Source organism: Melopsittacus undulatus, chromosome 12, assembly GCF_012275295.1.
Source record: "Melopsittacus undulatus isolate bMelUnd1 chromosome 12, bMelUnd1.mat.Z, whole genome shotgun sequence".
Classification (NCBI taxonomy): Eukaryota; Metazoa; Chordata; class Aves; order Psittaciformes; family Psittaculidae; genus Melopsittacus; species Melopsittacus undulatus.
Genome location: NC_047538.1, coordinates 21,342,898 through 21,625,070, shown reverse-complemented (window position 1 = coordinate 21,625,070; position 282,173 = coordinate 21,342,898). Strand labels below are relative to the sequence as shown.

The 282,173-nt window shown below is 52.5% G+C and overlaps 2 protein-coding genes across 13 annotated transcripts in view; one reads left to right on the top strand and one right to left on the bottom strand.

Annotated features, from left to right (window-relative positions):
* Positions 1-45,001: 45,001 nt before the first annotated feature.
* On the top strand, positions 45,002-263,772 carry NCOR2 (nuclear receptor corepressor 2). 12 transcript variants are annotated; one of them, XM_034068507.1, is made up of 47 exons: positions 45,002-45,260; positions 107,345-107,540; positions 119,066-119,193; positions 127,983-128,163; positions 148,872-149,051; positions 155,226-155,339; positions 165,158-165,214; positions 170,364-170,416; positions 180,104-180,170; positions 184,549-184,721; positions 186,016-186,109; positions 188,361-188,539; positions 191,618-191,672; positions 193,203-193,301; positions 205,916-206,043; positions 206,920-207,092; positions 209,826-209,888; positions 218,036-218,178; positions 223,387-223,534; positions 225,874-226,429; positions 230,758-230,878; positions 231,728-231,959; positions 236,288-236,443; positions 236,981-237,120; positions 237,198-237,303; positions 238,003-238,107; positions 238,985-239,088; positions 241,285-241,435; positions 244,886-245,038; positions 245,425-245,511; positions 245,908-246,185; positions 246,992-247,355; positions 248,762-248,989; positions 249,102-249,347; positions 249,922-250,071; positions 250,435-250,575; positions 250,673-250,835; positions 251,299-251,723; positions 253,462-253,605; positions 253,768-253,907; positions 254,239-254,432; positions 255,814-255,963; positions 256,174-256,319; positions 257,442-257,495; positions 259,908-259,994; positions 261,616-261,795; positions 261,871-263,772. In XM_034068507.1, exons 2-47 carry the CDS (start codon positions 107,436-107,438, stop codon positions 262,044-262,046), a joined length of 7,317 nt encoding a protein of 2,438 aa, XP_033924398.1. In that variant the 5' UTR covers positions 45,002-45,260; positions 107,345-107,435; the 3' UTR covers positions 262,047-263,772. The 12 variants fall into 12 exon arrangements, with proteins under 12 accessions (XP_033924398.1, XP_033924397.1, XP_033924392.1 ...); XM_034068506.1 differs by having other exon boundaries at positions 186,013-186,109; XM_034068501.1 differs by having other exon boundaries at positions 184,549-184,736; positions 186,013-186,109.
* A 10,363-nt stretch (positions 263,773-274,135) lies between these two features.
* The window catches only part of RFLNA (refilin A), an 18,762-nt gene continuing 10,724 nt past the window's right edge, over positions 274,136-282,173 (bottom strand). Inside the window, exons 2-3 of the mRNA XM_005145119.4 lie at positions 281,532-281,641; positions 274,136-279,480 (exon numbers count right to left, since the gene is read on the bottom strand). Coding sequence (XP_005145176.2) covers positions 279,147-279,480; positions 281,532-281,641 — 444 coding nt within the window. The 3' untranslated portion in view covers positions 274,136-279,146. The remainder of the gene's footprint in view (positions 279,481-281,531; positions 281,642-282,173) is intronic.

Sequence of the window (282,173 nt, the reverse complement as noted above, 5' to 3'; positions counted from 1 at the left end):
AAATCCAGCATGCTGGCTCTTCTTACTGCCTTTTTCCCACCATTTGGAGCATGCAGAAGAGAAGGCTGGAGTGCTCATGCTTCAGTTTGCATCTTACTGTGCCTTTGCTTTGCCTAAAACCCACAAGTTCTTATCCCCATCCTCAGTTTTTCCCTTATTCAGAGCACATTTTTCATCCTGGAGGCTGTACTTGGTGGTCCATGGATGCTCCAATCTCAGTTCAGGGCTATTTACACCCCTGGGACATGCTAAGGCAGTTGTTTTTCTTAGGCATTCAGAGCAAAAACTCCCCCCAGGAGCTGATTACCCCCTATTTAAACCACAGTGCTACAAGCCAGGCTGGGACCACTTAAACTAGCTCCAATAACTTTAGCATCCTCCATGGGCTCTGCTTTGGCATTGCCTCAGGCTGCATCCTGGAGCAGCACTGAGGGATGTGCAGAGCTGATGCACTTTGTCTCCACCACATTGTCCCTGCCATCCTCTGTGGTTCCAGCATGGAATTCCTGGCACTTGCTACAGTGCCATGGTTCCAGCTCTTGGCCAGGGTACCAAGGGCTTGGAGCTTTCCTGAGCAAGAGCTCTGCTCCCTGTCCCTCTGCTGCTCCACCTCACTCAGCCCCATGTTTGCAGTTTAAATAGGTTTGGGTTTAGCACTGACGGATTCACTTTTCTGTTGCTCTCAGGGATCCATGGGATTTGGTGATGGCAGCAGCTGAGCGAGGAGCAGGGAGAAGTGAGAGTTAAAGATGATTAAACGGTGGCGGTGGGAGCAGCTCCAGGGCTGATGTGTGGATGAGGCAAAGCCCCTGAGAGAGGGGCAGGAATTTCCTCTGTGCAGCCGGAGCAGGAGCTTCCCCCTCTGCTCTTTAGATCACTAGTGTGGAAATGACCTAAAACCTCAGTCCCACAAGGTGCAGCGTGGGGAGAGGAAGGGAGGGAGGATGCTCATGCCAAGAGGCCACGGTGAGGGGCAGCCCTCCCTTGGGAGGACACGAGCCAGGATGGAGAGGGGTGAGGAGAAGCACAGGCTCACAGCTGGGGTGACCCCACATGGGGCAGGATCTGACCCTGTGCTACTCTGCACAATGAGCATCTCCCATTTCCAGGCATTCCCAGGTTGCTTTCTTCCCTTTCCCTAGATCCTGTGCTTTCCCTTGCCACCATCAGTCATTCTGGCTGGGGATGGGAACTTCATCTTCACTCTTGTCCTTGAAGAAGATGTCATTGCTCCGGCTTTAATGCAGGAACATTGCCTTCTGCTTGCCAGCACTTGCTGTTCCCGCAGAGCCTCCTCTGTGACAGTCACTGCTGCAAGAGGCTTTTTTCTCTTCTTAATTCCCTGAGCCTCAGCTAGGAACACAGGAGCTGCTCTGGAGCATGGGCAATCTCATCACCACACAAAGCCTGTGCTTGGGGCGGCTCATTTGGCAGCTTTGAGGTCTGATCATCTCCACTGCCAATGAGACCCAAAACCTTATGTAAGTGTGTGGCTGAGGGTGTTGAATGGTGGTGACTTTCATGCCCCAGGTTACTGCTTAACCTTCATCTAAGGGAAATAACCTGCTTCTTCCCAAAATGATGCTTTATCTCCCATCCACACGTTCTGGAGGCACTGTGGGACTTACTGCCTGGGCTCGGGGCTGGATGAACCCATAGGCAGCTGCTGAACCTATCCACAAGCCATTTCACCACCCTGGTGTCTCCTCTGGTTTTCAATCACTGTAATTCTTAAGCGATGGCATTCCCTTGTATTAGCTTAACACATCACTAGTGTAATATCCATGTTGCTGATTGAATTAAAGAAGGGTTTCTACTAAAACTGGGATTTGATTATGTGTGCTAATCCCCTTTTCCTCCCCAGGGAGGTGTTACAGAGAGCACAGTAGGTGCTCTCCTGCTGCACGAGGCTTTACTCAATGCGTGGAGTGAGCGACTGGAGAGCTAAGGTGATGAGAGAAGATGCTGCACAGTTTGCTTAGTCAAGAAAAAGGAACGTTCCTTCCCAGACAGGAAAATCCTACTTTATATTTGTCTCTAGTCCTCAAGTGCACAAGATTTTGCTCATTTATCTCTTTAAAAGCAATGATCCTGTTGGAAATATTTGTTGTCTCCCCTGCGGTACTGAGAGCACAGATGGAGTAAAATGGCAGTAGGGTCTGCCTCTATCTATCTATCTATCTGTCTGTCTATCTACCGAATCCCAGGAAAGCTGGTGGATGTCTTAATCCATACCCAGGGAATACTAATCCAGAATGCTGATTTTAGGGCATGGTGTGAGCTCCTGTCCTGCACCGATGATGCTTCCATGGCACAAACCTGGGATTGGGCTGGACTGAGAGGGGCAGAACCAGAACCAGACCTCTTGCCTTGGCCCTGTCCCTGGAGGGGAATTCCCTGCCTGCCCTTGGGAAGCAGCACTGGAGGCTTCTCAAGCACTTGGAGAGCTCCTGTTAAAAGGTGCTATCAGAATGAGAAATGTGATTTTCTGTGAGTGGCCCCACCTGTGACTCATCCATCTCCATTAGGGCAGAGTCAGGCTGAGTTATGGCGAGGCCTTGCTAACCTCAGGAGGATCCTTTTCCCTAACTTTGGGGGCGGTTTTGCTCGCTGGGGAGCTCTGGCTGAGGATTCTCATGGAAAAGATGAGTTTAGCACTGATATAGCACAGGAAATACCCTGCACTGCAAAGGATCTAACAAAGCATGCCCTTAGAAACTAAACTGGCTGTATCTGACCATGAAATCATGTCAGTGCGTTATCTGTTTGTGGTGGGCAGCCAAAACTGAAGCTGGGTTCGCACCAGGGTGGTTGTTTCCATCCCCAAACATGGAATGGGATAACCACTTTACAGAAACAACCCCAGACTAACAAAAAGTCAACGTTTACTTTGGCTTAAAAATGGAAACCCGTCTCTTGTGCTGCTCCCAGGATGCTGCTGACCTCAGGGAGATGGTTTTGAGACAACCTCATCTTCAGGCTTCTTCCTATGAGGTTGGGATGAGGCCACAAAGCAGGATCTGTCCCCAGAGCAGTGCCAGGCTCCTTGAGGAGCTTGTTGGTGGTGCTCTAACCCATCCTGACCCATCTGGAGCAGATGCTGTGATGCTCCCATTGGTGAATCCAGAGGCTTCCAGATATGGTTTAGTGTGAGGTGTCCCTGCCCATGGCAGGGGGGTTGGAACTGGATGATCTTAAGGTCCTTTCCAACCCTGACTATTCTATGAGTCTATGGTGCATGGGGCAGCATCTCTTTGGAGCTTGCTGCTCTGGCCTTTAAGTTATTTAGTTGATGGTTTGGGAGTGTTTTTCTTTGATTGATGAAGTTTGGGTGAAAGAGTGTTGAATTAAAGCAGGGTTTTGCTAAATCAGAGCTGAAAGCTCAAAATGAGTTCCTACTTTTTTCCTGCCTATTGGGAAGAAATATTAGTTTATTTGGAGGAGGGGAAAAAAAAGACATAAATTTCTGGTTATTATTATCTGAAACCAGAAAACAGAATGTATCTCCTTGCTGCTGGTTGTTGTGAAGCCTCATTTGGGGATGGGGCAGCATCACTGCCCTGTGCTGCTGGCATGGGTTACCCTGGGGCAAAGCTCATGCCATTTTCCACATCAAGACAATGGAAATCCTGGCTGAGAAACTCTCCCTGTGTGCCCCTGAGACCCTGGCATGCTGTAATACCCTGTATTTAACTTCAGCGCCCACTTAGGCTAAATAAGTGCCCCTTTATAGGGAATGGGAAAAGTTAAACATATTGCTTGGGTTTACAAGCAGTCATTAAGTATTTGTTGCTGGGCTGTGATGGTTCCTGTTCTGTCTGTAGCTCGCTGTCAGGTCTGTTTAAAGGGATATAAATAAGCCTTGGAGGGGCTTTGAGGCTGCAATGGCCCAGCCTTGCTGGGGACAAACCCCAGCTTTAGGACGCATTTTGTCTCCCCTGTTTTTTGCTTCCCTTCCTGCTGTACAGAACCACCTGATAAAGCAATAACTCAGCTTTATTGATTATGTCAAAGGCAGTAATTCAAGAAAGCTATTTAAATTCACAGAGGAAGCTATCGCAATTAGAAGTGTCTGCAGCAGATTATTAATCATTTTTGTTATGGCTATCAAGCCACGAGACAGACATTCTCTGCAAGGCTTATGTGTGCGCCTGCTTTTCAGTAATGACTTGGGTTTCGCTCGCTTATTGGTTCATAATGCAGAATGGAAAATAAGCAAACTGTTCTTTATCTAAATCAATATGCATAAAGCTTTACAGCAGATTGCTATAGGAGCGTATAGACTGCCAGTTGTTTAAATTCATACTCCGTTTAATCCAGCCAAATCCCAGCACCAGCTCCGTGCTTCCCTTCCCTTTATTCCTCCAGTGTTTTCCCTGCAATAACACTGTGATCTGGGGCAAAGCAGGTGGATCTCTTGCAGTATTTGCCTGGGTGTAAGTGTTAGTGAAAGGCTGAATCCTGACCCCTTGCAGCAGACAGTGCTATAGGAGGAGGCTTGCTGGGCTGCAGAGCTGGGTGAGCTCCTCATGGTGCCACCGTGTGACTGTGGTCATCTCATGCACCTTAGTGGGGTGTTGGGTCTGAGCCTGCTTCTGGCACTTCACATCACCCGCTGCCACCCAAATCCCTTGCCATCATCTTCCCCATCTGCTTCACTGATGCCTCACACCCTGCCAAGGCTCCCACAGAGAGCCACAGCTCACGATGCTGGGGAACTACCTGTGAGGTATCCTTCAAACAAGGAATATCCAACAGATCTGAGGGAACTGAGGCCAGGGGGAATAAAACACAGTGAAGTGACCGATGGGAGTGATTAATAAGTGACCAAGGATCCGTGTGGGAAGGGGGATGTTGTGTCCCTGGAGAACTGTGGTGGTTTGCTGGATGGGGCTGGGGCAGCAGGGAAAGGAAAGGGCAGAGCTGGGCCTTGTGTCTTCATGGTGCATTGGGTGTGGAGGATCCCAGTCCAGGTGATGCCCTGCTCCCCTCAGCTGGACCTGGCCTGGGTCCTTCCCCATCTCCTAGCTCAGGGTCTGCTGCAGCTGGATGTTTTGGGGCTGGTTGTTGCCATTCAGCAGTATCTGTGAATACCTGGCTCTTCCAGCCAGGGAAAATGGGCTTTTACACCACTGCTTTAAACTACTGCTCACCTTTGGTTAGCAGTGAGACCCCAGTGCTGGTAACACTGGCAGGTTAAGGCCTTGGCTGATGGCCAGTCCCCATTTATACCATGGACAGGCTTGGTTTGTTTCAGAAAGGCAGTTAAGCAGAACATTTCTCTATAAAAAGCTGCAAAAGAGATCAGAGCAGCTCTCCCTCTCCTCTTCCATCTCCTCTGCTCACTGACCTAGAACTAAATGTTTTATTATTAGAAGGGGAAAAAAAGGAAATGTCTTATAGATGTATTCAAGGCAGGTCTTTGGTACAGGGCTTTGAGAGGGCTGTTCTCTGCAGCAAGGTGAGGCGATGCTTGCATGAAGAGGATAAGAGGCCTGAAGTGTCCTCTCCAGTGGACAAGGAGGTGTGAGGTCCCTGTAAGCACAGTCAGGTCCCCACTTCCCTCTGCTGAATGGGGGTTTGCAGCAGCAGCTGTGGCTTGGGAAGACAAGAGGCTGGCTGGGGCTCAACTCTGAGGGACCAGCACAGGTCCCTTGTGGGCTTCTGAGGAGAGCTCAGGATTGGATCACTTCTCTCTTTTAGGGTCAGGACCATGGGGTGTGAGGTGCAGGGCAGATGCTGTCCTGATGGACAAGAGAGCCGTGTCCTGGTTGGGCTGAGCTGGGAGTCTGAATGTCCTCTTAGCACACACCATCTTAGCACAGTCCCTTTGCTCCCAGTCAAAGTCAGGCTGGGTTTGATTAAATTCCTCATCACATGTTTATTTTGCCTGAAATGAAGCTTTTGTTATGGGGCCTTTCGGTTAGAAAAACTTCAACTAAAGCCACTTAACTACAAATGTGTTTTCCTGCTCTGTCCATCAGGAGGTTACCTGAAGGTGCATCAGTACCATGGTATGTAACAGTGTCTGTGGGAGGAGTAAATCCTGGATGCACAGCCTGGGAGGGAGATGGCTTTGGGCAGCAATGGCTCCTCTGGATCCCCAGAATAGCTCCAGCAGCATCAGCTCTCATAGAAACATAGAACATCTTCATTTGGAAGGGATATAAGGATCATTGAGTCCATCTCAGTGGCAAGTGAGAACGGGATAGGTGACAGCAGCCTTCCAGGGAGGAATGGCACTATTCTCCTTCTGGGTCTAATTTACACTCAGAGGAAAGAAGTGATTCATCAAGTGGTCATGTCTGCTCAGGTTGATAATAGATGCGTGACCATGAGCAAGCAGAAAACAGGGTTTAATGTAAGTGAAAGGTGTCTTCCTAGAAGATGCGGTCTGCTGTTAATCACAGCCTGGGCACAGCTCCCCCACAGCCAGGTATGGCTCTGGCTTTGTCTCCTCCATCAGTATCAGTCACTCTGTGGCTGACAGTGAGTCCTTCCCTGGGCTCTGCCTCTGCAAACTCGTGTACGTTCCGATGGCTAAAAACAGCAACGTAGAGGCGAGGTGTTCCTCGCCTTGCTGAGCGCCGGTTCTCGTTGTCACTCACACCAGCTATAAATGGTGATCAGAGATTCTCCTGCAAGAGGCAATGTACAAAACGCTTTGGTTTCTGCTCTGGTCCTAGAGCAGCAGAACTGATGGAATTAACGCTGCTGTAGCAAAGGTCAGACAAAGATGGTTTTCTAAAGGGATTGCCCTGAAAATACATTTGATGGTTGCCTTGTATTTCTGAGCACAGAGCCCGCAGCCTCTGATGGTTTTCCTGTTAAAGACACCTATGTCTGTGCCACATGATGTGCAGTTGTGATTGTAGCGCTGGGTTGTCTCTCAGCTGGGCATTGTGGCTTTTAATTGAAGCACAATAAGCAACACCTTGTCTCTCCAGGCTGAATACAGCCCTGGCCAAGGGCAAATGCATCCAGGATGGTCATTAGTGAGGTGTCCTCAGTCCAGGGCACAGCGAGAGGTGTCCAAGGGCTATGCTTTGGCCACCCTCCCTTAACTTCCCAGTATGATGCCCTCTTAATACAGCATCTCCATGGGGGAGCTGGCACTGGCTCATCCCTGCAGGTTGTGCCATGGTGAATGGGAGCTGTGCTCCCCAACACCACCGCTCCTGCGTGGGTAAGGGTGTGAGACGCTGCCTTGTGGCTTATTCCATCTTTTCTAGGTTAGTTTTCCAAGAAAACCTATTTTTATGGCAAGCACTGTGCCATGGAGCAGCATAGCTTAGTTGGAGGTTTCCAAGAGGCTCTATCTAACTTACATTCAGGTTTCCTAATAGATGAAAAAGGGGTTATTTACTGAGCTGTTGGTGCTGGGCTGCAACAGGGATGGAGAGAAGAGAAACTGCAGTTCATTTGGGATGGATTCTGTTTTCTTTCCTAATGTCTCTTAAATAAATAGATTTTCTTTATTGTGGCCTATGCCTTAGTTCATCTTTCTGTGTCCTTTTACACCTTTTAGCACAGGGAGGGATGGTTGCACAGCACAAACAGGAGGAAAGCCGGGCTGAAAAAGTGCTGTGATTTCCCCTTTGCTTTTTGTAATGGTGGTAAAGCTAATAGGCAGAGCCTGCACTCTGCAAACAAACATCTCTGGGCTGATGGATGCTGCCTTTTTACTGTGCATCACTTAGACTGTGTTTTCATTTGTGCTATACAACCTCTCCCTCCCATTAGCACCAATGTTTTTAGGTCTTGTGTTCACATAAATTGTGCTGTGCTGGCTCCTGAAGGCAGTGATGCTTCAGCTTCTCATTGCAGCTGCTGTCAGCATGTCTCGGAGAAGCAGTTATCCTGCTGGGATGTGCAGACGGATGGATGGCACTGCCAGCCCTGGCACCGAGGGTGGGATGGGAAGATCCAAGGTGGGAGCCTGCAGTGGGTAGGAGGATCTGGAAGTCAGGCAGGAGGTGCTCTGAGTGGACTGGGCACTAACTTTGTTTGTCTCTCATGGCCATGAGGACTGAGCATCGTGTTCAGTCTCTGCTGCACCAGTCCTCGAGATGTGAAAAGTCACAGAAATCCCTGCAGACAACCCCCAAGCAGTCTGTTGGAGCTGGGAATCTCACTGCTCTCTTGCTGTGACCTTTCTGGCTGCGGGGAAGGGAAAGAGGGTTTTGTGCTCCTCATAAATAGCACTCCCATAGACAGCAGGAGGTGCAGAGGGAAGGCAGCTCTAGAGCAGCCCGAGGGTAACCCCGTTTCACAGTGACCCTGACGCTGATTCCTGGGGGTGATGCTCCAGCCTGGTGATGCTGGCACATAACTGCAGCACCTTGGCTTCTTAGTGTGACATGCAACAAGTGATGGCTGCTCGTGGGGCTGACGTGACCCTGGAGGGGTGTCTGCTGCAGAGAGCTTCAGCCAACAGGGCTAAGGGGGAAAAGACGTGTTTGTGGTGACACCATACAGGACTGTCTGGTGGATGTGTGATGGGCAAACTGGAGCAACAAACCCAACACACCCAAAGCTATCAGCTTGCTCTCTAAGTCTGCCTTCTCTGTAAGCTCAGGGGGCTTATTCTGCAGCCTGTCTTCAACCTTATGGAAAGCAGGTTTCTCTGGTCTATGGACGAGATAATGGCATCACCACAGGGACCAAACCCACAGGGATTTACCCTAAGATGAATGACTGAGCTCCATGGCCCAACTTGGTAGTTTTATTGCCCTGCTGGAGCTCCAGCAGCATTCTGGGGATGTGGAGAGAGCAGAGCATGGCCACAGAGGTTTAGGAGATGTGTGTCCAAAAAACCATGGGCTTGCAGTGAGGGTTTGCACCTTTGGTGGCCCTGGGTACCCCATGGCACATCCTGGGGCTGCCCTGCAGGTCTGTGTGCCTATCAGTGTGTGCATCCACAGCAGCACAAGGCTCTTTCTCTTTGCCAAAGCGATGGGGTAATTAATTTCAGGGCCATTGTGCTGCGGTGGCAGGCTCTGATTTATAGCCCAGGGAACAGCTTCTGGTTCAAAGTGCACATCCGTTGTGTTAATGCTCCATGATCTTTACCCCCTTGAGGAAATGGCAGAGAATGAGGAGATTATTGCCACCAGACTGAGCTCCTGGTATTACCATGATAAAGCCGGTCCAGAGGAGGGGTGGGCTGTGCATGCAGAGCAGCTTCCCCTCCCGCAGTAAAGAGCCAAGTGTTCCCCACGGACAGGGCTGGTGACAGAGTGTCGGTCACACAGTTCCTGTACCAGCTGCTGCTTGAGGCCCTTTTTCTGCTCCTGTTTTATTCCCCCCATCTCTTTTTGTCTATTAATTGTGCTGCTAAAAAGCACTTTAGGAAAGGAGGGTGATGGAACAGGCCGGGGAGGGGAAGCTTGGTGGCTGTCTGGCTCCTCTGTGGCTGGTGGGTGCCAAATTCCTGCTTATCCCAAAGGAAAAGGCTCAGAGGGAGGTGGATGGTGAGCTGGTATTGCCCATCCTCCAGTGTTTTGTGTTGGAAGGGACCTTAAAGCTCATCCAGTTCCAATCCCTGCCACAGGCAGGGACACCTTCCACTGGAGCAGGTTGGTCCAAGCCCCTGTGTCCAACCTGGCCTTGAGCACTGCCAGGGATGGGGCATTTTGGAAGCTGCTTTTGAATGCGCAGAGCATGAGAGCCTGTGCGAGTCATCCTCCTGGCACCAAAACCAGCGCTTTTACTGCCTCTTTTTGCTGGATTAGTTTTCTGCTGGTTTCTGTGAGTACTTCCAGCCCTGATGTCCCGAGAGCCGATGAGGCAGGTACTGCAATGAGTCTGTCTCCTTTCCTGACACCAAGAGCTGACTGATTTCAGGCCCACCAGAGATTTTGAGGGTTTGGCTTTTCATCCCTGCTGAGGATGCCTTTGCTCTGTGAGAAGGAAGGGCTGCATTCCTGCTCTGCATCCCGCTCAAAGGAAGCGTGGCTGTGACCAAGGCTTGCCAAAAGGACTGGGGGAAGGTCATGGGATTGCTGCAAGGAGCCAAGTGTTGCCTTTTTGGCTGAGCTGGGTACCTGAGATAGAGCAAACCCTGTGTGGGATACATGCCCTGGGCACCCCAACCTGCCTGGGCTCAGCACTGCTCCCCATGGTCACAAGGGGCCCTTGCAAAACGGTACCTTGGTGGGGGGAAATGCTGCACCTTGGGGATGAGGACACGGATGTTGTGCAGGGATGTGTGTTGGGCAAAGGGTGATGCTGGGTTTGTCGCTTGCAGGGTAAATGCCAAGAGGCAAGGTTGTTTTTGGGAACACTGATCAATCCCTGTCTGAGGTTTCATTTGGGAAGGATTTGTGGCAATGATTTGGGGTAATTTAATCATTATCTGACCGTTCCTCTGAGAGCAGCTTCTTATTGTGCCTGGTTTGGGGTCACCCTGATCTGAAGCAGCAGCAGCAAGAGATCTCTGGGAAGCTCCTGAACACTTTTACCAGGTCCAGGCATCCCTTCCAGGGGCCTTATCCAGACCCCAGGATGATCAGTGGGCTCAGACCCTGGGTGGCTTCAGCAGGGTTTGGATCAAACCCAAACTATTCAGTGCCTTGAACAGGAGGGCTCTGCACACTGCTGGAGTTATTCTAAGGCTAATAATTAATAGTGATGTGTATAATCCTGTGCACAGAGACTTGAAGCGTTCCCCAAAGCTTCTTTGCATCATAAAACTCCTGATCAAACACAGAATAGATCCCTGCCCTCTCCATAGCTTTAATCCTGCTTCTCTTCCTGAACTAACCAGCTTTAAACTCCTCAGCCCCTGGTGTATTCAGCTGCAGAGGCCAAAACTTTGCCATTTTAAAATCCTCCCTTAGTGCCAGACCAAACCCTCTGCAAACACAGGCTCCATAATCCTCACTAATGTATCCAAGGTGCTCCTGAATGCTAATGCTCCTGCGCTGCGCTCCCGGATCCCAGCTACGACTGATTGACTATCAAATGATAATTATACACTGGAGCCTGCATTGTGTAAACACCTGACATTGATTCTCCTGCCCTGCCAATTGTGGGATTCCTTCCATCACGTGCTGGCTCTATCTGAGATCGAAACCATTGTGCCTTGTGAGCTTCCCTACCATGTATGGGTTTCCTTGTTGGGAGCAGGCAGTGACTGTGCCTCCTGCTCTGCTGGGGCTGCTGCTGGAGCTGCAGAGACTCACCCTGAAACAGGGAAACGGGAGCTTCCCAAGGCTGCTGGGTGCAAAATAAGGTCCCTGTGAGGGGACCATACCCCTGTGAAATGGGGCTTGGTGCGAGCTGCTGGAGATGTTGTGGCTGCAGTGAGCTCAGGCATCTGGAGATGCTCGTGCTACTTAAGCGATGGTCACCAGCACAGGCAGGATAGGATAGTTCTGTATGAAGGGACATGTAGTCCATCTGTATAATGCACATCCCTTTGGAAATGGGACGGGATGCCCTTCCCAGGAATCCCCTGATTTTCCCCCAGCCTCCTGTTTCCCACGCACACGGGTCCATCCCACATTGACATAACCATTTCCTCTGCAGAAACATTAGGCATTTTAGGAAAGGCTCATTTTACATCAGTATCCTGGCTATAAAAAGCGTCCCACAGCCATAGCAGTGAAGGGGGAAGCTGCCCTTCGATTCCTTGACACATCTGTATTTTTAGTCTCCTGAATAGAAGAAAATATTCCTGCAATCTGCCTTTGGGCTTCCATGTGAGTTCCCATTTCCCGTATTCCAGGGAGGGCTTGTTCTGTGAAAGGCATCAGGAGACATCCCCAGACGGCCAAAACATCTGGAAAACCCAGAAACCTGGACTGGGCTGCCTTGAAACCAAACTTCCCTTTCAATTCTACTGAGTGCTGTCATTCACCCTGCAAAGGGAGCAGCCACGACGGCTGCTGGGCTGTGTCCGGGGGGGGAAGGAGGAGGTGTCCTAATAGACACTAATGTAGCATTCAGGAAACGTGCAGCTGAGCCTGAGAAACACAGAATGATTTGGATTGAAGGGACCTTAAAGCTCCTCCAGCTCCAACCCCTGCCCCGGGCAGGGACCCCTTCCACTGGAGCAGCTGCTCCAAGCCCCTGTGTCCAACCTGGCCTTGAGCACTGCCAGGGATGGGGCAGCCACAGCTTCTCTGGGCACCCTGTGCCAGCGCCTCAGCACCCTCACAGGGAACAGCTTTCTTCTCTAATATCTGATCTAAATCAATCTTGCAACAGCATCATTTATTTAAATGCATGTGAGCAATGGTCTTTAATGTCCATTTGGCAGGTGCATGTGTGGCAGGAGGATGCTGCGGCACAGCAGCACTGGGTTATGGCACCGGGGCAGCGGAGCTGGGACGATGCAAAGTGAATGCACCAAGTCCCTGATGTGACCCTGCTGCTGGGTGAATAAAAGCAAGGGCAGGCTCCCTTCTCCTCACCCCTCTTGTGTTTGCTCAGACCCGATGGACATCCATCTCTGTCAGCCGGTGGGGAGCGGGGAGGATGCAGGATGAGCCCTGGGGACTGGTGCTGATGTCTCGGAGCCTCCCCACCGTGTGCTCAATGGGCCGCAGGGGAGGGCACTGCAGTGCCTGTGGTCTAGGAACAGAGGAGCAGAGGGAGAGCAGATGGAAGAAGGAAGATAGGTGGGTAATTAAGTCTGCCTTATCCACAGTCCCCAGGAGCCCACACTCGCTGGGAGGCTGTGCTGTGCTCTCCATGCAGAGAGCATCCAGAGTGGTTTGCTTGGCCTGGAGCGCCTGGAGGACCTCGGGCTTTCACTCAGATGCAGAGTGCAAGAACTGTATTTACTACGTCCATTTGTTTTATAGGTGCTGTGTATGCCCTGAGGCTGATCCTGTTGGGGGTAACCATTGGGCATACTCAGAAATACAACCAAGCTTATCAGGCATTGGAGGCTGTTGGGGCAGGCAGGGGTATCCCAGGGAGGGCTGCACCACCGGCTCCTGGGAACCCTCAGACTGGTTTTCCCCTAAGAGCAACCCCTCATGCTTCGGGATTTCTGGAAACCTTCAGTTGTTCCCTTCAGTATTTGTTGGATGTCTTCCTTTTATTTTTAAGCTTCTTTATCCAAATTCTTTGCTCTGTTATTCCCCTAAGGATCATGTTAGCATTTGGCAGGCAGGGAGCTGGCTGGGTAAACACAGACCTTAGTGAAGTGAAGCCAGAGGGATTGCAGGGAGCGCTCTGTACCTCTGCCTGCAGCTCGGAATCATCTTCCTTTGCAAGAGACTGCTATGCACAAACCCTGCATCCCGCTGGCTGGTGATGCTCTGCTCCCTGCTTGCAGGAGGGGGTGAGGGCTGGAGACCAGGCTGTGTTATTTACTGTGTGCACACCCATAGCCGCTGCCTGGGTGATGTGCTGAGGAGAGGCTGCTCTGATTTAGCAGTTCTGTTAGCTGGAGCTGGTGTCGGTTCTGAGCCAGGGTGTGTTTGTCCCTCAGTTTGGGCTCCATCCCATCCCATGCTTTCTTTGGGACTGCTGCACAAGCTGTTTCAGCAGTGCTGGGGAGAACCCGGCCCCTGGTTCCTCTGAGGGGGCTAACCTGGAGCTTAGGGGAGGAATGTGAGCAATCTGGGATGAGCAGGCAGTGCATGGTGCTGGCTGGCACAGGGGGGGCTCCCTCCCCAGCTGTGATCCCCATGGCCCTGCACTGAGCAGGGTGCACCGAGGGCCTCATCCGCTCTCCCCTTCTCTCCCTGCCTGAGGACGTGTGCGGTGTTCCAAAGCATCCCAAAAACCCCCTTGGCTCTCTCACGGAGCCATGGTCTTGTTCCCAGTTAAATGCATGGCCAGGCTCTTTAGCAGCATCTTCCATCCTTTCCCCTCCCTCCCTCCCCTCCGGGGTGATGCTGAGCTCATCTAATCACGCACAACTTGGCGCTAATCTAAATCCATGTCACCAAGTAAATTGACTTTAATCCCACAATTGCAGCTCCCTCCTTCCCTTTGGAGCACAGATTGGCTTGAGCAGCAGCTGCCTGTGGGGCTGAAGGCCTGGTTCTTTTTGGCTGGGTTTTCAGGGGTGTCCCAGAGGCCAGGGACCTGGTTCTGCAGACCCATCTCCTATGCACTGTGTGGGTGAGACCTGGGCACCCCAGTGCTGCACTGAGGGACCTGTTCCATCCCTAGGCAACGTTTAGATTCAACTTCATTAAGGCAAAGGCATTGCCTGAGTGTCTGGGTTACATTAACATGTGCATCAGGCACACGGAGCCGCTCTGTATCCATACTAAACCAGCAGAGCCCGAGCTGGCAGCACCGCAGTGTGCCAGGGTGCCCGCTCTGAGGCCGTGTGGGGTCCATGTCTCCCAGCATCCCATATCAGCAGAGCCACTGGGATTGGTGGCCTTTGGCTGAGGAGCAGGATCGTGTCTGGGCCTGGGATTTTCTCCACAAGTCAGCGTGTTCTCGGCAAAGCGTTATCATCGTGATCACAATAAACTGATTTATGTACACGGCCCTTTTATTGTTACAGGCAGTTTTAATATGTGGCTGGTCTGGTTTTCCTTTCACCTCCTTCAAATGACTCATCCTTGCATGCATCTGGTGTCCTTATTCAGACTAATGATTCATAATGATGGTAACGCACAGTGAGAGAAGGGAGAGGTGCAGGATTGGTGCCTCCACGGGGAGAATCAATGGGTGAATCATGGCAAACGCTGGGCAGGACGTGGCATGTCTGATGCTCTGGCTTCCCAGGGAAAAACCAGTGACTCCAACATGGGAGGTGTTGGCATCACCCAGGGCTGGGGAGCTCCAGCCTTTGATGGAGCCAGTTACATGAGGGTGCTGAGGCGCTGGCACAGGGTGCCCAGAGAAGCTGTGGCTGCCCCATCCCTGGCAGTGCTCAAGGCCAGGTTGGTCACAGGGGCTTGGAGCAGCTGCTCCAGTGGAAGGGGTCCCTGCCCATGGCAGGGGCTGGAACCGGATGAGCTTTAAGGTATCCTCCAACTTAAACCAGTCTGGGGTTCTGTGATTCACCAGTGCAGCAGCTGAAAGCAAATCTCATTTGTGATCATTGTACTCACCTTTTGTGAAATATCCTTGATTTCAACCTCTCCTGCAGTTGGTTGCTCAATCCCACTGCAGGTGCTGTCAGCAGGAGATGCCCATTACCCCTGGAGCTGTGGAGGCCCCTCTGCCCCTTGTGATTTAGGGCAACCCCAGGACAGTTGGGGCAGCAGTTTTGGTGACCTGATCCTGCCAGTGCTGCCTGGGTCCCATCACAGCCCAGTGCCACCAGTGGGCAGGAGCTGGCTGGGTCTGCTGTTGGCATTGATAGGGTTTACAGGGGCTGCACGGGGATTATTCCCTGCCTGAGCTATGCAGCAAATTGAGCACAAAAATAGATTTTTCTGTTAATTTATTCTGCCCAAAACTTTGAATTAAAAACAGAAGCTGCAGGTGGGGATGTCCAGTGGCACAGGGCTGGGGGGGCATGGATATGGTCAGCTCCAAACCAAGGGCAACCAATACCTTTAGAAGGATGGAAAGCCTATAGTGCTGGTACAAAACGCTTCGGTTCAATAAGGTGTTTCTGAACCCACTGTCACTTTTCCCCCACACTGCCCCATTCCCAGCCCAGTGAGAGAACCAGGGAGGCTCCATCTGCTCCTACCCTGCAGGGAGCAAGGACAGACCCACACAAGTGTGGGAGGAACAACTGCAGAAACAAGATCCCAGCTCCTCAGTCGTAAACCCACTTCCCCGAGCCCATAACTCAGATTGCAGGAGTCAAATGCGAGGGGAGCTGAGTGCAACCCTGGTGTAAGCCTCTCGGTGTGGCTGTGCTGGGGATGGATTTGGCCGGGAGAGCTCTGCTCAGCTGCATTGAGTTACCGGCCATCTGGCTCCGCAATCCACAGCTTCGCCAAGCCCATATGGGGAAGCAATATTTTCTTCGCTGTGTATGTTCTGTTTCTCAGAACGTATGGCCCATACATTTAGCATGGTTGAGAGCTGCCTCCTGTAGGAGCAGATAATGTGGAGCTGTAGCACCAGAGAGCTCCCGGGAGGAGAATTCATTTCCTTGTGTTTTTGAAGTGGATTTAAGATGTGATCCTGGGAAATGTGGAGCTGGGAAAGGGACCTGCTGGCTTCATCCCTGTGCCCGAGCTGGTTTGGAGGCACAGGGCAGCAGAGGGGCTGGCACTGCCTACACCCGCTGCCTAATGCCAGTGCTTTAATAATAACATGGGGGTATTTTACCCTTTTCTCTCTGTTTGTAAGCCTGGAGAAGGGGCTGGGGGGACCCTGGGTAAAGGGGGTTCCTTCTCCATCCATCAGATAAGCCCTGAATCCAAACTGGCCCCTGCCACACAGAGGCTCTGCTGGGAGGGTCAGGGTGTTTGAGGTGCCTGTTTTGCACTGGATGTGGCAGAGCATTGTGAGTGTCATTCTCTGGAAGGCAACAGCTCCAGACAGGGCTCTGATAAAGACCTTGCATTAAAAAACATGTTCATGGCGTAATTTTATACCCAAAATACACAGCAGTGCACTATAAGCTTAAGTGTAGGTGAATGATTTCATATCACTTTGAATATACAGACAGCTTAGCTCATGAAATGTATAACTCATCCGGTGTATGGAAAACCAATACATCTTCCATATGGGCAACAAATCAGGGATGACTGTCCTCAGGGGATAAAAAATGGCCATGTTGTATTGAGTATTTTGTCTTGGAGCAGATGCAAGTTTTCATTCCTGCTTCATGACTAAATTTCCTAAGCTGAACAGTCAAATAAAATGACCTCACTCCCTCCTTGTGCCATGGCACAGGTTTGCTGAGAGCTTCTTGCTCCATGCGAAGGTTGGAGCAGGCTGGTTTCCAGCTGGGGAGGGCAGCAGGAGCATTGCCACCAGCCCTTGGGCTGGGTTTGCTCACAGGGCTGTTGGTGACTCAGAGCTGGGTTTGTGGCTCCAGCAGGATGGACCTTGCTGGTGCCTCTCAGGCTGAGCCGGCTCCGAGAGCCCCAGTTTGGTGCTGGTGATGGGGAGAGGGTGAGAGCTGAACTCCCACATAAGAGCTGAGGATGCCCATCCCCAGACAGTGGGAAGTGTGGCAGGGAGCAGGCAGCAGCCACTCACTGCCTTTGGTTGCAGCATCCAAGGGCCGTGGCCGCTCGGACATGGTTCCTCCTCCTCCTGGTACCGGCTTGTAAATATGTCAAGCTCCGATGATGATCTTGTTATGGGAAGATTATGCTAATGAAATGTTTCCTGAGATCAAACTCATTTTGTGTTCAAAAGCATTAAAATAAATGGCTTCTAATTGAATCTTATAAACGGTCCCCTCCTGATAATGAGCTGCTATTAATTATAATTGAAGGAAGGCAGAACGTAAACACTGCGGCAGTGTGGGGGGAGGCAATGGCAGCAGCTCCACACTGCCTGTCTGTGAGGGGTCCTGACCTTCCTGCCCCTGTCCCTTCCACTCCAGCCCATCCCAGGGGCTTTGCCTGGGGTGTTCCCAGCTGCCTGGAACATCCCAGGGTCCCTCTTTGGGTCTTTGGAGACGAGGGGAAGCAAAGGTGTGTGCTGAGCTCCTGTGTGTGCTCTCCTGCAGCCTTTAAAACCTCAGTCCTTTATTACTACTGCTGTTGTTACAGTCCTTTTCTGCCTTTCCAAAGGCCCACATCCCTGCCAGGCACAGCGTGTGCTGTCCAGCCAGGGTGACCTCATCTGCTTCAAAGCAGAAAATGGGCATCTGAGCTCAACCAAAGAAAATTTACAGGAATCCATCTGTCAACAGGGACGTTTCCATTTAATAAGTGCTCAGTTTGAGACCACATCAGCCCTTCAATTATTTATAAGCTGAAAGTGTACAACTTCTCTGTTCTGGTCTAAAAAAGGAAGCAAATATCTTTTGCTTTTCCTCCACCTGAGCCCATCATCCGAAACTCAGTGGCAGGCATCCCAGGCGGTGATGGGGTACCAGCCTTTTGGGTCTGTGGGACTGGAGGGGTTTGGGTGCTGTGAACATGGGCTCAGCATTAAAATGCACACAGGATGCTCAGCCTTTAGCTGCTTTATGCAATGGGTGCCTGCGGTCATTGGCCAGGGGTCCCCCAGTGTATGGAAAGAGGTGCTGGGGCACCTTCCTCCTTGTTTTTCCTCCTCTATTTTAAGCGCTGCTCCCTCCGGCATGCCTCTTCCCGCATGGTTGTCCAACATGGAGATGGTAGTGGGAGGCACAATCCAGGCTGGGATTTGCTTTGCCTGCCAGGCTAATGCCCCAGCCCATTGCTCTGGAGTCACTAATGGCCTTGGCTTTTATGTCTCATCTGCTTGAAGGGATTAAAAGGGAATAATTAAATAGCCAGCAATACAGCCATCGATAAAATTGCCCTGGTAATGATGGAATAAAAGGACCAGCAGAAGAACATAAAGCTCCCCTGACTTGTGCACAGAGAGGGAGTGCTCCAGGGCTGTGGTGTGTTGGCAGCAGTCATTAAGCTGGGGCAGGCTGTGCCCGAGGAGCTGCGTGTCCTCTGGGCACGCTGGTATCTGTGCATTTAGCTGCTGTGAAAGCAATGAGAGCCACTCAGGTTTCCAGGCTGGAGCGAGCTGGCTATCAGACAGCACTAATGCTGTATATGAGAATGTGCTCATCTTGGGCAGTCAAGGGGAGGGAGAGAAAAACTCCCTGGGAAGAGGGATCAGTGCTTTCCCTGCCTTGGTGTGCCTGTTGCCAGCAACATCGTGTCCCTGGGTCCTGCACCTTGGATGAGGGGGGAGAAGGGGTCCTGAGGCCCATGCACAGCCCAAACTCCTTGATTTCAGCAGCAAGGGCTGCAGAGAGTAAACCTGCTGGTGCTGCAGAGGGGACGGTGCTCATCCTGCACAGGGATGCTCACCTGGGGAAGGTGGAGGTCGTAGGGGAGCATGGACTGGTGGATGTGATTTTAGAGATGGACTGGATGTTGCTGTGGGTGTTTGCAGCACACAGAGGAGCCCCTTGGGCTGCTTGGTGTTTTCATGGCTTTTTATGGGTATTAGGGAATGAGAGGGCCTGCAGTAGCTATGCAGGAGCATGCACTGCTCCTCCATTGGGATGCTCAAAAGCCTCTTTGCACATATATCCTTGTGATTAGAAGTAAAAAGTTTGCCATCCTCTTGGGTTGAATTCTGCTCTGGTTCAAACCCACTGTAGCTTCTGCACAAGGTGGGTGCACAAAGCAGAAGGAGCTCTGCTTACCCCATGGTGCTCTCTGGGTACTTTCCCATCCAACACAACAGCCCGTGTTTGTTTTCCTGGCTGCAGGAGCTCAAGGAAGCAGCACTTTGGTCAGTCTGGGGTGGAACCTGGCTCTCCAGGCACTGGGATGGGGGCAGCAGCCTGTCTCTGGTGGTTCAGAGGGATTCCCCTGCTGGTTTATGGCTGGGAAATCCAGCACTAAGGTGCTAACTCAATTTAACACCCAAGCTAGGAACGTGGCAGATTAGCCACTGTTAACCTCACTGAGCTGGGTTTCTGCATTGTGACCAAGGAGGCAGGAGCAGAGCATGGATCACTGGCATGGCAGCCGTTGGGAAAATCCCAAGGCATTGTGGTGTGTGTTAAGCCCGTTGCTCCACTTTTGATGCCTCCTAATGTAAATGCATCTGTTGGGAAGAAACATCCCTTTCCATCCCTCTTATTCAATGAATGCAGGTGGGTAGCCAGGTGGTGAGACGGGGGGTGACCTAGTGCTGCTCACATGGATCCCTATCACAGATACCCCATGGGGGATATCAAGGGCTGAGATTCCTACCCATCTCTGGGGTGGAAAGCCCATAGAACCCCCCCTCCAGCAGACCCCCCCCCCGGCAGCGCAAACAAGAGACATGGGGATCTTTTTAAGCAGCACATAAAATCCTGTCGTGCACTGAATCAGCTGCTTGTTTCAACAAGATGTGGCAGGGATGGTAATTGTATGTTGAGTGCTCTCCGGTTGATTAAGAACATATTTATTGAAGTTTATCTACTGTAATATGTATAAGTCTCTTATTAGATAATTGCTAAACCTCAAACACCTGTTTAACAGATCATATATATAACCCATTACATAGTTGTTAAACCACACTGGTTTTAATTCATCAAACACGAATGTGAAATCCATTCTAAATTACATTCATTTTGAGGCACTTTAGAGGAGGAATTCCTTCCCCTTCCCCTGCGCAAAGGGGATACGAGCACTGTATTTCCTGATGCTGAACATATCTCAGGGCAGCTTTACCCTCCAAGTGCAAATATTGTCCCATTTGTTGGGCAAGCAGCGGTGTGGATGGGGTAAGTGCTGCTCCCTGCGGTGCCGCATGCGATGAGAGCCCTTTGCTCATGCGGAGCTGATCCTTTGTTTTCTCATCTCTTTATTTAATTGTCCCATGGGGGGATCGCTGAGTGCCCTTCATTTTGCGATGCAGAACTGGTGTTGACGTGCTGCTTTATTAAGTGAGTAAGGGTAAGGCCCTTGGAGACGCTCTTTAAATAAGGGAGAACTCTTGTGCTGGGAGAGCAGTGGATAAATGCACATCAGGCTCTGGTAACCCCTTGATTTCCATCCTGGTCCTGTGAACACTTTCACCAACACCATTATCTGTGCAGCTCTGCAGGAAACTGGGCTGGGAGGTTACAAACATCCATCCTGCCAAAGACGGATCCCTGCAGAGACACATCCCTCTATGCTGCTGTAGACACGTGGTCTCCATCCCCATCTTGGAGGGGTTTAGAGCAAGATGTTGAGCAGCCAAGTGGTGTTTATTGCCAACATCAGTCCCAGCTGTGTGGTGTTTTATCTGCTTTTCCTGGTTCTGGAGCAGTCGTTTTGCTGTGTCCTTCCCAAGGGATGGGTGGGTTGGATCAGGGGCTCAAGCAGACAGGGGTGTAGGGACAAGAAGGGACCCTGAGGTTAGGAGACCCCAACCCAGTGTCACATTGCTATGTTTCTGGCCAGTGTCTGCACAAAACCAGGGTGTTTGTGCCTTCATTCCTTCCCTCCCCTACCAGAGGGCAGATTGGTACCCGGCTTTGCTGCAATCCCTGCTTGTAGTCATCCAAGGCTTTGGATGCTTTATCAAGGCTTTCAGCTCCAAAGTCAACATAAATCACACAGTTGGCAGGCTCTCCCTTTCTGTCTCCTGTTATTTTCTGTTCATGATAAAACAATGTGGAAAGGAAGCATGCAAGCCAAGGGGAGGGTGAGAAGAAACAAGATCCCTTATCTAATGCGTGCCTGAGCTGCTCAAATGTTTCTGTATCAGCAGTTATTTTGCCTGGCTTTGGGGTTGTGCAAAGCCCTTGAGCCTTGCAAGCGCGGTCTGAGATCACACTGGCAAAGCACAGACCCAAATTCTTCCCTTCTCTCTGAATCTCTTCAGTAGCTTTAGATGCGACCCGTGGAGCACCTCACGTGCACACCAACAGCAGGGAAACCAGCTGGGAGAAGGAGTTTGAAGGCTCTGGGATGATGCTGAGCATCCCCAGCACTGCCCTGCCTGCCCCCAGCCTTCCCTTGCTAGATGCATTGAAAACTGGGCAGGATGAGACAGGCTCTGACTGCTGTGGGTGAAGATGCACATATTCCATGTAAATGACTGCAAAGGTGCTCTGTGTCAGGGCATTGCACTCTGTGCAGGCTTGCATGGTTAATATGCATTATGGGGATGATTTCTGTACATGTATCCATGGCTGATGGCCCAGTCGGTTAGAGCATGAGCTGATAAAGTTGGTAAGTAGAAAGAGAGAGTAAATGTGTTACTATTAATAGGAAAGGAATAATAACTTCATCTATGTCTGAAACCACCCTTAAGGTTGTATATATACACTTCAACTGAAGCAACATGCAGTGCTCAGAAAAGCAATATCCCCAGCTCTGCCCTAGCTCTCGTGTTGGTTCTGGTATTTTTAATACCACATCGAGACAAGGGAGCCTGTCAAGCACCATGTGAGGTGTTCATTTAACTAAGCCAATTTAAAATGTGTAACAATTATAAAGAGATGGGCTCAGATGAGTCAATTTGTCTTGAGTGTTTTCCAGCTGAACTTAACAATATTGGGGATGTGAGAGAAATTGGAAAGAGATTCACCCTCTGTGTAGAGAAGTCGAAATACCTAATTCACCCTGGCAAATGATGGATGTTCCTCCCCCCTTCTAATTACATCTTGCCTTAGTCACAGCGGTGTCTGATAAATCTGCTTTTGAGACTACACACAACAAAACCGTCCTCGGTTAAAAACATAAGGCAGAAGAAAGGAAAAGTTCTTGGATTGATTGTTTTGCTTTTTAAAGAGCAATTCATTGTGCTCACACGGGATCTGGAACTGCCTTCTCACACTGCGCACCCCTCCATTGCCACTGCTCTGTGATGTGGCACATCCTTAAACCTCTGAGGTTCTACTGGAAGCCAAGAGAAGTGATGGCCTATGGAAGTCGTTGGGGGGTGTCCCTATGGGAGCTTTATAAGCATGGACAGGAGGGAGTGTACATGTGCCCCCATTGGTTTTAGTGTCGATGGTGACTTAACTGCTGGGACAAATGTGGGGTTTGCTTTTGCACACCTGTACGATGTGGAAATGGCTGTAATTCAGTGTAGGTTCAGTACTTCCCCTTCTTGGGAATCGTTGTTTAAAGATATGCTGGAATTTAACACAATTTTCCCAACTAACAGGAAATTCAGATTATTCAACAAATAGGGATTCCAGGGATTTTTGGGTCCCTGGGCTGTGGGGATGGAGACTGTTCAAACCTCTCCAGCATCCCAAGAGCAATGGCCAGTTTCCCCCATGAAACCCCAGTGGCCAAGCCCCATCCATGGACAGCCCCATCACCCACAGATCTGACACCCCACCAGACCCACATCTCCCTTTTGCATTTATTTAAAGTGGCTTTAGGCTAAAATGTCCTTTATAGATGTCATTTATCTTCCTAATATCTCACCTGCTGGGAGACAGTCTCCATTACCCTGTGATTACAGAATTACCAGCTAAGGTCCTGCTTTTAAAGCCTTTGAGTGGTTTCATTGCCCAGAGTAGGTGGAAGGTGGATTTATCACAGGGGCTTCCCCAGCCCCACGTGGACACAAGCACAGCACTCCCATCCCTGTGCACTGCAGCCCAGGTGAGCCATAGAAAGGGGCTCTGTACCCTGTAAACCTGCTCCAATGCAGCAACCTCTGCTCTGCAGCCAGAGACAGAAAAGAGGTTCAGAGATGTGCTTGGGAGCCTGGCTCATTAATACCCTGCCCAAAGCTTTTATCAAATAATTAGCTTGTGTGTTGCACTTCCCAGTCAGCAATAAATAAATCAAGAGGCAGATAAAGTGAGCATTGCACTTCAGCCCTGCTATTGGGAATGGCTCTTCTGACTGTGCCTGAGGCCACTTCCCTGGGCATCATCAGCCGCTGGCCCCTTGGCATGGGGCTGGTAAGAGGCACTGGGATGTGAGTGGCTCTTCCTGAATCCCTCAGCCCTGTCTGCCCTGATGTGATGGGAGCTGTGGTCCGGGTTTGCACGCTGTGGTGTGCTGTCCCTGTGGACATGCGGCAGGATGCAGATGCAGGATGGTGCTGGCAGTGCATCCTCCCTGCATCCCCACTGGTGGCTTGGATTTGGTCCCCACAGTGGCTGAGGAAATGCCAGAACATGGGATAGCTCTGCTTGATGTGAGAGATAGGAACATGCCTGCTGCCATGTGATACCCCCATGCCAGGCTCAGTGTGAGCTCAAATGGGTGCTGTGGGTTGCTTGGTGATGCTCCACATCCCCTGCCCTCAGGTTGCCCCTTCTCCCACTGCTCTGTACCACCATCCTGCAGCCATGCTGTGGTTTGAGCTGGGACTATAAATGTACCAAAGCTGCAGTTGCTATTTGGACTGTTTATCTTGTTTGGTCTAATTATGCCAGGAAAGTCATTATCATTTTATGCTCTTTGGATCAACGTTCTTGTCCAGGGCACCATCATTATTGTATGGTTTGTAGCTTAACGATTCTGAGCACAGTTAATGCAAACTTTCTAACTGTAAATCAGGGGCTCAGGACGTGGGGACTGACACAAGAGTGGATCTTCTCAAGGAATAAACATTTATCTCTGTGTTCACAAGCTGGGCATTCAGCTTCACAGCATCCCTGAGCTCTAGCTCCATCCTAATTGCAATCAAGATGCTGCTGAGGAATTGCAATGAGCTGCAACTCTCTTATGAGTACAGAAAGACTCCCCCAGGGTGTCCCTTGCTTTGCAGGGATCCCATGGAGTGCTATTCTATGGTGTCTTCAGCCCTTCCCCACTCATCCTGGTGCTGCCACGGAGCCATCCTGCACGGCTCATCCCTGGAGTCAGCAATCATCCTCCTGGTCCTTTATTTACTGCTCTTTAGGCTGGGATGAGCTCAGAGCGAGACGCCGAGCGGGCAGGCTGCAGTCGGCCTGGCTTGACAGATTGTGAGGGGCAAATCAGAAGCTCCCAGGAGAGTTTCACAGCTTCTTTTCCACTGATAAACGTTGTTCATTCATTGCCAAACTGCTGCAGAACCAGGGACTGGTTTAACCAAAGGATATTCTTGTGATAGATGTCACTGCTTTCCTTGAGCACAGCCCTGGGGAGGTTTGACATCACCTGCAGCACTGGGCATCCCATCATGCAGGCTTGTGTTCCATGGAGCAGCAATGCAAGGAAATGCCACCACCCTGGGGTGGTCCAGGCCCATAAGGGTGCTATGCACTCTCCCAGTCACCCACTGTGCTCACAGAGGTGTAAAAAGCTCTTCACACCTAAAGCCCATCCACCCCACACAGCACTGGAGCTGCTCAATCTGCAGCGCAGAGCCCAGTGCATCCCAGTGCCGCAGCCCCTGGAACGGCTGTGGAACGGCTGGGGCGGTGCAGGTGCTGTTTCCCCTGGGGTAGCTGAGCTGCTGTAGGCGGGGGTGAGCTCGGAGCCTTTAGCAGAGGATAAATCGTGAAGAGCAGGATCAGATTTGTGCCTTGGTGATTAAATTTTCATGCTGTTTTCGCAAGGCTGTCTTAAAAACAAAGCATTCCCCTAACCCAGGGAAGGGATGCGAAGGGAGAGGCACCTCACTGTGCTGCCAGGTCTTAACCTCAGGGGTTTCCCTTCTATCTGCCACCGATGCCCAGAGCTGGGCACTGGGCTGGGGTTAACTTGTGCTGGTGGCACCGTGGCTCTGTGGACCACGGCAAAGCGTTTGGAAGTGAGATGGAGAATGAGCTCACCCGATGGAAAGGAGCCAGCCTGTACAAGTGGTGGGAAGCACTTTACACAGCTAAACAAGCCTTTTTGTATTTGCAAATACAGCCTGGAACACTGTGGCCAGCAGGCAGAGGAGTCCTGGCTTCTGACACTTGCACTTGCATGGTACAGCATCATGATTTCCATCTATAGTCCCCAGTGGATGGAGCATTTTCCCCCTCCACACTTAGCTGAGGGTTAGCACTGTGCTGCTCTGTGGTGGCTGCATTTCAGGGAGCTAATGAAGTGCTGATTTGCCTTAATTGGCCTCTCAGGTTTGCTGATCACTCTTAAGGACCTCAGGTTAAAAAGCAAGCCGGTGCCTGGTGGGGTTTGGTGCTGTGCTTCACGGCCACTGCAGGCACAGAGGAAGGTTTCGGTGCATGGGCTGCGTGTTCTGAGCTTGCTGTGATTGATTGTCACCGGATGGTGTGGAGTCCTTCAGCCGGTGAGACAGACACAGGGGTCACAGTGGTTGTTGGAGGTGCTTGGGTTGTTAAGCGGGTATCGCGTCCGTCATGAGCCGCCTCCCGATGTCCTGATGCACAGCCCCGGGGCAGGACGGTGCTTGGGCTTTAAGGATGACATTGGGTGCACGGACCTGGAGAGCTGCATGAACGTTAATGGGAGGTGACGGGGACAGGGCGCTCAGCACGCTCCCTGCCATGCGCTGATGCGGGACGTGCTCGGCTGTGGCACCGGGTGCTGTGTGCTGCCACCAGCCTGCACAGCAGAGCATCATAACCGTCCCCAGCTGTGGCAGGGCTGCAGCCCTTCAGCACCCGGCCCAGTAATGCGATGGGAAGGGCAGTTAGCACTTCAGGGACAGCAGGGACACTGCCGAGCTCCCAGCTGCACTGCAGCATCACACGGGGAAGGGCTTGTGCTGGGGGGTGGCCCTACCCTGCACCCCCAAAGTGCTGTCCCTTGCCTGTCAGTGCCTCGGGCTGTGTCAGTACAGCTCCCACTCATCTCCAGGGCACAGGGAGCCTTGCAAGGGGTGTGTGTGCTGATGTTGGGATGGGGCATCGTTGTGTTATTGCAATAGGAACAGTTATTTCACAGGGAGGTGAGGTTGGATCCGTAGCCAACATCTTGGTGCAGGCTTTGCAAAGTGTCTGTGCCTGGTGGTGCAGGGCTGGGTGGGGAAAACACGCTCAGCCAGCACAGAGGGGAAATCTGTTCCTCTGCAGTTTGCATCTGATTTGCCTCATTAGGGTAACAGCATCGCTGGGGAGGAGCAGGGGCCAGGACCGTTGCTTCCAGTTGTGAGCTCAATAACAAACCATGTTCATGCCACCGCCACGGGGCAGCCGAGAAAAGGAATCCGGTTCCCAGATTTCATTCACAGTAAGTGCCCATCCTGGGAAGTGGGTCTGGGGAGGAATCCGGTGCTTGTGTGAGCATGGGGAAGGTGGCCGAGCAGCTGGAACACAGCCCAAGGCACAGCTGTGGGGAGTTAAGTTACTCTGCTTCCAAAATCACATTCTTCTGTGGTTTCCTCACATTCCCTGAATGTGGAATAATGCAGATACTGTGAGCAGAGCCTGCCCAGGAGGTGCTGGTAGAACCAAACCTATGGTGGGTGCACTGGTGCAGCTGGTGGTGGTGGTATGGTGGGGACAGCAGGCAGGAGGAGGCAGGAATTCAGCTTTGCAGAGGATGGAGTCTGGGATCAGAAAGCTGGGTGACAGTTTTACATGAGGACCAAGCTGCAGCAATCCCCACAATGTCCCCTGTGGGTGTATGAGTTGGTTTGGGAAGATGAGGAGCATGGGAATAGGCATTGCCAGGGATGGTGCATCTGCAGAGATGCCCCAAGAAAGCAGCCCATGCACAGCAAAGGGAGGCAAGCCATGATATGATGTCCTTTGCCCCCCGTAGGCAGAACATGGGCAATAACATCCCCTGCAGCCTCCTGCTTGCTCTGCTCACTGGATGAAGGCCCTCACCCACTGCAGTGGTCACTGTCTCAGCAGGTGACACCAAAGGGTGAAAACCAAGTTCCTTGTGTGTGTGTTTCATAGAACAGTTTGGGTTGGAAGGGACCCTTAAAGCTCATCTAGTCCAACCCCTGCAGTGAGCAGGGACATCCTCCACTACATCAGGCTGCCCAGAGCCCTCTCAACCTGACCTTGAATGCTTCCAGGAATGGGGCATCTCTCTGGGTGACCTGTGCCAGTGTTTCAGCACCCTCCTGTAAGAAAACTGCTTCCTTATATCTAGTCTGAATCTATCCTCATTTAGTCTGAGCTCATGCACCAGCAGAGATGTGCACTTGCTGTATGTGCTCTTGCTGTCCTCACGTCTCAGTGCACCCCTCTGGCTGTCCCACCTAAGACCTTTTGCAGAGGAGCAGCTCAGTGACAAAGAGGCCTCTGTACACGTACCATCCTCATGTGTGAAGAGCAGATGCTGTCACCGTGCCCAGGAGGGAGCTGGTGATGGCAGGGGTGTTGGCTCAGAACAAAATGGTTTGGAAGGTGGATTTATACAGCTTAATCTCTGAACTCTTGTGTTATCCACGCAATAGCCCAGCTCTACATCTGTCAGGCTGCCAGCCCCCGGGGCCAGATCCTGGGCAGGTTCCTCTGCACAAACAAGCGGGGCTGTGCTGACGGATGCAGAACCCTGTTAACAGGACGTTCAGCATTTCTGTCATTCCAGGGATGCCTGCAAGGCTTCAGCACAGACCAAAGGCAGCCATGTCAGGGAAACCGGCACGCACAAATGCTTCTCATTCCAGGCCATAACCCAGGCTTATTTTAACCACTCAGCACCCATTTTTATTCTCCTGCCAGCACAGAGCCCATAGGAGGGTCCTGGGGTGCACTTAGTGGTGTCGAGCTGGGGGATGTCCCTATCGCACTGCTGCTGGTCCATGCTGAAGCATGGATTGCTTCTGCCTTTTGAAGGGGGAGACCCACACAGGGAGATGTGTGGGTGCATTCCCCACTGCTCTGGGGAGTGCTGGTGGCCGTGTGAGCCAGGAAGCTGTCTGAACCCCATCACACTGGGTTCACCGCTCAGGGTGTCAGGGCAAAGCTGTACACCCACCAGCAGTCATCATCCAGAGCTGGACACGGGGCAAGGCTTGTTTCCAACTACAGCAGTTCCTTCTGCTACCTCCTGCTTTCCCAATGGGAATACCATGTGTATTATGGTCCAACATCTTGATGCTGCTAAGCTCATTTCCCAAATACTTGTGCTTTGCCCTGTGCTGTAGCCGGTGCACATCCTTCATGTTAAGACGACGGATGCTCTTGAGCTCAGTTTTGCCTGGACCAACCTGCTGCCTGTGCCCAGGACAAAGCAGGGGCATCAAGGCTGTGCAAGGGGGTGAAGCTGCTCCAGAGGACCATGGCTTTTGGAAACGAACACATCAGCATAAATGTCCACCACGGGCACAGCACTGTGAGGTGGGGAGGGAGCTCCGGTCCCCATGCTGAGAGATGCTACCACTTCAGAATTAAATGCAGTTGCCATAGAAATATTAATTGGGAACAAAATCTGAAGATGACACTTAAGATGGAGCATTACAGGGAGATGAGGACAGCGATGAAAATAGAACAGCTAAAAGGAAAATTCTTCAAAGGAAGTATCATGTAGGTGAATACTTAATGCACAATCAGCAGGTGACTACGTCAGCGGTGCTTTTAATACCGTAGGGTAAAGGATGGGATGTACTTGCTGAGGACAGAACACCCACCTCCCCAGCCAAGGTCACTAGGCACCGAGTATGAGGATGGATCAGCAGGTTCCTGCCCTTGCTTGCAGTGGGGTGCAGCTCTGCTAATGGGCACCGTCCCCTGAGCTGCACGTTGTACTTGCTGGTTCACAATCAACCACAACCCAGACAAGGCACATGATGGATGTCCTCCTCGCAGTCTGGGTTCTCTGCCTCCAGGCACAGACTGGCAGGAGGTTCCCAGCACATGGCTGGGTCTGGGCCTTCCTCCTCCAGGGAACATTTGCATGGAGGGGAGTGAAAAGCTCCCAGCCCTGCCTGGCAATGCAGGGCAACCGGCTCTTTCATTCAGGTCCCTGTTGCCCCAAACTGTTGCCTGGCCTGGGTTGTTTGGGAATGTGTCTAAAACACCCAGAAGCAGAGTGATTTTCCTAGGTGAAGCAGGGTGAGGCAAGGCAAAGTGGTGTCAAAGTGCCCTGATCCTGCTGTGATCCTGCTATAAGGGGTACCCAGAGCTCTCCAGGGAAGGATGTGTCTTCTCATGGTGGTACTGTTATTAATGGGGAAGAAAAGGACATTGCTACAGTGAAATCCTGATTTAGTTTTTTGCCAAGAGTTTTCCTACCAAAGCAGATGATATAAGAACCATCCCTCTTCCAGGCAGTGCTCAGCCAGTGAGATGAAAGACAGCTCCATCCTGTGCTCACTCTGCCAGCTCCAACCGGATGAGCACCAGCTCATTTTTCCCAGCGAAGGTGATTGCTCTTCCTGTTATATGCCTTTCATCCCGTTCCTCCCTCTGCTTTGGGAAGGTACCTCCCAGGGAACTGAGGTGTGGGGTCTGCATTCAGATGGGGATGAGGATGGAAATGGGGACAGGGATGGAGCATCTCACACAGGACCCCAATGGCAGTGACTGCAGGCAACCAGAGCCACTGTTCCAGCACCATTCAGGGTCACAGCAGCTCTCACTGCCCTCATCCCACTGCCCTCAGTTCTCCCCAGTCCAGGCAGCCTGGAGGGACTGTGGCTGTGACCCAGCAGGAGCAGCAGCTCCCTGGGTGCATCTATCTCCACTGCTCTTCCCACTTAAAAGGAGGGAGGGTTACAATGGAGTTGTACTTTTCCCATGAACCACCTCCCACTGTGCTCTGCTCTGAAGTTAATTGCAAATGAGGGGATGGAAATAGCTTATTTTGACTTTCCTTAAGCAGTTCTTCATTGATTTTTTTTTGCCTTATTTTTTTCCTGTCTCGAGAGGCAGGCCTGTATCTATTGGAAAATAGCAATTATTTCTGTAATGCCCTAGAATTAGTGGAATTAGTTGAATGGGTAAAGTTTCAAGCAAAACGCTGATTAGGAATATACTTAAGTGGGAAGCCCCATGCGTGTTGTGGTGCTCCATCCCAGGGCATGACATAGCTCAATGCAGCTTTCTTGGGTAATAGTCCAGGATGTCTTAGTTATGGCCACGTAAGTGATCAGAGGGATGGGACATCTGTCCTGTGGGAGAGTTGGGGGTGTTAGACTGGAGGGATCCATCCTGCATTGTGCATGATCCCATGATCCGAATTTGGGGATATTTGGTTGTGCCAAAGATCTGGAGCTTCATAAAAACCCCAATAAAACTGATCCTGTGGTATTGTTAATAAGCTGCTGGTTTAACTCAATTCCGAGAGCATAATTAACTCGCTGAGATGAAACAGGAGATAAACCTTTGATTTTGCTCCTTCTCTTAAAGCCTGCTGCAGATTGATTTTGAACTTTGTATTCAATTACTTAAAAGAGCACCAAAATTAACAGGTTTCTGATGAGGAAAGCATAGCACCTCCTTCATAACGAGAGATGTATTGAGGATAGCGAGCGCGTGTACCTCGGGGCTCAATCATCTACTGTTGGTTTTTCCAGGGGTGATTCAATTACTTTAAGATGTGTTGCCTAAAAGAACAAACCAGGCTCTGTTACTTGGCAGATTAATCAGGTTCCTTTGGTGGTTTCTCTGGGTTAATAATTCCATTTAGGCAGCCTTCTGTTCCTGGTTTCATCCCTACCAAGGAGCCTCTCAAACGGGAGGGAGGGCAGCGAAAGAAAGTGCTATTCATGCTCAGTGTGATGCAGCAACTGCTATGGAAGAAGGTTTTCTGCCGTCAGCTGGCTTGGAAGTGCCTGTGAAAGCAGCAACTGGTTGGAAAATATTGAAAGGGGCAAAAAAAAGGTGTTAAGGTTAATATTTTCACAGTGCAAAAAGGCCACTTGGATCTGTTGTCATCTGTGAAGGGCTGTGGGTTTGGTTCACACTTGCTGCGAATGACGTTCCCTGGCTGGAGAGAGCTCATCCTGAAAATATCACTGATTTCTAACACGTTTTCCTCTTGAATATTCATAGCTCTGCTGGTCCATACAGATGGAGGAAGTGTGACAAGAAAGGAGTTTGCAACGCTGGGCTGTCCGTGCCCCAGTGTGTTCCCAAAGGCTGCAGTGGGACAGATCCTGCCTCTGCCTGCAGGATAGGTGCTGTGTGGGCACAGCATCCTTGAACCAGCAACCTCCAAAGCCACCACGAGCTGGTGTGTTGGGAATTATCCCCCAACATCATTTCTTGGTAGCAGAGTTTTCTTGGGAAAGAGAAGAGCTCCCACTGGAAGGCAGCGGATGGGGATGCTCAGCAAATACAGGTCCTCAGCATACCCAGACAGTCCCTGGCTGGCTGTTCCTGAACTGCATCAAGGAGACTTGGGAACAGCTTTAGGGCTGTTTTCTTGCATTGTAAAACACCTCTGGAAAGGGTGTGCTCGGTCCAGTTTTATTGTCCCCCTTGTTGGTTATAACCACAACCCCCCTGCATGCTGCATGCATGCAATGTGTGTGTTCAAGTGCCAGATTCTGCAGCTGGCAACATGTGGGTTGAGGGGAGAGATGCTCAATGTGGCTTTTCTGCATCAAACCATGACTCCTACAGGCTGTGCTGAGGGCTTAAACATCAGCCTGTGCAGGCAGAGAACCCTGCAGAAGTCCCTGTGGATGCAGGTATCCCATTCCTTCTCACCCCCCCATGGCAGAGACATGGATGCTCGTCATGGCTTGTTGCTTTTCACTGGGGCAGGGCTGAGGCAGTGATCAAGTTAAAAGGAAGGGCTGTAGCTCTTCCCAGAACAAGAGGTCATCTGTTTTCTTTCAGGGGATTTGGCTCCGATTTCAGTGTTTTGAAGAACAGTGAGGCCCTTTTATCTGCTGGGGAGGGGGGGGCATGGCAGGCTTGGCTCTCCTTGTGTGATAACTCATTTTAGACCCTCATATAAACCCTGAGATCTGCTTTATGGCTTGGGAAAGTGCCCTGATGAGGCAGAGCAGAGGCTGGGGATGCCATGGACCCCAGTCCCCAGCACCAAGGGGTGTGCAAGCACCAGCCACGCTCCATGCCAAGCACCCCAGTGCTTCACAATGCCGTGGGGATGGCTAAATTGCCTTTTTCTCCCTTTACTTTCCCTGCAGCACCTGTAATGGCTCTTTCCAAGGCCACATCACCCAGTGTGAGCCTCAACCTCGGCCTCCCGAGCACAGTTTTGGATGAAAACAGGAATGCCGTCGTGCTGAGGTAGGGGGGGTATTTTTAAATCAGCTGGCAGCCTCCACAGAGCAATTCTGCTCCAGGTTCCCAAACAGGCCTGAGCTTGGGCACTGGCTGGAAACACTGCGTGGTCCATTTGTCCGGGGCTGGGAAGCTTCACAGGCAACCCCAAATGTTGCGATTAGGAGCCTGAGTGAGGCCAGGAGGGCCCACATGAAAGGGAATGGCTCCCAGATGTTGCACAAAGTTCACCTTTAGGGAGAAAAAGAAATCTCTGATCTTATCTTGGGAACTCCAGGAATAACATTCCCTTCCCATCCTCCATACTGACAGCAGGGTCCTGGTGCTGCTTGTGGAGCAGCTTTGGATGGGGAATGTTCATTGTGTGTCTTTGCTGGGGATGCTCCGAGGTACCTGAACACAGGCTTGCGGGTGCCTGGTTTTAGGGCAGTGATTCCTCCTCACTGTCCCTGGGATGGAGGTCCAGGAGAGCTGCCACACCAGGGGAGCAGGCTTTCCAAGGAGGTTTTGTCAGCCCTTTTCAGCAGGTCTCCAGAAGCATTGCTGCAAGCTGGGACCTGTGATGCCCAACTGACAGCCCGGATGCTGGCAGTGCTCAGGGCTGGTCTTCATCCTGCATGGGAGCATGTTTTAGGAACAAGGTTTTTGCCAGGGGCAAGCAGGGACATGGCAAATCCCACAGCATTCATCCTTGGGTCCCACTTTTCTCCCTGCAGTTTGCTACAAGAGTTGCTTGGGCAATGGTGATCTTGCTTTATTTATCTTTATGGTTTAGTGTGAGGTGTCCCTGCCCATGGCAGGGGGGTTGGAACTGGATGATCTTAAGGTCATTTCCAATCCTAAGTATTCTATGATTCTATGATCAGTGCCCTTATCCAAGCAGAGGATGATTGAATTAGAAGTGGCACCGCTCTGTGACTCAGCTCCATCTATCCCTCTCTTCAATCCCTTTCTGCAGCACTGCCTGCTCCTGGCCCCAGGTTTCTCCAGCTGCCCATCCTCACTCTCTTCCTGACCGGCTGTTGCAGGCAGCAACAAAACGTGGCACAGCTCTAAGAGCTCTCTGCACTAAGGCTGTTAAGCCATGCAGAAGGGCTGTGTGTCCCTGCTCGGCTCCGCTCTGCCTGCCAGCTCTGGCTCCTGCAGTCTGCAGGAGGATTTATGGCTGGGGAAATGCAGTGCTCCAACTTCTAGAAGTAGGGCATTCACTTGGCAGCTCCAGAAATAATGGGAGAGCCATTTAATTATTCCCCAGAAATGCTGGGATTGTGCAGATGCCTAACTTAGGTTCAATATAATTTAGATAACTCATGCCTATAAACACGTCTGCGGGTGAACGTGATGCTCGAGCTGTGCATCTAAGCCTGAGGTTTTCCTCCCTGATTTAAACTGGAGCTTTCAAGTGTCCAATAAGAGCAGGATGTGCCCAGGCTGAGGAAGACTTCTTGCCTGGTTCCCAGCTGATGATCTCTCCCACCCCACAGGCTGCTGGGGGCAATCAGGTCCCATACTGGGGTATGATGCCAGCCATCAGTTGTGCTTAATGGAACAGGATAGAAAAGATAACTCTCCTATTTCTGGCAATATCAGTGCTCTTGGGTTAAGCTGAGCCTCCTCCTCTCATGTACAAAACTGCCTTTTCCTCCCTGGTGTTTGGGACCAGGTTTTGCATCCCGGCTGAGCCCAGGTGTTTCTCCTTTGGCAGATGCTCAGGATCTGCTTTGCAAGGTGAGATCTCCTTGGCAGGGCAAGCTCAGGAACTTGTTAAGCACTAAATAGTTGAATAGTGCCTTGTTTTTCTCTATTTCCACCTCTCTCTGGGCTCTCTCCTTCCCCAGCCTGGCTTGTTCCTCCCTCCCCTTGTGTGTGCTGCTCTTCACACCTTGAAATGCCTCCTAACACTCCCATAATGGTTTATCAGCCTGAACTATCAAAGCTGGGATGTTACTTGCTGTCTGGACACTGAGAAACACCAGGCAAACCCCAGCCCCTCTGTTGCAGGAGTGCAGCATCCCTCCGGCCCCGGCTGATCCCAATCCCATTGACCCCGGCTGAGATTCATCTTTAACTTTGACTTCAAGATGCCATGGAGCACCGAGGTAAATGTGGGAATGACACACATCACTGCTGAGTAATTAGACCAAGGGCACGCACACACACACACACAGAGGAGCAGCAGTACTGATTTCTGCATTAGCATGATAATGAATGTTCTCACTAGAAGCTTGTAATTATGTTTCCTCTTCTTTTCCCCTCCCCCTGAAAGTATAATTAATTATGAATAGAGCCAGAGTTTGATGCTAAAGTGGGTTCTTTTCCTGTTTTTTAAATCCCTTTTGGTTCTATTTCTGCCCTATTAAAAATTGATGATGGAACCAGAGGTAAAGTCATTTTCCCAGACAGTTGCTCCTGTAAATTCAATGGGGATTATATTAAAAATAGTAACATCACAAGAAGGCAGGAGGGGACTTTGCAGAGGGGTTTCCTCCTCTCCTCTTCAGCCTGTTGCCCAAGTGAGATGCTGCACTTGCCATGGTCCATCCACACTTGCAGCTCGGGGGGAGCACTGCAGAGGATGTAGGTACCCATGCCTGTGGGTACCACGAGGTGACAAGCAGCATGAAAAGGTGCCACCACTGCAGGGCCCCTTCCCAGGGCTGCTCAGCCACACAAATCAGGGGTCAGAACACAGTGGTGATGCGCTATAGGAAGAAAACACTTTATTTGTTTAAAATAGAAAAAACCCACTCTCAGAAGCACTTTCAATGTCTTAGGACAGTTATGTATGCATATGAGATACAAAATCAGAAACTTCTAAGGAAATGCTTTTCTTTTTCAGACAGCCCACAGAGAAGGAGATAAAGGATGTGTTTCTTGTTGATAAAGTGCTGGTGTCTGTGCAGCTGCAGCATGTCAGGATGTTGCTGGGATGCCCATCCCCTTGTCCTGTACTGATGCAGGACAAACCTCAGTGTTTGGTCCTGATGGCTGTGATGGTGGGACTGCTCACAGTGGCAGAAGATGCTTCCTCCTTACCTCCCACGTGCTCCATCCTTTCCCTGTGTTTAATCTCACCATCCATTGGGAAAATAGTTGAAACAGGCTCAGCAGTTTGGTGTAAAGATGCAACACGTGGGGATGGGAACCGGGGTTGAACTGCTGATAGCATCACCATCCAGGAGAACCCCTTCCAGTGCCGCAGGCTTTGCCCCATGCTGACAGAGCCTGTTATGTTTCACCCTCCTCTGCTGGTTGCCATTCATACCGCCAGCCTTCCCCTGCCGTAGGTGTGAACTGTTTTTCTTCTTAAATTGCATTTATTCTAACAAATGTCTCATGCAAACACAATTGCAGGTTTGCTAGAGGGAGATGCTATTTGAAGGCAGCCTTGCACAAAGGCAGATTTATTCTCCCTCCATTCATTTGAAGCTAAAGTAATAGCTCTGACTACATCTGACTTATAATAAGCGCGTTACTGGGAACAAACCTGTATTCTGCATGTATTCCCCTCTCTGTCAGCTCCACCTAGGCACTTTTTCTCCCTCTCTTCTATTTTTTTTACAATAACAAAATCAGAGCCTTGTCAGTTGGAAGTTTATATGCCCTATTTATAGTGCTCTGCTGTCTCCTGGCTTTTATGTTCCAGCATAAGTAGCTCTTTACCCTCTGTTCACAAGGAGCCTAGCGTGAGCCTGAGCAGAGCCTGCATCTCCGTAATAGCTCTTTTATCCTTCCCTGTGGAGGGAATCATGCCCTGCTTTCCATGGACTCACTGCTTTAGAAGTGAGCACCCATCCCTGTGGGCCAGAGGACTCTGCCTTGGGTGTTTTAGTATCTCTTTTGGTCAGCACATCCTCGAATTTGGGGTGTCGCTTTAGGGAATGGGGTGTTTTGCTGGCCACCAGCATGGTTTGTTGCTTGCAGCTATTGAGTATCTTGCTGGGGATCACTGGTTCATCTTCTGGAGTGTGATGGCTGGGAAAGCATCACCACAGTTTGATGCACAGATCTGCTATCCACTTGGTGACTTTCATTAGTAAGAATATGAGTTTTCCTCCAGGGAGCTTCAGTGGTTACTTCAGTGATTTCTGCAGTTAAGCTGCTACTTCAATGCAGTTTGTGAATTTAGGAGGTTTTTGTAGTCAGACAAACCTGGGTTCAGCATTGCCTCCTCTATGGGCTGTGGCTGGTTCCTGGACTTCTCTGTTCCTTGTCTCCAGATGTTATTTGGGACGAGCACTCAGGACAGGCTTTGGCAGTGATACTGCAGAGCTCCCAGCACAGCGGTGGCTGAGACAGAAAACAGAGACTGGTTTGAGGACAAGCCAGAGTCACCATGACCCACAGCAGCCTCGCAGCACTCCAGAGCATGCCAGCTCTCCTGGTGCTTCTCCAGGCCCCTCGTGTGGATGCCGGCTGGTGGGCTGATGGAGCTGGATGCTGATGGAGCTGGATGCTGATGGAGCTGGATGCTGATGCTCCCATCCCACTCGGTGCTCCCATGCCGGCACACACATACGCTCTTTTCCCCTCTCTCAGCAGAAGGCACAGTGTCTCCTCTGTTACTGTGTCCTTCGTGGCACGTCATCAGGGCTCGGGCAGGACTCTCCCATCTGTTCCGGGTGGAAAGATTAGGATAAAAGGGGCTATTGTGCTCTTTTCCTTCCAACTAACTTCAATCCACTGAAGGGAAAACTACATGCTAAAAACCCCTGGATCCTGCTCGGATGAGATGTTTACAGGATAAACAACCATCACAGACAAAAGTGCAACATAGGAAATACAGTGACACAACCGGCTTCTGCCCATTCCGGTGCTGGAACACTGGGGTTGGGGAGCCTGGCCCCTCCACAGCGTTTGCTTGCTGAGGAATGGGCCATTTGTTAAATATAGCTGATGAGCTGTGCTTGAATTGCACCTAATTACATCTCCTCTCCAGCGCTGGCGCTTCCCGGATCTTTGGAGCTACAAGGAGCTGGATGATTGCAGCTTGAGCTCCTCAGGTGAGCGAGATGCTCATTTGTTATCCCCCCGTTTGGCTGTCTCCAATGGGGGAGGAGGGAGAGGAGCAGTTGAATTCTCTGCAAAGGGAGGAGAAAAAGAAGAAAAGTCCTGGTGAGACTGAGTTTGAACTCTGCTCATTCAGATGTCAAAGGGTTGGTGCCCTGGCAACTGCTGCTCCTCTCTAAGCAGGCCTTGGAATTGCTGCAGTCATCATGCAGGGGTTTATTTGCAGGCACTTGCCCAGCTCCGTGTCTGTGGGAAGGTGCCCATGGCCAGTGCCTGACAGTGACAGGATCCTTCCTGTTTAAGCAAGTTCAGCTCTCCCACCCAGGATCAGCCACCCCTTGGGGACATGGGTACCAGGTCCTGTCCTGTGTCACCTCATCCACAACCCCGTCTGCTTCTTCTGTGCCTTTCCATCCACAGCAGAAACACCAGTTTGGGGCCCTGTAGGTTATTCCCATGGACTTCACCAAGAAAGAGTCATTGCCTGAAAGGTAACTGGAGTGTTTTAGGGACTGACTCCCAAGCATCAGTTTGGTTTTGCCGTGTTTTGGTTTTTATCCCCCCAGATTTTGCCAGATCCCGTCTGGTTTTGCTGCTTCCCATCTCCACCATCCCTCTCCAGCCTGCAGGGCTTGCAAAACCTCTGCCCCTTTTTCTGGTTCCCTCTTGAAGCCTGCTGTCTGCTGTTAAAGGATGCTTTTCCCCCTCAAAGCAGGGCTCTCACTGGAGTTTAAGTGGATACAGAAGAGGGAAATGAGTTTTTCCCAGTCTCAAAAAAGTACCAAATGTCTTCAAATGAAATATTTCCACAAACAGAATTTCCCAGCTCATGCAGAGAGCTGCACATCCAGAGTGGGGAAGCCTTTGCTTTGCAAGGACAGCACTGGAGGGGCCAGAGGGGGCTCCAGATCTACTCTGACTTCAGCTCAGATTTTGGGGATGAAACCCAAACCCTGATATCCCCACGGGACCTGAGGCTGGAAGAGCATCCTTCAGCACCAGCAGGTTATCCCATCCCATTGGAGTTACTGCTCAAGGGCCATGTCAGGTCCCCGAAGGCCACAGTGGGAAAAGAGGCACAGAGTGATGCTGTGGGCTGATGCAGTGCTGTTGGTGAAGGGGTCCCTGAGACCCCACCAGGGAAGGGGCCAACCCACACTGATGTGTGCCATGGGATCACCACCAAACCATGGCAGGCTGGATGAGGATGGGTTCCCTTCCCGCTGTTGTTTGGGAAGGCTCCCATGTCGCTGCCTGAGCTCAGCAAAGAGACAGAGCTGTCATTACAAATACACTGCAGATCTCTTCCATGGAGGAGGAGCGGTGCCAACAAGACCAAAAATATGCAGAAGATCAACTCTCTGGTTAGAAGTGGCCTGGCTACCAGTTTCAGTCTCAGGCATTTGGCTTTGCTGTGGGAAGCCCTCATCATTTTCTGCTGTTTTACTCATAGCCAAAAATATGATGAAACCAGAACTGAATGTGGTTATTTTTTTCTGTCTTATTACAGTAAGCAGCATAAATTATTCACCCATGAGACTCAACTGTATTTCTTACTCAAAAGGAGCTTCCTTTTGTCTTCAGAGGATCAGACCTCAGACCTCAGGGCTTTCCTGTCCACCACAGCCCAAACACATGGGGGTATCAGTGCTGGGTTTTACCCTACATCCCCACAGCCTCCTGGACCCCATGTTAGGAGCAAACCCCATTAGGTGGTGTGGATGGTGGGGCAGACACAGGGCAGAGGCAGGTTTTGGGGCAGTTCCTGGTAGGCAGTGGGACTCCCATCACAACATCCATGCTGAGCCCTAGCACTGGATCCTTCTAGAAGTGGATGTCCTAGGACAATGTCAGTCTAATCAGCACCCTCTTCGTTAGCAGGGACCTATAATTAGAAGCAGCAGCCAGCCATCTGCTTTTATCTGGTCACATCACAGGGTGCCTCTCCACTGCCCTTTACTACCGGCCATCCTTTCAGATCAATGTTTCCTTCCACCCCCAAACGCGTCTTATCTCACTTTCATTATTGCTAATGACCAGCACTGGCAATGCTCCATGGCACAGAGTGAGAGCAGCAATGCTGGCAGTGCAGCAGAAAGCGAGCCCATGTTTGCTGCCTGCCTGCCTTTTATTCCCTCCCATGGATACTTTTGGGGTTCACAGCCTTGCCAGTGGACCTCCCCAAAACACCCTCTGCCTCACACCGGGCATGGGGCTGGCAATATGAAAACACAGCAATTGGCTGGGAGTTGGGTAGTGAGACCTTGGAGGAAAGGAAGGAAAAAACCTCCTTTAATGCATCTTTACATTGGTGCCTAGACAAAAGCATAAGAAGTATAAATGGATTAACAGCCATGGTTTATTAGTGCTCCTTAATTCACTTCACAGGGCTGGGGGAAAAGTTATTAGCAGATGTATGGGCAGTAATAAGCTAATTATAACCCTGTCAGATCAGAGATTTGAAGAGGTGGGTAGTTTTGTGTGTGAGATAACTCTAATTGTCTGTTAAACATTATAAATTAATATTGATTTAATAAAGCTGTGGCCATTAATCTCTGCGGCAAAGACTAGTTAGCTATTCTGTGAGCTGCCCCAGCACCATGGGCTGTCTGCTGGTGATGTGTATCCAGGAGGCCAAAATGCACATGGGACCATTGCTGAGCCCGTGTCATGCCTATCAGCATCCCCATCACTGGCTTTGCTGGGGATGTCTTCAGCCCCTTGCTCCAGATGCATGCCCCGTGCCCTGCTGCACCATGATGGCTTAGCCATACGGTCACAATGCACCTTACCTGTGGAGAGCATCCTGCTGCACGGCCTGTCCCTGGGACAGCACTGGAGGGGGCTGGGGTGACTGCCGTGCGAAGGCACAGTGAGCTGGGATGTGTGAGCAGCCGTGGGGCCACAGTGCTTTTGTTGTGGGTAGGAAGCAGAGAGCAGCCAGCTTCTACTGAAGAGCATTAGTCACTGCTCTGCTCTTCCACTCGTTTTAACCATTTCTGTGTCTGCTGCCTATAAAAAGGCATCTTTATTTGGCACCAGAGGAAAACACAGAGCTGCCTGGTGAGGGGCAGTTGCCTTTTCTGTCTCAGGGAGAAACTCTGCCACCACCACACACTGTTACATGTGTTACGGTGCTGGATGGAGGGTACCTGACTGCAGCCTGCTGTCCTCCATGCACTGCAGGATGTGCTCCCATGCCCAGTGCCCTCATTGCCAGGGTGCTGGCAGGGGACAGGGTGTAAGTGCTTCTTCTTCAAGGCTCTTCCCCAGTGAGACCCATTGGGTGGCTTTGAGTATTTTTAAGTGATTTACTTCTCCAAACAGATCTGGATGGAATGCATCCATTATTACTTTGTGCCATCTATTGAAATAACGTGGTAGCCATCCAGTACCACTGGCATTACTGTTAGTTGGCAGTGCCAAGGAGCCACAGATCCTTCGGGAAGAGGCACCAATGCCAGGAGCAGCGTGCCATGGACAGGAGGTGGCTGCTTGCCCCTGCCTGTTCTCCCTGCCAGGACAGCATGAGGGGAGGCAGCATGTTTGTCCATTCAGCCCCATCAGTTTGCAAACCACCCCTCTGCCCATCCCCATCACAGGGCAGAAAATAACATTTGCACTCACACCATGAATGTATTTGCTGCTTCCAGCTCAATTTAAAATCACTCTATTTACCTGCATTTAAAAGCTGATCCCTTAGGGAAAGATGTGACCCTTTTGGGGTCCCATCTGCTCCCCAACATGTTAAAACCTGCAGGCAGCCCCAGCACAACTTGTAAGGAGCTGATGCAAGTGCAGGTCTGCTGGTGATGGGTGGTTTGGGGTGGCCAGATGGAACATTACCCACTGCTGGGCCCTGGCATGGGGCTTCCAAACCCAACCCAAACCCACTGCGGAGCAGAGGGAACAGGCAGATGCTCAGGACCACTTGGAGCAGCTATCTGGGAGAGGGAGCCAAGGAAAAGGAGAGGCCAAACACTGTGGCCACAGTCAGGTCCAGCTGGGAAAGCACAACCCCTCTGCATGCTGGGATGCTGAGGGGGGTCCCTTCCTCACAGAGGGGTGCACAGTGTGGAATCACCCTCAGCCTCAGGGATGAAGGCAGCCCTGATGCTGCTTACATCATTTCCCAGTTTACAGTCACCATCCAGGATCACTTCAGTTTTTCCCCTCTCAGCACCTATCTGAGTGCCACTTACTTTGGGATATTCACATTGCATCCTTTGTTTCCATAACTGTTGCCAGTTTGAAGCAAGCATGGAAAACAGGAGCAGCCATCTCCTGCAGTGTGGCTGCCTGTGCAAGCCACCAGGCAGCTCCCCTGGCTCTTCCTTTCCTCCTCCTCTTTAGCTTGGTTTGGTTTTACCCTCTGGGACAGATCTGCTTCCCCTAGGTGAACTCCAGCCCTTCAACCACCCGAGTCCCATCAAATTCCTCACATGCCTGGATCAGGTAAAGGCAGGTCACTGGGGTGGTGCTTTGAGGGGAGCCACATTGCATCATGCAGGGCAGGGATGCAAACCCCCTCCCCTCTCTGTACATCCCTCCATGGTGCTAGGGGTCTTAGCACCCCTTGTCCCCGTTCTAGTAAGCATGGGTCACACAAGGTTGTGGAGGTCACCATGGTTTTCACGTCCACTGGTCCTAGTGGGCTGATGCTCGATAAAGTCAATTACAGGATGACTTAGTTTAAAGGCTGCTTGATTTAAGTGTAATTACTTTCCCCTGAAGCTTTCCATGGGAGGGTAGTTTCCAAGTGAGCTCCTGTTTTGCATCTCGCTTCTTTTCCTGGAGGAGTTTAGGTGAACCCAAGTGAGCAAACACCCCCATTTCCTGCATGTGTGCTGGGCATGGGGCAAGTTTAACATGAAACATCTCCAGAATGTGGGGCAGGACTCCAGTGTTCCACTTAGATAAATCCCTGTCTTTGCTGCTGGATGCTTCGGAGGCGCGCCGCATTACCATGTTATCTGATGGAATAGCTATCAACGGCAGCTTGCAGGGAAATGCTGTGGAAAATCTGTGTAAGCTATCTGCAGGCTCGCAGCACAGATAGACTGTGATTACAGACAGCCCGGCTCTGTCTCCTGTGGTTAATGTGTGTGTACGTGTCCAGCTGCGGCACAGTGACCTGCGCCAGCTCTTCCTCTGCTCCGTGCTGCTCACTGGAGCCTTTGCTTTCATGAAGCTGCAGCTCCCAGAGCCTGGAGATGCTGCCATGGCCTCATCTGTGATTTAACCAGAACAAGAAGCTTCCAGCTTCCACAATCACTTGAAAACACGGAGCCTCAAGGGTCCAAAAGCCAGAACCCCTTTGCAAAGGGTGCACTGCTGCTGTCTGGTGTTTGCAAGGCCATAATTGTAAAGCCAAACTCATTGTTTTTACTTTGAGACGGAGATTTCCCTTTTGCAATGCCATACAAATGTGTCCTATTGCATTAAGGAGAGTCACATGCTCCTCATTAGGATATTGTGAAGATGAGGATGATGAAGACAGACAGGATCTTGGCCAGAGGGGTTCACTGCTTGGTCTTGACCACCTCTTTAAGTCACTTAGCCCTACAACGTTGGGACAACTGTTATTTTGGGGTGTTATTTGGTAATCTGGGCATTATTTGGGGCATTTTGAGTGCAGTGGCTGTGGATAATGGCTTTATAAACACCAGTGGGATCTGTAGCTGCTAGTTAGAGACAGCCAGGCATGGAAAGGAAATCCTCCCCACTGTTATAAGAGCAGTGCCACTGTGAAAAGCCCATATTCATGCTGTGATACCAGCCCAGCAATTCCCTTTGGGACCATGGCCTTCTGGACCGTAGGAACAAGGGCAAACAATCCATCTGTGCACTGGCAGGATATGCAGCATTGCTGGAAAGTGTGTTCAACCCTGAGGGGTTTTTAAATACATTGGGTTATAATGTTGTGCTGAGGTCATTGGAATCCAAAAGCCTGACTCCTGGCTCCTGTAAGATTAATGTCTGAGCCTTTTTGCTGTGGTAAAGGACTCGCCTTCCATTCACTAAGTGAAACGTCACAGGTAGGAAAGAAGCTCAAGAAATGCTAAATGTCTGGAGCAGAGCAACAGGGATAAATCCAGTCCTTTATCATCCATGATAAATGCAGCTTCAAGAGACAGATTTAATCTGCTGCTTTGATTCGGAGGATGCTCAGCTTGTGAGGTGCACTGGAACCTCATGGGAAGCACTGCTGGATGCTGCTGACACCCTGTGGGTGCTGCTGTGGGCATGGGAGGGCAACTCTTCCTGCTTTTCCCAGCACGTCAGGGCTCCTTCAAGACAATTTGACTCCTGCTCCTGATGTTTACACTCACACTGAACCAAGATGTGTGCCTGTGCATACATATCCAATCTGGTGCCTTGAGGAGTGTGAGGCCGGAGAGTCCCTTTGCCCACTGCAGTGCATTGGGGCAGGGAATGAGCTGCCCACCCCATCATTCCAGGGAGAATGCCACTCATGGAGATGCACAAGAAATAAACTGCATGGAGGTAGAGTTGAAGGGGACCCCTCTGCCCACATTGCCTGCTGCAGGGGGAGGGAGAAGCGGGGTTTGCAAGAGCTTTCCCAGCTTTTGGGGTTGTGCATCACCCATGGCAGGGGGCCTGGAATGGTGGAGCAGGAATGGTGGTGGCTGATGGGGATGACCGTCCTCAACCACACTGGGAGCATAGAGGGGAGGGAAAAGTAGGAAAAAGCAGGATATTAGTAAAAATCAGACTCTGTGGGTGTGACTGTAAGACGGGAATGGTGCAGGAACCTCAGTGCCCGGCTCCTGTGGGCACCTGCTTTTTGACAGTGTTCAGCTTTCCTTGCCACAGTCACTGCCCAGGGAAGGCTTTCATGCAGTGCAGAGCTGGTCCGGGCTGGGGATCACACAGTCAGCTAGGTTGGGAATGACCTTTAGGATGATCAAGTCCAACTTTTACCGCAGCACTGCCAAGGCCACCACTAAACCATGTCAGTAAAGGCCTCATTTACACAGGTTTTGAACGCTCCCAGGGACGGTGACTCCAGCAATGTCCTGGGAAGTCTGTTCCAATATCTAACCACCCTTTCAGTGAGGAGATTGCTCCTAATGTCCAATTCAAACCTCCCCTGGTCCAGCTTGAGGCCGTTACCTCTGTCCCTATCACCCAACACTTGGTGAACAGTCCAACCGGTGCTTAAGGGGGGTGATCACTTCCCAGCCCCACTATTGCTCATACAACCCAGCACTCTTTGCCTCCTGCGCACCCTTCTTGGCTGGGAGGGCACCACGGCCTTGTCCTGGGGGGGCACCGAGGCCTCCTCACTGCGGCACCGAGGCCTCAGGCCCCGGCACGGCCGTACCCGGTGCCCCCGCTGCGGAGCGCGGCCCCTTTAAGGCGCGCGGGCGGCGCGGCCCCGCCTGGCCCCGCCTCGCCGGGCGCTGTGGGGCGGCCTGAGGGACGCGGCCGCCTCCCGGCGCGCTCCGCTCCGCTCCGCTCCGCTCCGCAGGGCAGGGCCGGCGGAGGGGCTGGCTCGGGCCGGCCCCGCGGGCGGACCCAACGGCAGACGGACCGACCGACGGACACACAGACACAGACAGACGGACGGACACAGACACAGCCTGGCGGAGGGCAGCCCCATGGCTCTGGATTTATAAACACGGCGCAGATGGCGGGGCCGGGTCCCCCCGCCGGCCGCTGAGGAGAGGAGGAGAGGAGGGAGCGGCGGCAGCGGCCATGGGGCCGGCGGGGTCAGGTAAGGAGGGGCAGCGGAGCGGTGGGGAGCGGAGCGGTGGGGAGCGGAGCGGGGCCCCCATCCGGCCCCCGCCGGTGCGGGGCTGGGGCTCGGGGCCGGGCCGGGCCGTGAGGGGCCGCAGGCGGCAGGTGGGGAGCGGCGGCCGCCGTTATGTAAACCCGGAACGTGCGGCGGCGGCGGGGCGCTGACGGGAAACTTTGGTTCTGTCGCGTTCTGTGTGTTTGAGCCTCGGAAAGCGGTGCCGGGGGCTCGGGGGGAGCCCCGCACTGCGGGAGCCCGAGGGGACACCGGTTGGGGGGTGCGCCCCAAGGGTCGGGTGTTGCCTCGTTCCCCCTTTCAGTTTTGATGTGTTTTGATGTGTTTTCCGTGTCCGCCCCACATTCCCGTCGGAGCCGGTGGGCTCCCGCTGGCACACGAGTCCCGGGCGCCGTTGGGCCGGGTGGGGTAATGCGGGCCCGGCCCCTGAACCGAGCCGGGGGGAGCGTGGGCCCGGCAGCGGTGGAAGGACGGAGCTGGCTGAGCTGGCGCTGTGTGTGCAGCGGTGCTGTGTTCATGCTCACGGTGGGCAGCAGGGCCGGTGGCTGCAGGCAACAAGTGTATGTGTCCCTGAAGGCCGCTGCAGCGTCGGCACTGACTGCCGGTCCGTGTGATTTCCTGTTCCCTCTGCTCCCTCGGCCCTCCCCCGGCTCCCGTGCCCTGACAATGCACAAAGAGCAGGCTGCAGTGGGTGCAGGCAGCTGCCTGCCATGTGGGCTGCTGCCAAAGCCACTGAAGCAGCAAAACCTGCAGGACTCTGGGGCTGCCTGCGGCCAGGGGCTGTGCTGACCCCATCCCTCCTTCCACCGCTTTGAACCCTGTGGATGTCCCTGCTTGTGCAGCCTGCGGGAGCTTCTGCCTGCGCTGGAGGCTGGGGCTGCTCCCTGAACTTTGTGTTTTGGGTCAGCTCAAGAATCCGCCCGAGAGGACAGCGCTGATCTGTGCGATGGGGAGTTCCGAACGCCTCCCTTTCTGCTCACAGGCATTTATGGCTTGAACTCTGTCTGCGACCTCTCCCTCGGTATTTGCACGAAGCAAAGGTTGGTGTTCTGAACGCCTGAAAACATCGGGGTTTTGCTGAATACGGTCTTTCTAATCTGGCTGTGGTGGATGTGGTGTTCTGCTGGTATTCTTTGGCTGCGTGGGGTGAGAGTTTTTCCGTTTAGTGTAGGGGTTTTATCAGCAAGGTTAAGTTTTAGTTTGCATGTGCTTTACAGATAAAGGTTTGGTAACAGTACTGATTCATAAAGGAATGTGAGTTGGGACAACTGGGTGAGTGTTTCCATCGCCTCTGAAAGTGGTGGCAGAACTCGTGGAGGGCTCCAGTGAAAGCTGTTTTTTCTTGGATGGCTTTAGTGAAGTTGTACTTAATTCCCTGAATTTCACTGCTGACTCGTTGGGTAACTCTGGGATACAGCTCATCTGCCTGGGTCTGCCAGCTCTGCACAGAGGCCATGCCTTGGGTGGGGAATACAGCAAGCAAGGCTCACACAGTGTTTGGAGGCTCAGTCCCAAGATGCCATGGGAGGGAAGTTCTGCGTGTGACGGTGTTTTATAACTTCAGTTGGGCAAGTTTCAGTATGAGAGAAACTCTTGCAAAATGTGTTTAGTTTATTGAAAGCAAATGCACTCAAACCTCGGTTTGTTGTTGCCAAGAGGGAAAAAGTAGAAGCTATTTTTGGTGCGAGAGAGGAGATGGGGCACGCACGAGTCTGGGGCAGGAAAACACTGGTACTTTGTTCTTCTGGCTTCATGTGGGTGGTGGTTTCTGTTATTTAGCTGCGTGTTTCTGCCAAGTTGCAAAACATACCTGGTTCTGAAAACCCTGCGGAGGTCAGGGCTGGCTCCGAGGAGCTGGTGCTGGGCCCGAATGGGAGCACCTCCCAGCCTGGTGTCTCCAGCGCTGGAGAAGTGGGTGGATGCTTCTGGCTTCACAGCTCTGAGCACCACGGAGGGGACTGGGGTGAGTTTTGGTGACAGGCTCTGGACTGAAACCATAAACTTGCTTCACGCAAGCCACCGAGCAGCTGCTGCTTGGCAATACCTTTCACTTGCTAATGGCTGTGGTTGGATTGGAACCAAGTCGCCTGGAGTGCAGGTTGTACCAGTCCCTGGAGCCATCCTGCGCTAAATCCAAAGAGGGTTTGGTTCAGGCTGGTGTTCATGTCTTGTAATTAGGAGCTGCAGTCTGGTAAAGGCAGTTTTGTTATGATTGGTGGTGAAGGCGTGCATGCAGCTGTGCTGATAGCTGCTACCAGTCTCATCTCCATGGCAGCTCTGGACTGCGCTAGCTGCAATTGGGTCATAGCAGACGTCTTCATCTTCCATGGCATGGCTGTAAATTACTTGTCCCCTTGATGGCTCCTTCTTGGTGGTTCTTCCTGCTGCTGGTTCTGCTTGGCAGTGGCCTCTGCTGAAATGCAGTTCTGTTTGCTTTCAGGTCATCCTGAGAGAAACCTGTGTGAAGCCAACCATGATTTACATGTTTGAGATACTGTCATCTTCTCAGCTCTTTGGGGATGATGATCTCCCCAGTTTCTAGATGAGGAGGTAGGAAAGGAGGATTCAACTGGTACATTTTCAGAAGTGGGTTTTGGGCAGCTAATTTGAGCAATTGCAAAGGGACATGGGCTTGAGAGGCCTGTGTTTGGGGTGCAGTGCTGCCCATCCCTAACCCAGTGTCTCATCCTGACCAGATCACTAGGCAGGTCTGAAAACTGGGGCAAGGGAGGTTACATGAGGTTCAGTGTGTCAGAGCAAGTCTGCTGGAGAGCTGCTGAAGAGGAGTCTCTTTCTCTGGGAGTGCTTTACCTGTTCACTGTGAGGGCTTGTTACTCCCGATGGCAGAGCACTGGTTCCCTCCAGGGTTTTGTGCCTGCAAGCAGTGATCCCCCAAATGCAGACCATGGGCTAGATGCAGGGGTGCTTGGGGATGGAAATTTAGGGCAATGTGTTCTTAAAAGGACTGTTATCTTTGTGCAGCTGCATTGATGAGAGCTGTGGCTTCACTGAGAGATGTCAGTGGAGAGCAGGGTCACCTCTAATGGAGCTAGAAATGAGGTACAGCAGCACCCAGTCGCCTCTGTGATTAGTGACTGAGGCTCTTGCAGCTGCTTAAGGATTTGGCCATCATGAGGTCATGGATTTTCATCTAGGATGCTGTGGCACAGGCTCTTGCAGGGCTTTGAAGGGCCTTTGCTGAGTATTGACATAGGAAAGTGGTAGAGGATTGCTATTTGTGGCTGGACTTGTGCTGGCACACAGGTGTCAGAGTCTCCAGTTTGCCCTGTAACGTCGAAGGGATAGATCTTTGTATCACAGTAGAAAATGGAAATGCATTTCACTTAATGAGCCTGTCTGGAGCAGAGATGCTTCCTAAAAAAGGACTGAAGAGGGGAGCTGGAGCTCCAAAACAAAGAGCATAAATATGCCCACAAAAGCCTGGTCAGAGGGAGGGAGGAATTGGGTAGGAAGGGGAGGATGACGGAGGAGCAGAAGGAACTGAGTGATTTGGCAGTTTTGGGAAGTGATCCCTGACCTGTGCACGAGGCAGCAATGGGACTCTTGTGGGAGTTGAGAAATCTGGGTTTCTCCCCCAGTCCTGCTCCCTACCCCACTCGTCACTTCCCTTCTAGAGGCCACCACTTCTCCCTTCTTGCCAACCTGCCTCTGGCAACTGGAGCCTTTCTGGGCTGTTCCTTGTTAAAGGCAAGGAGGGGATGTTTTTGGTGAGTGGGCAGTGCTCACATGGTGCTGCCCCTGCCAGCATCATGGTGGGAAGCTCAGAGAGATGGGACGTGGTTGTGGTTGGCCAGGCAGGAAGAGGCACTGATTGCTGCGGACGCTGCTGCTGACAGTGCGTGCCTGGCTGCTGGTCTGGATTAGGCTTGGAGAGGTCTGGAAAGGAGTTCTGCCTGCAGGGGAGAGGTGCTGGCATTGGAGGAAAAGCAGTAAAGATGGAGCTAGATGGCTGGGATTGCTATTACAGTGGCTGGAGAAGAGCTGGGGCACAGGGGCAGACGGCAGGGTTATGTGCCTGCTGGGTGGCATGGAGGATGTTGATAATGGTTAGTGCTCTCAAGCGCTTTATAGCTGCGGAGCACTGAATAAACATTAACGAATGTGTAGGATAGCAGCTTTGTCTACTTACAGAGAAGGGAAGTTAACTCCAAATTAACTTTATGATCCGTGAAACTGAAGGTTATTTAAAAAAATAGTAACATAAATGGAAATGCTGAAGTTTTCCAGACTCGCTGCTTGTTGTTTAATGCCTTCCATTTTTTCACTCCCAGTCTATGTTTTTGGCTCAGGAACAAATTACAGGCAATAGCAGCTTACGCTTGGATTTGAACCCACATTGCTCTTAGTCAGCTGAAATATTTCCCCTTATCGCCGCTCCCATAATGTTTGTTTTAGACTGGATAGCATCATGGCTTTTCTGCTCACAGTGGGAAGAAGGCGCTGTCTGAGACAGCCCAGCACCTTGGAAAGAACTGATTTCAAAGCTGGTTTGGTTCCTGGACAAGGTACCCCTTCGTTTTCCACCGAGAGCTTTGTAGCAAGGCTGTATCCCAGAAAGGTTTGTGGCATCAAAAACCCAGGAGGCAGCAGATGGATGAATTGTTGACAGATTTAAAATCATATGACAAACATAAAGCATTCAGATGTGAGGCCAAGGCAGGAGGAAGGTTGCAGGGGCACGTGGAGGCAGAAGGGTCGAGTAAGTTGTTCTGGCTGGGAGGAGATGTGCATGCGAGGGCAGACTCCAGTGGGTTCAGCCTGCCAAGGGGAAGGGAAGGCTTTCCAGAAGAGGGATGTGGCAAGGAGAGAGCTCCTATCAAAGGGCAGGGAGCCCTCCTTGTCCTGGTGGGAAGAGGAGCAGGAAGAGGGCCAAGCCCAGCCTCAACAGCGGTGGTGAGGCCAAGAGGAGTGGGGCTGCCCTGGGAGGAGGCAACGTCATGGGGCCCGAATGGTTTCCTCCTGTGGGAAGCGGTCAGAGGAGAGTGCCGGGGCCGCAGGGACTGCTCGGGTATTGTCTGTGGGAGCTGCGGCTCTCCCGGTGGGTGGTGCGTGTGTCAGGGAGGCAGAGCCGGCAGGATTTCCTCTCTGCGGCGCTGGCTCCCGGGTTAATAACTAACCAAGCAGTCTGGGTTTATCCTTTCATTGTGGAAGAGAATTATTTACATAATACCACTCAGCGTAATCTTTATTTAGCATTGTTTCCCTGGTGTAACTGGACACAGTGGCAGTGCTCAGAAAGGCAGTTTCTGCTCAAATATGTGGGGAGTTAACCCTTAACCATCCGAGCGAGCTGCTCCCTGCCTGTGCAGGGAACTGACTGTAAACTGATGGAACACTCCAGTGCTGTGGCTATCTTTCACCCAAGTTTGAATCCTCTTCAGGCTGGTGCTTTGTGCTGGTACCTGAATGCTTCTCACCAGCTTCCTCAACAACACAGTTAAGGTTTGTCTTGTGCATGTTGGGGCAAGACAGTGGTTTGTATTGTGCTCTCCTGCGTCTCTATGTTGGAGAAGGCAGAATGAAAGAAGTGTGTCAGGCCGTGGGTGGAGGATGACAGGATTTGGGAAGGTTCCTGGTGCGAATCATCCCATTGTCTGCGATGGGTCCTGGAGGACTCGCTGTCTCCCAGGAGGGCAGGTTTCATCCTCAGGGAGTGTGTAGTTGTAAGGTCTGGAGGCTTAGGTGGTTGTGTAAAGAGCTGGGACCCGATTCCTGTGGCACACTGTGGTGGAGGACTGAGCCCTGGGCTTGGGTTCCAGTGGGATGTGGTGGGAGAGTTGAATCAGTGAGCAGGATGGCAAGGCAGAGCCAAGCTTCCTGAAAGTCTGCCTGTACCTCCAGCTGTGCAGTGCTGGCTGCAGAGGGTGGAGGGTGTCTTTGTGCTGTGGGATGTGTGGGCCTTTAACAAGCTGTGGCAAACAATGGAAAGTTGGCTTTCTTCTGAAAATAGTTTAAAACCTTGTAAAATCACTCCCAGCAGCTCCATTTTTATAGGACCAGGTCTCAGCTGCACGGTACTTGAGTGCATTGTAAATAGCTCCGTCTTTTGCCTCTGCAAACCTGATGAACACGCAGCGCTGCAGGAGGACGGGTTCACACATGGTTTATCGGTGGCAGCACCTGGCTCATAGAGCAGAAGCACTCTGCAGCTCTGCAGAAGTGTTTACTGCTGAGGCCTTGTGATCTCTTTGGCTGATGTTGCAAGGAGCTGGTTGAGCCAAGTCCCCAATGATGTATGCTGAGCCCTGGTGGTGCACACACAGTCCAGGCTGGACGTTGGCATAGGATGACCTCTCCTGTCAGCCTCACCTACAGGCAGTGCAGGGCCTGGGTCAGTTTTATGTTGGTGATGTGGAGGTTACCCCATCGAGCCTGAGACGTGCTGGGACAAAGGTAACTTGTTAACACACTCCTTGAACCAATTACACCTGGCAGGGTGAGTTTGCATTGGATCAGTGTTGAGACGTGTGACTGCAGCATTCCTGATCCCACTGCTTGGAGCCCTAAAGGTTTGTCTACTGACTAGTCAAGCCCTTGCTGTGAGTGTCATGCGATTCACGATATGTGCTATGTAAATCCTGGGTGTGTAATAGTGGTGGTGGTTGCTATCAGAGCTGTGAACTCCAGGAAGTTCCTCCAGTCGTTAGCCTGGGGCTGTTTTTCCTGCATCAGAACCTTAAATAACTGTGTCCCCTCTTTGGCACTAGAGTTCTGCTTGGTAAACTCCTTCCTGTTGGAAAGGTTCCCTTGATCAAGCCTTTGTTTTTCTGTAGGGACCATGTCATATAATTCCATTAATAAACCTTTAAAGTCCCATCTTGCAAGCAGTTACAGCTTTCTTTTCCCCCTGCCTTTGCTGCAGGGTTTCAAGCTCATGCCAAAGCCTTGGCTTCGTTTCTAGGTCACCGGCCTGCCCTTTCATTTCCCCCTCACGCTGAAGCTGGACGGCTTGTTTTGATTTGGTAATATGTGAGGTGGTGTCCCCAGACAAAACCAGGCAGGCTGGTGAAATTCATGGTTCCTGCAGCCTTGTTCCTGGGCTGTGTGTGAATAATAATTTCCAAATGCTAGACCAGAGGTGATTAAAAACTGTCAAAGAAATAAAACGCAGCTAAGTCTGCGTTACAGGGATCTGTGTCCAGGGTTTTGGGAGACTTCTCTGACCTGGGAATGGAAAAAGCCTTCAATATCCTTACCAAAGGCTTTCTAGTCTTAAATAAATGTCACTTGGGAGGTGCTGATGAGGCAGCCTGAGATTACCCAGGCTGTGCAGGACATTGTGTGCCTGGGGTTGGTAGCTCTGCCTCTCTGTGCTCTGCAGAGGGGTTTGGGATCCTGAGCTGCTGTCGTGATGTGTTTGCACAATGTGCCCCAGGTACCCAAGCAGCTCGGCTGTGGGCTTGTGGCTGAAGCCACTGAGCGTGACTGGCGAAGGGTGGAAGGCTGAAAGGGTTCTCTGCAGCCTGAGTGGATGTGAGGAGCTGAAAATCCTACCGGGGAGCAGCACACGGTGTCTGTTGCTTGCTCTGAGAGAGTACAAGTGCTTGGTTTGTGCTGAGCTGCAAGGTAATTGGATGTTCAGAGGTTTTTATGCAGCCCCGGTGTTGGGGCCGTGAAGCAGTTGTCATGTCATCAGTTAGATGCATCGAGCATCTTTATTTTTGGAGCAAATGATCCTGCTGACAGCGTGTACAGGAGGTGTCAGCCAGCCCTTTTCTTCTTCCTCTCTATTTTTAATTCTTCGCTTGTAGGTTTTAGTCTTGGCTTTGCTTCACTCTCTTGACAGGGTAGCTGCTAAACAATCTTTGGGTTTTGATTTTTGATGCCTCTGTCTGTCTGAAGATGCCACGATTAGAGATGCGTGTAAAGAGTTGCTGCGGTTTTGGTCCAGAACCAGCCAGCTGCCAGCAGTGTTCCTGAGGGCTGTGTGGTGATGGACTGAGCAGCACTGCGGGATCTTGGGTTTTCTCCAGCATTATGAAACCAAAGCAAAGAGAGAAGTCAGCATGTACCTGAAGGGTTGTGTTTTTGTCCTGGCTCTCTCGCTGTGGAATGCTAAGGTTTGCATCTTCTCTGCTGAGATTGATGCTCTTGAAATCTAGAGCACTTCTGTGAATGTCCTACCCTGCCAAGAGCCGGTGAAAGCTGAGAGCCAGGGAGTTTGGTTTGCCCAGAGGTTTGCTGCAGAGGCAGACACAAGCATGCAGGCACCCCGGTTGCTCCTGCTTCCCCTGCCAGAGACGGTGTGAGTTCTGCTATCTGTTTCAGTAAGACAAGAACTTCAAGCTCCATCTGTGGCTTATGTTTTTTTGCACTTTGTTCAGTTGTGCTTTTTAAATGTCTGTGGATTTCTTCTCGGCAGGAGGTTTTCTTCCCCACACAATGTATTATTGTGTTTGTCTTGCTCTAGTTCCTCCTTTTATGCGGAAACACCTTGAACCTTTGGCTGAGTTGGAAGATGGGTGCCGAGTCAGGCAGCAGGCGTGGGGCTGTTCCAGGAAGGACATGTCTGTGCACGACTTCAGGCTTGAGTTACCCGCTGGCTGCTTGAGGCATTAGCTGTGTTTGGCTAACGCAGGCACTCCCCTGTGTTTTGATCAGGCAGTCTACACCTACTTATTTTTGTTTCATGCAGGCTGATCCCTAGGGTAAAGGAGCCAGAAATAAGTGAGTGTTCACACTTGCCTTTATGAACTTCGTGAGTATTTTGCCAATTAATTCTTAGGTAACTGAAGCTAAAATACTTACCGTAAGTACACTGCCAGGAACGCTGCTAACCTGGGGCCTCATCCTTTCTTTTTCCCCTACTTACTCCGGTTTTGCATAAACTTGATGAAGTTGCCTCTGCTGTCTTGGCCATTGCAGTCTGCTTTGTGAAGCTGCTCAACCAGCAGAAGAGTCTGAATAAACAGAGCAGCTTTGCCTTGCAGTCTTGCCAAGTCAATTTGGTGGGTATGTCGAGGAGGCAGAACAATTAGTTACAGAGACAAATGGCTCTTCTCTGTGTTGTGCTCTCCCGTCACACAGCCAGCTCCCAGCGCTGTGATAAGCATAACAGTGAAATCTGTATTAAGCAACCAATTAAGGCATCTGCAGAAGAAGGGGGGGGGGGGGAAGTAGCAGCTCAACATTAACCTGCTAAGAAAGGTGAGGCTGAATTATATCCCTTAATAGGTTTGGGGCTGTCAAACAAGGGTGATTCCTCCTGCCTTGTTCATAGCATCTAGCTGACTTCTTTCAGGCTGTATTTCTGAGATACAGGGGCTTTGGCTGTAGCACAGCCTGAAAGTTTGCCACCTCACCATGCTTTTATCACAGTGCTTCTGCTTTCTATTATTGCTGACCCCCAGTAGCTGAATGAATGTCTTCAGCAAAGAGTCGTGCTTTTGGTTGAGTTGGCACCGCTTTGGGGGATAGTGTGTATGCTGAAGGGAGGGATGGGGAGCCAAGGGACGGACAGCCTGAAATCAGGGGATAGTGGCTGTAATGTCCAGTTTGATTACATTTCAAACCTCTCTTTTGTGTGAACTTCACAGTCCTGAAGTGCTCCAGCTGGGAGGTTTTCCTCTCAAACCTCATGCATGCAGACATTCCTCCTGTGTCTCCCTTTAGCAGGGGATAAACCAATTCTGCAACAGGTAACATAGGGTTCTTGTTGCATTCCTGCAGCAGCAGTGATTGCAGTCAGGCACTATTGGTAGCAGTTGTGTTGTTTTCTGGGCAGCTGGGAAGGTCTCGTTTTCCATGGGCTGGAAATCTGCTCCTTGGTTCACAACCATGGCTGGGAGTGCTCCTCGGTGCAGAGTGTGGGTTTTCCCATCACCCTCCCTGTGCCCGTTGTGTTATTTATGGCTGTGTTACCTTTGTTCCTTGAGTCCTGTTTGTGCTCCCAGCGAGCCTCGAGTGCTGTGTTTTTGTGCTGTTGGCTTTGCACGTCCAGGGCAGAGGAAAGTTGGTCGGATGCCATCCTCTGTGCTCTGTGGCTCAGTTAGGCACTCCATGAACAGTGAGAGGGGAGGGTCCTTTCCCAAGGCAGTTCCAAACCCCTCTGCTAGACCAGCTTTGCTGAATTGCAAATCGCTGTTTCTGTCCCACTTCTTTTCTAAGTCTGCTGTTCTGGAAGTGGCAGCAGTGCTGTGGTGCACGGGTGAATGTGTGCTGCAGCCTAGGGTTGTAACTGACTGACCATGATGTGGCTAATGACACTGAAAACACACTTGCTTGTTTGGGGAAGTGCTGTAGCACGGTGGTCTCTCCCCAGGCCCTGCAGTAGGTGTGTTTGGCATGGTGTTTGGAGAGAGGAACAGCTTTCTGTAACTGTGTGACAAATAGGGTTCAAATCTTAAGGGAAAACAGCATCTTTTTGTTTCTTCCCCCGCTCAAACCCAACCCACCCAAAGCCAGGTGAAGGTGGATTCCACATGTGTTCTGCTTACTTCTGCCTGCAAATGCATCTCTTGGTGTCATTAACCTGGTTGCTGTCTGGTGCTATTTTTAGCAGCCTTATGATCTATGGACAAGCTCTTCCAGTAAGTGGTTGTAAACAGCTCAGCCTGGAGTGGGAGGTGTTTGTGCACAACCCAGGGTGTCCCCTGGGCCGGGGGTCCTGCCTGAAGGAGCTGGATGTGGATTTCCCATCCGCACACAGGGAATTCTGTGTAAAGCATTACTTGTCAGTTCTGTGCCCATGGTAACCGACTTGGATACATCAAACTTGACTAATTAACCTAATAGAGAGTTGTTTCCAGGCTGTGGCTCTCCCTTTGGGTTTCAGAGCAGGACTTGTGTTGTCTGATCCACCAGCACTTTCTCAGGGTGGGTTTTCTGTCCTGTATCTGTATGAGTTCAGGACAATGGCTCTGAACCGGATGGATGTCTCAGGAGCATCTCTCGCTCTGCATTTCTCTCTTGTTTTTATAATCCTTCAGATTCCCATGGGAGGAAGGTCCCAAACTTGAATGTGAAATGCTTGCTCTGATTTAGTTCTCCTTGGACTAGGTGAGGTGGAACTGGATACTTTCCTGCACCTCTGTTTCTGTAGTGCCCTGACAGATCTCTGCCACCCTGACTTCTGCTGTTTAAAGTCTGGTCGAATCCTCAGGCTTGAAACGGAGCAGCACATCCTGAAGATGTCTTGTATGCATCTTTGGGTTTCCTCATCTGAATGTACCAGTCGAAGGCATCACTGCTTTGCACTGTTCCGCCTGGTTTAATTGTTATTGCAGTGATTGGAGCTGCAGACTGCAGCAGGGACTGAAGAGCTCAGCCTCAATTCAAACCCATCCTGTGCCAGGCAGATAGCAGCAGGCAGCGCTGCTGTTCTCAAGTGTCTCCAGCAGTCCACCTAAACACCATGTGATGCCTTCAGCTGAGAAATCGGAGGAGGCAGAAAGCAGTTTCTGGGATAAACCCTGGGAGTGCTTCCCAAAATAGCCTGACAGCGAGGTTTTGCCTTCCATAGCTGCCCTTGGTCCGTGAGGCTGGTCCCACTTTTAGGTGGATTACTCAATATTGCTAACTTCTGATCTTCAAAAATCACCAGATTCTGATTTTTAATTTTTACTTTTTGATGCTGCCTTTGGTGTGTTTGATCTTAAAGGATTTGCATTTATGTGGCTTTTTAGCCTTAATTGTAAGTACTGGGACCTTCCTTGTGCTTCCAGCTTGTTCTCAGTGAAGCTGAAATCACAGTGCGGTTGATGACCTCGTGTTTGACCCTTGCAAGCCTCTTGGGCAGCCCAGCAAACAAATGTGGTGTGAGAGGAGCACAGGAGAGCAGCCTGAGCCATTATGCTGGTCAGTCATTGACTAAGACTCTTGTTTTTCTTCCTTTGAAGATCTGCTTAATCATTGCCATTGCAGCCCCCACTGTGCTGGGTACCTGGAGGGGTTCACTGGCTGCTCCCTGGGATGGCCCGGGTGATGCTGGAGATGGCAGGGGGGCTTTAGAGAGTCCAGTGCTGTAATCAGCTTTTACTGGAGAAGAGATTGTCATTGATATCCCTGGGATTTGGCATCTATATAAATACACAAGCTGAGCTCTGTTTAAGTGTGTAGGTTCACGTTAGTTCATTTGCCTGGGAATAGGGTGGAGAGCATCTCAGGTCTGTGGTCCCTCTGTGTGATTTCTATTCCCAATATAAAACATAGATGCTGATGTGGTGGGGCTTGCTGAGGGTAAATCCCAGCCAGTGCAGCAGGATGGAAGTGACAGCCTCAGACATGGCTGATTTCAGGCCTAATTGAGAGATGGGGATAAAAATTGCGTGGCTAAAACTGGTACTGTCACCCTGATGGGGGACTTGTGCCCATGGGCCTGTGTGCTGCAGGGGTGACTGGAAGCTTGTGAGGCAGCTCCGGGATCTCAGGGTTGTGAGTTGATTTTCCACCCTTATTTACCATAATACATCTGGGTGACACTGAGCATTCAGGAGATGCTGCAGAACTGAGAAATGAGAATGGATTCTTTATGTTGGAAACAAACATAATCTGCTTGTGATCCTGCTTGTGGCTTGGGAAATGGAAGCAGATTGATAGTGCGGGGGTAAGGCCCTGGCTTTCTGTGCACCTTACTTCATGGACTTTCTTGTCCTTAGTGTGTTCGCTGATGTGTCAGTGGAACTGAATTTCATTGGCAGAAGTGTGGTTTGAACGGATATCTTGGATTCACCCTCCTTTGCTTGCAGAAGGGGTGGTTTTTAAGCTAGGTTTCCAGGAGTATCACTGCTCTTGCTGTGGCTTTGGCTGTGCTGCTCTCCTCTCCCAGGCTGGCTGGGAGCATCTCTGCAGAGAGCAGTGTGTGTTCCGTGCTCACCCTGCACCGAGCAGGAGCCATGACAAATGTCATTGGGATGACAGTGATTTGGAGTAGCTCTAGAAAATGATTTTCTGCTGGTGGATACTTCCAAAGTGTTTCCCTCCACCACCACCCCCTCCCCCCCAAAACAAAGGGAGAGATGAAAGGGTTCATTAGGAATTATTCACTGGGTCTGCCGCCTGTCTGAGGTCTGGCTGTCTGTGTTCATCCCCCGGCTCAGGGAGGGTCAGAGGCCATCTCCCTGCGGAGGATTTGCTGTTGACTGAATTGCACTCTGTCATTATCCCGCTGGATAACGAATGCAGTGGCCTCATTGGCACTGGCTTCAGAAGAAGCACGGTCATCTGCATGTCGCCTTGGGGCGAGAGAGGCGAAAACCGAAGGAGAGCAGTGGAAAACCTCATCGTGTGGGAAAGATACAGGAGGGACCCGGCAGTTAGGTTGGTGCGTGATGCTGAGCAGCTCTGTAGCTCCTCTGCACCTCTGAGTTTGTCTACAGGGAGGTGGGGGGACACAGCAAGAGGGTTTTAAGGTCAAAGCCCCTTCTGGTGGGGCAAAACCAGTTAGATTTGCTCCTGTTTTCCTCAGTGGAAAATGTGGCTTGATTGTGACACAGTCTGAGATCTCTTAATGAGATTTAAACCTTTGTTTTCCCCATTTGTTTTGTTTTCGGATAGATTTCCTGAAAGAAAAACATACAAATCCCCCTGAGCTAATTGGTGTGTGATTTGAATTCAGCTGCTGCCTTGAAGAGCTTTTCCAGCAGCTGATCTGAGAACCTTTCCCATGATATTGTGGGTCAGTGCTGAAAGATGTTGAAGTTGCTGGTGGAGAGGAGACGTGTGTTGTTTGATATGCAGCATCTTTTAGTTTGAGTGTCATAAAACACTCAGCTGTGTGAAGATGACCCTAATGGAGAGAGACTATCAGAGGGATGAAAGTCTTGGTAGCTGCAAGTGAGTAAGCAGCAGCTGTGGGTTGAGTAAGTAGATCAACCTGAAGGCAATTAACATTTTAAGCATCAGTTTCAGGTGATACCAATGGCCTTGTGCCTTGATCTGCTGGCAGCCTCAGGCTTAGAAAGGTTTGAGGCTCTGCCCTTCCAGCATGTGTCTGCACGTTGCTGAACTGCAGGGGGATGTCCACATGCAGCCCTGTGAAGTTGTGAGCTTCAGAGGTTGGTCTTCATTGCCTTTAGGCGAAGTTGGTTCCCTGAAGATGCTGTGATGGAATTGCTGTCCCAGGTAATCTGCACAGAGGAGGGCAAGAGTCTGTGTGTCTGTTTGTTGCTGTCATCTCTCTTGCAATCAGAAATGTATGAAATGGCCTTTTGTGTTACAGTGTAGTGTGTGTGGGTGCATATTTAAGTGGCTAGCAAGTATCTCCAGTCACTAGAATGGATTGCATCACCATCTTAAATAGAGATGTTTACATTGGTAAACAGGTTCACATGTGGACGTCCTGACAGCACAGTACAGGAGGAGGTGGTCTTAGTGAGTTCTAAATCCTACACCTGAAGCAGGGCAGTAATTCCTTGAAATCACAGTAATATTGCCATCAGCATTAAAGGTGTAAAATTATCCTGTCCTGTAATAAAGTAAGAAATACAGCAGCCTGGGAAATTGTTATTGTGGTAAACAGAGTGTGTGGGATTGGTTGGGAATCAGTTTCATTGCTTTTTAAGGGCCTGATTCTCCTTATCACTGCAAGAAATCCCCTTTGAAGGCTTTGGGCTGCTGTTCAGCTGTGTGGTGCATGACCAAGTAGTAGCTTGTAGCATTCATGAGCTAGGACAGAAGTAGATAGATCCCTTTATTAGGGCCAACCCATATAAGCCTTCAGTACTCTACACTAGGCCCCAAATTTGCCTGTGTTATAAATAAGTCTGTGGCTGTGTGCTTGTGTTTCTTTTTTTAAGCTGAAGGCAACCCCTTAAGCTCTTTTCTGCAGGTCTGTTCAAGCTGGGGCATGGGGAATTCCTAAGAGGATTATCATGGTTTACTTGATACAGAACTTGAACTTGAGCAATGGCTTATCTTATCAGTGATAAAAGGCATGGAAATGAAGTTTACGTAACCAAAGAGGCCTTGAACATGGCTTTTTTCTCCCCAGCTTCCCAGAATGACAGATCTCCTGAGTTCTTCCCTACACACAACTGCAGTGTTCATGTTATCTGCCCGGGTACTGCTGGCAATCATTTATTTCCAGTGCTGTTTGGAGTGGTTCTCTGAGTAAAGAAGAAGAAAGGGATGGAAGGAGAGGGCTGCAGAGGCTTAGCAAGGCAGCTTGTGCAGGAAAGCTTGCTGTCCTGGCTGAGACACTGGTGCTCATCATGGCTTGGCTGCAAGCTCCTCAGCTGTGCTCAGCAGGTCATCTGAAGAACCACAGAGCAGACCCACTTCACCAGTGGGCTGTAAGCATGGGGCTGGGGAGTCCCTAAAGGGATAAGTAAACTTGACTCTGAGAACCAGAAAAGGCCTGGGAATAGGTAAAGATGCTGGTCTGTTCCCAGTGTGTGGGGAATGAGTGGGGAGGGCTGGGATAATCAGTCTGGGGACAGGTAGTAGATGAATGCAGATGGATGTCTGGTGCTGTGCTCCAGTTCTGCTGACTGCTTGCTGTGATACCGGGTGGGACACAGTGTTTGTAGCTCTGCATGGAGGGAGGGGGTGAAGCAGCTTTTCTGCTGCCCGAGGACACTGAGCATCATGGCATAGAGTCGTGGTTGAACCCAGTGTGCCAGATCTGTGGCTCTCACCTTCCCATCTGTGCTTTAGAGGGGGGAGATACACGATGCTCAGCAAGCATTGGGAAAGAGAGAGGAGCCCTTCCACTGACCGATGTTAGTGGGTTTGCTCTCCCCGGTGTCCTGTAGCTGCCTTGTCTGTGCTGTGTGGGAGGAAAGTGGCTTTTTCAGCTGTGTCTGTGCCAGTGTGTGACAGTGCCACAGAGGTCCATGCAGCGCCGTGCTTCCTGCAGGACTGCAGGCAGTGGAAGGCTGGCACTGACAGCCCTTGTTGGAGGTACCCTTCAGGAGATGCCATGCAGCTCTCTGGCTCCGGGCACATACAGGGTTTACACCGGGCTTCTGGAGCTGCCCTGAAGGCTTTGAGCCTGCAGCTGCCTCCCTGTGCTCTGCTGCCTGCCCCATGTCCTCACGCTCCAGTGCCCAGGGTTGGTGCTGCCTGCTGGGCTCTTCTATGAGCAGCCCATCCTGCTGGGGACCGACACCAGCCCTCCCTGTGTGCATGGCACACAGATAACCTCCTTTTGGCCTTCTAAAAGTGGTTCTTTTGAAGCCTTGGGTGAACCAGCACCAAGATTTCACGCTTGGGTACGCAGGGAATGAGCCGTTAAGAAGCACAACACCTGCACAGCAGCTTCTTGAGATGCAAACGAATGACATGGGATGAGCTCTGCTGTGGAAGCAGGTGACCTGCTCGAGTGGCTCTGTGTGGAGTTAAAAGCCAAAACCAAAGCAGCGAGATGTGAACATTTTTCTTAGGTTGTCTTGATTGTGTTTTCTCATCCCACATGGGGTGGGAGGAAGGAAACATGATAATATCTGGTTCTAGTAAATGACAGTGCTGAACAGCAGCACCTGAAATACGTTGTGGTGATGGAGCCTGTGTAGGTGTGGGGAGGCAGTGCTGTGTGCCACCTCGGGATGTTTGCCCCAAAGGCAGGTCATGTATTTTCTCTGTTTCCTGGGAGAAAGGTTGGGAAATGTGTATCTGAAGGGTAGGATTATGGGATGGGTTCAGGTCTGCCTTTGCTCTGGTGCCCCCAGAGCTGTTGGATCTCATGTCTTCCACAGACCAAGGAGTGATGTTCCCAGTAGCAGCCGGCTGGAGGTTGAGCTTGGGTTTGGTTGCTGCAGTTGGTTCAGCTGCATGATCCACCCACTGCCATCCTGCTACTTGTGCAGAGCAGTTGTGTGTGCTTAATGCTGTGCTCCTGTGAGTGGAGGATCAGCTGTGATCCCTACTTAGTGGATATGAAGAGCAGAAAACTGTCCTCCTGGGTACATTGCTGCTTGGGGATGGTGGGAGCTGCTGGTGCTTGTCAGCACTTATCATCAGAGGGAAACCCACGGAGGGGCATTAAAATCCCACTTTATGATTGTTGGTTTCCAGTAACACTTACTCCATGAGAGGCTTGTGGGGAATCATTGCTGGGCCTTGCTTGGTGGGGCAGAGCAGGACAGACTGCTTCAAGCTGAGGTCCCTTGGCCATGTCAGCTCTGAATCCCTGCTCCTCTAGTGCGGATTTCATTTCCACGGTGCTGCAAATGCTTCCCCAGTGCCCAGCTATCAATTGAAAAGCAGTGGGGGGGGTCCATGGGGGGGTGGTGATGGTGGGGAATGACTTGTGGTCTCCATGGCAACCTCCAGACGATAAATGGATCAATGTGCTGTTCTGCACCATCTGAAGCTCAAGTGGCGCTGGCTAAATCTGGGGGCTGCCTTTGCCTGCCAGATCCTGCTGTGGGGCCATTAGTGTGAGACAGCTCAGCACAGAAACCTTCCCATCAGTGTGCCTCTCATAATGGGCACTTGCCATGTTTGCTGTGCAGGGTTTGTGCTGCAAACCCACACTGCTCTGCAGAGACCTGCCGGGTTTTGAGTGTCTTCAGCACTGGGGTTGGGTGCTGTTATGGGCAGCTGGCCAGGCATCCAAGTGCTTGGGGTTTGGGAGCAGTAAGGAGGAATGGCTCATTCCCCCTCCATGGCTTCTTAAAGCCTCCAGCTCTTTAGGTAGAGGGAAATTTATGCTTCCCTTTCTGCGAGTTAAGGGCTGGGGATCCTGGATGAGGTTTGTGTAGGGGTGGGGGGTGAGGGCAGCTGCCTATGTTCTTGCTTCTGGTGGTGTGTTTAAGCAGAGATTCTGTCTCCTGAGCTGCTGCTCCAGTGTTTTCACAGGGGCCAGATTTACTTAACACAAGAAAATATTGATTTTCCTTTGCTGGATTTCCTAAAAACTTGGTTTGAAGATTCCAATCCTCTGCTTTTTAAACAACAGTCCTCCCCATCCTGAGCTCTTGTGTGTGCTCTGCAGTCACTTGTGATCAGTCAGAGACTCCCCAGTTCTCAGCCAGGACCAGGGGCTGGTGTTACTGGAGCCTGTGGAGGGTTGTGTGCTGCTGGCTGGCTCAGCACAGCAACACTGCGTTGGTCCCTGCTTTCCTGGCTGTGTGATGGGATAATCCCTGGTGTCCCCAGTGCTGTGAGTGCTGCAGATCTCAGGGTCTGGTGTTGGAGGTTGGCTGCAGTGATGGGATCTGCTCAGATGAGCTCATGATCTGAGGTGCTGCCTGGCCCCTGCTGCTCTGTCTGGGAGCATCAGTGCATTTCCCTCACCATAGGAGGAAAACTGTTATGTTCTGTTTTACAAAGGGGCCTGGAGAGATGAGTTGCCAGAGGCAGCACCTGAGGCTTGTGATGATGCTGGGAATACCTTCCAGAGCGCTTGAGTTTTACTGCCCAGACTTACATCTGAGGTGAAAACTGGTGTCTGTAGGGCTCTTCTCATGATTCCTGCCTGTAAGCCCTGTGGGTAGTGCTCTTCTCGTCTTGATTTCCAAGTGCCTTTCAGGATGCTTGGAGGGGCTTTGATTCCTCAGCCAAGTCTGTTGGAGCAGGGGTTTCTAATTGGTGGTGCTATGTCTGTCATTTGGTTCATGCAGACAGGGAGACCTGTTGTCTGCAGTGGGGTGGAGAATCCCTGCAGTATGCTAGGAGACCATTTGTCTGTTGTGGGTCTGTCTGTCCGGCTCTGCCTGTAACCCCTGGCATCCCCTGCAAAGCTGTTAACAGCGTGGGGGCCTGTAACACATCCAGGCCCCTGTTCCAGATCACTGTTACTGTCCATAAAGGCTCGACTGTGGGACAGTCTAGCCAGATGATCCGAGCTCGTAATTCCATGTGGTGCAGTGCTGAAACATCCCAGAAATCTGCCATCTCTGTTGTCTTGTGAATAATTTATGGGTCTCTTGACTCCAGGCTCATAAAAATCGATAACTCCTCTTGGTCCTTTGTTTTTCCTTTGGAGCTGCAGCTTGGTTAAACTCTCCCATTCCTTTGAGCTGCTGATGGTGAAAGGCCATGGCTTGTTTGCTTACCTGAGCCGTGTTTTCGATCCAGCCTTTGCACAGAGCTGTCTGTTGCTGTTCTTCACCAGCATATTGACCTCTGGGTACTGGAGGAGGGAGCAGCCTCCCCTGTGCCTTTTCCATGGGGTTTTGTGAGTCTTTGGGCTGTTAAAACTTGCTCCAGGGTAAAGCTGGAGAGCTTGGGGAGGTCCAAGTGTTCTGCTTTCCGGCTCCAGCAGTGTGGTACCAGCTATCAGGAGCTGAAGGCAGCTGTTGGGAGCACTGTCAGCAGCAGGAGCCTGGTTCCTGGCAGCAGAACTGCAGCTTCCTTACCCTAATAATTTGGATATGGATATGTTAATTTATTCCTGCAATTCCTAGGCCTGTCTCGGCTCTGATCTTGCTCCCTGTCAGGCTTGGAAACGGAGGCTGAAGTGCACCAGTAACAGCTGTGCCCTCTGTGTTGGGTTATTATCCTTTCAGAATTCAATAACGTGACACTCCTTTTTACTGGATGGCTTGTCCTTCCCTCTAGGAACAGATCGATAACAGACCTTGTATCTGCTATTTGTATGTAATTGCTGGTGTCAGCTGATGTCTGCTGCTGTTTCCCCAAACAGCCCTGGGAAGTGCAATGGGCTCTGTGTGGGGACCAAGGATCTCTTTTCCAGGCTGGTGCTGTGCCACATCCAAAAGCCTGCAGTGAAGAGATGGTTTCACTGCTCCCTTCTCTTCCTGCTTGTGTTCTGTGTGATGTGGGCTGCATGTTGGGGATGGGGAGAGAAGAAATGAAGCCTCCAAAGACAAGGGGCAGATCAGTGCATATGGGCCACGATGCTGTGTTTGTAGGATTTCAAGGAAATGAAAGCTGACTGCTTAGTGATGGTGCTGGTCTGCAGAGCATGCAGTTTGGTAGGTGAGCTGTAGCTGCAGGAAGGGCTTGGTTTGCATGGGGAGAAGGCAAGAGGGCTCTCCACTGCAAACAATTTATTCTTCCTGAGTCTTTAAGGTAATTGAAGAGGGTAATTGCTCTACTTTCATGCATCTAATCCACGGGTTGCCTGGGGAGGAAGGAGGAAATGATTCAAGTGCAGTGCATGGGGTGTAGTGGAAAGGGGAGGTTTACTCCAGGCTCCTTATCCCCTGCCTCTTCCTTGCTCATGTGTCCTTCTGCCTGGCTGCAGGAGCCTTTGCTGGGTGACTGGTGAGATGGAAAGGAGAGAGGGTGAGTTCTGAGGACTAGTTGTCAAGGGAGCAGTACTTGTTGTAATGAGGCTTATGTGCATGGAAATAAAGTACTTGGAAAACCGGAATACAGGGACTGTAAAAAGAGGTATCCAGAACTGAAGAAAAAGCCCCCACTTTACAACTACTTCCTAGCAGTGGGGTTGGCTTGTGTAATCCTCAAGGAGAGAGCAGCAGTGATTGATGGCTGGCTCCATCCTGCTTTATCCCTAGACAGAGTGCCGTGTTAAATGTGGTTGCCTCTTGGTATTGCACCCTGAACACGAGGCAGAATATTAAGTTACAGTGTGTGTAGCTGGATGGGGGAGGTCCATGGGGTGGCATTCCTGCCTCCTCCCAGTCTGTGACAAAGCTGCTGCTCTGGCTGTTAATTGCCCTCTCTGGAGAGCACAGAACTGCTGGGAAATGCAAGCCCATGTCATCAGGAACACTGGCTGCCTGTTTTCTGGCTGAAAGCTGTGTGCCAGCATGGGCATAGCTCTGTTTATTTATAACACCTGCATTTGCAGCGCTCTGCAAATCATCTGGAGAATGGGATGAGCACCTCAAACCGGGAGGGGGGAAGTATTTGGGAACATAAAACCTGCCCTATATAGCTGCATGTGCTCCTACCTACCAGAGCCATGACCTGCCCTTGGCCTGTGCTATGTCCTGCACTCCCCCACTTTTATATTTCTTTAATTTTCACCATTATCTCTGTTTTTGTACCCAACTAAACCGGGAGGTGGAGGGGTGGGAGAGCAGAACAAGACAGATGGGTATAATGGGGCTAAATCCTGCCCAGCTGTTTGCTCAGCAGCCATCTCCCTTACAATCCCAAGGAAATAAATGCTCCTCTCGAGGGTCCTGATGGTTAATGATGATTTGAAGAGTGCACACAAACATCTCTGCAGATGCAGCCTGCCTGGGAGCCCTGGGAGCCTGCTCCTCTCGCATTCAGTGCCATGATAAATCATTCATAGCCTCAGCAAATGCAGTGCTGTGCCTTGCTCTGCACATCAACATTCCAGGACCCTGAAGAAAGCCGGTGTTTGTAGTCCTTGGAGGATGAGGCAAGTGCTGTGACAGCTGGGAGGATCTGGAGTGAGAGTTATGGGAGTGCATGGATATAACACAGTTGTGAATGGGTGGGTTTTGTTTTGTAGCTGTCCTAGGGTGATGAAGGGGGAAGAGGGATGTGCTCATCTCATGTCCTCACAGATCAACATCATTGCTGTGCTTATAGCTCTTGTTTGTAGGGATCCGGTTGCAAACCTTGTTTGTGATGCCTTGTGGCTGTTGTGTCCAGGTGATGAGGACAGGTAAAGTGCTGGGGTTGGGGGGGACCTGCAGTGCTGATGGTTGTGTGAGCACAGGTTCACAGAGGTTACCTGGGGTTGTTCCAGCCTGCAGTGTGCAGCAGGGTGGGGTGAGCCTGGAGGAGCAGCACTGCCTAGCATTCCTAAAGCAGCTGTGTCCACATGAGCTCCTTGTGCAGAAGCTGGTGTGGAAATGGAGTGTGTGAGGAGGAATAGACCCCGTATGCACACTGGAATCTTGCTGTGTGCTAGTTCAAACACCCTGGCGAGCTTAGCCTGGTGGTGGCCCTGTGAACACTCGTGCTTGCTTCCCTCATCAGGCAGTGTTGGTTGGTATTCTAGCCCTAATCCCATGGAAACCCCAGGCGGGAGGAATGCCCTTGGCCGTTAACAGCTCCTGTCGGTGCACTGGGAGTAGGGTCACTGGGCTGGAATAACTGTCTCTCACTGATCCAAGCAGCCATCCAGGTTTCAGTCTCTGTGAACTACTCTGGGGTTCTGGTTATGAGTGTTGCACCTGAGCTACTACAGGGGAAGGGAAGAACAGCCTCGCACCTACACACTCTAGAAATCTGTCAGTCGGAGGTGCTGAGAAACTCAAGGCCAAGCATGACCTACTTTGGGGCTGTTATAATGTACAGGGGATGCCCTCTGGATTAGATCAGCCTGATCCCATCAGTTTGTGCTTTGGGCTGGAGAAAGCCCTGACTGAGTTGCTTGTTTCCCCTCTCGTGCAGGGAGTGAGGGAAGCTGTTTGTTTTCCCCCAGTTCTTCCCCTTACATTCAGACCTGAGACCAGTGGAGGTGTCAGCCTGGGCTCTGCTCTCCCAGTACCAGTCTGTGCTGAGCACCTGTTTGCTGGGAGGCATCTGGATCATGGGTCAGTAGAGTCCACCCTGTTTGTGTGTGCTTGATGAAGCTGCTGCCAGCGGCACTGTGCCTGCCCATGGAGAGATGCCTCAGCCCATCTCCCCAGGACCCCTTTGATTCAGTCTGTTTGGGTTTGTTCTTGTTGCCTGATCGGCTGCACTGAGCCCTTGTCTTTCCCCTCTTGTCACCAGCCATTGTTTCTGTAGGAGTTAGAAGCCTCTCTTCTTCCCCAGCTACCAAACTGCTTCCAGAGCTCAGCAAGGATGCACATATCCCCAGCAAGAAGGAAACAAACAGGGAAGGCTGCATCCCATTTCAGTGTGCCAGGAAGGGGGAACCAAGGAAGGATTTTGGGGCCAGAGGTGCACCATGCTTAATGTTCCAGGATACTGAGAACACAGGAGCTGGAATGGAAATAAAGCTCACTGGGATGAAGGGGAATGGCTCCCCGTTGGCTGGGAGCTCAGCCTGTGACTGCAGGGGTAGCTTTGCCTTGGGTGACTCTTCGGGGGCCTTCAGAGAGGCTTTTCCCCCATCTGCAGTACCTGGCACAGCAGAGGGATGAGGAGCAAGGGGTGTTTGGTCCACTGGTGTGAATGGTTCCTCCGGACTTCAAAGCGCCATGGAAATACCTGATCTGTGCCTGTGAAAGGGGAAGGGGAAAGAAAATACTCTGATAGATTCTAATGGAATCACGTCAGCGGAGCCTCTTCCACTGCTGCCTTGGAGCTGCTCACTGATCTTTCTGATTGGGGTAATGCAGTGAGGAAGATCCAGTATTCCCTGGAGGGAGCAGCTTGTGAGCATTACTGTTCACTCAGCCTGAAAAGCTCTGTTACAGACAGACTTAGACCCGTCTTTGTGCGCTGAGAGGCACAGCCTGGCTTGGGAGCAGGCTTTGTCTGCAGGACAGGTGCTTGTGGGGCTCAATTGGATTGACCCTCTTTATCCCTGGTGTGCACTGTGTTCACCTGCCAGCTTGGGAGGGATGTGGGGCAGGCTGTGCTGGTGCTGGGGGTCTGTGTTGCAGGGAGACACAGCTCCAGGACTGCAGCATCGCTTGCTGAGGCCCCTGTTCTTGGCAGCTCTGTGGGTACCCAATGAGCAGGAAGGTGAGGGCAGAAACACCCAACCAGGACCCGATTGCTTTAATTCCTCCCATAACTCACCAGGTTTCTGTGCGCTGTGGGTCTCGCTCATCCCTAGCAGGAGCTCGGGGCTGCTGTGCTGTGGCAGGGGGGTATCCTCATGTAGGTGGTTGTCACTGCACAGTTCCTTCAGGTACAGTTGCTATGCACAGAAACAGGGAGTGTTGTGCCTGATGTTGGCTGCTGCTTTAGGTATGTGATGTACTTCCATGGCCTCGTACTGGAGCGTGAGTCCCGAGAGCCTGGGCTTGCAGGGAGAGCACTGGGTGCTGCATGCGGGAGGCAGTGCCAGGAATGTGCCTCCAGTAAAGAGGACATCCTTATGGAGAGGGTGCTGGATGTCCCTGGGCTGAGCAGTGTCTGCTGCTCCTGCTGGCATGGCACTGGATCACAGCACAGATCCAGTCCGGGTGACGGTGTCCATTGAAGCTGTTGCTGTTGTTGTGTCAAGGGAAGCCTCTGTTACTTATTCACGTGGTTTGCAGAAGGTGTCTCACAAGAATACGTTTGAGCATCACCTTGGTGTTGGTTTTCCTTCCCCGGATGCTTTCCACCCATTAGACATCCCCTTTCTTCAGAAGAGAACATCTCTGCCATTCTTGGTACTTTCATATTTAAAGGAAAAATAAAAGTGGAAACTCAACAAAGAGGCTTCTGTGGCGCACGCATTCAGTTCTTTGTGTGCAGGCTCTTTCAGTGCTCCGTTCTAAACACTTGAATTATTAAACTTGAAAAGCATCTGCTCTTTAGAGAGCATTCACATGTACCGTAAACATGATGGATAACAAGGTAGAGCCTGTTCTGATTGACACAGCTCTGCTGATGTTTGTAATGAGGGGCTGTGTGAACTGTTGTTTCTGAGTTGTGGGGTTGGTGCCTTGCTGCTGGGGTAGCTGGTGACCGGTCTGCTGAGCACACTGGGGCAGGAAGCACTGTGCTCACCGGTGTGCTTGGGGTGTTGCTGTGCGGCTGTAAGGTTTGGCTGTGTTAGGTTTCTGCAGATGGTCTTCATCTCTGCACCGACGTCTGGACCCGTTGCTGTGAGGGAGGCAGAGAGCAGCTGATTGATTTGCACCGCAGCATTCCTGCATCCAGGGCTGGCTTTGCTGTGTGCTTCCTCCTCAGTGCCTCTGAGCCTCATTCCTTAAGCTTATGGATGTGCAGGATAAGCAGCTCTGTCAGCAGCTGCCTGTGCAGAGCAGGAGCCCTGTGCAGTCCCACCTCCGGTACCTGAATCCCTGCTCCGAGCGGCTCCTTCCGCCCCACTGTGAATAACCAGTACAGACCCAGCGGTGGCTGGGAGGCCAAACTGGGGCTGAGAACTTTCCCACATGAAGCGTGCTGGCAGAGCCGGGCGAGAGGAGCCTGCTCTGCTGTGCCAAAGCACTCTTTCATCTCTTTCAGCTCTCCCCGTGAGGGGTCCTGGCTCACAGCACATAGATGCCTTGTGCAGATGTCTTGGCTGGGAAAGAAGTGGCCCCTTCTCCCTCCCAAGCAGAGCAGGGAGGTATAAGAAAGCTATTGATTTGTTTGTAGCCGGGGTGAGCTGAGCCAGGCTCTGCAGTGCTTTATTGAGCCTGGATTAAGGCTTTGTTACTCAGATACTAAAAACCACCAAAAAGTAAAGAAAAAAAGTAGAAAGTAGAGGGTTTTTGCCATATTGGTAAGCAGAATGCTGGCTGGGTGTTGTTTACCTGCTGGTTATTTGCCAAGCAGATGAGAGGCAGGGACAGGCACTGAATGAAGGCTGTGCCAGGCTCAAGCCCTGGGCAGGCTGGCATGGGGCAGCCGGAGCTGTCTCATTGCACAGTGTGGCCCATGTTCAGTGAGGCAGTGGCACGAGTCCAGTCCTTACTGGGAAGGTGCCTCTCCTGCTGGTGGGAATCTTAGTGGGCTCATTAGTGCTGGGGAGGAAGGTGCCAAGGAAAGACTAGGGTGGAAAGCTGGAAAGCAGCCCTTGGTGTTGCGTGCTTGCCCCTCAGTGGTGTGCAAGAGCTCTGCTCCACTGGTTTTCACTCTTGCTGGAGGAGAACCAGAGCAAGTAGCCTCCAGACCTCTTAATTTGGCCTTTCTGTTAAGCACTAAATTCACCCTCGAAGGTTTTCCCTCTGGCAGGTGGGTATTTTTGAGGAAAACCCACAGAGTTTTGGGAACAGTGTTATTTATTGGTGTTCTCCTGGAAAAGTCATCACTGTCAGCTCTGCATTCCCTCTGCTGCCATTGCAGAATGGTGCCTCGGTGCCACGCTGCTGGCTCTGCCTGACACACAGGGCAATGGCTGTGACTGGTGCCAGTGTGGGCTCTGAGATTGCATTCGGTGCAGGGAGCGTGGCCAGAGGATCGCAGCAGCCAGCTCTGCAAACAGAATGCATGGGCATCGAGATCCTCCTGTCTGAACATGTTAAGGTTTAACTTTAATTGTGTGGTGGGGTGTAAGCATCAGATCCTACCCAGTACTTCTGTTGGTCTTAAAGGTTGGAAGCTCTCTTTGGTGCGCACGGTGCAGCTGGTTTTGCTTTACTTGATGGGGCTGAGAGGTTGGCCACAGTTGGTGTCTGAGTTGCCCTGCTGAATTCATGTTGTCTTGTTTCATTCTGAGGAAATAGGGCTGCTTTGAGGTCATGTGTGAACTTCAGCCAGAACCTTCTTCACTTGGTGCCTGTGCAGTGGTCTGTGTCACCTTGCCCTCGCTCTGCTCATGTGGGATGGAAGAACTGCTCCTTGGACCTGGAGGGGAACAGAGTGTCTCTGCTTGTTTTCAGTTGCTAGAGAGCCATAGCAATCTTTTAATCTGAAGGTGCAAACAGTCACTGCAGCAGTGAGAGGAAATGGAGCTATAAACGAGCCTGGCTGGGCTCCTGGCTGGGTGTTTGAGCGGCTCTGTGCAAGGAGGCAGCTTGGCCGGGCTGTGCGTGGGTACCCAGCCCAGGCTCAGGGATGCGGTGATGGGTGATGCGCGCTCAGCCCTGCTCACGGGCCCTGTGCTGTTGTGATGTGTGTGTGTTGGCATTGCTTAGTTCACCCACAGGCTTCTGAGAATCTAACCATGTAATTTTAGCAGCTGGCTCCGGAGCAGACAGGCTGCTTAAAATAAATAAATAAAAGCAGAGGCCTGCTTCCTGTGCGTGTCAATATTGGATCATTTTAAATGGTGTGTTTTCCCCTGGTCACTGACCTATGGTTTATTCCATTATCGACTGCTGGGTTACTGGCTCTTTATATTCTGTGGTTAAGTGAACTGTAAGGCTGAAATCATCTGGCTGGGATGGTGTTGCCGGGCAGGAGCTCAGCTCTGGCTGACTCAGATTGGGGTGAAAGTGTACCCTCTGGCAACTCAAACACTCATTTATCTCCACCTCCCCCACCTAATAAATGGGTTGAACAACATAGTGGAGTATTGATCCTGCTTTCATCTGGCAGCCCCAGGCTGTAGCAGTTACCTTTGTGCCACATTCCTGCTGCTTTCCCAACAATGCTGTACATTCTCTCTGGAGCTCCCTCCCTCCCCTTGGTGACCTTCGCCTGCTGGACAACATCACCAGTGTGAGGTGCAAGCAGAGCCAGTGTGGGGCAGAGCTTGGCCGTGTCCGTGGGTATGGTATCAACCCAGTGCTGTGAACACCGCGAGGTTGAGTGTTGTGGCTTGGTAACATGCTTTTGTTCCTTAGGCTCTGTTCTAGGTCTTCTTTCAGGACCACTATAGTAGACTGAGGGTTGGTTGAAGACCATGCAAGCTGCTGTCTGTCTTTACTGGTGTTTGAATTAGTGCCATAGTTACAACACCATGTTCTCCCTGGTCTTGTGGCACTAGTGGAGCCCTGCGGATGCAGTGCCTTGTTTAAAACTGAGTAGGACTCAGTATTACTACTCTTAGCAAGGCACTGCTTTCTGGGAAGCTTCTAAAACCTGTGGCATCCAAGCTGCTGGTGGGTGATTTGAGTACAGGTGGATCCAGGACTGGAGACTGTCCTAGCTGTGTTGCCTGCATTGTGCAGAGGCTCTGCAGATGTGGGTGCAGAGGAACATACCCCTGGAAGCCTGTTAACCTCCGCTAACACCAAGTAAACCATCATCCCCTTTCATACCAACAGCCTGGGGCACATTAGGCAGTGCTGAGGGTCTCCAGCAGAGCCTCTGTGCTGAGTTGCGTGCCGAGAGACGTGTTTTATACAGAAGGGAGCAGGGTGGTTCACTGTTCCTTTAAGCATGAACAGTCTATTGAGCTTGCATGTCCTGCCTGGGACTGCCTTAGGCGAGTTGTTTGTTTGGGTTGTGTTGTTTCTTTCTTCTTCATTGCTGTAGAAAAGTAGCTTTAATGCACAAATACTCAGACCTGCTGTTCTCTATGATCCGTTCCTATCTCAGGTCTAATGAGCACTTGATCTTTGTTAGCGACTGATTTGCGTGTCTTGCTTGTGGGCTACGGGGGTGTTAGAGAAGCCTTTTTGAGTGCTGCTGCTCGGCTTCCCAACCAGATGCATCCATCATCTTCAAACGAAGCGGGGGAGAAGCATGGCTCATGCTTTCTGGTGAGTATTTGGCATCCAAATAAACAGGTGTTCTGGCATGGGAGCAGAGGAGAGCTTGTCTCTCAGAGCTCCTTATGTCATGTGAGGATCTTCAGGGAGCTCTGTCAAAGGCCTGGGTGTACTGATGGTGCAGATGATTGTGTTTCTGCTGGGGAATAACTGGGTTCCTTATGTCTGTGGCAGGGTAAAGAGGTAAATGTCTCTGGAACATGGCCCAAAAATCACCTTGGATAGAATCAAACTAAAAGCAAATAACAAAGCTGCTCTGCGAACCTCCGGCCTCACGAGGCAAGTATCTGGGACTGCTGCCAGTCCCAGTGTTATGTGCTGCATTCAAACAAGGTCATGTCTGCTGTTACTGGTGGACAGATGCTGGGAGTAACCCTTGATCCTCTGAGGAAAGCAGCTCTCTGAGGTCTGAGACTGGAAATGTGGGTGCTGTGGCACACGAGATAGAGTCACAATGCAGCTCAACACTTTGTATGCAGCTCTCCCCACAACTTGGTGCTTTTCCTCCAGGGTTTGACTTCTAAATCTGGCTGTGTTGGATGCTGGCTGTGGGGAAACATAGTATGGTTGGTATGGAAAAAGCCACCTGGTATCAGTCCCCTCTTGCCTGAGCCCTGCCCAGGGCTGTGTACAGGAGACAGGCTGGTTCTTGGGAACAGCAAGACAGTCAACCTCTTTGTTCCTTGACTTCCAGGTAGTGCTGGTTCCAAGAATAAGGCAAACACTGTGGTGGCCTTATCCAGGGAGCTCGCTGATGTCAACATGTGCCTGTCCATTAACCTCACTGGACTTTGGGTCAGGTTTCTTTGAAGGCTAGGCATTGAAAGCAAAGAGCTGAAAGGCTAGCTGGGGTCACTCCAGTCTGTGCTGGGGTAACTGGAGCAAGGACAAAGGGCAGGCTGTGTGAGATGAGCCTGTCTGAGGGTCAGCCCGGATGTGATTGAAGGCAGAGGCGTTTTCCATGGCCCTCTATATGCTTCTTATGCCAGACATCTCTCACAGAGCTGCTGATGGGCCTCTTGATGTGCATCTTCCTTTAATGTTTGTTTATCTGCGTGTCCTCAAGGGTGCTTTGACATCTCTGGGGATGCCTGAAAGGATTGAGGCACCCAAGTGTCTGCATAGGATCAGCACAGCACGCTTGGGTTTTATTCTGTCCTTAAATAAATGCAGCTTCTGAGCAGATGGAAACATTAGCATGAGAGCTGTGTGCCTTTGTGTTTTAATGCTGGCTCCCCGAGCAGCTAGAGACACACATGATGAAGTTCTTGCTTTAAAAGGACCTTGATCATCAGGCTGGCTGCGGGCAGCCCTGGAGAGTGCTCTGTGTCACTTGGTGCCTTGTGTTGTGGAGTGCTCCAGGGGCTGCCCATGAGATTCATTGCAACTCTTGTGCCATGGAACAATCCAGATGCAAGCTGAGATTTGTAAGTTGTGAGTGAATAGCATTAGCTGGCCAGGAAATGTTGTTGCCTGGCTTTAGAGCTCTCCATAGCAAACAAAGAAACAGGAACAACAAATGTGAGGTTTACTTGGGAGTGCTGTGAATGTGCTTTTTATTTGAAGCTGCAGGAGAACAGTAACTTTTGCCTACTGTGACCTTCCTTAAAATCCATGGCATCCCCCTCATTTGCTGCCTACAGTGCACACCAGTGGATGTCTGCTCCTCAAGCTGTCTGCTGCCTTCATCATGTTGATATCTGAAGTGTCTTGGTACATTACTGACTGTTCTGCTCCTTTCCTCCCCCATGCATGTGCTGCTTCCTTAAGGCGTTTTGGCACCAAGGAGAAGGCAGAAGTAGCATTTAAAACATAAAGGATTCCAGATGTGAGCATGCCTTGGATGTTGCTGGTGGAGGAGAAACACGTATTCCACCCAGGTGTTCACATTATGGTGTGGCCACATGGTATGTGTGGATAAATACATCCCAGATCAAGATGATTGCTTTTTGCAGGTTAGTTTCCTCTCTTCTTTTTAAACTGTAAATTGAAATGGTCTCTCTGGGGAGGATGCAACTGTGTACCTGTGAGCTGCATCCCCTGCTGCGCTGTCAGCTTGATGGCTGGAGCTTCACCTTCTCACATGTCAGTGATTAGGTGTTAGAAGCTCTCCTCTTCCTGCTGGGGGGGGTTGGAAGAGGCTGCTGAGAACTGTTTGCTGTAGGAAATGAGGATTGCCTCTATTTTGATGGAGTTAATGTGATCCGTTTGCTTTGCTAAGGGTAGAATAATTCCGGTGTTGCCACTTCAGCCCCATCCCTGCCCTCATAGCCAAGCCTGGTCCTTCGGATGCAGCTCTTGGCCTCTGCCACTGCTCTCTATGAAGACAGGCTGGCAGAGGTGGCTCTGCTGTGAGCCTGTCCTTTCCCTGTTGGGAGGATCAGCATTTACATGGCCCCTAATGCTGTGCAGATCATTTTGTGACTTTAATTTGTGAGGAACAGGCAAATGGTTCCTGTTGCTCCTGGGGAGGTTGTGTGCTTAATGAAAGCAAAAGTCAGCTCTGCTTCTCCTTGGCGTGAGGTTTCGTTTTGAGCATGTTGTGTTCGTGATCAGTGTGGGGTTGTGAGCGAGACAAAGGTTTGTTTTTATGAGATCGAGCTGGAAAACTCATCACTTCTGGTGCTGGCTCTCCTCAAAGGCTTTGTAGTGATTGTGGCTATTACAGCTTTGACTGTGTTGGCTTCGTGACAGAATTGTTCATCTTTATGGCAGTGATTCCTGTCCTCTTGTTTACCTGGTAACCTCAAAATAAAAGGTGCTACCAGTGCATCTGTATCTCTTTTCCTTTAATACAGCAGGTTTCAAAGTGCCAGTTGGAGATGGTCCATAAGGGTGCTCCCCTGAACTGATGCTTGGTTGGAGCAAATGATATTGAGCTCCTGAGGGCTGATTTTGGGGTCTGGAGTCAATCTGGAGCTTGAAAAGCGGCTGTCACAACACTGTCTCCAAGATACTGCACAAGGCAATGATGTGCATTCCGGGTGTGCAGGCAGCTCCATGATGGTGTGCAGCACCTCTGCACTAGCAGGGCTGTTGCACAAGGGATGGAAGGATGCCCCAGGCAGTTCCTGCTGGCCAGCTGCTCATCTCTTTGTATGGATGCTCAGAACACTCGGAGCAGTTTAAGGAAGAAATGTTGAGCTGAATGAATTAAAAACACACAAAACCCCCACAAACAAACAAAAGTCCCAGCAGAGAATTACCTCATTTCAGGCTACTGTCTGCAGCATTTCACACTCTCTTACTCCTGTCAGTCAGGGCTCTTTATATCTGAATTTTCTGGGGCAGACATTGCTAAGACTGAGGTACCTTCTTACCCACTGCAGGCTGTTGCAGGGATCTGCTTGAAGTGCTGTTTCCTCCTTCCCATTTCTCAGCCATGGAGCTGCATCTGTTCTGATCAACTGGGGCTTCTGACTCAGTCCTCTGGAGGCTCCTGGATGCTGCTGTGTCTGAGCAGCTAGGGCTGGCAGACTGGCAGAGATGTGTCTGTCTGCAGCGACAGGGAGGAGGATGTGCATGCTGGCCACGGAGGCTATGGGGAGATGGAACCTCTTTGATTTGGTGTGAAAGGTTCAGCTTCAGGCTCCTGACCTTCCTGGCCCCACAAGTGTTGCAAGAGCAGTTGCTTGCGTGAGACCTTTCTGATTTCTGTCCTGACCTTCTGTGTCCTGCGCTGGAGACGATGGGTTTTGTAAGGATGCTCTTGGGTGATGAGTGATATACCCCCAAACCCCACAGAGCAGTATCTTCTTAGGTGGAAAAAGAAGTATCTGGCAACTGTGTAGAGGCTGCTCCTTTGACTGGTGTGTACAGCCAGTAACAGTGATACATCTATTGGGTTTGGGGATTTTTTAGTCCTTTTTTCCTCCTTGAGGACAGAAAAATGGAGGCATAAAACCTCTGATCCAAGCTTTGATCAAATCCATGTGAGTGCCTTCATCCCAGGAGAGATGCTGAGTGTCAGGGGAGCGTGGGTTTGGGGCTACAGCATTCCCAAATGCATCCTCCGGTGCGTTTCCCACTGAGGTGGGGCCCAGAGCAGTTATCTGCAACAGCAGCAACATAAGCTGAATGAGCAGCCCGGTTAAATAAGTAATGAAGTTAGCAGGGGGCCTAATTAAATTAAATTAAATTAAAAATTATGTATGGATGATGCCTTCCTGATAATTGCTGTAGGTTTGTCACTGAGGTTCTCCCCATGCCCCTGTGGTGAAGCTCCCCCTTTCTCAGGGGTTGGTACCACCGAGGGATGTATTTCACACTTCAGTTTGCTTTGGCTCCTTCCTGATGCTCTTGAGACTATTGGGGTGTTCTGTGTTTTACTGAGATGTATGCAGGGGGTTTGGGTGATTTCAGTCTCTGCTGTTTATATGGTGGGTTCTCTCCCCTTCCCCACATAGGGCTTCTGCTTTGCTGCTGCCCTGCTAGACCAGCCCAGACACCACATTGATCTCATAGGGACTATCCCCTGTCCTTCCCATCCCCATGCGTGCCTGGGGAGACTCCTGCCTTTCCAAAGCATTGGGGCCTGATGGCACATCTGATAACTCTCACTACAATGACTTAACCCATTGCTTGATTTTAAATGAAGCTCTTAATTTCCATCCTTCTGGGCCTGTTTCAGGCAGGGATGCTTTGGAAACGTGTGTTGGGTTGGGGTAAGTGTTAAGCTGAGGTGGAAGAGTGATTTTGAAGCAAGGGAAAGCTGCTGAAATTAAAGACACTTGTGGAGACACAGCCATCACAGGAGGTGTGCTCTCTCCATCCAGCATGTTGAGGACAGTCTCTGGGGTGTCATGGGCACGGTCAGGCACTTAGTGCATTTGGAAGATGGGCTATCAAGGCAGAGCTGGCTCTGACTGGCAATTACTGACCTTTGAGGTAATGTGTCCTTAATAGAAGGATGTGAGTACATCAGAGGGGGAATTATTGTTGTCATAACCATCTTTTCACCTCCTTTTGAGGAGGACAGGTCTATTAAAGGACCAAACTAGTCCTGCTCCTCCAGCAGGTGAATGCTAGCTTTTCCTGAAGCAGTGTGGGGAGGAGAGGGACCCCAGATGATCAGAGTTGATGGTTTAATGCCTCATTGCCCTGGTTCATTTTGCACCAGGGCTTATGTGTTAAGTCCCAGACAGTGTCTTCAATGAGTAATCAAGCTTGTCCTACAGAGGGGCAAGGTCCTGGGGACTCACAGCTGGATCCCCAACATCTGTTCTGCATGAATCAACATGTGCATTGCAGAGGGATGCCTGGGACAGCAGCTCTGGTGATGAATTATGGAACATCTATGTTACATTTGGAGTCTGTTTCTTCGTTGTTGATGGGAAAACCTCCCAGTGGTTAACAAGAGGCTCTTGCACCCAGTTTGCTCTCTCCAGGAATAGCAAATGCTTTACAGTAAGTTTCTCTGTGCTTCCTTATCAGAGAATCTGAAGGTCCTTTGCAAGCCTTTCATTAGTTCTTGGTTGGCTTTGACATCTTCATGCCCAGTGCCCTTCTGAATGGCAAGATCAGTGAGCCTTGTCCCAGAGTGGGAATGTGGAAAGAGAAGGATCTTAGCCAGAGCCCTTAGGAAGCCAGAGGAGCTTAGAAAGCCACAGGGGCTTGGTGGCTGATACAACTAAGTGACTTGCATGGGTTCAGTGACCTGAGCAGGGCTCTGCACATTTCATGCACAGTTGCTTTAAAGGGATGCTGATCACTTTCAGCATGACCTGCTAATTATTGGAGCAGATGAAAGCCTTCTTTTTCTTTTTAAATCCTCCTCCCCCTGCATGTTCTCTTCTCCCTGCTCCTTCCCCACGTCCTTATCTAAGCTAATCAACATGACACAAACAGACAAAAAAGGCTATTCTTCCAGCAGCTATTAACTAGAAAGGAGCCAGCAGGCGTCTGGAGCCCCTCAGGAGGGACTTGCCTGCTCTAACCCATTGCTTTTAACAGCCAAAGTGAGAGCTGCAGAGTCAGAATAGAGGAGGTTTAAGCTGCTTTCTTTTGAGGTCCTAATACGCTGTGACCTCTATCCTGTCATGTAGATTTGGAGAAGGACCTTTGTGTGGAATTCCAGTAGGGGAAGTAGACGAGGGGTTTCCCAGATATCTGATGTATTCCTAAACTACTATGAACATACCTTTTGCTGGTAAGTTTCCTGAAGTTCAAGATGTATGGTTAGGTCCTTCCATGAGTTTTTCCATCCCAAATGGCCATTTACTGTTGATCCAGTGTCCCTGAGCAATAAACCCAGCAAGGGGAGGGTGGCGTTAACTTGCTGCAGAAGTAGTTCCTGTGATTGCATCAAGCTGGACACATGCTTTTGTTTTCTCCCATATTTCAAGATTGTCCTGATGGAGAGTTGTGGGAGGGATTTTCCAGTGTCCTCTGTTTCAGATGGATACCTTAAAGTTGTGTTTGTGGTGATAACGGAGGAGGCTGAGAGAGGACGAGCTGGCCTTAGGAATCTCACTGCGGTGGTATGTCGAAAGGGAGCCGAGCAAATGGACACGATGTTTAAATAGTGTGTCCTGAATTGCTTTCATTTGGTTCTTATTTGGTAAGCCATTGGCTGGGGTTTCTGTCCTTTCAGAAATCAGCAGCTTCTTATGAAATATGGAGCTGTTTAAAAACAGACAGCAGCTGCTCCATCCTTGCGTCAGCAAGGGCTCGGCAGAAGGAAGGGGAATGGTAGACGGTTGTTTAGCTGTGATATTCCTCCCTTCATTGCCGTTGTCATATTGTGTTAACAGAAGGGCTGATCAAATATACACCAGGAAAGTAAGACTTAATGTTTCTTTGTTCTCCTGGAATGGTGCTGGGAAGGGTGGGAGGGGGGAATGTTTGAATGAGACTTTTATTTATGTGGTTCAGATAGCTTGGCGTGCTGTGTCGGTGGATACGTTGTTCTGCTCTCCTTTCCTTGGCTGTTGCCTGTATTTTTAGCTGGGAAAAGTCTTGGTTGGTTGTACAAAACCTCTGCTATGTGATACGGAAACAACTTGGGGGGGTAAGTGTGTAACGGGGAGGGTATGCTCTGTCCACGCTGCCTTCCTAACTTGTTTTAAACTCTTTTCTGTTAAATCTCAGTGAGATTATTTAAGAAAATAGAATGCAGAATGAGGAACATCATTGCACAAGAGCTGGAAGGAACCCAAAGAGTTTGCTTACTGTTAAAATTGCGACATGACTGGAAACATTTGGTAAAGAAAAATTAATTGCCTGGTGTATTTGTGGTTTCCTGTTGAATCTCCATTTCTAGAGGAGGTTGACAATCCCATGGATGTTTCCTCAGATTACTAGATAGCATTGTACCTTGTGTGCATGATGAAAGACTTCCAGCAAAGTGGGCACATGGCTTCTTATAAAAAGTCCCTCCTATCTGGAACATGACTCTTTGCTCCTTTTTAATAGGATGGTTTGAGCAGAGGAAACATGCACTGAAATTTAGCCTGGTCCAATCTTTACTGAAAGAAGTCTTAGGTCTTGTCTAAAAGGACCTGACCTGTCCTCGAGTTAGGGATGGGGATGGGATTTCTGTGCCCTTCTTGTGCCTTTATGCTGTTGGTAATGGTCTGCCAGTATGGACTGCCTTCCAGTCTGAGGGTCACCTGAAGAAGGGTGTGCCTGTGGTCCTTAGCCTCCAAGACAGACCTTTTAATGAGCTTTGGTGCCATGGACAGGGATGGCTTGTATGGATGGAGGGGTTCAAGCAGTCATTCAGGAGAGGGAGGGCTTGAATGTGGTTAAACCTCTTCTTGCTGAGGAGGGTGATGGCATGGGCAGTGTCTGGGAGCTGCTGGGTGAAACCCTGGGCTGGAGACACCTGGTTGCAGGTCAGCGCAGAGGATGGAAGCTCTCCTTTGGCTCAGGGCCCCTGCGTCTGTCCTCATTTGATCACACAGGAGATGTTTGTATACACAGAAGTATAACTCATGGTGACGCAGGGTGTAAGGTTGTGAAATCTTGGAGGTATTCCTGTGGGAAGAGTTATCCCTCACATGATTTCCATGGGGAAACAGTTAATCTCGTTAAACACCAGAAGTTGTTCTATAAAGCAGAGGCAGGGGCTGTGGGGGGAGTGTGGTTAACCATGTAGAATGGAGGCAGGCTAGCGCTCAGCAAGGACAAATGTAAGTGGCATTTATAGCTGTGTATGAGTGTATTAAAGCTTTAATTTGCCACCACTGATGGGGATCAAAATGAATGCTGTTCAGGGAGCTGAAAGCAACTCCTTGGGATGGATATTGGTCCTGCAGCTGCAGGTACGTGGTGTCTGAGAACATGCACGGTTGCTTAAAACCTGCGTCTGGTTACCCTGGCAAAGAGTAAAGCATTGGGTTGTTTGCTGTAAGCTGAAACAATGTGGTGCTTGAGTAAGTAATGCTCCTCCTGCCCTTCAGCTTTCTGACATCCCCCATCCAGATCTGCTTGGTGTGTGCTCGCCCATGGGCTCTTGGGAGTTAAATCTTCCTCTTGCCTCAACAGTGGAAACCGTCTTCATTTATCATTTCCCAGTTTAGCTCCTGTATTAAAATTATAACAAGGCTGGGTTTATTTTTGTCTTGTGTACATTTATCTCGGTGTATCCTTGTGGTTATTATTAGTCCTGCTCCATTGCTAGATGGATTGGCCGAGCTCTTGGGGACAGAATACTGAAGCATCTGACTAGTCTGCAATACCCCTCAGTCACTCTCTGCTTGTGCAGTATTCAGTGGCTGGGTTTACCCAGCATTTGTCATGGTTTGCTATTTGAACTGCTGAGGATGCAGTGGGCAGAGCCAGCAGATAGGAGATCTTAAAAGGCGTTATCAGTTTGTGAGTGGAGGAGGGAGGAGGTGGATGTGGAGGGGAAGCTCCAGCTGAAAACACACAGCAAGCAGTGGTGTGTGTTTGGGCAGTGTCTGCATTGCATGGCCAGGGCACAGCCCTCCCCTTGGTTTGCTTTTCTGTCTGGGTTTGTTCTCGACAGGATATTTCTGTTTCAGGCTGCATATAAGGCAAGGTCGAATCCTGTGCAAGAGGGCTGGTGTGGAGCTGGCTGGCTGTGGATTTACCCCTTCCTGAGGGAGGAAAACATGGGAAACACGCTGAGTTTCAGCCTGGTTTTGGAATCACCGTGACTACCACTTCTGGTCAGTGGCTGGACACTGGTCCTCAGTCTGTACCTGGCTTTTTGCCTTGCACAAGTGTGGTTTGTACTTCTGCTGATGTTGCTCTCCTGTTTCCCCATCCAGCCTGAGCTAGCCGGGTGGTTTGTTGGGCTTTCTGGGATGTGCTCTGCTCTCTAAGTTCACTATTGAATACATTCCCTCGCTTTGCTTGCGGGCCCTGCTTGTCTATGTGGCCTCTTGTGTTCTCTGCAGTGGCCTCCCAAGGCTTAGGAAGGTTCATAGTATTCTGCACGCTATAGTGCTTTGCCTCCAAGGACTAGCTGTGGATGCTTTTTAACCAGCCCAGGCAGTGCCTTTGGCAAGGGCATGGTCCAGAACTCACTGAAACAATTAGAGAAGACTTACTGGCATAGCCCGGCTTGGGATCACATTCTTGATTTGGTTTTTATTTCCTTCTAATTTGTTTCTCTAGAAGATGTGATGAAATATTTCCCCCCACTCCCCTTTGTTGGGCTTTTTGTTTGGTTGGGTTTTTTCCCTTCTTTCCCCCCTCTAAGCTATCCTGTTACTAGCACAGATTCTTCTCCTTTCACAGCTATTACCATGTGCCAGTGCTGGGTGTGTGTAACCTCAGCTCTGCCCTGCTGCAGTGGGCTCCTTCAGCCCATGGGATATACTCTGCTGCTGGCCTCCTGTTGGAGGGGGCCCTGCCTGGCAGTGCACAGCTCCTGAATGAGCTGTCTCTTTCCACCTCCTCCCTGTGTGTTACTCACCCAGCATCTTCCAGTCCCTACGGACGTGCCACGTGCTGCCTTGTTTTGCCTGGGTTAGCAGCGTTTCTGATGCTGGAGCCTGTTCCTGGGCCCATGTGAAGCTTCTCTGCTGCAGGCTCCCATAGTAGAGACAGGTATGCCCTGTGTGTCAGTGTACCTGGGGCTGGGGGTGTGTGTGAGTTCAGCCTCTGGCTTGTAGAGCAAGAGAGTGGGTTAGCCCTGGCTCCGTAGCTGTCGGTGTAGGAGCAGGAGTGCCCATGGACACAGCCCACATAGATGTTATCACCTGAGCAGAGATGACAGCCCCGTGCAGTTGACTGGGGTGTAGCTGTCTGCTGAGGGAAACCAGTCCCTGGTCTGGTGCCTTCCCCGGGCAGGCTCCTCATGGGGACAGGGTGCACCTCAGGCAGAGCAGAACCCAGCCACACACTAGAGCTTGTGTTCATTGAGGATGTCCACATGGCTTCTGGACCTGCCTCTTATCCGGTCACCTTCTTGCATGCCTCTGTTATAGGGAATACCTTAAGCATGCATTGCTCCATGGACTGCACTGTAATTTGGTAATCTTTGGGTTTTCTCTTCCACCTGACACTCCAATAAATGTTTCTGTGGCTGTGAAACTGCTTACAGGAGGAGTACAAGCAGTACTGTTAAAGCTGTATGGGCTTTATGGAAGCATGGAGGCCTGTCATGGTCTGCCAGCATGGTAGAGGCTGCTAACTGGGTGATATTCCCAGAGACTGGGCTTGAAATCGTGCTCCCCATGCAGTGAATGTAGGTTCCCCTGACATTGCAGAGGCTGCTGCAAGTGCCTCTTTCTCCAGAGAGAGCAAAAGTGAAGTCACCTTGGAATAACAGAGGTTATAACAACAAGGTTCAGTCCTGTGGCCCCGGCTTTGTTAGCAATGACCACAGTTGTCTTTCTGTTGTGTGTTCCTGGTGCTCATGGTGATTTTCTGTGGTCAGATCTGCCTTCTTTCTTGTTTTGTCCCTGTGAATGAATGGATTGTATTTGGAGCTGGCTTCCATGCTGGAGTCTGCTTTGTCCTGACACCCAACACTGGATGCTGGTCTTGCAGTCTGTCCAGAGGCTGCACATGACCAAGTGTGCACTTAATTGCTTTGGAATTGGTCAAGGTCAAGGATATTGTTGCAGAAGGTCCATCTAAAAAAGGGAAGAAAGAGCATCCTATGCGAGGTGCTGTTGATTGTTCTCTTGGAATCCTTAGATTTGGAGTTTGAGAGGAAAACCCCATTGAATGATGTCTTGAAGCTGAATAAAGAAGTCAGTATTGAATGTTCTAATGTCTTGCAGATGCTGTGGGGTTGCAGGGTTTTATTTTAGGTTTAACAATGGGAGCTGGAGTGGCTCCAGCACTGTACAGAATAGTCCCTTTAATTAAGGGTTTAAGCTGGATGAGCATGGGTAGCGTGATGCCATTTCACAGTTTCAGCGGGGCTTTGTAGTTGGAAGTTGTTATTCACCACCTCGGATCACATGTGTACGTGGCTGGGGTGGTGGTGGGGCTGTTCCATGCCCGCAGAAGGAAGGTTGGTCTGTACAGGAGCATTAAGGTGACTCCAGATGGTCTAGCTCTGATTTTATGTCCTCTTTCCTGTGGCTCCCGATGCCCACTTTGGAGCTGCCGCATCTTTGCATGGTGTGTTACACTGCATGTGCGTGGTCCATGACACCACATCACACCTACCCATTGGTTTACACTAATAGTTCTTTTCAGGTTAGGGATAGGGTGCTCTGGAGCCATGTTCTTAGGTGTCATCATGGTAATAGGAAGTTGTGAAGCAGGTTTGTGGAGTCAGATGTGGTCTGCTTGGAAAGGTGTCCCCAAGACCCACTGAGGGTCACTGGAGCAGCAGAGGATGAACTGAGGCTGTGTGTCTGTGGGGTAGACCCCATCCCTCCACAAGTTGGAGGTTTCAGTTCTCTGTGGCTTGTTTGCCTGTTGTTTATGGGGTGGAACCCAGAAAAGTGGCCAGTAAATGTAAGAAATAGATTATTCTCCCCTAGAAAACGCAGATGTTCAGGCACGCATCCCTGCGTTCTCATCTGGAAAAACACCATTAAGAGGTTTTAAGTGATGTCTCTTACCTTCAGCCCATTCTCAGCTCATGGGACACAGGTGGGTGCTCTGTGCCAGTTCTGGTTCTCTACCCTGTGAGTGCCTCTGCGGTAGCACAATGTGCATTTAATAATCAGTGGCAACAACTGCTACTTTTGGCCATCCTGGACACTTTGCTATAAGAACCAGCATCTGCCAGGGTTGGTGCATCATTGTGCTGAGTGCTTGACTCTTGGATAGTTACTGTGAGAATAGGGCTCTTCTGTGGCATTAGGAAGTGCAGCCTCATAGCAAAGGCTGGGCAGCTGCGAGCCAGCGGGTACCAAGGACCCTTTATGGTTTGCACTTAGTGTCTCCTGTTATGTTTATCCCCATAAAGTAATGAATTGAACTGGAGCTCCAAGCAATGTTATCACCTTTGCACATTAAACAATCATAATCATGTGCTCTGACTTAATGAGATTTAGCAAGAAATGTTGGGGTTTTGTTTGCCTTCTGGTTTTCCAGTGTTAAAGGCTCCCTTGGGCCGTGCATTGAAGCCCTTTCCTGAGGTCTGGGGGCAGCCTGTGTGCTCCAGCCTGGCCCTGGAGATGCAGCATCCACCAGTGCAGAGCAGGAGCCTTCCCAGAGCCATTGCCAGACTTGGGAGCTGATCATGGACCCTGGCAGCACTATTGTGAGCGATGAGAAGGAAGCTGCCTGTGTGTTTGCGGTGGCCTTGGCTCTTTGTTCCTTAATTTTCTCTTTAATTTCTATTGTTTCCTTTGCTTATTCGCTAACTTGCAAAAATTCAGCACATGGCAGAGGATCTCCCAGCCCTTAGGGTGAGTTTTACTGAGAGCTGCAAGTGAGCCAGCCCATGGCAGCAGCACTCACTGCTTGGAGGTGTAAATGGGATGGGTGTGATGGACCTGCTGGCCTTCAGGTGATCGGGGTCTGCAGATAGCAGCGTCATCCTGGGCAGCTTTGTGTGTGTATTAAGGGTAATTATTAACCTTGCATGATCTTGGGAGCTGCTGTGTGTTTGTGTTAGCTGCTCGTTTTGGTAGGATTTGGTTAAAATGCAATCACGAGGCTCCTTCATCAGCCTTCACTACACCATGGACTTGAGTAATGTCTTCAGTGTTGTCTCCTCGTGAGTTCTGCTGCTGGTCCTCAGTCTTGCTGGGGTGTGTTAGTGCTTGTAACTCATTCAGCTGCAGAATAAGCCTAGACTGTAGGAGGTTGTCCCATACTGGCACAGGGTACAGGACATCTCGAGCTCAGCTCCTTCCCCAGGATACCCCTGCAGTGCATCCTGAAAGGACGGATGAGCTCTCCCAAGACTTGCTGAGAGAGGGTTTGTAAAGCATCTTGCTTCCCTGCAGCTCTGCAGCTCACACCCGCAGCCCCCAGGCCTCATCACTGCGGGGGCAATGGCAGAACTGCACACACAAGTGTTGTTCTGCTGTTTGTTTCCTCTTGAGCTAAGCTATTGGGAAGAGAGCCCTGTGTGCAGCAGAGTGAGTGTACCTGCTGAGCAGCACTGAAACAGAGCTGGGAGAGCCCGTCTGTGGCAGGTCCTGCTCCAGTGCAGTCAACAAACCCATTAAACAGGACCCTGTCCCCTTGTGCCATCCATGGGAAGAGCAGCATCTGTCCCTGCATCACCCCAGCGATCCCAGGCGCTGATGATGCCGCACGGGAAGGGAAGGGTTAAAGGAGGCGAGGTTGTCAAGTTGGGTTAGCCATCAGATAGCTAATATTTTAGAGGGTTTTCAGAGCTAAGCTATAAAAAGGCCGTAGCAGTATTTCAACTCGCCCATTGTCTGCTGGAAGCCAGCCAGCGTTGCCATGCCGACGAGGAATTATTACTTGCTGCCAGAGCTGGAGGAAAAGCTCATACTTTTGGCTTCAAAACAGGAGGGGTGGACTTATGTAATCCACTGTGTTTATAGGCTGAGACTGGCAGGAGCATTGAGAAATAATTACAGGCTTTCCATTTCATTTCCAGCTCGGTTTCTAAGGCTGTGTGGCCTCTCTTTATTTATTTATTTGAAGTTGGAGAGGGTGGCTCAGGAGGATGCAGGAGGAGGTGCGGGGATGCTGTGAAGGTGAGGACCCCTCTGCCTCCCTCCCTGCGCTGCTTTTGTTGTGGTGCCGTTTTTGTTTGGAGAGCTTAAACTAGGCCACAGCAGAAAGAAGTTGCTTTGGAAAACTGGGACTTGGCCGGGCAACACAGGAGCAGTGTTCAGTGCCGGAGGCTGGGAATCCACTTCTGCGGTGCCTGCAGACAGAGGTGAAGTGTGGGATTCTGTGAGCTCCGAGTGCTTTCCGAGGGGGTTTTATCCCTGTTGGAGTCTGTGGGTTTCTGGGGGGGAGGGCAGCAACGAGGGAAAAGGAGAAGAGAAAAGTTTAGGTGTTGTTTTCAGCCTGGAATGTCTTGGTCTCGCACATGGCTCCGTGGCTGGAGAGGGGTTTGTCAGTGCGATCAAGGCAGTTTTGCTGCTGTTTTTGTGCTCTTGAGAGGTGAATTCCGAAGTTCAGGCTGTGATTACTGTGGGTTTGTTCGTCCCGGGAGCAGTCGCAGAGGATGCTGTCATTGGGGTTTGCCTGGAAAGCAGTGCGTGGTGTGTTTTGACTTGGGGCAGGCTGGTGGGAGGTTGCAGCTGCTGTTTTCGTGCTGGCTGTCGCATCAAGGGAGCTGGTGCTGGTAAACTCTGCTCGCAGAGCTGGGGTTGGGTGGTTCTGCTGCTGGGAAGGGTCGTGCTCCTGTTAGGGGTGGGTGCTTCGGGTGTGCTGGGGATCCTTTGGCCAGGAGGGATCATGGCATTGTGGGCACAGCTGAGGAGGGGGATGCTGTGGGTGGGATTGCTCTGCCTTGCTTCTTGCTGCACTCCTTGAGGAGATGGGAGTGTTAGAACTGACTTTTAAACCTGTGACAAAGCTCCTAAGAGTGGACAAAGCCCTGTTTTGGAGGCAATACGAAGGAGAATGCTTTGAAATGCTGCAGACTTGCTGTGGAGGTTACAGAGGTGGACAGAAACTGCAGTGTGATGTGATTTATTTACTTTATCTAATGCTTTCTTCCATTGCACAGTGTCCTGCTAAGGAGTTAGTTTTCACTTTGTGCTAACCTGACTTTCTGCTGTTGTTGTGTGGTGTGTGCAGCTTCAATATCCCTCCTGCTGTGTCAGCATCCTCTGGAGAGCAGTGTGGTGTTAACCGGAATGCTTAACTTCTGAGATACTGCACTTCTTAGGGACACTTACAGTCCCACATGGACATATTTGGTCCCTAACTTGAAATATAGGGGTGCATGGGTGGAACTAATGCACATGAGGGGTTGTTAAGCTCATACTGCAGAATTAAGCTGCTTTTTCCATAGTTTCATAGGAAAAACTTGGGAGAGTGATGGCAAACTCGGAGTCAGGAGATGTCCCTTGGAACGCCAGTCAGTCCTGCTGTTATCAGAGGCACAGGGGTGTGCTACACAAAGTGAGTGAGCTGTTTGATGATCCATCATACAGCTCTACCTCCTACCACAGATGCTGTTGGACGCGGTGCGAGTTAGATTTGTTACTGCAGGGCTTTTTCTGTGTGTGTGTTTTTTCTCCCTTCCTCTGGGATTCCTGCCAAGATGAACTGTATGTTCTGTTCTTAAGAGCTATGAGTAATGTATGTGTGAATCTATAACATAAGTAATACGAGCATATAAAATGTGTGAGTACGCAGGATCCGTGTATCCTGCGTCTACGCAGCGCCGCACACATGCTGGATGTGCGCTCAGGATGAGGGTGTGATGCATGTCTGGGCAGCATTAATGACATGCTTGCAGTTCCTGCTTGCTGCAGAGCCCTGATGGCCTCATCCTGGCCAGCCCAAATCCCAGGCACCAGCCATGGTTTGCTGTTTAATTGCCCATTTGGAAGAGTTACAAATGAAGAGCTGGAATTGCATGTGCAGCGGAAGTCAGCCTTAATGAAGGCAAGGGGAGATGCTGGCACTGCTGCCTGACCTTCCCTGAGTACTGGGGTGTCTTGGGGCTGTGCCTTGGGAGCAGGAATACAGGGATGCTGGGGGGTCCTACACCAAGGAGATGCTGCTGCAGGGGCCACTGTACAAGTGATGCACTCCAAGGCAGGCCTGGTGCTTCTAATGGGATTTTTTCCCCCTCTTTTAGATGCATAAATGGGTTTTCTCTCATAAATTATGATTTTACTGTGAAAAATGAGAAGGTGGCAAGGAGCCAGCTCCTGCTCCAGTGAGGTCATCGCCTCGTAAAGCTTATAGCACGCACTGCAAGACGTGGCTGGAGGAGCAAGAAGGCAGCAAACATCTCTTGGGGTGGGTGGCAGTGATGGGCACCAGTCCCTGACACCTTAGTGAGCTGTGAGTGAGGGGAAACCTGGCAGGATGCAGATCCAGGTGGGGAGGGGAGTGCTCTGGTCCCTGTGCTGCAAGAGCTGGGATGCTGTGGATTCCGGTCCAGGGGGTGCTTGTGCTGCTCAATGGGGTGCGGGGTAGAAGGAGTTTGTGTGTGAAGGGCTGGGCATGTCCTTAGGTGAGATGGGATTGGCAGCAGTACTGGTGCTCCGTGAGTACTCCATGGGTACCAGTACCAGCTGAGTGCCAGATGCAGGTTTGCTCTTGAACCCATTTACTTTTCCTTGGGCATTTCCTCAGTGCTGTTTTTGCACCAGGGCTGTGAGTTTGACCCAATGAAGGTTATCTGCAGGACCTTCATGTCCAGTAGTGAGCAAGGGAGATAGAGAATCACTTTTATTTTAAATCAGTACATTTGAAAGCCCTGCACTGGGGAGAAGCATTGGTTTGCTTTTACAGCTTCATCCCCCAGTGTACTCATGCTGTAGGGTGCTAAACACGGCCACTGCTGTCAGCGGTGGGTTTATACCAAGTGAGCATAGGAGGAAGCTGTGGAAAGGTTAACAAGAGGGAAGAGGATGGAGGAGGCAGCTGAGATGTGGATGAGCCAGGATCTGCAGTGCTTTGCAAGGACAGTGAAGACCTGGGAGGTGCTTCCATTTGCTGGTGTGGGGAACTAATATCCTGTTTTAAAAGGACAGCTACCAGGTAGCTGCTCCATATATAAATGAGTACCTGAGGGCCCAGGGTGCACCAGTGTCAGCACATCTAAAGCTTCCTGGCGCTGGCTTTGGTCTTGTGTGAGTAGGTACAGCGCAGATCTTCCCTTGCACCAAGGGGGGAAATGAAGAAGTGCAGTTGGAAGTTAGTACCTGGGGAGGGGTCCAATGTGCTGCTGTGCTTTTAGGCATGAACTTCAAAAGAACCACCCCAGAAACCCACTTTAAAATCACTGTTCCACCAGTTAAGCATCCTCATACTTGCAGCTGCTCTTGTGCCGCTGCATCCCTATGATATCTTCTGTTCACTTCATCTTTGTCTTTCTGCTTCTCCTCAGCAGCCTTGTTGATGGTTTTTTTTGTTCCCTGTCGACATGATACAATCACTCCTTGTTAGCCTATCTTGATCTTTCCTCTTTCAAGGAAGGGAAGGAGCAGGAGAACCAGATCTGATAATTCCAGCGAGTAGAACTGTTCCCCTGAGCCCTTTATAAAGAAATAAAAAGGCTCTCCTTCTCTCTGCTTCTCTTTGAGTACAAGCACTTTACCCTCTTGGATTCCCTGCAGGCTCCTCACACTGCTAAAATTGAAACATCAAGATGTCTGAGGCAGCAGGAATTACCATCAGTGTTTTGACACCTGGAGGTACAATTTCTATTAGCTTTTATATAAAAACAACACCAGTTTTGCCAACAGAGTTCTTGTTAAATAATGCATGAAGACCCCGCTCCTGACAGTCGGTGTTTTTCCTTCACTTCCCTGGACTCTTGGGTAATGGCTTAATTTGTGTGACCATTGGGGAAGAGACACACACTCACAGACAGAAATAGGTATGGATGGACACACACGTGCTTAGCTCTGGGTAGTGAGTTGATCACCCTGTTTGCTAATTAACACAGATGGAGAAAGCAAAGGTTGGTAAGTCTTGGATCATTGTTTTACATTTTCGAAGCAGCAAAATGCTCTTCCTGAGACGTTTGCTGGTAAATAAGGCTGTTTCTATGGATATAAGAGACCCCGGAGTGTCTGCGTGCCCTCAAGCAGAGATGGGCACAGGGTCATCAGCAATAAGAAATGGGTAGCTTGAGTTTTAGCTTGGATGGTGCTTGGCATCAAGCATATGCTGTGTGCTTGCTTTTGGGGGAAATGAAGTGAAACAGAAGGGCACAGCATGTGGATGTGACTGCTAATAGTGAGAATCAAAGTACAGTTTTGACATCTCTAACCTAATAAGTGGTGCTGCGTGTGAGAGCCTGCTTATTTTCCTTTTTACCATGAGATGCTTTGACAGAGGAGTAAAGTCCCATTTTGACATTTCTGTCATTTTAACTAAAGAGAGAGATTACAGTAAATTGGATTAAGTGAAAATCTTCTTCAGATGTTTGTGGTTTGGGCTGATTTATGGATAGATGTCACTTGAACGTCATTCTGCTTTTTTTAAGCATCTGCTTGATGGTTGCTCTAATGCTGTTGCTGCAAATAGCCCATGCAGAGGAGGGAAGGCTGAGCAAGAGGCAGTTACCCGTGACAGATCCAGCGCTGGTGTGTGGCATGGGGACAGCAGAACGCTGTCCTTCTCACGTTCCCAGCTGCATAGTGCCAGATTCTGTAACGGGTGCTTGGTTCTCATGTCAGTTCCTGTGATTGAACTTCGATATCTTCCATTGAGAGCCATTTAAATGGGTGTTTCTAAGTTGTTTTCCCGTCCTGGAGAGAGATGCTTCAGCACACACATTCCTTATCGTGCTCTTGGCAAACCTCTTGTTGTTTGTTCCCCTGCGACCAGGGATGAAGATGTTCCTGGTTACACTCATGCAAAGTCTCAGTCTTGGAGGCCTTCACTTGCCATGAGTGTGTATGTGACTTCTCCAGGAGCCAGAATGTTCCCATGAGCATGTGCTGGCTCACTGACACTAGCAACAGCACGTGAAGATACTGTGTCCATGTACTTGGCATTTCCAAAAGAGAGTGTTGAAAGTTCTGCCATTAAATTAACAGTGTGAGACTTCTGAAGTACGTACGTCCTTCATAGCATCCTTTACCCAGGCTGCTGGTTCTGCTTGGGAAGCTGCATGATCTCTGGTGGATGATGATGTAATCAGCGCTGTGATCAGTGATGTCATTGATGGAGTAGTCCCCTGTTGCCTGGTTCAGTGATGAATGAGATGAGATTGAAGTCTTTGTGCAGACGGTGATGGGAAACTGGGAAGTCTGCATCCACATCCCTAAATGGTGTTATTTGCACATATAGCTTTGGATTTCTAGCATCATTTTGGAAGACACTTGTGATCCACACTCAAAATCACTAGATTTGCAGCTAGATGTAGAGGCTTATACATTGTAGTTGTGGTCTCGGAAAGCTTATTTTCAACTTGAGGCTGGTTTGAAGCTTGGCACCTGCACCAGGAGGTGTATATGGTAGTTGTCTGCCAGTGCTGCTCCTGGGGCTGCCTCTGCCCTGTGTCTAGTGGAGGCAGTGCTGGCCCATGGGAGCATGGATGGGATGCAAGTGAGAATACAGAAATTACCCTTAATCCCCTGATGGGTTGGGTGTCTTATCCTGTGTCTGTATTGATTTCTAGCGTCCTGGTGCAGGCATGTGCTGCCCAGATGTAAGCTGCAGCTATAGACAAGTACTATCAGAAGCAGAGCACATCAAATCCTGGCTCCTTGGCATGAATCAGCTGGTGATGCTTCACATCTGCCCTCCAAACCGAGCCCCATTGGTTTGATTGGCAGCCTCTCAGCACTGCCTGGGTTTTCCCATGCTGTTGTTGACACCAGGGCTGTGGTGTTTCATGCTCCCCCTCTGCGGTTTGTGTTGTCCTTGCAGTTAAGAGATTTGCCTTTTGCTGGGTGAGCATTTTGTGCCTTGCTGCTGACTCAAAGAGCAGCTCTGGAAATGTTTTCTGTGTTATTTTTCTGTGATATAAATATTAGTGGAAGATCACACCACTGAGGGAAGATAAAGCTGTAATCCCGCTTAGTGGCTGATCTTATCCGAGCTGAGTAGCTCTCGTTGTATAAGGGACAGTGACCTGAAATCATCTCTTTGAACCAGCAGACAGGATGGGGTGTGTTTCATCACTTCATCGCACACATGGGAGTGATACAGACCTAAACTGGTTTAGTTTGGTGGATACATCCTGACGACTGACTTTTAGGTTGGTGTGTCAAAGACAACAGCGGTGCATGGGAGGTGGGTTGTTTTAGTGCATCAGTCTGTATGAACCAGGATTCCTGCATCCCTTGCAGCCTGGCTGGCTTTTGAGGATTGCTGAGAAGTACTTACAAAGGTTACCTGGCATGGGTGATGAGGAGCAAGGAGAAGAGCTTGATCACAGCCCATCCCAGGATGCTGGGGTGGGAGTGCAGGGGCTTGCTTTGGCACTGAGGAAAGGCTCTGCTCCGTCCTTTGGCATCATGCTCCCATCGCTGGATGCCAGCAGAGGGGAGGTGGGTGAGCAGGAGGGGAAGAGCTGCTGCTTGTAAGGAGTGAGGAATTAAAACCATCTGCTCCAGCTGTGTGCCTCTGCTTATTGTTTTTAGCTTCTCAGTAAAGCAACTGAGGAACTGGAGGTGTGTTTCTTGGCAGGGACCTTGTCTTGCTGGAGTTGAAGAGGTATTTCCCTTTCTGCTCCGTTGGCTCTTTCCTCTCCCATCTCTCCCAGACACGTAGCAGCCCCAGGTTGAGCTCAGGTGAGACATCTGGTCTCTCCCTATGGGGGAGGATGAGAGTGGGATAGCTTTTCTTCTTTCCTCCCCATCCCCTGAGAAATGCACTAAATACCTCAGTGCTATGAGCTCCATCTGAAGATGTGAGGCTTGCTTGGTCACCTTGCCCATCTGCTCTCAGAACCCCCCCACTGGAGGCAAGAGCACAGGCTGCTTGTGTGGCTGGCAGTGGGGAAGGAAGAGGTGGTTTTCCCTCTGATGTGGGTGAATTGGTGCTGTCTGTGATGGATTCTTGCTGCGACAGGCTCTAAATGGGAGCTCCCAGGGGAAATTAGCCTGCAGCTTTTGACTTTATTAAATATTCTCCAGTGCCATCCCCAAGGACCACTTCTTAGTGCTCTGCAATGTTTCCTCTGTATTTTAAACATCGCCTACATGAAGTGTGACAACCTATGGACTGTATTTACATTCAAGTCTACGTACAAAGAGTTAAGAAACGGTAGATAATGTGTTCTGTTCTTCACGTCTAACATCATGATGTCTTATAGATAGATATGAGAACCACAGCTGGAGATATTGCAGATTATTATAAAGTCCAATAGCTTACTTTAATATTATGGCTTATAGTGATTGATTTAGCCATTTATTAAAACACCTATTTAATGATTGATTAAAGTCTTTTGGAACTATTTGTAAGTTCTAAAACGTGACCTGATGTATTGTACCACCATTAGCACCTAGCTAATAAAATACACCGCGGTGTTAAGTTGCAAAGTTCAGTTTTAGGCCCTAGATGTGTTGAAGTTTTAAGTACCTTGTTACAGATTATTCCTGGTGTGTTTTAAGGCCCAGGAGAACAATGTGTTCCTCACAGAGACCTGGCAGCGCTGGCTTCACCTTGTGGTCTCCTATCTGTTGGGATGGACTCTGTTTGCTTTGGCATTACTGGCCTGTGTAATGTCATCACCTGGTGTTGATGCCAAAGGTGAAGTCAGGTGAAGAGGCTGGGGTGGGTATGGGAGAGGGGAAGATTGCCCTGGTAAAGAAGAGGTGCAGGCTAAGCTCTGCATCCTGCTTTGTGTCTAGAGGTGTGTTGTCTTCATGGGTTCTCATAAATGGTTTGGGTTGGAAAGGACCTTAAAGATCACGTATTGCAACCCCTGTCCCCCATACCTTCCACTGGACCAGGATATTCAAAGCCTCAACCTGGATTTACCTTTCCTTAGGCAAGTACCAAAATCAAAAGGTGAATTGTGCATGCACGAGATGACAGGGGACGTGGTGGGTTTTGAGTCTGCCTCCTTTGTCTGTGTACAGAAGCATTTTCTCTCTGGACTGCCCAACTTTCCATTGACTGGAGCTGCGCAGGGCTGGCTGCTGGGCTGAGCTGTGTAATGGGAGATGTGAATTGCAGCAGGAAACCTGCTCCAGTTTAAGCAGCCCTGATTTAAAAGCGAATGCAGTCAAACCAGTACAGACTCCTGCATGGAGGAATTAAAACTGCTTTGTGTGCGATTGATGTCACTTCTGCTCAGGTCAGTAACTACTGCTGAGGGATGCTCAAGTGGACAATGACTAAAGCCTGATTTGTAGAGCACAGACGTGTCTGCTCTGCCCTTCTCATTGGAAGCAGGTAAAATTAGGGAAGGAAGGGCTGTTAATGTGCAGACTTCACCTATCCCCACTCCTGCCTGGCAGGTGGCTTTGTGCTGTGTATGGGGAAATGATTATAAAATCCCAGACTGATTTGGGTTGGAAGGGACCTTAAAGCTCCTCCAGCTCCAACCCCTGCCAGGGCAGGGACCCCTTCCACTGGAGCAGCTGCTCCAAGCCCCTGTGTCCAACCTGGCCTTGAGCACTGCCAGGGATGGGGCAGCCACAGCTGCTCTGGGCACCCTGTGCCAGCGTCTCAGCACCCTCACAGGGAACAGCTTCTGCCTCAGAGCTCAGCTCAGTCTGCTCTCTAGGACCTTGGTGAATGGTGTGTGTTTGAAGACTGATGCTGTGCTTTTCCTTGGGAGTCTGAGTGTATAAGAATGATGTTGTGGCAAGGCTGGGGATGTAAATGAGTGCATGGGGATTCACAGGATATGGGAATGGTCTTGCCCTGTTGGTGGCTGATGCAGAAACAAACCAGTGAACTCTTTGTTTTGGGCTTGGGCTGGGGTAGCAGGGAGGTGATTTTGGGGAAAGCTGTAATTTGTCTTTCTCCCTCCACATTGTCAAACAATTCCCTGTTCATTGGCTTACCTCTAGCATCTGTCTGCAGTATTTATGTGCCTGTACCTTTAGCATCTGCCTGCAATACTTGCTTCTTTCTGGAGATTCCCTACCAAGCAGCCCCGTCCTTTGGAGACGTGGGGACAACAGACTGGCTCCGGTAGCCTGTGCCCAGTTGTTCCGTTCCCAGCCAGCTGTTGTGCAGCTGTTTCCAGTCTCTGCAGTGATTTAAGCCGAGCGGGTTTCCCAGGGCTCACCCTTCTGTGTGGCAGGAGATGAAGGCACCCTGCCTGCAGCCCCTGCCAAGCGGATGTGTGTGGGTGCTGTGCCCAAGTGCTGGGTGCTCTCTGTGACACTGTGGTAGGTGAAGAAAGTGAAGGTTTGTTTGGTTTATTTACCCTTTCTGACTGCTTAAACAGTTCTTTTTCCTTGATTTCTCTTTATCTGGGGAGTTTTACCCAGGGCTCTAGAAATAAACCAGAGGTGATGCTGATGAATTGCTTGGTGGGGGGGGAAGCAGTGCATTTCCCTTTGGGTAAGAGTTTACCATTCAAGCCTTGACCTTGTTAAAACATGTTAACTCAATAAAAGTCTGAGTGTTTAAAGACAAGTGACTTCTTCCTGCCTTCAGGGGCATAATTAAGCCATTCCACACCCCTTAAACCAGAGCTGTGGGAGGAGGGCTGAGCTCCATAGCCAGCTTCAGTCAGTCAGCAACCTTCCTCTGGGGTCATCTCCATCCATTGAGCTGCATGGAGCTGCTGCTGGGAGGCTCTGGAAGCACTGGGAGAGTGTGGCAGTGATTGCCCAGCAAACCGGGGGGGTGACATTGTTCCTTCTGCAGGGCATGCAGTTCTTGCTCCTGTTGAAACAGTGGTGTTTTGTATTAAAGCAGAGGGAATTTCCTGGTTGGAGCATGCAACAGCTTCCCAGGGGGAAGAGGGGCAGTTCGGTTCATCCATAAGAATTCCCTTGCAACTTAAAAATGGGAGAGTTACCTCTTTTCTCAGGGTTTTCCTTGTTTAAACATTCCTCATAAGTTTGTAAAGTACATCGCACTTTGGTATTGATGTTACAGGGTGGGTATTAAGGCAGATGAGCACATCAATGTGTCCAAAAGCACCTTCCCCACTTAATCTACTCAAGGATTTTAAGGGAAATCCAGAAGCTTGCTGTGTTTGCAGGTTGGTGTGTTTGTGCCTACTGAGCTGTAATCAGTACCCACTGGTGTGCATCCTGCTCTTGTGGCTCAGAAGATGAGTAAATAAGGAATTCCCCCATCCCAACTAAACCCCAGGAACACTCACACCCTAACCAGCCATGCAGAGGAACAGTTCCTGTGGGACTGGTGTACCCTGGAGTGCCTCATTGCCTCTGGGCTCTTTAAAGAGCTTCATTTTCCAGGGGTTTCCTGTACACTTCTGTGCTGTCTTCTCCCTGGAATACGTGTGGGGTTTTTCCTAGTACTGTGGGTCTGTCTGTACCTCAGTACAGTCCTCACAGGCACTGGAGCTATTTGAAGTGAAATCCATCACTGGCTCTTCCCATTAAAATACAGGGCTGTTAATTGCAGTTGCTTCATGAGCAGCTCAGCTGCCCAAGCAGAGGTGATGGAGATTTGGGGACAGTAATCCTCTTCATTATCCCTGTGTAAGCTGTCTGGCATCAACCTGATACCCAGGGAAACTCATCCCCTTAGCAGAGATGATTTCAGATGCCGTCTTGCTGCGAGTAACCAGAGTGCATCTTCATTTAAATCTGAGGCCTTCATCAAGGTTATAAGCTCAGTGCATGAAGGTGCTGGGAAACATCCTTAAGTGCTCCCCAGATGGGCTCTGCAAAGATGATTATGCTGTAATTTGTTTCTATAGCTCCACAAAGGCAATAATTGACCTTGGGACGATGACTCTGCTATTCCCTCTGCTAGAATCCCTGGTGCTTTTGTCCAGGCCAGGTTTTGTCCGTATTAAATGACTGTATTAGAGCAGTTTGCCCAGGAGAGGTGCCTCCCACTGATGATGAGCATTGCTTCGCATCAGACCTTTCCCTCGTGGTTTGTGTTTGTTTCTGCTTCGTGGTTAAAGGGTTTGGAGGGTGAGGAACCTTCTGAAAGCTCAGCCCCAGGGCAGGTAGGTGCAGAGTGATGGGAGGTACCTGCTTGTGCCTGCACAGCAGCAGCAGCAGTGAACTGGGGCCTGTGAGTCATCTGAGGAATAGCCTGATGTGTGCAGCTGAGGGTTGTTCTTCAGTAGCAATAGTTATTATTATTAATAAACAGCTTTGACTTCACCAATTGCCAAACAGGGTGAACTGAGAGCCCAGGACTGAGAGCCCAGGGCTGAGAGCCCAGGACTGAGAGCCCAGGGCCTGGGCATTTTGCTGGGGAGCAAAGCAAAACTCTTCCCTCTATCTCATACAATGGGGCAGGAAGGTCAGAGGCTTCTGACCCCATCTTGCTGGTGCTGATGGACGAATGGACCCTTCTAGATGTCTCATCTCCATAGCATGAATTTCAGTTGCCCTCCAAGGACTCTTTCAAGCTTGCCCACAGGCTCCCAGAAAGCCTGTAAATAGCAGGCTGAAAACCACTGCTGCAAGCCCAGGAAAGTCAGATTCCACAGGATCTAACCCAGTTTCAGTTGGGTGATGTGCTGGAGACAGACTGGTGGCTTTGGGCAGCTCGTTGCCAGCAGGGCTGAGCTTGGCAGGGAAGTGCTGAAATCCCGTTTGCCCACTTGCAGGTTCAGTTATTAAACACATCAGGAATCCCCATCTGCTTCGTGAGCCTGTCTGTGGAAACATAACCCACAGCTTGGCTCCTGCAAAGTGCCGTTTGCCTCTGAATGCAGTTGGAGGGAGCTGGAGCTGTGCAAGCCTCTTTTTGGGGTGATACTCCCCTGTGAATGCCAAAGGGATGAAACCATTCCCATTGCACTTGCTGCTTGCCAGGCTGGAGGTGTGTGTAGAGGGGTGTTTGAGCCAGGGACGGAGGTGGAGGTGATGTTCTCCTGTCCCCTTTCCCTCTGCAGATTGCTCTGAGAGGTGTTACACGTCGCATGCAAATGGTGAAGGGTTTTTTGGTGCCTCTAGAGAGGCTTTGACTTTCTGTCTAGGAGCTATTAATTACCTAGACAAGGAAAGCAGAACATGGCCAATTAATGGCTCCTACCGCTTAGACCTGTCTCTCCGGCTGATCTGCTGTGAACTAATGAGCAGCTCCTCTCACCCGGCCACCGGCGAGCTTGAACTTCACATTGGTTTTCCTAGGGAGGAATGAAAGCAGCAGCAGCAACGTGCAGGAGCAAATGGCTGGAATTGGTTATTAACCTGGCTGAACATTGACTCTCTGCTTAGTGATTACCCAGGGGATGGGAGGAGAAAGGCCTGGTGGGGGGTTCAGAGCTGGTATTTGACAGCATCGAGGCAGCATTCCTTAAGTTGCCATCCTGCATCCGAGGGGCAGTGATGTGCTGGGTAAGTACAGCGGGTGCACTGCAAACCTGGGCTAGAATGGGTTAGTTTAAACCCGCTCCACTCCCAGGTGACTCCTTCTGTAGGGGTATTTTATGGCACAGCTGCATAGCATCTCATATATTTTTGAGTACCTTGGTTTACAGGTCATTTCATTTATTTGCAGGCTTTGTTTTGCTTCCCTAGGGTAATTCTTGTTCCTTTTGCACATGTCGTCCTATGGAAGGCATTAAACCCTGCAGTTTGTCACAATAGTTCTGCTTTTATGCTGGCAGTCGGTGCTCTTCAAAGACTCTCGTGTGAAGTTGAGACTCCTGAATCATTAGAGGATCATGAAAGCAAAGGAATCATTTAGGAGGCGAAGATGTTTTGTCGGCTTTGAAAGTGGGAACATGCGAGAGGAGAAGATGTTTAGCAGTGCTGATCCGCCTCAAAGAACCTCATCCCAGGAAATGAATTCCACTCCTTTATTCAGGATGTAAATACTGGAAAATGTCACTCCTGAGCTGAGTAATTTGTTCAACAAAAGGATCTCAAGGAGATGACTCCCTGAGCTTTCATGAACGTGCCCCAGACATCAGAGGACCTGTCTCTTTGGTAATAGGAACTGAAGGGCTTGCAAACCAAATGAGCAGTGTGTTCTGTGCAAAACACACACACACACACACACACACACAGACACAGGTGCTTTGTGAGCTCCCTTGCATTTTAAAAGCCTTGTTTATCTGGGGTTTAGGTTAGCTCCTGGGAGCTGCCAATGGGTGTAGTGATGATGTGTTGTTACAGCCGTAGTTGTTAATGTGCTGTTTAATGTACTTGGGAGCATGGCTGGAATAGTGCTAGGGTTACTCTATCATTATTGCACCTCGGCAAGGAATTGTAGGGTTTTTTTCCCTTGATTTAAACTTGCTTGTGTGTGCTTATTACTGAGATTAGTGCTGCGTAACAGTCACAGTGTTTAAGCCCATGTTTAATGTAAGGGGGAGGATGACTGAAGTGGGAGAGATGTTGTATAGTTCGTGCAGTGATGGAGATCTGGGAGCTTTGCCCTGGAACAGGCTGTCTGCAGTGCCCCATGGGTGGAATTGCCCTGGATCCCGGGTGGATGTGGCAGCACAGTGGGAAGTGTTGCAGCATTTCAGGCTGCCAGACAAGGGGTTGGATAGGACAGGAGGTTTGTGCCTTGCACAGTCTGTCGTGCCTCAGCAGTTGTGCTTTTAGTTTCAGCTCCTGCGTTTCTGTGTCTGGAGCTTTGGGCTGGGTTTCCATCTGAAAACGGGCCATTTTCCTCAGTGTTTTTTCCATCCCTGGGTTATTAGTACTCAGTTCTGCTGTTTGCTTCTGCTGCCCTGCACTGGTTTTCCTATCTGCCTCCTTTTTGGCTGCCTAATCTGTGCTCTGGACCTGGTGGTCACTCCTTTCCTTTCCTTCCCTCCTCAGGCCCTGCCCTGTTTCCCTTTGCAGTACCCAGGTGGTTTCATGTTTGGGTTTCTTCTCATTTCCTCTCCAGGCGTCTCCATTTGTCTTTGCACATCATCTTCAACAAAGGCCTCGCATGGTCTAATTTGTTTTCTATTTCCAGCCTAGACTTAAAATAACTCTTTTGTTCCATGAATGGCCTGTGCATGGATCCAAATCCCACCTCCCTTCTTCTGCAGTGTGGGTTTCTTTTCGCCTGTTTCTTGTCAGGATCTTTAATTATTGAAGTGTCCCTGTTGGGCACTGGGACTACAGTCAGTCGCTGTGGGTTGTGTGTGGCCGTGTGCATGCCGACTCCCTCCACTTCCCAATGGAGCAGCATGGAATGGGTTTGCAGGGCTGTGGGTGCCCTGGCACAGGAGCAGTGATGCTGTTGGGTAACGGGAGCAGCTCTGCCATCACATCCCTGCTGATGAGCTTGCCGTCCAGGTGATCCATGGGTTGTTTCAGCTACAAAAAGCAGGAGAACAGGAGATGCTTAAGTTTAATTTATTAGAAGGGGAAAATTCAATAATGGGAATAGGGAAACTGAAGGGAAAGGTTTGTTAGGGCCGGGTTTGAAAACCAGAGTCTCAGGCCAGCCATGCTGATGCTGACGTGTGGCTGGAGCTATGGCCAGGCTGGTGCTTGATGTGCGGCTCCTGTATGTTAACAAGAGGATGTCCCTGCAGCTGGGAGTGAACAGCCGGGTGCTCCTGCACACAAATGGGTCAGTCTTGTTCACTTAAGCACATGGACCCTCTGGGAGTTGTCTCAAGGTCACTTGCAGCTGCTTTGCTGGGCTGGGAGGCAGTTAAACTGTGTGAAACCCATTGCAAGTCCTCCTCTGAGCAGGGGTGTCCGTGCTGGGGCTGGTGGTGTGGATGTCTGCTCTGCTCCCAGGAACCAGGTTATGCCATGGAGAGTGGGGATCTGAATGCGGGAGCAGTTGAATGACACAGGTAACACTCACTTTTCCTATGCCAGAAGCATCAGTGCCGGGTCACTGCTGAGAGCAGCCTTTGGAAACGCAGCCAGCAGTGGGGCTGGCAGAGTCCAACCCTCTGACCCTGCTCCATGGTGCCAAACACTGTACACAAACGTTGGCAAAGGTTATCTCAGGGCAGAGCTAAACATGGGTCCTGTGCCCAGAATAGCTTGGAAAGACTGGAAAGGAGAAACACAAGTTGCAAATCCTGCTTTGCCGCTTTGGGCAGTGATAGGTGCAGGGCAGAGTCACCTTTCATCAGGAGTCAGAACTGGTTCTGCATGGAGCTGTGCTGTGGTGGGAGAGCTGATGCAGCCTGCAGGTTTCCAGCAAACCAGGACAAGAGGCTTCATCTCCTGAGCTTCTGCCATCCCTTCTGTGGCTTTAGGGACTGCTTGTGCCTTCTTACAAGGGTAACAGCCTGCCCTGGGCACCTCCTTCCTGCAGATCTGCTGCTGTAATGGCTTGTGCATCTGCCCTGCCAGGCAGGCGGGGGGATTAATCCAGAAGTCATCAGGATAAAGGAGAAGAGGGAAGAGAGCTGCTGCCAACGGGTGAGCTGGGGAGCAGGGCAAGAGCTGCGTTGGGTTCTGCTGTTGGAGGTGCACCTCATGGGTCTGACCATCGCATGCAGAGCGCTGCCATCCAGCTTTCCTTTCATACACTTCCGAAGCAAGAGCCATGCATTGAGATCACACACAGGTACCAGCCTTGACCCCTGGGGTTGAAGTAACCTCTCCTCCATGTCCCGGGGCTCAGGATGTGCCTGATCCTTCTTGCTGACCCTGTGCTGCTGTTTTAGTTTAAACCCTCTGTACCCCACTGTGATTGAACGCTACTGTGGGTTCCCAGGCTGCAGACACGGACATGGTCGTCTTTGTCATGCTGAATAGAGCCCTAAGTTTATGGCAGACAGCCTGCTTTCCTATTGAAAGGCCTTAATAGATACAGTACATACACATATTTGTGTGTAGTGTCAACTGCCTTGGAAGAAAATGTCATGCACATATTGATTAGACAGATCCATTACTGTTACATTGGGATGCCTTTCTTGGGAATGTCTCTACCCATTTTCATCGTATCTTAATTATTTTGGCTTCTCCTGGTCCTTTAAAGCAAGTGTGGGTAAATCTCATCAGTGCTGTTCAGGCCTGGGTTTGATCTAGGGCTGTTGGCAATGCCAGTGCCGTCAGTGGCCATGGGTTGGCTGCCGACAGGCAACACGCTCTGCTATGCTGCACACAGGTGTGACTGGAAGCATCATGGGGTGGTTGGTCCCTTGGAGGTTATAGTTTGGTATTAATTAAGCATTATAAATACAGGTCTCCTTCACTTTTATTTCAGTCTACACAAGGTGACTGGAGGATATGCACCTCTTTGAGGAGGAAAGTTGTGTATTAACAGTGAGGTAAAGATGACTTAGTGCCTCTTTCCCCTTGCATCATTTAAAGTAATTAAACGTTAGATTTATTGTCAATACTCTGCAATTAAATGTGCCTGGTGAGTGCTGGCAGCGTTTTGCTTATTTGCCTTAGTTGTGCTAGTTGTTGCCTTTTAACAGTGTCTTCTGCAGTCATTTTGTGGGCTACCTCCTGACGTCTTCCATGGTGTAGACCACAAGTTGAGTAGTGTTATTCTGGACCTAAACAAACTCTTCTGCTCATCTCAGTGTGTCTTTGCTTTCAAACCAGTTAATTTGGCACTGGTTTGTTCACTGGGATCTGTAAATCTCCTCTGAGGACGGATGAGCTGGTGTTATCCGTGAGCTGGGAGTGTCTTCTTCTTGTCACCTTTCAGACACATGAACTGAGCTGTGGGGTAATTATGGCAAATGACCTGTATTTATATCATGGATATAAACCCTCCCCTGGTAATCCTGCTCTCCCTGAGGAGCATGGCGCTGATGGGGAGGGTTGGCTCTAACTCTGAAGAGCAACAAGTGTGTTGAATGATGATAATTGGTGTTTTTGCCACTCAGTTTAATTGCAGAGCTTTACTGGAGACACCTGGGGGTTTGCATGGTCCTGGCTGTCTCAGTGCATGCTTTAGCTGTGGTCAGGATGTGTACCAAAGGTCCCCCACAGAGGTGTACAGCCCTGTGTCTGCCTGGTATTGGCTGTGACCTTGTAGATGACCGTGGGGTTATCATGAGCTTATCTGTGCCCATTGTTCGGGGTGGACACAACTCTGCTTGCCCCCCATAGCACAGGCTGTGCCCAGGTTGGTGTGTGCTTGGCAGGCACTGGGGCAGCCAGGAGACCAGGCAGAGCTCTCCTGTGTGCAGGTGAGCCTGCAGCAACTTGCCATGGCTTGTGGAGTGCTTCCATGGTGTAAGGTAGGGAGGTGATGGGGAAATGGTTGTAGACAGTAAATGGCACATGAAGAGGACAAACAGGAGCAGGGAGGTGGTGGTTTGCTCTGTGCAGCAGGGTGAGGTTCTGAAGGCTTTGGCAGCAGGGCAGGGTCCCATATAGGTAGAAATAAATGGGGGCAGGAGCCTTTTGGGTTCTGGCTTCTTCATGTTATAGCCCTGGTGCTGGGTTTGCTGGTAACCTCCAGCTCTCTTCTGTTCCTAATCAGAGACTGTAAATCTGCTCATACCTAGTGCTGTAATGGCTAACACAGGTCTGCGGATTAAACAGTCTCTGATGGAGACTCCAACCGGGGGGGGAAATACTTTTCCTGTGAGACAATGTCTGTTCCTCATCAAAATCAGTTGAGGAAAAGTAGGAACCAAACAGTTCGATCCTAGAGATTTAAAGAGCCTGGCTGCACGCTTTGATTCCCATTAATCTGCTCCCATTGTTCGTGTTCCTCCCTTAGGAGTAATTACTAAAGGAGGAGGCACCCTGGCTTCTTTTGCTGGGGACAGATGGCCATGCAGCACCAGTACATCCCCATTAGGATGCTGTGCTCCCAGTTTGCTCCCAGTGGGAGCACCCACAGCCCTGCTGCTGGCTGTGCATTGGCCATCCTGCTCCCCACAGGAGTGACCTCATTTGGCTCCATCCACGGTCCAGCTGCACTGGAGAGCATCCAGGGCCTTAGACTGGTGGTGGTTTGCAGGTGTGGGGATGCTTGGGCAGTGCTTTGCCTGTTTGCAGGCACATGAGCTTTTCCTCTTGGCTTTCTTGTTGAGGCAGAGGCAGTTTGATGCCCTTGGTAAGGAAGAGACCTTGCTTTATCCTGCTGGTGTGTGGTCAGTGCACACCACCAGCACAGCATGGGCTGGTGCAGCAGGGTTTTGCTGTCCCCTCTGGTTTCACCCCATGTGTGTATATCCTTCTACCAGAGAGTGAACTTCTTGCAGCACAGAAAGAAGCATAAAAGCTTTTAAAGTGCTTTAGAGCTTGAGGCCATGTGGCTGTGAACTGAGTGCTGAGGTTTAAAGCTGAACTGCTCATCTGAGGAGTTTGAAGAAAGAAAACCCATCCCATTACTTGCACTGCAGACACCTACCAGGGCATGGTCTCATCCATGTGCTCAGCTTCCAGGGAGCAGCTGGTTTGCTGAAACATGTCAAGGACTCGAGGACCACCGACATGGGGTGTGTGTATATACATGTGGTGTATGTGTGTGTGTGTATATATACACATGTATACACACATATAGATAGATAGATAGATCTCTACATGTGCTTATTAACTCTTGGGTGGCTTCAAGCCAAGATGAATCTGTTACTAGGAAAGTACCTTGAACTTGTGCAGATCCCAGCAAGCTGCTGAGAGCATCGTGCTCGCACCTTGGCTGCTGCAGGAGGGTTTGCCCCTGCAGAGGCACACGTGGGCTGCAGGAGGGTGGTGGTGTGTGAGCAGAGCGGATGCTGAACCACACACCCCAGCTCCGGGTGGGAATCAGCCGTTACAATCCCCTCCAGTCGGAAGCACAAGGGGAAGTGGGGCAGTCACCCTGGGAGTGTAAATACAGCCCTGGGTGCCTCTGAATTCCCCTGTGTGTGCTGGGGCTTTCCTGACCGAGCGTGCTGAGCTCCGGATGGGGACACTGCCCCTGGGTGGGATGAGGTCTGCCTGCTCCCGGGATCGGGGGGTGTCCTGGGGCCTGGTGGTGATGTGTGGCTGCAGGGCTGGGGGAACATGGGTGTCCCCCTTCTTCCTGCTTTGGGAACCAAACCTCGCTCTGTGTTTTCCATGTGGAACCTGGCAGAACACCTTTGTCCCAAGAGGCTGGGGTGTCCCTCAGCAGGAGCATGGAGGTGTCTGCACATCCATCATCCTCAGGGCTAAATGAGTGTTTGAAAAGTGTTGTTTTTGTAGAACTTGTCCTCTTTGTAAGGTCCTCAGGCTGTTCCCCCCCTGCTGCTGCAGCTCTGCCTGTCGTGCCCAGCCTGCGGGGACCGTTGCCTTGGTTTGATGTGATGCTTGGCTGGGGAGCAGAGCAGGGATGCTGAGCAGGCAGCCCCGTACCTGCCTGCAGCAGATAGCAAGTGCTTGATCAGCACAGGCTGATCTGTGGTCTCACAGGAGGAGGAAAGAAAGTAGAAAAACTTCCTCTTTTTCTGCTTATGTTTCTTTTTTTCCCCTTTCCCACCCCCTGCTTGGGTTTTGTCCACACCAACTGCTCCTTCAGCTGAAACTGCATTGGTTCCCTGGGCAAGGACCATGTGAGTGTGGGGAGAGGTGGCACTGGAAGCTTCCTCTGCTGCTGCTGCTGTGCTGGGGAACGAGTTAGAGACTGCCCCAAACCTCCCAGGCCAGGTTGGATCAGCCTGCTCTAGTGGAAGGTGTCCCTGCCCATGGCAGGGGTTGGAACTGGATGAGCTTTAAGGTCCCTTCCAACCCAAACCGGTCTGGGATGCTGTGTGTGAGTGTGGATGGGGATGGGCTGAGGAGGGATCTTGTGCCTTTGGGCTTGTTTTGAAATGCCAAGACTCTAGCTTGTGGTTTTGGGAACTAAGTCACCCCCAGGAAAATAACTGTCTTGAAGAGACATGGAGACATAGATCAGCAGAGCCCAAAGGGATTACAGTCAGTTTGCAGGTGTTTGGGGAGGCTTTCCAGGGCAATCAGGTGGGATGGTTTTGGGCTAGTCTTACACTTGGACTTCCCTGTGATGGGTAGATCACCCCAGCCTTGATGCTCGGTTGTCTCATGGCACCGTGGTTGAATGTTAACCTGCTGCTTTCCTGTTTGCTTGCAGTAGTTGTGTGACGTGGGCAGCACACCCATGATGCTGAGGAGCTCTCGCCTCTCCTAACCCTGTGCCGGTGATTTGGAAGCAGCCCTCCGAGATGTCTGGATCCACGCAGCCCGTGACGCAGAGCTGGCGCGCTGCCGAGCCGCGCTATGCACCGCACACCATGTCCTACCCGGTCCAGATCGCTCGACCACATGCGGTAAGGCAAGAGGTACCTTCCCTGCCCTCTTGGGTAGGGGCTGTGTGGTGTGTCACTGGCACTGGGGCTGTCGTGCAGGAATCCGGCTGTTTCCGTGCCTGTGGTACAGGATTTCATCATTCCTCTTTTGTGGCATCCTCTTTTGTTTCTCCATATGGTGTTTTCATAGTTTCTCGCCCTTTCCAGCCTCTTGCTGGTGGTGTTCATGGTTCTCTGGCTCGTCACTTCTGAGCACCCAGCTCCATTTTGTCTTCCTGGCAGGAGCACCCTTGGCTGGATGCAGCAAACAGCTTGGGAGGGGGAAAGGGAAGGTGTAATCCGTATGGAACAGGAGCACTTGGCCTCCAGCCCTCTTTGCATGGCCTTGAATCACAAGGGAATGAGCATCCTCTCCTGTGTGTGGCCTTGCCATGAGCCTGGTCCTTGCTCCTCACACCCATGGGGCAGCTCTCCTCACTTCCATGCAGATTGCTGGGGGTGAATCTGCTCTTCCATCAGCAGACCTATCCTGCTCTGTGTGGCATTCCTGGCTGGTGGTAGCAGGAAGAAAACTGAGCTGCTGTTCTTCCATTCTATCCTTCCCCACTCTTTTCCCTCCTCTTACCCTTGACCTCTCATCTCCTCTTGGATCAAGGCATAAGCTGGTGGTGATTTATTGCCTGTGTTCTGTTGAATCCACTGGAGCTTGCACAGGTTAAGTCACCCTGATCCAGCCTCTCCTCTCCATGCTCTATCACTCACACCTGTGCTTGCTCATCCTGAATGGTTGAATGTTTTAGGTTTAAGCCCGTAACAGAAAACCCCTCTCCTTAGTGGAGAGCTTTAGGCAGCTCAAGCTGCTTAAGTGAATCTTATTAGGTGTGGAGTGTGGCACACACTTGCAAGGCTGCTCTTTGGAGCTGCTTCTTGGTGGTTATAGTGAGGTGGCCACAGCAAGGAAAGGGCTTGTAATACAAGTTAGTGAGGAGACCTTGTCTCGGGGGTGTATTTCTGACAGTGGTGGCTGCTGAATGGTAGGATTCCTGCTGTGATGGTTTGAGGGTTTGACTTGAGAGCTGGAAACCCATGGAATGACTGCAGAGGGGTGGAATTCCCTCATCTGCCCCCTTTAGGTTTCAGCAGAGCAGCACAGGGAGCAAAGCTGGAACTGGGAAAGGCTTTGGAACAGAAGTGTTAAGGAGGGCGCAGGACAAGCTTTTGGCTGCCTCAGCTGGCTCATCCGCATCGCTCGGGGCCTGCGTGCTTCTGCACAAAGAAGCTTTTCATCCAGGCTATGAGACATGCTGACCTGGTTCCATTTATGGGAGCTTTGCTTCCATCAGTGCAAGCGTGTTTGGGAGGTGGGACAGAACGAGAGCATTTGTCTCAGAAAGAAAAGCCCAGTTCTCTTATGGGAGCAGGAGGAGGATGTGCCCAGGTGAGGGAGATCTGTTGGTTTAAGAAGGAACCCAGGAAACCTCCATGCCCAAAGTGAAGGTTGAATTCAGAAGGGTGTGAAAGGCTCCAGGCCTTGGGGTGCTGAATCCTTGTCTCCTGCAAACCGCACTTGCTTTCCCCTTAGTGTCAGAGCAGGATGAACCAAGCGGGGCAGTTGTTTGCAGGCCAGATGGAGCTCAGGGTTTCTGCAGCCTGCCCTGCTCCCTGGCTGAAGTGAGCACTGGTTTTATCCTCCCATGTTAACATTGGAGGAAGCTGCTGGCATTTGCTTCTAGAAGCTATTTTTACAGCCACATGTAATGTTCCGAAGCCATGCGATGCCTTAGAGGTGTCTGGATGCAGGAGGGGCTGAGCTGGGACCTGTCTGGATGGGAAGCTGAAAGGCTCCTCTTGTCACAAGTGTGCCAGCCCCACATGAGCCTCCCCTTGCCTCTGCTGGGAGGGCAGGCAGAGCGTGTCCCTGCATGATCTGCCCCGCTGCTCTCAGCTGTTGGCAAACACGTGGCTCTGGCTTGGCAGCACCACGGGCTGGAGCCCGGCCATGGCTCTGGGGCTGGGGCTGATCTCTGGTGGGATTGCATGGGAGAGGAGAGCCCGCTTGCTTTGAAGTCGCTGCACTGTTTAATATTAAAAGGCAGCAGTATTTGCTTGCGTGTCTTGGCCGGGTCAGTTTTGTCATGGGGTGTGTGCACAGTGAGAGCTTGTTTGGGAGAAAGCAAGAGAGCCAAAACCAACCTGACACCAGCGTGTCTGGCATCCGAGCGGATCCTGGCTCTGGTTTGCTGCATCCCAACACATCCCTTCCTGAGAGCAGGGAATTCATCCTCATGGGGATCCTTATCCCAGGGTGGGAACGCCCTGGGTCAGCTCCTGAGCGCAGCAGGGCTGTGAATGCTGCTCTCATGTACATCCATGATCCCATTCCAAGTGTGGCGGTCGCGCCCAGGGATCGGCGCGGCAGGAATGCTGAGCCCACAAATGAGCCGTGACGTTATTTTAGGCTTGGAGACACTTCATGAGAAGTGATTTAAGGGATTGCAGCTGTTTGATTTCACAGATGAGGCGAGTGAGGGGATGCTGCAGAGGGGCAGGAGGTGGGGGAGCAGCTCGGGACCTTTGCTTTCCCCATTGCATAAACCCTAAGGGAATATCCAACAAAACGAGGGAAAGGATGCATTGAAATGAATCAGCAGGAATGTGCTTTGTGCATCTGGGCACCATCTCCCAGCAGCATTCCAGGTGTCACTGCTGGGTTTGGAGCTGGCAGAGAAGAGCCACGAGTGGTCGAGTGAGGGTGTTTGTTGCCTGGTTTCACTGTTAGGTGCCAGCTTTGGGTAGGGCTGTGAGCCCGTGGCTCTGATCCAGAGTGAGCTCTGATGCAGCAAACTGGCTCTTCCACAGGGTAGGTTGGTCCCCAGCTGTATCAGGATGTTGTCATCCTCTTCCTTCTCCTCACTTGAGACACGTCTGGTCCCAGGGATGTGGAAATGGTGATATTTTATAATGGCCTTCAGTATAATTCCATTTTACCAAGAAATAGCCAGTGAAAACACTGGATTTTTGTGGTTTCGAAGGGAAGAAGGAATCTTGGTGGAAAGGTTCTGTTTGATTTGACTTTCTGTACCTAAAACTAAAATCACCAATAATCATCAGCCTCTTCTTAAGAGCCCTGAGTGTTTCTTGATCAAAGTGCAGGGGAAATGCTTTTGTTTTCCACATTCATCAGCTGTGCTGCTGGGTGCTTAGCTGGCTTCTGTGTTCAGCTTGGAAACAGAGGAATTGTTTGAATGCTCCATGACCTTTAGCTAAAGGTGAAAAAACACATTACTTATGCTCCTCACCTTCTAATGTGTCTGAACTTCATGCTCTCAAATGAACCTTTTCCATGAAGCAGATTTGTTTTCAGGCAAGCTGCAGGTATTTTCTGTAAACAGATCAATTCTCCCGCATAGCACATGGACAGGAGGGTTCCCTGCTCTTCCTCCTGTGTGGATCCAGTTTCCTGCTGTGCCCTCCTTACCAGTCACCCTTCAGTTCCCTGACCTTCCAGAGCCGCGGGAATGATGTGGCTTGGGATACAGGGTGGGTTTCTCCAGCTGTGGGAGATGATGAGGGTCAGGGCACACAGCTTCTGTGCCAGAACAGCTTCTGCTTTTGGGGTGCTTTAGTGTTTCACCTATTAGAGGTCCTGAAGAGGTTTGGGGATGGGTGAGATTCAAGTGTGTGCATGTGGAATTGATGCTCCATCATCACTGAATCCCTGTCGGGGAGCATAATCCCCTCCCTGCAAAGCAAGAGGTGCTCTGCATGTCTCCTGTTCGGCCCCATTCCCTGCACACACTTTAGCTGAGATGAAGAGGTGAGCTTACCCCTTGTGCTCCAGCTTTGAGACCATGTTTTCTGCAGTGCCTGGGAGTAGCTCTGTGATTCCTTCATTAAACTCTCTGCAAACCAGCACTTGTGCAGGAGCGTCCCAGCCTGCTCACTTGGGTGTTTTTGGCCTGTGATAAATACCTTCCTTGTCTGTCTGAACCAGAGACAAGAGGTCAGTGCAGCCTTGTGTGTTGATTTGGTGTCCCAGCCAAACGATGGCCTGGAACCGAGTGCCCAGGCTCCTGCTCCCAGCCAGCGTCCTGCCCTGGGAGGTGCAGTGAGGAGCTGGGAGCTGCTGGGATGGCAGGAGCAGGGACAGGGTCAGGTAAGCCTGCAGACAGACAGTGTGCTTCACACTGCAGGGTTGGTTTTCCTTGGAGCCATGAGTCACACTTGTGTGTGCTGGAAGCCAAATGCCAGCCTGTGTCAGTGCTGCTGGAGCTGCAGAGCAGAAGAGCTTACAGAGCATCACCTCCGAGCGCAAAGGAAGCCTCTGTACCAGCTGCACAGCTGAGCCCCCCCCATGAAACACCCCCCGGTTCGTGCCAGGGATCCACATCCCCACTCCTGCCTGCTGCGCTCCAGGGATGTGCTAAGGAATGGCAGGAAAACCAAAAGCATGTCTTGGAAACAGTGCCTGTGATGGGGTCTGCCACGAGGACTCAGCACACTCTCCTGAGCCTTCCCAGTGAAGGATTGCATTAGCTCTGAGGGGATCTGGGAAGGTTGCCTCTCTGCTGTGGGACTGGGAGAGCATGGAGGTGAAGGAACTGGACAACTAATTCCTTACCCTGGGGTCTCTCTCCCATTGCCAAGAAGGAGTTGGCTTACAGCAGGTTGGATTTAAAGCTCATTTTCCCTAGGATACACAGCCTGTATCCAACACAGTTCTTTTCCTTCAAGCTACTGTAAACGTCCATGATTGCTCATTAATCTGCTTTTTGGATGGGATTTGATGCAGGAGGTGATGCTTTGCTTTTGATTGGTTTCAAGATTATAAATCCACAGGGAAAGAAGGAACTTCTGCTGCGTATGTGGTTTGGAAGAGATAGAGACCCACTAAAGACACTTCTGGAGATGCAAAGCCTTTGCCTGTATGCCTGATGCACATCATCTCACCAGCCTCCGGAGACACCTGCAAGTCTGGGGGCTTTTGTTGGGTGTCACTGTCCCCACATGTACTCAAAATGCTGAGCAAGTCGGGTTATTGGACCTGAAGGATTTGCTGTGGAGGGATAAGGGAGTGTAGGAGAGCTGAGGAGGGAATGTAGGAGGACAAAAGGGTCCTACATGGACCTGCAGATAGGCTGTGGGGGTTGTGTGTGCTGGGAGACCCTGGGGGGCTGCTGCAGAAGAGATAGGAGGATGAGCAGAATGACTGCGTGCTTGTAGGGTGGAAGTGTGGGGCTGGTTGTGTGAGGAGCTGCTCACCCCATGTGGGTGTTTGTGGCCACGGGTGACTTCAGGAAGCGCAGCCCCAGGCGTGGGGAGTGGAGGAAGAGCAGATGGGTCATTCCAGCTCAAAGGCCACGAGTCTTGTGATGGAGGGAGGCTCAAAAGCAGCACTGTCATGGATGTGGGGCTGCTGTGGGCACCTCTGGCTGTGGGGAGAGGGCTGGGGCTGGCTCCAGCACCCGGCGCTGGTCAGATGACTGGGAAGCCACAACAGCCGAGAGCTGTCCCACCGAGACGTGACTGCTGCTCCGTGAATGGCATATTCAGATGGCACAGCTCAACAGCCCTGCTTTGCTTGAGGGGCAGGGAGAAGGGGGTCAGGGAGGATGGATGCTATGCAGCTGGTACAGATGCTAATGGTGCTGGCAGCAGACGTGGCCTCAGCACAGGGATGGCAGCAGGATCAGTGCCTTCCAAGAAGGGGCCACGTGCAGTGTGGTCACCTCCTAAAACAAAAGGCCAAGTCAGCAGCTTCTGAGAGATGGATGGCAATGAGACTGTGTTGGAATAATAAGGGCATTTGTCTTTTCAGCACATGTTGCACCCCCCTAGGCAAGATAAAATGCGTGTATTCAGCCAGGTTTTTATTAGTGACCTTATCTTCAACAGCGGAGCTGATTGTGGACCAGTTGGTGCTTGGTTTAGGGATTATTTTCCTTTCCTCCTTACATCTGCAGTGAGCTCCTCCCAAGGCTTTGGGGAGGAAGTTGTGCAGACAGCAGTGTGCTTGTAGACAACCTGTTCTGATCAATACCCACCTCCTTCACACTTCAGTGGCAGGTTTTTGGTAGCAGGGATGGCTCCTGTTTGCCGAGGGCTGGATGCAGCCCGGGCTGTGTCTGCACTGCCTGAAGTGATGCTCTGCTGAACCTTCCCCTCTCCTCTGACCTGAAATGGCTTTGGGAGGAATGGTTTTCTCCAGGCTAAGGCTAACAAGTGTGTTTCTCTGTCTGATGAGCACTGCGGTGCTGCCGGTGCCAAGGGGTATCCAGGCACCACAGAGCTGTTCCTTTGAGTGCTGAAATAGGTCACTCCTGCTGCTGGCAGGGAGGGATTTAAAGCAGCTTCTTTTGTCAGGGTGCAGGGAGTGCAGAGCAGTGTGAGGACCATCCCCTCCCTCTGGCAAAGCCACTGTGGCCACTGCACTTGGACTGGAGATCTGGTCTGCCTCTGGTGGCACTGACTGTGGGGCTGGTCTCCTGCTGCAGACAGGTTTATTGCATGAACTCATTGCTGGATGGTCCATATCCCTTGCAGGCTTCCAGTTGGGATAACACTGCTCTGTGCTGGCTGTGTGCTCTGGGAGGGTGGGAAGCTCGACCTGCCGTGTGCTTCCTAGTGGGATAGAGTGGATGTGCAGTCCAAAGCTGTATGGTCAAGTCTTGGCCACCGTGTTGGGTCACTCTGGTTTGTGTGTCCCTCCCCTCTGGCCATTGTCATTGTATAGGCAATAGGTGTGGGCATCAGGAGTGCAGGTGTGCTCTGAGCTGGGGAAACACCAGTGGGAAAGCAGGAGGAAAAGGATGGAGCACGTCACTGGTGTGGGTGCTGCTCTGGGGAGTACCAGTGGGAAGTACCAGTGTCAACCAGGACACTGAGGCTGAAGGTGAGCTGTGGGGTAGAGCAAGGTCCCTAGATCCATCACAGCCGGTGGAGTGTTGTGGAGGGACCAGAGGAGTGTGGGACATGCACATCCCACCAGTGCCATAGCCTGTGAGGACACCAGCCCTGCTGCCCTCACCCAACGATCCCGTGGTTGAAAGGTTCCCAGGCAGCACATGGGCTGCTCATGAGCAATGAAACAGGCCAGGCAACCTCTTCTCAAATTAGATAAGGGACAGTTTATCAGCAGTGAAATAAATGGGGATGCTTCAGCATTGGGTTTTGCTCACTAGTGGACCACACCATTAGTAATCGGCCTCATTTAAACTTAAATGCTTGGGAGTGCTTCAGCAGAAATAGCATTGTTAAGAAACACAGACTATGGGAAATCCAGCGCAGGGTGAGCTCCTCACAGCCCTAATCCTGGTGGAGGTGCTGAGGAGCTGGGATTGCACCTCAGTGAGTGGGAGCAGTGCCCTGGCCTGTTTGCCTGCATGGAGAGGTGACGAGGACAGTGTGAGGCAGCAGCTTGGAGCTGTGCAGGTAGGGGCTGTCCTGCTCCTGACACTGTGATTTGAGGTGGTGCTGGTGCTGGTGCTGTCAGCTGGTGGATGTGGTGGGACCCCGGAGCACTGCTGCTGGCTTTGAAGAGGTGGTGGCTTTGAAACCCGGTGCGAGCTCCTGGCTCTGTGCTCGGCTGGGGACGTGGTGGTGACAGGGATGGATCCGGTCCTTGGGCTGCTCCGGCTGTGCTGCAGGTGCTGTTCTGGCTGTTCCAGGTCCCCATGGGTTTGCTCCAGAGCTGTTCTCCAAGGAGCCAGAAGCATTGGGTGTTTGCGCTTGTTGTGGTGCTGGTGGGAGGAAGAGAGGAGGAGCAGTTCCCTGTTCTGTTGCAAGAGCAGCTCCAGGCTTCCTTTCTGCCAGCCTCGTGTCTCTGGGGTCTTTTCCGTGGGGGATAATCCTTGCAGCTGTGGGAATGCCATCTGGATGCAGCAGTTGGTAGATGCCTTATCCGTATGGATGTGCTGGAGCTGGGAGAGCAGGGTCAGAGCTGCTCTTGGCTGGGGTTTAATGGTTGGTTCAATGCGTTGCAGGTCAGTGCATCACTTCCAGCATCAGTTTCAAACCTTCTCTTCCTCCTCCTCCTCATTGGAGGTCAGGCACCCTGGGCTGGGCACCTGCAGGCAGGGGAGGGAGAAATGCAGCACACCAGCAATGCACATGTTCAGAACGGAGAGTGAGAGGCTGTGAGCAGTTATTAATGTAGTGTGGGGCTGTCCTGGGGGCAGGGGACAAGGCTGAAGATGTTGGAGGCCTCACGGGAGGTGAGGCAGGAGGCTGGGAGCTTTTAGAGCTGTTACAAAGGGGGTGAAAAGGAGCAGGGCTGTTTCTGTGTTGCCAGGAGCTTTTCAGTAGCGCTGCATTCAGCCTCCTGGCTTCGGCCAGTTTGATTAGTGTATCTAATGAGCCTGATGGGCTGGGTTATTTAGGGTCAGAGGATTCACCAGGAAGGGGGGAGGAAGACAGCACTGTCAGCGTTCCCAAATGAAGGAACACAAAAAGCCCTTGAGGCCGGGAGGGCTCTCACTGAGCAGCACCCCCAGGCAGGGACAGTGTGGATGTGCCCAGCCTCCCTCACTGGGTGCAGAGGATGCTGTTGGCACCTGGCTGGGCCCAAGAACCTCTTCATTCTGCTGCATCAAGCAGTGTGTTGTAATGAGGCTGCTTTGGGCTTTCAGCATCTTATTTATCTAAACGTTGGCTGCATTGCTCTGCCAGGTGATACCAATGTAAGTAAAAAAGGTGCTCATCTCTTTGCATCTCTCCCTGACTGCTGCAAATCCTCCTTCCAGCCCCCTAAACCTGTTGATGTGCCAGAGCCCCTGACTGCTGTGGTCTTTCTGCTTCCTTAATTTGTGTTTCATGACATGTAATTCCTGCTCTGAAAAGGAACAACACGTACCTTGAGCTACAGAGGGTTTTAGTTGTTATATTTCAGGTCTCTTGCAGGGGCCAAGGGTGCACCAGCAGTTTTAGGTCAGGATGGGGAATAAATCCCATTTGTGTGCTTTGGCAGTGGGGAATCCCCATGGCACCCACTGGACGCTGCTCCCTCCTGTCTGCACATGGAGGGGGCAGTGGCCCTGGCACCAAGGTGCCTCCTACCGTATGTCTTTAAAACACCAAAACCAAAGCCTCTTCTGAGTCACAGAATCACTTAGGTTGGAAAAGACCTTTAAAGGCATTGAGTCCAGTGGTTAACCCAGCGCTGCCAAGTCCAGCAGGCAGCTCCAAAGGGAGCTCCTGAACCTGTCCAGCATTTGTGTGTGGAACACACAGGCATAGCTCCCAGTGCAGTTGGTTGTAGTAACTTGGTGAGCCATTAATGCACCTGCATCCTGCCAGGGCTCCCATAGCTCCTTCGATGGCTCGTCACAGGGCACAGGGATGCACCAGTTTTAATCTTCCTTGCTGACTTTTAGGTTATGTTTTCTTCTGGTAGAGCCAGACCCTGATGTGAGCAGAGCAGGTCACAGTGAGGTGGGTGAGGGCTGGGAAGGCAGGAGCTGGTGCTCACCAGCAGTGCCACATCTGCTGTGCCAGCCCATGGCTAACAGCAGCCTTCCCTGTCACTTCAGGCCATGGCAGCAGGCTCTGAGCTCCAGCAGCAGTTCTCTGATGGGGGATGAAGAGGAAAAGGCAAAGCTCAGCTGAGTGTGGGTAGGAGGAAAAGGAAGAACAGAAGGAGCCTTCTCTTCCTTCTCTCAAGGGCACAGCCTTCGAGCCTCGCAGACGGGTGGTTCTTGTCTGTACACCCACAGCAGGTGATGGTCCTGGTTGTGGTGTCTCCCCACACACAGTGTGTTTGGTTTGTAGGTGGATGTCAGGAGCTGCGTTGCCATTTTTGTTTGGAACCAGGACGAGTGTGAATGTGGGAAACGCTGTAGGCAGTGATTCTGCTTTGGCTGGAAGAGCTGATGGCTCCTTCACTCCACATATCTCAGTTTGTCCCACCATTGTTTGGACCAATGGCATATTCTGTCCTGCAGCCCCCATGGATGGAGCCAAAGGGAAGCAGCATCATGGGGTAGCATCCTCCCTTAACACCTGGATTTACACCAGTGGATCACCCCCATGACATTGAGTAGGTGCTGTCCCAGTGATGCCCTGTCTGCAGGCACCCCTTGCCCCAGAGGCCGAGGTCTGGACTGGCCAGGCTGGAGGTGGAGACCAGGACTGTGGGGCTGGCAGAGGTTCCTGGTGTTCCCCAAGGTTGGTCAGAACAGAAGGGCAGCACCACACTATTGCCTGGTGCTGGGGAGGAATGAACCTGATTCCAAACACTGGTGCACTTACCTAGGTGTATGGAGAAGCAATGTCCATCAGACACCACCATTCTCCTTCCTTCTCCACTTCGTATTTGTCATTCCCAGCTCTTGTGCCAGAGAGCTTGAATGTGGGGCAGGGAATCTGCCTTTCTTGGCTGCCCTGTACTGAGTGCTTACAACTTGTGTTTTCCAGAAAGCTCCTATGCAAACATCTTGGTTTACCATCTCGTGGCCAAAGATGTTGGGCTTGGATATTCCCTTGTATCCTCAGCCGGCTGGAGGAGAACATGGTACCCAGTGCGGGGCTGCTGTCCTCACTTAACGCTTCAGAGAGGGGGTCACTGGGGATGGTTCTTGCTGTTTAAGCCCCCAGATGCTTTCTTTGCCAGCCATGCCCCTCACTGGGGCACTTCTCCAGCTTCCCTAGTGCTGGGGCATGTCAGTCTTCATCTGACCCAGTAATACCAGTTGTAGCTGTTAGGGCTGTCAGCCCCAGCCCGCACCCCCAGCTGCATGTGGTGGTTTATTTATTGGGGTGTATTTAGGCTTTGAAATACCTCTTTTTGAGGGAGTTGGAGCTTTCTTCTTCCCATTGGGAACTGCTCAGAGCAGGCTCCCAGGTGGGATTGGTTCTAACACACACGTGTGTCAGTGTTACCAGGGATGTTCTGTGGCACAGTGTTCCATGCCCCTGCTGAAGGTCTCAGTTAATGAGATGATTAGTCTTGTGGTCAAGTATCTATCTGCAGATAAAGCCTAGGAGCTGAATGTAGCTGCTAAAGTGCAGTTGCTGGAATCAGTCTGAGGCACAGAGCAGGAGGGATCCTTATTGAATTAAGATCAGGAACATACTGTACTGTACTCTCCCAGGGTCAAGGAACAAAAGAGACATACACATCATAAGTAGCAAAGTGTCCTTTCAAACCCCTTGAGCTCAGCCCTGGGGAGCTGTGCTTAAAGGGACACTCTGGAGATATCATTGGTGTTCTCCTGTTCTCTCTTTCCCCATACTGCTCTGTGGATTGATGCTGAAAGCACCCTCTGACTCCCCATTTTCTTCTTACCTGTTCTCCATCAGGACTTTTGGATGCCAGAAATCCCTGTGTGTGCACCCAGTGCCTGGGTTGAGGCTGCTGGGGTCCCCACTTAAAAGGCTGGAGGCAGGTTGGACCAGGGCTGAGCTACCATCCCAATCCCATGCAGGACTGGGGTGACTGGGAACCCTTTGGGATGGGGAAGCACTGTATCTGTGTGGTTTCTTCTCAGTTATCAAGGTTTATACTTGCTTTGCCCCCAGCCTAATGAGCTGTTGTGTGTTTGTTCCCACAGGACGTTGCGCTGTTGGAGTACCAGCATCATTCCAGGGACTTTGCTTCCCACCTCCCACCAGGGTCTATCATGCAGCCACAGCGGCGGAGGCCATCCCTGCTGTCCGAGTTCCAGCCGGGCAATGAAAGGTACCAGCTCCCTGCTTCCCTTGGGATATGGGCATCCTGACTGCGTTAGGGAATGTTTAGTGCAGCGCTGTGGTGTGGAGGAGAGCTGGGAGAGACCAGTGTGTATCAGTATGGACTGTGCTCAGCCTTTGTGCCAGTTTAGCTTCCCTGTGCTAGTGCCACTGGCACCTTTGTCTTCTGGTTTCTTTGTGTGCTTTAAAGGCATCCTAAAAGCACCATCAAACCCACCCCCTCACTTGTATGGAGCTGTACATTGCTGTAAGTGGTTGCATTGGCTCTCTTCAGAGCAGAAAATAAAGCTGTGTGGTTGGGTTTGGGCTGTGGCTCCCGAGGCTGAAGGGAGGAGTGAGAAGAGCTCATTTCCACTGCTCAACCCTGCTTCCTCTTCTGCTGCTCTTCCTCCCTGCTATCGTTGGCTTTGTTTCTCCTCCTGCATTCCCCTCACAGCTTTCTCCTGCCTGCTCTCCTCACAGCTCTCCCTGTGTCCCTGTTCACAGCCTCCGTGGGAGGCTGGCAGCGTTTTTGGGTGCTACTCAGACAAGTGGTGTGTGGCTTGAGATGCTGTAGATGCTTTCACCACAGGGGCTGATCTGAAGGCCATCACTCTCACTGTCTGTGTTGTCTCAAAATGCTGCTCTCACAGTTTCTCTTCTGCATTTGATGCTTAGTGGTTTTGGACAAAAATGGCCTGGAAATGAAATAAGAGCCTTATGCAAAGCATTTTTGATGCTTATTCCTTAGTTGGGTTAAGAATAAAACCAGTGCAGAGCCAGAGATGAATCTGGTTCTCTAAAATCATAACTGTTAGGGGAGAGGAGAAAGACTTCAGGGTGCTGGATGCGTAAGGGCATAGCTGCAGACAGGACCCTCCTTTCCTCGTGGCAGGCATTTGGTGCTCAGCAGCAAACCCTGGGAATCTGGAGGCAAAAAGCAACCTCCAAAGTTAGTTTTGCATCTGCCTTCCTTGATGTGCTCTTCTGGATGGTGCCTGTGGCACCTGCATATACAGAGGGTAATGTCACTTCTGATGTTGTGTAATTTATTGCAGTGTGTTACATTGCTTTGCTTTGATTTCTCAGTGCTTTGATTTCTGAGTGCAGAGTAACACTGTTAACTTGGAAGTGGGTCAGGTTCAGCTAAATCAGGGGGAGACGGGTAAAGAGAACCCAACAACATGTTCCTGCCTGGGTTTGCTTTTCACACCACTTAGGTTTGCAGCATGGAGAACTGGTTCTGCTCTCCAGTAAAGGAAGGTTTCAAGGTCTCAATGTGCTATTTCAGTAAATATATCTTGGTTCTTCCATGTAACTAAAAACACCCAATTGCAAAAGCCTTGGTGTCTGCTCTGCCACATGCCAAATGTGCTGTGGTCTTCCAAGCATCTCGCTTTGGCTTACAAATGTTTCAGACTCTCCAAGCTTATTTCTTGTGTTGACAATCACATGCGTGTGGGTAAATGTTAATCGAGGTTGTCAGGTCTTAGATGCACATCCAACTGCTTGCCGTGGTTGCTTCGCTCTCAGCCTGCATGGTGAAGGTTAGATATGCTATAAAAATACCAGACCCAACTTTTGTTTCATCCCTTTAACCTGGAACATCTGAAAAACTGAACTTTTGCAAGAGCTTTACTGGGTAGTAAAGCTAAAAGTATCATTGAAGTTCAGCTCGGATGGCATCAGAATGCTGGGATAGGGACTCATTAAAAATGGGGCATTTGGGGATGCAGGTTGGGGGCCTGCAGACATTGTCAGTCCAATGTAATTAACCATTGAAGTCATTCAGACTGGGTGGCCTTGGGGCTGGGGAGGTGTTAGTCTGCTTTGCAAAGCCAGCTACTGATACTGAGCATCTCTAAGCACTACACTCCATCTTTCCTATGGGGATGTCTTTGTGGTGTAAGGATAGCTCTTGGGGTGGTGTGAATGGAGCCTTTAGGGTGCTTGGTTTGCTCACCTGAGGGTTCCTAATGGTAAGGATGCTGGAGCATGTGGAGCAGGGTGGGTTGGCCATCAGTGCCCACCCCAGAACGTGGCTCTGGCTTTGCTGGGTCCAGAGCACAGCCTGGGCAGGGGAGGGTGGTGAAAGCTCAGTCTGCAGCTGAGTCCCCTTGGCACATCTGTAAGCACTTTGGCTTTGTTCCTGGGCTGGGATTGATGGGTTTGAGCAGAAGCAGCTGACTCTCAGCATGAGGGGTTGGGGAGGAGGCAGTGCCTCATTTGAGCAAAGGGAAAGTAATGTCCTCAGTGTGGGCACAGGAGGGGAAATAGGGGGAAGTACAGTGTCTGAAAGGTAGCCCCTTACCATGGTTCCCTGCCGGATACCCCACTAGTACACAGTGGTGGTGGGTATGAGACAATCCGTCCCTTGAAGCTTGTTTCAGTGGAGGGGGGTGAGGCTGCTTGATCCCACCTGCCCCATGGTGGCTGCTGTTCACCTTAGAAAGCCACAGGGATTCACTTTGTGCTGGTTTATAGGTTTGTCCCCCAGTTTGGGCAGGTCTTGCTGTCTTTGCATGTGGCATTAGAGATGCAGAACTCATTCAGCCTTGCTTAGGGGTCTTCCTGCAGCTTTGCTGGTTTTATGTCTCTTGCTGCAGTGTTGCTGTAGCCTGCAGGTAGTGGTTAGCTGTGCTCTGGTGAAGAGGCAGCACCCAGTGAGGTGTTTCACCGTGGGCACAGTGTTGTAGGGATGAATCAGGTGGTGGCAGACAGCCACTGAGTGTAGCTCACCAGAAGGAATGGGGTGCTGGGATGGTCCCACGTGTTGGGGCTCCCTGAGCAAGAAGCTCGTTGGATGCCAGGCTCGGGCAGCTGGATGTCCCTGGGAGAGTCACACCATGGTGGGCTCTCCTCCTTGGGGTGATGTGCCCCCTGCTTATCCTGCATCCTGGTTCTGCAGGAGCTGCCGATAGCCCTTCTCCAAGTACTTCAGCCCTGGGAGTCATCCTCACCCCTTGGTGGATGGGTAGAGGCTTGAGCTCCCTGTTGCAGCAATTCTGTCTTGGAAGAAGGCAGGAGAACTTGAAGCTCCCCGAATGTGTTGCTGTAGGAAAGTTGGCTGTGTCTGTGTGCAGGGATGTGCTGCTTTCCTTGATGGCTTTTTTGGTAGCAGGCTTTTTCTTGGAAGGATCCACAGACTTCCCCTTAGCTCGCTCGGTTGGCTCTGCCAACTGGACTGCAGGAGCGAGGAGAAGTATTTCAGGCTCTGCTGTTGGTACACGTTGTACCATGAATACTTGCAGAGGAATGTCCTGGCAAGGTGACAAGGATTAGGGTTTTTTCATTCCCTCTCTTCTATATATATATTTTGGTCCACAAAAGAAGTGAGGGAAAACTGGGTTGAGTGTTATATGGCAGGTGCCAGTGGGGTGAGGGCTCTGAGGCATCAAGGAACTGCATTTTCCTGACTTCTCATCCGTGTTAGGGTTTTCGAGCGAGGAATGCTGGGGTGGATAATGGTTTCTGTGGCAGAAAACACAGCTGGAAATCAGCGCGGTGCCTGTTAACACAGTGTATTCCACCTTTATCCGGAGTAAGATGAGTCACTGTTTTCATAGGAGACTGTTTCCCACTCTGGGAGACCGTGCTCCTTTCCCAGAGCCTCTCTGCTTAGTTTGCCTGGTGCTGATCCCAAGTATGACATCCAGGATACGTTAAGCAGCTGCTGTGTTCCTGCAGCCATCCACGATAGTTGTGTGCAGCATAGCATGAGAGCAGGGCTAATGACTGTGCTCACTGAATGTGATGAATCCTGCTGGCTGGGGCGGCGTTCCCGGCCGCTGGAATCACGTGCGGCTCTCGGCCTGGGCTGGGCCAAATGGCACCAACTGCTCCTGAGTTAACAGCATGGCTGCTCTGGTTTATTTATGGTCTGTAATTAAGTTTCCATGGTTAAAGGTGACCCTTTCCTCGGGAGCGAGCAGTGGTGCAGTGAGATCCTGCAGCCAGGAGCCTGTGGGTCTGTGCACACTCAGAGGGGCCTGGGAGATGGGGGTTTTATCCCTACCCATAAATGAACATGGGAATACAGTGCCTGGAAGGGGCAGCTGCTGGGGTGTAGACACTTGGTGACAAGCCTTGTCTTGCAAGAGGCCTCTGGACTACGGCATGTCCATGGGTGGCATGGAGGGTGACCAGGGTGCCATAGAGATGCATGAAGACATTAGGTTTTGTGGAGTGGGTCAGTGTGGTGAGGGCTTTGCCTTGGCTGGAATGAAGCAACTTTCCCATATGATCTCCAGACAGATTTATTATGGGGGAGGAAAGGTGATCACAGAATGGTTTGGGTTGGAACTAACCCCCTGCCATGGGCAGGGACACCTACCACAACACATTGGTACCCAGGGCTCTGTCCAGCCTGGCCTTGAACACTGCCAGGGATGGAGCATTCACAACTTCCCTGGGCAACCCATTCCAGTGCCTCAGCACCCTCACAGTAAAGAACTTCTTCTTTAAATCTAACCTGAACTTCCCCTGTTTAAGTTTAAACCCATCACCCCTTGTCCTGTCACTGCAGTCCTTGATGAAGAGTGATGCAGCATATACAGCAGGTATGTCTCTGAAGGCATTAGCTCAGGGAGGGCTTCCAGGACTCCCAGGAGGACTTTCCTATGGGGTTCCAAGTTTTGGATGCCTGTAGAGAGCATGTGGGGGAGCTTGTGGAGAGACACAAATACTCCTCCTCCTCCTCTTGAGTGAGGCAGTGCCGTGTGTGGCAGTGTTAGAGCTTCTGCTGGTCCTGCCCATGAATAATTCAGGCTCCGTGTATGGGGATCTTCCATATGCAGGTTTCAAATAAAGCATCTGCTCTCTTCTAAATTGCAGTTGGCTGTGAAGCAGTTGGCTGAGGGGGTTGCATGGGGTGGCTCAGGCACAGAGACCTGCCCTCATGTGGGGATGCACGACCAGAGCATCACCAGGAGGCACGAGGGACTGACTGCTCACAGGCATTGCAAGGACCTGGAAGTCCTTGGTGAGCTGAGCATCCTGCTTGAGCCTGTCCCACACCTTTGGCTTGGGAAGACTCAATCCTGCTGCTGGCAGCCGTGTCTGAGGGTGTGGGAGCTGCACCTTCCCCACCCAGACAGGGTGTTCTTCCCATGGATTCCTGTTAAGTCAGGATGTCTTTTCTCCCTCTCCACCTGTATGACAGAGGGAATATATCAGCTGGCCCTGTAGGTGTTTTTCTGGCTGTCTGGTGGCAGTTCCTCTCTTGAACAGGTCTCAATTTGCCCAGTCTCCCACTGCTGGCTATCATTAACTGAAGGGGTTGCTGAAACCTCTGACAGATCTTAGCGTTAGCTATAAATAACTCACTTCAACACCAGTGGTTTTCTATATTACTTGCTCTCCAGAGCATTGTATCATCTGTCTGTACCTGTGGGGGCTGGAGACTTACAAAAACCTTGGTTTTGGAGACAATTTCCTACCAACCCATCACATCCAGAGGTAATACACAGCTGCAGCAAGGTGATTGTCTTGGTTCTGGTGCCAGACACAGACAGAGCCAGTTTTCCAGCCTGGTTATGCTGTTTGGCTCCAGGATGTAGGAAACAATATTTGTGGATGGGAGGAAAACTTAAGCGTGCCCTTGCTGGGAAGTTGATGGGGCAGACTCAGGGTTGCTGCTGCTGCTTTGTGCCCTTGGTGCAGGAGACAGTGACTGCTCCTGCTGCTGCCTTCTGCTGCTCAGCTGATGGGCAGGTTGGAAGAGCAAGCCAGGGCTGTGCTGCTCTGAAGAGGTGTATTAATGGGGTGGGAATGTCCTCTTTGGCTTCTCAGTGTTTGTGTTTGCCTGTTTCCTGGTGGTTCAGCAAAGTGAAGATGATAAAGGTAAGATGCATTTAGATCTCATCAGGGCTGCTCTTACAAGCCCCAGGGGCAGCTTAGGGTGTCTGATTTGCTCCTCTCTCCCAGCAGAGATGCTCCTCTGTATGTATCTATCAACCCCTTTCTCCAGCCCATCTCATACTCTGCTGGTTCTGGTGGTGTTATAGATGTTTTCCTGTATTCCATTGCCTGCTGGAGTGAGCTGCAGGTGCCCCACACTTGGGATTACATCTGCTCATACCTTCCTCACACACCGCATGAGTCTGCTGAGGAAGCTGCCCCAGTGAATGCGTAACACAACTGGTAGGGTGCGATGAGTGTCTCAGATTAGTAATAACCCAGAGGTCTAATCTTGGCTTATCTTGGTCTTCTGGACTGGGACCTGCCCAAAGCAGAGCTGTATGTGGATGGACGGAGGTCAAGGCAAGCCCTGGGCACCCAGCCTGGTGCGTCAGCAGCGTTCATGCTGCTTTTAAGTAGCTCAGTGTTTGTGGCCAGGGACTGGAGGTGAAGACCAACCCGCCCCACTTCATAATTAACTCTGCTATTTGGGTGATTTCACTTAATCATGCCTAACTCCCATGCAATTAAACCACTCTTTCCCTTCCGCAAAGCAGGAACCTCTGGGATAAACCAGCCAGGTGGGAGCTGTGTGGCAAGCGGAGCAAGAGCCTAGGCTCGGTGTAGCGGGAGGTTCTTCAGGCAGAGCAACGTCACCACTATATAGAAGTCTGTTGTAGAGAGCTCGCTGCAGGTGTGGATGTAAAGGAGTGAAAGGTGTGAAGGCTTCAAGCACTTGTATGTGCAGCCAGGACAGGCTGAGCGGGTTGTGTCAGGCAAAGCCATCTCGGGAGCGGCTGGAAATTCCAGTGGATAAAGTTAATAGCTGTTCCAATGGATGTGGAAATGGAAATAGAATAGCACCCTATAACACTGCAGCTGCTTTCCCTGCCACGGCCCCTGCCTTGCTGTAAGTAAGTGCCTTTGTAAACCCGAGTGTTGCTCCTCTCTTAGAAATACATGGGCACAGCAGTTGTGTCGGGTTCCTGACAACTGCAGGGATTTCAGAGCCATGCAGTGTCCATGAGCAGCTTCTTGGTAACACGGCCTTGAAACAAAGGGGGAGAAGAAGTGAAAGTAAATCCATGTGAGTTTTAATTGCCTGGGCCCAGCAGAGCCTTGGCTGTTGGGATATTTTAGCACCTGCCCCACTCAACAGTTGCTCATTGTTCCTGGGTTTACAGCAGAGCCTGGAATGCTGCATGCAGCTGCGGGCAGGGCTTGGGACAAGGCAGTGGGAAACTTGAGAGGTGCCAGGAGGTATTTCTGGCCTTGCTGGGAAAAGATGGGGATCATTCAGTGTGAAAGCACATGCAGGTGAAGCGGGCTGTGCATCGATGCTGTTTGCTGTGCATCGATGCTGTTTGCTGTGCATCGATGCTGTTTGCTGTGCATCGATGCTGTTTGCTGTGCGAGCTCATAGCTTGGAGTTGGAGTGGCAAAAAGGCAGTGCCGGAGCCTTCCTGCTCTCCCATCCCCTTTAGTGGGGAGGAGGAAGAGGCTGAGCCAGATTCTGTTTCTGTGTGTCAGCAGCAAGGCTGCTGCCCTGAATCCCAGCGCCGGCCACATGTGCCAAACCCACAGCAGCAGAGTGTGGCAAGCACGTGCTCTGTGCCTGCTGCTGATGTTTCAATAAGGCCTTTTTACCCTCCTGTGGTTTATCTTGGTTCCCGGAGCAGGGATGGGGTGGCCTCACTGCAGAGGGCTTTGCTCGAGGTGGCCTGCACCAGGTTCCATCTCTGGATGTGGTTCAGCGCAGTTACAGCCGCAGGGAGGACTTGCTGGCTTCAGAGGGATCTGGGTCCTTCCCTTTGTCATCCCCTCTGGGATATTTAATGAGGCAAAAATCAGCATCAGCAGTTGCAGTTGTGGGTGGGGACCAAGCCATGCACAAGACCCCATCTCCCATCCTTGCTCCTGCAAAATGTGTTCCCCTTCTTCCTCCCCTTCAAGCAGCTTCTAATGCTGTTTGGTTTGTCAGTGTTTGGTAACTGGGGAGGATCCTTCCCCATGCACCTCAGGAGAACATTCACAATCTTGCTCAAGAGGAGGAAAAAAGCCCCTTTTTGTTGTTCACAAGCTTTGAATGTGCTGTGCTTCATCTTGGTTTCATGTTTTCAAGAGACACTTCTGCCTCAAGTGTTAAAAACACACCCCTGGAGCTGCTGCAGCGAAGCTGATCCTTGGGCCTAGTAAAAGGTTTAATGTATTTTTGTAGGATGCTTTTACAATTCCCACAGGAGAATCCTGCTGGAAAAATAGAGCTGAAAAAGGAGTTTTACATTTGTTTAAAAAGAAGGAAAAACCAACTCCAGTTTCCAGCTGCATCACACTTCCCAGGTGAAAGGTACTTGAGCCCGACATGACCTGTCAGTGCAGTTGCTATCAGTGGATAACGTGCCTCTGCAGCTTGCCAGGTCTGTGTCAGGGATGTGTGACTACATGTGCCTGTTTTCTTTCCTCCTCCATCCTGGAAAAATAAATCCCTACTGTCTAGCCATGGAGGAGGGTGCATTTTTTCCCCAGCATATAATCTTTGCTATTCCTATAGGAGATGCTAAATATAAACAGTGGTGCAGGTACCATTGGCTCCCTTTAGCCAAACGTGGCAGGAGGGAGTTCTGCCTGGCCACAGGGGGATATATGGGTCAGATTTGAGGATTTTGTGAGCTTTTGGCCTTATTCTGGCCAGCCCAACTCACATGGCATGACAGGGCAGGCTTAGACCTGCAGCCCTGGTGTAGGGACAGGAGGTGCACTGCAGCCAAGCTATGGAGCTGTGCATCCTGGATCCAGGGCCGTCTGCCTCCCCTTGAGCCCTCTGCCTCCCTGAGTGCCTTGCAGTCACAGAACAAAGGTACTTTGCTTTCTAAAGGCTCCTTCCTCTCTCTTTGTCCCCAGATCTCAGGACTTGCACCTGAGGACAGAGGCTCATTCCTATCTCTCTGACCTGACCAAGCCGTCAGACTTGGAGTTCATTGAAACCAAGAGGCCACGTCTGGACCTGCTGCAGGACCCCCTGGTGCGGCACTCGCCCCTCCTGAGCCAGAGCCAGCAGGGAGGCACAGAGGACCTCTCAAAGGTAAGGGCTTTGGGGTCTGTGACTTGGGATCCCCTTGGCCTGTAGAGAGCAACCTGTGAGGCTCTGAGCTGCTGCTGAAATCAGGGTTGATGGTGGTTCCTGATGCATCAAGCAGTGCTTGGTGGTGTTGGATGGTAGTCACTGAGATGGGGTGAGTACTGTGGGGAAAAGAAGCCTGTCAGCTTTCCCCATAACTGTCATAGCCATGGGCTTGCATTTACTGGGCTATTATTAGATGCACCAGAACAATTCTGAAGCTCCTGTAGGCTGAAGTGGGGATGGTCACGTCTGGCTTCTCTGGATACCATGCCCTGATTTGATTTTTACTTGACCTTTCTCATTCATCACAGCTCCTTATTTAATATTTGTGTTTGAAGGGTTTGAATCGGTTGCTGGTGGTTCTTTAATACAATCTTCCCCAGGAAAGCCTCCCTTGTCTCATTTAGCAAAGCAAATTGTTCGCTTGCAATTGTCCCCTCTGCACATGTAATGAATGTTGCAAAAATAAATCCCTTGCTTGTGTGCCTGTTTGGTTTTACTTTAATGCTCTGTTGGGGTAAATTGTGTTTGATTTTTACCTGGAGCTTGGACATGTTCCTGGTTGGCAGGAAAATCTTGCTGGGTAAACACGCTGGGAGCAGCTGGTTTGTGCTGCTAAGGAGAGCTCCAGTGCTGTGAGGGTTAATGCAGCTGCAGGCTGGGCTTGAGATGTCTGAGCCCTCAGTGGAATGAAGAGGAAGCTGCATCCTTACCCAGGGTGATGGGGATGATTTGTTGTATTGCTGTGGGAGCAGATTGAAATAACATGTGGGCAAGAAAGCTCTTGCTCGGGAGCACAGTGAGGATATTTGGACATATTTTTACCTGTACAGAACTGTGGGCCCTATGTGAGATCCTTCTGAGCTGTCTGGAGTGAGAAGGAGTTTTAGCTTTGGGGTAGTTCAGATGCCAAAGGAGGCCTGGAGGAGAGGGCTGCAGGAACAGCCGGTTGGGAATGGTGAGCTGATGCTGCAAGGGATGGAGCAGTTCATGTTAGAGCTCCAAGACCATGAGAAACACACCAAACACGTCAGCTTGCTCTCCTTCAGCTCTTGATGGTGTGTTGCCTTGGAAAAGATGCCTCTGAGGTGCTGTGGCCCTTCTGTGTCCCATCTTTGCTGCTCCCTCTGAAATGCATCTTAATGAGGTGATGCTGTGATTAGCCAGGAACACGCTCTCTGTGCCACCAGGATGTGTTGTGATGGCTCAGAACCACAGACTGTACCTGGGGGATGCTGGGTTGGGTGCCTGATGGGGAAAATAAACTGTTGGCCATGAAACCAAAACTATCCCTCCCAAGGAAGTGAGGAAACCAGGACAGCTTTTCTGCCTGCACATTACTCCCATCAGCAGTTCTGTTCTGCCTCGCAGCAGAAAACCACGTATTGTCTCAGCTATTTGTTTCTAATAGGCAAAACTGCTCTTGAGGCATTAGCTGGTCAGTTTAGGGGCTGCATTTGCTTCTTGATCTGTGACACCTTTCCAAGGCTTACATGCGTTTTATGGCGCTTGAAGCATTTGTTAATGTAAGGGAGGGAGAGGGAGAGGTGTGAGATACAATTCAGTGAGACAAGATTGTGCTTTTAGTGGAGCCATTTGTGATTTCAGAGTCTGGAAGGAAGGGAAGTGTGGTGTCTCTGGCTGGGGGAGCCTAAATGGAGCTGGGTTTAGTTGCTCCGAACTAGCAGGGGCTGTTTCCAGAGTGGGTTTGATGGAGCTCACTCCAAGACTGGGATGATCTTGGTGCTGTTCAAGTGGCTGGGAGCAGAAGGCAAGTCTGGGGTGTAAGAGAGCCATTCTGAAGGTGTATCTGCCTTTCCAACTTGGGAAATTGGATTAATAGCAGTCTTATGGCTTTATTCCTGAGCACTCATCATCAGACTGATTTATAAACTGCTTGTGGATGTTAAGGTTGTGGTAAAGCTTCTGCATTGCCCTGAGCCCCAGTGTGCTCAAGGAGCTGTTCTGGGTGTGCTGGTCCAGAGGAAACACAGAGAGCTGAAACTTGTCTTTGGCAGCAGGCTCTGGACACTTGCATATCTGGGCTATTTATACATGTAAAACTGCTCCTTGCATCCATGCTAAGCCAGCAACCATTTGGTTTGGCCCTGGGCTCTGATGGTGTAAATCACCATGTAAGAACAGCTGATAACGACCTTCCTGTGCTGAGCTCCAGGACTGCCACAGCTCCTCTGCCTGATGTGACCTCCTCAAACACCATGTCACGATGCAGCCCATCCTGGCATCTAGTTCCCACTCTGTGGAGAGCAACCCACACTCCTCTTTAAGCAGCACTGTGTTTTCCTGCTTGTTCACTGTGTCCTTGGTTCCTGGTGTTGTTCTGCAAGCTGGAGGTGAGTGCAGAGCCAGAGGTGTGCATAGACCAGAGTGGTGGCACATACACAGTGGCAGACATGTGTCCTGGAGCAGTGGCACAGACACAGCAGCAGGACATGTGTCCTAGTGACCAGAGCTGAGAGAGGAATTTGCTGTTCCATCTGTGCTGCTGACTCAGTGCCTGGCAAAGTCATTCAATGCCTTATCTAGGGCAGCTTTGTATGCACTGGGTGAGATGCACCATGTGAGCCCAGGATTACTAAACACTCTGGTGGTTGTTTAGGCAGAGGATCCGAGGAGCTGTTCACTTACCCCTTACCCCATTCCATATCGTTGCAGTCACTGCGTGGGGAGGAACTGAATTAGCTCATCCGAGTAACAGCTCTAGCACTGCTTGTCATGGGGGTTTTGAAGGTTGAGCTGAGTTTTGCACAGTAAAGAGCTCCACAAAACCCTCACATAGAAAGGGCAGGATTTGGTTATCCGCTCTGGATGCCACTGGCACTGTCCCAAGGATGTAACTGATGCAGCAGCAGTGATTGTTGTTCTCAGTCACTGGATACCTGTCGGTCTCTGCTGGTTTCAGAGCAGTGATGGAGCTGAAGTGCAGAATCTGGTCTGTAGTGGGGTGTGAGTTTAGCATGTCCCTGGTAACTACCAGTTACGTTGGATTTACCCACCTGCAGCCCAGGGAAGGGAAGTCAGCACCGTTCCTGCCCATTTCCAAGGCCTTTGTTTTGGGCCATACATGATCTGTGCTCTGAACACAGATGAAGCAGTTGATGTGGCAAATGCTGGTAACAGGTTCCTGAGTGTTTTCCCCAGGAAGCAGCAGATCTTCTGGTTATCTGTTATTCCCCTGCCTTTCCCAAACACAGGGTGAGCTGGGCCCTTTTTCCCTGTTCGAGATCACTGCAGCCTCATTCCAAGGGAGGCTTAGTTTGCAACGAGAAGGCAATGTCTCCTATTAGATCAGTGCATTATAGCTGGAGAAAACAGACGTGCTTTTGGGCAGCAAGCCTTTCAAAAGCAGCAGCTTTACAGCTAAATCTCAGTTGGTCTAGCAAAAGCTATTACCTTTCCTTTCAAACCTCACGTTGCTCGTATCCTCAAATACTGGTGTTTCTTTCCTAGCTGGGGAGCAGAATGTTGTTTTCCTTGCCTGTTTTCCCCACTTCAGCATCTTTTTCCCTGCCGAAGGGTTTGCTGTCCCATTGCTGCAGGACATGGTCGAGGAGGACCCAGGTGAGCTCAGTCTGCTGGGGGAGGAATCAAACCTCCCCGTGTGCTCTGTGGGCTGACAGTGCCTCAGAGAAGGTGCTCCCTTGAGCTGCCTGAGGATAACCAGGCAGGGCTAAAGCAGGGCTGCGTTTTCAATCAGTGCAAGCCTGGATGTAAGGATTGCTGGAATCGCTGCCGTGATGCGGGTGTGCTCTTGGCAGGGATGCAGGAGCTGTTCCCAGGACCCTCGGTGGCTCCTGCTTTCTTTCTGATCAAGTCACAGACCTGCGTCACATAACAGCAGACAGGAGCAAACCAGACGGCTCCAGAGCAGGCCAGGAATGGATCTGTGTGATCCCTGTCTCCGTGCATCCGTGTGTGGTTGGTGCTGCCTGCAATCCTGCCCCATAGGGATGGGAAGCGTGGCGTGTCTGGCATAGCTCATCCTGCCTCTCTCCTTCCATCTCTTCTTATTCCCATTATGCTTCCACTGTTGTTCTTCCCATTTCTGAGAGCGCTTTTCCACCACGTATGTGGTTTGCTGCTCCTTCCTATAGGATGTGAGTCAGTGATCTGCATTTAGTCCCTTCGCAAGGGCTGGCTGGCTGCACTTGCGTGGAGCCTATTGCTCCAGCAGGAATATGCTCACAGGAACCATGTAATCCCCATGTGTACAGGGCTGGGTGGAGGCTTAGGAAACCTGAACCTTGCTGCCATCTGCCCTGGCAGGCCCCTGGTCTCCGGGTGAGTCTCTTCCCCTCTCTGTATCTCAGGTTTCCCCATCTGCACAAGGGACAATGCCACTTCCCTCCTTTGTAAAATAATTAACAGCTATTGATGGAAAAAAGCTATTAAGGAGCCATGTGTTGTTAGGGCTTTACATTGTTGAAGGGTTTTAATTTCTTCCCTTTCTGCATGAGTGTTTTTGTCGTGCTACAGCCTGAAAAAATGGAGTAAGAAAAGGGAAGAGGGAGTCATGGAAAAGACAGCACTGAGGCCAGGAAATATGTAAGGCAAAGCAGAAATTAGGGCAAAGGCTATTTTGCTTTGATGCACATTAATGTAGCTTTAAAAGCAGTTAATTGAAAAAGAAGGAATTAACACATTTAAAATGCCTCTTTAATGCTGCATTGCAGCCAGCAGTGTGCATGCCAGGTTTCACACCGGCTGCCCGTTCCAGAGCCCAGTTTACAATGAACTGGAAGACAGGCTGTGGGATGGAGCCTGAGAACATCCTGCCATGGCCATGGGCTGGCAGAGCACCCGGGATGACCAGAAGGCCTCTTGGGAGCCCTGTTTCCTCCTCTGTGGCCAGTGCCTTGGCATTGCCATTCCCTGGAAGCTGCTCCATCCGTGTGCTGGTGGAGAGGTGCGGGAGGATGGGGACTCTGGTACGGGGAGGGATGCTCGGAGGGGCAGTGCCACAGCTCCCAGCGCATGTAGATCATGCATGTAGTGCATGGTAAGTCACCAGTTGCGTTCCTGCTCCATGGCTTTGTTATGGGAACATTGATCTGTTGCTGGGATTAACCTCTCAGAGTTTCCAGTGGGTTGGTCTTGCAGTTATTAATGAAACTGGCTGGAACTTGTGTTGACCTTGGCTGAGGCCCCAGTTGGCTTGGAGGTAACTGGCAAAAGCATCGTCTCTAATTGAGTAATCCAGCACTGGGGGAAGGGAGCAGAGGGGGTGGGAACGCAGCAGTGCTTTGAACTGGGATGTGTAGGAGCGGAGCGCTCCGGAGGCAGTGAGCAGGGAAAAGCCAGGCAGCATCTTGGTTCCTGCACCCCAGGCTGCCTCCTGTAGGGTTCCAGTGGGATTTATTGCCATGGAACAATAGTGCAGAGGGACTGGAGAGCGGGATGAAGCTGGGAGCATCGCTGTCCCTGCGCACGTGTCCTCCCTCAGCCCCTCAGTCTGTGGCATGGATCACTCTGGGCTCTCCCTTCCCCACCAGACCTTGGTTTGCACTTTGGAAAACAAGCTCTGGGCTCATTGCTGAGGCTTTTGATGGCAAGCAGGGCCCCAGGGACAGCACAGAGCTCCCTTGGCCATGCCTCTGCCATGGGAGAGTGGTCACATCTGGATGGGAGGGATGGCTGCTAGAAAGCCCCCTGGGATGCTCAGGAGGAGGGATCCTGCCGTAGCACTGATGGAGAGGGGACACACTGATAGTGCCAACGCACTGCCACTCGCTCCAGTTATCCAAATCCCAGGTGAGATGTGGAGTTCTGTGCCACTGCAAAGCTCCATGAGCCCTGTGGAAGGTGAAATGCCTCAAACATCTTGCCACAGGAGTAATTCTTGCCCCAAGGCCTGCAGGGTGTTAATACAAAGCCTGAATGCGTTGCATGGCTTCCCAACCGCTTCTATGGACGTGGCTCTAACCTCAGGTCTGAGCAATGAAATGAAACATTTTAGTGGGTACAAACATACCTACATCCTTCCTGCTTTTGTCCTTCCCTTCAGAGGGCAACACTTACTAATCCCCTTGGCTGGGAAGCAGGCTGGGCTTTCCCGTGGTCTCAGTGCTGATGGTGCGGTTGGGCACCCATCAGGAGTGGGTGTGTGGGGTTGCAGAGTTCAGGGGCTGTGGGATGGTCCTGCTGTGATGTGCTCCACATCCGCACATCTGCCGTGTCATTGCTCATTGCTCTTGACTCCTGCTGATAACAGTCTGGTTGCAAAAGACTACCTGGGGGAGGAAGAGGGGAGACGACAGCGTTAGGGCAACAGTGATTCAAAGCTATTTCTGGGAAGATGAGGGAGATGTTGGCATTCTCTGCCGTTCCAGACATATTTCAAAGCTGAAATGTTTGCATTGTTCATGTTGTCACAGTGCAAACACTTCCAGCTGGAATTCTCCCTTCCCCTGCTTTCCTCCCTGCTCTGGAGATCACTTCAGATCACAGGAGGATGAGTGTGAGTGCGTGGACCCGCTGCTCACCTGTGTGTGAACACATCTTTGGGGTTGTGCAAACAGTGGCTCTTGTGGCATGTCATGTCAGCAGCCTGTGCCCTGAGCCAGGTTGGGATGGGAAAGCCAAGGGAGCAAACAGCCGGAGGAATGGTGTATCTGGAATGGGATGCTCCATCCCACGCATGGATTCATGATGGTCTCATTTGGAAACGAGGTGCTGTTTAGCACTGCATAGTCCTTGTGAGATCTTCGGCTCTTCCAGCCCGCCCCGGGATGAGGGAGTAAAGGGAAGGAGCACCACGATGGACAGAGCCACTCATTTTACTCCCTTTTCCAGCTGAAGCTCCTATGGCTGAAGAACTGTGGTCAGAGAGGCTCGAATGTGGCAAGGAAAGCTCTTGCAGGCTGTGGAAATGTTGTGGATCCAGGATGCAAAGCTAAGCTTGACCTTCCCCAAGCTGCTCCCGTACCAGAGAGCTGGGTTAAGGCTCCACGCAGCTGGAGAATGGATTGTGCCTCAAGCACAGGTTGTTTCACACTTCTCCGGCTCATTTGTGGTGATCGACATCCCAAACAGCCTTTTAAATTGCCTTTCAAGCCGTAGCAGCGAGGGCGGCATGCTAAGGCTGGCTGCTCCTCGGGAGCCGGCTTCATCATTTACATAATTGGCCTTTTCTGTTCCATTCAGTCAATATTACAGGGCTCTTGCAGTGCCACATCTCACCTGATGTGCTTGAGGGAAACAAAGTCCCTTGACTGTGTCCCTCACCCCTGTAATTGGAAGAAATATAGCTGGCGTTTCCTGGCTGTGACAGGGCAGTGCTGTGAGCTGTGCTGCTTCAGGCAGGCTTTTCTTCTCCATCTACAAAGCCTTTGCATGTGTTATGTGGATCTGTTTTCCCTTTCATAGCAAGGATTCTTACCTGCTCTGTTATGTCCTGGGAATAGGGGAGAGCAAAGCTTGTTTGCTGTTTGACTTTGTCAGTCCTCAGGTGGGACTTGGGCAATGGGATTGGCGTGCAGGAAGTGGCACCCATCTCCTGTGTATTGCTCCAAAGCACAGGTATGGTGCCAGCTGGGAGAGCTGTGCCAGCCCCTGCTGCTGTCAGCCTGGGGTCAATCACTTTGTGCATTTGTGGTAAAATAGAAACCCCACCTGGGATAAAGGTCCAGGGAAGGATTCAGTCCTGGCACCAGGAGAGCAATGTCCTGGCTGCTTTCTTTCCTCCTTCCACTTTCAGCCTGATCTGGGTTCCTTATTTCCTCCAGTCTCTTGGGAGGGGGTATTGGTGCACAGGATGCAGGGGCTCTCTGGGAATGGGGAGTGAGATTCTCCCCTCTTCCATGTGATGTGGGCAGTTAATGCAGGCAGCAGAGCAGCAGGAGGTTGTTACTGATTCACCAGCACGTACATCTTGCAGATGAACTCATCTTCCCTCCTTGTTCCCATCCCTGCACGCCCCTTCTTGCCCAGGGTCCTCCTGGGGATGGTGAGGGGCTTGCAGGGAGCACTTGGCTGCCTCCTCTCTATCGTACAGCATCTTTGGTGCTGTACTTTTCCACGCTTGTGGAATGCAGCTCATCCACAGTTCTGACTCACACAGCGAGAGCCAGTGAGTTGTGACACCGATCAGATTAGTGCTGTGTGCTGTGTTAGGAGGAGGAGGGTATTTCATGCTAACGCCTTCCTTCCCAGCACCAGTGGAGGGGATGCAACAGCAATCGATGGTGTTTGCCTGCCATGCTGGAGGGGCTGGCGTGGGGGAGCGGTTTCAGAGATGGATTTGGCAGAGACAAGTTGCTGCTCTTTGTGCCTGTGGTGATGGAGCTGTAATAACATATTGAACATGGCAACAGCCCTTGCTGAAGCTCCGTGACTTCACGTCCGTGCCTCACGGAGCCTCATCTCATAACAACACCCTTAGCATCGATAACAACAGAGAAGGAACAAGTGCCAAAGGGCCCAGTTAGAATCACTCGCTGAAAACCTCCTTTTCTTTTTGGACCCGAATCTGCTTTTTAAACAGAAAAACACTTTGGCTGCGTGTTAGGCAGAGAACATTGAGAGGGATTTCTGGCTCGCTCTGCAGCTTTGTGCTGCATGGGGGGGTCTGATGGACGCTGTTGTGCGTCAGGAATGCTGGCTGTGTGCTCGGCGAGCGGAGGAAGGGTTGTTTTAGGACAGGCTGACAGGCCCTTGGCTTGTTCTGCTGCTCTCGAAACACTGAATCCTCATTCTTGGCACCTTTTTGCAAGAGGAGAAGGAGCGAGAGCGCAGCGGAGCCTGCTCCCCCTGCCCTTGGAAATGGGCTTCTTCCCAGCGGCAGAGCTGGCTCGGGGCAGGAGCGATGGGCTCTGTCCTACCCTGCTTTGGTGGATTGAAAGCAGGAATCAGTGCAGGATGAAAGGAGCTGCAGCACCTCCTCGCAGTTCTCACCTGGATCCACTCAGTCTTTGGTCATCTTAGTGCTCTGACCGAGCAGCTTCTGCATGTGCCAGTGTTCAGCCCAGCGTCTGCTTGCCTTCATCCTGGCCAGTGATGGGCAGCCCCTGTAATCCTGTGGGATGCAGGGAAGAGCAGAGCACTGTCCTCTAGGAGTGCCAGGCTGAGGTGTGTGCTGTCTGTGCCACATCCCGAGGGGTTCCCCCTGGAATGCAGAGCCCACAGCACCTGCTCCAGCACACGCTGGCACTGGGGTTCTCCTCTATCTCAGCACTTCATCACCTCCTCTGCCTGCACAGCGATGCCTCCTAGGCATGCTTTGAACGACCTGCTCCATTGGCTGCCCTGACAGGGACATGGCTGATTTCTCTCTTCCCTGCCCTGCTCCCTGAGGAGCAGCAGTCATCATTTCTGCCTTCTGATCTCCACTTTGGATGCTGTCATCCCCGTGGTTGCTTAAGAAAGAACCATTGCCTAGTGCACATCAAGGCGTCCCACGTGGTTATGCGACCAAACCAAGCGCAGGCTTTTCTTTGAGGCTGGTTTTCATGTCTGTTGTTTCATCTCGTGCCAGCCATCACAGGTATGATGTAGAGCAGATTGCCCCCAGCAGCTGATGTGTTCCTGCCTCGGCAGCAGGCAGTGGCAGATGTAAACACGGGAACGTTCCGGGCTTTCAAGCACTGAAAGCTACTCAAGAACAGGTAGGTATGTGTATATAAAAACATGCTGTGTGCTGTATTAATGCCCTTCAATGTATATGGAGAGGGATTTGTAAACTCATGCATCCATGGATGCTTCACACATATATATAGTTCTTCACAGGTTTTTAGGTAATTGAAAAACCTACTCTTTTTATATATACACACACCCCCTTATATGTACATATATCTATATATTTGCTGCCTCATATACTTGTAAGCTGCTTTTTCAAAGGCTTCTTCTCGCTCAGTGATCGTGCCTTCAACAGCCACACAGAAAAGGGCTTACAGTCTCGAGCAAAGCTAAATATTGATTTGAGTCAATCTGGGTGCACTTGGAGACATCACTAGTGTTCATGAATACAGCATAATAGCTGATTGGAGTGGGGGAAATTTCATCATAAAGGCCCCAAAAGGGAGGTTTATTATTGCTTTCTTCCAAATGCCTGAATTTTATTAGCTTCAGTCATTCTTGGCAGGGCAGTGGAATGGGATTTTATAGTTAGCAAAGGAAAAGTAAACACAGTAATCATTTCACAGCCCTGTGCCTGCCAAACCAAGATGGAAATTCCAGCCTTGGTGGGAAGCTGCTGCTTTGCTAACAGATAACAAATTCACTGTGGCCCTATTCTTGCTATAGGAGCTGAGATGTTTGGGGGTTTTCTGCATTAAGAGGCAAGGGTGCTTCATGCCTGGGCAGAGGTTTGCAGTCTGAGCATCTCCACAGCCGTTTGCCATTAGGAACAGTGCTCCTGCCCTGGGTCTCAGGGAGTTGTTTCATGGTTTCCTCTTGTTGGTGTTTGTCTTTCTATGGTCAGTCTTGCTCTGACTGCGGAGCTGAGTGATGCTCAAGGAGCATCATGCTTGAGACGGTCCCTGGACATTGGAGCAATGGTCCCTGCACCCTGAGCCCGTCTTTACCTGCTGCACAGGGGGCAGAAAACACTGTGGCAAAAAAGCCCTCCAAACAAATCCAAAACTCCCATAAAATGCTTTGTTTTGCATGTGCTTTCCTAGGCCTGGCCAGGGCTTGGCTGGACCCACACTGCATTTCCTGCTGCTCCCACCTTCCTGCCCCGCCGGCCATGGGGATGCAGATGAGGATGGTGGTGGGGATGACCTCCCCACCTGCGGCCTCCAGGGCTCAGGATGCAGCCTCCTGATGGAAAACCAGGCAGAGCAGTGAAGGAAACGGCTCCTTGGACAAGCAGGGAATGTCGAGGCTCCCCCTTCCACGTGTCTGCACCATTATTGGAGCAATAAAGCATTGAGCGCAGCCGGTGGCTGGCTCTGATGGATGGTGCAGGGATGGCTGCTTTGCACCACTCCTGCTCCCCTGTCAGCCTGTATCCTGCATGGGGCAGTGTGCCCTGCTCCATGCTACACCTGCCTCGTACAGTGCACTGCAAGCAGACAGGGCCATGCCCCATGTCCCTGTGTGTGTCCTGGCGTGCTTGGGACCATGGATGGTGCGTGTTCTGGGTGTCCAGGGAGTGGTGGATGCAGTCCCCATCATGTCCCATGCATGTGTTGGGGATGGCACTTTGTAGGATGCAGAGCCAGCACCTGCCGAAAGGGGAGATACCAAAATGAAGAGGGAGTTGAGCAGTTAAACAGGATTCAGTGGTGTGTTGGGGACAGGTGAGGCCACCTGAAGCTTTGTTGTAAAGCCAAGAGGAGCTGTTTCAAGGGAAATACTCCCCCCCAAAGCCTGTTCTTTGTGTTGGTTAAAGGGTTCTCAAAAGCATCTCAGCAGCTGTGAGCCATGTTTCACACTTAAACAGGTTCTCCAGTACAGCCACCTCGGAATGGAAGTCAGATTGGCTTGGATCCTGGATGTAAAAGTGGCTTGGTTTTGTGTCTCAGGCAGTGACGTTCACAGGTCAGGTTGACCACTGACCCCTGTCTGCTCCCAGACCACTCAGTTCTCATCTCATGTGGGTGTTTGAGTCTCACAAGGTGTGCATGATGTTCTGGTAGGAATAGAGAGACTTCAATGATAAAACTGAACTTGTCTCCCAAGATTTTTGGGGCGAGGGAAGTCTTTGGGGTATTGCCATTTTCTTGCAGTCATAGAATTTCTGGTGCTTACACTTGAGAGATACTTGATGTCCTGCTTTATATACCTGAGAGCACAGCTAGAATGAACCTATCCATTCAGTGACCCTGAAGAGATTGGAGCAATGAAGTGGTGGCATGCAGCTGGTGAGGAGAGCTCCCTGGGTTGCTATAGGTGCAGTAACTTGTGGTTTTGGAGCTGCTGGGAATGAGCAGGAGTTCAGTGCTGGGACCCATCAGCCCATGCCCAGTGTGCTGGGAGTCATTGGGAATCCTCGCTTGGTGCAGTGGCTCTCACGTGTAAGAGCAGGTTTGGGATGGTCCCACAACACATCTCAGCCACTGCTCAAACCATCTTAGGCCTTGCTTGTGTTTTCTTTCTCCATTAGTAAAGCTGCTCTTCAGTAGGCAGCTCGGCCTCCAGGATTTGGGTGATGCTGTGCAGGGAGAACAGAGGGAGGGAGCATGAGCAGCCTCTAGGTCTCTATTACTTGTGGTGGTGGTTAAATAGAGCTGTCTTCATTCATTCCTTCCCCTCCCCTCTAAACGTGATGCCCCTTCAAGGCGACTCAATAGGTGTGCGGTCCTGATTAACTCCCTGACAAATCCCCTCTCAACAGGGCACCGGGTGCTGCCCTGAACGGACCCCGCTTGGATTTGCATGGCTGAGGAGTCCCTGCTCCTCCTCTGCCTCCTTCCTCCTCCCTGGCAATGGGAGGAAAATTCAATGTTGCTCAAGAGCGACATTTCCATTTCAAAAGCTGTTCCCTCAAGTGCGTCTGGAGTGGGATTTCTCTCCCCCCCTTCTCTGAATGGAGCTTTAGAAGTCTCATTTCCTCTGCTTGATAACACCAGGCTGAGAAGGGCTTTTGTCTTCTCATTTCCCCTCAGTTTTTTATCTTGAAATAAGTGAGGTTTGTGGTGGTGGATTCTCCCTCCCTCCTGCTTGTCCATGTGCTGGATGGAGGATGCACCTGGAGTCACCCAGTGAATGGGACCGAGCTTCCTGGGGTGCAGTGCAGGACCTGCTCCCCTTCACCCTGCTCCTCCTGCCCTCACAGCAGCCACCAGCAGGGGAGGAGGTTTGCTGGGCACAGCGATGCTCTTTCCAGCCATCCCAAGCAGTGCCCTGTATCCCACTGCTTGTGGGGACATGCATGGTGCTGAGCCTGGCTCAGGATCTGGCCCCATCTTTGCAACCCATGATGTTGCAATGTCTTTAATCATGCTGCTTGTCTGCTGCCTGCTTTTTGGCTGTGCTAGTTGGGGTGAAAACAGTATTTGTTAATGTGATGCTCCATGGAGGCAGATGCAAGTGGATTTTGTTGCCTGTCTCCTCCTTCTGCGTTCCAATGCAGGTGCTGTCCCACTCGTGTGATGGCACACGTGCTGGTCATTGAGTATTGAACTACTATAAAAGTAAGGGTCTTTTTTCCTGCAGAGGTCCTTTTTACAAGAGGCAAACTCCTTTGTGCCTTTAGCATCCAGGGCTTGAGGACCCGCTGGGATACAGCAAGGACTGTGCCAGCATCTTCAGATCAGAGGCAATGCGCCTGCCGTGATTAACATGGGTCTTAATGCTACATCCCTGCCCCATTGGTGTGCTGGGAGGACTCGATCCTTGCTTTCCTGCATGTGGCAGGTGGGAAGAGGATGGGTGGTGTTGCAAAGCCTATAAATAGCATGGTGGGAGGCTAACGCTTCCAAAGGCATGGAGAGGTGCTGGGCTCTCCTGAGGTGTTCAGGTTAAAGGGCTGCTGAAGGGGGTTTGGAAGGAGTCTGCTGCACCCCCAGGTAGGGACCCCTCCTGCCTCCCTGAAGGTCTCCCTACAGAACCTCCCTGAGCAGCAGGCACAGGGAGATGAGGAAACAAGAGGGCAATGGTTGCATGTGGCCATGTCTCTGCATCCCACGGTTCCATGGAAGTCCATGGGGATTGTTCAGAGGTTCCTGTGAAAGCTGCTTGAAGCTGGTGCTTTCTAGGGAAGGTGAGGGTGGTTTCAGCCCAGCTGCTTCGCTGGGAGGAGCCCTGCAATGAGCTCCACCATTGCCTTTAAAACCTGGTTCTGGAGCCAGGAGGTGCCAACCCCAAGCACCAGATGGGGCAGTTGGAAACCTGCCTCCCTGCCCTTGCTCTTGATGCAACTGGGGGCATTTCTCACAGGTTGCTCCTTTTTAAGAGACATCAAACAAGCATTCACCTCTGCTGGGTTTTGGTCAGGCCTCTTGAGCACTTTGGGGAGCTCGGGCAGCCCCTTCCTGTTGTCATCCATAAACCTGAGGGATGTCTTGGTCGTGGTTCGGAGTATCCCGGTGCAGGATTCTGACGTGGGTTATGTGCTTGGTGCCTGTTCATGCCAACCTTCACCTCCCCAGCACTGTAATCTTGTGGTTGTTTCCATGCCGTCAGCCAGCACCAGTCCTCAAGGAAGCGGTTTTGCTCCTCAAACCCAGACACTGATGCTTTCCTCCTGGCTCCGGCCACAGGGTGAGCAGAGCTGTGCCTGGCAGGGGCTGCCGCTGCCCTCCTGTGCCTGGCTCTGCAAGGGCTGGTGGAGGGGAGGATGTCAGGGGCTCCTGGGCTGCTTCTCTCCCAGGTTAGAAGCCCCACTCGCTTGGGTTTGGGTTGGGAAGGGAGGTGGAGATGTAGGGCTGAGGTTGGGTGTTACAGGGATGAGGATGTTCTGGGCAGAGCATCATTGGGTGCAGCATCAGCAGAGGTGAAATGATGCTCTGGGTGGATGAATTATGATGGAGTATTTAAGTTGCATTAACTTAAACATTAAATGGAGGAGTGGGAGCGCTTGCAGCTCTGTGGACTACAGCCTTAACTTCTCCTTATCTGCTGAGAGCATCAGGACACCATCTTCACTTTACATGCCCAGGACACCCTCCATCCATGCTGAGCAGATTGCTGTCTGCTTTACTTCATCCTTATCCTTTGGTGGGTGGTCTCAGGCTTTATCTGCTGTCCAAACAACTCCCTGCATTTACTCACAGCTCTTTTAGGGCTCTCGTTGCTGTTGGCCCAGAGCACTCCACACATGCCAGTAAGGTCCTTCCAGCTCAACCTTGCCCAGGCAGAATGCGATACCTGACCTGGAGCTCCCCAGGACCCTGCTCCACTCACTCGGTTCACAGCCATTCCCTATGGCAAGCACCAAAATGAGCTTTTAATTAATTTCTCTATTGACTTGGACACCTTTTCAGAGTTAACAAAAGGCAAATCACTGGCAGGGAATAACCTTGTCAGATGCATCCACTGTGCTGAAGGTGCTCAGAGGAGGGGTTCCCAGAACCCCTCTGAACGCTGCAGAAAGGCATGTTTTCCTGTAAGCCTGTTCTTGGAAGCAGCAGTTGTGTTGGCTGAAATGTGCTGTTTAGGAAAAAGAAAAGCCTGAAATGCCTGCAGGAAATATTGAGCATGGAAAAATCCCAGTCCCGGCAGTTAACGCTTTAACTAACTGGGAATCAGCTGCAAATCCAGCAGCGGAAGAGGCAGCGCTGGGGAGTTCTTAATGAGAGGGGGAGCGATTAGCTCCTCTTTGTAATGAGTAGATGGGTAGGTGAGGATTCATCACTCCTGTGAAGTCAGTAGGGAACGTGAGCATTCAATGCAATTATTACCCACTAATGGGGAAACACAAGAAGGTAATGGAAGGCACAGCATCCATTTGTTGGATGCCTTCGGCTTCAGTGGGAGTTTGCCTGAGTGAGGTTTGATCCGTATTCTAGGCTACCTCTGAGTCCCTAAACTGATGCTTCCTCCGATCTCGAGGTCCAGAGGCAGCATCTGCTCAGTATAACGCTATGGAACGGTTGCTTTTAAGCACACAGAGGTTTTGCAAGACCAGATCCTAGGCTTTGGTTAGTGCGTTTAACTGGCGAGGTTTTACCACCCTCATAAATCTGCTGCAGGGGGTGGGGAGGGAGGGTCACCATTTGGTACTGGTTTTGCAATTAAATTGCTTCAAGCTGTTGAAACATTGGGGAAGTTTTTTGACCTACTTTTCGTGCAAGCTTAGGAATGGTTGGGATGTTTTCTGCCCTGGCTGCGTAGAATTCAGCTGGATGACAGGGGAAAGGAATCGCGTAGGCTTCTCATAAAGTCACACATTTATTTAGGGAAAGAAGCCTAAAAACCAGCTTAGTCTTCAGACAGCTCCTTGGGCTCCAGCTTCACGGATTCCCACAGGAGCACGTACTGGGCTGCATCCAGTGAAAGCGATCCCTGTACGTGCCATGGAGCGTGGGGATGCAGGAAGGAGGCGGGTGATGCTTTGGTCCCTGATGGCATCCCCGAGGCACTGTTAGCCTTGTATGGGAACACCCTTGTGCTCACGGTGGGAGTCACACTGCATCCACCAACATGCTCATCTGTGTCCCACTGTGGCAGCCTTTTGAGCTGCGAGCCCAGCAGTGCTGAGGAATTCAAGCCCTGTGTGAAGGGCTGGGCTGCTGAAGGAGCCATTAGTGCAGCAGATGGTCACGAACAAAAGAACTGGGATAACTCGATGTACTTTTCACTGCTCAGGCTCTGAATTTGTCCTTGTGTCTCCCTGGGGAAATGAGATGTTGATTTTCAGCCCTTTGACTCCATTTCCCCATGTCAGTGCTGTCACCAGGGGCTGCTGATGTGACAGAACGCGTTGGACACTTCTCCAATGCAGAAGAACATGCCTTTGGTCTGGATTTGGCTCATTTAAGAGTTCTTAGGAGCATGTTTTTACCTTAAAACCCGGTGGATGGAGGTGTGGGGTGTTGGCTCTCCTGCCTGGTTTTCATCCCAGGATGTGTGGGAAGGCCCTGGGGCTGTGTGTCTGCTGCTCCACCGTGTTCCAGGACAGGGAGGACAAGCGGCTGTGTCTCTGCTGTGTAGCACAGCCTCATATTACATATATGTAATACATATATACAGGGATTTTGGGAGTGTTGTTAGTTGGAGTTCACTGATGTTCCCTGGCTCTGTGCACGGGTGATGGATGCACGGTGACCCTTGCAGCAGCTCACCCTGATCCCAAGCCCACTTATGTGTTCCTACAGGGGGAATTTGAGCAGCCCTGGCCCATCCTGCCTGCTTTGGCAGTCTCCTCCATCCCACGAGGATGTGAGATGTGTGAGTGGGCAGGAGTTGGAGATGACACCTCCTAATCCCTCCTGGTGCTCCAGCAGAAAGTGTTGCTGCTGGCTGGTATTACAAAGTGAACAGACAGGGAAGAGGTGACGTTGGCATCCCTGAATCTCTGTCCTGGGCTTGGGGAACATCACTCATGGTCTGGTTTAGAAAGGCAGAGAGAGACCAGAAGGTGATATGTAGGGCAGACATCGTGGTGCTGTGATAGAGATCCTGAGGGTTGTCCCAGGCAAGCGGCTCTGTTCACTTGGTAGGCACCAGTGATGCGCAGGCACCGACTGGGGTTATGGGAGCTTTGTGGCTCCACCAGTGCTGGTGTGAAGGGGCAGTTAGTGTGGTCAAGGGATCAGAAAGGCCAAAATGCTTTTTGCAGTGACAATTAGGTGCAGATGGAGTGGAGCTCCCAACTTGTCATGTCCTGAGGGTGGGAAGTGGATGAGGAAAGTTGCCCTCCATAGAGGCTGAGCTGGTGCATGGTGTGGACACCCTTCTCCATCCCCCCAATTCCCACTTGCTCCCTGAGAGCATTGCAACTGGGTCAGTAATGCAAGAAGAGGATGAGGCAATGGTCTGTTGCAGGTTCCAGCATGTCCTGGGATGTTCTCACCACCTCTTGTGGACCCAGTGGCTGCTGTGCCTGGAGGCAGGGATGTTGAATTTACCCAGGGGCTTATTTGCTGTTGAAGGCATCAGCAGGGAGTTGGCTTGTCCTTCTTTCCCCTCCTTCCCCCGTGTTTCTACAGACGCTGCCTAATAGCACATAGCAGGTTTGCTCTGTTAATGGTATCTGTGTTAGGATAGAAGCTTGCAGAGGAAACCCACCCCCGAAGCCTGGCCTTGCTCTTTGATAGACTCCTCAGTGATAATTGTTTTCTTCAGTGCCAGCATCTCCTCTTGCTGTGGGAAGGTTGATGCAGCCTCTGCCCCCCACTCACCCAACCCTTGTTACCATATAGATCACGTAATAAGGGCAGGGATAAACAGGAGCTATGGTAGCTGTTAGCTGTGTATAAAAACACATCACATGGAAGCAGTGTAATTACTGAGCAAATACCAACTGGAGTAATGCAGTAATTGTTCTCTTTCCTGCAGCAGGTTTATCCCCTTGCTGGGCTCCAGGTCTGTGACTGTCACCTTAATAAGGAGCATTTAATGTTTCACACTGCACTTGCTCAAGCCTGGCTATGGGACTGTCTGAAGCAGAGCTTCTTGAGTGCCAGCAAGCAGAGCACATCTGCATCCATTAGAGTCCATCCCAGGCTCCTGATGGACTCTGGTCTTTACAAACCTCTCTTCAACCCATTTCTGTGATTTAGAAGAAGGGCTTCTTCGTGCCTTGTGTGAACCCTGAGCTCTGCTTTTTGCACTTCATCACTGCGGGGGAAGATTCTCTTTATACCTCCAGTTTGGGTTTTCCTTCCTCTTGCTGTTTGTCATTTTATTTAGAGAGGTCCTTGTGAAACGACAGTGACCGGTTATTTGAGGTCTAGGGGCACTGCTTCTCTCTATTGCTATAATCATCTCTAATACCAGATGATGATGGCTTTTGTGCTGTGACTTGCAGCTGTTTCCCTTACTCAGCTTTTGCTGCTGTTTCACTTCATGTTCTGCAAGGTAAGAAGATAAAGTAGCAGAAACCAGGTTTCCAAAGGGCTTTGTGCCAAGCAGGGGTTTAAGGATGCCCTGTCTTGTATATTGGCAGATGTGAGATGCTGTCTTTTGTTCCATGTGCATAGAGAGAAGTCTCTCTCCTGCATTTTTGGCAGGCAGCTTGCTTTTCTATAGAAAAAGCCCCTGCCACTTCCCTATTCCCATGTCTTAATCTGAGCAGGATTTTAGCAACACCTGATTCATCTGCTCCTTTGGGTTCTCCAGAAACCTTTGAAATACTTCTAGTTTCTCTTCTGAATGGAGGCTGGGAACAACCAGCTCAGCTTGTTGGTGCCTCTGTGCCCTTAGGGCTGGATGAGCCCCACACAGGACTTTGGGAAAGGGAATTCAAGTTGCTCCTTCGCGTTCTGTCCCTTGATGGCAGCAGTGGGAAGGGTGTGGATGCTTCCAGGCTGCGCCCAGCAGTGGTTCTGTGCCTGTTTGATGCCTCCTTCAGCTAGAGCAGGGTTTAGCAGGAAGAAGGAGGAGCAGTGGAAGATGCTGGTGTCCTGGGATATGGCTGCTCTGCTGGGAAACATCCTCTTTTGCTTCCCCCTGTTCTAGCTTTGCTGTGGACGATGTTGCCCATCCCTTAAGGAGGGGAACAGGGCAGAGCTCATCTCGGCACAGCCCCACCAGCCAGGTCTGTGGGTGCAGCATCCCCAGGAGGGAGCTCATCATGCTTCATCCCCACCAGCAGTATGGTGCAGGCCACCCTACATGGTTCTGCTTCATGGTCAACAGATGCTATGGAGATGCTCAACAGTGCCAAGGTGGCATCTGCATGCTTGGTGTGAGTTACAGCACAGCTGACAAACAACCTAGGGCCATTATTCATGTGCATTGCTAGGCACAGGAGCACAGAGGGGTCATTCCCAGGAGGACCAGCCTGGGCAGAAGGTTGGTGGTAGCCCTGGCTGGTGGCTGTGTGTCAGCATGGAGGGGAGCACACTCAGCACCAGTTGGTGCAGAACAGCGGTGGCTTTGTCTGCTGAAAGGAAGGCAGGGATTTGTGTGAGCCTCACTTGTTGGCCTCCCCTCCCACAGCTGCAGCATTCTGGCCACCCACCCTGGCAGCAGTTTAGGGTTACAACCCAAGCCACAGCTCTTCCTGCCCCTCCAGGACAGCAATCCATCCTCTCCCTGAGCACATGAACAGATAAACTTCTAATTAGGGTGCTGGGAAGCTGCCAGAGGAGAGTCTGGGTCAGGGCAGGCTGTTCATGTGCTGTGATCCTTACCTGGGGTTGTTAAAGAGCTGCTTCATCCCAGGTGCGTTCATCAGTGCTGGGCATCCAGGCATGCAGCTTGTGTTTGCAGGAGGTGGGCTCCTTCCTTTGGAGCTGGGGAGGGCAGCAAGGCCCTGGGATGCTTCTGGGATAACTGGCTTGTTGGGCTCACCAGAGTGGTTGCAGTGCTGGAGGTGAGGATGAACGTTTTGATGTCCGTGCTCATAGTCATTAGAGCTGTTCCTTGTGGTGGCCATGGAGGTTATGCTGACCTGGCCAGTCTCTGACTTGAAGGGTCTGGTTGGGTTCAGAGCCTCTTTACCTGGAAGTTGCTAAAAGAACACTGACTGTGATCAATTCAGTCTGCTTGTATCTGAGCTGACCTCGTCTATCCCCTTCTCTTTGTTTTTGGATGGATGCGTTTGACATCCAGCATTCAGAGCTCCCCCAGTACTAATGAGATGGAGGAGGACCTGCATGAAGGAGATGGTTGCCCAGCCCTTGTAGCCCCTTCTCGTTCAGTGCAGTTAATGCTGCTCTTCTCTCCAGGATGGCCGTGGCTGTGCCAGAGGAGGATGTGTCTGTTTCTACCTCATCTTTGTTGATAAGATGCAGCCTTGAGCTGGCTGCTGAGATGTGAAGGGACGGTGCTGCTGGGAGCTGCTGCATATGGATGGGTTTATTGATCCATAGGAATGCGGGTAGCACTGAAGGAGCCTCCGAGGCTTTGGCAGGAGGAAGAGCTCCTGCCACATCAATGGGAGACTAAGCTGGTGCTCTCTGGAGGTTGAGCATCGCTGCGGTGATGTGATCTGGCAGCTGGAACTGCTTCGTCTAGCAGGTTCTGTGAGGGGTGTGTGTGTCTCAGAGGGCTGGGAATGGGCCAGGGAGCTGTGGGAGCTGATGTGGGAGGATGGGAGAAGGATCCAAAGTCTCCTGGGAAGGAAAGTGCTGACCTGGTTGTTTTACGCTCCCCAGGATCGTGGCCTGCCTGGCAAACTGGAGCCCGTGTCGCCCGTGAGCCCTGCTCACCCCGATGCTGAGCTGGACCTGCTGCCCGCCCGGCTCTCCAAGGAGGAGCTCATCCAGAACATGGACCGCGTGGACCGCGAGATCACCATGGTGGAGCAGCAGATCTCCAAGCTGAAGAAGAAGCAGGTAAGAGGCTGTGGGATGGAGGGGAGCACACATCCTCACTTCTGTGTGCTGCTGTACACCCCGTCCTGGAGGGTGTACCACAGAGGGGAAGTGGCAGTGCCATCAGGATGCTCTGTGCTCCCTGTTGGGGCATGGGCAGTTGCTGCTGTGCCAGCAGGCTGGAGTTGGTAGCTGCAAGACAAGGGAGCTTTGGAAGCCCAGCTTGTGGGCTCTTTTACATGTTGGAGTGCCTTGAAGGGAAGCAAATCTGTCCTTGATGACTTGCCCGTGGTCATGCAAGCAGTCAGTGGCAGAGCTGGAAGGGCAGCCTGGGTTACCTTTGTTGTCTGTACAGCCCAGTGTTAGCACAAGGTCTTTTCTTCCTCCTTTCCAGTAGTTGTCTCTCCCCAGTGCTGTTGCTGCCACTATTGTAGTTCTGGGCTGTTCAAAACATTGTGGCAATGGCCTAATGTCCCTTCCTGCATCCAGTCCCCTTCTCCAGGACTTTGCAGCTTTGCAGCCAGGAGCAGCATCTGATCCAGCTCCAGTCAGGGCTATGCCTGAGCCAGGGATTTGAGTCTGATCTTCTCAGCGGTGCTTTACCCCTGCACGGGAGCACTCCCCAGCAGAAGGCTCGCTGTTGGCATGTGTACAATTACCATAAACCCATTAAGAGATTAATATAACAAAACCTTGGGGGACGTCTGTGAAAAACCCACAGACTTAAAGGCTTTCACTTCCTAAAGCACATCACTTCCCTCTGCCTCTGTCTTACCAGTTCTTCTGTTGCCTCTGCTTGAAGCCGGTTCCTAAACTCCCTGATGGCTGCTGTTCCCAAACTGCCTGCATGAGCTGTTCCCAGGGGTGTGCACTGGGAATTTGGGAATGGAACAAAGCCTCTCCTTGGGCTGTTGGATAGGGCAAGTGCTTCTTGAGGATGAGCGTATAGTTGACCTTCCTTCCCATCAGATCCCATGGCAGGTACTCTCCCTTTCTTTCCTGCAAGACAAGCAGGATGGTTTGGGTTTGCTTTCAAACAATATGGTTTAATTAACACGAAGGGCCTTTTTTTGGTGTTGCTTTTTATTTGCAGAGGTATCAGTGTGCTTAGGGAGAGGGAGCCAAGAGTGGGCAGGAGCAGCTGTGCTGGGAATGCAAGGGAGCAGCCGTGTGTGACAGCTTGCAGGGGACGGGAACATCTGGAGTGATGGAAACCACAGAGACTCCTCTTGTTGGGTTGGTGGGAGCTGGGAGAAGCCAGCCCTTCCCCTCTCCCTTCTAGGAAGCACAACAAAGTGTTGGTCTCCTGCCTCACCTGGCAGTCTGGCTGCTGGTCCATGTCTGTAACCCACATTTGAGGATGGAGATGCAAACCGTGGTCATTGCTCACTGTGGAGAAGCACTTCCAGAGTGGGATGTGCTCCTGGCACGGCATTGAAGGTCCCTCTCATGGCAGCCGGGAGGACTGACAGCTCTGCCGATCCCCTCCAGAGATGCTGAGGAGCTGCTGGTGATGCTGACGGGAGCAGCATATGCTCCTTGCTGTTAAATTGAAGCTGTCCTTCCGTAAGGAAATGGGGTTTTATTGTTGGCTGCTTTGGTTGCTTTATTTCTTCCTTCTGAGCGAATTTTATGATACTTCCTCCCCACAAACATGCTCTGCTGAGTGGGGAGGGAGGTGAAAGTGGCTGTTGGCAGGAAAACCATCCCCTCCCTCTTTTTGGCACATGGTGGCAAAGTCGTTTGGTAGCAGATCCCATCCCTCCAGCGTGGGCTCCTCTCCCCTCTGTCAGAATCTTCCCCCAGCCCAGGGCTGGCACATCTGGGAAGCAGCATTTTGGGAGGAAGTGGGTGTTCCTGAGGTGATGCTTTGGGAACGTTGTGTCCATCTGTGCACATGAGCTGTCAGTGCAGGAGGAAGACAAGCGAGGGAAAGCACTCATCCTGGAACAGAGGCTGCTCCTGCAGGAGCAGGGGAGGTAGCGTATGCAGCCAGAATATCCTAATGCTTTTCCCCTCTGTCTCTGGGAGGCCTTCTCAGGGTAATTAAATACATTTGTATGGAAAAATATAACTCCCAAGCAGCCCCACGCACCTTTTCTCTCCTTCTGCTTGTTCCAGACATGGCAGGGAAGGCTCTGCCTGGGCTTTGCAAGAAGCAAACATCTCCAGCAAGTTGAGAACCTTCCCCAAGCCCTGCGCACCTCTGGCAGAAGGCCACCTCCACCAGCTCATGCATGCACCATATGCGCTTAAAGCTCTTGCTGAGTCCTTTCTCCCTCTCTTCCTGACAGGAAGGATAATCCTTATGCATTTATTCCTGGCAGCAGTACCGGGATCTGAAGGAGAACTGAACTGCTGGGCTGTTCTCTGTAGTGGTGCCTCAGCCTCCCTGGGTGCCGAGCAGCATAGGGCTCTCCAGGAGTACAACACTCCCACCTGGTGATGGAGCTGCATGGGTGGAAGAGCTCCAGGGTGTTTCCTTCCATCTGTCTCAAGGCTGAGTTTCCTCTGTTCTCCCCTTCGCTCTTTGCAAGGGGGTTTCGGAGATGCCCTGTGGCTGGAAGCCCTCTCCTCTGGGCAGGTGAAGCATCCTGGTACCCAGGTACCACATAAGGCAGTGTGGCAACTCGGTGTGCGTGTGTCTTTAATGCCCTTGGCTTCATCCTTCAGCACAGGAGTTGGTATGTGTGGGGACACGGTCTTCCTGCAGTGCCACCCACTGCTTGCCAGCACTGCAGGGTCTTCTGGCAGTGTGTGGTCCAGCCAAAGGGACTCTTACCTGGAGAGGGCAGCTCCTGCACTTGGAGCAGCGTTGGCCTGTGGATGCTGTAGGAACCAGGGCTATGGCTAATGATGGCATCGTGCATCCTTCAGCATTGCTGTGCTGTCTTTCCTTTGGGAAGAGCAGGAGGCTCGTGGGCAGCTGCTGCTGGCAGTGGGGAGGGAGGGAGTGTGGAGCCGTCAAGACTCATCTCTCATCCCACTTCTCTCCTATAAAGGTCACAGTCCCAGCCTGGCTCTTGTGGCAGACCTTTAAGAAACCCATTTTGTCCATGTCTGGGAACCCTGACCTATCTTCCTTTGCCATTTCCCACAGCTCCCAGGGATAGCTGTCATGAGCTGAGCCTGCTGCGGTCAGGTGTGCTGCCTGCAGCCCCTGCCTGCATCCTTCCCCCTAGCATCCCTCCTGTAACAACAGCACAGTGTTACACCACAGACACTGCAGTTTAATTCTCTACTGTATTTCAGCTATAATTAGATTTGTATTTTTCTTTTAACGAGCTGCTTTTAATGAGCCTCCACTTACTGGCAAACTTTCATTTCCTGATGCACCATCAAACCCTCTTGTCTGAAATCACTTACAACACACCGACCGCTTCACAGGACTTCTGTGGGTTTCACAACAACGTAGCCAAGATTCTGACACAGTCTTTTCTTTACCCAAATATTTCCCCCAAGGGAAGCAGAGGATTTGACAGATCCCTTTTGGTGGCTCTGTCTTTGGAGTTTTATCACGTGCGAGCAAGGCTGTGTGATGGGGATGCTTTAGGACACTAAGCACGAGCAGGCAGGCTCCCAAAGAGCTCTTGTCCGCTTTGCACAGCACTGTGGTTTGAGCCACCTGAGAAACAGCTGTGATGGAGAAGAGAAGGGAGCTTTGGGGCTTGGTTGAAGCCTTTGGTGTGCTGCAGTGGTGTGGCTCTTTGTGGGCAGGAAGGGATGGATCCTTGTGGAGCTGGTGAAGTTTAATCCCTTTCCAGATCACACATGGTCCAAGCTGGCTGTTTCCTGGCCATCCTCACATGTTCCTGGAGTAACCTCAAGGTTAAGACCCAAAGGTGGGTATGCTGATGCCAGGCTGTCCTGCCTGTGCCAGGGCCCACTCCCCAGCCTGATGGGCAGTGGTGGTGTGGTTTTGGCTGTATCTCATTGTTCTCTGTGCTGCTGCTTTTCCTGCATGGAAAAAGATGTCCACGTGTGGGGAGGTGGGAGATGACAGAGACCACAGCATGAGGATGCTTCATCCTTTGAAACACGTTTCATTTAAGGGGTGTGAGTTTTCTCAGCCAAGCCAGTGGACTTACCTGGTGCTTTAGTGTTCTCTTGGACCACATCCCACATCCCTGGTGGTGTCAGCAGGAGCAGAGATGATCTGAAGGAGGAATAGATGCCCAGCTTCTCCTTGGACCGCCAGGCACTGCTGTCTGCTAGCACAGTGGCTCACTCACCTCTGCTGCAGGCTGACTGCGCTCAGTCCCACCTGCATTTTCTCCTAGTACAAGGCTTGATTCCCCCCCATGCTTCACCAGAGGCTGCTCTGACTGCAGGCAAACAGCACACAGAGTCTGGAGACTGGGAACCGAGCAGTGGGAAAACCAGAGGTGGTTTTGGGAGCCGGTGCTGCCCTGCAGCTGCCATGCGCAGCCTGCGTGCTCCCTGCTCACACTGAGCCACGAGAGAGGAGTCTCTCATTTCCTCTTCTGGATGAGCAGCTCCTCAGGCTTACTGGAAGGGCTCAGATGTCTTCTGCTCATGCCCATTGGGAGAGATGGAGATGCAGGTCATACATCAGATACACCCGCAGCGGCAGTGATGCTCAGGAGTTGTTTCTTAGGTCTGCTCCTTTATCACTGCAGTTTGCCATGGCCTGCGAGGCTCCCATTGCACAATCAGGGATCTCCAAAGGTGCATATGTAAAACTGAAAGAGGGGACATTGTGATTAGGCTTTAGGAAAAGGTTCTTCCCTGTGAGGGTGCTGAGGCGCTGGCACAGGGTGCCCAGAGAAGCTGTGGCTGCCCCATCCCTGGCAGTGCTCAAGGCCAGGTTGCACACAGGGGCTTGGAGCAGCTGCTCCAGTGGAAGGTGTCCCTGCCCATGGCAGGGGTCGGAGCTGGAGGAGCTTTAAGGTCCCTTCCAACCCAATCCATTCTATGTGGACTTGCTGCCTTCTGCGTTCCATCTTCCAAGGGGGTGGGCAGCATTCCAGCTGGTTTGGGCTGGGTGCCTTTTACTGTGTATGTGGTGGAGACATGGTGGCCATGCTGGTGGAGCAGCTCCTGGATGTTTCTGCTGTGATGGGGAGCGAAGCTTAGGATGAGGCAGCCCTTGGGTTGTGTTGTCCTATCACAGGCAGACACATGGAGGTGAAGGGATGTATTTCCACATGCAGCTTCTGCAGCTCAGAGCCCACATACTGTGAAATGTGGAGCTGTGGCAATGCGGTGAAGGCAGTAAGAAAGCAGAAGAGCCAACAAAACAAGCTCCTCAACCCTGCTGTCTTTGAGGGTGGGTCACCTGGGTGATGGCCATCCACACCTACCTGCCTTTATCTAGCTGGAGCCTGGACGTGGTGGTTTCTGCTGAGGACAGCATGTTCTGTATGAAGGGAGGAGAGGTATGAGTCTTATTCTGCCTGATGCCTGGAAGGTGGCTCATGCTGCAGCTCTTCCTGTACCTGTTGGGGCAGCCAGAGTTGCACAGTGTGTTCATGGCCATGGGCATTTGCAGCCTGAGTTCTTGTGCTGTCTGTGCCTTGACGACCCGTGTCTGAGCACTGTGCTCTGTGCAGGGGCTCCTGTAGCTGTTGCTTGCCCTCTTGAGCACTTTGCATCTCTCACCGTGTCCGGGAGGGCTGCCCCATGCCCTGTTCTGGCCAGCTCTGAGCAGAGACGTGAGGATTCATGGTGTTACTGCTGCTCTGCTGTAGTTCCTGGCTCATTTGGCTGTGCAGTGCAGCCAGTGCACGAGTCATTTAATCAAGAACAGTCATCCCAGGGTGTCTCCTCCAACCACAGCATCACAAGATAGAGCTGAAGGTGGAGAGCAGCTTTGCTCCCTGCCCCCTGTAGCACAATAGCAGCTCCAGGGGCAGGTAGCAGCAGGGAGCCAGGCCTGAGCCGTGGCTCCCTTACAGGGTTTGCAGTAAGATCATGGAGTGCTCTCCAGGAGGCTGGTTCGAGGCAGGTCCTCATCCTCCATGCCTGCAGAGCACTGCCCCAGGAGCTGGGGCCTGGGGGCCAGGGCAGGGAGCTCTGGTGCCTGCATGGCAGGGGCTATGGGGCAGCTCTCCTCCCTCTGCCCATCCCTCCTGCCATGGTGGTTTCTGCCTCGGCACCGCAGAGAGCCGCGTGTGGACGGGGCCGGCTGTGTTCTCACTGTGACTCACCCTCCTCCTCCCCCTTCTTCCACAGCAACAGTTGGAGGAAGAAGCAGCCAAACCACCAGAGCCTGAAAAACCCATCTCCCCGCCTCCCATCGAGTCCAAACATCGCAGCTTGGTGCAGATCATCTACGACGAGAACAGGGTGAGTCTGGAAGCCTTGGAAGCACAAACTGCGGTGGTGTCAGCGGGCAGGGGACGGGAGGTTGTGAGGGGGAAATGGGGGATTCCCCTGGCAAGAGCCCTGTGGGAGGTGGATGGATGGAGCCCGTCGGGGATGGTGGCAACAGAGGGCTGAGGAGCTCACTCTGTTGTGTGGCTCGAGCACAGATGTCTTCTGAAGAACCTGCCTGGGGGGGTTCCTGTAATCAGCTTAGATTTGATGCATTCAGGAGATGCTTCAGTGCCCTGTCTGTTAAATAGCTGCTTTCATCCTCTCCTCTGGGAGGGAACCTGGTGGAAAGCTGCCTCAAAGCATGGGTGTTGCTGTGGCAGGGTGAGCTGCATGCATGGAGAGGGCATCCATGAGGCTCTAATGCTGTCAGGCCAGCTGCAAGCTCTCCTGCTGCTCCTGAGCCCCCCCGGCTGGAGCAGAAAGGACATGGATGCATCCAGGGCTGGATTTGTGGGTATTTGGTGCTGTAAACAGTGTTAGCAAAGGTCAGTCCAGCATCCCTGGCTCTGGATCTCTGCCTTGACCACTCATTCCTTGCACTCAGCCGTTGCCTGGAATAGCAGCCTGAGGAGACAGGAATTTTGCTGTGTGCTTTGGAACGCGGGTAGGAAATTGGGCCCTTTGGTAGATAATCAAGCATATTCATTTTCATTTAGGTGTGGGATAAAAAGGATGATTTTGCATAAAAGGAAAACTACCAGTCACTAATTGCTCTGAATTGTGAGGCCTGCGATTTCACTGGGAGCTGCAGAAATCCAGGTGCCCAACTCCAAAAAGGAAAACAAAATTGCATACCCTGCGCTCCCAGGCAGTGCAATTTGCCTGGTTTTCCTTGTTCCATCTGCTTCTCTTCCTGAGCAATAGGAGACCCAGTGCCAGCACTGTCTGTTGTGCGAGGGGGTAAAGAGGTTGGTGTGTTTGAAGCAAGTGCTGGCTTTGCAGACAGAAGGCTTTAGGGGCAGGGATGGGTTCTCCCCATGCACCACAAACCGCCTGCTCCAGGGGTCCTGGGCTAGACGGCTTGTGCCTCCTGTGCAAGGGCTTGAATCAGAAGAAGGAGCATCCTTGTTCCTATTCACTTGAGCCGTGTCCTGCTTGGACACTCTCACGTACCTGGACCACGTTACAAGGAGCTCTGTGTTTCTCCTTGGAAGTGCTGTAATCCCTGGGACCTGTCACGTGCAGTGCTCAGAGCTGGTGGCATCATTTGTCTCCATGTCTGACTCCATTCCCAGTTGTGCTGATCCTCAAAGCCAGTCTGGCAGCAGGACTTTGCTGTTACCCTTCACAACAGGGTGCACTTGTTCCAGGTGGGTGCTCAGCAAGGGAAGGTCACATCTGACACCAAACGGCTGCATAATATCCAGTCTGGCTCCGTGTTTGTGTCTGGATTCACCTGGGATGAGTGAATGATGGCTTTTCCCCTGCTCTTGTAAGGTCCCCTTGCGAGTAGTGTGTAAGCAAGCAGCCTGGCTGTGGGTAGGGAACTCAAACCAAACAACCCTTCCCTTCTGCTTGATAGAAACCCTAGCAGGCTGCAGGGAAGTTCTTCCTCTGAGGAAGACATGGGCAATGAATGGGCAGTCAACAGATCCTTGGCTGGCCAATTGTAATGGCTGAGGCTTGGTGGTGTAGGACCCTTCTAAGTACCCCAGCAGGGAGATGCCAAGCTCTGGGCTCTGAGGGGCAGGGTGTGCTGAGCCTTGCTGACAGCATTGCCTTTGCTGTGGTTCCAGTAGCAAAGGCAGGATCCAGCATGCAGTTGTCCTTCTGAAGGCCATCCCCAGGCTCAGCTCAGAGCCTCTCACCTCCCCTGGACACATTTGGGATGCCTTTTGGTGATGGCTGCTCTCCCCCTTGGGGCCAGGAGGAGGAAAGCTGGAAGAGGAAAGAATAAGGGAACAGTGTCAGGATCATGGGTGGAAAAGAGTGGCTGGTGCTTGGACATCAGATTGCTTTGGGTGAGTTTGGTGGCAGCAGATGCTCAGAGCATACCCAGCCCTCTATCAGACACAGGGAGAGCCCCAAGCATGCTTGCGCTGACCTGTGGCTTTGCTGCAGCTTAACAATTGCAGGGTGAGTTGGTGAGAGCAAAGGGCCTTGAGCCAGACAGAGACACATTGATCTAGAGTGGGGAAGGTCCCTGAGCCAAATTTAAAGCCTTTTGGCCTCCTCTGTGCTGCAGCAGAGCAGTGAAGTTGGATGCCTCGAGGTCTGCTTGCAGGAAAATCGGCTGTGATGGCTCCAGCCTGCACACAGAGGGAAGAGCATCCCGAGGTACTCACCTCGCTCAGCTTGTGGCTTGCTTGAAGGAGGCAGCCTGGTAAGAGATGCAAATGCAAAGTGGATATTCAGGCCTCGGGAAGAGCTGGCAGAGCCTGCAGTGATCTCTGAAGAGCAGTGCTGTGCAGGGGCAGGCAGCCAGCCCTTGTGCCGCTCCCGGAGCAGGTGGGAGCTGGTGATGCTCTTCATGGCCTGGCTCTGGTTGGGTTCCTCATGAACCACGGGTCTGTGCTTCCCCGTGCCCGTTCCCACCACTCCTGCCAGGCTGTGCCGGAGCCGCACACTGGGTGCACTCATATCCCGAACAAAGGAGACGCCAAACCCAGGCCCTGGGAGAGGTAACGTGAGGACAGAGCAGCTCAGGAGGCCGGAAAATCGAGTTAGCCAGCCATGCTGTGACCTACTTTCCTTTCGGATAACGGTGGCTGTGCAGGGGTGAATGCCTGCTAATTTTAGCTTAGGGTTCATTGGGAAGTCTGTACATTCCTCTCACCGCTGTGCTGCGGAGGGATGCGGGGTTGGGATGCGGCTCGGAGCCGGCCCAGGTTCAGGTTCGCTGATGCTAAGTGCCCATCACGCTGCTTTTCCCTCTTGTGACCTACTTAATGCCTACGATGCAAAAAGTTCCTTGGCGTTGGAGAGGATAACTGTGGAGAACGTGACCTGTAATCCCCTCCTGCTCCACTGCTGGACGAGTCATTGGTTTCTGGGAGAAGGAAGTTGCCTGTACAGATTGTGCTGGGGAAGAGTGGAGAGAGCCTGCAGTGAAATCCTGCACTGCGAGGCTGGTTCTGGAGCCTTGGATTAGAGTGAGGCAGTTGATGTGCAAGATCCAGGTGCCTTCTGCCCTGCGTATGTGCTGACCAGAGCTGTTCTCTCTGATCTCCAAAGATAAGCTGTGCACCCCCAGAAGAGTACCTTTTGGGAGATGTTTGTAATACAACACATAAAGACACACATACGTGTGTCCAAGGCAGGATTTCAGCTGTGAGTGCAAACTGTACTGTTTCTGACAGGATGTATGAGAGTGGAAGTTAACATTTTTGGTACTATCCATAGACTAAACTGTGAAAAAACCCAGTGGGTATCATTTCCAGAAGCATCCCAGTCCTGTTCTCAAAAGTGCTTTTCTTCCTTGAAGAGCCAGAACAATGTTTGAAAACAGTGGTGGGTGCTGCAGGCGCTGAGAGCAGTCAGTGGGGAGCTGAGAGGACTGCTTTGGATGCAGGATGGGGTCATCCCCTCTGCATGGTGATGCAGAGCTACCTGGGGAGATTGGGTTGTGATGGGCATCTTGCAGGCTCTAAAGGCTGGCAGCGATGCAGGCACGGGGGATCTGAATCAAACCATGTGAGAGACCTGTAGCATCTGTGCTGTGGGCGAAGCTGATCCCTGCTGGGTCAGGCACCTCTGAGAGGTATCTGTGTGGCTCAGCTTCTGTGCAGGCTTTAATTTGCCCCTCTGGGATGTGTTATTGTGTCGAGAGAATTCAGGTTTGTTCCACCTCAGCTCCCCATAACCAGGGCAGATCATCTGTGTGTATTTTTAGCCGTGGCTTTATTCCCCAGGGCCGTTGTGGGATTCCTTACATCCGTCTTCTCTTGAAATTGATTGAACATACCTGGGCTTAAAGATGTTTCTCTGCTTAAAGTGGAAATGTGCAGGTCCCTTGCTAAGTATGGGGAGAGGGGCAGTATTCCTGTTGCTCCAAATCCCTTTCCAGCCTTTCCTGGGCCACTGGGCTGGCTGACCTCTCCTTGTCAGCACGTCCTGGAGGAAGCTGCCCTGCGGCATCCCTGGCTGTACCACCAGCCCACCTTGACTTGGCTGGGTGAATTCTCCTCCAAGTCCCCTGTGTGCCCAAAGCCGCCATCAGCTACCATGTACATGTGCCTGCAGACACGCTGGTGCCTTCTCTCTGACCACTGTGACAATGTGGAGCCTGCATGTCCCATCTCCAGCTCTGGGTGACTGAAGGCTCTCTGCAGACCTGCTGTGCATCAGAGCCAGGCAGGATTCCCACTCCTCTTCATCCTTGTGTCAGACCTGTCCCTGCAAACAAGAGCACGTCAGCCTCCCTCTGGAACACTGAGCTCATTTATAGGAGCGGGATGAGGTCACGTCAGGACACGGTGTGACTTCCCCCTCCACCATCATGCCAGGAGGGGACACTGTGTGCTGTGACCCACTGCAGCGTGGTGAGGGCTGGTCCAGCTCCCCCTGTCCCCCTGCATGCTTCCAGCCACACCAGCCCATGGCTGCTGTGCTGTCAGCCCCTGTAAAAGTGGGTTTGATGCAGTGCAGGCAGCAGCGTCTGTCTCGCTCCTGGGATTGAGTTGGTGGAAATCAATAAGATTAAACTTTAATTCGTTTTCTGTCTCGGTGCCTGTTCCTTCCAAAGGGCACAGCTATCTGTCTGCAGCCTCGGCATTGTGCCGCAGGATTGCAATTCAAAGGGTTGTTTGGAGCTTCTTCCACCCCCTGCTGCTGTTGTGTCTGTGCGGTTTTACCCTCCTCACATACCTTCATAAAGCAGTGATGCCCCATCCAGAAATAAGAGAATAAATAAATGAACACTTTTAGCATTGCAAAGTATAATCTAGCCGTTAACTACTGAAAGGCACCGAGCGTGACTCAGATCCCATGGGGATTTAATGTCTGTATAACTCTGATTTTCTATGAACTCCTGATTTACATTAGAAAGGGAAGAATCAGGCCTGCACCGTCAGCACGGAGCTGTGCAGTAAATAAAGCCTTATCAGTGCAAATGCTTTCGAGCTTTAAATGTGCAGGGATTTTTTCATACCCTATTTTATGTGGTTGGGGTGAGGGCACTTTGTATTTGGCTGCCGAAAGGGCCTGCTTCATTTTGCTGTGGTTTATGGTAGCTTCTGTTCTGGGGTTGCCTTGTCTTGGCTTGGTGATGCAAAGTGGGCTTTTGGGTAGTCTTAGAGGAGCACTGGATGATGGTCCTGATGTCTGGGTTTGAGGTCTGCTTCAGGATCTGGCGTTCCCAGTGGGTGCATTGACTCAGAAGCATTGTCCAGGATGAGCCCATTTTGGATAATGCCATGTCCTGCACTTTCAGGTCCTGGAAATAGAGAAGTGCAGAGAACCCAGATCTGTTGGAGGAGGAAGGCAGACCCCGGGGCACAGCTCTGGCTCCTTGGGGTGGGTGAGCAGAGCTTTGCCATAACTGCTCCAGGGCCAAGACTCTGATTTCTAAAAGCCTTCTGTGCAGTGCTAACCTTCTGTTTGCAATGGTGAAACATTAAGGCACAGGTTGGGTTGGAAGGGACCTTCAAGCTCCTCCAGCTCCAACCTCTTCCACTGGAGCAGCTGCTCCAAGCCCCTGTGTCCAACCTGGCCTTGAGCACTGCCAGGGATGGGGCAGCCACAGCCTGGGCAAGGCTCTGACCAGTGTCCCCTGATGCTCAGGGACACTTGGGTTCCAGGAGAGCCCAGGGCAGAGCCCGTATCCCTGGGCTCCCACAGCTGGGTTGGGAGCGCCGGTGGTGTCAATCCCTGCCGGCTGTGGGAGCTGGGGAGGGAAGAGCATTGCTTTCCCTTCCCACAGCACCAGGGCTTGTCCCACCTGCTCTGTGGGCAAGGCAGCACATTGCTGAGTGGTTTGGCTCTTGGAGAGGGAATGCTGAGGTTTGAAGGGGATAGAATCAGTACCTGTGCTTGTAGGAATGCAAACTTTCCCCATGGAACCGGCACAGCCAGCTGGTGTGGTTTGGTGCCAGCAGATCCTGGCGCAGAGGGAGTTCCTTTGCATCCCCTCGGACTGTTTGCTTTATGCCTTGTGTAGGAAGGTGCCTCACCTGAGGGCTGACTTCAGCCACACTCCCCTGTATTAGCTGTCTCTTTGCCGCACCATCCCTGCCGTGCCTCTCCCTGGGACACGGTGCTGCCGGGACAGGAATCTTCCCAGCGCCAAAGGGAAGGGCTGTGCTTATCTCTGTGCCTGCTCCCAAATCGAAACCCTTCACTCCCCAACGCTGCTGCCTACGGGCTGCTATAAATAACCCCCATCAGGGTTCAGCTGCAGCAGCTCTGTGCTGCATGGAGCCATGGCTGGAGCCAGGCCAAGAAAATGCCGCCTCCTAATTTCAGATCCGCTTCCTCAAAATAACTCCCGTGTTTCCTCCCCTTCCATTTTTAACCCTGGCTTCAAGAGGAGCCCACGCAGGATCCCATCCTCTGCCTCGTGGGGTCAGCGCGTCAGCCCCGCGGCAGCGCACGTGGCCGGGGAGCTGCTTCCCCCTCCCCATCCTATTTTAAGTTGCTTCAAAGGGAAAACAAGGGCTGGAGTTTGCTTTGGAAGCCAAATGCACTTGAGGCGAGAATGGAGGTGTTCCTGGTCTGCAGGGAGGCTTGGGTTGTTGGCGAAGAGCTCTTCAGCTGCAAGCCTGTTGGAGGAGCGTGAGATGGGGTAAGAGTGTGATCTGCCTGCTCTTTAGGGGTAGCTGCTGCTGCCTGGCCCATCCGTGGGTCTGTGTGTGCCCATGGGCCCTGCAGGGACACAGATCAGTGTTTGCATTCCAGCCTCACCTCTTGAGGGTCCTCGATCCCGCTGAAGATCCATCCGGAGGACTGGTAGGTGATGGAAGTGCCCAGGGTCTGCTCCTGCTGGTGCCAGGCCCAGAGCTGCTCCACTAGAGCAAAGTGACTGGTATAAATGGGAGCACAATTCATCCCCAGGCTTCACCCCCTCTGCACACGCTGCTGTTCCCAGGGCTGTAGCAGTATCCCAGGCCTCTGTGTGGACTCGGGAAAAGGGGTCATTAGCTGCTTGCTCTGGAGCTGCACAGGGGGTATAGAACTGGTGTGGTTCTTCATGCATCTCACCAGAAGTAATGGCTTAGGTTTGCTTCTCCGTGCATTTATTCCTGTTAAATAACAGGGATTGCAGGAATGGGTGGGGTTAGCCCATGGGATGAACCCTTTGTGTTCCTTCTGCAGGGTCAATCACCAGTCGTACTTGTAATGAAGTCGGTATCGGAACCAGGTCCTGGGTGTTCCTTTGGCAAGGGAAGGATTGAACAGGGCAGCCAGTGGTGTTCAGCAGAGGTGCTGAGGCTGCCCTTGCACCTGAACTCAAACCTGTGGCCAGGCTTCTGCTTAGCATGGTCCTCAAGGTCCCCTCTGTCTGTCCATCCTTCGGGATGAGCCCCGGCCTGATGGGAACCTTCTGCTGGGTGTTGATGTATCCTTCCCAGTTCAGCACCAGCTCTCACCTCGCTCTGCGTGGCCTTTCAGACAGCCCGTTACAGCCCTGCTCTGATCTGATAAATGCAGCAGAGAGCATTGGCAATTACAGTGGGTGTCAAGTGTTAATTGGGCAGCTTTCAAGATAGAGGCATTTCTTTGTGTACGTACAAAGATATGACGTGCTCGGAATAGCTTCTCCTCCCGATCTTCCGTTCGGGAAGACGGGTACATTACAGTCGGTTAATGCAAGACAAATTGTCATTCTTCCTGATTCGCCACATGTTCTGCCTGTGGTGATTTGCCTCCGGGTTGTCTCATTAAGTTGTCTAAACATGGCAAATGCAGCAGCTGAACATACTCAGCTTCTTCTTGAAGTTAATGGCATTGTACACACGCTCCTGCAGCAGCAGCGGCTCCAGACTGCGCCATCCAGCGCATCCTTCACAGGGCTGGTACCCAGGAGAGCAGCCCTACGGTGGGACCTGCTCCTACCCACAAGTACCCTGACTGCAATTAGATGGTTTGCTGATTGCTTTCGTTCCCAGGTATGCATCACAGAAGGTTTGGGTAAGCCGATGCTTCCCCTCGCCAGCAAGCAGTGGTGGTTGGCTCCATCACCCTCTTGGCAGAGTGTTTTGTAGCAGTTTTAATGATCCCCTTGAAAAATCTTACCCCTGGTTTTAATTAAGACTTTGAAATGCCACAGTGCTGATGTTCTCTGAGCTCAGCAGGTTTTACAGCTCCTGGAGACCAAACTGCTCAGCTCTGGCTGGGAGTTCTCTGTGTGATGAGTATTTCCAAGGGGCAAGACCCTGAGCAGACTTGGCTTGTTCCTGTTAATGGAATCAGGTGCACAGCAGCAGAAATGTCTGATGCTTCAGGGTGAGCCAGGCCAGGCTGTGTTTGGTGGGGTTTGATTTCCCCATCATCAGCTGGAGAGTGCTTGAGGACACAGACCTGGGTGCTGAATAGCTGGGGCTTGGCAATCCTGGTGGGATATCCTGTTCATGGAAGGGATCTTGGGTGGGAGAGGCAGGTGCTCTATAGCAGATGGGGTGTTTCATGAGCTGGGCTGGCTCGTGGTGGTGTTGAGGCCACGTGTGGCACTGAAGCTATGTGAGTGCTGTGGTTTGTAGGCAGGTCCTGGTGCTGGGATCGCTTTGCTTCCCCTGTGGGTCAGGTCCCTTCTTCCCCTTACGTGTCAGGCAACCACAGAGGACACTGAATGTGGTGTCATGCCATAAAGCTGGTTTGTGGGGTGTTTGCTGGCCATGTGAGCCCCTGCAGCAGAGGGAGAGCAGTGGGAGCTGCAATCCCTTCCCTGCCCAGGGGGGCTTCACCCTCAGAGCTCAGCCCTCCCCAGCCCCAGGGGTGCTCACTGGGTTACAATGCTGACTGTGCTCCCAAAAAGGGGTTTCCTCCCCTCTCTTTTAAACCCTGGGGAAGCCCAGCTCCACTCCCTGCTCCTTCACCCCCGTTGTAGGCAGCTGTGGATTTTCTCTTCTCCCTACCCCAAAATAGCTAAAATCACCTCTTTTATTGAACAAACACCTCTGAAAACCCACCTCCTCAGCCCTGCTGCTGGCAGGTATTTGCCTTTATCAGCTCAGCCCTGTGGCTCATCATGATCCGGATGTATCAGACCTGTCAGTAACCCCCCTTAAAGCCTGGCTTTGTAAGGAAGTGCTGTTTACTGAAAATGTCATCTTTTATTTAGGCTCCTGCTGCAGCCAACCCTTGTCTTCTTTTCAGGCCTGTTTAATTAGTAACAGCAGCACAGCCCCTGACACATGTTCCTCCGTGGTGTTTTTTACCTCTAATAGGCATTAGGTAGCTTGGCTGGGGGTGGGAGGGGGCAGAGAAGGGGAGGGACAAGATGAGGAGCCAAGGGCAGCTCAAATCTAACATCACATGCTTGTGAAGTAATGAGTCCTAGAAAGGGCATCTCTGCCTGCGTGCTCGTCCTCCCTCCTCCTTGATGGGCAGCTATACAGAGGTGATGGGTGCAGTCATCCCCATTGGGTGCAAGGGGGCTGGGGATGCGGGTCCCTCCGCAGGCAGAGCTCAGATGTGTTAAAGTCAGGATAACTCAAGTGCCCTTTGCCTGTGGGGCTTTCCTGCTGGTCCAGAGGCTGATCTGAACCTTTTCGTTGCCTTCCAGGGTGGGATCTGTGGCAGCTCTGTGGAGGTTTGGGGACTGTGGCACAGGGGAAGGGCTGGAGCAGGGGCTGTGACCGTAACTGATGGCAGAAATAACTTGGTTTTCTCTCTCCCCTTTCTCCTTGCAGAAGAAGGCAGAGGCTGCTCACCGGATCCTGGAAGGACTGGGTCCTCAGGTGGAGCTGGTGAGTGTTACCTCTCAATGCGGGTCCCTGGGTGGTGAGCACAGCACCCTGTGTGTGTGTCTGAGCTATCAGAGGAAGCTGCTGCTGGCCCAGACCTCTCACTGGCACAGCATCAAGGCAGGAAGCGAAGATGAGTACTGAAACACAGGCAGAAACACACAGCCCTCTTTGGAGGGCCTTAACCCTTAGGTAATCCTCATGTGCTGCAGCAGCGCTGGGTGATGGAGGGGGCTCTGGCACAGCGTGCCTCTGTTTAGGATGCTGTTAGCTTCTTTGGCTTCATCTCTCCTCTGTCCCAGCTCACTGCAGACAGAGGAGGGTGCTCTGTAAGCACTGTGCTTACAATGACCTGCGGGTCCTGGGTTTCACACACGTCCTATTCCTGTCTCCCTCATGCACAGGACAGCTGGGAAGAACAACTTCTGATAGATTGCCCATTAGGGTCTGCCTCCTCCTCCGGCAAATTCCAGCTGTAAATGAAGGGATTGATTGCTGGAGGGGTGCCTGAAAACAGCCCCTGAGGGGCTGAGTCCTGAAGAAGGGTGCCTGGAGAAGGTACATCTGCAGTGATGCTGCTGGAAGGATCCAAGGGGGACAGACGTATCTCTTGCATTGTACCGGGTGTGGGGTGGGAGTGAGCAGTCAGTCCTGGGCAGCTGTAATTTGCCTTGCCTTGTGGAGGTGGTACTAATTGCTGTCTTCCCTGGGTGTGTAAGGGAGAGGTCACACGGGAATTAGTGCTCAGTGCTACGTGTGGAAGCCCACTTCCTTGTTTGGGGAGGTAGCACTCATTGCTCCTGCTTTGAGTCACCGGGGTCGAACCCTTTGCTCTCTTTCTGCTCTGCAGATTGGCAGTGCCTGGGGTTGGTGCTTCCTCATCAAAATAGTCACATTTCCCTTCCCTTCCTCCCCTCCTTTTTGCCCTTCATTTCCCCCTTTTTAGGTCGTTGATGCTTTGTCCCTGGGTGCTGACACTGCACAGGGGGAGCTGTAGCATCACCCAGTGCGCACTCCTGCCCTGCCTTCCTCTCAGAGGGCAGGGGAAGCCTCTGCTGAGAACACTGCACAGCCTCAGTTGGGCTCTGCGTGTGCCTTGCAGAATGTCTCATCTGCCTGCCCAGAGACACTTCCTATGGCCCAGCCCCCCTGTCGTGTTGGCCAGAACAGCACCCAGGACGTGCCAACAGCCTCTGCGAGACAGGATGAGCAGTCAGATCTGACCTGGAAAGGAAGCAGCTTTGCCTGCTCTGCCCGATGCACACCCCTGTCCATCAGCCTCAGCACAGACACATCCAAGGAGTGTCTTCAGGGAGGCTGAGCAGCCTGGTGCTAATCCTGTGCAAGAGCCCTGCAAGGAGCAGTGGTGGCTGTCAGCAGAGTGCAGTGGGCTCTGGTTGCTGGGAGCTCTGGTTCTTGCTTTGCAGCTGCAGTGCTGTGATGGATACACATGAGCTCAGTAGTGGGGCAGCTTCCCAGGGCTGATGGTGTGAGACAAGAGGTCACGGTGGTGATGGGTTTAGTCATGCCAGAGAGAGGCCAGAGGTTACCACAGCACTGACAAACCAGGGCTGCGAGCAGGGTGAGGTGGTGCTGCTGGCAGGATGGAGCCGTGGCTGCATCCCCTCCTTGTGCTGGTGGTGCTGGTGGTACTGAGGTGGGGCTCTGCCTCTGCCCTGCCGGCTGCAGGTTGTGCCAAGGGGTTGTGTTTGAATGGAGAAAGAAATCCTATCCCCCAAGCACGCTGATGGGCTTGTTGAGGCTCCTTGTAGTGTTAGCTGGAAGGAAGGGTTCTGAAAGCAGTCCAGTATAGTGTAAGCAGGGATCTACCCAGGCATTCTGTGGCTGTGTTGTGGCTTTCCCATGAAGTTGGAAGCCGCTGGGAGATGGCTCTGGTGGGAAACTCTTAATTCCTGACTTTGGCCTTTTAAACAGCCCCCCCTGAGCTTTCAGGCTTACAGCCTCTTCACTGAAATTGGTGTCCTTGGGTTGTACATCCCAAGGAAGCAGCAAGTGCTTGTTGATGATTCCTGGCTTCTCCCTGCTCTGACCTTGCAAGGTCTGGCCCTGCACCTTTATCTTAGAGGTGTCACTCAGGTTCATCCTCTGCAGAGGATCCTCAGTTTTGGCCTTGAATCCCTTTACCCATTACTCCTTGCACATTTCATCCCTGTGGTGTAGTGGTACCATTTTAAGTGACCCCTTGTTTTCCACAGGGAGAGATGTGTAGTCTAAACACTGCAGTGGCCAGAAAGCAGTTGAGAGCTTTCGTTCAGTTTTAAAGAGCTTTCAGTAAACCCAAGGTGGTTTTCAGTAATAGCTTTGCATTGCAATTACATCTTTCATGTATGTCATCCCTCAGAGAAACACATTTCATGTCCCTTACCCTGGAGAAACACTGAGAATGTTTTGAACATTGCCTTACCCATCTGACCTGTCAGCTTTCCTCCTGCTTACTCACTGAGGCAGGCTGGGGAGGGCTCTGAGGGACAGTGCTGTTGCTTGGTCCCTGCCCTATTGAGAATAGGGATTCTCTTAACTCTTTAATCTGTGAGGCTATGTTCTCTATGGGGTAGGCAGAACTTGTCTCCGGGGTTGAGTTACAGTGCTCAGGTTGTGCAGACAGAGATCTCTGTGAGATGCTGGCATCACATGGATCTGGGGTTTGGATCCTGGAGTTTCTTATTTGTGACTATTTGGGCATTTCTTTTTCAGTACTGTGTTCCAGTGCTTGTCTGTTAACACTGAGGCTTGTGAACTAAGGGTTTAGGTGCTTCTGTACATCATGGATCAGTAGTAGTGGAAAAGAATGTGGTGAGCTGAGTGGCATCAGGGCATCTGTGATGTCCATGTGTGCATCTTCTAACCCAGGTGTTTACTTCACCACCTTCTCCCAGCAGAAGGTCTCTGTGGCTCACCACACACCAGGTTCTCTGCTGTGATTTTTATGGGCACAGAGGGAAGAGGCACTGTTATTCATCAGCATTTCCAGCTCCTGCACTCCTCTTGCAAGGAGTCACTGGTCAAGGCCACCCAGTGATTCCTCTGGTCAAGCCTTTCCAGGGTGATGATTGTGGATGTGATGCTCCAAATCCACAGCTTGATTTCATCTCTCCGTGGCGCAGACCTGCTACGTGATGAGACAGATGTCTGTGTTCCTCTGAGCCTCCAAGCATGAAGTGCACAGCCAGCTCCCAGCCTGGAGTCGGACTGGCAGATCCAAGAGGGTTTGTGATAGAAATGCCCCTGAGGAGCACACAGAGGTCTCCTTCTGGAGAACAGACTTGTCCCTCTCCTCTGCCCTGGCTCTGCTGTTGTGGGGTAGCTGCCTGTTCCCTTGTTGGTGTCCCCAGGCACACTCGCAGCCCACTGTCCCCTGTCAGGGTAGCAGATGCCCAGGCAGTCCTCCTGGGTTGCAGCAGTTCATCTCACATCTGTGTGCCTGGGCTCCTCTGTGTGCCTGTTCCACATGGGGATACATGTGCTTTCCCAGCAATGAGGGACGTGTCCAAGGACAGCCAGGAAAAGAAGCTGATGAAGCTGCTGATGCCGAGATGCAGAGGTGATGGGCTGAAGAGAGTAGGGAGAGCTACACCCAGTCTCCTTCCTATGCACATCAATGCGGCTGTCCCGGCAGGGAGAGGTGAGGCAGGATCTGTTTTTACAGGGCAGTTACAGACAAGCTGTCTGCATGGCAAAACAAGTTCCTGTGCCAGGCACCAGTGATGGTGATGGGGAGATGCTGTGGAGGAGGTGAGAATTACACCTTCCAACTGGAGGAGAGAGGGACCCACCTGTGTTTGCAGGTCCTGTCCCCTCCAGTGCTGCTCACTTGGCTGTGCAGATGTTCAGCAGCTGTTTTCTCTTATTCTGAGATGAAATTGAGTGGACCTCAAGCCTCAGCCGTATGACCACAGTAGGAAGGTGGGCTGGTTTGTATGCAGCCATGGCCAGGATGCTGCCTTCTGTCGGGACCTGGCAGTCACACATCCCCCTTAGGTGGTGGATTGTTCACAGCTTGTTTGGTGAAGGTTTGTGGATGAGCTGCCTGAAGACTTGGGCTGTGTTCCTATGGTTGGACAGGAGCTGTGCTCATTGGGTACCCAGCTGATGATGGTTGGGCCAGGGCAAGTTTTTTGTTAGCACAGCCTTGGGCATGTTCACACCAGCTTAGCTGATGACTAAAATAGCAGTGAAAGGCTTAATCCTGTGCACCCTGTCAGCCTGCTTGTATAGACATAACTGGTGGCAGCTCCTGGAGCATGGCTTGAGCTCTTAATCAGTACGGGTGGGATTGAGCATGGTTTCTGTGGCATCTCCCCCTTCCACAGGTGGGACTCTGTACATTGACATGTTCCCTGAAGGTACATCACCCTGTGGATGGGATGGGAGTAATAGCAGGGGCAGTGATCAGGGATGGATCCAGCTCTCCCCATAGAGGGCCCTGTCACATCCCCACTAAGGGTGAGGGGTGCAGAGAAGCTGTGTGATAGGTGCTGGCATCTTGTGCTGGAGGCAGTCGTGGCCACTGAGCTCTCCAAGGGGTAAACCATAGGTCCTTCTGGAGCCCATTGCCCATCCTGAGGGACAGACAGGAGCATCACCCTACACATGGGCGCTGGGGACCGCAGTGACGTGCCTGGGGACCAGCCTGCCCTGGCATTGCTGGAGACCACAGTGATGAGCACTTGTCCTGCCTGCAGTTCCCCACCCTGCTCCCCGGCAGAGCTCAGGCAGGCTCTTGCCGTGTAGCTGTACCAACATGCAGCACACAGGCTGCCTCTCCCTGCTCCCCCCTTTCCCCTCGCCTCCCCCGTGCCGTATGTTCCGAAGCGCACTGCGTTTCCCAGCCCATGGATAACAAGCACGTACTCGGCCGCGCCGCTTTGATCTGGACCACGTCTCACAGTGCCTGTTGTGAGCCAGCTCACTGGGGTGCTGCCGGCATGAGCTGGGATGCACCGGGACCAGCGCGGCACTGCCGGGAGCCAGCACCCTCCAGTACAGCCGGGAGCAGAGATGGGGGGCACAGGGATGGGTGCCTGGGCTGGCGCGGCTCAGGGATACAGGGACCTGCACTGATGCTGATGGGTTTAAGTTTCTAAATGTCAGACTGTATCATTTATGCCTTCATTTTTCTTCTTTATTTCAGCCATTATACAACCAGCCTTCAGACACCAGGCAATACCATGAAAACATTAAAATGTAAGTACTTGGCAATAAAGGCTATTTTAAATGTCAGGTTGGGCATTAGGCTGGAGCGGGAGGGATGCTAGCTCGTTCCCAGACCCCGATTAAAGCTGCTGAGGAATTGCAAGCATCCCTTTAGAGCTGGTGTTTTACTGCTCTGGGTGCCTGACGCACAAAGCTGCTGTAAGAGCAGCTCAGGAGCCCAGCAGTTGGGAGCTGTAGCTTCAGATGGATGCTGAAGGTGCTGTTTGATGCGGGTCCTGGTCCATCTCTTGGTGTTCTCCCAGAGAGCACTCACCTTGGGTGCTTTATGCTGTGTTTTGTGCATACTGTTGTATAAATCAGCTGCTGGTGTGCATGTGTCTGTGTGTTTGCATGCAGGAAAGATGAGGTAAAGTGAAAAGTTGCAATTACAGTTAGATTTTCATGAAACACCTCTTGAATGTCTAATAACAACTGGTTGTGTCAAAGATACTCACCGAGACTCAGCAATCATCTAATTTGACTTATCACCTCAATACATGATTTAATCATCAACCTGCACTGAATAACCACAGTGACTTCCTGAGCATAGAAGAAATGCATCAGATAATGAGTAGCAGTAATTGTGATTATTGTTGGAAATCTGCATCATCAAACCAGATCTTGAAACTTTTATCTGCCTTTGAATGAACCAATGATTGCTCTGAGCTGTGTGCAGCGTGTCTGTTTTGGTTCAGGCTTGGTCAGCTGGTGATTATCATCTTTAATAACCTGTTAATAATCCTTTGCTCTTCACTGATGTGTTAACTGATGCCAGGGGATCATAGGGAAAGAGTTAATGTACCTCTGCGCTGCTGCAGGGGAGTGTGGTAGGTGCTGCTGGGGTTTGGGTGCTCTCCATCCCCATCTGGGCTGTGGGGAGGAGGGGTTGGTGACGTGACCCTGCTGCTCACTTGGTTCCTGCTCCACCCAAAGCTTCCTGTGTCATCCAGGCAATGCACTCGCTGTGAAACATTCATCACCCCAAACCTTCCAGTTCCTTCAGGGCTCCTTAGTGGATCCCTGAGCTCTCTTATTGCTGGTGCTGGGCATCCCCATTTAGGAACCCCAAACAGGAGGGTTCTGTTGGGGTACTCAGTGCTGGCCTGGATGCTGTGTGTAAAAGCAAGGTGCTGCTGTGCCATGTGCTTCTGGGGCAGGGCAGCATCACCTCCTGATGGCTGATGGGGAGGGCAAGCAGATGGAGAAATTGGTGGGAAATGATGGCTTTTTCCTGGAAATCCTGGTAGCTTTTTCCTTCCAGATGTTTCCTTCTGTTGCCAATGCATTTACTGCAGTCTTTTGAGTTTGGCAGACATTGCCCCAGGTCTTGGGCAAGGACACCCAGTAGGTGAGGCAGTGATGCCTGGCAGTGATGCCTGGCAGTGGGTCTGTGCTCCCTGCAACTGGCAGCTCCCTGCTTTTGAAGTCTTACTTTGCTGTGAGTTCGGGGTATTGATGGCTGATAAACCACCTCATACAGCTCCAGGGGCTGGCCCAAGGATGTGCTCTCCACATTGCTGCCTGTAAGTTACCCCCGGCACTGATGGTGTGTGGCAGTCACTATCTCTTAGGGTCCCTGACCCCCTTCTTCTCTTGAAGGGCTCCATGGCCATCACAAGTCAGGCACTGAAGGTGGCAGTTTCAAGCCAATTGCTGGTTTTGCCCTTGAAAGAATGAGTTAAAAGTAGATCCAAAGACTTCACCCACTCCCATTCCCCTGCCAATAGTTGTGGGTTTGGGATCACATTTTCCTGTGATTTAAATTATTTCCTGTTCTTGCTTGTTGCCTGAAAGACAGGCACAAAGAAGAGGGAACTGACTGCACAGGTCAGGAGCAAACCCCATCCAACTAGCTTCCCATGCCATCAGAGCAGGTACTCCTCTCCATTGCTTCATTTGTAGGCATCTATAGGGTTATCCTAACCCTGGACAGCGGTCAGCCCTCCCATGGAGCTATCATTGGTGGTGATAGAGCAGGAGAGGTTGGAGCAGGCAGGTTTGGGGTTAATGTTCACTGTGATTAATGCTGCAAAAAACTGGGAAGGAAACCACATGTTTTAATGAAAAGCCTCCATCTCCTCCTCGCAATTAGCTGCCTTCAGCTGGTTATTGATGCCAGCAGAGTGCCTGTGCAGATCTAGGTCAGCTAAAGGCCCTCGAGTGATCTGGGCTCCAGATGTTTGCTGCTTTGGACCATGGGCCTCTCTTGGAGGTCCTGGGGTCTGAAGTGCAGTGTGCTACTTGTTGATGGATGTGCAGAGAAGTTGGTGCGTCCTGTTCTCTCTGATGTTCCTGCTGCACATAAAAGGATGTTTGGATGCTTGGGAGGAAGATACAAAGTCAAGATTTCCAAGCAGGGACATTGAGCAAGAGAAGATGTTAAACTTTGGTGTTTTGACCAAGTCATGCTTGGATGTTCGTGACCTACAACTGCTCTGGGGGCTGCATTTGAAGATACTTTCTGTTCTCTCCTTGTTCATATGTTTGTGCCTTTCTGCTCTAGAAGAGCAGCTTTGCTCTGTAGCCTGAAGGTGGCTGTTTCAGCAGGAGATGGATAAATCCTCGCAGTGCTGGGAGGCATCAGCCAGATGCATTAGAACAGCAGGACAACTGCCAGGACACCACAGGTTGTATTTGCAGTTGGATGCAGGTTGTTCTGAGTGATTCCACCCTGTGCAGATTAGCGATGGTGAGCAAGCCTTTTGGCAGGTGGCTGGAAAACCATCCAGGTCATGATTCAGTCCCCAAAACCTCCCTGTATTCAGTGCTAAACAGCAACTGCTCCCACATGAAGCTGGTTTGCAGCCTCGTACCTGGGCCCAGGGGCATGGCCCGGCTGTCACCATTCACAAAGACCTTTCTTCTTCTCTCAAAGCACTTCCTGGGGTGGATTTCTTCCCTCAGCTGGGTGTGAGTGTCAGTGGGAAGGCATTTGAATATCACACAGCCAGAATTCCTCGATCTCTCCAGCGATGCTCTCCGCCTTGCAACACTAGTTTCATTCTTCCTGCTTGTTTGCTTTGCTTTTCAGCTGGGATGAGTCACTTATGCTAACAGAGCTGACTGGGGACTTACGGGGAGAGTTTCTACTCCCACTAAAGCGCTGCCTCTCTCTTACTTTCATGGAGGTTTATGGCCTGTCTCCTATTCAGTACAGTTAAAATTAATTTCATGCCCCAGTTCTTTCCAGTGTTTGCAGCTTCAAAAGCTTTTAAGTCCTATTTAGCTGCTTCTCTGTGCTCTGTTAGTGTCTGCTTGGGTCCCTTTGGCTCACCTGTGAGTGCAGGCTGTGAGCTAACATGGTTAATTTTGTATGCTACATCTGCCGCGTGAGCTCCAGCACCGCTCAGTGCTGTGTTCCAAAGACCTGACCTAGCTTTGATGGAAGCATGGCCTTTCTGTTTGAAATACCTGCTCTGTTGGAAGGAAAGTCTCTGCCACTCAATCCTCGAGGAAGAAGAGAGCAAGACAGCGTTTAGTGCCCTCGTTTTCATAGGGATGGGGTGAGCTTTGCCCCCATAGCTAGCTTGGATCTTCCTTTTGGCTTTCTAATGGACCGAGTTCCTTCAAGCCCCAAACACAACTGGAGGCCACTTAAATGATTCTGCATCACCCGAGGAAGATGCAAAGACCCTTTGCTGAAGCACAGCAGCAAATGCAGAGGATGCTTGTGCACCACTTAAGCACCAGTTCATCTGCTCTGGGTCTCTTATTTCAGTGTTTTGCCAGCTGGATGTACAAGGATGAAAGCTGCTCTTCTGCCCTGCCGTGGCAGTGATTGTATGTGTTCTCCAGGCTGCTGGCACCAGAGATAGGAACCTCCTTTCCTCGCAGTGTTTGAGAAATGACAAGATGCTGTTCGCATGAGCAGGATCAATTACCTGCTGCCTACCTGTCTGTGCTCCAAGGGGGCCTTCATCTCTCCAGCAGGAGATTCCTACTCGGTCAGCCATGAAAAGCAGCTTGGTAGGACTCTCCTCCCCCCTTTGCTGAAGCAGTCAGCCTTAAATCAGAACTGTGGGATTGGTGTTTGAAAGCGAAATGTGAGCTTCTGAGCCTTGACAAAGCACAGGGAAGGAACACTGAAAGCCCAGGGTAAGTACGTGCAAGGTGCTGTTCACAGGGCTTGCTTTAAACCTTTACTTCCTGAGCTGCTTGCTTTAACACTGCAATTCAGAGATGTTGGGGTGAAACCAGGCTGCATCCCCCTCGAGATGCCTTGAGGGTGTTGGAGAACCAGGGTCTGAGGGTACAGTTAGAACAGATCAAGTGCTTGGTGTGATTTGCTTTCTGGTGTGTCCCCATCCAGCAGCAGTGAAGCTGTGTGCACTGCTCACGTTGGCACATCCTGGTTGCCCTCTGCAGCTGATGGCTTTTGGTTTGGGGGTGGATAAGGAGACTTTACAGTATAAAAGTCTGAAATTCCAGAGGTTTAGGGGCTTCTGAGTATGTTTTTCATCTCAATATCCTCCCGTTACCCTTCTCCCCAAAGAGCAGAGCAGCTCCAGCTTTCCAAATCACTTGTCACTCTGGAAAATCTAAGTGATCTTTCCATTACTGGCTGTTTAGGGGTTTTAGTAGCGCTGTATTGCCTCTAAATTCATAGTTGAAGCCTGACATGTAGCACAAATGCTCTTCCAAACCCTGTCATTATTAATGCATTCTCTTTCGGGTCTTTTTATTAGTGCTTGTAGACATTTTCCTCATTAGAAATTCACCTAGCAGCTCCCCGCTCATCTCATTCAAGGTTTCTCATCTCTTTTATTCTCTGTTGGCATGCACCAGGGCAGAAGTATTACCTTGTGATGAATTACTAAATGATGGAGACACACACTGCAACCTTCTGCTGCCTTCTCTTGCCAGTAAAAAGCCAAGTACTGTTGCTTGGGTGGGCTGCCTTGCACTTGGGTTTGCAGTGTCAGCTTGGGCTCCGAGGGAAGACAAAGGTGGCTGACCAAGTGCAGAAGCACTTGGACTTGTCTTGGTCCTAACCCCATAGTGTTAAAGGGGATGGGCATTGATTTCCAATCTCATGTTAAGGACTGTGGAACTGCTGCCCAAGGGCCTCGCTTGAGCAGCTCAGGAGCATCTTCCCAAGGAGGTGGCACCATGGGGACTTGCATGGGCTGTGCTGTGGGTCAGGCTCTGGTGGCAAAGCACCCGTGTTTGCTGAGACATCTCCTCCTTGGGGCATCTCATTGGCCTCAGCGTGTGAGCCACCAGGTGAATTAACCATGCAAATTAGTTACATGAATTATGATTATTATTAATGAGTTATAGTGATGGCTTAGAGTGTATTTTGGACCTGCAGAGGACATGATTTGAGAAGCTGGGAGACCTCCAATGGCTTCTTTCTCTTTGGGTGTTGTTTCTGGGCACAAACAGCCCGCCTGCCTGTACATCCAGGGTTACAGCCCTTAGCCGCTCTGCTCTCCCAGGCATTAATGGTGCTGGGGGTTTAGTCCATCCCAGCGAGGTCTCTGGGGTGAATCAGCTGAAGATCTGCTTTGGTTTTCATCCTTTCTGACTGTTGCAGGGACACTGCTCCCAACAGCCGCTGTCCCAGGCTGTGCCTGCTCGGGGTCAGTAGGTTACAGTGTGTTACCAGCTGGAGCTGTGTGCTCCAGCCATTCCAGAGCAAGCAGATGAATGAGTGCGATGACCCGTGAGCAGCGTGACCTGCTCCCTGCCCTCTCTGCAGGGTGTCCTGCAGCCAAGAGGTGGGATGGGATCAGTGACTGCCCAGAGCTGTGTCTTGGGATCCTGGCGTCGGGAATGGGCACACTGGAGGTGACACAACCACTTCTGTACCCGCTCCATTGCCTCTTGTTTCACCTTGAGTGTTCTCCTCGTGTCCCTTGGTTTGCAGCTCTCCTGTCTCTCAGCAGTGCTTTGTTTGGCTGGAGTTGCAGGAGGCTCCTCTGTCTCCGACCCTCGCCTGGTGATCCATCTTGCTGTACAATGGCTTTGCCAGCTGCTCGCTGCCTCCTTCCCCACCGCTCTTCCCAGGCTTGATCCCTGCTTTGTTTGCACTGGCTGCCTGATGAAAGCCGGTCTGTGTAATGAAATACCCCTGATCAGTTCTCATCAAATAGCAAACTTCCTTTCATCTCGCCTTGCCCCGGCTGAAGGTCTCTGCAGGCAGGCTCAGCCAGGTGTGCATCGGCCCTTTGTACCCTTGGGAACCGTATCCCAGGGCTCTGGCAGTGTCCACACGTGTGCAGGCACCGCATCCTCTGGAGAGCACAGCCAAGTGGTTTGTGTGGACCCCAGCCAAGTAGCTCAGAAGTCACAGTTAATGGTTCTCCCCTTGTGAAAGCCAAAACACAAACCCAACCTCGTGCCGAGCCGGTTGAGGTGGCAGCAGCTGCTCCCACGGGGCTCCCATTGCTCCCAGTGGGAGATGTGTTTCCCCATGGCTCTGAGAACCACGCTCAGGTGTGGGGCTCACGGGTTAGGGTTGTGCAAGGATGGAAAGCTCTTGCAGCATCACACCCCACATTATAGGTAGTGTTTGAATCCTGCTTCCTGCGCTGGTGGGATTGGTTTACCTGGGTTGATCCCTGTTTCCTCCTCCTGCCTGTCAGTGCCTGTGGGGAAGTGCTGGGTGCTTGTGGGGCTGCCCCAGCCTCCCCACGTGAGTTGTGCCCCATTTCTGATGGTCCCTGGTACTGAGGCTCTTGCTGCACTTGTCCAGTGGGGACCTGATGCTGTTCAGAGCCTTTGACATCACAGACTCTAAATGGGACCCTGATGTGGGGAAAACCACATGTCCCTGGGTCCATTTTGGGCTCTGTGCCTGGGGTCTGCAGAGGCTCACAAGGCCAGTGGTGGTCTGGAGAAGCTGTGGTGGTTTGTGTGACCCACACTGGCTGTTCTACACTTCCCTGCAGAGAAGGTGCAGGAAAAGCTCCTGTGGTGACCAGAGGGCTGGAATAGCTTTTGTCATGGGGAGTGTAACTAGATGTGGTGTCCTGGCCTTCAGAGGGAAGGTTGGACTGGGGCTGCGATGCAGCAGGCAAGTGGGAAATACATATGGACCATGTCATTGCAGTACTGTGTGAAACTGAGCCCCCCAGAAAGGCCTTTCCCCATAGGAGCAGAGGGAGCTGAGGAGCCCAGGGCAGGAATGCAGATGATTTCAGGTGCATTGTTGATGACGGGGATGGGAATGAGCCGTCTGGCAGGCTCCGTGGCTCACTGCAGCCACCCCAGCCTGCCTGAGCATCACACAGAGCCCGCATGTCCTGACCCGGCGCAGGGATGTGCCAGCCCAGCAATACTTCTGACTGTCCACAAGAGTCACTGTTGCTTTGTCTAAGGAGCCTCCCTCCATCCCTCCTGCCTATGAACTGCCTCTTCCTCACCCTGTGATGGTCTCCATCCATGCAGAGCAGCATTGCAGGCGAGGATGAAGGCTGCTGAGGAGGACGATGGAGGGAGGTTGATATGCTGCAGAGTGACCTTTCCCATGTGCTCTTCCCCACGGGTTATTGCTGTGCAGGACTCCAGCAGACAGCCCTTACCTTCCCTGTAAGGCTCTTTGATGTGCTCAGGGAGCACAGCGTGTGCTTTGGAGACCGCTGGCCCGAATTAACCTCTCTGCAAATGGTTTCCAAGTAACAGCAATACATGCAGCAAGATAAACTGCGAAGCCGGTTTATATTTACCAGATTGTGTTAACCTTTGAGAGACTGACCTTAGCAAAAAGCAACAACCAACAAACCCCAAAGATAAAGTGGCAGAAACATTTAGGGCACGAGGGGGGTTGTTGTTGTTTTTAATGCTTTCGCTCTCTGATTACTTCAGCCTTGGTGCTGGTAAACATAAACCTGCTTTCAAGGCAGTCCTGATTTCGCAGCTGTGGAGCCATTAAATCTTTGCCTGTATTAGCACTTTCAAGGTCAGCCCTGATGCAGAACTCGAGGCAGCCCATCAGCTGTGTGAGAGATGCTAATTGTCTTCATCTACTCTCCTGGTTCCTGCTAACCCCCCCTTGCTGCTGTGTGTCACCCAGGCTGAGGTAGGGAGGACAGGGCTTGATTTATCTGTGCTGGCCCCAGCTATGACCCTTTGGTGGGGGCTGTCCCACACATGAGCATCGTGTGTGGCTTGATGCTTGAGTCCTGGAGCAGAAAACCTTTGTGGCTCCAGCTCTGCTCTGCAGGAGGCATCAGCCCCATCACTTGGCTGTGCCTTCTGCTGGTGCTGCTTGGAAGTGGGAGTAGGTCGAGGGCTGAGAGGCTTGAGCTGGGGATCCTGGAGTCTGTTTCTAGCTGGTAGCTGGTGTTTTCCATCTGTTATGAGTGCCACTTGCTAGTGCTGCCTTGGAAGGTCTGGGTTTGCACCAAGGCACTGAAGTGAAGTCAAAGGGAATGAAGATGTGCAGCTCAGGCAGTGGTCAGTGGCTTTGTGTGTATCCCACACCTCTGGTGACTAATGAAGAGGGGAAGACAGAAGTTCCAAAATCCATATGGTTCTGTTAAGAACAAGAGTTAAGCCTCATGTGTTTCCTCCTTGATAAACAAAGAATTGTGATGCTGTCTGTGATGTTCTCCATCCCCAAATCTATCCAGCGCTGCCCCCAGTCCTCTCTCTAAGAGCCTCTGTCCCTTCCCAACCTTGCTGCTGCTGAGGTTTAGGGATTTATGGGGGAAGAGAGTGTTTTCTCCCTTCCCCATTAGCCAGGCAGGGAGGGGAATGAGGAAGGAGCAGGGATGTCTTTTCCTTCTGCTAAACCCTGCAGAACGTGCCTGCATGAGACTGTTAAGCTCCTGCTCAGTAATTACACACTGCAGCTCGGCCTTTAATCGGGATAAGAGACTTACGGAAACTCCTCTGCCCCTGGTCTCTACCTTTTACCTAGAGATTTTATGGCTGTGGATAATAGCAACAGGAACAGCGGCAGGAGATCAGCTCTAGGGTTTGTGTTAGGCTCGGGGTGCTCATGCAGCCTTCCCAGCTCCCTGCTGCTGTGATGCTGCTTCTCCCTGAACGATTATGTCGTGCTGTCTATAGAAAGAAGGAACCAGGGGTGTCTGGGCAGACGCTGGGTTGGTTGTGGTTGCAGTGGCCAGTTTCTCTCTTGAGGTCCTCATTCTGCAAGTGGCTGGTTTGTTTGCAGTGGTGTTAGGCACAGCTCCAAGCCAGCAAGAGGTTAGGAGATATGTGATGCAAGCCCTGCTGCAATCCTGCCTCCTTATCAGCACCTCGGAGCCGCCAGGGTGAATGACCCCTTCTGTGTGTGTGTACTGACAGCTCCATCACTGCTGGCCCTGAGGACTGGGGCACAGGGTGGCCTCTCATTTGGGGAGCCACCTCCTGCCATGCAAAGCTTGGCCTTGGCTCCCCAGCTCTTGGGACCCCATTGGGTTTTGCACATCAAAATGTGAAATTAGGCAAGAAACAGCCTGATAAATACAGCACATGGTAAAGCTCTGCAGAACTGGGAGCGTATGGATGTAATGCTCAACTTCAGTCCTGATGTTACCAACAGATGTGGGTGAAGTCCCTTTACCACAGATGTGGGTGAGGTCCCCACACAACCACATTTGCTGCTCTGAAGTTGCTGCAGTTCCAAGTTCAGGTGGAAAGCTGCACTGCGAGCTCCCTTGGGAGTGGGGAGAGCCAGGCTTTGGGTTTGAGCTGCCTCATTAATCAGTTCTCATCTCTTTACAGAAACCAGGCAATGCGGAAGAAGTTAATCTTGTACTTCAAGAGGAGAAATCATGCTCGCAAGCAGTGGGTAAGTGATTCCCTTGGACTTTACGTGTAGTAAGCAATGTAATTTATTACGTGAGAAAGAAGAGGACGTTTCCCAGCAGAGAGGTGCTGGAGCTCAGTGCTTTGCTTGTTGCATTGCTGTGGCATCTCTTATGCTTAAAATAACTTGGACAAAGGAGAGGTGCCTGCTCCTGCTGCAGGCAGCACCTCCCTCCCTGCAGAGACAACACTTGGGGTTGGCTTAATCACAGCGAGCCCTTCATTGATCTCTGAGAGCCTGTTCATAACGTAAATGTCTATTTTGTGAGTAATTGAACCCAAAGTGAGGTGTGAAACAAGCTGACTCTGCTTCCAGTAAATGGTCTGAAGGCTGATGTGACTGTTTGCAGCTGACCACAGGGCAATGTTCTAGGAATCTGTGGTTTAACACAAAACTCCAGCTCTGTGCCAGTTTGTTTCTAGGCGGCTTTGCCTGCAGGATAGTTCCAGCATCCTTCAAGAAGATGGATCTTGGTTAAGTAAGGGGTAAGGTGGCGTTGAGACTTCAAATGAGACTTCAAAGGCATTTCTTGCAAGTGCCTGGTAAATAGAGGAGAAAGTTCAAGTGGGATTTACAGAATTATACATTTTTGTTGCCTTCAGTAGTTGCCGGCAGGAGCTGAGAGGCAAAACCAGTGCAGAAGGGGAAATAGAACCCCAGACTGGTTTGGGTTGGAAGGGACCTTAAAGCTCACCCAGCTCCAACCCCTGCCACGGGCTGGGACCCCTTCCACTGGAGCAGCTGCTCCAAGCCCCTGTGTCCAACCTGGCCTTGAGCACTGCCAGGGATGGGGCAGCCACAGCTTCTCTGGCCAGAAGCAACCAAATGCCAAAAGCAACCAATGGCCCCACCAGGAAGGTGGATTTTTCCATGAAGGGTGATTCAGCTCAACAAAGGGCTTCATGTTTTACATGGAAGATGCAAATACTGGATCCTGCCTCAGTCTCACTGCTCTGGGGCAGGCTCAGGCGCTGGTGTTGCCGGTGGTGCAGGTCAATGGCTTCAGTGCTGGGTTTGGACACAAGTGCTCTGGCTTGGAGGAATTGCTGGAAAAATTCAGAATAATAAGCCTGGGAAGTGGTTTGAAGGCCCTGCCTTTAAAAGTAGCTTTCAGTGCTGACATTTCTGAGCCAGCAATCACATTATTGTCTTATTTATGGTGAAAAAGGCATGTTCCTTTCCTTTCCCATGCTTCATTCCCCCCCATTTTATAGCAATCTTCCAAAAGCCACAGATCCTGCATTCCAAAGGCTTGGTTGCATCTCCCGTATGTGTCCAAATCCATGATAAAGCTTCTCCCAGGTTTCTAGCAAGGGGCTACAGGTCTCGATGCAGCGTGGGCATGGGTGCTGCTCAGGTCACCTCACCACTGCTGAGGACTGCTGGGGGAAGCGGATTGATACTCCCTTCCTCAAAGCAGGGATTGTAAAGCACCGTGTGGCTTTAGTGGAACCCAAAGGGAAGTGCCCAGGAGCTGCTTTCTGGTGGAAACAGCCTGTTACTGCTCTAAATCTGGAGCGAGTCCTTCTGTTGTGAATATCAAGGAGCTGGGGGAAAGGGTTTAATGAGGAGCACGGTTCCTAAAATACGGCGTGCACTGAAGTCACTGCCATGTAAAATAGGTGCCTTTCTGCCAACCAGTTTATTCCGTGTCCTTGAAAGGGGATTTTTCAGTTTAGGGAAGCATTTTGCCTATTCTACAAAACAGGCAACATACGGTTGCTGAATTTGCAAAGTGAATGCATTTGCTGATTCTGTTTGCAAAATGGGTTTGCTTAGCTATTTTTCTGCCTGTTTTGTAGCAGAGCCTATTTTTAGCAAAGCCCATCTACGTGCCAGTGTTTCTTTCTGGCTCTTTTGCTTTCTGGGGTGTTATCACTGCCCAGGGCTGGCTGGAGCAGGGTCAGAGCTTGGTCTCAATAGGGCTGAGAGCCCCACAGAGGATGTGCAGAGCTTCCTCCTGCCTCCACCGAGGTGGGCTGATGGAACTGCCATCAGAGAGGTGATGCTGCAGAGAGAGAAGGCTAAATGGTGGTGTTCTGAGTGTAAGGCGTTTATCTCCATCAGCCAGGGAATGAAAACCGTGGGGCTTGTATAGGGATTGGCCTGGTTCCTCCTGTTACCTTCACTCTTCCCTCCTCTCCGTTCCCTGGAGCTGTGAGAGCGTGGGCTGCGGGAGGGCTCGGGCTTGGCACAGCCTACAAACTGCCTTCAGCTGCTATGGCAGCGTTACTATTCATCCATTTTTAGACACGCATGTCAAGTCCGATTTGGCTTGCCATCACTCACTGGTGTGATTGAGAGGCTGATGGGCTGCTGAGCCCAGCTGGGAAGGGGGGCAGAGGAAGCACTGATGCTAAAAGCCAGCACAGATGATTGCTCAGGAATGGACACGCTCACTTAAGGTTGCTCAGAGGATGCTTAAAGAAGAAGGAATAGACTCCTGAAGTGCCTGACCAGGAGCTTCTCCTGGTGATTGAGCTGTGAGGATCTGGGGAACGCACAGTGCTCTAAGGTGCCTGTAATCTTGGCTTTCAAACGATGGGAAAAGGTTGCAGAGAGCCTGTATCCCACCTGGACCAGACAGCGCTAGACAGGGATGCTGCAGCCCAGCAGTTTGAAGCTGGTGTGGCAGGGAAGATCTCTTTGCCCCACGTGGGAAAGGCCTTTAAGGAAGCAGATATGAGCCAGAAGTGCTCAGCGGGTCCATAACAAAGCCATGCTCTGCAGGGTGAGCTGTGTGAGTGGGGGAGCTTTGCTCCTGCCCACCCTGCTGCCGGGGAGGTCAGCAGCATGACATTGGTGTTGCTTTTCCTATCTGCAAATATGAGTTCCTTGAAAGAGGAATTCTGCATTGAGCTGTCCCAGAGAGTGCAGGAAAGGAAGGAACAGAACCGTCAGTGCAGCAGCCCAGCGGCTGCGCCAAGTGGCAGTGATGTGGGACCCAGCACCAGCTCATTCCCATGAGGAGCAAAAGACCTTCCAAAGCCTCAGAGCTTCCCACCAGGCCCAGCCCTCCTTGTGCTGGGCTGTCCCCATGGGCTGGCACACAGCACCAGCACCCGCTGCATCCCACCACTGAGCCTTCCTAAACTTTGCAGGGTATTTTTAGCCCCTTCCAAATGCGATGCTCTGAAAGCAGGAGGCTGGAGCAGATTTGCTGGCAGGGTGGGAGCTCTTGTGTTCAGGGGGCTGAGAGCATCACTTGGGGAGGGGTAGGAATGCAGCAGCTGGGACTGCTCCAAGCTGTTGGCATTACCTATAGCGTGAGATTTCCCTTGGTGGCATTTAGGGCAGTTTTATTCTTGTTCTCATTCCTCACTTTCATTTTCTGGCTGTTTCCCTCAGCTCCTCTAGCCAAAACCCAAGCGTCTCCTGTGCACACGTGTGGGGCAGGAAAGTCTCTGGCTCTGGATGCACAAATGGGAGTTAGTTTATTTGAGGCAGGGATGTTAGTCTGCATCAGGTTTAGGGTTCGAGGAGCTTTGTCCAGCCCACGTTGTTGTTGAGGTGCCTCCAAAGGGCCATGGGGATCACAGGATGTGTTGCTGTGCTTCGGTTATTGCCTGGTGCAGTGCCGGTGCTGAGCTGCCTGTTCTGGAAAGCAGAAGGGGGCGGGTGGGAGGTGACCTGGGGCTTGCACTGATGGTTTTGCAGTGACATCTGCTTTCACTTCCTGATCTGGGGCCTACAGAGCATGTGTTTCACTCAGAATGAAACCCTAAAACCCCCTCTGGTCACCCAGCTGCCTTCACTGAGGATGGACACACTCTGTCACCGCTGCCTCCTTGGTGTGGACCTTGCCAGCATGTGGGCATTCTCCTCTAGGAAGAGTGGCCATAGGAGGGAGCAGCAGTTGGAGGCTGGTATGGGGAGGTGTTTAAAGTGATATTTCAATGTCATGGTTATCGGGCCAGTCCTGTAAATATGAGGGAGAAGTGCAATGCTGGACCAGGAGAATGTCCTCCAGAAGGACCTGGCATCAAAACCCCATGCAGAGCCTGGGTTTGCCATCAGTGGGGATGTGCTTATCCTGCTCCTGGGCCTAAAAGCAGGAGCAGCAGCTGGAGAAATGCTCCTGCTTTCCAGGGTGGTGGAGGAGCCGGTGGCATCACCACACTGCATGAGGGTCCTGGCTCACCAGAGCTGTTGGGGCTGGAAGGGAGAAGCCTTGTGGGTACCTGGTGGTTTTGAGCATTCACCTGGGGTTTGATCACAGAGCCTGGAGCATGTCCCAATGAACCATATTCCTTTGGGTACCATGACTCACGCTCAGGCTGAGCAGCCTTCGAGGGACAGCCCTGCAGGAGCTGCCCTTCCCAGGCAGTGTCCTGAGCTCCCCCTCTCCCTCTGCCTTCAGGAACAGAAGTTCTGCCAGCGTTATGACCAGCTGATGGAGGCCTGGGAGAAGAAAGTGGAGCGCATTGAGAACAACCCCCGGCGCCGTGCCAAGGAGAGCAAAGTACGGGAATACTATGAGAAGCAATTCCCGGAGATCCGGAAGCAGCGGGAACTGCAAGAGCGCATGCAGAGGTTAGAGGAGAAGCGGTAGGAAGGGGCTGAGCTGGTATCAGACAGCCTTTCTCTTTTCTATGGGATGGGCATGGGGTTTGTGTGCGGGAGGAGCGGGATGGGGTGGCTGTCAGGGCTGTTTCTCCCTGTCTGGTCAGAGCAGAAGCTTCACTGCTTCGTCCCCAGGATGGCTCAGAACAGGGCCAAAAGAGAAGGAGAAATGTCAGGAATGTGGTTGCCTGAGTCCCCTGTGCTGCTGACCCCCAGGCTGGCCACACTGGAGCAAGGGGCGGCTCTCTTGTGTTAGCACCTGGCTAGAACGGTGCTAGCTATTGCCATAGTGTTAGGCCCAAACTAAGATGTACGAGACTTGCAGATGCATTTGGTCATGTTGATGATTAAATACACGCATATGCTTTGATCAGAGCATGGGCAGGGATAAGGAATGTGCAGAAGTTATAGGAATGGCTACAGATGATGGGAAGGGGGCAGGATGTCCTCTGTCTCTCCCATCCCCTGTCCGGTGTTTCCTCCTCATTGGAAGCACAATTTGAGGTCACATTATTTTGTGCCAGGAGCAGACATGAATCCATGATCTGCTGAAAACTCTTCATCCTTCCCATTCCAGTCCCAGGATCTTGCCCAGGGACAGCAGATGTGTGCAGAACCCAAACCCCCTCTGCCAGCACCTCACCTGATGCCCACTAACAGCGAGATGGGTCCAGGCTTCCTAATAGTGGCTTTATTTTGTCTTAAAGAGACAGGGAGAAATGGTACTGAGGAAGAAATGTGTTCATTTGTTACCTGCTTAATAAGAGACGTTTTAGTTCATGGGACATGTGGCTGTTACATTGAATGATGTTGGGGGGTGTCAGTGGCTGGTTTTGATGTAAAAGTTCCCACAGCATTTGCAAACCAGATTGCAGTGGCATCAGTGCTAATGGCTAACGCTGCTAACGCTGATGCCACTGTTGCTGTGGTTCGATGAGCAGGATAAAATATGGGGAAGTGTATGGCTGGGTATGAAATGTCCTTCCGTTGTAGCATTCCAGGAGGTCAGCACAGGTAAGGAAGGTGGTTTGAGGCTCTTGTCCTGTGAGCCCTGAACCTGGGGATCCCAGGGAACAGTGCTGTGGGGCTTCAGCAGGCACCATTCCTGCAGCATGGGATGAGGTGGTGTGGATGGGGTGTTGGATATGGCCATGATGGAGGTCAGCAAGGAGGACAACAGAGCCATTGGGTTGTCACCAGTGTGTTTTGCTGCTCATGAAATGGAGCCTCAGTGTGTGAGTGTTTCACTGCCCTTTCCCAGCAGGGTAGGACAGAGGGGCAGCAGTGGGCTCTCCATGTCAGCTGCACGCAGCGAGCACGAGGTGTCAGAAATCATCGACGGGCTCTCAGAGCAAGAGGTGAGACCAGGTTGTCCTTTCTCCTCCTCTTCACTCCTCACCCCACTCTGAAGACACGAGCGCACTGCCAGCTCCCATGGGGAAATCAGATACAAATCCCACTAAGCTCAGGCCACGCTGAGGTTGGGGAGATGCCATGATGCCTAATAGGCTTTCTGGACAGGATCCAAAGTGAGGTGTTCGTTTAATACCCAGCAGCATCTTTCCAGCCACCCAAGACAGGTTACAGGGCTGTGCAATGGTTCTGCAGGACCAAAACAGGGAGCAAAGCATCCCAGGAGCTGGTGGTCAGGATTTGTCAGCATTAAACTGCCTCTTTGGGACCTGAAACCTCAGGATGCTGCTCATCCTGGGTAGCACCCCACATTCACCTCCTGGCCATTGGTTTAAACTGGAACTGGAGGTGGAAGGGGAAGGAAGGGAGCCAGCACCCTGGCTGCCGGGTGGAGGGGTTGTTCTGTTTCGTTTCATTTTGTTTTGAATGGGCTGTGTGGCTCCACACAGGGGAATCCTATGGAATGAAGGGTTTGTACGTGAGCCAGTTGGCCCACATCTTCTGGGAGTGCTCCATTCATCTTGAAACATCCCCGTGACCTTGGCTTCGTTTGGATCTGGTTTCACAAGGGTTCCACTCTCTTGGCACGGCAGCGAACTGCAGTGAATGGATTGCATTTGGGAGGGGAGAGCAGCCATTGCCCAGCAATAGCTGAGATGTTTGCAGGCTGTGCACCCTGGTCGCTCCCTGCCCTGGTTCCTGGGCAGTTTGCTGTTAGCCAGTGAAGGCAATGACCTGGAGAACATGGATCTCGGAAGCAGAGAGACATTTCACAGCTCTGCAGAGGTCATGGCCAAGAGGAGTGTTAGAGGATTGCCTCCAGCCTCCTCACAGTGAGTGTGCTGCTGAACAGCACGCTGACAGCATTCTGCTGAGCACAAGGCACTGCTGTGCTTGTCTCAGAGGAGCTTCCAGCCCTTCCATAGGGGTGGAAGGAGCAGGGAGGTGAGAGCATCACTGGTGGCAGAGGCCAGCTCTCTGCCCCAGCACACTGCTGGAGAGGAGTGAGGTCTGGCTGCCTGCTGCAGGCACTGCTGCTGCCTGCTGCCTCTGCCTGCCCTGGCTTTCTCCTTCTGGTTGGGGCTCTCTATGGCTGCCAGGGCAATGCTCTGGCTGCAAGCTGTCCTGACCTCCCACAATGACACCCCCAGGGCATCTGAGCAGATGGTTGCTCAATGGGAGGCGTCCCAGTGAGGATGAGGAACGTGATGGGATGAGTGGAAGCATTCCTGTGTGTGCAGAGCTGTGTTTTAGGAAGAGGAGGATGGGTCTGATCAGTCACAGCAGGGAAGCAGAGTGGTGCTGGGCAGGCCTGGTTGTGGGAAGGATTGGACATTACTGTTCTCCTGTAATTTAACATAACAGCACTTGAGACCTGGCCCTCCTGGGTTAAAGGTTGGAATTTATGTCTGGCCAGTGCCATTGTAGGTGACAGGACTCAAAGGGATGCTGCTGCTAGCAAAGAGGGTGGTCAGAGCATCCCCCTGTGCCAGGGGACCAGCTGAAGGGATAGTCCCAGTGTTCAGGCAGGGGACAGCAGAAATGAGACATCATATTGGCCACTCTGTTGCAAATACTTAAGGAAACCAGTGTGCCCAGTCTGCCCTGTCCTGGTGTGCAGCCAGGGCTCTGGATGAACTCTGTGCTTGAATAGGATGGAATAAAGGCGTTAAGTTACGTCCCAGGGTGTTGCAGTAAGAGGAAAGACAGGAATGATGGCCCTGTTACAGTGACATTTGAACCCTCCTGGAACAGTATTAGGTTTTGTGTGGAAGGGAAACACTACATCTCCCTCTGTCCTTCCTTTCAATAGACTCTGAGAGCTGACCTGCTTCCCTGGGAATTAGGGCTGGGGGGCTGAACCCCTCCATATGGCCATGGGTTTGGGGTTTGCATTCCCTGTGCCACTGCTGCTCTGAGTTGTCTTCATCATGGTCAGGAGCTTTTTTGCTTAAGTCAGACATTTCCACACGGTATCTTAAAGCCTTTATTTCAGACTGCAACATTCATTATCTCCTGGCTGACAGCAAGAGCCTCTTTCAGCATTTCATTTACAATTACTCCAGCAATAAAGCTGTCTGGTGCTTGCTTGTGAATCCTCCTGTTCCTCCGCCTGTCCTCTCCTCTCGAGCATCTGTCCCCTTCGGTCCCCACGGGCCCATGGTGCTGACCGACTGTTCTCTGCTTTCCCCCCAGAACCTGGAGAAGCAGATGCGCCAGCTCGCTGTCATCCCACCCATGCTCTACGATGCTGACCAGCAGCGCATTAAATTCATCAACATGAACGGCCTCATGGATGACCCCATGAAGGTCTACAAGGACCGGCAGGTGATGAACATGTGGAGCGAGCAGGAGAAGGAGACCTTCCGGGAAAAGTGAGTGCAGCCCATACACCTCTGTGTGTAGCCCTTGGGAAGTGTGGACAGGACCCATGCGATGCTTTGGCCAGGGCTCCAGTGCACTGAAACATGGATTTCCCAAGGAGAATGGATTTTCCCCAGGGATACAGTTGTAGTCTGTGCTGCCTTGGGCCTGGGTGCAGGGTGATGCACCTGCATAGAAACCTCAGGCTTTCTGTATGGTTGGTGTGCCTGTATGGTTGGTGTGACTGTATGGTTGGTGTGACTGTATGCCTGAGCAGAGCTGCTGCTCATGAGGAGAACTAGGAGGTTTTCTGCTTCTGCATCCCCATCAGCCAGTTGAAAGATAACACCAATGAAACCCAGCACTCCATAGGCTCATCTGGTTTGGGGTTTACATGCTGTCCTTTGGGCACTGCATGTCCAAGGGGATTCTCGGGGCTGTCAACATCCAACTCCCCCATGTAGACCCTCTCAGGCTGCAGCTTCCAGCTGGTGCCAGTCCCCCAGTGCTCCATCCTGCTGTCTGCAGGATTTGCCACCAGCTGCTGTTTCCATGGATGCATTCCCACATCAGACACATGCGAACTCTGGCTGTGGTGCTTTCTCCTGTTTGCAAGCAGCGCTGCAGAACAGCTTCACTTTGTCAACTGAGATCACTTGGGGGATTGCTGATCCCTTCCCTTGGGTACCACTGTGCTGTCAGCCAAGCTGTGGGTCTCACCTTAGCCTCACATCCAGAGTGGCCCAGTGGGGGCCCAGGTTGGAGGACCAGAGCATCCTTGGTGCCCCAAATGTACCATGTGTCTGTGACAACACAGCTGAAGTTCAACTCCAGCTCACTTCTATGGACATGAGGCACATGGAGGTACGTGGGTACATCACAGCCACCTCATCCCTTACAGCAGCGCTCCCTTAATCTGGCCTCCCTACAATGATGGGATAGCAGCAGGCCCACAGCCAGCCATGCTGGAAGCTTCTCCATGTCCGGGATCCCTCCTCCTGTCCCTGCCTGTGATGACTCCTGTTTGCTGCTGAGATAAGTGCCAAGACAGACCGAAAGAGAACAAAACAAGCAAACCGCCTCCAAGCCTTTGGTACAGGAGAATCCTCATTGCTAATTAGCCTTAAAATGTGACACCCCAAACAGCAAGGCTTGCCCGCAAATGACGCAAAGACTAATTACTTGGTCTTTAATGGTGGGGCCGTGCCTGCCTAATGGGGTTGGAAGACTCCACACCCAGCTCATGCATCCTGCTGTGCACGGTGGTTTCTGTGTCATCACCGTGGGTGATGCAGAGCTTGAGGCATAAATACAGCAGGATTTCAGGGCTCTCACAAAGCTCATTTGAAGAGATTGGTACTTAGGAGCTGGAAGGAGGGCCATGGGTCCTGTGTCAGCTCCCGCCCCGATCCCAGTGTGCGGGTAGCTGAGCTGCCTGGTGTGCTGTTGCTTCTAGCCTGGGTTTTTAGAGTGAACCAGACTTGTGTCATCTGTGATTGTGACCCAGAGCTGGCCTCTTCCTGAGACCATGGAAACCTGATGTAACCTTCTATTCAGCCTTCATGGTGAGGGCTCTTGGAGAAGGCAGCCAGGCTCTGCAAGGCTGACAGGCTCCAGGTCTGAGCTATCTTAGCTGTCAAAACATAACCACGAGGAAGAGTCTGATTTGATTTGCTTCTGGGCAGGATTTCAGGTCTCTCTATGGAGAGCTCATGGCCAGGGGGCTGTGGTCTGCTGATGAAGGCTGTGGTACCCCTTGGTCCTGCTCAGGCACCAAGGCCTTGTTGTGCTGGGCACCATAAGAACACAGCATCCATCCTTGTTATGGGGACACAGTCTGGCTGATGAAAAACAATGTATTGTTGTCTGCACTGCTCACAAGGCTGTGTTAGCATCACTGATAACATGGCCTTGAAAAGCCCGTCTGTTTGTGCTGGGTACGTCTCCAGCTCTGTGCTGTGATTCCAGCCTGTCTGAGCAGCCCAGCTCTTATCTTTCCCCTCACCCCCAGCATTTCTGGTTTCTTTTTTCTCATTCACATGTTTTGGGGGTATCTTGGTCTCTGTATTATATCTGGGGGGGGTAAGTTTTACTCTTCAGGTGACAGAAAAGGCCACAATTGCGTGTGGGATAGAGACTGGGGACCCCATTAGGCACCCACACCACAGCTCACCCACCTCTTCCCTCTGATCCACTTCCATGGGGCACAGAGCTGGTAGCTCCAGGGAGCTGACAAACCACATGTGCCACACTGGCCACTCTGCTCGTGTGGGCAAAGCGGGTGCTGGTGGCAGCCCTGCAGCAAAGTCACCGCTCACCAGGCTCCTGGTGCTTTGGTGCTGCACTGGTTAACCATCCCCCTGCCAGCAGCAGCACCTCCTGCCAAGGCCTTGCTGGCCTGAGGTGCTTCCCCACCAGCTAAGCAAAGGGATTTATTGGAGGAGGCATCTCTGTGCCTGGGGACATGTGGTGATGCACCCTCCTGTGCTGCCGGAACCAGGGCCCAGCCTGCTGACAGCTCCTCTGCTTGCTGGGCAGGAGGCCTCGTTCCTCACAGCCACTGTGGCACTGGGGATCTCTTGAGCAACTCAGCAACGTGGCAGCTTCCTCCTGGGCCTTGGGTTTCCCTTCCTGTCCTCTGCAGCTGCTCCTGACAGCCCAGACAGGCCTGGGGTCCTGCTCAGCCATGCTGCAGGATGCTTGGGCATTGATGCTCGGGCAGGATGCTTGGGCATTGATGGCAATTCTTCACCCTTTCCTTGCCACATCCCGAAGCCTCAACCACGTGTGCAGCTCTGCGCCCATCCTGCCATTGGTATGGGCTTGGGTGTCTCTGGGAGCAGCCCCTCTGCCCTCTCCCACCCTGTGATGCACATCTGCTCACTGGAGCTGCTGACCAGCCCGGCTGCAATGGGCTAAGTATAAAGTCCCTGTCTTTCTGGAAGCTGAGCAGCAGACACATATTTCCTCACCCCCCTGGGTCCCTCAGGGAGCTGCTCCTGCTGCTTCAGGCACACAGGGCATGGCAGCCCAGCTGCAAGAGGGTCAGAGCCGGAACCCATGCTAACCCTATCCCTTTTGCTCCTCAGGTTCATGCAGCATCCAAAGAACTTTGGCCTGATCGCATCCTTTCTGGACAGGAAGGTAAGCATCCCTGCCTGGCTTTAACCTGCCTCATGCCATAAGAGATGGCATCACATCCATCACATCTCCCTTTGGTGCAGGAGCAGCCAGTGGATGCTGGGCACCTGTGGGTGCTGGTGGCAGCTCAGAGGCCTGGTCATGGTCCAGATGCCTCCTGGCTCCCTGCAGAGACAAGGGACTGAGTCAGCTTGAGGGAGTTTGGAGCAGGGAGATGTGTGAACACATCCAGCCTGGCACAGAGGCGTTGCAGCCCCCTGTGATCCGCCTGGGGAGCTGCTTCCCAGCATCTCCTGGAGCAGTTTGCACCAGCCAGGCTGTCACACAGTGGGTGGGTACGAGGCTGCCCAGCACAGAGCAGAGGGGTCCCCTCTTTGCTCAGGTCAGGGGTGTTGAGGGTGGGCTGAGTCCCAGTTCTTGCAGCAGTTTGGGTTGGTGTCATGTAGGCACACACACCTCCCCTTGCTGTTCAGCTTGCAGGAGGGTCTGACCTTTCCCAAGCCTCTGCCTTGTGCTTCTGGGACTTTTCCTTTTTGCTGATGGAAGAAGGGTTTGAAAAAGGGATTTGAAGGAAGGCAGGTCTCTGTTCCATTCTGAGCAAGGGCAGGTACCCTCTGTGCAACTGGCCATATGGGCAGATCCTGGACAAACAGCCTGGAAAGACAGTGATGGACCAGGTGCTCCCCTGAGCAGCAGACATTTGAGAGCTGCTTGGAGGTAGCTGCATCCTCTGCCCATCTCATGCAGTGTTTGATCCAGACAGTGTCCACTCTCTGGGGGAACCCCTCTGCTTTCAGGGGTTGACCTTAATTATTCCCTGATTTGGCATGATTCAGACTGGAGAAATAACTGCTAAGGCCTTGACTTTTCTTTCCAAAGCAGCAAGCAGGCAGAGGCCAGCAGCAACCTTGTGCTGCTGCTGTTGCTGTAAGATCCCAGGCTCTTTCCAGCCTTTCCCACTTGCTGAAGCTGAAAGCGGTGGGACTTGGATGATGCTCACAATCCAGCCTGTGTTCCAAGCTGTAAAATGTCTTCTAATTTTATTTGTACTCATTTGTAAATCAGGCTGTAATTATGATACAGAACACATCCATTATCCTGTTGGAGAGAGATGCAAAGTATGGCTCAATGTAATGAATTAATAGATTTTTAAATTGCATTATAAAAAAATAGTGATCTTAGCCCTTGGAACAGATGACTGTAAGTTTTTGTGTTCTTGTGTGTGTATAATCAGGGCTAGATTAGAAAGAGATCCAATTAACACTTTCAAAGTTGCAATCTGGTTTTGCACATGGTTCCGCTCCTTGCACAGGGATAGGGACAGCACAGCCCCTGGGAGCACGCAGCAGCACCCTGCTCCTGGGTGCTTCCAGGTGGGATGGGTCTGTTCATGCAGGGAGGTGTTTGGGCTGCAGACCTTCAGAAGCAGCAGACCTGGCAATGGCAGGGCCTGAGTGATGCTCCTTGAAGTCTGCTCCCTGATAGCGCAATGGGATGGGACCTGCTGTTCCCTGACCCGCTGTGTCCTTGCAGACGGTGGCAGACTGTGTCCTCTATTACTACCTGACCAAGAAGAATGAGAACTACAAGAACCTTGTAAGAAGGAACTACCGGCGGCGCGGGAAGGGCCAGGTAAGAGCTGGAGGGACCTATGAAACATGGGGCTGAGCGCTTCGCACTGCTTTGCACTGGCAGCCTCTCAGCAGCACTCTGAGCACCCCGAATGCTGCTTTACCCCCTCCCCAGATGGAGGTCTCTCTTGCAGGCTGCAACAGGGCTGTGGTTTTGCTCTGTGTAGCTCTTCAGAATGTGCTGTTTTCTGGTGGTTGATGTTTGTCCGTTCCCGTGCCAAGGTCACAGTGGCTTTCAGAAAGCAAATAACAAACCCAGGATGCTTGGGAAAGGATGGAGCGAATGCAGAAAACCTGCCTGCGTGTCAGGAGTGGCACAGGGCTGCCCATGCAGCCTCTAACTCTGGGCAGGAACCAAGTGGAGCCTCTTCTGTCTCCACTCTGGAGACAGCAGCCAGTGTGCTGATGGGGATGGTGCTCCTGGGAGCTGGATCAGGGTGCTTATGCCTTGTACCTGTGCCAAGAGGAGAATGAGCTGGGTGGGAATGACTGCTGGTGACCACCTGAGCAGAGGCTTGTAAGTCTATCTGGAGAGTGTCTGAGGTCCTCTTGAGGGCTAGCAGATGTGGTGCTGTAGCTGGAGGAGACCGTAACTCTTTGGATGAGGGCTGGGCCGGTACTTAGGACACCATGAGATGCTGGGGTAGGTGACTGAATCAACCCTTGGCCGTTACCATGGCCAAGATAGAGATCTAGACATGACCATGCCAGTGTTGCTGCTGATACCACAATACCCAGATAAGTGCTAACCTCTTGGGCAGGTACCTTGTCCCTGCAAATGCTTTCAGCCAAAGGAAGGTCCATGAATGAACAATCATCCATGTCATGAGGAAAGTGGGGTGACCACAAAGGAAGCATCTCTCCAGATAATGTGGAGATAGGGGTGGAAAAACCGGCCTGGCCTGTGCCACCACTGACATCAGCGGCTCCTCACACTGCATGGCCATAAAAAGCAGCACTTGGGTCGAGGTCCTGATTGGGAGGCAGATAGGTAGCCTCACTCCAATTTGATTTCTGCAGCATTAAGACATCAGAATAGCTAGCACATGACGAATGTCATGGACAGGGCCCAATTTTCCCTTCTTTTTTTCAGACACATTAGAGATGGATAAAGCCCTATTAGATTATCCAGTCCCTCTCCCAGCAAACACAGGGTGGTTCCCTCCAGTACATTTTTATAGTGTTTACCATGGTCTGTTTTGTTAGATCACAGCAACTAGAACATGAGGCCACATTTGTTTCTTGTTAGTGCTGGAGACATTTAGCATAGCAAATTCTGGTTTCAGTGCAAAGTTGAGCAAGTGTGGAGGGAGAGAGGCAGTCTAATGCTCCTCTCTGCATCTGCCTACCTCCCCCTCTGGCCCCAGACCTGCCTTGGCCTGCACCCAGCAGGTACTATGTATGTTCTGGGGTTTAAGAGTATCCAAAGCATCGCTAGCTGCAGTATTTCCCATGGTGTTTTCCCTTGCTTTATGGGCCTGGTCCAGCCTGAGCACTGGAGACTGTGTGCTGCTGTTTGGAGCCTTGTTCAGTGCCAGGGACTTACTGCATCCCATAGTACTTACTTTATAACTGTAGTAAAAGGTAGGACTACTTTTGCAATATGAGTAACTCATTAAGAGTGAGGCACCGAAGGGCACTGAAGGGAGCAGTGCACGTCCCCTGCAGCAGACCTCAACCAGAATATTACTGATCCCGAAAGAGGAATCAGATCCGAGTCAGTGCTCAGGTGGAAGGTGGGATGTTCAGACAAGCTGTGAGACCCAAGGGCTGGGTGCATGAACAGTAGTGGGAGAGAGATGCGGAGCTTAGAATCCAGCTCTCCCACAGAGATCCTGGGGAGTCTGAAGATGCACACTCAGTGCTGTGACACCTCCAGTGTTTCTGTATGTTGCTTGCATCTGTTTCCTGCAAGGCTGCGAGCAGAGGAGCACTGGAAGAGCCTTGGGAAGGGCATGATGCTGTGAAGGGGAGGCTGTTGCCCATGTAGGCTCATAGAGAGTCAGAGCTGTGCTCCCCTTCACCTGCCAGTCTCAGCCATCAGAGATGGTGACAGGATGCAGGATGGTAGACATGGTAGGACGGCATACAGGGATGCTGTGAACCGGCATACAGACGGCTGTGAACCATCTTCCTGCAGCCTTGAGAGACATGGTGCTGTGTTCCTCGTGCTTCAAACACAGGTTTTCCTGCTAATAAGGGTTCAAGCAGTTAAACACCAGAAGTGAGCTATAATTGATTTTAGAGGAGGGCGGGCGAGGTGGACTTCAGATCAGATGAGAGGAGAGGATGAGGTCTGGCACAAACAGCATTTCAAGTGGCTCTGTGCTGTTTCCTCCCTGCTTTCCCCATGGAGAGACTGGTGGTCTTACCTGCTCTTGGAGGAGCTTGAGAGCCAAGTGGAGATAATTACATGTAGAAGCAAAGCTCTCATTGTGGCCTACTTATTAGAAGTCCATTAAAAAGTCAGAATCCCAGTGCTCCCTGGCTGATGCTCCCTGGCAAAGGATATTCCTCATAAACCTCTTCTTAGTGCTAAAAATCTGCCAAAAGCAGGGACTTCACACGATTCTGCTTCCAGTTTGTCCGAGCATGGAGCAGCCGCCTGCTCTGGAGCAGGGTGCATGGTCCTGGCATGTGCCTTCCCTAGTGCTCCTGGGTGAGAGGTGTTCCCATCTGATGGCTTGTGCTGCGGAATGTTTGAGCTCCTGAGATAGAGCCTTTCTGAACTAATCCACTGTGTTCAGGTATGGAAAATGCCACTGAGCCCTGCAAGGGGGAATCACTGGGAAGAGGAATAACTTCCAAGTGTGGAATGTGTCATTGGAAACAAAAGAAAATGAAGAAGTTTGTGTCATGGTGAAACAATCTGATCCAATAATCAGCATAAATCTGATTAATTAATCTGCATGAGCTTGTATTGAAAGGCCCTTGTGGAGATGAAAGCCCCTTTGGGGGCTATTGCAGTCATTCTTTAGGGTATTCCAGAGAGCTTCTCTGCAAATGCCCCTGTTCCTGTAGTGGGGGCTGACAGGAGTTCTGGAGAAGGACTGTTCCAGGGGTGTGTAGTTACAGGCAAAGGGGAACGGCTTTAACCTGCCCGAGGTGAGACTGAGCTGAGCTCTTAGGCAGAAGCTCTTCCCTGTGAGGGTGCTGAGGCGCTGGCACAGGGTGCCCAGAGAAGCTGTGGCTGCCCCATCCCTGGCAGTGCTCAAGGCCAGGTTGGACACAGGGGCTTGGAGCAGCTGCTCCAGTGGAAGGGGTCCCTGCCTGTGGCAGGGGTTGGAGCTGGAGGAGCTTTAAGGTCCCTTCAACCCTACCCAGGCTGGGATGCTATGAAAATCAAAGCTAGGCAGTTAGTGCCACGTGTCTCCTCTTTGGACAAGCTGCTCAGCCAGGCTGCAGCAGCACAAGCATTGGGCTGTAGCTGTGCTGGAGGAAAAGTGCCTTTATTTCAGCATAATTATTCCATGCACAGCACAGGTTTTTATTCCAGAATGTGTTCCCTTTGCTTTGGGAGCAGCGGTGCCCACATCACTGCAGCGCACAATGTGCTTCCTGTGTCAGTGCTGGTGGATTCCCAGGAAGGATCCATGGAGCTCCCATGCAGTGCCTGGATGGGGATGCGGGTGGTCATCCCACTAGGAGAAGCTGCCCCAGCAGCGGGTCAGTCATCAGCAGCGATGGGCGGCCGAGGAGCCGCCTGCCTGCCCTGGGCTGGCTCAGATGAAGTCATGGATGGATGGATGGATGGATGCGGGACATGCCGTCACACCGTCCCCTTGGCGCTGCTGTCAGACAGTGCTCATGTCATCCCTGGCCAAAGGGCCCTATGCTTTCCAGGACTCACTCCATGGCACCCGGGGGACCGGCTCCACCCCGACCCCCCATTTGTGCACTGGGGAGCAGTGCCAGAGCTGTACTGGCGGTGCTGGTGGCTGTGGTGTGACCTGGCCGGGCAGCCGGCGCGGTCCCTGCCAGGGCTGACAGCCGTTCCCAGGCCCACCCTCTTCCCATCCCTGCCAAAACCCCAATGGAATGATCCATCCCACCACTGTCCCGCCCTCCCCAAACACAAACCATCCCCTCACTGACGCGGATGAGCAGCCCCAGCCTGGAGCTCCATAAACAACACCAGTGCTCTTCTCATGGAAGCACTGTCCTGGCTGGCAGGGCTGGGCTGCCAGATGGGTCCATGGCTCCATGCTCCCCATCCCTGATGCAGGAGCAGAGCACCCACTTGGCTCCAGCCTTGCTGTGCCATCCGCAAGGATCAGGTCTGGAGCTCAGTGAGCTGCCTCTTACACTGCACATGGTGTGTGTGCCCCTGCTCCACTGACTACAGTGGATAATGAGGTGAAGGGTATTTATATCTGGGAAGTGTTTGATTATCATCAGTCAAGGGAGTGGCTCCTCATTAGTGACAAAGGACTCGACAGCTTCTCTGTCAGATGCAGGGAGAGAACCTGTCATAAAATCCTGGTTTGACCATGCAGCCCCTCACCCTGAAACAGGCCTGGATGTGGCTGCTGAACTTCACTGCCACAAACACCTGTAAATATATTCCACAAGCATTGAAGCCTGTGCTGACAAGTGCTGTATTTTAAAGGGGTTGTCTGCAGAGCAGGTCTATGATGGAGCAGTTTGCCTGGGATGTCAGTGGCAGGGTGTGCTGTGATGGGATGTTGCTGTGAGATGCCCTGCTCGCTGTCCTGTCCCCCAGGTCAGCCCCATCCTGCCGTCGTGTGTAGGCTGAGCTCCCTGCCAGGACACCAAAGTGATTGAATCTGATTCATCAGAGGTCAGGCCCAGATCTGCAGTGTGAGAGCACTGCTGGTGGTTGGGGAAACCTCACCAGGCTGAGGCTGCAGGACCCATGAGAAGTCACATCTGGTCAGACCCTGTGGTCCTGGTCCTGCTGGAGTGCAGCCTCATGGGGGGAGATGTCTTGCATTTATCCCTTGGGTGCTTGTGTGTGATGCTGTTGAGCATCAGGGTGCCTGTGTAGAGGAGGTTGGCAAGGTGTGAGAACAGCTAGTTTGAGCTAATATTGATCCTGTAACCTTCCACTGGCACCTGCTCTTTCCACCTGGGCTCCCATACCCTGTCCCCCAGGTGTTCCCTGTGAGGTGCATCATGCCCATTCCTCCATTTCAAAGGCATTGCAGCTTTCCAGAGCCTCCAGGCAGCATAATCAGGCAAACACAATGGAAACTCACATTCCTGAAATCCCAGCTGCAGTTTTGGGGGTGATTAAATGAGAACGATGTGGCCATATTTGGGAAAAGAATCGAAGGATGCATTGCTGGGGGAGGTTGGTCCCCAGGTCCTCATGGGCTGCTGGCAGTGCAGGGTCAGCACAGAGACCTGCATGCTCGGGGCAGGGACAGGCATCAGGCACGGGTTGCCGATGGACCACTTGCTGATGGATCCTTTGACCACCACAAGCAGGCTCTTCCATGCAGCGTGATTGCATCTGAGTTAGTGGGGATAAAATAGTCACTTACAAGTGACGGGAACCTCATTGTGGTTGGCTCCCGAGTTGGGACTCGTGTTTCTCCAGCAGCAGGTTGATGCATCCTCCTGGCGAGCGTTCCACCACACCTGCACCCATGTGAGTACACATCAGACAGGGATTTGGGATCCAGGCTGGGCATTAGTGACCCTGGTGGTAATGCAGCATCTTCCCAGCAGGACAGGGAGCGGTAGAGGCAGTTGGATTTTGGGATGAGTTCTTCTGTTGGTTGTTGTGATCCAGGTTTGACTGGAAATGGATGGGAAGTGGGTTGTGTCATTGCTAGGTTGCTTTCTAAAGCAAGCACAGCTGAAAATCCAGAGAAAGCTGCTCCGGATATAGGGTTTGCTTTGCCCCCAATGCATCTGTAGCATGTGTGGATGCATCCCACGAGCTGCTGACCCGGCACCTTCCTCTGTTGGCTGTGCTCAGAGCAGGGTCAGCATGCGGCCGGGGAGCTGCGAGCAGGAGGGGAGCAGGGTAAAGCAAACCACAGGGAAGAGAAAACACGTGTTCCCTGCCTGGGACAGAGCGGGGGCTCATCTCCAGTGCTTCCAAACATTACACTCTCTTCCCCTCGGGTCATTTTCCCTTCGCGAGCAATCAAATCACTGTTAAATCAGCAGCAACCCAGAGAAGAAACATTTCCTCTTATGGAAAAGCCCTCGGTGGTTTAAGGAGGGAGCTGAGTGAACAGGGTCCTGTAAAACTCACTGGTGGGAAGGCACCAGCACCCACTGAGCTGCACAGGAGCTCTTGGTGCTGCCCGAGGTGTACCCATGCTCTGGCTGTGCCATGGTCTGGCGAGCAATGCTGCAGGGTCCAGCATCCCTACAGTCACACAGCCAGCCCCTCTCCTTGTCCCCAGCACTCTGCTCACCCCCAGGACCGGCAGCCTGGGACATGGCACAGCAGGACAGCCCCACTGCGGCTGCCGCGCTCGGCTGCTGGCACCGGCCATGTCTTGTGGGCTGCTCGGTGCCTCCCGGGATGCTGGGCACAGCACCAGCCATGCAGATTGCTGTCTGTGGGGTGCATTGTTTACCAGCTCCAGGCCGTCGCGGTTGGGGTGTGTGCCGAGCGAGCCCCACGTTCTGTATGGGTCTTATCAAACCCAAACCCTGTCCCTTTGAGTTCTCAGCTCTCTTCCACATCAAACCCAGCCCCGGATGGAAGCGATCAAAGCCCAGTCGCCGGCAGACATTCCTCTTCCTCTCCGTGCTGTTTTGGCAGAGGCTTGTTTTGCTTTGTGGTTTCTCCCATGAGTGGAGGGTGCCATGCATGGCTGTGAGAAGCCAGGCTGTGCAGTAGTGGGTGGCAGCGAGGGCTGAGGCGTTCCAGACCATTGGATCAGAGCCACTGAGCCCTGTGAGTTAGTTATGTGGTACATCAATGTATTTCTAAGCCATCCTTCCTGTGCTCCGTGTCCATCCATGGGATGGGTAGGGAGATGCAGGGAGCAGTGTTGTAACTGGCCATGCAGCATCAAACCTCAGTGGTGGGTGCTCCTACCTTTCTGCTATGGCATCAGGAAAAGGGGAAGGATGCTCCATGGGAGACCTCAGGTATCTGGGCAGCCTGGTGGCTAAAGAGGAGGCTGGTGCTGAGTCCGTGTCCTGGCTCCCATTGGTGTGATGAGCTAGAGGGAGAGTTTGAAAGCAGGTGGAAGGATGGATGTGGGTGGTGGAGGAGCCATGGCTGTGTTTTACCAGCCCTGCTGCTGGCAGAGATGCTCTGTTCAGTGTCCTATGGGGACCCAAGTGCCAAATCCTGCTGACTGTGCCACAGAGTGCAGTGCATCCTGCCCGGTGGTGCTGGTACAGGACCCTGTGGGAACTTCAGGGTGATGCCAGCAGGCCCCCATACACACACATGGCTATCACAGCCTGCTGGGGCTCCCAGAACAGCAGCAAAGCAAAGCCCAGGCACTCCTGGGGCCAGCCTAGCGCAGACCTTTTGTCTTGGGCTTATCTGGAGCTGGTTTTAGTTTGCAGCTCCCCAGCTGTGTGCAGTGACCTCGGCCTGAGCCTGCTCCGCAGCTGAGTGCCCCTGCAGAGCATCACAAATGCCATCGGTCTGAAGTCACCCAGGGCACAGAGCTGGAGCCCTGCACACAGCAGAGGCAGCACAGCGAGCGGGTGCTCCAGGCTGCTGCAGGGGATGGGGCTCGGGCCAAACTCCCTGTCGAGGTGTGACATGATGGGGAGAGGGTTATCAGGTGTCACCACACTGAGCCCATAGCAAGGGCTGTGCAAAGCTGCCTCCAAGCAAAACCCCTGGAGATGCTGCCTGCGGTGCCTGTGGACGGGTTTGTGCAGCACCAAAACCATGCTCACGGCTCCCTCTGGACATGGTCTGCTCCCTCCTGATGTAAGGAGCAAACAGGAGGTGGTGGTTTCTGTGGTGTGTTCATGTTCTGTAAGAGCCCATGATGATGGCAGTGGATGTGATGCACCTGCTGGCAGCCAAATGGCATTCCCTGTGCAGCCAGGCTGGCCTCGAAATATGGTGTGAGAGAGGAGCATTCACTCCCAGCCGGAGCGTGGGCTTGGGAATGGGCTCTTGCACAGTGCCATCACTGAGACCTGGGGCAGTTCCCTGCCAGCCTGTGGCATGGACAGGGATGGGAAGAGCTGGTTGTGCTGAGGTGGGAACCAGACTCCTAGGGATGAGCTCAGGTAAACATCACAGGTCCCCAGCAGGACCAGGGCTGTGGAACTGAGCCATGCCGGTAACAGTGGTGTTCTGGTGTGTACTTTGAGGGTGCTGCATAGCAGGGAGTGAAGGGGGCTGTGAGTGCCCCCATTTGCAAGGTGCACAGTCTGGTGGTTAGCACTGGGATGCTGCTGGGCAGCGAGTGAGGTTTGTGTGCATGGTCCCTGCTCATCTCCCAGGCAAGGGGATGAGGAAGCAGGAGCAGTCATTTTCCGGAGGTTTGGAAAATAAATAGCCCTGTGCCGTAGGTTAAGCTTGGCATCCTGGTGGATTAATCACGCTGGCTGCAGCCAGCACTGCGAGCCCCGGTGACGAGAGCTGTGGTTTATAGATGATGATTCATCGACTCGACTTGGAGCGACCACGTTATTCCAGCAGATTGCAAAATCAGAAGAGGAATGTTGTGGTTAGTTTACGGCTTAACTATGCAAATCGTCAGGAAGCCTTCAGAGCCGGAGAATGTGAGGCACAGCGCGGCCGGATGGCTGGGCGGTGAGCAGGGGCCGGGAGCCGGCCATGGGGCTGTCGGGGACCGGCCGCTCACGGGAGCCGGGCAGCGGGGAGGTGAGTGATAGGGGATGGGGATGAGGGGCTGGGAGCAGGGTGCTGTGGAGGCAAAGGGACACGGCTGCTGGCTGGGAAGGGGGTTCTGGATGGTTTCACTGTCCCCATGCCAGGGCACTGGGGGTCTCCAGCAGGGCTGGGGAGGGTGAAGGTCGGGGAGCTGCTTTCCCCACCTCCTGTTCTCCCATCCCGCTTCAGGAGCAGGCAGTGCTTCGGCAGAGGAAGTAAACAGAGTGGGAGGAGCTGCACCTCTTCCTTGCCGAGGCTTCTGTGAGGCAGAGCCATTGCTGGGCATAGAGGGAGTCGGTGTTTCCTTGTCCCGGACTTACCTGGACGCTGGTGTCCCCTGGAAGGATGTCCGGAGCTGGAGCTTAGGGTGGCTGAAACCCCTGTGCGAGCCCAATGGAGCCGGGCAGGGCGAGTGTAGCTCCGGAGGGAGCCGGGTGCTGGGGCAAGGGGGTGGCCGGCACACGCGGTATTCCCGGGATGCTGGCAGCGCTCTGCTCCAATCCAGCTGCTGGTGGGAAACCGGGATAGAGCAGAGCAGGTGTTTGTAATTATGGATCAGGGGAAGGAGGCCGCCCGGCCCCATGGGTTCGGAGCAGGAGCTCATCCCATGTGCAGTTTTGTCCCGGGGCCTTTCTAAATAAACAGGATGTGTCGGCAGCAGCGATGTGAGGAGGAGGAAGGGTGGTCCAGCAGTTAGCGTCTGACCTGGGAGGGAGGGACAGGAGCGACAGCCCTGCCCTCTGCCACAGGCATCTTCCCTGGCCTCGGGCATGTCCCTTCACCCTCTGGTGCAAGGTGGGGAGCACGTACCTGCTGCTGATGGGGGGGCAGGGATGGAGCTGGGGAGAGGTGGAAGCTCGCTGGGAGCTGAGCAGCTCTAGTGCTGGGCTTTGGTGTGTCTGAGAGCTGACCCACCTGCTGGTCCACCTCTAACCGGGGCACTGTGAATCACAGGGAAACATCGGCTCGTAACTGGGGAAGCATTTCCTGGCCTGTCACGCTTTGGGATGGCGTCCCGTCCCTTGAATCATCCACAGCTGGTCCGCATCCAGCACTAAGAATAGCCTCCCCGTGTGCCGGGAGCGGGGGACCGGCTGGCCCAGGGTATCCTGGCTGTGGCTTCCTGGTGCTGTGCAGTGCCATGGTCCGGCTCCGATGCTGAGGTTTGGGGTACAGCAGTAGCATGGATGGGCTGAGGCAGCCGGTGTTATTCATGAGTGTGACCATCCCCAGAGGTGCTTCCTGGGGTGTTCAGGGGGTGCCCCACATGTAACCAAGCCCTACCATAGGGGATAAGCCATCACTGCAGCTTGCCAGGGTTTGAAGCAGCATTTGGCTGGAAGCCACCTTCACATGCAGACATGAACACAGCCACGGGTGGAGCTGGGGACAGTTTTCCCAGCCATGGCCTCATGGTGATGGTGTTGCCCAGTTTATGCGTTTCAGCCTGGCAGGTGAGAGCCATCCCATCCTGTCCCATCCTGTCCCACTGTGCGCAGGGTGCTGTGCCCACCCGGCTCTCCTTCCTGGTGTCATTGGGCATGGAGCAGGGCAATCACTAGAGGGCATCCTTGGATCGAGATGCTCCTCTGCAGTGGAAAAGCCCTAATTTGATGTCCTGCCAGGTTGGGCTTGAAGCCTCCCAGAGGAGAGGGATGCACTGAAGCCAGGCCATGGGCTTTGCCAGTCCTTGTCATGCTGGAGCTCAGCAGATGCCTCTCCAGGGCAGCACCCACACTGCAGTGTGAGCCACCATGGCCACTCACACCTCTTCCCTGCCTTTCCAGCCCTGCTCTTGCAGGCTGGCCCAGGGACATCCACGTTCCCAACCTGTTCCTCTGGGAGCAGCTGTGATGGGTGACAGCCCCTGGTCCAGACAGGCGTGGAGACGAGATGAGGTTGAAGCTTCCCTGGAGAGCCCCTGTCAACCTGCTGCAGGGCAGGGACTCATACAGTCACAGCTGGAGAAGGGCTGGGTGCACACCCCAGGGACATGGGATCTGCAGGATGCAGGGATCCCCATCCCTCAGAAGAAAATACGATGGGGTGATAGGAATACTGTGAAGCTCACCTGGGCTACCCTCCGCTGCCAAAGCACTTGGTGAAGGGATGGGTGGTGACAGCAGAGCCTGCCCTGCTCCCCTGACCCTCAGAGGTGATAGCCCTCATCCCATGGGTGTCTGCTGGGGCTGAACCCATGCTGGGGTTCACCCTGGTGTGACTCAGGGAGTCACCAGTTCAGAGCAGCACTGGGGAGACGTGCGTGACAATTGCTCCTGTGCAGCCAGGCAGGATCCCAGTCCACATCCTGCTCCCTGGGTTGGGGACTGGTGGTGGCAGTGCCTGGCATGCCGGGTCCGATGCTGTTGTTGGCCCTTGCTGCAGCAGACAGCTCATTCCCCAGGCCTGAGAGATTTATGGACTGGAAAATCTGAAGTGTGACCGAGTGTGAACTGTTCCCTAGTTCCCTTCCCTGGATCTTCCCTTGCATCCCACGGAGCTGTTCCTTGGGGGTGTGAGCTGATGTGGGTGCATTCAGCACGTGTGTTGGCATGGGGGTGCTGCAGGGGCTGAGCCGCATCCTGGGGGCACAGCTGCCTCCCCATACAAGGAGGAACTGAAAGTCCACAGGGATTCAGTGATGGCAGCTCTGTGTTCTGAGGACTTGTGTTGAACCAGGGCCTGGAGGAATCAGCATCTTGCTGGTTCAACGGCTCCAGAGCCTGTTGTGACAGCTCCATGCATCTCCTTTTAGCACCAGCCCCTGGGGGCAGCGGGTTTAGCCTGCACCCAGTGCTGCTGCTGCAGGATGCCCGTGTTGGAGGCAGCCTCCCATATCAGGGACAGGCCTATCCTGCTGGATTGAGAGAGGCAGGGACACCTCATCCCCCCTTGCTGAATGGCTGTGTGCCAGCCAGACCAGGCCACTTGGGACCATCCTTTCTGCTGATAAATCCACTTTAAGGCAGTTTCCCCCCATTACATCACCCTATTCCAGAGGGATGGTGGCAGCCGTGCAGCTTGGTTGGGGCTGGGCGAGCCCAGGGTGGGTTTCCTGGAGCACACAGCCAGGAGCAGGATGGTTTAATAGATCATTTCCGCCTCTAATTTCTGCCTCTCTCTGAAATGCCTCTCGGTTGCCAGTGGCCAGAGGGAAGGGAGGTCAGGGGAACTAGGCCTCCCCAGCATCCTCCTTCCTGCAGCTGTTGAAACAAAATCCACAGCTATTATAATCACTGTGTCCCTCCCTCGGGTACCATGGCCCGAGCGATAGAGTCAGAGCAGTCTGGGTGCGTGACCGTGTCAGATGCTTGAGGAAGAGATCGCAGCACTGGTATTGCTGAGTGTTGGGGCATCGCTGGTGCCCCCATCTCTGGTGCCCCCATCTCTGGTGCCCCCATCTCTGGTGCCCCCATCTCTGGTACCCCCATCTGTGGTACCCCCATCCCCTTCAGGCTCCAGCAAAGTGAGTCCCACCGGCTGCAGATGGTGATTGCAGATCGTGAGGGTCATCACCTGCAGGGAGCAGGCGTTGCTCTCACCTCCCTGCTCCCTGCCTGACCCCGGGGGAGCCACTGGGGCTGCCCCACTGCTTGCAACAGGAGCCTGAACCCCCCTGATCTCCCCGGAAAGCTCTCAGCCTCCATGGCCTCTGCAAGCTCCCTGCTGTCCTCTGTCTGCAGTGCTCTTTCCTCTTGGCTGCTCGCCCCCAGCATTGTCTCCAATGGTGTTTGTTTAGGTTGGCCCAGGTGCTGCGATGGAGCCGCCTCAGCACTGAGGGGTTGGTTTGTTTTATGTCCCTTGTTTTGCAGCAGCAGCAGCAGCAAATGCCCCGGAGCGGCCAAGAAGATAAGGATGAAAAAGAGAAAGAGAAGGAGAAAGAGGGAGAGAAGGAGGAAGACAAGCAGGAAACAGAGAACGACAAAGAAGAACTGACAAAGTAAGGACAATCCCTCCCTGCCTGCTGAGGGGCTGGGGATGTGGTGGTGGGATGCGGTGTTAGGATACAGTGGTTGGACCTAACATAGTCCAGGGCTGCCTGACCCCGTGCAGGACCGTGTGTACCCACTGCACCTCCTCCGCAGGCAGGGAAGAGCAGAGCCTGCTCTCCTCTTCATTCCTCATCCCAGCTGCTCCCAACCTGGGAAAACAACTCTGATAAGCTCTTTTATATATATAAGCCCAATCAACCCTCAAAGCCCCTCTGATCCTCCAGCTTGTTTTGCTGTTGTGAGAGCCTCTGGGAGCCAGAGAAGCAATCTGGACGCAGCCGAGCGCGGCACTTCACCTTTAGCATTATTGATGGCAATGTGAGCGCTCCCAGATGAAGGGCTTCAGCCAGCCCTGCCTCCCTCACACCAAACAGGGAGTGCCGGAGCCGTGGCGGGGAGAGGTTGGCACGCAGACCGCTAGCTATCTGTAATGGGCTTAATACTTGGTTTAAAAGAACATCTGGCTTCATTATATCTAGGCTGCAAAGACATTTACCAGCAGGTCCTTTCAGGAAGATAAATGAGGAGGAGGCAGGGATGAATTTGAATGGTCTGGTATTAAACCTGTCTCCATCAGGTCTCTGCGTGCACTTGGTGGTGGAGCTGCAGCCAGCTGCAGAAAGCAAACCCCACCACAAATCACCCCAGCGCCAATCCCAGCCAGGAAAAGAGCCTGTGTGTGCAGAAACAAATGCAGACCTGCTCTCCCCCACCTCCAAAGACCCAGCACAAACCCCTCATCCCCAAGCACGTGCATAGGAATAATTGCTTGGCCTAAAACTGAGACCAACAACGGGTTTTCCCTTTCCTCCCTGATTCTGCAGGGACAAGAACGACGACACATCCGGGGAAGACAACGATGAGAAGGAAACAGTCACCTCCAAGGGCCGGAAAACTGCCAACAGCCAGGGCAGGCGCAAGGGCCGCATCACCCGCTCCATGGCCAACGAAGCCAACAACGAGGAGGCGACTGCTCCGCAGCAGAGCGCAGAGCTCGGTGGGTAGCAGTGGGCATGGGGATGGGGAGATTTGGCACAGCTTTTTGGTTGTCCTCTCTGGGGTGATGGGGCATCACTGTGCTCTGCTCCCTGCTCACAGAGCAGGGGTTTCCTTCATGGGATCCTCCTTTTTGGGGAGCAACAATGAGGTTTCTCCGTCCCACAAATTACCCAGTTCACCCAGACAGAGCAGAGGCATTTGCAAGCTTGGCCTGTCCTGTTAGTGTGGTTTATGGCCTCAGAGAGGTAGTACTGCAGAACAAAAAGAGGGTTTCCAGAAGCACTTTTGGCTGTGTTCATACAGGGCTTGTGCCCCTCCTGCACCCAGAGATGTGTTTCCCTCTGCAGCAGTTTGGGCTTTGAGTACCCCTGGGTACTCAAAGACTGCTTTGCCCAGTCTCTGCCAGTTCTCCTGCCCTCTCTGTTTCCAAACCTGCCTGGAGCTCAAGCAGCTGCAGCCTGTGGGGTTTGGGACCCCCTGGCCTTGGGAATGTGGCTGGTCCCTTCCCATCCCTGCAGCTGAAGGACCGGGGCAGCAGGTCACAGCTGACACCATGAGTGTGCACTCAGGTTGCACTTGGTTAGCCCAAAAAGCAGCATTTCCCATGCAGGTCCCTAGTGCCCTGGCTAGCAAGCAGGGCTAGCAAGGCCCCTAACCCATGGCTGTGAGCGTGATGCTGCCAGTCCCAGGACAGATGGGAATCCATGGCAGCATCCGCAGCCCCGCATCAGGTGCATCTGCCTCTCACATCTGCAGCATCCGTAGTGGCCACCTTGGGAAACTGCTCATGTATTGCCTTACAAAAGCCTTACATCAAGGAATTTGGCTGATTTTCCTATACTCTACTCTTACCAAGTACAAAGTTATTACTGTGCTACCTAAAGGCAGGTAAAAATAAAAGCAGGGTGACTCTTCTGTTTCCTTGCTCTGCAGTTTCTTGTTCTGTTCCGTGTGCTATAAATCACCCGGAGGTGTTTCGCCTCCTGTTCCTCTGCTGACAACTGGCTGAAGCCTTGATTGCGAGCGCTGTTTTCATACAGGCGATATAAATAGTTCCCGGCACAACAGAGCCCTGCTCTCCCTCTCCAACTTGTTAAGCAATGCTGCAAAGAAGCAGCAGATAATGGCAGGAACGTAGATGGGGATTCTTTTTTATCCCAGCGTCTCGGAGTCCTTCATAAACCTCACTGCAAACACAGAGAAAAAGACTTTAGACCGTGTTAAATTGGGAAGAGGGAATGGATCGATTCCAGTGACATATCTGAGCAATTGGTTTCACTTCACGTCTCTCTAATAGTGTTTTAATTTAGGTTGGCTAAGAAAGTTATTGCATTTTAAATACCAATTGAACATTAAAAAACAACACAAAACCGTATTGTGGTTTAACTGCAGCGTGCCGGAGCTCCCCGTAGGCATCTGTTTCATAACTGAGCAACCTCAGTAAATACCATCAATCAAAGCAAACGGGCCGTTGCTTTGACATTTCTTTCCCATACAATAACAGGGATCCTCCAGCTGAGCGAGGGGCCTCGCAGCATGTTGGGGACACTCTCTTTTGCGTAAACCAGCATCATGGCCCTGGCTCTGCCCCACGGGCAAGTCTCCATTTCCCTTCCTCTTGGCCAGCATCCCAAGGGGAAAAGGCATTTTTAGGGGGAGGCTTTGACCTGCATGGACTTCCAGGGGGTGGCACCTGCAGTTGTGCTCAGCCAGCTGTGAAGGAGATGCCTCTTCCCACTGCAGAGGGCATCAGAGCCTGTATTGTCCTATCACAGGGGCTCAGCTTCTAATGGAGCTCCTGGGAAGATGCTTCCTTCTCTCCTTACCCATATCCTTTATCCTGAACCTATCAGCCTGTTTTCCATTTTGAAAGGACACTGTCAAAACATCTCTCATCACTGTTGAAATAATGCTTCGCCTGTTGTTTGGAGTAATAACCCCTTGGCAGCCTGAGCCGGAAATCTGTTTCCTTACCAAGTTGCTTTTTGCCTCTGACTCACACCCTGGTTTGTTATTGTACGGTTCACTCTAGTGCCAGGCTGCCAACAGGACTGTTGCATAGTGAAGGCTTTATGCAGGGCCTCAGTGTCCCCAGCACTGTGCTTGGGATGGGGGAGAGGAGGAGCATCAGGTCCTGACATCCCTCTCCCGGCTGGAGCAGCACATCCCCTTGTGATGGGTGCTGCTCTGGGGGAGCCCTCAGTATGGCTGGGAATGGCTCTGAGCTGTTCAAGAGCCTGGGGATGGCACAGTGAAGCATGGGCACCTCCCTGGATGGATGCGGTCAGCCAGGCACCACCGTGGTGATGCTGTTCCTCCGCCTGTGCCGAGGGTGTGCGTCTGCCGCTTCCGAAGCACACAGCCGAAGCCAGCTCCATCTTTGGTACCTGTTGTTGGCGGGCCAGAGTGCGTGGCACCGAGTCAGCAGGGAATCTGCTGCCACCCTCAAGCCATCTGCCTTCTCTTCCAGTCCCAAAGTAGAGGTTTGGCATCACTGAGACACGTCCCAGGGAGGGTGCTGTGCATGGGTTACTGTGGGGTGGAAAAGACTTGAGAGCCTGCACCACAACAACCTTCCCTGCAGGAGTGCATATGCACCACAGAGCTTTTTGTTGTGCCTGTAGGGAACAGGGCATAGGATGGGGTTTGGGCATTTGGGTATCTCTGAGCTCCCCAGGCTTGCTGGTTCCCACTCACAACTGACTGCTTTCTTTTCCTTCCTCCTTTCCAGCTTCTCTGGAGATGAATGAAAGCTCTCGCTGGACCGAAGAGGAGATGGAGACAGCTAAAAAAGGTGAGCCATTTGTTTTCTTGCTGCTATTTGTTCTGCTGGAGCTGACCCAGCAAGCAGGGATGGATGGTGTCTGAGTGCTGCAGTCGGTGCAGGGTGGTAGCCCTGAGCTGTGGGGCTGGATTCTGCCTGTCCTGTTGCTGGTTTGCTCCCAGTGAGACTCAGGAGTTGTTTGGGAGAGGCAGGCAATGGTGTGCCCATCCTCTCCAGCCCTGTGTCTGGGCTGTGGCTGGAGCAAGGCAGGAGCTGGTCATAGGAGAGCAGGAGGGCACCTTGCCTGGTGCCTATTGCAGCTGCTGGTGCTCGTAGCACGAGGTGCAGCTTCACCCGTCTCTCCAGACTGGTGCTGGTGGTGTGATGTGTTCCAGACATGCTCAGAGCACTGGGGAGAGGACAGTGAACCCCAGCCCTCGGCAGCCACGTGTTGGGGAGCTCACAGTGCCGGCTGCGGGCAGCGTGGGGTGACTTTACATCCTGGAGCTGCTTCAAAACCTTTGCTGAGCCTGTGTTTAAAAGTGCTGAGTGTAGCAGAGCCCTTGTTGCCACTTCCCCTCCTCGTGCCGCTCCTGCACCAGCTCTCGGTTCTTAGCCAAAGTCACGTCCTGTTGATGGGCTGAGCTCGTGTCCCCAGCCCGTGCATCCCACTCGCATCCCAGCGCTCCCGGCCCAGCGAGGGCTCTAAATGGGAAATGAAAATGGAAATGAGTGTGCCGTGTGGGGATGGCAAACAGGCCTGTTAGCAGGTTCGGCTCGCCTTGGAAAGTGCACCTGCTGCTGCAATGGTGATTACACGTTCTGGAGCGCCGGCTGCCCAGGTGCCGGTGGGAGCCGTGGGCTTGGATTGCTTTGCCTGTGAATATCCCAAAGTGTTTGGCTCACTCTCCTTTAAGCTGTTCCAACCCTCTTTAGAAGCTGGTGCCAATCCTGCGCGTCGCTGAGCGCGGCTCTCTATAGACACAAACTTAATAGATAGACTTTAATCAACCCAACTGGCCCGGGGCCAGGCAGTGGGGCGAGCAGGTGCTGAGCAGGGGAGCGTCGTTGCAAGCATTTTATCCGGGCCCTGCTTTGTTTTGGAGATCTCATCTGGTTGTTTGAAAGTGCCTCTTGCTGGTTTATGCTGGAGGTGCGCTTAAGGAGTCTTAAAACCAGCTGCCAGAGCCTGCATGGAGGAAGGATGAGGTGTGGGAGCACGTAGCATTATTCCAGCCCAGGGGCCAGGACGAGGCAGGGAGGTTTGCTGGTGTAAAGCCCGATTGCTGATGTTTTCCCCCTCCGTTACAACCTGGGAAACTGAGATTGCAACACCAGACTCATGCAGAGAAGCCAAATTCCCCTTTGCCAGGAAGCAGACGCTTTAATGCTTCAGACTGGCTCTATTTGGCATTTCCAGGGACCGGTGCAGTGGGGCTTTCCAGCTGCAAACTGCAGAGGCTGGAGGTAACCTCAGAGGCTGGAGGAGGCGGCTGGCACCCAGCACAGAGACATGGGCACCATCCTTCTCGCTGTAAGGACTCAGCTGTTAAAAGCTCTTCCCTGGTGCCGGTAGCAGCCTGAGCCCACAGCGGTTGGTCAGGGAGTTAAACAAGACGTGAGTCCTATGGAAACTCAGCCCTAACGCCCTGGGGTGCTTGGGCACAGTGTTCTCTGCTCCCAGTGCCACCAGCAGGGAGATCAGCCTGGCCTTGCTGCTCACCCCTGGCGTTTTCATGCATGGCGTTAAACCCCATGTTGTCTCTGTAAGGGAAAACAGGCGTGGGACAGTGGGATGCTGCTCCAGAGTCCCAGAGCTGCATGGAGAGTTCCAAGTGGGAAGAGGCAGGACTGTGTGTGTCGGAAGAGACAATGAAGGGGAGTACTGTGTTATTAAAGTTAATAGGGGAACGAAAACCTAGCGAGAGGAAAGTTCTTGCTTAATGACACTTCATTACGCAATAAACTTTGATTCACCAGTCTGTCAGAATGTGCTGTAATGACAGGGAGCATGTTCCTGGTACTGCCTCCCTGCACCGCTGCCGTGAGCCGAAAGCAGGAGGGTTTCATTAGCACCCGGTGTTGCAGGGCTGAACTTGATGAACCAGGAGGTTCCAACATGACCTTTGTTAGCACATAAAGTCTGGTCTCTCTTCTCGCCCAAGTCTGGGTTTTCCCCTTGGCATCTATCAAGTGGGTTTGTTCTTTGTAATGAGGCAGTGTGGAAATAGCAGTTTCTTGCTCACCTGAGGTGTTCCCAGCCTTGCTGAGGAGGTTCTGGGCTTCTTGCCCTTGGGGCAAGGCCAGCCTCTGGCTCCTTATGCCTTTTCCTGGGCCTTTTGGGATGGATTCAGCCTGATGAGGCAGTGGAGGGTTGGGCATGAATGTAAAAAGCTGATGACAGAGTTAAATAACCCATCAAGACTCCTGAATAGTTCATTTTGGGTATATGTAAAATATTTCCTTGGATACAGAAGATATTCTTTCAAGGGCTGATTCTCAGTTCTGACAACAACCAGCTCAGTAGGATGAGTTTTGGACTGACCTGAACCAGTTTTTTTCCAGTCTCATTCTGTTCATGAAACTAAAGTGGATTATTTAAAACCAAATATCCTCACTTCTTCAGATGAACACACCCCCAGCCCCACTGACACAAAAGCCCTCTCAGCATCTCCCATCACCTTTAGGACGCAGCTGCCTTTCAGCACACTGTCTCATGGTGCAGGATCCTTCTGGAGCCCGAGTAGACACACACACAGTTGTGTGCTCCTCCACCCCTCGTTTGGGTTTGCACTGTTGTTCCTAATGAGCTGCTGGATGAAGGGCAGGGAGAGGCTGGTCCATTGGGTCTTTGCTTTTTCCTCCATCACTTCTTGGCAGGGCAGCTCTTGCTCTCACAAGGGACCAGCAGCTCCATACCTTCCTGCCTTCATCCCTCCTGTGCTCATGCTGGAGCCTTTCCCTCTCCAGTCAGAGGTGTTTACTGCTGATGGCAGTAAGTGTGGGCTGCAGAAGGTGCTTTGCAGCCTGTGCTGGTCGCTGTGTGTTGTCCCTTCCCTCTGGCCCTGGTGTGGGATGTGCCTTGAGGTTCCCCACTTGGGTGCTCTCCGTCCAGGCTGGGTGCAAGGGGAGCTCAGAGCACAGCCTCCCAGGATACAGGATCTGCCTGCTCTGAGCAAGCCATGTGTTTGCCATGGAGCTTGTACAAGTGACATGGTGGGGTGGACAGTGTGCCACAAGGGCAGAACTGCATCCAAGGCATTCATTGATCCTAATGCTTGCCCTGGAAGAACTGTGATCAGCTGCAGTCCCATCCCAAACATCCCAGGCTGGGGCCTTGCTGCTCTTCGGGCAGGGTGTTATCCCGGGATAGTGTCTGTAGTGCTCCTGCTTGCTGTTCCCCAGAGCTGAGCTTTCTGCTGCTGTTGGCTGAATGCTTCTCAGGCGTGTAGGAGCAAACTGCTGAGTGAGTGTCAGTGAATGGAACACAAAAGGCCTGTCAGGGGGAACTGCTGGGTAATTACTATAATTTACAGCCTACATTTTAATTTTGAGCGTTATTTTTTCAACAATAAGGGAGCAGGAATAATATCCAACCCAGGTGAAGGCAGAGCGAGCGCTGGGCCCGCCAGGAGCAGCTGCTTCACGTGTGCTCACACCCCAGGGTCCCCAGCCAGACCAGAGGGGATGGCACCTCTCAGGGAGGAGGCTTCCCATCCCCTGCCAGGGTTAGAGGATGGGGACACAGCACACAGGGTGATTGTGGTATGAGGGAGAGGGCTTCGTAGCCATCAGAAGCATGGTTGCAGCCAGCCACTGAAGGAGAGGTCCATCAGGAGCATGACAGGCTGGTTTCAAGGAAGGAAGAGCATCACCCATCATTGCAGCAAGATCACACCAAGCTGGCTGCCTGTGTGATGGTCCCTCCGGCAATGCCTCCGGCACCTGCAGGGACATGGACATCCCTCTGCTCCCTGTCCTCACTGCTCTCCTTAGGAATCCAGTGCTCATCCAGCTCTGTCCTCACTGACTCCATGGACCTGGAGAAGCTACCTTTCTTGGGCATCAGTTCTCCCACGTGCTGCAAAGTGCCCCGCGATCAGTGGGGTAAAGTGATGCTGTGGTGCGCTAATTCAGCTTAGCAATGCCAACCATGCTGTCAGGATGCATTGGGTTCCAAAGTGCCAGTCTTTTCCAGTATGGGGTTATGGAATGTTTTGGCTGTGCTATAGTGAGAACTGCCTCCATCCTTGCTCCCAAGAGGTTTCATGGGTGCAAGAGGGGCTGGAGCATTGCACCAGGTACCGTCAGGCATAGGGTAATGAGATCACTTAGTTCTTCCCGTGTAACCTTGATCTGATAATCCGTGAGCACCCATTAAAGGGGCCCTTTTATGGGCTCCCTGCACCCTTGCCGAGCCCCGAATGGAGCAGGGCGGCCGTGCTGGCGAGCCTTGGAACGCTGCAGACAGCCGATGGGGCACGAGCTGATACGGCCCCTGCTGCCCTCCGGTTTATCCTCTGCGACCCAAGATGTTCCCCAGGCTTTTCTCCCTGGTACCGGAGCAGAAGCCGCATCCACCCACAGTGAGACCGCTGCCGATCCTCCCCCTGTCCCTCCTTAGCGGGGCAGCAGGACCGAGGTGTGCCAGGGAGCCACGGCATCCCCCAGCCTGCCCTGGGCTCTCCAGCGCGCACATCCCCAGTGAAAAGCGCCTTTGATGCACTTGAGAGCGGAGGAAACTATTATCCGAGCTTTGTTTTCCTGGATCCCTCCCCCTGCCGCTGACATTCAGACGAGAGCGAGGGAGACAGAAAGTGAGCGAGGGAGGCGGGAGCGGGTGCCAAGCGGCCGCACCCCTTGTCAGCTTGGGTCAGCGCCACGTTCGTTATTAATGCTCTGTCTAGAGGTCACATTCAGATGCAGCGAGCCCCGGGTCAGCCAGAGGAACAGATCAGAGCGAGCTCGCTGCTCCGCCACGTACCGACGGCCCCGGCTCCCCGTCCCCGGGCTGGCAGGAGCGGAGCCGCGGCTCGGAGCCGGCTGCTCGCTCCGCTCTGCCTTCCTGCTGCCTTCTTTCCTCGGTTTTAATTGTTATTACTTCTTGGCACCGTCTGGCATCGCCTGGAGCCGCGCAGCCTCCGCGTAGCCCTGAGCGAGGAGGTGAGGCTGGGGGAGAGAACACTGCAGGCGCTTCCATCCACGTTCAACAGCCGCGGCTGCAGCGGCTTGGAACGCTCCGGAGAGCCGGGGGAGTGCGGAGGACGCCGGAGGGAAGAGCGCTGGGGCCGGAGCATGTGTTCCCACCAACTCCTGCCGTCGGGGTCAGGAGTCCTCCGCCTGTGACCTGGTTTCCAGCCCCGGAGCCCACTCGCTCGCCGCTCTCGGCCGCCCATGGCTCTGCAATCCGCTCGCCCCCAGGATTTAAGGAACCGGCTTTGCTTTCTTCTCCATCTCCGGCTGCTGCGAGGGAGCCAAAGCAGAATGCGTGGGGAGGGTGTGAGCGGAGCACTCGCAGCGCTTCGCAGCGGGCGGCCGTGCCCGGGGGGGCTTTGAAGCAGTGCCCCGACGCCCGTGTCCTCGCCAGCCTGCCCGCTCCGGGCACGCTCCCTGCCCGCCGGAGCCCGACCCGGAGCACGTAAGTCCCGGCGCTGGGGTCCGAGGGATGGGGTTGAGCTCAGAGCTGAGGGCAGCCCTGCGGCCGGAGCCCCCCCCCAGCCAGCGCAGCCTGCCCCAAGATCTGATAACTCACTTAGTCATAGTTTCAGTTGCGCTGCGGAACCGGGGGCTGAGCGGTGCTGGGGCGGGTTGGGGAGCACGGCACAGAGGCTCCGTGCTGGTGGGGCTCGGCACAGAGGCTCCGTGCTGGTGGAGCTCGGCAAGCCGGGGGTTTACTGACGAATCTCGGGGTGTCTCGGTTGGACCCTCCCCTGATGGTTGCAGTGTGGGTGCAGGTGCTGCTGTTTTGCTCTGGGTAAAGGGCAGAGCTGGGCTGCCTGCCGGGTCCCGCAGGCAGGGGCTGCAGCAGCTTCCCCTTCATGAGCCCAGCACGGACACAGCCACCTGCCCTGTGGCTGCAGGCACTCAGGGGAAAGGGCAGCCAGGAGCTGGCATCACCCGCGGCTTGCAAAGGTCACTCCGTGCTGGGGACTGTTTGCACTGGCATCCATCACCCCCCAGCCCCGAGCTGTGCCGCATCCTGCTCCCCCGATGGCACAGCATCTCCGGAGCTGCCAGTGTTGCAGGGCTTTGCCTGGGGGGCAGCGAGTGACGCCCCGGCTGTCACACTTGGTGCGGGGCCACCAGTGATGTGATGAGCAAAAAGGGGGTTGAGCTGCTTGTTTGCTTTGGACAGCAGCGCTGGGTTGTGACACAGGGGGTAGGTTGTGACCCAGGGGACTGTCCTGTGTTCCCCTGCAGCTCTCTGCAATAGCAGGGGGGGAGGACTCCCACCCCGGCTTGTTATCTGTCATGCTTGGTGGCCGGACGTCCCTTTCTGTGTTTATTATTGTATGTGAGAAGTCCCAGCTTGCCAGCAGGGTGATGGAGGTCGTGGGTTTGGCTTAAGCGAGGCTGGGAGTTGCAGAGTTAAAGCTCAAACTTGTTTCTTGGCTTGCCACAGCCTTTTGTGGTGCTCAGCGCTGTGTGATGCCTGCCTCTTTACATGCAATTTGATAAGCCCTGGTGCTGGGACCGGGCAGGATACAGGCACCGGCTGGATGTTAACTCCTGCTGTGCTGGGTACTGCTGGGTTCATCCAGGATGTGGGAAGCAGAGAGGGGGGTGCATGGTGCGGGGCTCACACACACTGGTGGAGGTGTGTCCCTTTGGCTCTGATTGCTTGTGTCTGTGCTGAGATCAGGCTGTGCTAGGGTGGGTTTGTTGTTGGGCTGGCACTTAGGTCTGAGCTGGTGCTTGAGCAGGAGCCTGAACATGGACTCACCGTGGTCCAAGGCATCAGAGCAGCCAGGGAAGGGGTTGGGGATGAACAACACAGATACCAAGCTAGTGCCTCTTCCCAGGCTCTGTGGTTGGTGGCTTCTGGGCAGAAACCCCTCTAACAAAAGAAGGTGATGCCCTTGGCAGGTTCTTCCCCTGCTGGTTTTCATCTTGAAGTCACCTCTTGTGGCAGTACCTTGCCCCTGGGCTCAGTCTGTGCATCCTGTGCAGGGATGCTTTGGTGCAGGGGAGGTTTTGGCCTCATCGTGGCATCATGTGGGCAGCCAGGATCCAGCCAGACCAGCAGGACCCAGCTGGACTGGCAGCATCTGGCAGGCTGGTGGCAGCTCCACTGGGCACCACGGGAAGCACCAGCCATGCACCAGGAAGGACTGCTGGCAATGGGGCTTGATTTCCCAGCAAGCATGGATGGTGCCCACCTGGATCTCGTCCAGGAGCCTGGGATGGAAGGACCAGGGCACTGCTGTGGCTGTCTGTGTGCTGTGGTTGTGAGCTGCAGGACCAGGGGTGCCCCAGACACCCCTGCAGAGCCTGCAAGGACACAAGCTGCTGACTTGCACCTTCCTCCTCCTCTTCCTCCTCCACCCTGCTGGGTTGCCCCAGCGCTGGCAGGAGCCTCATGCTCGGGTGGCACCATCTGGGCAGGATTGCCAGCCCTTGGCATGATGCCTGACCTGGGAAGCTGGTTGTGCTCACTGAGCCTGCGATCAGCACTAATCCCCAGCATGCCTCTTACCAGCCCAGGACATCACCTGGGTTTCCCTGCCTGGCATCTTCCTTCCCATCCATAACAGGACCTCATGCTCCAACCCCCTCGACCTGTTCAGTGTCATCACTGGGGCACAGCAGGGTGGGAAGAGCCTTTGCTTCATGCAGGGACTAAGAGCTGTTGTCCTGGTCATTCCAATACCTTCTGCAGCCATCCCAAAGGGAAGGGAGCACTGCTCACCGTCCTGAGTGCCTGGTGTCTGGCCAAGACGTGGCTGTGGGACGTATTTTGTTCCAGAGGTGGTTAGCACAGTGCCTTTTTTCCCTCTTGGAAAGAAAAACAGCCTCTCATAGGCCAGGGGATGACCTACGAAGCCGTTCGGACGGGTGCTAGTGACCATATTGTTCCTGTGGAGTTTGGCTCGTGCAGAGGATGTTTCCCATCCTGTGTGGATAAAGCTGCCATTATGTGAGTGTATCTGGTGTTAAATCTTGCTCTCTATCCGCAGGTCTCCTTGAGCATGGGCGGAACTGGTCGGCCATTGCCAGGATGGTGGGCTCCAAGACCGTGTCACAGTGCAAAAACTTCTACTTCAACTACAAGAAGAGGCAGAACCTGGATGAGATCCTACAGCAACACAAACTGAAAATGGTGAGTGCCCCATTGCAGCCCCCACCGGCACTGGTGATCTTTCCCAGTGAGCCCTTGTGTGCTTCCCACATCCAAGCTGGGGTTATCATCTTGGAGGGAAAGCTCTGGAAGTGGTGCAGGAAAGGGTTGTGCCCACCCATCTGTCCCTGGGAGGTCTGGAGGAGGCAGAGCTGCTGTGTGGGGGATGCCTGGAGTGTGGCTGGTACGCAGGGAGATAAGGGGCAGCAGGAGGAGAGGGCTGCTCCTTGTTAACCCAAGACGTGAGCTCAGTCATGGCTGCACAGATGCGTTGCTGCTGGTGAGGTTGTGCTGTTCCACCCTGGCAAGGCCGTGCAGGTCTGTGCCTTGCAGGTACCCCAGTTACCTGGTAAACTGACAGTTTGTCCCAGAGCAATTCAGAGGTTTAGGACAAAAAGGCTGATCCCAACAGGGATGTAGCTTCTCTTTGGGGCTACGAGCAGATGTACACATCTCTCTGTGCTTCAGATCCTTCATCCGAAGGGCTAATGCTGCTGCTTTCCTAGCATGTGGTGCAGAGTGTGGATGAAGAGGGGCTTGCTTGTGTTCTGAAGATAGGATGTACTGCTAAGAGCAGCTAAGCATTATAATTATTTCATTTGTAGAGTATCCTGGGGTTCCCAGTTTCTGGCTAATAGAATTCACATGGCCAAACCCCCAAGGGGTGCTTTGAAAATGCAAAGGACAATGTTCAATGCAGGAATCTCTCCAAGCAAGCTATTACAGCAGGAGTAAAAAGACAGACAGGAAAACATTCAATGACTCACCCAGGAATTTAATATCCTAGTCAGTCTATAGGAATGAGAGAAAGGGAAGACATTGGCGATTCTTTATTAATTCTCTATGCACAGACACTCCTGTGTTCCCATGTTTCACCCAATTGTTTTTAGAAACAAAGCAAACAAACTGCATAAAAGACCCCAAACCCATAGACAGGCTGGGCTGAAATGTGCATCAAACCCTCGGAACAGAAAGTGTTCCATCAGAAAGAAATCATTGTTCATTACTGGGGAGAATCTGAAATCAGCTCCTACAGCTTCACTGGCAGTGCAACCGGTGTGTGTTCATTTACTGGGCTTCATAATGCTGCAGAAATTATATCACGGAAGTGTTTTTCTGCAGAGCCACATTTTCCCTGCATCCGTCCCTCCAAGGCAGCCGCTAGACTGCTCCAGTCTAATTGCTCACTCTCACTTGCAGTTTATATCAGCATCATCATTTTAGGGTTTGAGCATTGGAGGCTATGGGATTCGGTTGTGGAGAAGAACAATGAATGTTCAGCTGTTATTTATTGTGCTCTATTGTTTTGTGGCAACAGCAGATGCCAGAAAGCTGAATAAAGTAAAAGAACAACTGAGATTAAATTGCCATAGACCTTCCTTCCTGACTCCTAAATATATTCCCAACCAAACCAAGCCTCCAAATCTCATCCTATACCCAGTAGTCATCTGTGACCTCTGCGGAGGGAGCATGTGGTGAGGCAGCGTGGCATCTCCTGGTTCTTCCATGACATTCCCAGGTTATTCCCTGACCTCACCACCACCAGCTATTGTTGATGCTGTGCAGAGAAACACAGGGGCTCTGCTTTTCTTCCTCTCGCTTAATGAGGGTAAACTTCATTAGCAGATCTCACTGTTTCCCACATGGGGCTCATTAATACTGCAGCTTCCTCATCCAGGCAGGTGTGACACTGGGTTTCAGCAGTGTGCAGGTGACTTGGAGTTGCTGCAGGGACAGGCAGGGAGCAGTGACTGGTGTGGGATGGGAAGCAGAGCCTGGCAGGGTCCCTGTGTCCCCAAAGTGTGGTGCAGAGCATGATGTTCCCATTCCCCATGCTGGGACAGTCCTAGGTGGGATGGGGCTGTGTGTTTTAGAGGCCTCTTGTATGCTGGCCATAGCCCAAGGAGCTCTGGGTATGGGGGGATCCTCCCTCTGAGCATCCAGGGAGAAGGGTTTGGGTTGCAATGGGCAGGTGTGTGTGACATGGTGATGCTCCTTTTCCACCTCTCCTGGTCCATACATTCCTATGTGCCATGTTTGGGGTTTTAATTTGAAGACCCATATTTTTTCCTGGAGAGATCCTTACCCAGGAAAGGAGCATGCAGGGGCTCAGGAGCTGCTGTCAGCCACACAGCCCTATTTCCCCTCTTCCCTGAGCTGCTCAGCACTCACAAGGCCCTTGACCAGCCTGTTTGAGGAGGGAAAGTCCACTCTGGTCCTAGCTCAACAGAGCTGGGTGCTGCAGATCCTCACCCTCCTCCCTTCCAAGCACCTCCATGGATCAGGGTGTCCTTGCCAGCCGGCTGCACCGTGGGACAGGCAGCCTGTTACTGCTGGGGCAGGGTCAGGCTACCTTGAGGCTTCACTTTATCTGCCCCACTGTGTGTTTTGGCTTGGGTTCACTGCTGAGCACTCGGCTGTGGCCCAGGCATCAGCGTCACTTAGCCTTGAGATTCCGCAGGCTGTGCTCTCTAGTATCAGTGTTTGAGGAGAGCAGAGCTTCGGGATGCACAGTGTCCTTCCAGCTGCCCTTTTTGTTAGGGGTTGTGGATTAGGCACTGTCTTCACGGAGACCTCTTGGCAGTGTGGTTATCACTTTGGTGTAGTGATTGCTGGGGCTTGTTTTGGCTTGTGCAACAAAGATGAGCGAGTTGAAGCTAAGCTGGTCCTGCTTGGAGGACGAGTCCTATGGACCAGTCTGAGCAGCGTTTCTTCAGTTCCTTGCCTTTTTGAGCAGTGCTGGCTTTGCACAGCAAAGCTGCTTTGGGAGGACAGCATCATCTTCTGGAGGGTGAACAAGTCTGCCTTGCCTTGGTGCAGAGCCTTGGCCTCGGGATGGGGAACTGAGACCCTCCTCAGCACAGTGACACAGAAGTCCTGCCTCTGGGGTCACCACTGCCTCTTCCCATCGCCGCTGCCTGCTTCTGTGGCAGGGCATAGGAGTCACTCTGTGGTTAGACCTAGTCCTGGTGCAGTGTCAGATGCACGTCGTTATGTCACATCAGTCTGGCACTGCCAGGTCCTGCTCTTAGGAATGGCTGATGCTGATGGGAGGTGCCCATATTGATGTCTCCGTGTCAGTAAGAGGGTTTGGAAGCTGTTTTGGCTGTTGCTGCCACATCAGATGGTGAGTACAAGGAGAGACCCAATTTGTTGGGGTGGCTGCTCTGCCTGCGAGGTAGAAAACCAGAGGGATGTGCAGTGAACTTGAGTGGTGGGAGGCAGTGCCCAGTGCCTGGGTGCTGAGGGAGGAGCTGCCTATCCCTGCCAGGCTGGGAGTCAGTGTGATGGGGCTGGCTGGGTTCCTGGTAGCCGGGAGGGCAGCGTGGAGAGCCCCTCATGCTGGGTTCAGTGTCCTTGCTGTGCACAGCCCATCTCCTCAGTGGGCTTGGCAAGTCAGGCTGCACAAGTAGCACCAAGTCCTGGAGGCTCCTGCAGAAGTAACTGGTGTCAGATAGGGAGTAGAGACCCCGTGGGCTGGTATAGCACAAAGTGAGCATCAAAGTGCTCCTAGCAAATGGTCCTGGCACCTTCCCCTGGCCTTGCTGGTAATTGCTTGGATTAAGAGTGTGTTATGAGGCAGGAGATGCCTGGTCCCAGGCAGTGCTCAGAGAGACACTTCTGTGTCTGCTGCAGTGTTGTTAGGATCCCATGTCAGCTGTGGGAGCCCCGTGATTGATTACGGAGGCAGAAAGGGACCCCTTTCCTGGGCTGGGAGCCAGGAGCAGGACTGCACGAGGGGGCTGGTGCTATCAGCATTAGAAGAGGTGGTGGCTTGAACACATCTCTAGATGTAGCTGGGATCTGCTGCCTGGTTTTCACATGGTTTCCCTAAATACCAGCAGTGGTGCTTGCCAAGAGAGGGACCAACAGTGCCTGCAGGGCAGCTCATTGACAGCCCCCAGACCCTGGCCAAGTAGGGTGCTGAGGCAGAGGCTGGTTCCCAGCTCCTGCCCGCGGCTGAGTCACGGACCCATGAGTAAGAGGCAGAGAAGTCTTTGCCATAGTAACGTCAGTGCTTTGTCACCACATGAGCGTGATGGGGAACTGCAGCTTCAGACACAAACGTGCGGGTGCTGAATCGGTGCTGGGCAGAGGCACGGGCACTGGCACTGCTGGGATGGGCTGAGGGCATCGCGGAGCTCTGCCTTCCTCCCACTGCTGCTCGAGCCTCCACAGAGCCCTTCCTCAAGTGCCCTTTCCCCTCTCTCCTGCCCAGCCTGATAAAAATAGACCCTGAGCAAGCAGTGTTTCCAAGCAAAAAGCAGTTGTATTTGTTTGTTTTAGCTGGAAGTTTTCTAAAGGGTTGAAAAGTTGCAGGGGGGGGAGAGAAGAGAGGGGAAGGGGGGAGCAGCTCTTCCCATACAGAGGTCCAGCAGCAAAGTTAACGTTTCCACCATGGCTTTATCTTTTCATCCATGTAAATAAACATCCTACACGCGTCATTCTTGTGGGGTTTGCAGGGAGAGCCGGAGATGATGGGCCTGTTCCTACTGGTAATATTTACTCAAGCAACAAGAGCAGGAAACAATAGCAAAGCTGAGACTTTCCCTTTGGGTCGGTGGGAGGGAGCAGCTGTCTGCACCCTCGTGGCTGTGGCACGTGCGCCAGCGAGCAGGGATGGGGCTGTCTCAGGGCAGGATGGGGCACCATGCAGCTCACCTTTGGGTTGCTGTGCGGCATGGACCGCTCCCAGCATGGGAATCAAAGTCCTTTGGCAGCACCGAGTGAAAGTGTTGGCTGGGGTATGTGGGGCATCAGCTTCGTTATCTGCGGACGAGCATCAGGCCATGGCCTCTCATGTTTGTGTAGTGCAGGTAGCGCCTGGAAGTGCGTAGGATGAACACATCATGTGCGTGTAATGAGCGGACACGGGACCACCAGGCTCTGCCAGCCCTGTCCTGGTGACTCCTGTGTGTGTCCCTGTCCTGGCCGTGACACTGCTGCTGTACAGGCTCAGTGACACCTGAGGCTAGAGCTCAGTGTGGAGCCAGGCTGCCCATTGCGTGTTGAATGATGGTGAGCCCGTGCTGCTGGGCTCTGGGCAGGCACGGCCGGTCCCTAGGGCTGATAATGGCAATGGGGAGGGCGATGGCAGTGTTGGCATCCCTTTGGGCAGGACCAGGGCTCTCTGCTCCCACGCAGCTCCCCATGGGCCTTCCTGCTCACCATTCTCTGCCTCTTCCCCAGGAGAAAGAACGGAACGCCAAGAGGAAGAAGAAAAAAGGGACCGCCGTTCAGAACGAAGAAGCCACCTTCACTCCTGCAGCCGAGGACGAGGAGATGGAGGTGTCAGGGACGAGCGGAAACGAGGAGGAGATGGCCGAGGAGGCAGAAGGTGAGCTCGGGTCTCTTGGCTTTGCTGCATGGTTACAGCAGAGGCAGCACATGAAGCATCCCCAGAGCTGCAAATGTCAGTGCTCACAGGGGGTCACATCTGACACCCCAAAGTCACACCAATGTGACAGTGTCCCAGAGCATGAGGTACTGGTGGTATTTTGGATGCCTCTGGATTGCACACTTGTGACGAGTGTCCTGGATCACTGCCCTCCTCCTGTGTCTGTCTGGGTGGTTATTTTTGGGAGCCCTTTGGTTTCTGATTTCCATCAGCATGTTCTCTACAAGCTCTGTGCTTACCAGGGCCTGGCATGCTTGGGTGCTCCTGTAAATCACATTTCTTGGTGCTTTCCACCAAAGAAGGGTCCCTTCACACTCAGCAGGGTTAGACATCCACCCTGTGGGCTCTTGAGGAGCTAATCATGGGCTCAAGGAGGGATAACCACCAAGGTTTGTGAGTGCCCATCCCCGTCCCATCAGGGCATTGTTGCTGCTCCAGGCCAGCACTGCCAGCAGAGGCAGGGGAAGCTGTGGTCTCCCACCAGCAAGGCTGATGGATCTTGCCGGGTCTGTTCCTCCTCCTTACCCTTTTAAGGCAGCATTTTCCTCCCTCCCAGCCATACCAAAGAAAGGGAACAACTTGAAAGTGACAATTTTCAGCTATTTATCGCTTAGAAAGCGCGGCAGTTTGGAGTTTGGGGAAAATGTGCATAATTTCCCAACAATAGCCCCATTTGACTTCTGTCAAAGTAATTTAATAACTTAACCAGCACTCTGGCACCACGCTGGTTCCTGGCCTCAGCACCCAGCCTAATGGGACTCGAAATGGGAAATCTTTTCAAATCATCTTGGCAAGTGACTCATTACAAGGCAGATTCCAGGTAAATCTTTGTGCGAGGTGATACATGACTCAGAGGCACAAAGTAAAGGTGGTTATTGCTCTGTGTAAGAGTGCTCGAGAGGAAACAACGTATTCTTGGGATTAGAGACACAGCTCTTGACGTGCCCCGAGCTCCAAGTATTGTCTCTTGTTCTGCTCCTGGTGTGGGCTGGAGAGATGAAGAAGGTTGTAAGCAGAGGGGATGAAAAGCACAGGCACAGAAGTGACAGGGTGGGTGACATTTGAGGATGCTCAGGCTATAGCTTGGAGTCAGGGGACCATGTGGCTGGCCAGGGAGAAAGGACTTGGTGTGAGGGTTATGGTATCACTGTGGATTCAGCATCTGGAAGGAGCGTGCTGGAGCTTGGCTGAGCCTGGAACAAGCCACCATTGGATGTCTCAGTGTGGTGTTCTCCGTAGCATTGAGTGGCAGTCAGGGAGAGTTCGGCCAAACATGCCATAAACCTCATCCCTACATGGGTGCCAGGACACCTCATTGCTTGATTGCAAGTGAGTAAAGGGTGGAGAAGGCTGAGATTCCTGGTGAGTCTGGCACTTCTTCCTGCCAAAGAAGGATGGATGTGCTTTGACACGGTCTTGGGACATAGTCCCTCTGTGCCACTCCTCTCACCACCGTTTGAAAGCTGTCTGTGCTGCTATGGAGAGAGGCAAGGCAAGGGATGCGCATGAAGAAGCTTTTGGGCTTGAGGTCTGCTCAGTGAGGACACACTGAAATGGGTTTGTGGAAGGCTTCTGGCTGTGTTTGTCTGGCAAAGCCTCGGAGGGAACAATCTGCCCAGCATTAGAAACAATCTCTTGGCATCACCTCCATCTGCAGCAGTTCATGGACGCTTGTGCTTCCAGCTCATTTTAAGCCATTGGTGGCAGATTTGAGAGTGATCTTTTCCATGTAATAATTAACCTGTGCTGCAGCGCTGCCAGCACTTTGCTTTCACTGACCCTGACCTCCTTTCATCTGCATTGGCAGCTTAAATAACAATAAACACACCAGTGTTTTGGGATGGTCCCCAGCTGCCCTGGGGTGGCAGAGCCAGGGACACGGGCGACGTAAGTCAGCAAGCACAATGTGCCTGTCCTGGGGGAGCAGAGCTGATCCAGAGCCATGGGTGAGAGGGTGAGGAGGGAGCAGGTCCTGTTCTGCAAACCCAGCCAGCAGCCAGGGTTTTCCATTAAAATCCAGCTTCCCAGTTGCTCCATCGCCAGGCTTTGGATGTGGGTTTGTGTTCGGGTGGGGGTTAATGGCAGTTGTGCTGGGCAAGCAAAGAGGCCCCCAGAGCATCCCTGTGCTTTGTAGGCTGTGGATCCGGGGATCCCGGCGCAGCTCTCCCAGCCCTCGGAGGAACGAGGGCGTTCTCCTCCCAGGGGAGGGGGTGGAGGCAGCGATATGGGAAGCAAGAATCTTGGGCTGATCCTTATTTTTATTTCTTCCCTTTTCTCAGCTGCAGTAAATAACAGCTCCGACACCGAGAGCATTCCCTCGCCGAGGCCTGAGGCCAAAGAAGGAGGCGAGAACGGGGCCAAGGCACCACCCGGGCCGGGAGGTGACTCCGGCACAGAACCAGCAGTCAAGTGGGAAGAGGCTCCGGCAGCCCCAGACGCTCCCCCTGCTCCGGCTGCCAACCCCGCTCCTGCTGCCAGCCCGCAGCCGGAGCCAGCCCCCGAGCCCCCCGGCAGCGAGGAGAAGGTGCAGGAGGAGCTGGTGGTGGACGTGGTGAAAACGGAGGAGCCGGAGGAGAAGGTGAGCGAAGAGCCCTGCAAGAGCGAGGTGAAGAAGGAGGAGAGTGAGGAGAGCCAGGAGAAGGACAAGGGGAATGACAAGAAGACAGAAGGCAGCGTCAGTGGCGCAGGGACAGCAGGGACGGAGGGGACGCCCAAGGCCGAGAAGAAGGAGAGCCATAAAGGCAGTAAGGGCTCCGGGGTGAACCCCGACAGCGACTCCAGCGCGACCTGCAGCGCGGATGAGATGGACGAGCAGGATGCTGTGGACAAGAGCAGGTAGGACTGGGGAGAGAGGGGGGCAAGTGCATGGCCTGGGGCCAGATGAGTATCTCTGTATCGCTGTCCACATGCACTCTCCTGAGCTTGGGAATATCACTGCTGAGGTGCTCCCACAGCCAGAGGGACAGGCCTGGCTGTGCCCCATGTGGCTCTGACCCTTTGGCTATCACTTTCAAAGGGGCCATGACACAGCGGGCAGTGCGGTGTCCCAGCGTACGGGTGCTCCTGGGCAATGGCCGTGGGCTGGTGTTGGGTGCAGGGCTGGTGGCAGCCTGTCCGGGTGATGCAATGGAGCAGGACGTGCCCTTGGGGACCACAGTTGTGCAGAGCACGGGCTGGTTTGCCAGCATCCGGGGTTGGGAAGGGTTTCTGAGTTGGTGCTGGCAGGAGAGAAGTCACGTCAGGGACATGTTCCCAGTGCAGAGAGGGGTGAGCTGCTCCCTTGGTGGAGATGCTGCTTGGATCTGTAGGGAGGAATGATCTGTCCTGGCCATAAAGGGAGGGGAATGGTGTGGGCTGTGTGAGCTTTCCTGGGCTGTGCCTCCAGGTATTCACCTGAGACACTGCACTCCTGAGCCCTTCATCCAGCCCTGGAGCTGGCAGCCAAGGGTGATTCTGACCCTCCATGGATGGCTCTTGGGGCAAGGAGGTGAAGCACTGGCCTCCTGCTCTCCCCACCCAAGGCTTCATGAATAGGGAGAAGGTTTCCTGGTTTTATAGAATATGTATGGACACATGTGTCTGATTTTTCTAATGGCTCCGGCTTCCATCCACGCTGGCTCCTGGGCCAGATGGGACTCCTGAGTTTGCCATTGTACACAGGGCAAAGTCCCTCCGCACCTTGGAGCTGGGTGGGAACTGGAGGCTGGTATCCCGCATCCAGCCTCTAGCATCCTGCATCCTGCATCCTTCCCGTGGGCTATTGGGGAGAGGGGTTCTGCCAGGTTAGCTGGGTTGTACTCAGTGCTGTGGATGGGGCTGTTTGGAACACCAGCAGAGCAGCAGGATGAGACGGTTGGGAGCCATCGTGCATCTCCACCACTGTTAATGTTCTCCATGCTTTCCTTGTGATTGCTGTGGGAGCCAGTGGGTGAGTCCTGCTGGTGCAGAAACATCCTCCACATTGCCCTGAATGAGCAGCTGGAAGCAGTGCTGATGATGCTGAGGGGCGGTGCGGGTGCTGCTGGCCCTGGCCCCATGGCAGGGCTGAGGCCTCTTGGCTGAGCTGCTCCTCTCCAGCGTGGACAGAGTCCAGCACCGCCCCTCTCCGCCCTCTCCTCCTTCCCAGATGGGATTGAGCCTCCCACAAAGGGAGAGTGAGGCCAGCGGGGCTGTGCTCCTTGGGTTAACATTAACCCAGCCGACAGCAGGACAGCAGCAGCCGGTACCGACTTCCAGCAGCAAAGGAGTGAGTCTTGGGAACGACTGTTTCATCCCCAGCTCCTCGCTGAGTCAGCACCCATCTCACTTGTCAAACAGTTACCAGCGTCCAGGAGGGTTAAACATTAAACAGGCATCCTACAGCTCCCAGGCCACTCTCACCCGCTGTGGTGATGGAGCACAGGAACACCGCAGCTCACACCAGTGCTGGTTCTGGTGCTCCTGGTGATGCTCCCCCAGCCGAGGGCTCGCAGGCAGTACCGCAGCCCCACTGCTGCAGTGTGACTCGCACCGAGCAGGACCAGGCTGCCGGGATGCCACGTGAGCCGCCCCATCACCGCATCACCCGATGCTCGCCCGCCCACCGCGCCGGCACCGCGTGGGAGAGCTTCCCCACACTGGTGAAGGCATCAAGCTGTCCACAGCATCTCAGCAGGGGACAGGGGTGGCTGGGGCTGTCCTTGCAGTGAGAGAAGGGGCAGGGTTGGGGTGTGATGCTGGGGCAGCCTGGTTTGAGTCTGCAGTTCACGCTGGCAAAGACAAGCCCAAGGTAAGGCAGAGCCTTAACCCATCAAAGCTGGGGAAGGCAGCTGATGAACCCTGGTTCTGTGCAGTTCTGTGCAGTGTGCTGCCAGAGGCTGCTGTGGTGCTGTCGGCACTGCGGTTCCACAGGGGCCACATCAGATGGGGACATGTGAGGGAGGCCGTGCATGGTCAACCACTGTAGATCTGAACTGCAGAGAGGAGATGCCTGCCCATGGGCACCAACCCACCCTTGCACTGTGTGTCCTGGTCACTGGCTCAGCCATAGGTGCAAGGGCTGTGCTGGGCAAGCATCATGTTGGTGCTGTGGCCCTGGGCTGGGGGAGCCCATTGGGGAAATCTGGTAGCTGTTACCTGTGCACAACCACTGTGTGTGCAAGGAACTGTGTTCAGGCCATGTGTCAGTGTGTTGGCTTGTCTGGCAGTGAAACTCATACCTGTCTTCATGGTGGAGGGTGAAGGAGGTCTGGGAACACAGTGTCCTGGTCACCCCCAAAGCTTCATGCCTTGGAGGGTCCATTTCCACACTACAAAGGCTCAGCCATGTGCCAGCCCTTCCCTGCTCAAATCCTTTTCCCATCTGTCCCACTGCTGTCACCCATGCTGACCCACTGGGTCTGGGATGCCCCAGACTGGCATTAGGTGGGTATGAGGTGATGAGGATTGTTCATCTGGTGACTCCCAGAGTACCCAACAGTCAGCCCTGTGTGCAGCACAGGATCTGCTGGGAGGGACATACTAAATTATGCAATTTGCATATTGATGAGCTTGATACTTTGGCTTCCTAAGCTCAGGATCCTGGGGGGCTTTAGAAAACCTGATGACCTGAAGTGTGCTTAAATGCATCTCTGTAAGCACTATGAATGCACAGAGCTGCTGCTGGGGGTGCTGGTGGGACCCACTTTGGAGCATCAGGCTCTTTAGCTGCATGTCCTGCAAGAGCTGCTGTGAGGAGAGCAGTGCTGAGCACATCTGTCCTAGGCCATGGAGCTGGGCCAGTGCTCCTGGGTCAGTCACCTCCTGTGAGCACCAGCTCAGCATGGAGTGGATGTCTCAGGAGCACTTGTCCCCAGCCATGTGTCTCAGCAGCCTTTGGGGTGTTGCACCCTTGCAGGAGCCCTGTGCCCCCACAACATGGCTTCACAACACCCGTGCTGCAGTTATCAGAGCACTTATCTGGGGAGCAGCTCAGATTTGCTGCCTTTTGCCTGGTCTCCCCGTGGGTGCCTGGTCCCAGTCTGGAGGTGGGTCCCCTCCAGCGCTGTCACTGTGCAATTGCTGGGGGCAATCCCAGCACCGTGATGAGTTTATTCCCTGCACATGGCCCCGCCACACTTGTTTATTCATGCAGGGGTGAGCATGGAATGACCTTGAAGTTTATAGGCTGAGGAGAGCAGTGAAATAACAGCTAACATAAACAAATCAAGCTGTAAAGCTTGAAAACTATGAACTGGCTTCAACAACCAGGAGGGAGGGAGAGCAGAGATGGGCTGGGGAGATGTGGTCCCTGGGGTCTCAGCATGGGCTCAGGAGCTGGGCACACTGAGGGTCTGACCCATGGGTTTCACACACCTTCATCCTTACCCCATTTCAGTGGCACTGTGGAGATGCTCACACTGTTTGCACAGGGGCTCAGCGTGGCTGAGTGTTTGAGGCAACTGATAGCTGAGGGATAGAGCAAGTAGTGGGGGTGCAGGGCTGCAGAGCCACTGGGCTGAGCATCAAATCCCATCCAAATCCAGCCTCTCATCTTTCAAGTGATCTGAGCACCTCAGTCATGTGCACGTGGTTGGTTGCCCAGGTTTTAGCACTGTGTTAACAGATAGTCCTTGCAGAGGAGCATGAGGCTGATCCTGAGTGCTGGGAAAGCACCACGTGTGAGCTCCAGCGAGGGAGCGTGATGCCCAAATGAAATCTGAACTGGTTGCCTTACTACTCTGTGACTCCAGGCTCCAGTTCTCCTTTGGGTTTATTGTGGACAGAGGCAGATTTCGTAGAAACAGCACTGGGGATGAGCCAGATGTCATGATCTTACTTGAGCAGAGAGCCCCACATGGATTGTCTTTGGAAAGCAGGATCCCACTCTGCTTCCTCTCAGACTTGTCATCCCGAAGCAGAGCTGCTCCGGGTGCTAGCTGGGCCAGGCTGTGTTGCCCTCATAGACCAAAATGACCTGGGGACACTGCAGCCCACCAAGGCTGAAGTTGAGACACCTCCCATGTGCTTTGGGTAGCACAGCAGATCATCCTGCAGGAGCCCAGCAGTGAGCAGTGGTCCAGCACATTCCTCTCGGATGACAAGGGTGTCCTTTAGGCTCAGCAACATAAACCAGAGGGGTGCAGGGCATGGGGCACCAATGGGACATGTGCACTGCCTGGTTGACGTGCATGTTTTGTGTCCAGGTTGCTGTCCCCCCGGCCCAGCCTGCTCAACACTGCCAGTGATGCCAGGCTCAACTCCTCGCCACAGAAGCCACTGGACCTGAAGCAGCTGAAGCAGCGTGCTGCTGCCATCCCTCCCATTGTGAGTACCCGTTAGAGAGGGCTGGGACTGGGAGCACAGTGGCTGTGCCTGCCTCCCTGCATGCTCTTCCATCAGGCTGTGTTGCCTGCATGGTGTGTGGCAGGGTTGGAAGGACACGCTCATCCCTGTGGATGGCCAAGCTGTGCCATGGCAGTGTGAGCTCCCTAGCAGGCAAGGTGCTCTCTGTGCCATGTTCCCAGCTGCTGGAGCAGCTCTGCCAGCAGCGGTTGGATGTCCCTTGGGCTCTTTGATCAGAAAGTCATGGGAGGTCTGGACAGAAAAAGCTTCTCATTGCCACATGACTGCTGCCTCCCGTTGCTTTAAAAGGCAGGGGTGCACCTTCCCTCTGCTCTTCATCTCATGTGCTTGAAGGATACCACCTAAGAAGTGTTTACACTCTTCCTCATCCAGAAGCTCTGCTCAGGCTATGACAAAAGCACCCTGGTATCCCCAGGGTCTGCACCAGAGGAGCAGCAGCATGGGGTGGGCAGGGGGCAAATCTGGGTTCTGAGCACTCAGGGAGGATCTGTTCCTGATGCTCTTGCAGTTTCCCATGTTAAAACTTAAGATGTGGCTGCTGTAGTGTAACATCTGGCAAAAGCTACAAGCACTTAACTATAGATCAGAGGTTTAAAACATGAGAAGTGTGAGGCTCTCTCGTAGCATCACCGGCACAGAGCTTATACTCTTATATGATGGCAGGTGAGCTCTGAAGCCCTGTTTGTTGGGCTGATAAGGTTTGAAGTGCTTGTGTGGGGCAGGTGCTTCTCGTGACACCTTGATGCCTCCAGGACTGCTCCTGGTGCCAGCAGCACGTTCCAGGTGTCACCAGTTCCTATTGCTTTGCAGATGTCGGAGGGTTTCTCGGAGGGGATACTGCCGAGTGGAAGTGTGAAGCCTCAGGTGCCTCCCCATGCCCTGGCCCTCTACCAGCAGCAGATCACAAAAGCCCACGAGTCTGCCCGTGAGGACACAGCCCCGAGCAAGCTCTCCCAGTCCCAGCAGGCTGAGAAGGAGCCGCAGCAGCCAAGCAGCAGCCCCAGGGGAAAGAGCAGGAGCCCTGCTGTGGGTGACAAGGAAGGTAAGGATGTGCGCGTGTTCATCCGCACAGCAGCACCCAGAGTGCAGCTGTAGGCAGCCAGCAGCTCTCCTCCTCTTAGGTGAAAGCTTGCTTCAAGCCTTGAAAGCTCTTTAATAGCATCTTGAAGCAGGACGAGAGAGGCATGGCTAATTTCCCATGTTCATTAGACAGTACATGATGTCTCACTGAGCCTACAGCAAACACGGGGCTAGTGTCGGGCGCTGAGGAGGTGAAGATTGCCTTTATTAGCGGCTCTGCCATTCATTTGAGAGCAGAGGGGCCTGGAGGCATGCCAGGGCTCTGGGTACAATGGCTCTTTTCTACCTTGCTGGCTTTCTATAAAGAATGCTTTTAATGCTCAGTGGGGACCATTATTTCATTTAAAATCAATGCTAATACTGTGACTCGGAGTCCAAAGGTTCCTGTAAAGATTCCCAGTGCTTTCTCCCCGGAATAGCTCTGATGTGGTTTGGCTGCCTAATGAGCAATTCAGAGTTTCCCACCGTAGAGCATCTGAAGCATTATTAGCTTGAGCACCTGGGGATCAAGGTTAAGGAGAGACGGGAAGTCCTAATGAGACCATCCTCTAAATGTGTTTTTAATCTGAGCATCAGAGTCTGTTCTAGTTCAGACTCTGTGTCCCTGCCCCTCATAGCCAGCCTGTGGTTCAGTTGTATGTGGAGATGCTGTCACCAGTAGCATGATCAGAGGAGCAGGGAAGTTGGGCTGGAGGGGCGCAATGCCCCTCGGTGCTGGGTCCTGCGTGGGGATGAATGCAGCTGTAATACCTGGAGATGGAAGGTGGATAATACTGCAGTGATGAGGCAGATGTGCACTGGAGCTGGGCTGTGATCGTTGCTGGAAGCTCACCCTCAGGCAGGCAGGATCACAGCAGCCTGCTCTGCAGTGTCCATGCCCAGGTGTTTATTGTCCAGGCTGTCCTGTCCCTCTGCACACAACGATGTGCTCACTGCTTGCTGGCACTTCACCAAATGGGGGGGTTTAAACAGTAAGTATTGCCGTGTGTGCTTCACACCTCCAGCATCTCTTACATGTAAGCAAGGGAGGTGTGTGCTCACCTGGTGAGAAAGGGAGTCTCTACTGAGTCGTGGTGTTGCCACCCATGAAGTCCCACCTCCAGCTGATCTCAACCTGCTGTACTTGGGTTTGCTACCCAGGTGGAACAGTTCCCTTCCAACTCTCCTCCCCTGGCAGCAGGTAGTGAGCATTGTTGGTGTCCCTGTGCTGCAGCTCCAGCTTCCTCCTGATTGCAGGACCAGGAGGAGATGAGGCAAATCTGTGTGTGTGTGTGTGTGTGTTAGGTACAAGGCAGGGTTTAGGGCTTGGAAATGAACCATGTCATTCTGCAACCTTTTGGCACCATTATTACATGCAAGGGTCTGATGTCTGGGTAGCTTTTCTTTATGGCTTTGTTGTCTGCAAAGCACCATTGGTGTGAAACATTTTATTCTCTCATACTTGTGTAGTGCTCCGAGCTGTGCATGTTAATGAAACTAATTCTTCCTGCCTGTACCCCTGCAAACATCTCAGCAGGTCTTGGGCTCCAGCTCTGTGATGTCCAAACACTGCATAGCTGTGCACGTGTGCTGGGTACCACAGCAGGTCTGGGGTACATGTGGACCCTAGTGAACTTAGGCTGCTCTTCTCCATGATGGGAGTGCATCTCTCATTTGAAGATCATCAGGTTTGTGATGAATCACCTCAAGGGGAGAAATCAAATCCCCCGAAGCCCTGATTTCAGTTCAGCAGTTGCTCAGTGCTGTCTCAGCGTCCTGGAGCACATCCCAGCTGTGGATCAAGGATCAGAGGGGAGATGGCCAGATAGTCCTGGCAGCTCTGTGTATGTCCCTTCCCTCCCCTGCTCTCTGAAGTGGCAAGCATCCAGGCTGCAGACACCATGCAGCCACACCACCTCATGTTAACCAGGCAGAGCCTTCAGGCTTCAGCCCCTTGCTGCCTGCTAGCCAGGGCTCAGCTCCCCCGGAGCAGGTACTCCCATTCCTCCCCTGCTCAACAGGAGAGCTTGAACTCTTGCAACTGCTCCAGAGATCAACATCCTCCTCACCGCTCTGGACCTGCTTCAAAGCCAAGTCTTGCACACATCCTGGCCCAGGCGTTGGCTGCCTCGCAGCCGCTGGCTGGGGCTCTATCGGCTTGGAGGGCAGCCAGCCGCAGCCGTACCTTCCTGAGCACTGCCCTCTCCTCCTCCCAACATGAGCTGCTAATGGCAGGGCCAGGCAGAGGCAGCCCTGCCTGGATGTCAGCCGCAGGCAGCCGGATCCCCGTTCCCATTGCCCAGCTGCCGTGGGGCACATCTTTGGTTATTGGCAGTTGGAAGCCAGCGGTGTGTTTTGTGTTGATTTAGTCGTGTTTCATCTGGCCTTTGTGGGCGATGGGGAGCCAAGAGCATTCATTTGGATGACGGATCATATAAACTCTGACTCCTTCGCTCCCATTCCAGGGCCTTGATAAACGGTAATAGGAACTCTCTCTTCCCCGCGTAAGTGCTATTTTATCAAAAGCTGGCTGAGTTATAGCCACCCTCTAATGCGGGGGCAATTAGGGACTGGACACATTTCACAGGCTGGAGAGAGGCATGCAGGGGAGGGGATGGCTCCCGTGGGGAAAGGAGGAGGATGGGGCTCTCCGAGAGCCTTGGCTGACAGGGCCTTGGCATCAGAGAGCATCTTCAGCTGGGACATCCCAGTGCTGTTGGAGCAGAGCTGAGTGAGGCTGAGCTGAAGGGGAGAGAATCAGGGAGTGTGGATGTGACTGTGTCAGTCGGAGGATGCGCCTGTATTCCCCCATACTGCAGGATGAAAGGATCCTCTCTAGGATCCAACATGGGGAGAGAGGAGGCTGCAGCCAAGGTCCAGCCCTGCCAGGCTGCAGAGGTGTGAGTGCCTGAACACCTTTGTGTGCTGATAATGGATTTCTTCTCTCAGTGAAGGGGACAAGAATAATCTCTCAGCTTCTGAGCACACCGAGCATTAATAACGATAATGCAGTAAAGCCTCATTAAATTGGGCCTCTGATAATCTACTTGCCCTATTATTAGGCTTAGCAGGATTGAGGCATCTATTTTTATCACAAATTGATGGTTAAAGGCTGGCTTCATTTGTGATTGCTATTGTTTACTGCCCAGTTTCTAAGTCCTGGTCAATGCAGACGTTACACAGGTGGGTCTGGGCAAGAAGGGCAGTGCAGAATTAAGTGGTTATCGATTACAAACAGATCCCACCAAACCTGCTTCTAATCCATCCAGAAAAGGCTGTCTCATCTCTGCTCAGTAAATCATGAGGATGTACTTGGGATGGAACTGGTGCAGATGAAGCCCCTCTTTTCCCCAGCACCCTGCAGAGCATGGCAGGATTTGGGCATCCCCAGCACAGCTCTTCCATTATTAAGCACTTCTTGGCCTCTGTTCAGCCTTTTCATTGCCAGGATGAACCCAGCCTGGCATCCAGTGTATCCCAAGCCAGATGATTCCAGGAAGCTTTCCTGCCCCTCACCTTGGTGCCTTGCAGAGGACCCTCAAGCTGCCTGCTCCCCACAGAGCATTTGGTCATCCTGCAGAGCCCATCTTGATCTTTGCCTGCCTTTGGCAGTCTTGTACAGTGTGGTTGTCCCAGGTGTTCAGAGAACATCAGCACATTATCCCCTTGCTATCCAAGAAGCTGATGCTGTTATTTCTGATCACTTTCTGCATCATGATGTGATGTGGGGCTGAGCTTGTTCCCAGTGTGTTGTGGTCCCTGGCAGTGGACTGGGGCTCTCCAGGCACCCTGTGCCTGGTTGTGTGCAGGTGCCTGCCAGGTATCCCACCCCAGCACTGGTGCCTTTGGGCTTTAGCCTCATGAAGGGGGTGGCAGGATCCTCACTAATCCCTCCAGCCCTGCCTTGGTGGTTGATGCAGACCTGTGGGCACAGGTACAGGCTGCCCAGGGGTGGTTTGCATGTGGCCAGGCCCTGGTGAGGAGCTGGATGTTGGGCTCATCCCAGTGGCTGGTTGCATGTGGAATGTAGTCTCTCCTGGATTTGATGTCCATGGAGGTCCAGGCTGGCAATGAGCACCAGCAGGATCACCAGCATGGATATCTGCCCTCCCCACTGTGCTTTAAGCATCGCAGTAAAATAAATGCTGTCAAATGCAGGCAGTGACACTGAGGCTTCTGTTTAGCTTGGTTGGTGATTTCAGCCCTCATGGCCAGCTCAGACTGAACTGAAGCCATTTCCCATGTTGGATGCTGGCTGAATGCTTGCCCATGGGGTTGCTGAGCGAGCTGTTTGCTTTATTTCCCTTGCAGAAAAGCCTGTGCATTTCTCCTCCATGGCAGAGGCTCAGAAGCTGAGTGCGGAGCCGATGGCTGCCTCGTGCTGGCCTCCCGTCCTGTCCTACTCCCGGGATGTGATCAAAACCTCTCCCCAGGCAGAGCCCCACTTGTTCCAGTACAACCCACCAGGCAAGTACCAGCCACTGACTGCGCAGTGTGTGCCCTCTGTCCTCACCTGGGGCTGAGGTTGCAGCCAGTATCACAGCTCCTGATCTTAGTGCAGCTTTTGGGGGGTAAGAGAAGAGGGTTCATCAGAAACCTGCTAGTGCCTTGCTTTGGTCTGGTATAGAGCTCCCTCGCCGCTAATGCAGCGGTGTGAGGGTGCCAGGCAGGTCTCCCAGCTCTGGCCAGGGCAGGTTTAGGGATGTGGTTGGTTTGTGGGTGCTCTGCACAGGGTCAGGCAGGTTTCACCCCTCGCTGCGCTGTCCTTCTGTGGCTGGAGGGCAGATGGGTCAGGCACAGCTCATCCTCTGCCTGCACAGGGGACAAGGCAGTAATTGAAACCATTCCAGTCCTTTCCAAAACGATCGTGTGACTTGGATCCCAGCTCACAGCTGGCCAGTTCATCACATCCAGCCCCTGCTCCTTCCCTCCCCCTTTCCTCCCTGATAGCTGCAGCAGTTCTGCCTGCCCTCTTCCTTGCTAACGCTTGTGTTTTCCACACAGGACACCCCATCCCACTAAACCTGCATGAGAGCTCTCGCTCAGGGCTGCAGAGACTAGCAAGCATCTCCAACCCTCCTCCCCTCATCTCCTCCACCAAGCACCCCTCCGTGCTGGAGAGACCCGTTGGATCCATTTCCCAGGTAGGGCATTGGGTGTGAGTGCTGGAGATGCCTTGCAGGGATGGCAGCAGCTCCTGACCCCTTCTCTCGCCCTGCAGGGCATGCCCATCCAGCTCCATGCACCCTACAGCTCCGAGCACGCCAAGGTCCCTGTTGGCTCCATCACCATGGGCCTGCCACTGACCATGGATCCCAAGAAACTGGGTAAGGGACTGGGAGGTGAGTGGTTTCTTGGAGAGCACTGGGAAGTGAACTTGCCAGCAGCATGCAGGAAAGAAGAGCACAGGACACAGCAATGAAGTGCAGAGAGACCTGCTAAGAGGATGAAAGGATTAGTCCCTCAGGAAAGCAGAGACACAGGGAGCTAAATTTGTGCAGTATAGGAAAGCAGCAACTCAGCCAGAGACACATCCCAGCCTATAAATACCCTCCAGCTAATACTGTGATCGAAGGAAGGAAATACATTGCTGCTCCCCAGGCCAGTAGGATAAAGAGTAAATGGCCTGAAGTGAACAAAGAAAGTGTTTGGTCTGCAGATTTGGAAGTGTTTAACAGCAGGAGGGGATGAGTGGAGGACTGAGTGTGATGGAGGAGGGATACAGGCCCTATTCTCCACTGTGCACAGGTCCTGTTATAAACCGCTACTGAGTTTTCAGTGTCAGCTCTGGTCCTGATGCCAGCAGCCTCAGCAGTGCCTTTGCCAAGGTGAAGGATCTGGCTTTGCTCATCAGTGGTTGTGTATTAAACCGATTGCTGCATCCTCGGTGAAGTCCATTCCAAAGTGGTGGTGATGGCAAAGGCACCGAGGAGTTACCAGTGCAGGGCTGGCACAGATGCCTCGAGCAGCAGAGGGCTGCGACCCTCTGCCTGCACCTACACTGATACATGGTTATTGTCTTCCAGTGCCTTTTCCTGGAGTAAAGCAGGAACAACTTTCTCCTAGAAGCCAGGCCAGCCAGCCGGAAAGTCTGGTTCTGCAGCCGTCCCAGGAGGGCTCCATCCTGCGGGGTGAGGAGCCAGGAGCACGGGAAGTGGGATGGGAGGGATGCTGGCACTGCCGAGCCTGTGAGCATCACGCTGGCTGCAGTTGCCCTGTGCTTTCAGGTTTGATTTCTGGGACTGTGCATGGCAAGAGGGGTCCCTTCACTCTTATTCTCCAGCATTGTGGCAGATAGGTTTGTACAGATCTTCCCCAGATCAGGCTCTTGGGCACTGATCCTGGTGGAGGTTTAGTGTTCAACCCCCAAATCTGTTGCTCAAGACAAAGCAAGACCTGCTTAAATTCCATTGATTCTTTGCAGGCTCTTCACTGTTGCTGCTGCAGCTGGGCAGGGACCTCATTTCATTTAAATACAGCCCTCCCATGTTTCTTTCCCCATTAGCTAGGCAGAAGAAAAGTGTTGCTTTTAAGTGCGGATCCTGATTTGTGAGCCCCACAACTGAGGCAGTCAGCAGCCTGAGTGCAGTGGGCTGCCCCCAGCCCAGGACGGATCCATGCAGATGAACTCAAACCACCCCGAGCCACATCTCACTGGAGATCTGCTCTGATCCCATCAGGGGAGGCTGCGACAGGCTGTGCTTTCTCCCAGGCTCATAAATCTGCCCGGCCCCTCCACAGAGGCAGCAGGGAGCTGATAGCCTCCAAATGCCCATTTTTCCTACCTCCCAGCCTGTGCTTGCAGGGCTGGGTCCCTTGGGGAATGGGGTGGAAAGGGCTCTGCAAGGCATGGGATTTAATGCTGCCATTCCTTGGAGGGCTTCCTCTCCACATCATCAGCTCACTTAGACTGGGTTGAATCCTGCACTTAGGCGGTTGTCTCAGCCCCACAGTTCTTGTGCTGAACAGCAAATCCAGCCCCCAGCTCACTGCCTTTGTGTCTTACAGGTACGTCCCTCAGCTCTGCCTCAGGGGGGAGCATCACCAAGGGAACACCAACATCCAGACCCCCTCCGGAGTCACCCATCACCTACCGAGGGTCCATCACACATGTAGGTCCCTTGTCTCTGGTGGGTTCTGCTTTCTGGGTTCTGGTGGCTGGAGCTTGTGCTGCACACGAGGATTGGGGTTTGGGGGTGCACTGAGTGCGTGGCACAGGGCTGAGCAGCACAGGTCTTGCCAGTGCAGGAAAGGGGAGCTGAATGAAGGAGGAGATGGGTGGAGGATCAGGCCAGGCAGAGCAGAGGAGAATCCAAGGTGCATGGATAGGTATGCATGGATAGGAATCCAAGGTGCATGTAAGAGTAGGGAGGTCTCCTGCCAGGGCTGAGCACGCTGCACTGAAGGTCCTGCCCAGAGGCTGTCTTGAGCAGGAAGATAGTTTGGCCTTAATTTCCACCATCCATCTTCGGCAGAGCAGCTGGCAAGCGGGAGGCAGTGTTTTGCAGTGTGAGTTATTGCTCACACGGTAACAGAGCGGAGAGCATTAACAACAGAAGAAATCCCTTTCCTGTGGGGATTTTATCTGGCCATCACTCACATATTTAAAGCCACTCACAGGGGGATCTCTGCCTGCCTCCTTCAAGGAGGGTGGCCGTGTTCCCTTGGGCCCTGGGGACATGAACCTGAATCCTGGCCCAGAGCAGAGGCTTCACTTGCCTGGTGCCCTGCATCCAGCAGCTGCCAGGACCAGCTCCTTGGGGGCTGTAAATAACCCCTCAGAGCAAACACTGCTTCATCCTCTCGTATGCCCCAGCAGCAGCTATGGGCAGCAGTGGGTGGCAGGAAGGATCCTGAGTGCCACGTGCCAGAGTTCAGGAGATGAGCAGTTTGTTGACACGCTGTTTTGCATCCAGATAATTAATCCATCTAGATTCCTTTGTTTGGCTTGGGATTAAGGTACCAAGCCCAGACCCAGGGCATTGCCTCCCTCTCCTGCTGGCCCAGGAGCCTGCATCCCTCTGCTCCCATTGGGGAGAAGGAGCCCCCTGTTCCGGCAGCAGCTCCCAGAGCTGATATTTGATCTCAGATTAGTCATCCAGTTCACGGAAAGCAGATCTTGAATATATGCTTTCTGCTCTGAAGCCATCTGTCATCACTTGCTTTCAAATCCCCTCTGAGCACGTCCACGGAAGGAAGATGACTTACCTGGGGCTGGGAGAGCCAGCTGGGAAAGCCGTTACGGGGTATGCTGCAAGGGTAGACTGTCAGAGCATTGAACCTGGATGCTGGCATGTCCTGGTAGCTCTAGGGCTTGGTACCAGCAGCATCTCCAAGCTGGGGTGGGGGAATAGCCTGCACTGGCACAGCCTGGAAGCACCAGCAAAGCTGGCTGGGATGTCCCTTCCTTGTAAGCATCAGTCCTGGGGCCTGGTGTGGTTAAATGAGCAGAGTATGCAGGTGTCAGTCAGAATCTGCTCTCTGACAGCCTGGCTGTGCCTTCCCTGCAATGGGGTGTGGGATCATCACCCTACAGTGGCTGTTGAGGGTTCGCACCAGGAGGTGATGGCAGAGGGGTGTTATCACCAGCAGTGTCTTCAAGGACATCCAGTTCTGAGTGTTTTGAAGGGCATTAAGAGGGGGGCAGGTGTCTGTGAGCCCTGTCTGTGTGTGCCTCCGGGGAAAGAGGTTTCGGTTCACACCAGTTTGTGTAAGGAACTGTTTCTGTTGGAGAGCCAACCAGCAGGTTTTGTCCCGGACCTGCTCCAGGACTGCTCTCTGATGCCTGTCATCTCACCCAGGCGTGCTGCCAGCACCAGCTCCGTGTGCAGGCAGCGCTCTGAAGGTCACTCCTGCCAGCAGATGTGCCCTGCGCAGGCAGGACACCTCCATGTCTCCTTTACCAGGCTGGGGAAGCAGGCTGCAATAGGAAAAACAGGTTGCAAATAGGAAAACCCTAACACTTGAGCAGTCCTTTTGTCACCAGGGTGTCCTCGGGAGGTGCCCTGTCTCCCCAGACCCAAGCGATGGAGGTCGCTTACCCCAAAACACGTGCAGTGAAGAGAGTTGCTGTTTGGGAGGCCTGTGCTGTCCTCAGCCCCCTGCCTGTTCCCAGCACCCCGCACCGATCACGTACCCCTTTACTGCTCCTCGTTCCCATCCTCATCACTAATGAGGCTGCAGGTCCCTCGCTGTTGGCTGTGGCAGGAAGCGGAGGCTCAGCCTCCCGCAGGGAACAGCCTGTCCCTGCGCGCGCTGGCTTAATTGCTTGTGACACTGTTAAATATGGATCTTGGTGGCTTTCCAAGGGCACCCCGGCAGAAGTGCTGTACAAAGGAACCATTACCAGGATAATCGGAGAAGACAGCCCCAGCAGAGCAGAGAAGGCAAGAGAGGATGCTGTGCCCAAAGGACATGTCATCTACGAAGGGAAGAAGGGCCACGTGCTGTCCTACGAGGGTAAGTCCTAATCCTCTGCCTTTTTAGGGCAGGCGCCAGGGGTTTGTGCTGGGAGTTGGGAGCTATTTGAGGAAAGGCTGACAAAGTGCAACATCCCAGCCTCACATCTTTGCTTCCAGCATCGTTTCTGTCCCTTCCCACCCCTCCTGTCTATGGCCTGGCTGGGTTTCCTTCTGTCCTGTGTGGTTACCTTGCCTTGGAGGTGGCTTTGCTGGCCAGCAGGGGCATGAAGTCTCTGGGTTTCTTTGGTTTTGAGGACTAGGAGAGATCAGAGGACCAGATAGGAAAGGTATTGCCTTCATCCCAAGCATCTTCTGCAGGAGACTGCAGAAACGTTAGGAAACCATCCCCAAGCTCTTAGCCCAAGGTGGGACTCAAGAGCCTGCAAGTTGGACACAAGTCAGGTAGTTTGGCATAAAGGTTTATTCAGACATCAGATTCTCACCTGCAGCATCTTGGGCACAGCTTTCCCAGCCTGGGGATGCTCTACAGAGATCCTCCTGGGCCTGTCACAGACAGTGTCACTTGTTACAGCCTGACCCTGCCCAGCTGGGGAGTAGACCATAGCAAAGCAAACCCTGCAACTGAGCCTGATGGGGGGGCTCAGGAGAGACCTAAAAGCCATGTTGCAGCTCTCTGCATGGTAATGGGCTGCCTTGGTGCCTGGCTGCATTAGTGGTATCAGTAGCACTCAGCAGCTGCTCTTGCCTCCTCTGCGCCTGCTCATCTGATCACAGCACTGGCCATCAAAGCTGCTCCATGTGTCCCAGTGGCTCCCATCAGAGATAAGCAGATGTTCCTCTCTAGGGAAGCTGGAAACAGCTCCTCTCTGCTTGCCTTTCACTGTGTGCTGCGTGGGGCATCACTGGCATGGAGCTGGCGTCCTCGGCCATGGCTGGGGTTGGGAAGAGCTGAGTTACAGACACTGCAGCCCCATGTCGTCTTGGGCTGGATACTGGCACGTGCTCTGGTGTGCACAGGAATGGCTGTTGTCCTGTGTCACCTCTCAGTTGAATGTGGAGGTGACTGAGGAACAGATCCTAACCTCTGCTGTGCTCTCCTGCCTCAGCAGGTATCTTTGGTCAGCTGCTGTGCTGCCTGAACCCTTTGCCTCCCTCTCCAGCATGGCTGCATCCCTCCCTGGGCCAGAGCATCCCTGTTAGGCCCTGTGGTCAGTCCTGCAGGCAGAGGCTGTCCAGCAGGAGACCTTTTCCCCTTGCCCACAAGTGCAGGCAGCTGCTTTCATTACAGGCTTGTTGTTTCATTCAAGGCCAGAAGCAGAGAGTTCAGATCAGACCATGGGGATAACTTTGGCTGATGCCCCTTCTGTGTGTGCCCTGGGACCACAGGGACCTTTCAGGACAGGGCTCTGTGCCATGCCTCTCACCCACCACATGGAAACCAGCTCGTCCCATGCCTGCCCACATTCACTGTCAACTCTAGCCCAGATAAGAAGTGTCACTGTGAAGCCTTGTGTCTGGGCGCCCTTTGGGACAGTTGGCAGGGCTCGGACCAGGGAGGACGCAGGAAGCATTTCAGGACTTGTTTGTGCAAGAGGCTATTTTAAACTCCTCTGCCTGAGCTTGGAGTCGAATGAGGTTGCTCTCAGAAGTGGTGCTATCAGGGGAGGGACAGGGCAGTGAGGACTCCCTGTGCCCGGAGCTGGGATCCCTCATTGGGCAGACCAAGCCCTTCCCCATTGCACGCACTTGTCAGTGTCAGCCCAAGTCTCATCTGCAGCCTGAACCCGTGGCCCTCATCCTACCTGCTTTGGACACACATGAGGAATTCATTCCTTCCTCTCCACAGGCAGCCTTTTACATGCTCGACAGCGTTTATCACATCCTGAGTCATGTTGTGTGCTTCTGCCAGCCCTGCTGCCTCTCTCCTTCCCCCAGCCAGCCCGGTGAGGAAGAGTTAAACAGAAATTAGATAAGAACACTGAAATTGTTGGTGATTATGAATTTTGGCAAGCAGAAAAAAAATTGCAAATTCTTTAGTGTCATGAGGGTGCTTAAAATAAAAGAGCTGTAATGAGACGAGATCCTGTAGCATGTGCGAGCTGAATTGTGCTAGATTGGTTATTCTCATTCTGCATATGATTGCTGATGGCTTCTGCAAGGCAAGGGACGTGGGCTTGCAGTGATTTTCTTGCTGTTTAGTCTCTTCTCCCTCGCCCCCCCCCACTTCCCGGTGGCACAAAGGGTGCCGGGACCACGTCCCCTTCTGCAGGAGGGCTGTTGGCAACAGATGTGCCTTGATGACAGGGTGCAGGCACATCGCCCTGTGTCTGCCGCAGGGTGCTTGGCTGCTTCTCAGTGTCGCCCCCAGATTTCTCCTATAGGATGAATGTGAAGTGAAGGCTCAGGGTCAGATCTCTCTCTTGCAGCCCCACACACGTTGTGGATTGAGTGGGTGCTGGCTGCGGGAACCAGGAGCGGGTGTGAAGTTGTAATAATCCCATTTTATTAATTACTGGGTTTCCAAGCAGGACTTTTGTTCCCAATTGTCCACAGTGGGATGAGGATTTTTACCTTCCCCATTCTCTCTAATTGTATAACCACTTCTCTGCCCACAGAGAGGCCGATCAAGGCACTGGCAATCCTTGGCAGGGGCAGCCTGGCCGGGGATGATGGGCAGAGGTGTTTATCTTTCCAAGCCAAAATTCCCTCTTGGAGCTCATTACATAACCAGAAGGCATTGAGCTGGATCAGAAGCTGCTCAGATTCACAGCTCACTGCACATGATGGATGCCTATGGCCCAGGGTGGGCGAGATGCTGCCTGGCATGGGCAGGGCTGTGCTTGGCAGTGGTGGAGGCTGTAGCTCAGGGCAGTTGTCCACTGTTTGCAGGAGCATCTGCTCCAGGTTCAGATGAGGAGGTAGTTGGTGGTCTCCCATCACAAGTGCTTGCTCCATCAGTCCTCACTGTCTCTCCCAGTTCTTGTGGGCCCTCACTGCTGTTCCAAAGGAATCGTTCTCAGCTTTGCTTCTTCCCCCTTTTCCCTGATGTTCTGAGCCAGGGAGTGTCTGGGTGAGTGTTAATGCTGGCCAGGATCCCAAGCAGTAGGTGTCGAGCAAAAACCAAAACAAACAGGGGAAAAAGAGCTAAAGATCCCCAGACCCACAGGGTTCAGTGGAACCGCAGCTGCTCACAACAGCAGCACTGGCTCCAGGCTGTCCTGCTGCTTCCCCATCAGGGATGGAGGGAGCAGGATGCGACAGGGCGGATGCTCCTACCCACATGGGAGGCACAGATCTGGAGTCTGAGACAGGGAGAGGAGAAAACACCAGCTGAATTTATTGGAAGCCAACCTTGTGTGATGTCTGTGGCATTGCTGGGATGGGGGCTGACCTTCCAGCAACACATGCAAGCAGCAGTGAGCACCTCCCATGGCTGGTGCTGAGTTTCCATGCTCCTGATGGTGCATCTCAGTGTTCTCTTCCCCAGGTGGAGTTGCTGCTTCTCAGTGTCCCAAAGAAGACAGCAGGAGCTCAGGAGCTTTGCATGAGACCACAGGAACCAAGCGGACCTACGATATGATGGAGGGGAGGATCAGCCGCGGCTTATCAGCCCGTGATAGCTTATCTGCCAACATTGAAGGTGGGTCTGGGTGAAACCTTCACCTGTGCTGTGTTAGCAGTGACTCTCAGAGACACCACCTTGCCTCTTGTCTGCAGGATACACTTTCTCATGCCTGTGTTTTGGCAGTGGTTCACTGGTACCCTGCAGCACATCCCAACAGGACAGCATCTGACCAGCATGGAAAAGCAAGGGACACAGACTGGGCTGTTTGCCTTTGGTTCCTGCCCTGGCAGGCCAGTTTCAGGGCTATAAAAAAGGGAATCACATTCTTTTGAATGAGGAGTAATTTAGTGATTGTTGGTGGTTTTCCTTGTTGTCTCAAAGGGTCCCTGGTAACACTGTTGTGTGTTCACTGTCAGTGAGCTCCTGTGTCAACCCAGCTTTCTCCTTTGGATCTGTTGTAGGTCTCATGGGTCGAGCAATTCCTCCAGACCGACACAGTCCCCATAACCTAAAGGAGCAGCATCACATGCGGGGCTCAATTACACAAGGTAAAGGCTGCAAGTAGAAGATGGCCATGGCCAGAGGTAATGTGGGGAGGTATTTCACGTGCTTGGCCTCATGTTGTCAGGCTAGGAGGAAACAAGGCTGGACCCATCAAAGTCCAGCTGCACATCTCTTCACTCTCAGCTCAGAGATTCTCGGTCTTGCTCAGCATCTACCAGCCTAAGCTCTCACCAAAGGGGTGACTTGCATGAAGACAGGCTAAAACTGGTGCAGAATCAGTCTGGAAAGTGATGGTAGATGTGAGGTAGTCCAGCTGCATTAGCGATGTAGCTGCTCTGTGTACACAGCTGGGTACCAGTCTCTGAGTTACATGAATTAACTTGAGACCCCCTTGAACACTGAAGCACCCTCTGCATCCATCATCTGCTTGGGGGTTGCAGGAATACCTCGGTCCTACGTGGAGGCTCATGAGGACTACCTCAGAAGAGAAGCCAAACAGCTCAAGAGGGAAAACACTCCACCGAGGGACTTATCTGATGCCTACAAGGTGAGGTCTCATGAGGGCCTTACACCTCTGAAGATGAAACCAGCCCATGAAGACCTGGTGGCCACAGTGAAAGAAGCAGGAAGGTCAATCCATGAGATCCCGCGGGAGGAGCTGAGGAGGACACCAGACATCTCTCTGACGAGACCTCTGAAGGAAGGCTCCATCACACAGGTGAGGATGGGGCAAACAGCAGGTGGTATTGGTCCTGCTCAGGCTGCTCTGCTCCCATAGACCCTGGGGACCATTCCCAAGGTAAAAAGGGAGGTGCGAGGGCTTCAGGCTGCACACACATCACTGGTCAGAATTGAGTCTCTGCTTGGGAACAGGTTGATCTTCCACATCCTTGGATGGGGTCCCTTCCAATCCAGATCATCCTGTGATCCTTCCTAGCAGATGAACACAAAACTCAGGGAAGGGAGCTCAGCACCCCCTGGCACATTAAGAATGCAATGCTCCATCTACGTGTGTACACGGAAGGGGATGCTTTTGGCTCTTGTTTAAGGCCAGAGTCAACTCGTTGCCCTTGGCAGTTGTGACTCTGGGTGCACATCATCTTGGTCTCCTCCCTTTATGGGCAAGTGTCAACCCAGCAAGGCCAGTAGTTGGGATGAAACATGGCATGCTGTCTCCTGTTGGGCTCCAAATATTTGGAGGGTTCCCATGGCACCTTGTAGTCCTACTTCGTTTCGCAGTGTGTGTAGGAGAGAGGCGTGATGGGCACAGCCAGCCTTCAGCACTGACTCATCATCATCCTGTTGGAGCACACCGAGACATGCAGGATGGGTGCTCCACCCTGCCCTGCGCTGTGTGGGGCTGTTCTCTCTGCTCTGCTGATGGTTGCTGCTGTTTGACCAAGTAAAGTTGGGTACTGGCCCACTGAATGAGGCAGGAATCCCATTGGAAGTTGGTGGGATGCAGTTGCTGGATCTCCTTTTGCTCTGCGCCCCTTTGATGTCCCCCCTTTCTTCTGTCCCCAGGGTACCCCACTGAAGTATGACAGCAGCTCTTCCTCCTCGAGTACCAAGAAGCACGACGTGCGCTCCATCATCGGCAGTCCCGGCAGGACTTTCCACTCTGTGCACTCACTGGATGTCATCCAAGACCCCAGGAACCTGGAGAGGGCTTACGAGGAGAGCCTGAAAAACAGGCCCAGCCCAGTGACAAACTCGGGTGGCTCCATCGCCAGAGGGGCTCCTGTCATCGTACCCGAGCCAGGCAAGCCCCACCAAAGTGCCCTCTCCTATGAGGACCACCAGGCAGGGCACAGCACGGCGTTTGGCAGCCACTTGCACAGAGGCTCTCCGGTCTCCACACGGGAATCCACACCACGGCAGCATGAAGGTACCTGGCAAAGCCTTTGTTTGATGCTGACGTCTCTAGAAGGCCTGCAGGAGGTGGCTGCTGACCCCACCTGCCCGAGCTGTTCCCAACCAGTGCCTGTCAAACCCGTTCTCCCCAGCACCCTGCTCCCACTCTTGCCTATGGCAATGGCTGACTCACAGCATGGGGGAGGCTGCCAGGGACAGCTGGGGCTCAGCTCCCTGCCTTGGGGTGCAGTGTGGGCACCCCATGTCTGCACCGTGGTAACCCAAGGGACAGTTGGAGCATGGCTGGTGAAGCTGGTGGTGTTTGAAAAGCATCATCCCAGCGTTGTCCCAGGGTACCTTTGTTTCTGCAGGAATTAAGCAGTGCTTGGTGCATTGCGTGAGGGGATCTTCACACTTGTCACAGTCCGGTGTGTGTTTGCCTGTGTGTGTTTGTGCCTCATCCATCACCTTGGCACTTGAGTGACTCGCTTACAGGAACATCTAATCCCTCCTGAGCCGGTGGATCCAGGCAGTGCAGCTGGTCTGTGGGATCTGCTGCCTCCCTGCAGCAGGCAGGGTCTGACATGGCCCTGGCATCAGTCATCTCCTGCCCCAGAGGGGGGCTCCTTGGGAGCAGCGTGTGTCTGGGCTGGGCTTGGCTTAGTGATCCAGTGAGGCAAGCTCAGATCCAGAGCACAAAACCCCTTCTTGCTTCATGGCACGTCTGTGGGCAGGATCAGTGCTGAAGCCAGTCCCTAAGACACCTTGTTCTACCAAGCCTGCCAGCTACGGGTAACTGCTCTGGGGTCTTTTGCATCTTCTGCCTGCAAATACTCGTCCTAACCCAGGAGTCTTGTGATTTGGGGGTGTGCAGCACAAGACATTGCAATCTGCTGAGAACCGAGGTGAGGACGTGCCTCCCCGGCAAGCAGTGAGAGATGGGGCTGTGCGGCGCAGAGCTTCTCCAAAACACATCCCCATCATTCATTGCTATCTGGGGCACCTCCAGCTCTCCGTGGTTGGTGTGTCCGGTTGCTGCAGGCTCCGCTGTGTTCCTGGTTAGGTCAGTTCATCCTGGGGGAAGCCTTCAGGTGTTGGCAGATGTTGGTGCCAGCTCTGCCCAGCAGTGGTGACCTCCTTGTGCCGAAGAGCACAGCAGCAAGGCTTTGCTGTCAGCTGCTTGTGCAGGCCAGGGAGAGCTCACAGACTGCCCAGCGTGGATGCATTGGGGTGGGGGGGTGGGTTGGGACAAGCTCCTCTCCCTGGATGCAGCTGGGGCTTGGCCTGCCTCAGCCTTGGTGGTGTAACAGGGCACGGTGGTGCAGGGAGGTCCCTCAAGGTCAGTGAGGTCCCTGCGGGACACGCTTGGCTGCAGGCATTCCTCAGGGACTCAGCTTGGCCACGGTGCTCAGTGTCTGAGTCATTTCCTTCTCGCTGCAGGGAGCATCACTGCCGGGAAGCCAGTGTCCCAGGACAGAAAGATCACCCCCACATCGAGGGAGCTCAACAACTCCAAGTCTCCCCATGCCCCCGTGGCCGACCACCACCACCCCATCTCCCCATATGAGCACCTGCTCCGTGGTGTGAGTGGGGTGGACCTGTACCGAGGACACATCCCGCTGGCTTTTGACCCCGCTGCCATCCCAAGGGGAATCCAACTGGAAGCAGGTACCTTCGGTGGGCACCCCAGTCTGTTTGGAATTGGTTTTTGACTCGTTCAGCTCCAAAAGCCCAGATCTCTGGAGAGAGCCGCTTACATCTCCATCCTTTTCTCTCCCAGCTGCTGCTTACTACCTGCCAAGGCACCTGGCTCCGAGCCCCACGTACCCCCACCTGTACCCCCCGTACCTCATCCGGGGCTACCCGGACACAGCCGCCATGGAGAACCGCCAGACCATCATCAACGACTACATCACATCACAGCAGATGCACCACAACGCTGCAGCCACAGCCATGGCACAGCGGGCAGACATGCTGCGGGGCCTGTCCCCCCGGGAGCCCTCCCTTGCCCTCAACTATGCAGCAGGTCCTGTGGGCACAGCACCATCCGGGGGCTGGGGGGCAGCTCCAGGGGCCAAGCCAGCGGCACGGTGTCATACAGCAGTGCAGGACCTTGGCTGGGCAGCACAGAGGACAGCCAGGGGGGATCTGATGCTCTGTTTGCCATCTTCAGTCACTAGAGACTACTTGAAGCAGCTCTGCTCTTGGGTCATGGGAGTGCTTCCCAGCCTGGCCCTGCTGCCTTTGGGGGTTAAAACGCTGCCCAGAGGGGTGTCTGGCTGTCTGCACATGGCAGAGCATGCTGGGGAGCTGCAGGGTCTGTGTATGGAGGGACCTGCTGCTGATGCTGCCTGCAGCCCCCTCACTCAGGCAGGGATAGCGCTCAACATTTTCCTCCCCATTATTCCCAACAGCAGGATATGCTGTATTTGCCCATAGGAAGGTCTCCTCCACTTACAACCAGCAGCCAGGGACCTTGTATGTGCTCACACCTTCTGTGCTGCACCAGAGCAATGGGGATGGGTGGACGCTCCCAGCACTGTGCCTTGCTTTACTGCAGCCAAGCAGCATCCTGACAGTCCTCTCACTTCTCTCTCCAGGCATCATCGACCTGTCCCAAGTGCCACACCTGCCCGTCCTCGTGCCCCCTACCCCTGGTACCTCTGCCACCACCATGGACCGCATCACCTACATCCCCGGGCCCCCCCAGACCTTTGGCAGCCGGCACAGCAGCTCCCCGCTCTCCCCAGGTAACGCTGCAGGTTGCATTTCCCATAGGAAAGCAGTTGGGCAGGATTCCCTTAACCAGTCCAGGGCAGTCGGGGAGCCCAAATTCATTCTCATTCGGAGACCAGCCCACCAGCCCCTCTAATCCTCCTTGGTGGATGGTTGGAGCTATCCTTGCTTTTCCTCCTTCTTCCCAAAAAGGCACAGCTATTCCATGGTTTACCCAGGTTTTGTGATTGCCCCTGTGTGTGCTGCTCCAGGTGACCTTGGATGCAGTCATTCCCTACCTGCTCTGCAGACACAGCAGTGTGAAGAGCAGGTGGTGTTCCCTAGGTTGGGAATTGCTGTGTCTGCAGCCCTTTCACTGCCTTCCATTTGGGTTTCAGGAGGCCCCACACACATGACCAAACAATCGGGATCGTCTGTGTCCGAACGGGAACGGGAGCGGGAGCGAGAACGGGAGCGGGAGCGTGAGAAATCCATCCTAGCATCCACCACAGTGGAGCATGCACCCATCTGGAGACCAGGTAGGGTGGGGGGGAGCCTGGCACCATGTGCTGGGTGGACGTGGGCTCGGGGCTGTCAGACACAGAGCTGAAGGAGCTGTTGTTTGTGTTCCCCCAGGTACGGAGCAGCCCAGCAGCCGTTCATCCTCACACTCGCACAGCCACCAGCACTCTCCCGTCTCACCCCGCACCCATGAGACCATCCAGCAGCGCCCCAGCGTGCTCCACAACACGAGCATGAAGATCATCTCCTCAGAGACCCCCACCCCGTCTGTCCTGCGGTATGGCCCCACACCACGCTGCCTGCACCAGCACAGCAGTGGTTAATGGATGATCATCACATGGGCACCTCTGAGAGGGAGCGAGGGTTGTTCCTTCAGTATCAGTGGGAACAGGGTTGGGGCTTGCAAGGATATTGTGTGGAGAGAGGCAGGGTTTGGTGCCCAATTCCTTCACTTTTCTTGGTGGCTTTCACTGCTAAAAGGAAAGAAAGGAGCATCCCTGTGCTCAGAATGGGCATCACTCCTCTTGCTGACAGTGGAGTTAATGAAGGTCTCTGGGGGGTGTCCATGGGTTTATTCTCTCCAGTAGATGCATCCAAGCCACTGCCACTGATGAAGGCTCCATCTGAGCCCTCCTTACCTGCTCCAGGATGAGTCAACCCTACAGTCAGGAGCCCTGGGAGCACCTTGGCTGAACACAGCACTCCTCCTTCTCTCATCTTTGCCTTGTGTTTGCCTGCAGATCCTCCTCCACCACGACCACATCACCGATCCGCTCTGCTGCCTTCCCCTCGGCCTCCACCCTGCGCTCCTCCATCAGCTCAGCAGACGGCTATGCCACCCCAATGGACCCGGCCATCCTGCAGAAAGATGCCTCGAGGGCACGGGAAGCCAAGGCAGAGCGACCCCAGACTGACAACGTCTTCACCTCAAAGCTGCCCAGTGGAGCCAACCTCGAACAGTCGCCTTCACCCATTAAAGCCATGGAGTCAAGACCTTTACCTGCCTCCGGACCTGGTTCTTCTCATCACTATAGCAGAGGCCAGGGGAAGAGCCAGCAGCACCATCACCCTCTGGACCAGCAGCACTCGGGCCCTGAGCAGCACAGCAGAGAAAAGAGTCAAAGTAAACGCTTTTCAGTGCAGGAACAGGAGCTCCGAGCACTCGGTAAGGCCACCACGACAGCACCAACTGCATAGATGTGATTGTCATGAGCCAAATGTCTTGGGATAAGGGGCAGCAAGAAAGGCTTGCTAAGTAACAACTGCACTGGTGCTGGTAAGAAACTGGAGGGGAGAGGTGAGAGCTGTGGCCTGAAACCCGTTTTGTTTCATGGGTCCTTATTTTTAGTTGCACGTTTTGGCTCTTGGCTCCATCAGCTCTGCCAGGGTTCTTGTCCCTCTGCTTCCCGGTTGTTGTTATCCCAGACTTCGTTATTTATGTGTGTTTTAAGGATCTTCCCTCCTCTCACCCTCTTTTAGTTTTTCCCGTTGCCAAGTCGTTTTGCAAATGTTGTTCAGTTCCTGGTATTGGTTTTTACAGACAATAGCAATGTGCTAATGCTGATTTCCCCATCATTTGGCATTCCCAAGCAGTCTGTAAGGAATGGTTGTGGGTAATAAATCAAACCAGCAAAGCAGGGAATTAGGAGTGTGAGCGGGCACCTCCCTTCACTGAGAGTGTGGGATCTCAGAGGGCTTAGTGGGCTGCTGCATGATGCAGCTGAGACGGGGTCCCTTCCCTTGGGGTGACCTCACTCAGGGTCCCAGTGCTGGATGCTGCACAAGAGAGCAATGTGGATATGGCTTCCACCAGCATGCAGGGGCAGCAGGCAACCTGTGGGGATTTGATGGGATCCCATCTTCACGTTGAAGCATCTGCCTTGGCCACCAGCACTGGGGGCTGCTGCCCAGCTCCCTTTCCTCTAGCCCAAGGCTGGAAGGACATGGCAGCATGGCCTGGGAGGAGAGCTGCTCTCATTGGCTCATCCCGATCATCCCACCCCACTGCTTGCTCACGTCTGTTCCCAGCCCTTTCTATCAGCGTGCTCCAGGTCCAAGGACACACTTCTGGCCACAGTGTGCTGCCTGGCTGAGCTTTTCCTCTGCCTTTTTCCCTGGCATCAGTGTTTCCTGCAGCTGAGTGCTGTCATGCTGCAGAGGAGAGGGGCAGCTTTGCTCCAGCCGTGAGCTTACAGGAAGGAGCTGCTGTTCCTTGGGACTTTAATGCTGCTTGGGGACCCTTCCAGAGCATCCCTTTGGAGCTGGCATACATGGGGTGATGGGGGATGCTGCATCCCTATCCCTGGCACAGGGAGGTTCTCCGGGCGGTCCTCCCCTTACTGTGCCCTAGGTACGTGCAAGGTCAGTGGCACTGGGGCACTTGGGGACCCTCCAGTAGCACTGTCAGTCTCCTGCCAGATCTGCCTGCAGTGGGTGGTTTCTAGGAACTGGGTGTTAATGAGGGTAAAGGTCTGTGGATGCATAAGTCATGAGTGTTACCAAACGTGCTGAGCTGGGGAGCAGCAGTGTGGGACTCCTCCAGAGCTCCAACCTCCGGCCCTGGTCTCTGGAAGTGTAACTCATCCATGCATCAGTTTTCCCTGTGCTGAAAGGTGATGTGATCCCTCCTTCCAGCTCTGCCTGTTCTGATGCAGTCTGAGTCTGTGCAAAGGCCTTAAAGAACAGTCAAGAAAATGCTTTGCCCCTGTAGTGTATGAGTCTGCTGCCTCTTCACATCGGAGGTGGCTCCAGGGGCCCTGCAATGTGACCTTCCAGGTCTTCCTCATCTCTTCTCAACCCCCTTTGCTGAACGTGTGACTGTACCCACAAGTGATGGTTGCCACAGCACTAGGAAAAAGCCAAGTGAGCTCCTGGGTGTAATTCCCTTTACTCTTTTTCCCTAGGCTTTCACGGAGGCTACAGCCCCGAGCGGATGGAAGCAGTGAGTCCCGTGAGCTCACCCAGCCTGTCCCATGAGAAGGGGGCCAAGCTGCTGCAGGATGTGGAGAAGGGGCATGGGGAGCATGACCTGAGGCAGAAACAGCAAGGTGAGGGCAGGGGCTGGCGGTGCAGATGCTATGGGAGAGCCTGAGCTGGAATGGGGGGGCTTTGTCAACCAGCTCTCACTCACTGTGCCCCAGAGCTGATCCAGGTGGGAGTCAAGGATCACTGATGTCAGCTCACACTGGCTCTCCTCTTTGTTCCTCCAGGCTCACTGAAGGCAGCTCCCGAAGCAGCTCACCTGCAGCACCTCCGGCAGCCCGATGGGCCCCAGTGCCAGCCTGTGCAGTCCAGCCAGAGCATCAAGGGCATGAACCAGAGGGTGGTCACATTGGCCCAGCACATCAGTGTAATTATCCTTGTTCTTGCCTTCCCACTGGGGCTCTAGGGAGGAGTGAGAGCTGTTATGTAGCATGTCTGGTAGGGAAGGGCTGGGAGTGATGCTGGAGACCTCAACACTTCAGGCTGGGGGCTGGAGAGAGCAGGGTGCATCCAGCGTGGTCAGCCTGGGTGTTTGCATCCCCAACAAGCCTATCGTGAGAGCTGCTGCAGGCAAGAGGCAGAAGTGACATCCATTCAGGGACAAACCAGCCTCATTCTCTCCTGCTTGCCCTTATTTGAGCCCAGCAAAGCAAGAGGTAGAAACCAGCTCTATTTCTGACCTGGGTTTCTCGTTCCAGGAGGTCATCACACAGGACTACACCCGCCACCACCCGCAACAGCTCAACTCCCACATCCAGGCCCCGGTGTACACCTTCCCTGGGGCCACGTGCCCCGTGCTGGACCTGCGCCGTGCCCCCAGCGAGGTGTATCTGCAGCAGCAGGAGCACACAGCAGCCTCCAGGATCTCCCCACAGAATGAAGGGGGGAAAAGGTGAGCTCAGAGAGTCCCATCAGAGCTGCTGCAGATGGGTCTGTGCCCACCTGCTGAGTGCAGGGATACCCCTGGTAACAGGGTGCATAGGGCAGGCTGGTGTTGGGCATCACTGAATTCATGCTCCCCAGCATGGATTGCTTGCTTACACAGCCCACAGTGTAAAACTGCTTTCTGATCGGGGCATTTTCCCCTGTGGTGGTGCCTGTTGCTGTCCTTGTCCTGGAGATGCTCTCTAGACCCCTTTAGAGACTGTGAATGATCCCTTTCCCAATCTGGCCTGTGTCACAGAATAGTTCAGGGGGAAAGGGACCTCTTGAGATTGTCCATACCAATGCCCTGCTCTCCAGCAAGCTCTGCTGGAGCAGGTTTTCCTGGGTCATGGCCAGTGGAGTTTTGAGTATCTCCAGTGATGGAAACTTCAACACCTTTCTCACCAACCTATACCAGCACTTGAGCACCTCAAAGCCAGTTTTCTTCTATTGGGATAGGATTTCATGTGTTTTGGTTTGTGCCTCTTGCCCTGTCACTGTCCTCAGTCCCTGGCACAGGGTGCAGTGACCTTTCAGGTGGTTCCAAAACCCCAAAGCAAGTGTTTTCCATTGGTTTACAGTTCATTTTGTTTCTCTCAGTGACTCAGAAGCCTGTTTGATACATGTGCCTTGACAACTGCAGCTCCCAGTTTCAAGCACTACCTGTATTTCTTTTAAGTCACTTTCAAATCCTGGTACTGATAACAGCATCCAGGAAAGATTGATGTCTCCAAACTGGCGGTTCCTTGACTGTAAATGTTATTAGGAGCAGGCAAAGCTGGGAAGAGCAGAGCTGGGTTTATAGCATGAGGGGAGAGAGCCCAGCCCTGGCCACCCAGCAGTGGAAAAAAGAAACCACTAAGATGTAAATTCCCAGAAGTTGCCGTGAGGAATTCCTCATGGATTTGAGCCTGGCTGTCTCCCAGGCACCGGCCACAGGCAGGCAGCAGGGGACTGTGCCGACCCTCTTCAGGCTGCCCCAGCACCAGACCAGGTGGATGGGAGCTGGTGGATGCACAAACATGATGGAGAATCAAAAGCTGCATCCCCAAAGGGTTAACGTCACAGCCCTTCAAAGGGTTGTGACCCTGCCGGCCAGGAACTGAGCCAGTAAGTGCCAGGACTGGTCCCTCCATCCCTCCTGGGCAGCTGTGTTCTGCTGTGATGCCTGTGAACCAGGGCATGGTTGGGTCAGTGCACGCCTGCAGTGCATGATGCCCCAGCTGCGCTCCCCCTCCTGCTCCCATTATGGCACCGTAAGCCCGCAGGGTGCGGAAGGTTCGGCCTTTGCCCTGCTGTGGGGAAGCTGTTTCAGTCCTTCCCCCCTGCATTGGGGGTCCCCCTCGCAGGTCCCCGGAGCAGAGCAAGGCCTCGGCCGGCAGCGGCGCTGACAACTGCATCGAGCCCGTGTCTCCACCAGACGGCGTGGGAGAGCCGGAGCACGCCAAGAGCGGCCCGTACCCGATCCTGTACCGCGAGGGCGAGCAGATGGACCAGAGGTAAGGGACGGGATGCTGCGGGCAGCACAGGGATGCTCACCATGGACCAGGCTGCTTTCCTGGCAGCCACAAGCGGTGTCCCATCCCGGGTTGCTGTCTGTCTATAGGGGGTTTTCAACATTGTGTGGTACCTTTGCAACAGGGACAAAAGCTGGAGATCCCAAACGTCTCAGCAGCTCCACAGTTTCTCATGGTCTTTTGCTTTTGCAGGATGGGGTCCAAGTCCCCAGGAAACAACACTCAGCCTCCAGCTTTCTTCAGCAAGCTGACAGAGAGCAACTCTGCCATGGTGAAGTCCAAGAAGCAGGAGATCATCAAGAAGCTCAGCACGACCAACAAGAATGAGACGGAGTACAGTAAGGACGTGGGGATGTGAATGCAGGGCACCGGGGGGAAAAGCCTTGAGGACAGATAAGCAAAGGAGATTGGGGAATGGATGCTGATGCTCTCTGATTCATGCCACAGTTTGTTGGGAAGCCTAAGGTACAAATGCTTCCTGGGATGAGCGGTGCTGGAGTTTGCTCTAGGGCTCTCCTTACTCTAGGGCTGTCAATCCCACCCGCACCACATAACCTCAACAGGAAGGAAATAATGAGCTGAGCATGGAGGAGACTTAAGAGCAATTGATAGTTTAATGAATGACCAGCCAAGCTGAATCCTTCCTCCTTGAGCTGCGTCTCCCCCTGACATGACTCTAAGCCCTACATCAATATTGGTATAGCTCTGTAAGACTAACCAGGCTGGCTTGTATTAGAAATTCATCCCGTTCATTCATTAACTGCTAATAGAGTAGATGGGATCATAATTTAATTTAGCCCAGCATTATATGGTCAATACTAATTCAATTTGAATCCATCTTACAACAGCTGCATTGGATAAGAGGGACCAAGCTGTCTCGTCTCCTGGATGATGTTACCATGAGCCAACAGTATTGTTATGCCCCTTTGGGGACATGTGGCTGAACCCTGTGACCTTCCACACTTTCCCTTATCAAGGGAAAATACATAGAAATAGGAAACTCCTCTTATTTGATGAGAATTGTTGTTATTCTAAGGAAAGTGAGATCCAAGTCAAACAGCTCAGCTAAGTGGGAAAATACTGATTTAACATTTCTCCTCCTCACCCTCCCCACTGCCCAGACCTGCCCCATGGATGTGGGGATTGGAGCCTTTGGAAATCCCATAGGTGGGAGAGAGGGTTTGATGTGTAATCCAAAGGGCTGGAGGAAGAGAGGTCAGCACTGAGCACAAGACATCACTCTCTGGGCTCTGCTTTTCTGCCCTGTCCCAGCTGGCCAGTTGTGTCCACTGTGGATCTCCCAGAGGTCCTGGTCCCAGCCAGCACCCACAGCCCCAGCGCAGGGGAAGGTGGGCGCTGCCAGGCTGGGTGCTGTGACAAGGGAACACTGGGATCCTGTGGCTGGCACTGCAGGTCCCTCCCTGCTCTCTGTATTGAAGAGCTTCTTTGTTTTTCTCCAGATGTTGGACAGCCTGGGACAGAGATTTTCAATATGCCAGCGATTACCGGAGCAGGTAACTCCCATATTCCTGTACCATACCCCATTCCCTAAAGGGCTTACAGCAAAGAGAGCAGGAGACTGGTAGACTTAAGCATCTTTTTCCCTTTTGCTGTTAATACTGATTATAACAGTTGCTGGGAGCCTGAAACCTTGGGACACACCATAACTTCCTGCTGTTGAGTTGGAGCCAGTGCAGTGTAATTCCTTGGAAATCATGACAGAGTTTGAGGAGAGGTTAAAAGTCAAGCAGGGGTTGTCCATCTGATGGCAACGGAGGGTTAAACTACAGAAAGGTGGAACTCATACTTGAAAGAGAGCACTGTGGTCTTTATGGGATCTTGTGGTCACCCGTGGATGTGTAGGAGAGCAGTGGCGAAAGGGAGCAGCAGGGTGGGAAGCAGCTCTGAGCCTGTTACAGAAGCAAACTGGGGTGAGAGCAGCACCCAGTAACCTTGAACTGTGAGTGTTGTGTGGACTGCAATGGCTGAGGACCAAGAGGAGGTGTTACATGGAGGATGGAGGGGTGCTCGATCCAGCAGTGTGCTCAGTGCTTGGGGTGCTTCAAGCATGGGTTGACTCCAGTATCTCAGAAGCTGGGAGGAACCATTCAGCCGGTGGCCAGGTCTCACCATGGTGGTGCTGCTGGTGCCACCAGATGGGCTTTGTGGCACCTTGGACCCTGATGGGTTGGGGTTTGATCAGCTGGTTCTGGAGGAGCAGCTCTGGTGCTGGTTTCTGCAGGCAGCCGTGGTGGACATCAGCGAGTCCCTGACCCTAACCAGCATAAGGCCTGCCTAACCAGGGGTTTCGCTGGCTAACACTGGGGCTGTACCCAAACCCCAAAGAGGCCCCTGCTCGCAGGAAGAAAGGGTTTGGGATGGATCCCCAGACAACCATGGAGATGTGTTTGCTGTGCTGAGCGTGGGGATCATCCCGTAGGGGCTGAAATGGTGGTTCAGGAGTTTCCCCATGGGCACTGCTGGGCCCAGGGCTTTCAGCTGGGAAGGGAAGAGAGGGAGCTGCTTAAGAAAGGGGTCAGGGCAAAGAGGGGCAGAAAGTGGCCCTGTATGGTTGGGTGGCCAGCATGGGTACCCTGAGACCAGCCTGAGGGAGAGAGTGGAGGTGGTCGAGCTCTTGCCACCCGCTGCCCATGTCTAAGTGGGCTTGCAAATGACTTTGCTGCAGGCAAGGACTTTGTGTGGTAGGAGAGCCCTCACTGGTGTGTGTCTGGGAGAAGCAGCCTGCTCATGTCAGCAGCTGGGATCAGAGGATGCAGCCAGGCAGGATTTGGGGTTTAAGGCCCAGTTTCCTTAGAGCATCCCCTGGATAAACCCACTCCTGCTGTGCTGCAGGAAGGCTTAAAGGCAGAGTGTTAAAGGCAGAGTGTAGGGAACCTAAGGACAGGGTCTGCGGGAGGGAACCAGGAGAGACAAGTGAACCGGGATCCATCCCTTTCCGAGCAGAGGGGCAGTGATCCCAGTGCAAACACCCCTGGGATGTGATGAGCTGGGGGGGGGTGGGAGGGGGGCTGGCAATGGGGCTTTCCTCGCCAGCCTGCTGGTTTCATGTCTGTATTTTGCCCTTTGCTTGTTCCCTGTAACCGCCACCTCGGGAATGACGGTGGCGTGGCTGAACCTAGTGCCCTCTGGTCCCTGTGCGGTGCTGCACCATAACTGCATGGCTTGAGACTCACAACCACGCCACACACCACTTGCCTCTGCATCCTGTCCCATAGCCCCGGGGGCCACCGGCCTGGGGGGAGGAAGGGAACGGGCTGGGTGATGGGGAGGGGGACAAAGGACTCTCCCCTCTCCGCAGGCGGGTGCCCTCATCCAGGGCTGCCTTTGCTGCCGCTGATGCCAAGGCCAAATCCAGTCACCTCTTTCCACTGCGGTGGTTTCTGGGGTGCCCTCTCTTCCTTCCCTCATTTTTCCTCCATGGGAAACAGCCCCAGCCTCTGAATTCCTGGCACACTGACTTTTGATCCCTGTGTGCATCCCTATGGACCCCACCTCCAGGTGACCCTCCTCCTGCCCCCATGTAGGGAGCACAGCACCCCTCTTCCTGCAGTTATACAGTCACTCCCCGTGCTCAGTGACAACCCATTCCCCTCTGCCATCCTCCGAGCCCTGCCTGCCTGCAAATCCCAAATCCCAGACTAAGCCCCATCCCATCCCATGGCCAGCCCCTGCCAGTCCCTGGGGCGGGATGGAGCGGGGAGGAGGAGGAGGACGGGTGCATTGCAGCGCTTTAAAGAACAAGATGACAAAGTTTGTTGCTTTGCGAGAATGTGCTGACTGTTTGTTTCTTCCCTTCTCCCTTGTCTCCTTTCTCCCCCTTTCCCCGTTCCCCCCCCCATCTTTCTTCTCATTTGGCTCCCCCCCATCTCCCATCCCCTCTCTCCTCCCCTTCCCGTATCTCCCAGGGCTAATCAGTTGTAGGAGCCAGTCGGTCCAAGAGAATTCCAGTACCAACATGGGGTTGGAGGCAATAATTAGGAAAGCCCTAATGGGTAAATATGACGAGCAGTGGGAAGAGCGCTCACCTCTCAGTGCCAATGCTTTTAACTCTCTGAATGCCAGTGCAAGCCTGCCCGCTGCTATGCCCATAACTCCTGCTGATGGACGAAACGAGGACGTGCGCTCCTTGCCAGGTCTGCAGCCCTCTCCACCTTGGCTCTCTCTGTGTTATTAATGCTCAGCCTCCTGACACTTCCCCTCGCGGGGGGGGATTTATTCCTCCCCTCGGGTTTTGTTCCCTTTGGTTCTCTTTTCTCCCCTCCCTGCCCCAGCTTTGAGCTTTGTGACTCTGCTCATTAATCCTGGTCTTGTTCACGTTCAGTTGATGGTCTCGGAAGGTGCTGATGCTTTCTCTAAACCCACTGACTGCTCCTTTCCCGTGTGTTGGGGTTAATATCTCCTTTTCCTTGTTTACACAATATAAGGTCTATGGGGGGGAGGGGGGATCCACACTCAAAAGGTGGAAGCCATAAACCTCCACAGCCACCCCGAGCTGTCCATAAACCCTGGGTGGGATCGCTGGGCCCTAAACAAGGGAAGGAGCTGAGAGGGCCCAATGTAGGGAACATGGCACAGGTGGTGTTTCCCTCCCCACCCCAGGCTGGGACAGCAGGTGTTGGGTGCAGCCTGGGACAGAGGGTTGGATGTGACCTGGGGGTGCCTGGAGCAAGGGACAGAGCCTAAGGGAGCTCAGAGTGTAGAAAGGAGAGGACTTTGGAGAGCAGGGCTGGGGTGAGCCCCAATGGGGCTTGCAGAGCTGGTTGGGTATCACAGTGGGGTCTGCTCAGCCGCAGGAGAGGCTTGAGCAGAGCTCAGGGGTTGTTCTGCAGGCCCCCAGTTCAGGAAGAGGAGGGTGGCCAGGGATGGATGGGGGATGTTTGTCCCCACGTGCCTGCTGAGGGCAGATTGCCTCTTGCAAGCACCCAGTGCTGGGGTCACCCTTGGCAGTAAGGGCACAGAGCCCTGAGGAGCAGGGTCCTCAGGCACACTGCAGCTCTCTCCAGGTCAGCTCACACCAGGCACTCTTCAGCTTGTTGCAGAACAGCTTCTCTGGCTCCTGCATGAAACCAGCTTCTTCCAACCATGCTTCCCCATGCCCGGGGGCTGCCTGGGCAGGCAGGGTGGGATCAGAGCCCATCCATCCCCCCCTTTGGGAGCTCCCCTGGTTTAGCTGGGCTGACGTCCCCATCAGGGGCCCTTTCCCCTTGAGCTGCCTGAACATCACCCCGGGTTTTGCTGCAAGAACGGGTTCAAACCCATCCTGGCCATGTAAACCATGGGAGCAGGGAATGTGCTCGGGGCCCAGCACCCCTGTAGCTCCTTGGGGGGGTCCCTGCCAACCGCCTGCACAGCAGCTCACAGGGCTCCTGTCCCATGGCCCCTCTCTGTGGGCTAACACAGGAGATCGCTTGGGAGCAGACCCCACAGACAAACAGCCCATGCAGAGCTGCACGGCTGCCCCACATCCCCTCCATGGCATCAACCCACAAAGCAGAGAGCAGAGGGGGCACAGAATCCTCTTCCTGCCGCAGTGCAGAGCTCACCCCATCACCTGTACCCCTGGGTGCTCTGTCCTCCCATGGGCCGGGTGACAGCGGCCGCTTGTCCTTGCAGGAGGAGGGGGGAAGCCAAAGATCGCTGCCAGACCCAACAGCCGCAAGGCCAAGTCCCCAGCACCAGGGCTGTCTGCGGGCGAGCGGCCGCCCTCCGTCTCCTCGGTGCACTCGGAGGGTGACTGCAACCGGAGGACACCGCTCACCAACCGCGTCTGGGAGGACCGGCCGTCGTCCGCAGGTAGGGATGGGGACACCAGGGCTGTGGGGCTGCCCCTATGGGGCTGGCGCTGACCCCGCTCTGCTCCCCGCACAGGTTCGACGCCGTTCCCCTACAACCCGCTCACCATGCGGCTCCCCAGCGGGGTGGTGACGGCAGCGCCCACCGCACCACTGCCGCAGGGCACCGCCGGCAGCCAGCACCACAACTGGGACGAGGAGCCCAAGCCCCTGCTCTGCTCCCAGTACGAGACCCTCTCGGACAGTGAATGAAGCAGCCCAGGGGCAGGGAGACGGCGACAGAACCCAGGGCCATGGGAGTGAATGGGGACGTGTGGGGCGAGCACTGCCCCGGCCCCGCCGGCTCTCACGAGCGAAGATGCAGGAGCAGAGCTGTTTGGGTTTTCCCTTTTCCTTTATCCTCTTCCTTCCCCTCCCAACTCGGCCAATTTGGGGAATGTTTTTATTTGGGGGTTATTTTTATTATTATTTTTGTTTCGTTTTGTTTCATTTTTGGTTTTTTCTTTCTCAACATCCGGAAATTTCTGCATCCTCTTCGGTCTGAAAAGAAAGAAGAAAATAAGCCTTAACGGGACAAAACCCAAGGAACCCATCTTCGGTCTTGGCAGCCTTGCTGGGCGCTGACCCCCTCGCTCCCATAGGAATGGAGCTGGGGGGCTGTGGGATGCTGCCCTGCATCCCGGCCGTGGGGCTGTGCCACGGAAACCCAGAACCTTGAGCGGGTTCAGACCAACAAGCGCATGGTTTAAGGAGTGAAATAGGATGGAACACCCCAGTTTGCTCCCCCCACTCATCGCAGGGCTGTCTGCCCATCATACCCTGGTCACAAGCTCTCGGCAAGCTCCAGACATGGCCGGGGTGAGCAGGAAAGGGGGGAATGAGGAGTTACTTCTTAAAACCACACAGATTCCTGGTCCCTTTGGTGGAAGCGATCCCGGGCTCCGATGGGAGCGGGCAGGGATGCCTGCCCAGGGGCTCGCTGGCTTTAAGTGCATTGTTTTCTGAACGGTGAGAAAAGGCAATTGTAAATTGTATTGGGTCTACAGGGTATATTTTTGATACCTTCAGTGAATTCTGTCACTATTTTACGCGAGGAAGGACTGGAAACCGCAGTATGACACATGCTGTGAAGGAGGTTCTGCTCTTGCTGCAGGCTTCGATGCGTTTGTCCATTGTATGGAAGGGTTGAAAGGAAGAGAGGAGGTAACGCCGCTCCATCCGTGTTATCCGTGAGTCAGGAGAATGTATGGACTTAGCTTAACAGATACCAAACCGAAATCTTGCCATGGTTGCAGGGCCCCCGTTCCACCCACCCCTTTGCTGACTCAGCAGAAGCCGTTTGCCTGTTGTAGATGTTGGCTCCCCCCGGGTGCAGGGGCCGGAGCCGCCGTGGCAGGGACTTCACTGCGGAAACGTCAAGAAAACACCCAAAAAACGGAGAAAAAAGGACAAAAAAAGTTTTTATTGTATTTTTGTGATACCCACGAATGCTCCGCGTTGCGTTCTTTTGTTTCCATTCCAGCTGTTGGCTCATATCTGCAGTTACATGGGTAAAGAACAAATATTAGACTCTTTTTTTTTTCTTTTCCTCATTCAATTCTGCTTTTTCTTGCTCTGGGGGGAAAAATATGGCAAAAAAAGGTAAAAAACCAAAAAAAATACAAGTATTATTAACTGCTTTGCATCCTGTTCATCACTAGAGGAACCCAGAGCCTGGCCCCGGCCCCCGACGTGCGGGTCCCTGCATCTGTTCCCCTGCATCGTTCCCAGGTTGATTCTGATTGGGAAGCCAAGCGAATGCTGGTGGTTGTTGTTTGTTTGGGGTTGGTTGTTTCAGTTCTCCCGTTGTTGGTTTTTTTACAATGTACAGGTTTTTCATGGTCAGCCACGGGGTTTGTGTCTTTTCTGTTGTGCTTTTTCCTTTTTTTATTATTTTAAAGAAAAAAACAAACAAAAAAATAACAGTTCCGAGTTCATGCACAAGAGATGTGGAAGTTTGTCCATTCCCAGGGTCTCGCTGCTGGTGTCTCCGTGGCTCTGCCATGCACAAGCTAACCGGAGCTGAGGGCTGCGCAGGGTGCTCTTTGTGTGCTGCAGATCTTGCTGGGGAAAAAAGGAAAGGAAATCCCAAATCTGACCCATTTCAAAGCCACCTCCTTTGACCTATTTGGGGAAAAAATAGGGAAAAGGAAAGGAAGAAATCACAGCAAAGAATAAAGTTCCCACTTGGCACAGCAGCGATACTGTGTGCTGCATTGGTGTCTCCGCATCCAGGAAGGTGATGGTGGAAGGTGGATGTGGAATGACCAGTATCCCTAGGACAGCATGTGGGTATCCCATGCCAACCCCACATCAGGACATCGGGAAGCGCCACGGATTGCAGCCAGGAGCTGCCCTCGAGCAGGGGTTGGGTTGTTCTCCCCATTAATGCCAGGCAGTGTTTGCCCATGGTGGTACCTGGAACCATGGGATGGGGGTAAGGAGCTTGTCCCACCCTTGGTGCTAACACTGCAGCTGTGCTTCTGTTTCCCAGTTTCCACCATGTCCTTGGTGTGTGCAGGATGAGGGTTGGATCTGGGGGGACTGAAGCCCCCATGGCTGTGCCGTGAGGCTGTCAAAGGGGTTGAGGTGTTGGAGAGGTGGTGTTGGTCCCTGTGGGTTTGTGGCTGGGTGCTGGTGGGTCTGTGGTTGGGCAGAGGGTCTCCTCCATCAGTGCTTGCAGGAGGACATGGTGCTGTGGGGCTGCTGTGCAGTGACCCCCAACCACTGCCAGGCTCCATCAGCCTCACACCCTGCGATCCCTTGGGATCATTCCTGATGCATCACTGGTGTTCCCAGCTCTATGCTATGTGTCCCCATCACACCAGGACTGGGCTGGGAGGGGAGCAGCCCATGGCCACGCAGGGTTTGATCCTGCACTCCGGAATCTCCATTGTTAGGAGCTCAGCCCCACGGCACAGTTGGTTTTGGTGCTTTGTCTTCTCCATCATTTGCTCTCCCCACACATGCCCCATCCCACCACAGAGGCTCCTGCAGCAGGGACACCATGGGAACACACAGGGCAGTTGCCATCGGTGGCTTTGAGCCCCTTTGTTGCGGTGCTGGAGCAGGGAGCATCCTCTTGCTGCAGATGAAGGGATTAGGGTCAGATCAATGGGATGAGGCCCACAGCTGCTCGGTGGGGGTGCACCCAGCCCTGGGGATCTGCTATGGGGTGATGCCCCCATTTCCCTGCTCACACGTGGGCTGGGGGAGCACAGGTTTGGGAAAGGGGGAATTGCTGTCCCCATCCTGCCCTCCTCATGCTCCCCCCCTGCTCACCCCTCATCCGGGGACCGAAGCATCCTCAAGCATCCCAAAACCTCATGGCAGGCTCCGACCACAGAAACTCACCTGGAACTATTAAATACCCCAAGTTTAAAGCTAAGGTTTGTGACTTGTAACAGGCAAACAAGTTATGGGATGATTCAATCGTTTGAGCTGTACCGGGAGGGGGGAAGCATCTCTTGTACCACCACCTGTGCATCGCTGGTTGGAGCTGAGCTGTACCATAGCTGGGGCTGTCCAGAGAACCCACCGGGTGTAAATCCTGCTGTAGCTTGCTCAGAGGGGGGGATTGCTCTGCTGGAGGTGAAGGGGTTTGGTTCACTGTTCTATTGCTCCCATGCCCACCAGTGAGTGGTGTGGGCAGCAGTGCTGAACACTGCCCTCCTGGTGTCAGAATAAAGAATAGCAAACAAACCAACCCAAACAACCAAAACCGCCTTCTTTGGCACCAAAACACAGTGCGGGAGGATGGTGGTGAGAGGGGTGATGGGGTGGGTTGGGGATGCCTGTGCCAATGGGCACTAATGGGGTGTCCGAGGTAAAAAGGGCTGAGATGGGGCAAAGGGATGGTGGCTGCAGTGTTGGGTACCCCAGGATGATACAGCTTGGGCTGTGTGGTGTGTGCCCACTGGCTACACCGTGACCATGCCATGGCACTGCTGGCAATGGGGCTGATGGAAGTACCTGCCCCCCCTCCCAACGGACTGCAGGAGCTGGTGGTACCCAAGGATGTCTGTGGGACCACAGATCCCTTGGCTAAACGCCCCTCACCAAGGGATACCTGCATCTGTGCCCGCATGGAGCAGCAGTGATGCTGGAGGACACCTTCGTTGCTCTCCGACCAGCAGCCAAGGTAAGCACTGGTCAACTGTGATTGAAACTTAACATTTAACTTAAGTGGGATTTTAAAAGAGAATTACTTTAAAATGGTTCTGGATGTGGGTGATGCCACATGAGCCCTGCAGGAGGTTACTGGGGAGGCCAATCAGACACTGCCTAATGAAACAGCAGCCCCAGTGTCTGTTTGCAGGTGTAGATTTACCCCTGCCATCCATCCCATGGGGTCTGACTTTGGGGTGTGATGACTTGGATGGGTCCTCAAGTTCCTCTCCTGCATCTGGAGCCACAGGGATGATGCTCCAGGAGCACTGACCCCTGCCGTGGGGTGTGTGAGGTGATGGATGTGGGTACAGGGAGCCGAGGGTATGGTTCTGTGTGAGGGCAGGCTCAGTAACTGCATGGAATGTCATCCAGTGAAGGGCTGTGGGTTGGAGAAGTGGATTTTACAGCAGGATTCCTTGGAAAGGCTTTTGCCTTATTTACAGCCAAGCTGTTCAGCCTCTTGCACCAGTTCAGACGCTGCTGAGGGCTGACAGCAGCAGCCCTGGTCAGTAATTCACACTGATGCTGAAGCAGAAGGTGGGAAATAAAGTCAAGGCCAACATTTAGGATTTAATGATGGAAAAGTTTAGCTCTACTTGAGCAGCTCTCACATAAAGCTTTGGATGAAAAGGGACAAAAGCAGATGGCTTTAAAACAGTCCAAAGTCCAGACTTGTATTCTGATGGGATGGCAGGCAGGTTTTGAATGGGGAAGATAGAAGATGGTCCCTGCTGCCTTTGCCCTGGACAGAGGCTGTGAGGAGCATTGTGACCTTCTCCTGGTGATGAACTCGTGTTTTGTTGGGATTATGAGGATTGTTGTGGGAAGAATTAAAGCAAGAGGAAGATATTTTGCTGGGCCAGGCTGAGTGATGAGAACAGGGGAGGAAGACACGAGGTGAGGTTGTCCTTGTGTGAGCCAGGGCACGGTGTTGCTTCAGCATCCTCCCTGTGATCTGCATGTGCTGTGGGTGACAGGGAGAGGGATGCGGATGTGGTACCCAGTGATGAGCAGGGAGAGATTGGAAAGAAGAAATATATATATGTGTGTGTGTGTATATATATATATAATGTATATATATACACACACACATGTATATATACATATCTATATATATGTATGTATAAAACACACCAGAACACAAAGGCCATGTGCTGGTAGCACCCAGCAGAGCAGGGGCTCTTCAGCTCAGCATCTGCCTGGGTCAGACATGCCTTTGGCCAGGCAAGCTGGTCACCATTCCTGGTCTCCTTACAGCAGGAAGCATTTCATACTCTCCTGGCAATTGCAATCCATGCAGTCATTCGTCAGTGCTGTGAAATTATACATGCTCTGTGATAACCATGCTGAGGGTAAAGAGCTGATCTTGGCAGGGGATGAGACGTTTGGGGCTGGCGAGGAGCTTGGAAGGAAAATAGAGAGGCTTTTGATGGGATGCTTGGCTCTTATCAGCACCAGGACACTGAAGGGCGTTGGGCAGGGGTGTTTGGGCTGGCTGAGCTCTGCCTTGGCCTGTGTGCCCCTCTGGGAAGAGCCGGGCTCAATGAGGTGCTTGGGAACAAGTGTTGCTGTGCACACTGAATTCATTGTCAGGTTTATTTATGCTCTCGTCCTTGGCCTCCTGTAATCACCCAGACGAGTGTTTGTCAGGGCTCATACATCGCTCAGCACCATCGGGAGCTGGGAGCAGTTGTGTGCGGACAGAGCTGCGCCAGCCCCACTGAAGTGCAGGTGCTCAGAGGAGCTTGTGGGGTGTTCACAAACATGGAACCAAACCAGGAACACAGCAACAACCCCTTGGATGCACAGCTCTGCAGCCTGCAGCTGGGGTCAGTGCAGCTGATTTGGAGGGGGAATCCCCCAACAGGGTGCAGGATTCCAGACCTGCGGAAGTTGGGTTTAAAGGTAAAGTCCTTGGGCTGCTTTCAAGGCTTTTAGTGCAGGTCAGGCTTTGTCCCTGCCCTCCGGCCTCACCGGCTTCAGGGGCTCCCTCCTGCTGGCACAGCAGTGATGCCATCATGGGATACAGGAGAGCATCCGGATCCCACCCGAAGAGGACCACATCCATCTGCTGCACACAGCAGCCCCAGTGTAACCACCACCAGATGAGGCTTTCCCCTTTGCTGACCTCGCAAGAGGAGAACAGGAACAACTCCTCTCTGAGGCCTGGAGAGCAGCTTTGCCACCTACATGGTGGAGAGAGCATCGCTCACACATCGTTTGGAGCCTGTTTGGGGAGGCCGGTGCGTTTCCCTGCTTGGGAACAGTCCAAGTGTTCCTCCCTGTAACCTGGCGAGGCGCAGGGTGTTAGCAGCCGTGCTAAACTCCATCTGGAGAGCTCTGCTTTGAAGTCAGACGCTGTTTCCAACTCCACAGGGAACTTTCACTTAGGAAAAGCAGCAGTTGTCAGTAAAGATTGATCTTGGTCCAGACATTTTGCTGCCCCCCTGACTTCTCCCTGTATTCATTGGTCATTTGCAGTCTCTTTGATGAAGAGATGCATGGAGAACACTCAGTGCCAGGGGACAGGAAACACCAATGGCACCAGCTGCGAGGTCCGGCCATAGTAACAATGGTGTATTTAGTGCTGTCCTTACTCATGGAGGGAGCAGAAGCCCTGAGGAGGGCTGGTCTGAGGTCTCACCCATGGGTGTGCAGCCCTCATCAAGCCTCAATGCAGGTCAGCATTAGCACAAACCACTGTGCCTGCAGGAGAGGGACCTCCATGGGCTGCGGGGACTCATCTCACAGCAGGAAGAGAAGGTTCCATGAGGAGCAGGATGCAGACACCATCCAGAAGGCTGCTCTCAAACACCACATCCCCATCCAACACACTCCCCAGCCTGCAGAGTGGCTGTCAGCACATGGGATGGGCCCTGAACCAGCTCCAGCAGGACATGGACTCTGAAGAGGTTTGGACCCCACTGACCTGGGTGTTTGCAGAGGCAGGTCCGTGGCTGTGCGATCCCGATCCAGCCCTGCCAGGATCCAGGAGTGTTTTGTGCTGCTGTTTCATCCTGATCCCTTTCCAGAGCACAAAGCAGCTGCCAGAGGTCAGGCACAAGGATCCCACTCAGTGCGTGCCTGGAGGTGGGTGCCAGGTCTGGGTCTGCGTTCCAGTTGGACCAAAGCACCGAAGCTTTTCCCCATGGGGACGTTAATCCTGGGCCTTGGCTTGGAGCCATCCCCAGCGTTCCTGGTGTTGGAACCACAACCATCATTCTGTTCAAGGGAAGAACAAACCCTTAAACCCCAACTAGAGAAGGCACAACCCGTTCAAGCATTGCTGGCTCCTCAGCAGTGTGACCCATCAGCTTCACCCCCTCTGCACCCATCTGTAAGCTCCTGTGGGCTGCTGGACCATCCTGCTCCCCATCAAACCAGCAGCAGCCCCTGAGCTGGAGCTGCCCCTCTGTCCATTGGTGAAGCAGAAACCAAGCAGCAGAGGTTGGGAACCAAATCACAGAGGTTGCTCTTGGGTCTCCTTGTGGGGGAGGGCAACCTTTTTATTAGGTCCAGATGTTGGTTTGTGCCCCAGGCCGTGCTGGGAAGGAAAGCAAAGTGTGTTACTGTTGGCTGGAAGAGCTTCTTTGGGAACAGGCTTGAAGGAAGAGGGGTTTCTGCTGCACCCTGTTACCTGGGGGAGATGGGGCAGCACAGGAGGCACAGGCACGGGCAAGGAGTCACCTTGCTGCTGAGCAGCCCCCTCCCCTTGCTCCCAGCAGTGAGCATGGCTTTATCCAGCTGCCTGCTTCTGCAGGGCTCTTGGGTACCTGCTGTCCCCAGGCTGATGGCACCCACAGGGAGCGTTATCCCCATCACTGAGCAGACAGGTCCCTTTGGACCCGTTTCTGCCTCGAGATGTGGAGATGGAGCAGTCTGTGGGGGTCAGGCTGCTCTCCAGATGTTACTTCTCACCATTAGGCAGCGTTTAAAAGCATATGTGATATTTTCCACCCCTTTCTGAGTGCACTGAGAGACCTTTGGAGGGGTGAGTGTGTGGGGAGGGCAGCAGAACCTGCCCCATAGATGACTCTGTTCCAGGAAGCACTGAGCTGGTCCCTTTGCCGATGGCTCTGCTGGGCTGTGGCTCCAGCGGGTCCCAGGAGCCAGCACCGAGGCTGGAGGCCCTTGGAACACATGGCTCATTAGCAGTGCACCTCAGCTGGGGCTGGGGCTTGCACAGAGGCTGGTGCTGCCAAACCATTCACGAGCCCTGCAGGACTCAAGGGCCCAAGCTGCAGAGTTCAAGGGCACTATGGAGGCAAAGCAGAGCTGTGATCAGCAAAGTACCCGAGCAGTGAGTGCTGCTCCAGCATCCCCTGCTCCAGCATCCCCTGCTCCAGCATCCCCTGCTCCATCATCCCCTGCTCCAGCATCCCCTGCTCCAGCATCCCCTGCTCCAGCATCCCCTGCTCCACTCCACCTTCACTTTGATATAGGTTCAGGACAGAGCTTTAAGGGTGCTCAGCTGCTCCCCTAGATTCCCTATGGATCTGTGTGGCTTTGGGTGCTGTCTCCCCTGGTTCAATCTGTACTGCAGGGAAATGACTGTGCTCAACCAGCCAGTGATGCTCCTAGAGGCCTGAGATGCTGCTATCCCATAACGTCTCACTAGAAGGTGGACCTGAAGCTAAAACTCCAGCTCGGAACCTCCAGAGCCATCAGTTTGGCCGCAGCAGGTTGGTAGGTCCTTAACATGATGTTCAGCATCACCCAGCCAGGCACATGCTTAACACCATCCCCTGTACTCAGTGTCCTGTGAGTGGAAGAGGCCAAAGAAGAACACAAAGGCTTCAATTCCCTGAGGCATTTGTCAGCAAGGGAAATGTGCTCTTTAATATCCATTGTTTTCCTTGCTGCCCTTCCATGCAAGAGCCAAATGGACTTTCCCAAGCACAGAGCAGGGTGCTGGCTTGTGTGCTGTATAATCCAGATTCCGATGAGGAATAGGTTGGATCGCTGCTTATCAGTAAGCAGGGTGTATTTAAATGGAATGGGCAGATTTCAGCACCACATCTGTAATTACTGGTGTGTTCCTCTCCTGCCCTGATTATTTGTGTTGAAGATGATAAATGAGGGATTGATGGTTCTAGCTGGCTCATGAATAATCAGGTTATTTCACTGCAGAGCCCCAGGGGAAGGTAATGTTTCCACAATCCTCCATCAAAGGGAGAATGCAGTTTGCACTCCTCTGTGTGTGTGCGTTGCTCATTCCTCCACTGCCTCACACTTGGCTTGGTTTTGCACCCTCCCTCTGCAAGTGTGCACATCCCCATCCACTCCCACAGCACATCCCAGTGCCAACACGGGTTCCCAGTCCGTGCAACCCCTTGGTACTGTCACCTGCAGCCATGCACAGGGTGTTAGGAGGTGATGGTATCTTGTGAAGGGAGGCTGCATGGGCAGGGTGTAAGCCTGGTGCTCTGGGAAGGTGCAGGGACCACAGCAGTCACCCTGGAAGCAGCTCTGATCCCATTTGTGTTTCAAGGAGCTGGTCTCAGGGCTTGGTTGTGAGACAGGAAGAGCCCTGGGGAGGTGATCTGTGTGTTTATGTATACAGCAATATCTAATCACTGGCTTAGGAAGGGAATCTGGAGGTGGTTAGCTGCAGAGGAGACCTTTATGCTGGAAATGTGCTGTCCGCCTGTTTGCAGGGTAGGAAGGATACGATGGGAATCAAAGGCTTGGCAGGGTGAGCGTTTTCACCCTCATAGATGTGAACTCCCCATCTGTCTTGGCCCCTGAGGCGTGGAGCTGTTCAGATCCAATATCATGATTAGAAGCAGAAAATAGAGCTCATAAAACTCCCTCCTTACGCCCCAAAAAGCCATTCCAGGACCCTCTATTGTACTTGTGAACAGCCATTCCTGCACTGGTGTTCCCATTGCAGCTGGGCTCATGCCAGGGGAAGGGGACTCAGTGCTCCAGCTGAGCAGCCCTGGGCCAGGTCCTTGCTCTTCTCCTCTGGAACCAGACCAGGGAGCTGGGGATGGTCAATGTGGTGGCAAACCCACATGGCCAAGCCACCTTCCTGCTGGGTGTAACTACAGAGGCTGTGTCTGTGGTGGGAATCGCTCTCCCAAGCAACAGGCTGAAGATCAGCACTATATAGACTCATTGTATAGACTTACAGACTGGGCAGGCACTGCAGAGAGCAGTCGGGATGGAAGCCACCAACCCACCACCAGACCGAGCATCCAGAAGCCATCCTGGAGTCTCAACGGGTGATGCTCAGATGTCCCCAAGGCACTGAACACGCACCATGGGACAAGAGGAGGCTGCAGAGCTGCATCCGGAGCATCTCAGGTGAGTTTAGTGACCTGGGAGGTAGTTGTGGAGCTGCAGGATCATCTGCACTGGGAACAGAGGGACCTCGAGGCATATCTGCTGTGAGAGGCTCCCATCCCATCCCCTGTCTGCTCCCCACAGAGATGGCCTAAGTGACAGTTCAGCATCCTGTGCCACAGGAGATGCAGTTCATGCAGGTGCCATGATATGCATCAGTCCAGGGATGATGCTGGTGGGTCCTTTGCATGGGTATGGATTCATGGCAATAGAACAGGACAATAGAGCTTTCCTGCAGCTCAGCATTGCCAAAACCTTCCAAAGAGACCTGTGCACGTCCAGGCTGTGACATGACCATCTGCTGAGCACAGGGAGTGCTCAGGGACCTGCATGTGGTAGCTTCAAGCTGATGCCTTGGCAGCAGGGGGAAGTTTTTACAGCTCCAGCAGCAGGTAAGGTTCTATGTTAAACCTGTGTTACTTGTTGACTCTGCATAGCTCTGGAATGAAGCCTGATGAAGGCATCTGCTGTTCCCTTGCAGCTCTGCCTGTTGAGTGGAATGGGGATCCCAGCATGTGGGGTTTTAGTGTGATTTCATTTGTAGCTGCCCATTATCAGCAGCTTCTTTTAGGTGAGGCTTTTGGCATTTTACGCTCAGCATTCTTGCTGTCTGTAAAGCAGCCTAAACCTTTCCTTCTGTTCATAAAGGTGTCTAGTCTAAATGTGAAGCCCATCCATTATAACTTCAGCACCTTGTAATCCCTCAGAGATATGTGCAATTACTCTCTGAAGTATCCAAGGAGTAAAACTAATACCAAGCATCATCTGCTTAAATTTACAACATCCAACTAGCGCAGTAAAAGCCACTAGCTTAGGGCTTAGCTCATCTGAGCACACTTGCCAAAACACATATCCTGCATCTAATGCTGCTGAGGATTTAGCTGCCACCTCAGGAATCTTCATTGGACAGCATTCCTGGTTTAAGGTTTATCTAAATCACAGGAGTGGATGCACATGTCCTTTGTTTGGCATTTGGGTTTAACCATGGAACTCTCCCAGTTTACTCATTCCCTGCCTTCTCCTGTTGTGTTTCTTCAGGTGCTTGAGCATGAGTGTGTCTCCCATCCCTCATCCTAGAGCAGTTCAGTCTTGATTTGTGTCAGAAAGCTTGGGATGAGGATATGGGCACTTCCCATGCACCTGAAGCAAGCCTCTTGCGTAACATGGCTCTGCTTCTCCTTTCCATTCCTTAGAGTTTAACAGCTGCTTTCGTCCAAGCCTATTGACTTCATCCCTATAAATCCAATATGATTTTTCCATAAGGATTAGTGTCAGATTCTCCCTGCAGACATCTTAGGTCTTGGAAGACAGCTGAGAACTCTAATAGCTGGCTGGGGAGCCTGAGGCTTTTACAGCAGTGGCTTTAAAAACACACTTCATGGCTAGGCAGGGTTTTAGCCCTGATGCAACCCATCTGCCTTCAGGATTTGGAAAGCCAGGACCTAGCAGGGCTCCTGATAGTGTACTAGGATGTGCATATCTGAATATGAAATACGCATTGTGTGGGTTTCTTGCCTTGGAAGTTCATGGAAAGGCTGGGAGAGGAATTACCTAGATTGAGCATCAGGGCTTCATAGCTGGGTGGAGCAGGATCAGGCAAGAAAAAGGAGCAGGTTTTGCACATCACAGCACTGACAGACTGAGACACTGCCCCCAAACCATGCGGAGCTGGGCTGAGATCCATGGGCTAGGGAGGGACAGACCAAAACCAATCCTTCTGGAGGGGAAAGGGGAATCAGGCTCCAGGGAAATGGATAAGGAAGTGAAGAGGAAGGAAACATCAGTGTGGCAGTTTGAGCATTTTATTATGATATATAAATTTTGTCTTCTTAAATTATTCTCTATGAGTTGAACAGAAAGGGATTATTGTGGAGGGGAATATACAAAAATAAAAGGATATTGTGAACTACTGCACCACCACATATACAACAGTAAAGTACTTCACAAGCACTTAGGGAATCAGACTTACAAAAATAAAAATATGACACATCCTTATGCAATTCCACCAGTTATATGTTCTCTTCTTCCTTCTCTAACCCTCAGACACCTTTCAACCCCATCTTCAGGTCACAATTCACATAGTAGGATACTTTGCCCATTTTGATGGCCATCACAGTATCTGAAAAAGAATTGGTGCCTCCCAAGGCTTATAAAATACAATGATTATAGGGGAGACATTCAGAACAGATCCATCTGGTGATCCTCAGGGAGCAGGGTTTAGAAATGTTAATATCCCACATCAAGATACATCATTCCCTATAAAGGGGTCCCCATCTCCACAGCTCTGTGCATGTGTGCTTGATACACACAGTCCCCTGCAAGCCTGGATGACACTGTTACCCAGAGTGGGACTGAATGACTGTGACATAGCATGGCTCTGATTTTGTTCTGGTGCTAAAGAAGACAAGGATGCCCTTTCCTACAGGAAAAAAGGCAGGGCTAAAAGTACAATGGCCAAATACCCAACACAGTGTTCACATGTGGAACCATTCGCCTCTAGATCAGATTCACACAGCCTTTAGTCTTCAGTTTGCTCTACAAAGTCCTTTGCTCTTTAGCCTTCTAGTGACCTTTCCTGGCTTTTTAAGACTCACTCAACATAAATAGTAAACAGCATTCACTTCTCTGACCAGCAGCTCACTCAAACACTGCTATCAACACCCAAACCTCATGTCATCATGCCCAGAAAGTATGCACCTAGGGTGCGAGTCTGTCTGTATTTCACATTGAAAGAAGTAGAGCTGGCTTAGGAACAACAACAAAGGAAAACAAAGACAAGAGAAGCAGGGAGCTCTTTGGTCAAGGTTGTGCTCTGCGGATTGTGCAATGTATTCCACAGATTCAGAGTATTCAGTTGGGGTTCAATCATTATGACCCCAAATGCAATGACCGCAATGCGGGCAGACCAGCCCCAAGCATGCTTGGGTGCATTCAGGGGCAGAACAATCACAGGAATGAAGGGGATGAAGGCAAACCCCGAACCTTTGAGACAGTGATTTTCCATACTGCAAACAAACAACTTTCTTCCCCCAGAAAACAGATGCCAGAAGGGAAAGTTTCTGATCTCAAAAGTAACTATTGATGGAAAACAATTCCCAAAGGCAGAGTCTGGCTTTACCCATCAGGTTCACAGGACTGTGGGCAGCAGGATGCTGGGAGACGTCCTGTAGCCACAGTCCCAGCTGCTGAAGGACACTCACCTTTCTGAGCAGCACTGCCGTGGTCTGAAGTTATCATTTGCATCTTGCAGAAAATAGACATGAACAAAGATCTGTTGCTGAGAATAATAATGCTCCATTTAGAAGAAACCCACCTCTTTGGTGGGACTGATCGTTCCTTTCAGATGTACATACTACAGGTAAGGCACTTCTTGGCTGCTCAGAGTGATTCTTAATTGCCAACACACATAAACTTCAGTTTCTGGCATTAAGCAAAGTCATCACTGCTCCCACTCATGAACAAGATGAACTTTGGCTCTTGTACAGCTGCCTAACCCAGCCACAGGGAGAGGAGCAATAGGGAGGGTGGGCAGCAGGGTGGGATCTGCACCCAGGCAGATGTGACCCTCTGGTTTTCCTGTCCTCAGGAAAAACAAATTCCCTTTCCAATGGCAGCTTTCACTGGGAAGAAAAGCAGCTTGGATGGGCCCATGGGAGACACCATGTAAGAAGGGATTTTTCATATACTTCTATAGATCTCAGGCACTTGGCAATGTCACAGTTTGGATGTGGTCCAGGGTGGGAGCCCACCATGGCCTGTCCATGGCTACACAGCTCAAAGTGTGTTCAGCAGCCTAGAAACCCAAGCAGCTCTTTTTATTCCCGACATGGCAAAGCAGAGAAGCTGCTTAAGCTCAAAGGAGCAGGAGCATGTTAGGTCATTTCTAGTCTATTTGCAGAGAAAACAAAGCACAAAGCTTCAAAGAGGTCTGGCTTGGACATGTGGGGAACCTGCAGTGCCAAGGATGCAGCCTCCACTGCACCCCTCCAGGGGTCACATCCACCAGTGAGCCCCCATCCCTGCATGGTGACAGACCAGGCTGTGGCTCAGGTCTCTCTCCACTGAACCTGTATTTGCACAGTGGTTTTGGGGCTTCCTTTGAATTCATCTTTCCTATTGCAGCCAATGTTTAGGAAGCAAAACTAACAGTGGTCAAAGTGGGCAGAGCCTGCAGCTGGCCATGCTAAAAGAGATCTGGGGAAAACCTGTCCTGCTCAAAGATCAGTGTGATCAAAGACTGCAGCTTTGTGCTTGGAGCAGGGGAATAATTCAGCTGTTAACAGGAGAAAAGCCTGATGTATGTTCAGAATAGGGAGTCTCTGGCATCCCTTCAGCCTTGAGGTCAGCCTGTCTCCATACTTACTCAGTGGAGGTGCCTGCAACCTAATCTGTCAACATGCAGGGATCTCCTGGGTATGAGTACTGGTCCCGCTTTTGAAGCTGGATTATGCTGTTGCTCAGCTTGGAAATCTAACCCCTTTGCTACACTCTCAAGCTGCATGGAAAGAGCATTCCAGAGCACCCACAATGTACCCAGAAAGGCAGATGAGTATTTCCACAGGTCACAGGGTTCACTCAGCAGCACCTGGTGAAACAGGATAGACCTCTATATACATAGATCCCCAACTTGCACTGCACTGGGATCACATTGACCTTAGCTTCAACTGCCTTGCTGTCTAAACTAACTCCACAGCACTCAGGTTTGCTGCTGCTCTGGGGACAAGATCTGCTTCAGGCACAACAATCCCTTTGGAGGCAGATGTTGCTTTTCCAAGCCTTGATGCTGACAGTCAATGACAGCAAAGAACTGAGCGATAACAAATGTATTGTTTCTGTGTTGCTGAAGGAATTCAACAGTAGGTGGAAGCCTTGGAAATCCTTGGAGGGATTTCTCCTTAACAGTTCCTAACTCCCAAATAGAGCAGAGTTCATCACTGCCAGAGCACACATCTTTCAGTACCAACAATGCTTCAGCAGTCAGGACTTGAGTTGGTATATAAAGACCTCGCATCTACCTCTGGTGGAAAAGTTGTGCTCCACATTAAACAAGAGAACTCTGTTTCATAAAGGTCACAGTTCTGGTCCCATTTACCAATTGCCTTTTGAAACCGATGGAAAAACTATTTAAAAGTGATGGAAGTCACTGTTTAATTTTTATTATTTTAGGTTTTTCAGCTCTATTTTCTTTAAATCCCTGTGGGTTTCTGCGTCAACTGTTCTGGGCAATCAGCTACGTCTTGTTGACATTGCTAATAGGGTTTCTGACTTGGCTGTTCAGTTGTGTTCTGAAATAACTCAATCAGACTCACAGCAAGGCAGGAACAAAATGGAAAGTTTAGAAGAGGGAAAGCTGGAAATTAATTTCCGGAGCTGTGTGGTTATTTTCGAAGCTTGGGCTCTTCTGAGCAGCAAGTAAAACGTCTTGGTAGGGTTTTTGGAGACAATTCCATGCCATTTTCAAAGGCTATATATATATATGTGTGTGGGAATCCAGGCTCTTGCAGGTTTTCAGCAAGCTACCAAAGTGAAGAGATAACAGATGTGATGCATGAGTGGGGGAATGGTTTACCTTAGGATGGCTGTAGTGATTCCTGCTCTCTCAGGTGTTTCTTGGTCCTTTTGCAGAGGCAGCTCAGCTGTTTGTGAGGAACCTGTTGATTGCTACAACCTATAAATGGACAACCAGGATGGATTTGGGCTTTTCAGTCCTTCAAGCTCCACACTGAGGAAGTTTGGCTGCTCCTCCACAGTCAGTGAAGCTGTCTACACTGCAGGTATGCAAACTACAGCCTTGCTCATGAGTTAACCTTGCACTGGCTTATTTAAAGCTAGATTGCATCTTTCTGTACTATACTCCTGTCTGCAGTAAGCCATACCCTGAAACTCAAGAGGGTTGCAAGTATGTAAAGATCCCTGTAAACTGTGTTCAAGACAACAAACAGCATGGCACACTTGGGCTGACAGTAGTTTTGATACAGGGTGTTTGGCTCCTGAATCAATTTGGCACTTTTAGGAAATAACCCTTCAGCTATTCTGTTTCCTCCATCTCCCCTGCACACTCTTGGCTGGGTTCACAGAAGAGGTGGCTGTGCATTGGTACAAGGCTTTCTCCTACCTCTGGTTGTGCTGTGCCTTGCTATGGTATATAAATATCTAACTGCTAGCAAGAGCACCATGTGCCTGTTTTCTTCCTCTTTCTCTTGGTGACAGTCCCCACTCCTCCCAGTAAGTCAGACCTATGGTTACCACAGTGGTGTAATATTGCAGCTATCTCTGAGATGAGCTGTGGAGCAAGCTATGATGTACTGATAGAAAGAACCATTTCCTCTGCATCTAAACTAAGAGATGTGGTTTGGTTTACGCTGGGCAGACAGGACACTGACACTGCAGCTGGTCTTCCCTTTGCAGAGATCAAAATAGCTCCAAAGGTTATAGTGAGTCTCACCTATGTGCTAGACAAGAACTCACTAGGCAGCACTTTGCTATGGGTAACTGGGTCCTTTGTCATCTTGATTTCATCTAAACACAAGTCAAAAATAGATATGCTTGGAAAAAAAACCCCACAAAAATCAAATCCAGATCATGAACGTCAGGAACATTGCAAAATACAAGGCAACCTCTCACTGATCAAAACCATCCCGTGCCCTGCCAGCCTCCTCCCAGCCAGTTCAGCCTCACCCAAGACGCCACGACGTGTTCTCCAGCCATTAGTATTCAGTTGCCATCAGTGAAGACCCAGCCAGAGACCCAGCAAAGGCCACAGCCTCCTTGGGGTGGCACGGTTGCCAGGGTGGATCAGAGGGTCTCGCTGTAGATGACGCACGGGCTGGTTTCCTCACACAGCTCCAGCTGCACACTGGAAGCAAACCAACGCTTGGCACAACCCAAGCTGTAGCTGAGGGTGGTCCGGTAAATGTTCTTGGCACGCTTTGGGAAGATGATGGTCGTGCTCTGAAACCTCAGTGGCTTCTGGCGGGGCTCAAAGATCAGCTGGGACTTGTAGTTCCGCCAGGTACAGTTGGGAGCAGCAATGATTGTCTCGCTGTAGGTGGTGACGGTGGGGATGGGGCCGTAGAAAATGTCATCCCGATAATGCTTCTCGGAGTCGTACTTCACCTCGGAGTTGCACCTACAGAGGACAGTGAGGTATGAGGAACTCAGGACAGGCAGCATAGACAGGCAGGACTCTCCTTTAACCCTTTGGAGCTGGCCATGTTTATGACCTCTTGCTGCACAAACACTGGGGCTCACCCTACAACCCAAAGCACAGGCCCAAGGGGACTCCTTCCTGCTGGTGAACCCTAGTGCAATACCACCACACCATGATCCATCACTGCATTTCTGCAGTGCATACATACAGAAGACCCAGCCTGCCTAGTCATGTCAGGGCAGAAAAGACCTTGCTGCATAGGCTCCAAGCAACCTGCTTTTTCCTCTGGTTTCTTCCATGGGCCCCACTGGGAACTCAGCTCAGCCCTGTGAGCAATACTGGAAGCCAGCACCCTGTTAGCAAAGCACAAGAGGTGGTGAAACCCCTCATCTGGTGTAGGTCAGAGGCTGAGGACTGGACAGTAACACATGGAGTGTGCAGGAAAAGCTCAAAACCTTTTCCTGACCATTTTTAACAATCATAGCCATGCAGCATCAACTCAAAATGCTGAGGGTCCCTGCAGAACAAAGGTCTCCTGACCTCTTACTCATGGTAGGTCTTACCACACTTCCTACTGCTAGTGCTACACTTGGGGGGTGTCACTGCCCCACTGACCAGGCTGGATAGATGCTGCTGCTGAGCTGTGGGATGTCACATTGGGGTCTGGGAAACCCCGACACAGCATACCTGCTGCTGCTTTCACAGCCTGTTGTCCATGCAGCTCTGGCTTGGCAGGAAAATAATGCCTTAAATAAGGTTTTCCTAGATGGCAGAAGCATGGTGTAATGGACACTTGTTGAGCTGTCATGGCTGTGTGGTTATCTGTTCTTTATGCTGCCTTGCCATCAGAGCACAGACACCCAAGCTAGCTAAAATCAGAGGGCTGTGAGATGGGGGTGAGGTTGCTTGTTGGAGCCTTCAGAAAGCCAAAGCAATGGTCAAATAGCAGGAAAAGCAGAGATGTTGTGGATATGGCTGTCCAATATCCAAGCCATTGGTCTCAAAGGAAGTGGTGATGTTAACAGCTATCAGATGCAGACAATGGGATGTCTGCAGGCATCCAGAAGGGATGTATGGATACCATAAAGGTCTTTTCCTAGAATGCCTGGCCATGGGGAGCAGCAGGACTTCCACTTGTTTTCCCTGCTCCCCAAATGCTCCTCTGGCAAGCAGCAGCCAAGGAATGTGCAGCTCCATGTAAGAAAGATTAAAAGCTGGGTGTGTGCTTGTCATTACCTCCAGCCGGAGGGGGGTGACTGATTGTGCACCACATGTAACCTGAGCTGCTGGTAATGTGTTTTGCACAGCCAGGGTGTAAGCAAGTCATTCAGCACACACAGAACAAGACTCCGATGTAATCACCATAAAAACATGCCCGCTGGCAGTTCCTCAGCAAGCAGAGATTTACTGGGGTACATTTCCATAGAGACGTTTGCATAGGTTGCAGGGGGTGGGAACTGGGTTTACTCCATCCCTGCCCCAAGCTGTGTGGAACTGCTCCATGCTGTTTGCAGAGTACATTCCACACCAGCAAAAGAGGAGCAGAGACCAAGGTTCATGCAGCCTCAAAGGAGGTCAGAACATCTCCATCAGTGGCTTAAGGGACCATCCCATGAGGAGGAGCTCATTCTACCTCTGTTGGCTGGTATAAGGTTGGTTTCTCTGCAGTAAGGGCTAACAAAACCAGGTGATGTAAGTATGTGCCTCCTACTGAGGATGTAAATCAGCAGGGAACAGGATGAAGACAATCAGGTTATTCAGTGGAGGCCATCAGGCCTACAGATGGTAATGGTTTTCAATCAGAGCCTTGGATTTGAGCTGGCCCTGGAAGGAAACCCTCTCTTAAAACCTCCCTCTGTTTCCTGCTTTCTCCCTTCTGCCTCTGTCAGTGCCTTTAATTCAGGCATTACTCTCACCCCTGTTCCCCCCTTCCCATCAAAATAACCATGACTCCCATTTGTAATCATACTTTATTTTTCTGCAGAAGGAAAAGGACAGAAATCCACCTACCCACCCAACCCCATCTGTACCTGATTTCCTGCAAGGGCTCCGGGGTCACCTCAATGCTCTCTCCAAAAAACACCGGGTACATTCGAGGCCTCATCTCTGGCATGGCTGGGTTCAGGAGCAGGTAAGGCATCTGCAGGGAGGAAGAGCACAATGAAGTGTTGGGGAACAACAGATGAGGCTGGCACGGTTCATAATGTGCTGTGGATGGCAGCTGGGTGGCCAGCACTGAACTCTGTCACTTGAGTCTTGTGGAAGTCGCTGCAGGTGACACCCTCTTTGGCAATGAGAGGTGACATCAGCAGCATCAGGACCAACTTTGTTCCATACAAGCTAAGCTTGCCTTGCTTGTGCTCCCAGCATCATTCTGCTCCCCTTGCAGTCCCTGTACAGTGTTGTAGCAGTGCCCTAGGTTAGGATAGTGTTCATCACACTCTTCCCTAGCCCTTAAAGAAAGTCAACCTGCCTAAAAACAGCCTTAAGGTAGAGAACAGGACCATTATCCTCCATCCCCACACAAACAACCTTTGTATTTAAGATGTCTTGACTTTCTCATCTACCTGCAGCTGCATCCATGTACACTCAGTTCCAGCTCCCCAGTGCCATCCTCTCCACCTCCCTCTGCTCAGCACATCAAACAGGTAAGTGATTCTGCTCAGTTCTCT

Bases quoted from the DNA above. Each gene is read 5' to 3' on its own strand.
- NCOR2 (XM_034068495.1), top strand. From the start codon at position 107,436: ATGTCTGGATCCACGCAGCCCGTGACGCAGAGCTGGCGCGCTGCCGAG. The intron at 251,724-253,461 runs GTAAGGCCACCA...CTTTTTCCCTAG, and splicing joins ACAGGAGCTCCGAGCACTCG to GCTTTCACGGAGGCTACAGC. The intron at 260,136-261,615 runs GTCTGCAGCCCT...TTGTCCTTGCAG, and splicing joins GGACGTGCGCTCCTTGCCAG to GAGGAGGGGGGAAGCCAAAG.